Raw genomic sequence first — 288358 nt, 5'->3', positions numbered from 1 at the left:
GAAACTTTTATATAATTGCTTTAAATTCTTCCTCTACACACATTTAGAACCCAGTGGGCGTGAAAGTCTTAGCTCCTGACTCAACTTGGTCTTTTCTGATACACTCCTGAAGGAGTTTGAATACCTTTTATAAACGGGTGAGGGTGGAAATCTAGGCCCCCATTTGGCCTTTGCTGGCCTGGGTGGGGTGGAGGTCAGTTTTCTCTATGGTGTTTGGCTGGAGAAAAGTAATTATTGTCTAAAAGTTTTCTGTGTTGCTAAGCTGCCCTTTTCCTAGTCCTTTGGCTAAAAAGAGCAGGCTTTAGTTAGAGCTTTTTTTGGGCATATATCCATTGGTGTTTCTGAATTGCCAGCTCCTTCAGTGCCAAGTCTGAGATATTTGAGGCAAAAGGAAAATCCAGGGAACTCACCACTGTGTCATTCCTTGGGTCTGTCTTCTTCCTAGCTGATCTGCCCTCTTCTATCCATCCTTCACAGTCTTTTTATATTAGATCTATATATGGTGTTCAGGGGTTTTGGTTGTACTTAGTGGTAGGAATAGGGAAAGGTACTTCTTCATTTTCATGGAAATAGAAGTCTGCAGTATAGATTTATATTACCTGTAGGTGTTAACTCAAGGGAATATATTACCTATTAAAATAATTAAATTAAAATTAAAATAATGCAATAGAAACAGTAAAACTTGGATTGGAGCCTTTAGATAAAAGATGTAATGAATTAGAAAATCAGATTAAGACATTTACCGTATCACTGAGAAAAATAATCTGAAGTTGTTACAATGAAAGTAAAGATAATGATTATTAAAGGGAGTCTAGCTCCAAAAAAACTAAAACTAAACAGATGAAGGACAATCAGTAGGAAAGAAGTAGAACAAACTTGACAATTCAAAAAAAGAACTGCCCTAGCCAGTTTGACTCAGTGGATAGAATATCGGCCTGAGGACCGAAGGGTCCCGGGTTCAAGGGCACATACCTCGGTTGCAGGTTTCTCCCCAGCCAGGGGCTCTGATTGGGGCTGTGCAGGAGGCAACCAATCAATATGTTTCTCTTAATCAGTATCTCTCTCTCTTTCCCTCTCTCCACTCTCTCTAAAAATCAGTGGGAAAAATATCCTTGGGTGAGGATTTAAAAACAAAAATAGAACAAAAAAAGTTGATAAGAATATGTGAAGAAAACCCACAATGTCTCCAGGAATAAAAACAAATAAATTAAAACAAAAGATAAAGTTCCTCCCTTATCATACCAGGTAAAAATATAAATTAGATGGCATTCTAAGTTAACCAGAAAATGAGAAACAGGTACTTTCACAAATTGCTATTGGTTGTGTAAGTGTTGCAGGATTTCTGGAATGTGATTTTGCAGCATACATTAAAAGTCCTAAATTTTTTTATTGAGTCTGACCCAATTATTTTAGTTCTATTACTATATTCTTGCATGTATATTTTTACTATTTCTGAAGAATAGAGGTGGCATCTTTCTATATCATAGCAAAAATTAGACGCAGTTATATTAGCAAAGCCCTTTGTAGTATTTACTATATATCAGGCAGTTTCCTAAACATTGTCCACATATTAACCTATTTAATCCTTCCAACAACCTATTAACTAGGAGTTATTATTATCTATAATAATAAAAGCATAATATGCTAATTAAATGGGAGAGCTGGACAACCTTCCGGACGAAGCCAGAGTTGTGAGGGCCGAGGCAGCTGCCACAGCTGTGAGGGCCAATCCCCTTGCGTGAATTTTGAGCATCGGACCTCTAGTTATTTTATAAATGAGGAAAATTGAGGCATTAAGTAAATTGCTGGGACTCAGTCAGTTCCTGAGTCCATGCCTTTCACCACTCTATCTGCTGAGTGTCTAGATAACACTTATGCAACATATCATGGTTTAGTATAGAACCATTAAAATAATGTAAATGTTTATTTTTAAAATATAAAGATTACCTTCAAAATTTATTGTTAATGCAAAACTGGCAGGTTACTAAATAATACAAGGCAATCTTGGGCGGGGGGGGGGGGGGGGAATCCAAGTGTAGATTTTTAAAGTATAGGATCTAAATATAAAAGGTTCATGTCAAAAGATTAATGGTTGCCCCAACTGGTTTGGCTCAGTGGATAGAGCGTTGGCCTGCGGACTGAAGGGTCCCGGGTTCAATTCCAGTCAAGGGCATGTGCCTTGGTTGCGGGCACATCCCCGGTAGGAGGTGTGCAGGAGGGAGCTGATCGATGTTTCTCTCTCATCGATGTTTCTGGCTCTCTATTCCTCTCCCTTCCTCTCTGTAAAAAAAAAAAATCAAAATATATTTTAAAAAACAAACAAACAAAAAAAGATTAATGGTTTTTCCTTTAGGGCTATGGTGTCTTGGAAGCATCTTGCTGATTGTGCTGTAGATATAATGATTTACCCAGGAATGGTAAATTCTAGGCAAGTGCCAGAAAAATTCACATTTACTGCAATAAGAAAAAAAATCTTTCATAAAAAACAAACGTGAATTTTCTCCAAATTTCTCAAAAATTGGATGAATAGATGCATATTTCCTCCCCAAATTTTCATGTTTAAAAATTAAAAACTGTTCTCATAAAAACCTTGCAAAACTGGTCTCGTAATTGGAAACTGGTTTTGTCTGCAAAAATATCCCACAATGGTGATTAATATGTTTTTTTGAAAATAAAGGAAAGAGGCTTATTAAAAGTTATGTTAAAAATTGTTACTCAAGCATTTCCTGGTCTTCTTTTCTGCCTTCTTAGAAATTACATTTACCTGTGATTTTTTTGCTCTCTCAGTAACACTATTCTGTAAGTTTTTCTCTCTTCCTCATTGCATTGCTCATTGCCTGTCACTTCTGAGAGCACTTTGGGGAATGACTGAAATCAGAGTGGCTCTTTGTTCAGGCTGCCATAAGTAACGTGGCCTGAGCAGAATGATGTGGGCCAAGGTGGTTTTGACAGTTTCCTGAGAAGGTGAGCTCTGCGTGGGAAGGTGACTTAAATGAGCGAAGATAAAATGAGTGAAGCCATGGCACTCAATGGACTTTCCTTAAATGCTTAAATAGAACGCGTTCCAATAATTAAAAGAACAAGATAGCAAAACTGGGGTTGACATTAAATCATATGTTTAGTCCATGCTGAGTAAAGCATCAATTGAAATAACAAGGAGTATTATACTAACCACCATGGTGCTAACATTGCTTAAAAAAGCAAGTCAGAAAGCAGTGTCAGGCCAACTCTTCTAATTTTAATCACAGCTCTAAATAGTTAAGCGCACACCCAGAAAATGATAGTGTATATCTAAGTCTGGTGTTTTTTGTGGTTACCATCTCTCTGACATAACCTTAGTGCAGGTGGTTTCTCCTCTTATGGGCAAAATTCTAAATATGGTGTATACTTTCCAGAGGCTGTGGTTTGAAAGGAGAGTCATGATGGCTACTTGTGTAATTACAGGTATGATGACAAAGCTTATAAGAAAAAAACATCCCTTTTGAATCTCTTAAAAGTTTTTAATTAAGAGGGACCCAGGAAGGAAGACATGTAAAGGCTTACAAGTCGTGTAATTATTCTCCTTCACCTTTATTATGCTTTATGCGCAGATGACATGATCTTTTAGAAGGCAAGGCAAATATCTAGTCACATGTGTAGCTTTGTTTGTAATTATGAAAACTGCACTGGCCAAGATTTCTGTTGTTTAATCAGACCCTCATGCCTGTGACTGTTTGCTGCCGATGAAGTTTCTGGCCCTTCAGCATATGGGATGACCCACAGCACTGAAAGTCACTGGGAGAGTGAGCGGTGCCATTGTTTTTATGGCGATCTGGGCCACAGTACAGACTGATAAGTGTTTGTATCTTGGTGACTGTGCTGCTTAAATAGACGTAAAGCAAGTAAAAGAGTGGTGACCTGAAATGGGTCTGTTGTAAAGATTTGAACCCAATGGACAGGGCAACACCCTCCCCACAATAAGGAATGAGCACAGCAATGAGTTCTCCCCTCCCAGGTTCTCCTGGAGTAACACATAGGTCATGTTAAAGAGGAAATATCCATATCAGTGCCACCGATCAGGAATGGTTAGCAGGCGCATGAGAAAAATTGGTAAATATTAGCCAGCTGTAAAGGGAACGGGAGAGGGTATTGGAAGCTGTTAAAATGGACACAAAATGCACGCTTGAGAAGCGTATCTAAGCCAGCAGCACCAGTACACAAAGTGGGCACTCATCCTGGAGAGGCTCTGCGACTCCTCCCTGACGTGAAAGGCAACACCACGCTGTGAGGCATCTTTTCAGCTTTGCTCCTAGATCACACATAGAAATACATAGAGCAGAGAACCAGGCTCTGGGGAGGAGAATTTGAAGTTTTGTCTATAATAGGTAGTTTGAAATGTGAGTATGAAGCTTGGAAGAGAGGTTTGATCTAAAGATAAACACATAGGTAGTACTTATAGCCCTGCAACTGAAGGAGATGACTAAGGGTGTGTATAGATAAAAGAGAGATGCTGCCCAAGGACTAAGCTGTGTGTGGCATGTTCCATTATTAAGAGGCTGGCAGGAAGAGGGAGGAAATAAAGAACCAACAAAGAAGATTAAGGATGAATGAGCAGATAATTCCCAAGCTATTTTAGCTATTCTTGATCAAAATGGTAGACCGAACCCTTTCCTTTCCTCTAAGAATTCACTGATGTGACAGTGAATGTATATGAATAAGAAAGAATAAATCTATGTACCTGCTGGAGCCAATCTAAGTGCCAGGAGTTTGACAAATATTTGGAAAGCAGAAAGTCTCTTAGTGTTCTTATTCATGAACTAGAGGCCCAGTGCACAAAATCCGTGCATGGGTAGGGTCCCTAGGCCTGGCCAGCGATCAGGGCCAATTGGGGCCTTCCGGCTGCTGGCTGGGGCCTCCCTTCCCCGGCTGCCTGCTGCCAGCTGGGGCCTTCCTTTTTTCCGCACCCTCCCCTGGTGTTCAGTGCATGTCATAGCAAGCGATCGGTCTCCTGGTCAAAGTCCCGTGGGGACAATTTACATATTAGAGTTTTATATATAGAGATAATGCAGGACACAGAAAATGTAAACTGCGTCCTGCAGTACACATGATCCAGCTGTCAGGGGAGGTAAGAAGTGATTTCACATGAATAAAGACAACAGGCTGTGAATCAACAGAGAGCAGGGATGGCCTGTGAGTGGTCAGAGTGGCCAATGAGACACTTGTATATGGAACAAGGTTTCACCACCAGCTCTGGCACCCAAATGCTTTCTGAATAGATTGGAAGATTTGCCTGGGAAGGACCCTTGAGGTGAGCCATGAACCTAAGTAGGGAGGTCGAGTAGAATATGGGGAGAATGTTAGACTTTCACAGCGGATGGAAAGGATGAAGGAATAACAGTTCTCTCCAGAAGTGAAATATACTGAAGTACTGTGTCCTTAGAGTCTTTCATTATCTTGGCAATTTGGGGGGTTCTAAGTCAGTCTTGTCTATACCCTTCCCACAAACCACATGTGCAAAGATCCCAGGGAGCCATCCCACTGAAGAGAGAAGCCCTGATACATAAACAAGCAACAAAACTGCGAAGGAGCCCCACTCCTGTCACCAATATGAATCCAAACAACTCTAATTTGTAATCACATAGGGTAAATCAAAGATCAACAGGCATTTATGCAGAACAAAAGCAGGAAAGAGGAGAGGCAGAAAGAGGAGAGAGAAAAAAATGTAAAAAACAGAACAGAGCATAAAAATTCTGTGATATTTTAAGTGCTATTCCATCCATGAAATAGGGGAAATAAAAAATTAAGGGAGATTGAACAATATTACCATATTAAGATAACTGAATGTCATTATTTACTTGGCAATGCATAAATATTTACATAATTACACAATTGTAGCTATTCTGCATCCCTTTTCCATAATTAGGATCAACCTATAGTTAATACCCAAGTCTTAAATTTTTGAAGAACAAAATGCAAATATTATAGATACTGACAGCACCAAAACAGGTGTATTGCTAACTGATGTAGCGTGTAGGGGAAGGGAAAAAGTGGTGAAAGGAAGTGTGAGAGCTCTAACTGTATCTTTCCTAGTCAGAATAAATGGGTAACCTTTATTTAAGTAAAATCTTTTAAAGTTATGACAAACAATATGTGATAATAAGAATTTAATAAATCTCAGGAAGTAGAGAGGGGGTTTGAGTAAAAGTGTTGTAAAATGCCCACTGGTTAGGAAGGGAGATATTACATACCCTTTTAAATTGATCAGTTAAGAAAAAGACTCAAACCTGTTAGTTAGAATTGCAGTAGTAATCAATTGCAGTTCTTCTGGTTTTAAAGAACTGAAACCAGAAATGAATAGGAAGAGAAATTTTATTTTATTTGTACCCTTCTTCCAAATTTGTTTTTTATGAACCATATGTATGTATTGCTTTTACAAATAAATAACAATTATTTAAAAACTAGAAGTCCAGTGCATGAAACTGTGCACATTGAAAGGAAATTAATTAGAAGGTGGTTGGTGGAGCAGGACTGTGTGAGATGGGCTGGACATGCCCTGGAGCCAACCTCCTACAGTCCCTCCCATCCAGCCACACCTGGGGCAGTGCCGGGGCTCGAAGGGCGTCTGCAGAGTGAACAGGGTCCCTCTGGCAGATGGGGTCCTTCAGCCTGGCCTGCGGGGATTGGGCCAAAACTGGCAGTCTGACATCCCCCGAGGGGTCCTGGAGTACAAGAGGGCACGCTGCAAAGTTGCTGTCACTCGGCAGCTTCTGCATTGAGCGTCTGCCCCCTAGTGGTCAGTGTGCATCATACCTACTGGCTGGTCAGCCGGTCAGCCAGTCATTTAGCCTTTTATATATATACTAGAGGCCCAGTGCACAAAAATTTGTGCACTCGGGGGTAGGGGGTCCCTCAGCCCAGCCTGTGCCCTCTCGCAGTCTGGGACCCCTCAGGGGATGACCACCTGCTGGCTTAGGCCTGCTCCCCAGGGGATTGGGCCTAAGCTGGCAATCAGACATCCCTCTGGCAGCCTGGCTGCCCTTGGGGGATGCCCATTTGTCAGCGGGGAGGAGACCTAAGCTGCAGTTGGACATCCTTAGTGCTGAGGAGGCAGGAGAGGCTCCCACCACCACCGCTGTACTGGCAGCCATCAGCCTGGCTTGTGGCTGAGCAGAACTCCCCGCGGTGAGAGCGACTGACCACCAGAGGGCAGCTCCTGCATTGAGCGTCTGCCCCCTGGTGGTCAGTGTGTGTCATAGTGACCGGTCATTCCCAGTCTTTCTGCTGTTAGGGTCAGTTTGCATATTACCCTTTTACTATATAGGATAGAGGACTGGTGCATGGGTGGGGACTGGCTGGTTTTCCCTGAAGGGTGATCCAGATCAGGGTGGGGGTCCTGCTTGGGTGCCTGGCCAGTCTGGATGACGGGCTGATGGCTGTTTGCAGCTGGTCACACCCCCTTCAGGGTGGGGGTCCCCACTGGGGTGCCTGGCCAGTCTGGGTGAGGGGCTGAGGGCCGTTTTCAGGCTGGCGGGCGACTGAAGCTCCCAGCCTCTTTTTTTTTCTGGGATTTATTTACCTTCTATAGCTGTCACTGGAGCTGAGAGCCAGCTCCAGCTCTGAGGCGTGGCTGGCTGAAAGCAGGTATCTGGGTTTGTTTAGCTTCTATAATTAAAACTCTGTTGCCATCACTGGCGCTCTAAGCTCTGAGCCCGCTGGTGGCTGAAAGCAGGTTTCTGGGTTTGTTTAGCTTCTATAATTACAACATTGTTGCATCTGGAACTCAGAGATGGGCTGCGGCAGGCGGGGAACCTTGGCTTCCTCCGTCACTGGAGCAACCAAGCCTCATGTTTGCTTCAGCTGCGTGGCTGCCAGCCACCATCTTGGTTGGCAGTTAATTTGCATATCTTGCTGATTAGCCAATGGGAAATGTAGTGAAGTTATAGTTAATTACCATGTTTCTCTATTATTAGATAGGATATAGATAAAGTAATCAAGATTATAGAGAAACTCTTAAGTTTTGAAACTATCATAATGCCGACACCAAACTCTAATAGAGAAGAAATAATAAACTTTTAATTTTATAAATTTATAAATATTGGTGCAGATAAATTTTAACAAATCAGATTTGGTTAAGAGAGATTATTCCCACAAAGATATTTTTTAGGAAATCAATTCATACATTTCTGCATATTAACAGGTTAATTAAGGAAAAAGCCACAATCATCTCAACAGACTGAAAATTTAGCATTCTTTCCTGATTAACAAAATCTTAATAATGAAAGAGAAGTAGAAGTATATATTTTTAACATGATAAAAGTAGGTGAAGCATGTAAGACAAAATTTTGCTCCTTAATATATAAAGTGCTTTTATAAGGCAACAAGAAAAAAATACATCCAATAGAAAGAAAAACAACAGTAGGAGGCAAATCAAAGAGTAAATAAATTGTCTCCAAAACATTGAAAAAATGTGCAACCTTATTTAAAGAAATAAAGCATATACCATAAAATAAAAATTTTAAGCTATATTGGCAATGATTAAAATGCTAATGCTCAATTTTGGTGACTTTGAAAGAATGGACTTACTGGTATTTGACTGAAAGATGTATAACATTGATAAAATAATGGAAGGTAATTTTTCATTATATTAAAAGCTTTAATATTGTATAGAACTTTTAGTCCAAAAATTCCATTTCTAGGAGTTACATCTAAAAAAAATCACAATTTCAGATAGATGCTCACAAAACTTAGCAATAGGATTAATTACCAATACATTATATTTTATAATGAAAGATAGAAATAAACCAAATGTCCAACAATAAAATAATAGTTATATTAAGTCTATATAATAGAATACTCGTTAGCCATTTAATACTTGTTGACATGGAAGATATTAATGATATATTTAGTGATTAAAGCAAAGCTTGAAACAATATAATGAATATGATCTTGCTTTTGTTTAAAAATTATCTATCAATCATCTATCCACCTACCAATCTATTTAATTATCTGAAAAAGGCTGAAAGAATACTTATCTTGATGTTAATGTTAGTTACTACTGATTGCTATTTTTTATTTTCTTTATTATTATACATTGTATATATTATTATTATATATTATTGCTTATTTTTTCTTTTAAAAAGTAAACAAATATCGCTTTTATAATAAAAATGTACAGTTGACCCTTGAACAATGAGCGGGTTAGGGGCACGGACAACTCCCTCCCCTTACACACACACCAGTTAAAAATCTATGTATAACTTCAGTCTTCCCTAATACCTAGGTTGTTCCTCAGTATCCATGAGGCGACTGGGTGTGTGACCCCCTGCAGAACCTAAACTCTGTGGATGCTCAGCTATTCTATAGGATGTATAATCAATGCATGCAGTCGGCCCTCTGCATAGAAAACAGTATAGGTACTTATTGAAAAAAATCCGTGTATAAGTGGACTTGTGCAGTTCAATCCCGTGTTGTTCAAAGGTCTTCTATAAACGTTATTTTAAGGTGAAAGTATAAATACTTTTTTTTCCTTGTGTAAAGTATAACACCAATTTATAAAATGAGTCTTATAAATCAATTAGAAAATGAATAACACAATAGAAAAATGGGGAATCATAGATGATTCCCCAAATAAAAACAATAAATGACCTAGGAACAAGAAAAATTCAACTTCACTAGTAATTAAAACAAAATTAAAATGAGATATTTTTCTATAACCAGATAAACTAAAGATTTCTTAAAAATAGAGAATTAATTCTCTGACAGCAAGTGATTAGGGCTATGAGCTCTCTTGTGCAATGCAGAGATGAGAACCCTATTTCTAGGGAATGTGACAATACATAACAAAAGCCTTATTATTGTGCATGCCATTTGCCCAAACATTATCTTTCTCAGAATTTCCATAAAGAGGTAATTATGGCCATGTCCAAATAAGGATGTTCATTACAATATTGTTTATAATAGTGAAAATTAGAAAAAGTTACATGTTAAAGAATAAGAAAAAACTAAATTATGGTATAGCCATAAAATGGAATATCAGAAATCAAATGGACATTTTAAAGATTATTTTGTGATATGGAATAGGTTCATAATACACTACAAAGTGAGAAGTGTTCTTTTTCTGCTCCATTACAATTCCCCCAAAATTGTCGGGGTTTTATTTTTATTTTTTTTTTGGTGTTATGTGATATACTCTGGTACTCTTGCCATGCTTGATAGTTGACCACTTAAGATGACTTAGTGTCTCACACTGTTCTGACACTTGTTAACAATGGCATGATGAGTATCTTTCTCTCTCATCTCTCTTTTTGAGTTTGTACAATGATTTTACAATGGGAAATTTATTTAAAAAAGAAAACAATACTGGTAAGTAATGGGTCCATGTTCCTCAATACAGAACCTTGGGATAAGCATTAAGGAAATAACAGTGATCTTAACCTAAATTGGAAATACATTTAGAGGTAACAGAAAGAAACATGCTATCTATTTGACTTTCTGATTAAATTGACAATGCTACAGTATACTTTTTTGCTATTCAATAAAGACTTGGATATGAAGTTAGTAATAAAAGGGGTATAGTTCATGCAAATTACAAATCACCTCCTTACAGTCACAGAGGTTCCCTCTCTATAAACTGAAGCACCACAGTATGGTGGTTGAGAGCTCAGCCTCTTTGATCATACACTAGGCTCTGTTGCTCTGTGTGCTTGGGCCAGTTACTGTGCCTGTTTGCTCACCTAAAATGTGGGCTTGATGATAGTACCAATGACACAGCGATGCTGTGCGGTTTAAATTAATATATTTAGAGTCCTTAGAATATACATGGTAAGCATTCAATAAATGCTGTCAGATAGTGTTATTTTTATTATAACTGTTACTGTAGTGGGAGTTGTACTTGTTATTTTTAGATGTCAGTCATTTTTAATGAAGTTGAATGGTTCCATAATATTTACTTGCTTGCTCCCTCACTCACTGTATTTACCTCTATTTCTTTAACATTTTTGGCTTTGGTTTCTTGAATATCAGAGCCTAAAACACACAGAGACCGAGAACCTGGGAGGCTGTGGAAGCCATGAGAAAGAGACAGGGGAGTCGGGAACTCATTGAGCAGAAGGGGGGAAAGCAGAGACTAGCTCAAAGTTGCAGACAGTAGAACCGAGGCTATGGAAATCTAGCTCTGAGGGCCAACGTGACACCCGCATTACAAGCCACATGGTGGGTACTCTGGTAACTGTATTGACCTGCTTTTCTGTGGTAGCTTTTCTGATTGGCTTGACTTCCATGTCTTTCTTTTATAATAAAACTTTCTCAGCTGATGAAACTGGAAGACACCTTTGAAGTTTTCAGCGCATATGTGACGCACATATGTGAACCATTTACAATATGACTTGGGTGTCCACATGAAAGCTCTCCACTTGCAGTGGCCCTCTCCAGTTTCTCTGCTTTGTTTGGCCTCTTGGCTTTCTGTTTTGAACTCATGCTGCAGCCTTATTCTTTGAGCCCTTTGGGTACCTGACTCAATTTGAACTTATAATCAGGACTTTTATGTAAAGCACCTCCCTACTTAGGTCTCAATCCTAACTTCCTACTTCCCTATTTATGAATCAGAACTATGAATAGGCAGGCCCTTACATTGTTATAGCCCATGGAATCTGCTCTGGCCTAAAAAGGGAGGAAGATTAGATAATAGGCAGGTAGGCAGTGAGAGAGCTTGAGTATCGTGCAGTCAGATTGAAGGGGAGGGAATGTGAGCAGGAGGATTTTAGAAAGTAATACTGATAGAATATCAGGGGTGAAGGATAGGACAAAGTCTCGGGTAATTTCTATGTGCTTGTCTTGGTTGCCTGGAGTGACTATGAATAAGAAATGGGAAGTTTTCTAGCAAAGATGACAAGTTGTTGCATGAAGGTGGATTTGGAGGTTGCAGGTGGAGCCTTCCGGCAGACAGTGGAAAATCTGCTTTCAAGAATTCTGACCATTTCTCTATTGCCTAACTACCAATTAGTTTAAATTAAAGTAAGCAGGTATAGTGTAGACTGCTATTTTCTCTTCCCTGTTTATTTGCTTCTCGGGAGAATATAGGTTCATGCTCAGATCATTCATGTTGGTCTTAAATAAAGACACACTGTGTGGAGCTCCACTGAAAAATCTAGTGCCACAGGAATCTGAGTCCCAGAGTATTTCTAAAAGAATCATAAAATGTAAAAAGATAGGTTATCATGCAGAAAGTTGGTAAGCAACACTGTATTAATTCTACTGCCTATTAAGTTGGTTTCTAAAAGGAAAAAATGTCAAAAGGCACAAAAACATCAGGTCTAAAATAACTCAAAGCCATAAGATCATTTTGTGAAATCCCATATTATAAACTATAGTTTAAGAGCTTTAATACACTGTGGCAAAATTAATGAATGACAGATTTGAAATATGTGGCTTCAAAAGTAAACACAAAATCAAATGGTAATATTTTGCAAAAGGTATATAATATCAGTCCACAATGTTATTTAGAAAGTTATTTCGGCCAGAGTGCTTATCTTTATATAAGAAAAGATATTGAAGATATCTTAAAAGATATTTCCTTTTAAGATAATAAAAGGAAAAAAAAATAGCTAAATAACTGAAAAAGGACAGAAAGTCCTGGAAAGAGGAAGAAATAAAGATGAAAGCAAAAGAAAAGATACCAATAAAAATTTCAAAGAAAAAGATAAACTTATAAAACTCAAAACATTTTTTTTTTTCAGAAAAATGTTAGGAACAAAATAAGTAGATTAAATTTATGACAAGTGCATACAAAGGAAAAACATCTGAAGGAGGAGAAGTACAAAGACAGAAAAAGGAACTAAAAATCACAGTAAGAATGAAGACTTGCTGACTGCTCATTTTATTCCTTACAAACCCCCTATCAATAAAGTAAACCATAGCTCTGTAGGCCACAGACAAATATAAAAGTATGCATTAAGTGCAAGAAAGAAATTCAAAAAAACCAAACATCCATCTTTGGGTGGGGAAACAATGAATGTGTTTTTCTTTTTAGTTTTCTGTGTTTTGTTTAAATATCATACATGAAGCTACACTACTCCCAGAATGGACAGGAATTAGTTCTACTAAAAATGAAGCTCTGTATCACATTTCATATTAAAATGTAATACAGCAGAGTATTAAAATGTAATACTCTGCTGCCAGCTAATTCAGGAACAGCAGATGACATTCTTTCCTGTACAATATGTAATACAAACTTTCCCCATGAGGAAGAGTAGTTATCTCTGGTTATCTGACATATTCCTTGCCTGTGTTTCCAATCAGTAACTTTCAATAGATTGACCCATCTGAGTTCTGCGCAGTTTTTGTTTTTCCCAAGAAACAAATGACGTGCTACTCATGTCTACTATTGTTCTTTCTACCTAGGTCTTGTTGGGCCTCTGGCACTGTGTTCCTCTGGCTCCCAGAGTCTGAGAGGAAACGGTAGTGTTTTATTTGCACATCTTCCACCTTAGACACTCACAGTTCCATCTGCCCTCTCACACATGCGTTCCAGAATTCGGTGAATACTGGCGAAGCTGGGTCTGTCGGCAGGCAGCTTGCTCCAACACAGACGCATTAGATTGTACAGCTCCAGGGGGCAATTCTCAGGGCAGGAGAGGATGTTGCCATCTCGCACGTAGTAAATGACCTCCTCGTGGGCCATCCCATAGTAGGGCTGCAAGCCATAGGAGAAGATCTCCCACAGGACCACACCGTAAGCCCACACGTCAGACTCGGTGGTGTAGCGGTTGTAGAAAATGGACTCAGGTGGCATCCAACGGATAGGGATCGCATCGTTCTCATTAGCTTTGTAGTAGTCTGCTGAATAGATGTTCCTGGAGAGGCCAAAATCGGCAATTTTCACCACCATGTTCTCACCCACCAGGCAGTTCCTGGTGGCTAAATCCCGGTGGACAAACTTGCGCTCTGAGAGATAAGCCATGCCAGCTGCTACCTGCCTGGCTATGCAAAGCTGCTCAGCGCAGGAGAGGGGCGGGGGCCCAGGGCTGGAGATGTGTGCCCTCGGGGACAGGTCGCTGTGACTGAGGCTGCACGTGGTGTGAGGCGACATGCTGCGGAGGAACTCGTTGAGGTCGCCATAGGCCATGTATTCAAAGAGCAGGCACATGGGTTTCCCCACGGCACACACACCTGGAACCAAATAGCATCCTTTGTTAGGTTGGGTTTCCAAAGCGACACACTGGGAAGAGCACTAAAAGCAAGTGACCAGATCAGAATATGGGGCCCTGGCTTTTTGTTGACAGCTTCATAGTCAAATATGGACCCCATCTCTTTGTGTAAACATCTATTTACCTAATAAGATGCAGGTATCTATCATTCCTCCTAGGGTGCCTTAGCTCCTGACCCTTCCAGTGTTTCCTTCTATCATCCTTTAACACAGTACTTACTATCCTATGTCATAAGCATCCATTTATTTGAAATTTTCCTCTCCAACATCTTAAAAGTAGAGTTTAAGTCTTTTTTAAATTCTGCAAACTGACCACGTCTGGTAGACCAGGTACTCAGTGTTTGGTGAAGGAGTTTATGAATGGATGTTTGAGATGTAAGTAATTCCTCTGTGTTTCTGCTACTTCTCTGAAGAAGGATAGTAAGGAAGGTGTCGCATGAAATTTGGGAAGAATAGCAAAAACAATCCCAAGATCTTAGATGAAGTTTTCAGGTTGCTGACATAAAACATTCTGAAATTTAGGTTTTACAATATTCATGCTAGAAAGGAAAAATGTTAATATAAAGAGTCTTAGAGCCCTAACTGGTTTGGCTCAGTGGATAGAGCATTGGCCTGCAGACTCAAGGGTCCCAGGTTTGATTCCAGTCAAGGGCATGTACCTTGGTTGCGGGCACATCCCCAGTAGGGAATGTGCAGGAGGCAGCTGATCGATGGTTCTCTCTCATCGATGTTTCTAACTCTCTATCCCTCTCCCTTCCTCTCTGTAAAAAATCAATAAAAATATATTTTTTAAAAAAGTCTTACAATTAGTATCAGGAGGACATTTTTATATCTTAAAATCTTGCTACATTTTAAAGGGAAACTGGGCAACTTGGAATATTAGATCATTTGGGCACAATTTTACATCACCATAAAAATAGATTATTAGATCTATTTATTTTAGGCAATAATTAAAAATCTCCATTCAAAAAGGGAGAGAAATAAAACACTATTATCTTGGCTTATTTATTGTAGGGTTTACTTTTTCATTCCAGGGATGTTAGCAAACAGTATATTTCTATGTATTAGAAAATAAAAGAAATGACAGCATTGTACTCTGTAAAATTTTAAAAAGCCAGTTTTTAAAAACTGAGGTGAATTGACAGGATGTTCCACTCCCTGATACAGAATCTAGTGTATAGGAAGGAACAGAGGCATTTCTCTGGTCAGGGCATGAAGGAGAAAAGACAAGTGAGGTATGGAGGAGGAAAAACTGGCAAAGCCTCTGCTTTCTGACACAGTACATGTCTTTACTTATCTGCTCCTACCTAAGAGTTTCACAATGTTAGGATTGTCAAATTCCGCCATGAGGGCCGCCTCCCGCTGAAAGTCGGCTTGCATGTCAGCTGAAGCCTCTTCTTTGAGCATCTTCACTGCCACCATAGTGGACGGTTCGTGGGGAAGTAAGCCTGGAGCCCTGGGAGGTTCATTTATTTAGAAAGAAATCAAAGATCAGGAATCGTATTCATAGTCACATGTCTGTGCATCTTCATTTACATCCCCCCATTTATGCAGCCTTTTCCAGAGCCTCAGAATCAAAGAAAGATGCCAATAAATAGATTGTACTTAAAATTTCTTGACTTCAATTAATAAAAGTCACTGGGGCTATGTTCAATATAGATTAAGTTTGAAAAGTTCAGTATTCATACATTATAGGAATTTTTACAACCCCACAGACCCAATGGGATTATCATTACCATCCTAACCTCTTAATCTCTGGCCAGAGCCTAAAATTCTAGGAGGGTAGGGACCATGACTTATTCATCTCTATGTCCCCAAAGCCCCTACAATGATACATTGCATATTTTTGGTTTTTAATAAGTATTTGTGTGAGATTTTCATTAAACATGTAAACTTCTTCCCAAGGCCACCTTGAGTGGATGTAAAGTTGTGTCCCACCCAAGAGCACTAGGTCCAAGTGATAACTGGTGTCCACATTCTCTGGCCCAGCACTTCTGAGGAGCTGCATCTTGCAGAGAGGATCTTTTATTCCAGTTCACAAAAAGGGCTGGCATTGGGCCTAGCGCATATTTGTTTCTCTGACATTTTTGCATTATTATTTTTTTCTTTTTCTGTTTTGCTATTCTAAGAGCATCTATTTAGTATCTATAGAAGTCAGGCCCTGAGTGCTTAAATAGAAAAACTAGTTCAAAGTAAATTTTAAGCAAAGTTTACTTGAAAATTGAAGAGAAGTATATTTGAGAATTATTTACTAAGAATATTGCAAGAAATTAAAATGTATTTAAAATTATTTTCTAAAAGGGAAAGATGATTAAACTTTGCTGATTACTTATAATTTGAACACTTTACAAATGAAGATTCTCCCCATATACACACCCTCCTTTCGAGCAGAGAGGGAAACTACTTAGATTCAAAGTACAGTTCTCAATACAAGTAAGGTTGATGGCATGAAGAATTAACTACTTTGATAATAACTATTATACATACTGGCCTGGTAACTTTTCAGACACAACGTATTTCAGTGAAGAGATTTTTTTACATTTTTTTTTACCTTGCTTGAAAGACCCTTCCAAATGCTCCTTCTCCAATATCCCTCACATATTCAATATTATTCCTTGGATACTCCAGGCTGAGCAATTTGGGATTCAGAAGGAGTGGCATCCTCTGGTACATGGGGTTAGGATGCAGTCTGTCCAGCAGAAGCTCAGATGGAAGAGTAGTGAGAGTCACTGCTGCTGATTCTCTGCAGGATAAGGTAAGATCAGTAAGGAGCTCAGGCTCAGGTGAGATCTTTATACTCAGACTTATGTTCTAAAGAGATTTGGCATTTAGTAGGAAACAAATAATACTAAGACAGCCAAAGATCGCTCAGTTTTAGAGCAATGAAGTATTTGGTTTGGTCTAGAGTCAAATGTCACATTTTCTCGGGAGTTTTGTCCAGTCTAGCAGTGGCAATGGAGATGAGGGGGAACATGGGAGCAGGAATAGCCATATTCTTCCAAATTATTGTTTAGCTTCTATGTGCTGAAAATGTCAACCTGAGGACATGTGATCCTATGCAAAAGTTACTGATATTTTAAAGATCATGTTGGGGTGCTTAATTTTAAAGCAATGTCATAGATGTCATAAAAAGACTGGCATGGCAGTAATTTGTATTCCACCTCTCACTCCCTATTCCAATATTAAATATGTAGGTTTTAAAACATTACTGCATGTGGTTAGATTAAACTAGAACCTCACCTTTTCTTATTTTTCCATTGTTTTCGCCTTCGGCAGCAATAAAGAGTGGTTATGGTAAGAAGCGCAAATACTGCGAAGCTGGACATGATAGAGATGATTACAGTCATGGAATATGCAGGTGAAACAGAAAAGGAGGAGGAGGAGGAGGAAGGCAAATTTGGAATGTCCACACTCGGCTTTGAGGACGTCATTGGTGGGAATGCTGAAAGTAAACAATAATGCTTGTTATTCAACCTTAAACTTTTAAATTGCAACTTTTGTATTCAAGCAATCAGTAAACTAAATTTAATTTTAAGAATATGTTTTTATATATCAGATTCTCCCTGGTTATATATCTATAAAGTCTAATTGTAAGGCTCCAGTGAGGTCCAGTTGAAAGTAAATCCAGTTTACAGGAGCGTAAAATTTAAAAAATGAAACTTAGAGAAAAAAACATTTTTGGTCACGACCAAAAAATACAGACCTGGGGGAGTCTGAGGATGAGGGGAGTGGGGGGAGGGGGAGATATCTGTAATACTAGTAATAATATGAAAAATAATAATAAATAAAAGAACAAATAGTTGTCCATAAAAAACAACAACAGATCCTGGACTAGTGCTCTTTCCAATGCATCATGTTGTTTGCGATGTGACAGAAATTGTGGAATTTGTTATTAAATAAAGTCTTTTAATGAAATTATACTTGAAGTCAGGGTTGTCTAAAGCTGAGCTTTATACTGTTGTTTTACAAACAGAATAAAATTAATGGAAGAAGATGAAAAATTGGGACACAAATGAGCAGCAATTAGTTCATCTAAAAATTGGCCATTGTCAAACTCCCATTCAAAAGGTCTATGGCTATGCAATATAAAAATGAGGTGAATTACTGCTAGAAACCAAAAGATGCCATATGCATATCACTCAGTCGAGTGCAAAGTGCATTAGATATCTATAAAACAATCATATTAATTATATTTTAAGTCCTTTTAATTGATTAAGTAAAGACAAGAACATGGATACAGAGTATTTTAATAATATAATTAACAGGAAAGTTTTACTAGTAAAGAATGAAATTTATACCCTAAAAAGAGAGAATAAAACTTATTTTGAAATATTTGTGGAAAAGTGACAGACACGATCTTTTTGTCAGGCCATCAAGGAAAATCTCAATAAAATAAAAAAGCAGAAATTATGCAGATCTGTTATTTGACCAAAATACAATTAAATAGATTAAATAAAATCCAATAGGACATCTAAAAAAAGAAAATATATTCAGTATCTTTTCCATCATAGAGTAAAAAGTAGCCAGACACTGATTAGAAAATGACTTCCTAATAGGAGGTATGGAATTTGGCTGAAACTGTGCTAAATGATAAACTCATAGCATTATCTCTTTCCATTAGATAAAAAAAAGAAAGAACTAAACAGTTATCCCCAGACTTTGGAAAGGAAACAAAAACTACAGAAAACAAAGGAAAATAGAAGATAAAGGAACAGTCATGTACAAGCAGAAATTAATAAGTTAGAATACATATATCACAAATGATAGAATTTAAAATAGGTGAATAGTTGGTCTTATAAATATTATTAAGTAGCCTAATCAATGGAATTTTAATTTTAAAAACATAGGAAAGGCACAAACATACAAATTAGGAATGTTGAAGGAATTAGACAATAGATTCAAAGGTCAATGAAAATAAAATAATTACATTTTTTAAATCTTAAGGGAAATGCTATTATTAAATTTGAAGAATTAGAAAATCTGAATATAGCTATAACTAGGAAATTTAACCAGTTAACTGCCACGATATTTTGAATTTAATTAAAAGGGGGGGGGCTAAATTGGAGAGCTGCTAATAATAAAGATGGGGCAGTCATTAAAAGACAGGGAGAAGTGACTGTTTTTGTATCTATATTTTACCGAGCAGTTCATACCATATTTAACATGCAAGGAAATGTAATGTAATTCATAAAGTTTGTAGTGTAATTTCATTAATAAATATAAGGGTAGTTTTTTCTAAAAAATATCAGAAAATAGAATTCAGTGGCATATTAAGAGGATAATCCATGATAATTTAGGATGATTTATTTTCTAAATGCAAAAATTGACATAGTTTAAACAATAGTTTTGTTTTATGGATTTAAATACTTCTTCCTTTAGAGATAGTTTTGTTTTGCTTTTCCTTATTGTTTCTGATCTATTTGCTCTGGTCTTCCCTAGAGTGATATTAGTTGTATCTTTGGATTGAAATAATCAATTTGGAACTCCAGTTTCTTTCCTTTTAAAGTTTCTCTCCTCAACATGATTTTTAAAAAATGTTTTTATTTTTTTCAGAGAGAGGAAGAGAGAGTGAGAGAAGGATAGAAGCATCAATGATGAGAATCATTGATCAGCTGTCTCCTGCATGCTTCTATTGGGGATTGAGCCCACAACCTGGGCATGTACCCTGACTGGGAATCGAACTATGACCCCTTCATGGGTTGACACACAACCACAGAACCACATTACCGGGCATCTTCTCATTATGATTTTATCTCTTTATCCTTTTCCTCTGGACATCAGGGGAATTTTATTCACTCATTCATTCATACATTAATGTGTCCCCTAAATTAATATTGAATGTTAGGTATCAAGAATACTGTAGTGATCATGACACATCTTAGTGTTAAAGTATTTAACTGGGCCCTAGCTGGTTTGGCTCAGTGGATAGAGCATCAGCCTGTGGACTAGCAGCAGTCACCAACCAGTGGCCCGTGGTTTGAAAGGTTGGCAGCCACTGCACTAAAGGGTCCCACGTTCTATTCCAGTCAAGGGCACATGCCCATGTTGTGGGCTCGATCCCCAGTAGGGGGCATGCAGGAGGCAGCCTATCAATGATTCTCTCTCATCATTGATGTTTCTATCTCTCCCTTCTTCTCTGAAATCAATAAAAATACATTTAAAATGTATTTAACTTGGAAAAATTAGTAAACAGGTAATTATAATAAAGTGTAAAAAGTGTTACAAGAATGTTAAGAACAGGATGCTTGTGAACATCCAGGGGCAGTCCATTTCTGGTCTAGGCATATAGGATACATTTTCTAGGTAAGTAACGAAGTTAAATATAAAGGGTGAACAGGCAATACCAGTTGAAGGTGTATGTCTGTATATGGCGGTAGAGAGATAGTATTCTCTAAAAAAGGAATAACATGTATCAGGGCCCAAACCAAACAGTTGTGGTGCCTTTCTAAAAGTACATCTGCTAGTAAAAGTTTTATTGTTGAGTTGGGGAGTGTCTGTAGGTAAGGCTAGATATAGGTTTCAGGTGTAAAATTCTGTAATAAATCACCTGTATATTGCATTGTGTTTTTACCACCGTCACCATATATAGGACCCCCTTTACCCTTTATGACCTCACCCCAACACCCTTTTCTTCTAGTAACACCACTGTTGTTGTTGTTTTTTTGTGTCGTTCATTTGTAAAACTGATTTTTTAAGAATAGAAAATGAGTTTTTGTAGGTAATTCATACTTATATCTTTATAATTGGCGTAAAAAGCAGAAATATGGGTGCTTTTTGTGCGTGTTATTCCTATCTAATCTAGGATTAAAGGTCAGTCCCTTCCCCACAATAATCCTCAGTGAACTGCTTGAATGGATGAATGAGTAAACAGTTGAAGGATAACATAGACCTCAGTCAACAATTAAAAGTCCAATCAAAGTAAACTTTGACTTCTTAGGACACAGACTAGAAACATTTTTTTTTTTCATTCCTTCAGTTTGGGAATAACAATTTGACAGGCTTTCAGAATAATAGATTTTTTGTTCTTGGGTTTCCCTAACTGCTCTTGTTTAAAAACTCTGAGGCATTCAGTTGCAGCCAGTAGCATTCTTTAAAAAAAATAAAAATACTTTAAGTCTTAGTTCTTTAAGTAAGCCAATAAAATCAAGTGCTGGCACTTAGCCAGACACAGAGGTGATTAGGTTTGGAATATGTATCACAGGAACTAATTATGATTTAAGTCTCAGAACAGTCAAATCAGAGGAAGCTGACTGACATGAAAAACTTTTCTAGTATCATTCTGAAGATTTCTGCATTTTTGTAGGTTAAAGTACTCTCCAATACAAGTTAGTTTCTAGGACATCCCTTTTCAAGCAAACTTTTTGAATTCTTTCCCAGGAATTTTGAGACAGCCATTTTAAAATCATTTGATTTGTCCCTGTAAACTTTTTATTGGAAATTAGCTGTCTTAAAAACAACACCACCTATCTTCCAAAAAAGGGATCTGTTGTCACAGGGAAAGATCATGAATTGGCTCAGTGAAGAAAAAGATACTTGTTTTCACTCTAGATAATTAGCTGATACAAAAATCATGAATGTAAAGTCAAAAGTAACATTTTCAATTTGGTGTATTTTATAGCCATGTACTACTAGTAAGGCAGTGGTTCTCAACCTTCTGGCCCTTAAATTCAGCTCCTTATGTTGTTACCCAACCATAAAATTATTTTCATTGCTACTTCATAACTGTAATGTTGCTACTGTTATGAATCATAATGTAAATATCTGATATGCAGGATGATCTTAGGTGACCCCTGTGAAAGGGTCGTTCGACTGCCAAAGGGGTCGCGGCCTACAAGTTGAGAACTGCTGTAGTAAGGGATCAAGCAAGCTAATAATCTTGAGGTAGGAGATATCATTTGTATCATTCACTAAATATGCTGCTCTCCATGGCCTAATTAGAAGCTACAAGCTGAGACCAATGGTTTTCCTTCATGCTCTACCCTGGGTGACTGACTACCTTGAAGAGGATCTGTAGATTTTGTTCTGGGCATTATGAAGTATGAGTGTAAATACGCATGCACGACTCTACTTACATACACAGAAGGTTTCAAGGGCACAAACAAAATTACTTACTTGTTAGGTTTTCTTTTTTAAAATCTGAGGGGGAAAGGATAAAAATCTGTTTTAAGTGAGCATCCAGATATCTCATATATTCTGTGAGAGTGCTAAGAACAGCAAGTTCTCTTTCAGCTCTTTGATATGCAACTGGAAAACATTCTTTGTGTTAAATGTGAAAGGATTGCGTCTTGGAAATTAAGCCAGCTGTTAGAGTTCCTTACAAAGTTCATTAAAGCAGCATGCAGGGATCTAGCTTTGTTTCGGGAGGTCAGCACTTTCAAACATGTGGCTTATTTTTGCATGCTTAAAAATCTGCTGCACTGGCTAAGAAAGAGGACTTTATTCTTTTATTCTGTTCCTTAGCCATTTCTCTGCACATTCCAGAAAATAGTACAAGCTCTCCTAAGATCCCCTTCTGAAATAAGGTAAGCTCTCAAGCAGCAGTTAGAAGTGCTCTTTAATTTCCCTGAGAACAAATGAAGTAAATCCTTATACTAGCCTGTGCAATTAGGATTCTGTTATTAGGTATCCACAGGAGGCAGAACTCAAAAAAAAATTGAAATGCCTAGAAATATTAGATTGAAGTGCACACCTTAGTTTCTTCAAAACCAGTAACTGTCTCGTAACCTCCAAAGTCTTGTGAGGACTCTGTTACCTAAATATGGCAGTCTGGTGCAGGCCCGCGGGTCCCAGTGCATGCTGGGGAGCTTGCTGCAGTCGAGCACCGAGAGCAGATGCAGCCCAGGTCTGTAGAGTCCCCTGTGGGTCTTCTCTTCCAGCGCCAGCCATTCTTTTGCACAGAAGAGCTCCTTTACCCCCAGGCAGTATTCTCTAAAACAGTTGGTGAAGAGCAACACTTGATGAGTCATGGCATGTTAACGCCAAATCTGTGGCAGTGCCTCAATTCTTTATTTTCAAAACATCATCCCAGCACATTGTTCTCACAAGAGGGTTTTTGAAAGGACTGTTTTATTGTAAATAATATGAGGCTTTATGGAATATATTATCCTGTCAGATGAAATGGTGTCTCATTTTGTTTGTAAGACATAATTAATGCTACCTTTAAAAGTAAGATGACATGTGAAGTACAGTTTTCTTGGAAAAAATACCAACTTTCAATTTCAAAAGGTATTAGATTAGGAATCTGTAAACTCTCTCCTCTCAACTTTATAGTAGAATAACTACAAGGGTGCCGAAACAAGGTACACAGAGTTTTAAAAACACACACACTAAAAGTCATGGATCATTGTCAGTCAACTTCCATCCTGGGAGATTTTCCTCTAATCTCGGGGCTAATGGGCAGGGCCTGAGAAACACAGTTCTCACTCTGCATGCTTGTCTTTCAAAACAGAACCCCACAACTTTCCTGGCAGGCTACAGGAGGGCCTGGGAGTCCTTACCCAGCCCCGCTCTGGAGAAGCTGAGGCCTGTCCCTTGCTGTATGCTTCCCTGCTTCTCCTCCTGCTCCCATATGAGACAAGAGTGTCAGTAGTTAAATTAAAATAGTGGGTGGAATGTATTTTAGAATATATACAGCCGGCCAGTGTGGCCGAATGGTTAAGTATTGACCTATGAAACAGGTGGTCAAGGTTTGATTTCTAGTCAGGGCACATGCCTGAGTTGTGGGCTTGATCCCCAGTGTGAGGCATGCAGGAGGCAGCCTATCAATGATTCTCTATCATCATCGATGTTTCTATCTTTCTCTCCTTCCTCTTTAAAATCATTAAAAATATATTTTAAAAAATATACATATATATTTACACATAATATAAAGTAATATTCTGAAATGCTCATCTTGATCTCATATTTATTGGCAAATAATGCTGAAACACTTGAAATGTAGTTTTATTTTCCCTTCTCTCTTTTGGCTTACTAATAAGATCCATATTAGTTTAGATTTTTTTTTAATTTCATAGAAAGCAAGGATATTTAAGAATATGATAATGTGAACAATAACAAGGGCAACAGAATATTATACCTTTACAACGTTTTCTAGGAGCTCAGGACCCTCGTATTATAAGGTATCATCAGTGATTTACATGGTAGGAGTTTTGTCCAATTAATTGCCTTCTATTTTGGACAAAAGCCAGTTTTTGCCTTTACTAATGCACAAGACAACTTCCACTTTGGAAAACTCTTCCTGTTTGGAGACAGTCAAATACATTCACCCATTTATTTACTTTTAATTTTACCTGCAAATGGGTATAGGAGTAGGTACCACCCCAGGGTTGCATTCTTGGAAAATGTGGTTACACAGCAAAGCCTCCGCAGCTGGCCGGCAGAACGGGCTCACTGCTCTCAGTTCACTCCAGGCGGTGTGTGCGAGTAGTTCTTGGGCCTCCTCAGGGTCCGCGTAGGAGTTGTTGAAGAAAACAAGAGCACCGTTTGCCAGGACAGTGTTACACACCTCCCCTCTGTACTGGGCGCAGTAGCCTTTGTTATCTTTCCGTGGTTTACTGAAAGAAGCAGTGAACAGTGTTCCCAATCACATGCTTTTTCTTAGCATTCAGTCTGCTTTTTTCTCTCTCCAGTTTCCACATCTACATTACAGAAATAGGAGAAAATTGCACTAGCAAATTGGTTGAAATGCTCCATGTGAATACTGTCTTCACATTTCCACCTGCAATTATATCACCTCTGGCTTACTCCAGAGGGCTATAATGAGGATCAGATGTGATAATGAATGTGGGAAGCTTTGGAAACTGGGGATCTTTATACATAGAATTTGAATGCTCTTAGTTAAGCAATCTGAGATTCTTCTTACAAATAAGCTGACATAGGCAAACAAATACATAAAAAAACATATTCATGATGATTAAAAAATAATCTAGCATAATAAATACTCTGCTCCAAAGCTTTACAGTTTATCTGTGTTAGGATAGTTAAATACTTGGATTTTGTAGCATACATACAACTTTGAGATACTTTCCATACTCAGATTCTCTCACTCACCCATCTTCCCAGCATTCCATCTATATATATAAAACCCTAAGCTACCAGAATGACCGAACGACCAGTCACTATGACATGCACTGTGCGGGGCGGGGCTGGCCAGCCAACCTCCCGCGGCCCCTCCCCCTAGCCAGCCCTGGCCCCCATTGACCCCCCCTCCCGATTGGGGGTGGGGCCCGCTGGCCAACCTCCTGCAGCTCCTCCACCCAGTCCGCCCAATCGGGGCAGGGCTGGCCAGACCCCACCTGTGCACAAATTCATGCACCAGGCCTCTAGTTAAAGAATATAAAGAAAGCCACATACGTGGAGAGAAAGCATAGGATATGGCTCTCAGGAGTGAAGAGCATCTTTAGCTTTGCTACTTTCTCATCATCTGTCTTGGGGAAAGTCATACAGTCACTCAGAGTCCCAATATCCTAATCTGTAGAGTGATGTAATTATTCTGAACTTAGATTATTGTGCATTAATGGATAAATGTATGTGGAGAAAAACTAAGTTCTATAGTGCTAGCACAAAAATAAGATTAAAAGCTTATCCACTATAGCAATTGAAGAGAATAATAGGGCAAATAGGCAATGCTGCTGGTATTCCCTTCACATATTCACTGCCTCCTTAATGGAGTGTTGGGAATTATATTAATTTCAATACTCACTTGACAAATATTTATTGAGCACTTATGTGTAGGCACTATGATGGTTTCAATACATCCTTATGTCTTTCATCAGATTTCTATCTTTAATAATGACATACAATTCTTAAGTTGTATTCTCATTTAATTTGTATAACTGTTGGAAGTTAGCATTTTATTATCTTTATATAAAGGATCCTAAGACAAGAAAATTAAGCAAATTAGAATTTGTGCCAAATTTTTAAAGTGTTAAGAAAACCCATTTGAATTTGAAAAATTGATACTTTAATTAGAAACCACTATTGGCTTTTTAAAAGCAAATCTATTAAATGAGATACAACTTCCAAGAAACAATATACTTATAATGTTTTCTAATATAAAATTTTCCCCTAATCCATACTTGCCTTTTCCTAATTAGTCTACATGAATTTGACTGGGTTACTTCTAGCATGTTACAGGTTTTTAAAATAAAGGCCTTGAATAAGAAAATACAAAACTCCCATGAAAACTTGGGCCAGGTAAGGTTGGGAAGACACCCAGAGAAATAGCGAAAACCCCACTTCTTAGGGAAGGAACTAAGATAACACTAAAGAAGTTTAAGAGAAGCACAATGTGGTGCTTTTAAGAAACTGAATAGTAATACCTAATAACCAGAAGTAGCTCAAACTAGTTTACAAAATGGTCTCACATATTAATATAATATCTTGGTAAAAGGGAGGGTGGGTAAGTGAAGGTGTGATTCTTCACTTAACAGGAAAAAACTGTAATGTAAAAGTTCAATATTTCCCCCACTGTCTCTGAGCTGAGAAGGGTTTATGCAGGCTTTGCTGTCACATGTTAACTATTGAATAACTGTTCTTCATTTTTTCTTTAATCACACAAACAAAAAACATTTTTAAGAAAACATTGGAAACTAAAAAAAAAAAAAGAAAAAAAGAAAAGAAAAATAAGTGAAAATAGCCTCAGAGATAAGGATTATTAAGTCAGTTACTAAACAGTCTCTCATTCTGAATTTCTGCTGCGTCTCCTAAAAAGCCCTACATTTTTTAACAACTTCAGTTGACTTGATAGTATTGAGTCTTCATTTCTTTTTGAATATTAGCTACATAATGCAAAAAAACAGATAAATAAAAATCAAAAGAAGAAAACAGGATAAGTCTTTAATAGAAATAAAACTGTGGTTGCAGTTTTGGCTTTTCTATCAGCTTGAAGTTAATTAGCCTGTGCAAACCCTTTGCATGCTGGGGAAAACCGTATAATATAAAGTATATGGTTCATATTAATTTTCTTTGTCTTTGTAATATTTCTGGAAGCATTAAAGACTTACTAGGATTAGCTCTACAATGTAAGAAATAATATACAGGACCAAATATACACATTTTATACATATATGTACATATACATTATAAGTGGAGAGAGACAGACACTGCCCAGTCATAGTTTCAGAGTTGAAACAACTTCCTTTTCTTTTTTCTCTCTTCTTTTGCAGACTTTATAAACCTCACATTTTATGCAGTTATTAAATTTTAGAGGCAAAACACAAAGGCATATTGGGCCATTTTGTTCCTCAACCTCCTAACCCTATCAAACAAAATTTAAAAGGAGCTCACAGCAGCACTTTAGGGGACAAGATAAATGCAAATTACTTCCATTGTTGTCTCCTGTTGTCTTTTGCAAGTGAGGAGACCCCTCCCTGTAGGCAAGCAGTTCTTGGGAAGGCCCGTGGAGCAACACCAGAAGCAGCTGGTCCTGTTGTTCATTTGAACAGTGGGGCAGAGGTCACAGGGATCTGTTCGCAGAATGTTAGTTATTTTGGAATGATCTGCCGGACTGTCTCCAAAAATGCTAGTTAATATTGCTCATGGAGCCAGTCCTCTCTCTCTCCTGACAAACTAAACCTGGCTGATCTTCCTTTCTGTAAAGTTTCTCTCTTCGGATATTTGATCTCAAGTCCCCCGTTAACTTATTTTATTACACACAATTTTCCTTGGTCAAATGGAGTACTTAAAGGAGTCTCACTACACCATTTACTCTTACTCTCTCTGCTTTAAAATGTATGTCACGTTTTTAAAAGTGATTGTAGAGTTTCTATGAGGGAGACCTCCATTCCCTTTGAACACAATGCCTTGTCCATGCAGAGGACTAGCTGTGGTTTGTTTGAGATAAGGCAACCCCACTACTCCAGTGAAAATTCACACCTTCTACTGGCCTCCTTAAGGGTGGCCCACCTGTACCTACTTTGATGTGGAAAAATCTCCTTTCCCTCTATCCCAACTGTCTGGTCTCCCATTGCACTTACCCACCAATGTTATGAGCAGGGTTCTATGTCACTTCCAATCTCCAAAGCAAACTGGGATATTTTATTCTTTCATGCCTAGTGTCTTTGTACATGATTCATTCTCTAAGGCAGTCAACAAATACAACCCACAGGTCACATTCAGCCTGCTGCCCATTTTTATACCTCCTGTGAGCTAAGAATGGTGTTTATATTTTTAAATGGTTGAAAAACACACACAAAAGAAGTCAAAATTATATGAAACTCCAATGCCAGTTCCATAAGTTAAGTTTGATTGGAGCAGAGCTATGTTCAATCATTTATTAGTAGTCATACTGTTTTTACCCTGAAACAGAATTGAGCAGTGACAACAGAGACCGTAGGCACCACAAAGCCAAATATATTTAATATACGGCCCTTTGCACAAGTTTGCCAACCTCTGCTCTAAAACATAGATCAAATGTCCTTTTTCTGAAATGCCAGACCCAGTGTCCTCAAGTAAGAAGCACATGGCCTCCTCTGAAAAATACCTCTTGTGTTTCTTCTGACTAAAATTACTATTTATTTTGTAGAACAGAGAGTGATGTAAAGACAAAATTAAAATTAAAAAATTTTGAAAATTTATTACATTAGCCAAATATATACACTTTGAATATTTGTACATATATCAGTTATAATCCGTATATACTTGAGAGTAATATATACAGTTTTATATATACGATAGGTAGTATACATGGTGTACATAATTACAATTAGAATTATTTTATGTTTTATATCATGCATTTTTACTTAGCATGATGTAAACATTTGCCTATGCCATTATGTTATTCAAAAACATTCTAAAATCACATCAATTTATCTTATTGGTAGATATTGAAATTGCTCATACATTTCACCAATAAATAAAAGGAAAAATTGTTTTGGATTTTATTGTTCATACACTTATTATTTCCCTAACATAAATTATTATAAGTGGATTTATCCAATGAATAGATACAACCATTTTAAGTTTCTTAATAAAAATTGCCAAATCCTCTCTAGAAAGGTTATTGTAATTTTCTTCCTACCAACAGAGTTTGAGAGTGCTTGTGTTATCACAAGCGAAAAATGGTATGGAATTTTATTTAATGAGCATTATTTGACTACTAATGAGTGTAAAATTTTTCATTTGCACTTATGTGCATGTGAATGATCTACTTCTGTTCTTGAGACCTTGGAATTTGTATGTGCTTTCATTAATATGTTGAATTGTTTTGATTCATTACTTTCCTATATAGTGCCAGGAATAGAGTGAGTGGTTTAAAAATGCAGAGAGAGAACAGGTGCGCTAAAGGGTCTGTTGGTGGCCTGCAGTTTAACTTTTACCATATTTATCTGTTTATGTTGTATGTCCCCTCAGTAGCTTATTCAGCTTCACTGTAGAATTCTTAAGGATCAGAACTCTGTCTCTTAGAACTGTGATAAATGAGTAGGTCACATCTATATGAATTGGGACAAGATAAAGAACCAAATTTTTGTATGCAATGTGTTCTTTCATTCCATGGAATTAGGAAGAGTGGTTGGTGGTTTAGATCCTGCTCAGTTACTGTGCTAACTGGGTTAGTATAGTTGTTACCAATCTAAGTTCTTGTATCTGTCTACCTGAGATCAGATTGAGGCTTTGTAGTTTGCTATGCAGTCCTGACAATTCTTGGTGCAACAAGTTCCGCATATAAAAATATAGTGATAATAGTGCTTGCCCCATAAAATTGCTGAAATGTTGACATGAGAAAGGTGGCAATCATAAATGTACCACAAAACTTAGCTGCTATTATCACTATTACTTTTATTAATTATTCTTAATATCAGTTTCATCATTTGTAAATTTAGAGTTTTTATGAAAGTCAATTTTACTGCAAATAAAACACTATAAATTGCCAAATATTATATTACAAGGTGATACTTTCTTATCTACAGGATAAAGCAATGGGGAAGAGTTTGGGACTCAGTTCTGGGTTCTCTTTCCAAGCCTATAATTTACTAGCTCTGTAAGTCACTGGAACTCTCCAGTTCAAAGAAACTCTCTTAGTTTCTTTTCTGTACAATAGGGATAATAATAGTACCTATTTCATAGGGATTTCCTGAGGATAACTTTAAGTAATGCATATAAAACCCTAAAAACAGTGCTTGATGCACCATAGATGTTATCATCTCCATTTTCATCATTACCTTGTAAGAGTATTAAAAGGATTTGAAATTAGAAAGTTTCTGAAAGATTGCAGTGCTCAGCAAATAGACAATAGATGGCATGTCAAACAAAAATTAAAACTCAACAAAACAAAACATTAATATAATAACAATGTCTTACCTCCATTCTTATAACAGGAAAGGAAGTTCCCACAGGAAATCAAATTAAAGGGGAAAAGAAGCAAAAATTAGTGCATTTTCATTTTATGGTTGCAAGAGATAGCTTTGATAACTCTAATTTCTTAAATTTCTGGAACGTTCTCTGCTTCTGCTAGGAGGTCAGATACCATATTAACAGGCAGATTTGGAGAAGATTAAGAAAATATCGAGTGTCTCCAGGAACTGAATTCAAGTCAAAGCAACCATGGGAGCCCTCAGTACAGTCAGTGTTGTAGCTCCGAATATACCTCCATTAGCTACCCAGGGACTTTTCATCCAGAAAGTAAGATATGGAGGTTAAGTGGGAAGAGGTGACAGGGAGGGGTAGAGGAGAGAAGGAGAGATGAGAGAACTGTTATTTCCACAGACGCACTAGCCTCACAGCCTTGTGACCTGTGCAGCCACACAGCGTCCTGCGCTCAGAAGGACTATATGCTTAGTTTACCGCACTGCTGTCATCTTCTTGAAGTACTTCATTTTTTAACAAGAGACCCTGCATTTTCATTTCACACAGGGACCCATAACTTATGCCCACAGCGTGAAAGCTCAGGGCACTGAGAAAAGGGCCCCTCTCCTCAAGTGAGTTATGGAGCTAGCAGCAGAAATGGCCCCAACTTGGACTTTCCCAAGGCAGGAAGACCCTTGCAAGGGTGTAGTTTACCAGCATCTCTGAATGATTTCATCTCTTTTTGTATAGGAAATCTAAAACTTCACACTCTTTACCAAATACTTGATCTATGTCCTCCTGTCCCCCAATTCCCATCATAAAAGTAAGAAGTAAAACATATACTTTGACTAAATCCAATTTGCCTTAACAGAATTTCTCCTAATGTCAATGTCTAACTCCTTTTTAAGTTTGCAGGTCCATTTGGGTGTTCTTCTTTTGCTGAGTTTCAAGGATTCTAAAAGGAATTCCTGCCCAGTTGGTGTGGCCTAGTGGTTGAGCATCGACCTTATGAACCAAGAGGTCATGGTTGAATTCCCTGTCAGGGCACATGCTGGGGATGTGGGCTCAATCCCCAGTAGGGGGCATGCAGGAGTCAGCCGATCAATGAATCTTATCATTGATGTTTCTCTCGCTCTCCCTCTCTCTTCCTCTCTGAAATCAATAAAAATATATTAAAAAAATAAAATGAATTCCTCTGAGAAGTCTATCTTATTGAAAAACCTTGTAAACTCAGAGGTTTGTCTTTCTAATCATCTGTTTGGCATTTGTGAGGGTTGGTGACTATGAAGTTTTTGTAACCTTGAGTGTGTAAGTCTTGTCTTTATGGGCTTTTTATTAAATGAGTCTTTTTATTAAATGAGTCTTTTTATTAAATGGCTCAGAAACCAACCTACATGAGGCACCACCATGACCCAAACCTCATGCCAATTCTGCCACTGTACAGATAGAACAGGTGGAAGGAGACATCAGGAAATTCTTCCAGAGAAATGGTATGTAATTTAGAGAGGTAAAGGCAGATTCTGAGGGCAGCTGAGCAGGGAAACCTGTTGAAACTTGAGGAGGCCAAGGTTATGTATATGAAAGAGCCCTTAATTTAAGATGTAAAAGGAGGACTCAATACCATGGATATGTGCCAATGCCAAGGAAAATCCAGGCATAGCACTTGGGAGGATATAATAAGCTTAGATATGCTTCTATCTCAAGGACAAGTAGGAAGGAAAAATACAATTAATTAAGGGTGCATTGTTGTCTCAAGAATATGAAGAAAATCAGAGGATGCCCTCATATTCTGGGTTCCATGCATTTCTTATTGAAATTTCTCCAGTCATATTTTCTTTGGAGGGAGGATGAGGAGTAGGGAAGGGGTCCAAGAACCTTGCAATCATAAACAAGTGCTTTTATCTCAAAACAAGGTATTTTAAAATCCCCAAAATTTCCAACAGTCATCAATATTTGTAGTATTTTTTAAATTATCTGGGAAAGTCAGTAAAAATTTGGCTCTCTTCTAAAACATACAGCGACTTTAATATAAGCAAGCTGCCTGATTATAAAGAGTGCTTAGCTCTTATGCCTAACTGCAGAACAGCTGGTAGCAATCATTGTGGCTACTGGCTGTTACTCCTTCTTCCTTTCCTCCTTTATTAAAGACAAAAACAAAATACCTTTAATCAATATGAAATCAGATAGCCAGGTGGGTACTGAAAATATTAGGGAAAACACTTAGTAAAGTATGATTGTCTAATCACTCTGCTGTATACCTGAAACTAGTACAAAATAATATTGAATGCAAACTGTAATTGAAAAGTAAAATTTAAGGAAAAAACAGAAAACTTATAAAGCCACCATGAAATGCCGGAATAATATTCCATTGTGTATATTCACCATGTCCTCTTTTTCCATTTGTTTGTTGATGGACACTTAGGCTGTTTTCATATCTTGGCTGTTGTGAATAATGCTGCAAAGAACATGAGAGTGCAAGTATCTCTTCACTATCCTGTTTTCATTGTCTTTTGTTTCCCTAGATATAATACAGAAGTGGGATTGCTGCGTTATATAGCAGTTTATTTTTAATTTCTTGAGGAATCTCTATACTATTTTTCATAGTGGTGAATCAATTTGCATTCCTACCAACAGTGCTCAAGAAGTCCTCTTTTTCCTCACATCCTTGCCAACACTTTTTAATGCTTGTCTTTTTGATGATAGCATTCTAATGGGTATGAGGTGATATTTCATTGTCTCTTTCGAAAATATGTCTATTCAGATCCTCTATCCATTTTTTAAATCATGTTGTTTGTGATTTTACCTTTTTAAAGTTGAATGAGGGTTTTTTAAAACATATTTTGGATATTAATTCCTTACCAGATACATGATTTGCAAGTATTTTCTCCCATTCCATATATTGCCTTTTTATTTTGTTGATGGTTTCTTTGCTGTGCAAAAGCTTGTTATTTTAAAATAGTGCGACTTATTTATTTTGCTTTTGTTGCTTGTGCTTTTGGTGTCATATTTTTTAAAATTGTGGAAGAAAACAATGTCAATGAGGTTGCCACTTATATTGGCTTTTTCGTCCTGATCCTAGAGGAAAAGCTTTAAATCTTTCATTGTTGAGTATAATGTTGGTTTTGGGTTTGTCATATATGGCACATATTGTGTTGAGGTGTGATCCTTCTATACCCAATTTGTTGAGAATTTTTATCATAAGAACATATTGTATTTTGTTGAATGCATTTTCTGCATCTATTGAGATAATCATATAATTTTTATCTCTCATTCTTTTAATGTGGTATATCACATTTATTGATTTGCATCACTGGGATAAATCTCACTTGATCATGGTGTATGCTCCTTTTAATGTGCTATTCAGTTTACTGATGTTTGGTTTAGAAACTTTGCATCTGTATTTATCGATGATAGTGGTCTGAAGTTTTCTTTTCTTGTAGTGTCCTTATCTGGCTTTGATATCAGAGTAATGCTGGCCTAGTAAAATGAGTTTGGGTCTCTGCCACAGGGCCCAGGTTTCTGATGACAAAGAGAAGGCATCTTGCCAACTATCCGGTGATTTGAACCTTTTGGAGTTGTGACTGGAGGGGAAATGCAACTTCCTGGTTCATAGGGAGAGGTTCCAAAAGTTTTTCTGACTCCTTTTGATGACTAACAACAAATGTAAATGAGTCAGAAAGGAGTATATCATATTTCTTAAACAATGCATAAGGATTTGGGCAAGCACATGGAAGAGTTTGGGGAAAATGAATGCTGATCTTTTTTTCTTTTCTTTCCTTTCCTTTCCTTCCTTCCTTCCCTTCCCTTCCCTTCCCTTCCCTTCCCTTCCCTTCCCTTCCCTTCCCTTCCCTTCCCTTCCCTTCCCTTCCCTTCCCTTCCCTTCCCTTCCCTTCCCTTCCCTTCCCTTCCCTTCCCTTCCCTTCCCTTCCCTTCCCTTCCCTTCCCTTCCCTTCCCTTCCCTTCCCTTCCCTTCCCTTCCCTTCCCTTCCCTTCCCTTCCCTTCCCTTCCCTTCCCTTCCCTTCCCTTCCCTTCCCTTCCCTTCCCTTCCCTTCCCTTCCCTTCCCTTCCCTTCCCTTCCCTTCCCTTCCCTTCCCTTCCCTTCCCTTCCCTTCCCTTCCCTTCCCTTCCCTTCCCTTCCCTTCCCTTCCCTTCCCTTCCCTTCCCTTCCCTTCCCTTCCCTTCCCTTCCCTTTTCTTTTCTTTTCTTTTCTTTTCCTTAAACAGTATAAGTATCATTAAACTTAATCCTAAGCACTAGACCAGATTTTTCCATTTCCAGTTTTCCCCACCAGGATGAGTAAACAAACACATGGAGCAAAAACTTCTAAGTGAGACACACAGAATATGACAAAGGGGCTGTTGACTACAGAACACTAAGGGAGGATGGGGTTGAAAAAATAAGAAAAAGAAGAGTTTGAGGTAAGGAAGCATTGCCAGTATGTCAAAGGGAGGCACCATATCTGACTCTAAGCTCTGGTCCTCTGGCCAGCCCCACCAGAGGCCAAAAGGAGAGAGTGACCTGAAGCAGAAATAGAGAAAGCAGGTGCCACAGCCAAGCTCTGGAAGATCTGGGGAGCATAAGACCATGCTTCTTTGAAATGATTCTGAATTAGAGTGACTCAGCAGATTCCTTTCACCACAGTGGCCTCACTTCTTTAGAACATTGGTCCAGGGAGCACCGCAGAGTTAGAAGGTAATTTCCTCAGTGATAGCAGAGGGACCTTCATGAAACATCTAGCAAGTTTAACTAAAAGAAAAAGTCAAAGTGATGAAGAGAAAATGGCAGATGTCTCATGGTGTTCAGAGGTCTTTTTCCATTGTACCATTGAGACACCCTCACTGGATCTTCCTGGGAAATGTTAGGCAAAGTAGAGGAGCTTAAAATCTCCTCATAGTCAGTGAGATCCACTGGGAAAACAGATCAGAGGCTGAACAAAGGGCCTTATATATTTTTATGAGTTAGCAAATGGAGGGAGTTCCTCTTTCCTCGTCTTGGTAATTTTTTTCTCCCATGTGCAGAAGGATTAAAATTTATTGATTCAAATATAGTACCTAACACTTGCTAAACATGCATTTTCAGGCTCATTGACTAAAGTCAAGTCATTGCTGGTTCCATTTCCCCTACTGAGGTCACTGCTCCCCACTAGTATTCAACTTTGCTGCTGCAGCATATTTCAAGCCCTCTCTGCTGCTATGTGCCAATCCATAAGTTGCTCCCACCATTCATTTACCACACATATTCTAGTGCTATTTTTCCGTGGCTGCTGTTGCTGATTGCCCCCATCCTCTCTCTGGTCTAGTCACAACATTGACCACTCTTCCCTGAACCCTGGGACATTGCCTTTCTATGCTGCCTGTCCACACCTTAGGGCTCTTTCTACCATCAGAAAATACGATCTTTTTTTTTTTTTTAGTGTGGGGGGATGTAGGGGTAGGAAGAGGGAGATTACAGCTTCCTCTGCTGGTATATTCTATTTATTAATGGAATTGAATCAGGTTCTCATTTGGGCTGGGATAGGGATGAAGGGGAAATGTTGCTGTAGATAATATGATGACAACCATGCTCTGTAGTTCTTTCATCATCAAGAAATCATGTCCACCTGATGAATCTGCCTTTTCCGGGCAAATATACCCATTTTATTAGGTTCTTCTTATTGGTCATGCCACTACCTTCTGTGTACTTATTATGGGTAGGCTCTGAAGGTTGCTACACTAAAGGGGGAGTTTGTAACAAGTCCCTTCAGTTTGGTATATTGTGAAAGGAGGGAAATAAGGACATTTAGAATTCAGATACACATTTTATAGATTTCTTTTTTCTGGACCAGTATCCTAGAAGAGATGTATATTGATAAATTAAGGAAAAAGCCAAAAACATAGGGAATTTTTCCTCCGTTTTATTTGGCAAGCTAGAAACAGAAAATCTTATAAAGGTCTCTTACCCTGACATGGGATGGTCACATTAGTGTAAAAATGGTAACATGACATGGTTGGGTAGAGAGCAGGGCTAAGTCGGTAGGTCTGAATTGCTCTTGGATTTTGTGTTACTTGCAAGTGATTCAGAAGTTGCATCAGGCCCCATGAGGGATAAGAAGGGCTGGATTGGAATTCAACAGGCCTTCCATAGTAGTGAGAGACAGGGTGACCTACTTGCAGAGCCTCTAGAGAGGGGCTTGAAGAATTTGACTGAGATGCAGAGGGCTGTGCTGCTCCAGGAGGAACCTCAAAGGGGCTAAGCCAGCCGGGGAGGTCCTCTGGATTCTAACCAAGCCCAGAAATGAGATCATAAGTGCTCTGGCCGTAGACTTCCCTGGAGAGCAGGGGGGGCCCAGAGGATACCACTGCATAAATTTAAGTCCCCTTCTCCCATGCCATATAGGGAAGGGATGGAAAGAGGAAAGGCAGGAAGAATCCTGGCAGGGAATCGACCTTTGAATGACTTAATAATTTCCTGAAATGAGACTCTCTAAAGATTAACAAAATTATTTCTTCTTTTCTGCCCAGAGGAGGTGTAAATTTAACTAGATTAGATCAGTTCATTTTTTCTCTCTCTCTCACTCTACACACACACACAGAAAGAGATTTTTTTAACAATGGATCTTGATCAAATATAAAACATAACATAATGAAGCTAAAATAATCTCAAGTAATTAAAAGGCATCAAAATTTTAATTATTTAATCTCCTGACCCTTCTCACGTTATGTTTTGTTTTGTTTTGTTTTTATCTATCATTATTTATCTAGATACCTTCCTCAGAATCTCAGACACATCTGAACTCATTCCTCTACCACATTGTCATATTCAAACACTTCATCTAATCTAATAATAGACAAACATGGTAATTGATCGTACCTTTGCTATGCCTCCCATTGGCTAATCAGCACGATATGCAAATTAACCGCCAACAAAGATGGTGGCTAATTTGCATACTGCAGGCACGGCGGGACAGCACCATCCTGCCTACCCTGCTGCCATCCGGGCCTGCTATCTGCGACCCAGGGCGGCGGGCGTCCCGTGTGCGACCCGACCTGTGGCTTGCGGGCAGGACCGCAGCGATCGGGCACCCGCCCTGCCCTCATCCAGCCCTCCCGCGGGGGACCTGGGGCTGGCTGGCTAGAAGGCGGCTCCGGCCAGAGTGAGGCCTGGGTCCCAGGTGCCGGAGGAAAACCGGTGCCGGCAGCCAGGGGGAGGGAAGGTGTATTGCACGAATCTTTTCGTGCAACAGGCCTCTAGTATGCAAATAAATCCTATCATTTCTATCCTGTTCGGTCCCATGCATCTCTTCTCTCTGTACCAATGGCTACTGTTGTTGTTCAGACATTTATGAGTTTTCTAGACTCCTAGAATAACCTCCTTACTTCTTGCCATGCCTGCCAAACTTCTGACAACCAACATTTATTTTTTTTTAAATATTTTTATTGATTTCAGAGAGGAAGGGTGAGAGAAAGAGAAACATCAATGATGAGAGAGAATCATTGATCGGCTGTCTCCTGCATGCCCCCTACTGGGGATCAAGCCTGCAGTCGGGCATGTGCCTTTGTCCAGAATTGAACCCTGGACCCTTCAGTCTGCAGGCTGATGCTCTTCCACTGAGCTAAACCATCTAGGGCCCAACATTTATTAATTTGACAAAGGACATATATATGACCATAACGCTTTTCCCCTCTAAAATAATTAAATGACTTCTATTGATTGAAGAGTACATTAAGCCTACTTAGGCTCTTCATAACCCAGCTGGAGCCCACATTTCAAACTTTTTTTCCACTCTTCCCATCACTCCCAGTTCCCATCATGCTCTAGACTTGCTATTTTCTGAATACACTTCCACTTTTTCATCTCATACTCATTACTCCTGCTCCATTCCTTTAAGCACAGCCTTTCTTTTTCTGCTGTACACTGTTTATGTATCTGCCATAGAACATAGTCTCTGCCATCATATATATATGGCTGATTGACTTCCTTTCTAGATTTAAAGTCCCTGAAAGTCAGGGACTTCCTTGTAAATTATCCCATTTGTTAATTAAGCTTACATCCTTTACCTAACACAACCGCCTGAATCAGTGTATGTAATAAATGCATAGAAAAGTACTTTATAAACAACAAAGTGCTGTGTAACCAGTAATCATTTTATTATTTGTTGAATTGAATTTACTTTTAGGATTCTCACCCATTTTCTCTGGGAGAAATGTTTTCCCTTCAGTGGAAATTTTAGAATAACTGATATGATGTCTCAAGACAACATAGGCACATATATTCATGGAGAAGACCTTAGTTTTAGAATCTTCTCTTTCATGGGCATGCCTCAGAGGTCCAGCTTTGACCAATACTCCCTATATATTTTTCCATGGTCTCTGTTCACCTCATATTAAATATCACAAACATTACTAGAAATTTCCCCATCAGGGCAGATCAAAGAAGTGGCACTGTAGTAAGAAATGCCAGGCTCTGGAAACCTGGCACTGGCACAGGTTCTACCAATGCTTGAATTACATGTGCACACAAGCATCTTTCTGCTGACCCTTATGTAGTGAACATACTATGAATATAACATGCTGGGCATTTCCTGATACAGGGATTATTTTCATCTCTAGGGATTCCACAAATGTTCTCAGAAGCCTTTGGGACATTTAAATTTTAAAAATAAACCTTCAAAACCCAACACAAGTATCCCAGAACTCTATGTATCAGCCCTTTTCCTTGGAACACCTGTAAGTCCTGCTATCACTTGCATAAAACAGGAAAGGGAAAGACCACAAGGTAGGTCACATACTCCTAAGCAAAAATGCCCTCAAGAAATAGCCATGAAGAAATTGTCATGGTATATACCTGCCAACTTACTCTTTGAGAGCCTTGGAAAGTTTGATAAACTTAAAAGAAAGAAAGAGGAGAAAGGGAAAAGAGAGAGAGAGAAGGGGAAGGAGAGAAAAGATGGAAAATGAAAGATAAAAAGAATGAAAGGAAAAAAGGAAAGGAAGAAAGAAAGGAAGAAGGGAGGAAGAAAGGAACAAAAAGAGGAAAAGAAGGAAGGAAGGGAGGAAGGAAGGAAGGAAGAAAGGAAGGAAGGAAGGATAGAAGGAAGGGAGGAAGGGAGGGAGGAAGGGAGGAAGGAAGCTTTTGAAAGCTGTTACCCATCACTTGAGTAGATATCTGAGGATAAAGTTTTTGAGGCAATACATCATCAAATTAACAATTATGGAATGTCCACATGGAGGATAAAAATAAGCCAAAGGTGACTGGAGTAAAATATATAAAAAAAGATTTTTCCCAGTATGAAATATTTGTGTAATGGAGCCAACTCTTCTCCCCTCCTGGAGCAAGCAATTGTGAAAACCCACCTTACCTCCTATACTGACAGTGGCTGCAGCCTTTGAAGTAGTGAATTTCTCTCCATGCTTATTAGTAGCTATGCATGTGTAGAGTCCAGGCTTGGTGATAAACAGCTGCAGTCTTGAGTCAATCACTCGGTCTTTCACACTTTCTTGAATGGACCCAGAAGAAACCTGATGGAGTAAGGAGAAAAAAACCACATAGAATTAGGTAAAAGATTTCCTAACTTCCTATATCAGTAGATGTGAAAGAAAATGGATTAGGATTATGATCAAATGGCATGTAGTAGATCGCAAAAATATAGTCTTTTCTGTCTGTATGTCCATGACCTTTAATGTGACTTTGTAGCTTTTCCCTCAAAAGGCAGCATCTTTGAGTATAGATTGGTCTTGTGACATGATTTAAAAAGACACAGAGATTTATAAAGTTCTTGCACATTGTGGCTTGCTATCTTGTTGCTCTTGGAACCTGTGACCTTCTGTGAACAAGCCAGAGCTAGCCTGCTAGAGGATGAGGTACATATGGCCCAGTTATTCCCACTGTTCCAGCTTGGAGCCAACAATAACCGCCTAATATATGATAAAGCCATTCTAGACCAAGATCAAGCAGTCCTGATCCAAATGAACAAAACTACCCAGTTGACTCACAGATTTCTGAGCATTTATGAATGGTTATTGTTTTAAGCCACTGAGCTTTGGATGGTTGTGATACAGCAATAGATAACTAATGTAATGAAGGAAAGATATATGGTGTGGATTCCCCAAGATGCACTATCTATCTTTTGAAGATAAGAAATAATTAAGAATGAGAGGTTGAATACTTTTGGTCTTATTTTCATAACTCCTGTTCAGTTCCCCACACATATACACTGGATAGCTGGATGGTTACCCAGAAGAATGTTTGTGCAGCTGATTCTGTTTCTGAGGCATGACATACATCATGCCATACTACTTAAATCAGAAAATCAAATGTCTTGGAAGAGGCAGGCTATCAGTGCAGTATTAGCACATAATTGACAGGTTAATATACATAAGTGCTTATTTATTAGTCATCATCATTCCAACTCTGTGGTTGTCACTGCCCAGTGCTTCCTATTATGTTGCAGAGTTAGAATTTGTACCCTAGTTTGACCCCAAATCCTGTGCTTTTCCTCACTCTTACAGTGCCTTCCCTTGTCCTCCTAGTGAGAACAAATGAGTCATTAGAAAACAAGAACAGTAACAGCAATTATCTCCACAGATCAACCAACCACGAGCAAAACAAATATCTGACTTAAATATCATTGTTAAGGTGGTGGCATTTTAAAAAAAATGGTGATTTACCCCTTTTTTCAGCTCTATGCTATCTTTTTAATAATTATTTTTTAAATTATCACAGCTTATGTGAGGGGGAATGCCAGTTTGAGGGAAATTTGAATGGAATGACAACTAAAGCTTTGGTGAAGATGGGTTCCATGGGCTTCTCTACCCAGTAGAAGGGAATGAGGCTGGGAATGAGAAATTTGGAGCCAGTTATTTTACTGTTTTGCCTGAGGGAGGATTGTAGACTATAGCAAGAGGGATGGAAGCCCTGGGTTGAAACCAACTTTCTTCCTTCTGCAGCTGGGTGGCTGGCTGGCCCTGGAACCAAGCACTCTATAGCAGTGGTTCTCAACCTTCCTAATGCCGCGACCTTTTAATACAGTTCCTCATGTTGTGGTGACCCCCAATTTCATTGTTACAAATTGAACATAATTAAAGCATAGTGGTTAATTACAAAAACGATTTATAATTATATATGTGTTTTCCGATGGTCTTAGGTGACCCCTATGAAAAGGTCGTTCGACCCCCAAAGGGTCACGACCCACAGGTTGAGAACCGCTGCTCTGTAGCAATTAGGCAGTGAAGTTTGCCTTGTTAATTTCTTTGTCTTTTTATTCTCTGCTTGCATTATTAGAGTCCATCCTTATGATAAAAACTATTTATGTGAACATCAATTTACCTTAACTGGGGAAACTTCCCAGGTCAGATCAAGTATTGTGGCATTTTCCCCAGATAAGCAGACTGGACTCTATGAGAAATTAATAAGGTAGAGAGAAAAATATATTTAAGAGACATATACTCAGTTGGGAATTCAAATAAAATTCATTGTTTTATTTATCAGAAGTGTAACTTCTTATGAATTTGAGTGTCCAACTTAGATCAAAAGGACTGAACAACTTGAAATAGATTTTTGGTCTCTCCCTAAATTTTTGTTTTTGTTTTTAATTATAAATGTGGGGGGTAGACTCCCTATATTTTAATACAAAGCAACAATGAGAGAAAAGCTGAAGACCTCTGTGCTCAATCACCATGGGGTATGCTACAAGGATGTCTTGTCTGTAAATATAATCCCTTTATAGTTTGTAGAAGTGAAATCTGTAGAAAGTTACCTTCCTCTGCAAAACTAGTCTTTTCTTTCAAGAAGTACAATGCCTTGAAAACAACTCTGAAACGAGTAACCCGCCCGTGCCCCCCGTGCTGCCTAAATTCCAACTATTTTCATGTTCACACCTAAGAAAGTCATTTCTAACATCTCCTCAAGGTCACTGAAAACATTCTTGGTAGGGAAAATAAGTGATTTTTAAACTGCCTGACCTCTCTTCTGGATTTCATCCAGGTATTGAAATAGTTCAGCGAATAAACGGAGTTATAAGGTTCCTTGCTTGATCATGATGTAGCTCCTAAATGCTTTTCCTCCTGTTTACAGAGGCCTGGCTGATCCAGTTTGTGACTCATGCACAGCGGGCCTTGTTAGTCAGAGTTTGAATTTGTTTTTCTTTCTTCATGGATCATCCTGACCAACAGTTTAGTATTTTTGATGACATAAAAATATAAACAACCCTCTGCCCTCCATTTTGATCTTTCTGCCCTTCAGGTTTAAAAGATCAAAGGGATGAGTTCAGATTTTTACTGTGAGTGTTGACCAAGATTTGCCCGGGCAAAACCAAGACCTTCGTTGAGGTGACTGTATCTGGTGTTTACAGTAAATACGTTATTTTCTCCAAGTCACCCAGGCACGCCAACCTGAAGGAGCTGGATAAATAGCTTTCTACTCAGTGTGTGGTGTTTGCTTTCTGAGATAGTGACCTCAAAAGAAGGCAAACAGGAAGCTTTATTAATAAGGCATAGAGGTTCACACCTGAGAAACCTTTTAGAACAGGGGTGGGGAACCTTTGGATATTTACAACATCATTTTGGGGCTAATCAAAATTATCAACTTAAAAATTAGCCTGCTGTATTTGTTCAAACATTTCATTAACTTGCCCCTAATGCCTTAGCAAGGCCAAACAAAATGATTTCGCAGGCCTTATATGGCCCACAGGCTGGATGTTCCTCATCCGTTTGGAAGGTGGCAAGGTGGTTAGAAGACCTGTGGGATATTTTAAATATGTCATTAATATGTTAATAATCTTGTTTTGAGATAATCCATCCACAGTGCTGGATAATCTCTTAACTTCATCATGCTTTGAATTTAGCATAGGAAGACCTCTGTAAGGTATTCTGGCCTCACTGGCCTTGTCCTGCAAATAGTTCTAGCTAGCTGGGATTAACTCACTGAGCTGTTCTGTGTGATCCAGGGGATACAGGTTCAGGGACTTGTAATAATCCCTATCTACACATTACAGAAAAAGGAATAATAGTCTGAGAAAATGTTCATATTGTTTCTGATCAGCATAGCCATAAACATTGGCCTCTTTCAATCTGGCTGCTAAAATATTCCACAAAAAATTGATATATGTAGTTATTTTTATTTAAACAGCTAATAGAATAAGATGACTTCAAAGCTCATGTACACTGAACCTAACATTCTACCTCTTAAAAATATGTGTAATATATAGGTGAGCCTTTCTTTAAGAAAATTTACAAACACAATTCAATGCAGATGATTTGGCTATTTGTTTGATAACATTCTTCTAATAAATTAAAATGGTTCAACTTTTAAAATATTTTAGGAACTATATTTATTGAACAAAGCAAGACAGCATGCAATTTTTCTACATTTTTTATTGAATGCCAAAATAATAGATATTACTATAGGTATAACTTGAAATAAATCTGGTTATCACAATACAAGGATATTTTCTTTTAGAAAAGCTCAACTCCACATCAAACTATTATTTCTAATGTAAAACTAGAGGAATATTACAGCTCACTCTGCAGTTCATCTAAGACTACAAATTTTCATGAAAAATAAGTGCCGTATCCACAGGAAGAAAGCAAAATAATTCATGAACACTTTGGGGCATGTTGCTACCTTTTTCTTGTTCTTTGGCTCTAACTGTTCGGAGTGTTAGTTTATTGGTGTGTTCACTGCGGGAGAGAAAAGGAGCATCCACATCTTTTAGAGGACCCGTTGTACTTAGTAGTGTGTAGTAGTGTGTTAGCGAAGTTAGTTCACTGACTTGTAGTTAGGAAAGAGCCACAGTTCAAACTATGTTTTCTTTATCCCGTGCTGAATAGCTCCCAGGTCTGCATTCATCTTCATTCAGTAAACCCAAAATGATAATAGGGCTGTGAGCTCTTTCCTGTTCTCCTTAACAGACTTTCTGGTTTGCTACTTGTACCACATTTAATGTCTGAAATTGTCTCCGTTTCCTGTAATTTGCATCAGCACAGGCAGTCATCTCGATTTCCATTTGGATTTGGAGCGTATCACCAAGAACAAAGCTTGGATGTAAGAGCATCACTTCTCTCTGACCCTGAGAACTACAGATGTATTTTGCTTTCTTCCTGGGAGAGAGTCACTATTAGTTTGTTTTATTTCTGTTTTAGAATCTGGGGTAATGGGTCTATTTTGCCTTCTGCTTTTTTGTGAATCACATCTTAAAGGGTTAAATTGGGGTCTCAATAAGACCAAAACTAACTGAAACCACCCAACGTTTTTATTACTCTGAACTCCAAAAGATAGAATCATACATTGCCCAGTTCTAAACTAATAGAGCCTTTTAAAAACACTGGATTATTTTTAAAGCATATAGCTTTTCTTTATTATTATTTCCAGGGAGTTAGACAAATTAGTCGTCATGTTGTCAGCCCCCCCGTTTTCTTCCACCTATCATTAGTGACTTGAGACACTTAAGACAACTATAACAGCTTCCATGGAAAAGCCACAAAACATATTGCCAAGTAAGATTCAAATTTTAAATGACACAAGATTTAATTGGAAGGCTAAAGAAGAACAGGACTATTGGTTACTTTATTATAATTTAGGAAAATTAGAGACTGTTAGCTCTGATGTCATATTGGAGATCACCTTCTCCAGACACTTGACATCTCTGTCATTGTAGACATGGGCAAATCAATTTCTGAGAGGTAAACGGACTCCCCTAAAATTTCATTAACTGGAGAGGAGCATTTACCACTTAGGTCTTCTAACTCCCCACCTCATTCTTATTCCAGCATACTTCAAGGTACAAGCTTATAAAATGACATCCATTTATTAACTTAATTTCTTGTGAAGAGGTAAGTGTTTGGTAGACAATTCGATAAGATGAACTGATTTTAATAACAAATTATGAGAAAGGTGGGTTTTTTCAAGTATCAGAAAAGAACAAAAAGCCCTTCAGCAGAAACAATAGTGAAAATAAATATAATAAATGAATTAAAAGCTTTAGAGCAGGGGTCCTCAAACTTTTTAAACGGGGGGCCAGTTCACTGTCCCTCAGACCGTTCGTTGGAGGGCCGGACTATTGTTTAAAAAAAAAAAACTGTGAACAAATTCCTATGCACACTGCACATATTTTGAAGTAAAAAAACAAAACGGGAACAAATACAATATTTGTATTTGCATATGGCCCGCGGGCCGTAGTTTGAGGACCCCTTCTTTAGAGGGTACTATAGGCACAATGACATTCTTCATTAGATGGGGAGGCCTTAGAATGTGGTATGTTCTTCCTGATTTGCAACATCCACCCGAATTTCATTCACTGACAGACTGTTTCCACACACATCTCTCCCCTTCTCTTCTTCTTCTTTTTTTCCATATCTAGTGGCCTACTTCTCTTTTCTTCCTCTCCTTTTTTTCTCTATCCCCCCCCCCCATTTGGAACATTCCTTTGGCTTTAAAATGCTATCATTAGTTTATTGTAATATGATAATATATGGGCACTGTGGCCAAAATACTAAAAAGTTGGACTGAGACTGCCTCAAAACATGAACATGAAAATAGCTGAGAACCCCTTAGATGAACAATCAAGGTTTGAGTTGTTGAGCTATATTGAGAGCCATCCTCACTCCATCTCCTTGAGGCATGAGAGAGGGTCCTCAATAGGACCACCTAGGGAGTTGATATATGTCCCCTGCTGTGTAGTAAAGGGTTAATCAATGGGCTTGATATGCTCAAACCCTGCACCATAGAAAGAAAAAAACTGGCCTTTGACTGGCTCCTGAGAGATAACCTTATCCCTTGGAATATCTTGTCTGATAAGCATGTTTTTGTGTACCTGAGACCTGGGGCCAAGCCAGATAGTTCATGTTAACAATGTAAATTGTTCACCAAGGACCTTAGGTCATGCTCTATCAGTTCGACCTTTGGAGGGGCTGGAGATAGTTAAAATCAGTCCTGTGCGCCCTCCATGCATCCGTAACTAAGCCTCAGTAGAAACTCTGGACACCAAGGTTTGAGTGAGCTTCCCTAGTATGATAATTTGTACATGATGTCATACACCATTGCTGGGACCATTAAGCACTCTCCATGCTACTCCACTGGGAGAGGACAACTAATTAATTTACTGATTTTAGCCTGATTCCTTTCATTGTAATAAACTAGAACCGTAAGTATAACAGCTTCTCTGGGTTCTGTCTTTTTAGTGAATCATCAAACTTGAAGGTGATCTTGGGGACCCTGACACACCTGCAGTTTCTTGACACAGCAGACAGGTGTCTAATTCCCATCTGTAAAATCTAAGAGGCAGAGCCAGGCTACCTAGCAGCTTCAATGGAGGGAGCAAAGAGGTAGTAGCTCGGTTCAATGGTCTGGACCCACAAGTTTGTACATGCAAAGGTTTGTAGAAGATCAGAGTTGGAGTTATTTTCAATTCTTCAGAGAGACTCCCCATCAATTAACAGATTGGGGGATAAGAAGGAGATAGTGATCCTGAGGAAAATGCATCACTGGCGTCATCTTGAATATTCCCTGACTTCTGAAGAGTCAGTAAACACTTGTCAGGCACAGAGTGGTAAAGCAAACTTCAAAGTAGACAGTTTCCACACTCAGGGCTGCTCCTCTCTTCTTCCTTCCCCGGATGTGTTCAAGTCATAAATAGCAGTTAGGAAATGGGGGAATAATGAATGAGTAGATTCTAGCAGTGAACTGATTCTAAGTGATGAATTTTTAAAAATATGTTTTTATTGATTTCAGAGAGGAAGGGAGAGGGAGAAATAGATTGAAACATCAAAGATGCGAGGGAATCATTGATCGACTGCTTCCTGCACGCCCCCTACTGGGGATGGAGCCCACAACCCGGGCATGTGCCTTGACCAGGAATTGAACTGCGACCTCCAGGTCTCTAGGTTGATGCTCAACCATCCGAGCCACACCAGCCAGGCTTAAATGATGAGTTTTGTGAAAATTATTTTACTTGTGTGGGAAGGAATTGCTAACACTTCCCTTTTACACAAAGGCATAAAGAAAGAATTTGATTATCTACTATACCCCATGATACAAGGAAAGAAGTAAACCCATGATGTTCAATTTCTATGGCAGTGACTTCTAGCATGAAAATACTGGAAGGCTTTGAAAAGAGACGTGCAGGTGAGACCAATGACAGATATCAGGGTAACTACAAATACAGGGACGGATAAAAGTAGCTCTACACTTTTGTGTATTGAAAATAATATGATAATTAATAAATAATAATACAAGGATAAACCATGTTTCAGGTACTCAACTGGAAACCTACTTTTGCCAACCCCTATATGTGGTATATACTGAAATTCACCACCAGTGAGACTTCCCCAGACAAGTCCCCGCACAGATGGCACTCACAGCATTTCCGTTCTCAATCCAGGTGATGGTGGGGACAGGGATGCCTGTTGCCGTACAACGCAGGGTCACAAAGGAGCCAAAGGTGACATTGTGGGATTCAGGAGCCCGCAGGATTCTGGCAAAAACTGTTAGGAAAACAGGAAGTGGTGAGTGCCTCTTCCATATGAAGTGGTCAAGCTGGAGTGGTCTTTACAGAATGCAGGAGGCAGCCAATCAATGATTCTTTCTCATCATTGATGCTTCTGCCCCTCTCTCCCTCTCCCTTCCTATCTCTGAAATCAGTAAAACACATTAAAAAAAGAGGGAGTGAAGGTGGCACCTCCATTGAAGTTTCAGAACAAGGCTCAAAGGTGAAATGGTAAATAAAAGGTTGTAATTATGCTGCATGGGTCCAAAGAAGCATCAGTCAGGACTATATGACAGAGGCTGTCCCCCTTGGACATTCTAAGTTTGTCAAGAACACAAGCCAGCCAGGAGGCAGGGTATATTTCCTCCAGAGTGACCAACATGCTACCTCATCTGAGCACCTAATAGGAGATTTCTCCCAATTTAGCTCAAGTTGTGAGCCCTTGACAACTACCATAGGCTGGCTGGCATCCTAGCAAGGGTGAACCCAGGTAATCTTGTTTTTTCTAATGTTTTCTGGCAACAATAATGGAGACCTAGACTATATAACATACTTGAGTCCACATTCAGCATTTGGCTGAAGTAACTCTTGTAGGTGTTGGGGCTATCCTTGTGTGTCATACATTTTTTGAGTGCGAGACTACTGAAATGATCATTTTGTGGGCCCCATTGCCTCTGAGAATCTGTAAAAAGAAGGCTCTTTGACTAGCTTGTAATGGGATTACTTCAATCCCATAGGTGCTGTAAAAGTGTGACAGCAGCAGCAAATACCACTGACTGTCCCCTTGAACCTGAATCAGAGCCTGTGAACTGAAAATGAGAAGGATAAGAAATTAGGGCAGGATGAAATGTAGATTACTTTCTATTTAATTTATAAAGGCAAGAGTTTTCACTTGAGGACTTTAAATTCTTTTTGGAAATTTAGTAATAAGGGAGTGTTTATTTTGTTGTAATTTACAGCTCCTTTTTTTCTCTTTTGATTGGTATTCCATTATTTGGAATATCATTGGGGTTCATTGCAAAACCTCTGATGATCCATATTACACAACACAGCTAAGCATAGTGTGAAATTGTAAATAAAATAGTCAATTATCATTCTGGAGTTCAATATGGCCTTAGAGTTAACTTAATTAATATACTGCTCTGTCTCATATCAGAACCTTCTGGGAGGTCCAGTGGGACACAAGAAGATCACAAAGGATCACTACTAGCATTGCATGCGGCTTCATGAATATGAGACTGTGCTGACAACCTGCGAGTCTCCTTGTCCAAGGGGGTAGATATACCCTTGGCGAACCATGAACTTGGTTGTTAAGTCAAATGAGTTAAGAGAAAAAAAATCAGGAATTAAAGGGAAGGTGGTTGCTTCTGCACTCCCACATTCTTGCCAAAGATAAAATAGAAACTTGCTCCCTTTTTTCAGGATTGAAAGATAGTTTCCATCCCTCAAAGAAGGTTACAAATGTCTATTGGGTTTCAACTCAAATGTCTCCTTATCATAATGCTTTCTGGATCATTTGCCTTACCCTTGTTTATATTTTGTCATAGCATTTATCATCATAACTATTGATTTGTTTGTTTTTTTGGCTGTCTCTTTCCCTGGAATGTAGGCATCACAAAGGGCAGAGCATGCTTTGTTTATTTATACAGGCTGATTGATAGACATATGATAGATAGATAGATAGATAGATAGATAGATAGATAGATAGATAGATGATCCAGAATCCTGCATGGTATATGGTAGGCACTCATAAATATTTGTTGAATGAATGACTGAATGAATGAGTTACTCCTCTGATTGGTGAGAATGGGGAAAGGGATTGTGCATTTTATGACTATCTCAGCCCTCTCTGGGCCATCGTTCTCCCAGCTGCCCTGCAGACAAGAAGGTATGCAGCGGGTGAGTTCCCCAGGTCAGGGGTTCTCCATCCTACAACTTAGGGTGAAGGGCGGGAGAGTGGAGCAGAGATGAGGAAGATGAAGAAACAGAAGTTATGTTAGTCCAATTCTTGGATGGAGGAATAGAAAGCTTTATTTTTCAATCCAGTTTTATCAGCAGTAGCACCAATATTTTTATTACCCATCTGTCCTAAGCACAAAAGGTGAAAGTTGGGTAAAAGGAATTGCGCCACATTTATCAAACACTGAAAAGAGTAAAGCCAGTTGCAATTAAAAATAAATGCCAGCCTAACCTCCTTGGATAATATTACACCTGTAATAATAAACATAAACATAGTTCAATAATAAACTCCCATTATTTTAGTGGTAGCCACAAATTGAAATTACATTTGAGGTCATTTATTTTCAAAGTAATGTGATATGTTTCATATCAAGTAAAATATCCATTGACTATTCCTACTCATATTTTATTTGCATGAAAGACAATATAAAAATGTTTTGTTACATATAGAAGCTGCTTAATAGAAGTGGTATGACAAGACTTAGTAATTTGGAACATGTCTACAACTGTTTTGATATGGATTTTTAAAGAAAGAAATGATCCAGTCTTCTTTCAATAGAGTTGTCCATCATTCTTCAATTCACTGTGAGCTCTTGCCCACTTCTTTTCCTATTGTTCATCGGCAATATGGGAAATAAACATGGGAAATATTTATCTCTGCATTTTCTCTCATGATATATAGTCATGAGTTTGGGCCTTTAATTTCTCCTGGCTAAGTTTATGGTGCTGACTGCAGGTTGAGAATCTCATATTCAAAATTGGGCTTAAGTAGCCAGTGATTAAAGTCCTTTATAATAGAACTGTATCATTTTCCTCTCACTTTCCTTCTCTGTCTCTCCATTTTTCAAAGCACTTTCAAATACATGAGTTTTATTATTATCACTGTTACAATCTGAACTTGTAATCAGGAGATTCAGCCATTATTCACTTTGAAACTGCACTGTGGTGTGTTGGAAAGCCCAATGGGCAGGGGATCCAAATGAAGTCGGAAATTAATGAGTGGTTTGGCTTGAGATGAATTACCTCACTTTTTCTGGTAAGGGAATAAGACCATTGGAATGCGGTCCCATATAAATGCTGTTTGAACAATTATTTCAGAGGACACAATGAGCTCTCATGGATTTTATTTCCTCTTGTTCTTTATAATTTTCTAGTTTCCCTTATAGAAGTTTTTAAGGTTACTTGATTTAAATTAAAAGTGGCTGATAGGAGTGAATTGCAAGCAAACACAAATAAAACTAAACTGAAAAAAATTACACAGGAGCAGGTGAAATGATTTTATCTAAATTTAGGTGTTAGCATCCTGATGTTCAGAAATAGGGACACAGCTCAAATACCATATTTGAGTTACTATGATACGGAGGTGCCGTTTCAAATAATACCAGCCTAATGTTGGTCATAGGAAAACTTGTTCTAGGATAGGTGTTTTTTTTTTTTCCTAAACAAGCTTGATTTTCAGCTATTTTGCACTATATAAAATTGAAAATTAATTTGTTTAATTGGTTTGGAGCAATTGCATAATACTTGTCTTCTTATGATAATAACAGTAAAAACTCCAGCGGGCACCTTGACACTTCTACATTTCTTCAAAAATTTTAACACCCTCCCCCTCCCCAGTCAGAAGGTTACTTTTCATTCCAGCCTGTGTGAGACTGATAGTCTCCTGCTGATTTACCTCATTTCGCATTGTCTGCATTTTCAGAGTTTGGAATACCAAGTTTAAAATTTCTGTTGACTCCATCTTTTCTTAATAAAATAGTCACTAAGTACATTATATAATAGATTAGCCTATCTAATAACACTCTGTTAAATGCTGACTTAATATTCCTCATACACCATTGGTTATTTCCTTACAAAATAAGGCACTTAGAGTTGTTTATGAGGTCAGCAGAAATAAACAATTGAATGGAACCATACATTTTAAAAGAAGCAGTACAGAAATAAAAAAAAATACCTTTATTATCTTGCTCAGGTTCAGTTTCTTCTATTAATAAAAATAAGACAAAACAAACAAAACAACACATCATGAAAAGGGAATATCAGTTGTGCAACAAGAGCAATTAGAATCTGCTTGTTTCTTATTTCAATAAAAATACAAATGCAATCCAGGGAAAGGCTGACCTTTTCAAAGCTAACTACTACATGATGTAAAATTTCAAATGATTGCTGTTAGCCAGGCAGTACTACACAGGAAGTAAACCACAGCATACCAACAACATAGCTCACTCATGCATTTTTATTTATGTTGACAATTACCTTCTCTTTCAAGGTAACAGACTCCCTACTCTGCTCTTACAAAATGCTTTTCTTCCTGTTAGCGTGGCTTCTCCTCTTACAAGGCCCTGCTGTGAAGTCAGTGATGTTGAAGCTGGGATCTCAGCTATCATTTCTATGGCAATAGACTCATGTTGTGGTAAACAGAGGATTAGGGGTTTCTGCAAAACAGGGCCTGTCACCAGCAGAGATTCCCTCTGTTTCAGCTCTCAGAGGCTGCTGAGACCACAGAGGATGAATTCTCTATCTGCTAGGAAACTGCGGGTGAAGCAAGCTACAAAGAAAATGTAAAAAATGTCTAACTTGGGTATACAGAACTGAGAATTTATTACATTAAAAAATTATAGAAAAGAGACATGAATCGTTCTAAAAGGTTTAATATAACAGTTTCAGATACAGATTTCGCACGAAACTCTTTTTTCTTTCTGGGAAGGTTTATTCATGTCAATTTAGACCTTTCTTCAAATTAGTGATAAGCTAACTGCAACATATGTTTATAATTATAAAATAGCAATGCTATTGTTAACTACTTTTAATGCTGCAAATACATTGCATAGTTCTTCACAGTTTATGGATATTTGTTCACTTAACCCTGACCATATCCTTCTGATCGTACATAATGGATGTTACTCAGCCCATTTTCCAGACAGGGAATCTGAGACCGATTTGTGGCAGGTGCCAAGCCAAAATTTTTTAGCATTGTATGTAGCATCATAGTGAGAAGGCCTCATTTCTACACTTAACACCCAATCCTCTTAAATGTAAGTGAACTCATAATTTCCCATTTATAGTTTTCTCTGTCTGCACTTTTCCTGCCTCCACCAACCAAATCAGTGGCATGTTCTTATTTATTTTTTTAGTAGCAAGGGCAAAGACTACTTAAAATTTCTGTGAGCAAAAAAACTTCTGTAATAAACCTGACATGCTCAGGGGGGTTCACATGGCAGCCCTGACAAGCTCAGTGACTGGGAGTGACCATGTAGGATGGTCTGAACAGAGATTCTCAACTGGGCAGGCCATGGTGGGGAGTCACGTCCCAAGCCTGTAGCTTCCTTAGCAAAGGTCAGTCTTCACCGTAAGTGAGCCTGTTCACTGTTCTTAAGCATCTAGGATAACATACCTTTGAAATGTCAGAGTAATTCTCTTTTTCTAAGCCTCTTAAAGGCACCACTGCAGGCACTGAATACAAGACCACCAGCGCATGAGACCACAGAATTCCTCATTGTTTTCTTGTTCCCTCTATACCAAATCTATGTGCTGTAGAAAGAGAAATCCATTCCTCAGGCCCTATTATTAAAACATGATGCTAATCTATACTGTATTATTTGAATCAGTTCATAAAAGGCTACATTTGTCTCATCTAGCATCCTCTTTTAAACATTGGAGATTCCTCTTAGAAGACAAGCATCACAAAGAACAAAAAGGGTCATTTGAATTGTTTTTATTTTTTTTTTACCTAAAAAAAAAAAAAATCGACCCGGGGTGGTTGAAAAGTGATCACGTTGAGGCTCTGTGGTACATGGTTTCTGAACTGAATCTTGTTTTGTTTTCCGATCATTAAAAGAAAATCTGATATACATAACAATAAACCTAAGTCAATACCTGGTCTTTTTTTCCTGACTTCTTGGATGCTAAAGCAAACAAAGCCAATCTTGGTGTGCCCCGCTGTTTACATTTCTGTTCCCTTTGAAGCAGAGCTATGCTTGGGGAGGTTTATTCACGTGGCTCCATCTCTGAAGGAGTCCCAGTGCAAGGCCCTTAGAAAACATACACAGCACCCGCACAGACAGAGACTCGCTTCTCAAAGGAAGGCTTGCCTGTCTCTGTGACATCACGATCCTCTAAAGTGGCTTGGGTTGGAAACATCTCTGTGGCCTTTGACATAATAACATTTTCCGAGCTTGTAAATACGGTGATGAATAATGACTACAGGCACCAAGTGTTTACCAGCTAATTCAGAGACGAGCCACATGAAGTTAACTTGTTTTTTTTTGTGGGGTTTTTTTTACTTCAGTTTCAGACATAGATAGGCCAACTATTAAGAGTATTTTTGTTAAAATAATTCTGAAAATATATTAGTGGTTTAACCATAAGCCGATAAAAAGTTGGACTTCAGTTCTGATTCGCTATTTTTATTTTTTTTTAAAGAATCATTTTTTTTTTCTGGTTTTAATGGGAGAAGCTAACTTGTGTAATTACCAGGACAGAAACCTTTCTTATTTTACACTTTTGAAAGGTTTTTATTTAGAAATAACTTTAGATTTACAGAAGAGTAGCAAAGATACAATAGAGAGTTTCTAGGTATCCTTCATTCAACTCCCTCAAATATTAACATCTTATATAATCGTGGTACATTTATCAAAATCATAGTTTATTTTCTGCCCTGGCTGGTGTTTCTGAGTGGTTAGAGCAGCTTCCTGCACACCTATGGGTCTTGGGTTCAAATCCCATACATACACCTGGGTTGCAGGTTCTATCCCTGACCCTGGCTGGGGTGTTTGTGGGAGGAAACCAATCGATGTGTCTCTCTTACATCAATGTTGTTTTTTTTCTCTCTTTCTGTCTCTCTCTCTTCCCCTCCTTCCTTCCCTTTCACTCTTTCTAAAAACCAATGGACAAAGTGTCCCTAGGTGAGGATTGACAAACAAAAAACAAACAAAAAAATCATAGTTTCTTTTCTTTTTTTTAAATATATATTTTATTGAGTTTTTACAGAGAGGAAGGGAGAGGGATAGAGAGTAAGAAACATCGATGAGAGAGAAACATTGATCAGCCGCCTCCCGCACACCCCCCACTGGGGATGTGCCCGCAACCAAGGTACATGCCCCTGACTGGAATCGAACCCAGGACCCTTCAGTCCCCAGGCTGACACTCTATCCACTGAGCCAAACCGGCCAGGGCCATAGTTTATTTTCAAATAACATTTTGTTCTTGCTCTCATGAAATGGAAGATAACTTGAGTTGTGACAGCAAAGAAGCTTACATTTATTAAAAACGAATATATATATATATATATATATATATATATATATATATATATATATAAAATTATTATTACTATAGCTAACCAGAAATTTCAGCTGGGGGAAAAAGCAGGGGCCATAACCTTAATCTTAAGTGACACCATAGCATCCTGGTTATCAAAGTGTCTTGAATTGGGAACATTTCTGTGACCTTTGAGATGGGATTCTAGATGCCTAAACTGAAGGCTCCCATGCTGATGAGATAGTAGTTATATACCCATTTAAAAACTATATCCAAAAGAGGATACCATCTATAATAATAAAAGGATAATATGCTAATTAGCCCCGACATCTTCCGGACCTCATTTTGGACGTCCTTCCTGACGAAACCGGGTCTGGAGAGAAGCCAGTTTGGGTCCTGGGTGCCTGCGAGCGGCTGGAGGAGGGAAGCAGCCTGGGTCCCAGGTGCCAGAGGGAAGCCAGTGCAGGCAGTCGGGAGAAGGAAGGCTTACTCTTGCACGAATTTTCGTATATCGGGCCTCTAGTAGAGTATAATCTCAGTGTCAGTCTGTGAGTCAAATTGCAACTCACTCTGGTTTTTATAACACCACTATAGATCCTCTCCCAAACTCTGTAGTCCTTTTACTCCCTGGTTATGAGTCAGTGTTAGCCTGTGCTTGCATGATAAACCTGCATTTTCCCTCCTCATTGTGATAGGATCTGTACGGTGAGCTGGTTGCAATTCATCAATCAAAGCCCCGTTGCACCTCACATCTCTGAAGCTTCCCCTGACCTCTCACTATCTCCCTTGTCCTGTGTGTGTATCCTATACAAACTTATATCATTGCAAATAGATTAAACTTTAATTATTGTAATTACTTTCTTGCATGTCTATCTTCCTTACTAAATAACCCATTACTTACCTCTATATCCTTAGGAATTAACTCATTACATGGAATATAGTAGGTACTCAACAAATGAATAAATTTGAAGCTATCCTAACATTTATCTTACTAATTATGGATAAGCTAATTTTCTCCTTAAATTTTTAAGCTCCAACTGAATAAAGACATTCCAAGTAGAAATCCTTAAATTAGTGCTTCTCAAAATGTGGTTCATAGGCTACCTGCATAAGGATCTTAGGAAATTGTTAAAAGGATTTAACATAGACCTATCAGATCCGAAGCTCTGGGGAATGCATCCTGGAGCTATGCCTTCTAGAAAGATCTGCACTGATGTTTCAGAACTACTACCTTGAAGGAAAAGTTCCATTAATCCATCAACTTTGTTAATTCTACCTCTTTCCATTGAAGTTTTGAAATGAGTATACCAAAAAGAAATTAACACATGAGCATCAGGGAAAAGGAGACTTCTGGTTGGTTTACTGTAACATACTATGACTAAGCTTCAAATTGGATTCTGAGATACATGCCAGCTAAGGCAAAAAATGATGCAAAAGAAAATAAACAGTTCTCATTACAGGAAGTAAAGTAAAATGCCAGTTTCTCAAAAGAGACCATTTCCCCACTCCCCCCTGCCCCAAGGCACTAAATTTTTAAAAGCAAATTCTCACTAGAGATTTACTTCAGAGCAATGAGTGATGGAATGAACAATATTTTCAACAAGATTTTTGCCAAATAGCTATTTATGTGGTGAGTAACATGATGTAATTCAGTGTGTGCACTAAAGTCACCTTCACGTTTTTGTTATACTCTTTGTTTGTTTGTTTGTTTATTGGACAAGTTAGCTCTAAACAGCCCCTTTGCAGTTTTCCAGCAAAGGCACATCTTCACACAGCTTCTTAGATCACTTGTCACAGTGGGGCCAAAGCAAAGTTTTAATCTCTAACAAGTACCGAGTATGCAGGTACAAAGCATTGCTGCTTGAGGGTAGATTTATGTTCTTTGGAAGCAAGAGATGCAGTTGGTAATGTTGACATTCTATTTATGAAATTGGAGAAGCCTAACCAGCAAAATTCTCTGGGTAGAAGTCCTCCAGCTCTTAAACAATGTACACAACAGACGACAGTACTGACAACAGCCAATGTGTATCAAAGAGCTACCAGGTAGGCACTGGATAGTTTAAGAACTCTATGCTCTAAGTGATATGCCTCCATTTTACAAATGAGGAAATAGGCTTGCAGAGGTTAAGTAAATGATCCACTTCACATAACTAGTAAGTGGCAGAAACAGGATTAACACCCAGGTTTATCTGATGCTAAAGCATGCGAACGCTCCAGAATACTGATCTACACAGCATAAACAGAGAGAAAGGAAAGATGGGGATGGGTTAATGGAAGATATCTTGGCATTGGAATCAGGACATCCAAGCCCCTTGTAACTTGAGCAAAGTAATGATATTTCTGGTCTTAAGTCCCCTTATCTGCAAAGTAAAGGATTGAGTTATGTGACGTCTAGGGTCCATTCCGGATTTGAAGTCTACTGCTATTCTTCTGACAGGACCAAGGTTAATAAATACCAACTCTACTTAATGTTTTTTAGTACATTTTTATTGATTTCAGAGAGGATGGGAGAGGGAGAGAGAGGAAAGCATCAATGATGAAAGAGAATCATTGATTGGCTGCCTCCTGCACATTCCCCACTGGGGATGGAGCTCACAACCCGGGCATGTGCCCTGACTGGGAATCAAACCATGACCTCCTGGCTCATAGGTCAATGCTCAACCACTGAGCCACTCCAGCTGGACTTAACTCTACTTTAAATGAAATTTTTGTCTTTGCCATTGAACTTTATAATACTTCTGTCTCAAAGATAAAGATGACACACAGACTAAAGAACTGTAATTGTCTTCACAAGTGTTTAAATATTCCTTTTGTTGCACAGGAGTTACATTAGCAGTAGAACTAACATTGAGAATAACTATTATTTGAATCATAATTCTCTGCCAAGAATTCTTATGAGAGCTTTAATTATATAAGTTTATCCTTCCATAACTTTGAGTTAGAGTATTATTAACCTCGTTTTTACATGTGGGGAAACTGAGGCACAGAGACTGAGTAAACTACCTGAAGTTACACAGGTTGTAAGTAGTGGAGCCAGGATTTGAACTTAGACAGTTTACTCTAGACCAGCCGTGGGCAAACTACGGCCCGCGGGCCGGATCCGGCCCGTTTGAAATGAATAAAACTAAAAAAAAAAAAAAAAAAAGACCGTACCCTTTTATGTAATGATGTTTACTTTGAATTTATATTAGTTCACACAAACACTCCATCCATGCTTTTGTTCCAGCCCTCCGGTCCAGTTTAAGAACCCATTGTGGCCCTCAAGTCAAAAAGTTTGCCCACCCCTGCTCTAGACTCTGGAACCCAGGTAATGTTCTCAAGAGTTTAGAGTCCACGTTATCCCGTACATTATACTTCCTCCAAAAATTATGCCTTATATATTCAGGAAAACTTGTATTCATGGAAATGAATATACTAATTAAAATTTGAAAGTCATTTCTGAAGTAACTAACTGAATGCAATATTACTCAAATTCCATTTTGCCATAGAGTTCTAATAGCTTTCTGGGATATCTTTGCATGATTGAAATAGTTAGTTACATTTTGAAATGAAGCCTGGCGAAGGCCTTGCCTTCTTTGTCTTGCACACTTCCTGCAAAATCACTCCATGAATCTTTGTTGGATGAGTTAATGCAGAAAAAGACAAAGAACACTTTCTCTTAGGTGAATGTTTACACTTGTGCATCTTATTTTAATACCTAAAAAGTGGAAATAAAAAGCTTGCCTAATTAGAATATGCATATTTCAGATAGTTTCTCATTTCAAATAATATAATGTGAACATTATATTAAACATTTCAATTATATTAAACAATTTAAGACAAATTTTTGAAACACATTTTTCTTTAAACCTGCATTAAAGAGGGCCTAACTCGTCTTTAATTTGAACTATTGTCTTTTCAGTCCTAAAATAATGATATAACTTTCTTTTCCTTAGAGGCCTTCACTAACAACTCTTCAACCAAAGGACCACTTTACCACTGTTTCTTAAAAGCACTAGAGAACTACTTAGATGAGAATGCAACATAATACCCCCTAAAATCAGAATGCATGGGTCAAACTCTTCTTTTAGAGCATGCACCCTATTAATCATGCAGATTTAATTTTCCCCTTGATAACCCCCAGGGATATCAAAGGTTTGTGCTTCTTTTTTTCTTTGTTTGTTTGGATTTTAAATACACAGGGTACTCATGACAACAAATCAAGCCTGTTAGTGGCATCAAAAAGTAGAATCGATGCCTGGTACAGGACCACTGCAAATTTTATTAAAATTGCAATCACCGAGAGCACAGCACACACTGGGGTTTTAAATACCTCTCTCTGTGGCATTTGTCATATTAAGAGCTGCAGCATAAACAAAGAAAAAAGTGAATCAAATGTGTAAACATTACATGATTGCTTCCACTTCTCTAGATGCAATAAGGAAATCCCATTTCTAGGAAAGAAGACAGCCGAAGTCTAATATTTCGGAAATTAGTCCTGATCTCTTACAGTTATATTTATGGACATTTTCACATATGTGTGTGTGTGTATGTGTAATATATATATATATATATATATATATATATATATATGATTTTTTTTGGTCTTTTGGAACTCTACTTACTGTCTTATGCATTGCATATGTTTGCAAAAATTCTTTTTAAAAATGCCTTCAATAGAACTGGTCAGCCCTAAGAGTATGTGGTGAAGCCTTATCACAGCAGTAGACGGACAGACTCAAGTGCCCAGATAAGTGATGGGCACTCGTGCTTTGAGGCCACTTAAATTTGCCAAATGGCTGTCCTTCCATCCTCACTCCCCATTAATGCCTCCCCCAAGTGTTGACACACGGTTCTGCTTTGAGAAGTTGTTTCAGCGGCAGGAAAGCCGACACTAACCCTCTGCCTAGAAGGGCTCTGTTCTTGTTCTTGTTCTGCTCTGGGGCTCTCAGCTTCGTACTGATCTTAAGCCACCTCTTCCCACTAGTATTGCTGACTGAGAACCCTCCCTTGGTTCCAGCTTCAACTTTGCCCAATTTTTTTGTCTTAATGTCTTAAAGCTCCAAGGGTAAACAAGGTTGTAATAGAAAATGCAATCCACAGGAACCCAAGACATTCCAACATCCATCTATTTTAATTTGGATTACATGTACTCTACACTTCACCAGGTTTCTTTTATTTTTTATTTTTATTTTTTTAATTTTGTTTTATTGCTTAAAGTATTACAAAAAGTATTACATATGTCTCCTTCCCGCCCCCCCCCCCCAACATTCCCCTGGCCTCCCCTACCCCCCAGTGTCTGTGTCCATTGGTTATGCTTATATGCATACATACAAGTCCTTCGGTTGATCTCTTACCCCCGCCCCTCCTACCCCCTGACCCTCCCCAGCCTTTCTGATGTAGTTTGACAGTCTGTTCCATGCTGCTCTGCCTCTGTATCTATTTTTGTTCATCAGTTTATAATGGTCTTAATTATCCATAAATGAGTGAGATCATGTGGTATTTTTATTTCATTGACTGGCTTATTTCACTCAGCATAATGCTCTCCAGTTCCATCCATGCTGTTGCAAATGGTAAGAATTCCTTCTTTTTTACAGCAGCATAGTATTCCATTGTGTAGATGTACCACAGTTTTCAAATCCACTCATCTGCTGATGGGCACTTAGGCTGTTTCCAGATCTTCGCTATGGTGAATTGTGCTGCTATGAACATAAGGATGCATATATCCTTTCTGATTGGTGTTTCTGGTTTCTTGGGATATATTCCTAGAAGTGGGATCACTGGGTCAAATGGGAGTTCCATTTTTAACTTTTTGAGGAAACTCCATACTGTCTTTCATGGTGGCTGCACCAGTCTGCATTCCCATCAGCAGTGCACCAGTGTACCCAAAACAGGATTTGTCTGAATGCAGGTTGTAAAGATGGGCACATCATCTCTCATTACCTCCAGGACAATGCAGAACCAGCTCATGAGCGTATGGCTCTGTTTTAAAAATTCCTACTCATTCCTGACCTTTGAAGATTTACATTTTATTCTTGTGAGTTGTACAACCAACTCAGAATTTCTGGGTGTTTTAGTCATAAAATTTTCATATTATCCTGTCTGTCAAATTGCTGGAGCTGTAAGTGTTTAATCCGAAGTTTGTGTTATCTGGTACATAAAGACTGCATGATTCATCGCTTTGATTATTCTCTTGTAATATTCTCAAATCCTTTGCCCTATTTTCTTTCCTTCCCGGCAAAACCCCAATGCTTGATTCTTGCCCTGGATTTGGCTTTCTACTTTGTGTGAACTTATACCTGTAATGCTGAGTAAAGCTGAGGAAAAAACCTACAACTAGGCAAAAACACCCCCAACCAACAATAAAAACCCCCACTCTATATTCACGTCCCATTCTCCACTTAATGTCACCCAGGAATCCCGGTTTCCCTTGTGAGTCATCTCTCCCATTCTCCACAGCTATTTTAAACCCTTCTACTCTCCTCATCCCTCTGCCCCCCTTTATAGAAGTATTTTCAGAAGATAAACTTACTTTCTACTTCCTACAGGAAATAGAGACCATCAGAACATAGCGTTCGCAAATTCTATCCACCAAACACATGAACTCATTTATGCTGGAATACACCGCTTTTTCCTTTCTTCCTATTACAAGGAAGGAACTTTCTCTTCCTGACTAAGCACAGTGATCATATAATTTATCGTTGAAGCCTGGATACTTTTGAAAGTAATAGAGAGACTCTATTAATAATTATCCCAGGACAACAGGTGTAAGCCAGAACGTCCTGGGAAAACTGGGACATGTGGTCACCCTCTGTATAAAGTTCATCACATCACTTGTCCCCTGAATACATACCTTTTGCCTTCTCAAGCACCACCAATATTCCTTTGAATCTTCCGTCTCTCTCATATGTTCAAAATTTCCTTCTCTCTAGATTCCTTCTCATTAATACTTGAACATTTTTTATCTTTTAAAAAGAGAAATTTTGCAAACCAACACTATATGCCTCCAGCTACTGCTCATTTTTTGACTCTGCCCTTTTTGCTGCTAAATTTATTGAAAACTTTATCTATACCCACTGTCTCTTTAAAAAAATTTCTAGTCTCCATTATTTACAGAATTCTAGCTTCTTCCGCAATCCCCCTTCTGACACTATTCTGGACAGTCTCACACATGATTATGTTGTTCTTTAATGGAACAGACAGCATTCAAAATTACTTAGTTTCTTAGACACTTCTATCTGTGCAGCCTTGAGTTCGTTATCCTCTCTGTTCCTCAGTTTCCTAAAATAGCACAATGATAAACCTTTGTCACAGACCATTAGTGTGGATTAAATAAATTAATCCACATAAGGCATTTAGTATTTTTAAGTGCTAGACATCCATTGCCCCTCCTTTTAGAAAAACACCCATGTTTGACCATGCTTGAGGTAGAGTTCCATCAGTAATTTTGCATGTCACGGTCTGAACCTTGTAAGATAAGACGGGAGGGTAGAATATCTTTGTCTTGCCATTCCAGAGACACACCGACTGAGGATGGCAATCCAGAAAGGGAGCTTTGCTTCTATGTTGAAGGGTGTTGCTTTTTTTGTTACGTCACCTAGGATCTAGTGAACACACTGTACCAAATCCACGACCTGGCCTGCATATCCTCATGGGAAGCTAGCAATGGTGAACAAAGCCCTGTCTTTTCCTACTCACTTGGAATAAGTGTAGCTCAGAATCCAATGGCACTGTGGAGTTCTCCTTCTAATTTGCTCGAACTAATTTTCAGAGTTAATGATACAACATGTAGCAAATGCTCATCTGCCCTGACTGACCATGGCCCAGATTCATCTTCGGCCCTCTCCATTGCCAACCTAGGAGGTATTTGCAGGCACTTTTGAGATTCTTCTCAGTTACATTTTCACCTGTTCTGAGTAGTTGGCTGAATTGGCCCTTCCTTTAAATAGGTCATGTTGCATTATATCTTGTGGAAATGCCTCAACTATTTCTTTAAGTGGAAGACAACTTTTCAGATCTTCAAGAACCAAAACAGATTTGCTGTAATTTTTATGTTCTAATTATAGTCAATGCCATTAATAAATGCTTATTATGTACCAGCAACTTCGCTAAGCATGTCACAAATTTTCATGTATATCGGCTATTTGTATAGGGACTAGGATGGAGTAGAAATTAGACATGTGTGATAAAATGATCATTTTACCTGCTGTTAGAGTAACTTTAAATAATGTGATCAGCTCTCAACACTAGCAAGTTTAAGAAAACCTCCAGCATATATTAACTGTTAAAGAAATGAGCATGACCATTTAAACGTTAGGAAGAAAGAAAAGAGTATTCAGTTTTAATGATAAACATGATACAAAATTAAATGGCAAGGTAGGACTACATGGTGTAATTGAACTCCAATATCTGAGATTTTTAATAATTTTCTCTAGCCAAAGTCAAAGTAAATCATTTCAATATCTATGAAGACAGTGACCTAAAAAATAGTATCATGTATATATATAAAAGCCAAGCGACCAGAATGACCAGAATGGTCGCTATGACACACACTGCAGCCAGCCAACTGGCCCTCCGGCCAACCTCGTGAGGCCCCTCCCCTAAGCTGGCCTGGCCCTTATGGGCCCCAATCAGGGAAGACTGGCCGGACCCCACCCGTGCATGTATTCCTGCACTGGGCCTCTAGTATATTATAATGTAGAAGCTCATATATTGGTGAGGAAAATCTTTATGATAGTGTATACAAATGGATAACATTAATCTGCATCATTACACATATAGTTCAAGCAAACACTGAATCCAGGCAGATAATCAATGTGTCAAAGTGTGCAACTGAATGTGTTTGTATGCTTATTTTTCACTGTATAATTAACATCAACTGATTGTTGCATACTGAGCTTTATTAGCATTGATGATTTAGAATATATTAAATTATAGCAACTAGGCTGAAAATACATCCTTTTTTACATCTGACAGTCACTATTCTCAATAACTGCATTTATTTTCATTAGGAATTCATAAAAATTTTATGAGCAGTTGATGCAATGACATAATAAACATGTTATCTCAAGAAGAAGTAAATGTGGGAAGTGAGATCACTAGAGCTGTGCGAGGAAGATCTAGCTGGGAAATAAAAATCTTAAAGGAGCTAATAATAGCAAACTATATGATTGAGAAAGAGGAGATGTAGTAATGATTAAATTTTGGATTAAGGGTAGGATAAAATCAAAGTAAGCTGTGGGGAATCCTAAACGTCATCCCTAATTGAACTGGAATATAATTGTACCAAGTATATGATAGTTCAATTACTGTGTCAATCAGATAAGAAATAAGCAGAAAAATAGGTGATGATTCTTAGTCAATATTTACTCTTTTCAAAAGGCCACACATGATAAATATTATCAACGCCTCACTGAATACAACAAACTCCACTGTACAAATGAGAAAACTGGGAACCAGAGAGGTCAACTCAATAGCTTGTAACAGGAAGAGCTGGGGAGGATTTTGTATTCACTTCGCTCACCTAGCACAGATGTGCTGGTAGCTTCTATTTTTAAGCAACATGTGCTGTAATTTTAGGTCAAGAAGGATCCAACGACCAAATGGGTAAAACATCTAGCCCTATGTGAATTCTGATTTCTCAGTGAAGAACTTTCACAGAGAGTTGTCGAATTAGTTGATTATAGAACATTTTAAATATGAAAAAATACTTTAACAATGTATCTCCTAGAAGTAGGACTGTTTTTGCTTATACGTTCTGAGTATTTTTTTTTCAATGCTTTGTAACAATACAGTTTGAAGAAAAACATTATTTTCTTTTGGTAACATTTTCAAAGTCATGTCTACATACTGCAAAAGATCAAATGTCTTCAAATTTATTAACTAGGAAGACTTGTCCATGCCAGTCAGACATTCCAAAGCAGTGTCCTTTAGTTTTAGTGTCATAGTGCATTTAATTTGTTTTGGTCAAAATTACCTGTGATTGTAGGCAATAGATGGAATATGACCTATTATTCCAATGAAATTTTCTTTCTTTTTTTAGTTATTCCTTTCACAGTCTTGATCTTAGAGTCTAATATCTGGAACAGTTGAGGGAACTAAACTACCTACCCCTCTACTTTTGCCAGCTACATACAATAGAGCCTTCACAGCAGAACTTGAGGCCTCTTGATAACACTCAGGGGAAGGAATGCAGCTCCTTACCCTCAACTTCCAGCTTCACCAATTTGGAATATGCCGTCCCAAGGCTGTTTTTTGCCACACATCGATAATGTCCTGCATCTTCCTTTTGCACATTATGAATCCTTAAACTCCCAGATTCAAGAACTGCAATGCGGGAATTTTCCTGCCAGGGATAAGGACATGAATTTTAAAAGGCCCATGGCTCTATCAAGGACACATTTGCCACATTTCATCAAGTTATTTTCATCACTGTTATCATCAAGAATATCATTTTGGACATTTGTATTTGGCACTTACAATGTATAATATTCGATAGTAAATGAGATAGTATAAGATTACCTAAATTAACCTTATAATCATCCCATAAGATTAGTTTATTTTTATTTTCTTTCATCACACAATTATACCAAGGCTTATTTGATTTCCTAAAAACCATACCCAAGTCTTCTTGATTAAAAGCATTGCTTTTTACTACCTTATTTACTGAACACTCTATGTAGTATCCTTAAGGGAATATAGGTCCTTTGAAAAAACATGGTAAGTTCTACAAATAATGCAAAAATTGGTTTTTGAAGTTAAAATATTACTTTATCTTCTCTTCTAGGACTCTAAATTCAGTAACATATATAGAGCCACACCTTGCTTTTATTGTTGGAAATGCACCAGTATTTATAGCAAAAGGAAAGCCAGAGGAGCGTATATAGATTACCACAAAATATTTAACATTTTGTGTTTTATTTTAAATTCTAAAAAAGCTAATTAATTTGATATTGAATTATTTGACATACATATGAATCCCCTATGGGATATTCTATTATGTTGCTGTAAGATATGATACAAAAGCCGTACCAAGTAAGCATGCGAATAATAACTTTTGACTAATAACTTTTGACTACTCTTTGTGATTGGGGTATTTGTCAAGATGTTTGCTTGTTCACCAGACTTGAGTCTTCATGCTTTAACTCCACTCCAGAGTGTTCTCATTCCTTTTCTCCCAAACCTCATTTCTCTCTCTCCTCCCAGAAACTGTTCGTCAGGTCTAAAGCTTGGATTTTAGTTCCATCTTTTTTATTTTGTAAGTCTCTGTGATCCAGTGTTGAAAAATAAATGTTCAACCAACCAACAAAAAAGCCTCTAGCTTTGCTTTTGCTTTGCCTCCTTTTTCCTCCCTGACACTGTAGGTACCCATCTCATTTTTCCCTAGCCAGCCCCAGCTGGATTGCCTTAAAATTTGCATATAAAGGAACAGATATGTTTAAGTTTGGTTAAAATGCTGTATGTGGGAAAAAATCTTATAATTAAAGTTTGTAAGTTTGTAATGGAGTTTGCTATGGATTTTTGTGTTTGAAAATATGTTTATATACATGCTTTAACATAATAATCACTTACCCTGAGAGCACTATCTCCTTTAATCCATGACACCGATGGTTTGGGATTGCCCATTGTAGTACATGGTAGAACTGCCTTTAATCCTTCTATTATTTTTACATTTATGGGAGGACGAGTTATTTTCGGTTCTAAAGGGAAGCAAACATTCAAAATTAACAAGGCAAGAAAATGGAGAGTACCGGGACTAAGAGACTTGCCTTTAGGGTTGTGTTTGATGGCAGGAATAAGAGGTGTGGAATTAACTGTCTCAAGGTTGTGTTTTGAACTTGAACTTGTCTAAGTTCTGAACCTCTGGTTATGGGAAGCTTTATTTACCACCTGTTCCAAATGTTAAAATCAGTAGATGAAACCAAAGAACTTGTATGCATATATGCATAACCCATGGACACAGACAATAGGATGCTGAAGGCCTGAGGCAGAGGGTGTGGGCAGGCTATGAGGGGTCAATGGGAGAAAAAGGGGACATCTGTAAAACTTTCAACATTAAAGATTTTTTAAAATTAAATCAATAGATGATTATCTTTCTCACTCACTCATCTTCACTTGCAGAGCCCCGCAGCTCTCCGCAGCTCCTCCCACGCCATTGTCAGCGATGCAGCAGTAAATGCCGTCATCACTATCTTCCACACTCAGGATGGTGAGGAGCTGCCCGTTCTCCCGAATGCTGTACCGGGTGTCGAAGAGCCTGCAGGTCACAGAGGAAAATGCCAGGTTAGAGCCTCACCTGTGATTTTTGGGCTACGGTGAACTGATTAGAAAGATAACTTGTCAATGAGAAAGCAGATTGACGGTCAGAGGAAACTTGAGTGTCTTCTGAATAATAAAATAATCATATTTAGTAATATAAAGTTAACATTATATTCTAATCTTTGCTGGGCTCCAATAATCAAAGCACTATTGAGTCCTTCAAAAATGGGGATGTCTACTGATAAGATGAAAGGTAAAATTTACTTTATTCAGGAAAGCATATTATTACCAAGATATAGAGTCATGCCCTGACTGGTTTGGCTCAGTGGTAGAGCGTTGGCCTGTAGACAGAAGGGTCCCAGGTTTGGATCCGGTCAAGGGCATGTACCTTGGTTGCGGGCACATCCCCAGTGGGGGGTGTGCAGGAGGCAGCTGATCGATGTCTCTCTCTCATCGATGTTTCTAACTCTCTATCCCTCTCCCCTCCTCTCTGTGGAAAAATCAATAAAATATATTTTAAAAAAAAGATATAGAGTCATATTCCCACAATTACTGGGAAATAGTAGCTGGATAATGAAAACAAATACACAAATGTAACTAGCAGAAAGGGTTAAATATTTACATAAGTAAATTAACTGAGTATTTATGCATTCATTAAGCGAATATTTGGTGACTGCTCAGCATGTGCCAAGCATAGTTCTAGTTCTTTGGGATTCAAGGAAGCAAATAGTCCCAACTTTCCCATGTCAATTAAATCACTATTTTGCTTTGAGCAATTCCCTTAACCTCACTGAAGTTCAGATCTAACATTTATGAAAGGAGGACATTTGCATTTTACATGTCACAGAAGGCGAACTTTAATACTTCCAAGGGCTGTGGTTGCATTCATGTCAAGATATATTGCAAGGCGGTATTGGCATTCTTGCCAGAAAAGTCAGAATACTTACTTGATGAGAATTTTATTCCTAGTCCAGGAAATTTCAGGCTGGGGATAAGATTCCACTGCACACATGAAAGTAGCCACTTCTTCAACTAGGGCATCCACTGTTTCAAGAGGAGTGGTGATGACAGGAGCTAACAGGAGAGGAGAAATAATGTGAGAGCTGTATGCTAACCTCTGTAAGCAGTCAGAGACCATCACATACCCGAATAAGAATTATATTTTTGCATAGCAGAAATTTGCCAAAAGGAAGGAAAATTTTATGTAGAGAATTTTGTTTCTACTTCCAAACTAGGTATTTGAGAATCAAAAAAAGAAGGCTCTTAAGAGAATAGGGACATGTCCAGGTTTTATAAAGCTCAAAGGTATATAATTTGGGTGCCCTCTTTAAGGAAGAATATATCAAATTATGAATATAAAAATGTCTGTGGCCACTTCAACACCAGTCAACTAGAACGGAAGTATGACTGAAGGGAAGTCAGAGTGGAAAGAGATGGCAATGTTGACAATTGTTTAAAAATAATTTTCTCCACATTTTATAAAAAATATCTTTACCTGAACACATTCCTAGAGTCCACTGAGGGTCTTAGAAGGGGCTCATGAGAATAAGAGACTCTAAAGTTTAAGCTTCATCTGATTTATAGGGAATTCACATCTGCATATGACTAGATTAGAAAAACTCCATAATACAAGATATATAACACAAATTTTTAATAATGGGCAAAGGATCTTAATAGACATTTTCCCAAAGAATGTGTACAAATGGACAATAATAGCATGAAAAGATGATCATCATCATTAGTTATTAAGGAAATGCAAATCAAACCACAATAAGATACCACTTCACACCCTATAGAATGGCAATACTCAAAAAGAAATAAACAACAAATGGTGGTAAGGACATGGAGAAATTAGAATATTTGTGTATTGTTGGTTGGAATATAAAATGGTACAACCACTGAAAAACAGTATGGTGGTTCCTCAAAACATTAAACATGTAATTATTCTATGATCCAGCAATTTCACACCTAAGAAAATTGGAAGCAGGGACTCAAATAGATTTTTGTACACTCATTTTAATAATAGCCTTACACACAATAACCAAAAGGTGGAAGCAACCGAAGTATCTGCCAGCAAATAAACAGGTAAACAAAATGTAATTTATTCAATACCATTTAACAATAAAAATAAGTGAGGTATGATACATGTTATATCATAGACAGACCTTGGAAACAATAAGTGGGAAAAAAAGCCAGTCACAGGGACAACATATTATACAATTCCATTTCTATGAAATGTCCAGAGTAGACAAATCTATAGAGCCAGAAAATATATTCGTGGTTGCTTAGGCCTGAGGGAGAGGGTGGAGTGACTAGGGATAATGACTAGAAGCAAAAAGATGTGTCTTGTAAGGACCCACGATCTAGATGACAAGGTAGGATAGATACATAAGGTGATCAGCTATAATAATCAGTTATACCTGGTCTCCTGATGTGATTATCAATAGTACCCCCTTTACTCCCAGATTACCTGAGTTAGGACAATAAATTATATGGTCGTTTTAGTTGAAACACAAGGTGCCTATGAAAACCCAGTAAGCAGTGAGACATGTGGGGTAGTTGGTGACAGCTTCAGGAAACACCAAGAACTGGTACATTGGCCATAAAAGACACACCTACTTTATCTAAATAACCTTATTTTTCCAAACTCAGAGGCAAACTCATGGGTTGAGAGTGAAGGAAAATGGAAAATGTTAGTTGGGAGTGTCTCACTTAGCTCATATCTCTCCCTTGTTAATATTACTCTTTTCTTAAAATCCTGTTTGAGCATCATGTCCTCCCTATTTCCCTGATTTGTTAGAGCCAAATGCCCTTTTCTTTAACCTTAGTTCATCCTGTATATGTCACTCTTATAGGTCTTGTCACATGGACACTATTAAAATAATCTGTTTGTCTTTGTTCCACTCAATTATAAAAACCTTGAGCTTTAGGTCAGGGACCATGTCTTAGAGCTCTTTCTCTTCTTAGGGTTAGCACATTTACTGATGTATTATTTAAATGAACCAGACTATATTTCTGAGGCCTTATAAAAGGCATATATTTTTATTTTATTTTCTTTCTTTATTTAAAATATATTTTACTGATTTTTTACAGAGAGGAAGGGAGAAGGATAGAGAGTTAGAAACATCGATGAGAGAGAAACATCGATCAGCCCCCGCAATCAAGGTACATGCCCTTGACCCGAATCGAACCTGGGACCCTTGAGTCCACAGGCTGACACTCTATCCACTGAGCCAAACCGGTTAGGCCAAAAGGTATACATTTTTAGAAGGCTGAGAGAGTAGTTCAAACGAGAGAGCAGAATTTTTAGGTAAAATGACATATATAGGTATCACAGCCACTGTTTTCAAATTTTCAATTGAAATACCATTAAAATATACAGAATACAGTACAAAGAAATGAAAGGTATTAAAGAATAATTAAGAAACATAAAATATAGATTGGCAGGCACTTCTAATGGAAAATAAAACAGAGGGAATGGCTGAGAAGCAATTTGTAAAGGGATACGTACCTGATCATTTTTCAAAATTGAAAAGAAAACATGAATATTCAGATGGAAAGTTATACCAAGTGCCAAGCCAGATAAAGAATAATAAATTCATCCCTAGATATACTGGATTCAATCTATAAAACGTTAAAGATAGAAAATCTTAAACTCTACTAGAAAGAAAAGATCAATCACCTTAATAGAAATGCCAGTTAGGCTGACATGAGGTTATTCGGCAACAATTGATACCAAAAATGCAATGGGTTAATACTTTTAAAGGGATGAGATAAAATAACAATTAGCCTAGAATTCTATAGTCAACTTAGATAATAATTTTAAAATGAAGATAAAATAAAGACAGGAAAATACTTAAATTGTTTACCACTCACAGACCTTCTGTGAAACAGTCGGTAAAGTATATAAACTCAGTAAGAAATAATTTGTACCCAAAAGAAAGGGATGAGAGATGACAATAGTAAGCAAGGATGGTGGTAAAATATGATTCCAATTTTAATTCACTATGGAATATTTGAAAAGTAAACCACTAATACTTGTGTTTAAAAAAGAATGAAACTAAAATTATAGATAAACAATTATAAGATGAAAGTTCAGGGAAGAAGGTCAGTGGATAGTTAAAATATGTTAAACCCATTACCATAAAGAGGAAGATGGCAGCAATACTGAGTAACTGCAGACATGGGGAGAAAAATGTATAGTTGAATGCATGTGTTAAAATTTTATCACTGTTTTGTTTGTTTATTTTGTTTCTTTGATTTCACATGTAAGTGTAATCATATGATACCCATATCTATAAAACAAAATAAATGAAGAAACAAACTCCTAGATCCAGAGAAGGTACAGATGGAAGCCACATGACAGGGGTTGGGGGGATGGGCAAGATAGTGAAAGGGATGAAGAAGTACAGATTGCTAGTTATAAAAATAGCACAGGGGTGTGAGTACAGCACAAGGAATATAGTACAGAGATTATTAATGGTTACCACTAAAAGAATAGATGCAAAACCAAACTTCCAAAGTAGCAGGGGAAAAGGAGGGATTGAAGTGTTTTAATCAAAAGAAAAAGGAGGAGGAGGGAAGGAAAGAAGGAAAGGAAGAAAAGGAAGAAAAGGAAGGAAGGAAGGAAAGAAAGAAGGGAGGGAGGGAAGAAGGGAGGGAACCAGGATAAGTAAGCCAAGAAAAGGCATGGTTAACAGAAGACACAACATAAAGAAGAAGAGACATGCCTGAATATATTAGAAACCACAGTAAATGCCAGTGGTACAATGACCTATGAAAAGGTAGATATTGTCATATAGGATTTAAAAACACAAAAGCACACTCAAATAAATTAAAACAAAAATGTTGACATCAAAGAGAAGGAAAAATATGCAAAGTAAATACTAAAAACAAAGTGATAAAACAGTACTAATATACGAAAAAGTAGAATATAAAGTGATAAACATTTATCAAATGAAGAGAAATACTACTTACTCATAAAAGGAATAATTCAGCAGGAAGATACAACAATCATGAAGCTTAATTATTTAAAAAATAAAGACTTAAAATAAAGACAAAGCCAAACATTAAAATGAATTTACAGGCTCCTAAGTTTTTAAAGAAACACACACACACACACACACACATACCCACACACACACATATCCTATCTAATGACGATATAATATGCAAATTGACCATCACACCATCACAAATATGGTGGTGCCCATAGCCACAAGATGGCGGTGTCCAGTCCCCTCAGCCCCACCAGAGTCCCCAGTCCTTTCAGCCCTGCTGGGGATGGCAGGCCCGTGGTGTGGCTGGACCTGCCCTCAGCCCCCCAGCCACCCAGGGCCGGCCCAAGGCGCAGGCAAGCTTTGGATGGCAGCTGCCCAGCCGCCCAAGGCTGCCCAAGACTCAGGTAACCAGGGCCGGCTGAGGCTTGCTCTGCCAGAAGTGGCAGCAGCAGAGGTGTGATGGGGGCGTCGCCTTCCCCTGATGGCCAGGTTGCCTCCTGCCCCTAAGGGCTCCCAGACTGTGAGCAGGCCAGACTGAGGGACCTCCCCCTTCAGTCCATGAATTTTCATGCACTGGGCCTCTAGTACATGAGAATGGAAGAATTAATACCAAAATGTTAAAAGCATTTTCTTGTAGGTGTGAGCATAATTTTATATTTTTGGTTTGCTGTGTCTTACAGTGTTACAAATGAATACATATTATCTTTGTAGCAAAAAGTTATAACAAATCCAAATGATGCAGAAATGTTCATTTTCCAATGGAATGGAAGCAAACTTGTGATTGATAAATTTTAAAAAAGTCAATCTCTTAAGAAAAAAGTGTATATTTTATAAATGGAAAATAAATGAAATATTTGAGTGTATAATCACATAGATATTAAAAGATAAAAACAAGAAATATTAAGTTTGTGGAATGCAAGTAATGATGGGCCCAAAGGTTAATTGATAATATTGACTGCTTTCATTGTTTAAAGAGAAAGGCTACTGAGCAACCAGGCTAGCACAGGGTTTGAGTTCAAATCCCCACTGCATCCTTCCCTACCCCATCAAGTCACATAACTAGTGCCTCTTCAACTGGAGATGGAGATGATAATAAAACCACCACATGGGCTTGTCATGAGGATTAAATAAATGAATATACGTAAAGCACTTAAAATCGTCCTTGGCCCACATGAAACCCTGTGCATTACTTGACTCTGTAATTTTTTTAAAATATATATTTTATTGATTTTTTACAGAGAGGAAGGGAGAGGGATAGAGAGCCAGAAACATCGATGAGAGAGAAACATCGATCAGCCGCCTCCTGCACACCCCCCACTGGGAATGCGCCCGCAACCAAGGTACATGCCCTTGACCGGAATCGAACCTGGGACCCTTAAGTCCACAGGCCAACACTCTATCCACTGAGCCAACCCGGCCAGGGCTTGACTCTATAATTTAAAAACAGAAACCTGAACTGTTTAATTGTTCTCCTGGTCACTGGATTACATGCAGATTTACCATTAATATTTATTTCTGGGAAACTATCCCAAGAAAATAATCTCAAAACGGAAAGGTATATAGATGACTTTCACTGCACAAAACAGATTAATTGTACTAAATCTTACTATACAAAAGTGGGAGAAGAGTTAAACACATGGTTTTGTCTTCTAACTGTGGTCTGATGGAGCTGGCTTGAATTTTATGAGACAGTTGTTAAATACAGACATTATTAAACATTAAGTCACATACATTTATAATTGAATTATGTTAAAAACAAAGTAATAATACTCAAAATGTATCACTTCCTAACTATTTTACTATTATCTATGTTCTTGAGGTTATTTACATCTAACTTTCTGTATGGTAGAAGTAGTATGTAAAGGCATGCTTTTGCACATCTCTTACCAATTCAGTATTGGTAGCTTGAAATTAACTGTGATTGGAATATTTACACTACAGAAATCAACAAATGCAGAAAATCAGGGCCTTTATTTTAGAGAAGCAGTTATCTAACATATACCAGCAACTCTTATCTAACCAGAATGCTACTTATTATCACTGCAAATGGCATCTTGAGCAGTATTAATAATATAGAATGTGTGCATGATCTAGTGTTTAGTAAAAGTGGCAGGAAGCAGAAATGTATAAACAATTTTATTATGATACATATTTTAAAGGATATGTAGAAAAAATGGAAAAAATATTATATCATAATCTACACTAATAAAACGGAAACATGGTAATTGGCGTACGACCGCTACCCTTTTCATTGGCTAATCAGCGAGATATGCAAATTAACTGTCAGCCAAGATGGCGGCCGGCAGCCAGGCAGCTTGAAACTAACATGAGGCTTGCTTGCCTCAGTGACGGAAGAAACCAATGTTCCCCGCCTGCGGCTGCAGGACTCTGAGCTTGCAGTTTAAGAAACATTGTAACGAATACCGCTAGATTTCAGCCAGCAGAATCGCAACATTGTAAGCAAAGGCCAGAAACCTGCTTTCAACAGCGGAGGCCTAAGAGCTGGAGCCAAGCCTCAAGCTAAAGCTGGCCCAGAATAAAAAAAAAAAAAAAAAAAGGAAAAAAGGAGCGGTTGGGAGCTTCAGTCACCCCCAGCCTGAAAACAGCCCTCAGCCCCTCACCCAGACTGGCCAGGCACCCCAGTGGAGACCCCCACCCTGAAGGGTGTGTGACCAGCTACAAACAGCCATCATCCCCTCACCCAGGCTGGCCAGGCACCCCAGTGGGGACCCCCACCCTGATCCAGGACACCCTTCAGGGCAAACCAGCCGGCACCCACCCATGCACCAGGCCTCTACCCTATATAGTAAACGGGTAATATGCCTCCCAGCACCGGCATCAGCGGAGCCGCGAGGCCTCCCGGCACTGGGATCAGCGTGACAGGGGGCAGCACCCAAACCCCCTGATCGGCCCTGCTCTGTGTGTGACAGGGTGCGGCACCCCAACCCCCCCGCCCCCCCACCACGGGCCCTGCTCTGTGTGTGACAGGGGGCGGGGCCACAACCTCCCTACCGGCCCTGCTCTGTTCGTGACATGTGAAGGTGCCCCAACCCCCTGATCGGCCCTGCTCTGTGGGTGATAGAGGGCGGCGCCCCAACCCCCTGATCCGCTCTGCTCTGTGTGTGACAGGGGGCGGTGTGCCAACTCCCCTATTGGCCCTACTCTGTGAGTGACAGGGGGGAGCTCCTCAACCCCCTGATGGGCCCTGCTCTGTGCGTGACAGGGGGTGGCGCCACAACCTTCCCATCGACTCTGCCTTGAGTGTGACAGGGGGCGGTGCCCCAACCCCCCAATCGCCCTACCCTGAGTGTGACTGAGGGTGGCATCGCAACCTCCCAATCCGCCCTGCTCTGTGCATGACAAGGGGGCGGCACCCCAACTCCCCAATCGGCCCTGCTCTGAGCCCAACCAGGGGCTGCACCTAGGGATTGGGCCTGCCCTCTGCCACCCGGGAGCAGGCCTAAGCCAGCAGGTCGTTATCTCCCGAGGGGTCCCAGACTGAGAGAGGGCACAGGCTGGGCTGAGGGACCCCCCCCCCCGAGTGCATAAATTTTTGTGCACCGGGCCTCTAGTATAAATATAAAACCAGATAGCATTATCATTCTCATTTGCAGATGAGAAATAATGGAGGCTATGAATGGTTAAATAACTTGTCTAAACTTAACAAAAGTGCAAATTGATAGAGGTGAATTTCATGGTTAAAATTGGTGTAATGTTTCCATCTTTTAACTCTAAACCATACCATGTCTTTATGTCTTCAGCATAGTACTAGTTAGAGATTGGGAAGGGGTTGTAAGATTTACATCGGTATCAATTTCTTTCAGCTGAATATAGTTGGTTAAGTCCATTTTGTCCATATTCCAAAATTATCTAAACAAATCTGCTTTTAAAATTTTACTGACACTATCACATAGTTGTATTTAATGGTACTTGTTGACTCAGCAGACTCTCTTGTTTACTTTCATTCTACTATTCAGCTTTCATCTCAGCCAGAGCCTGTTTAAAATAGAGCACTATTTCTTCCCTCAATACAAGGACCACATGAATAACAAATACATGACAATGAATACAACCCTTTCCGGGACCCAAAGAGTAACTTAACTTGAATACTAGCTGCTAGATGAAAAGGACATAATGTTAACCTTTCATGGGCTCTAGCACACTAGTCACTGACATACCAACTTCTGCCCGAGTAGTTGCTGATTAACGTGACCAAGTGATTGAGAAAACAAAGAAGTCAGGTGTATTTGCTCCCTTCTGTTTTAGTAAAATTTGTACTCAAACTTGGAAAATACTCAGGTTTTTCTAACATCATGAATACAGTATTGTTTTATCAGTATGAGAAAATGCTTTGGGATTGGAAATTTTCCAAAGCCCCCAAAGAGAGTATGCAGTATTGCTCATCACTTGGCATATCTTGGAAACTAACACTTATTCTACTGGTGATGTAATAACATAAGTTTTTAAAAATATATTTTATTGATTTTTTACAGAGAGGAAGGGAGAGGGATAGAGAGTTTAGAAACATCGATGAGAGAGAAATATCGATCAGCTGCCTCCTGCACACCTCCTACTGAGGATGTGCCCGCAACCAAAGTACATGCCCTTGACTGGAATCTAACCTGGGACCCTTCAGTCTGTAGGTCGATGCTCTATCCACTGAGCCAAATAAGTTAGGGCCATAAGTTATTTTTTATTATGATGCTTTGGAACTTCTAAAGTTTATTGATAATCTCAATCACTTATTAATGCTGTATCATTAATTCTTTGTCTCAGAATATACTCTTGGTCCTTCAGGAATGACATTGGACACAGGCAGGTAAGAGTTCTGGCTCAGCCCGTTAGAATTTCATAAGTTGCTTCTCCTGAGGGCTTTCGTTTGGGTGAAGACTTGATCTCATAGGGACCCATATAAAATGTGCATGTACTCAGTAGTGACCCTTTTAACAGTCACTGGCAATCCTTAGCTTAGTACCTAACATTATATGTTGAGCTCTGGTAAACACTTCTCCAGGCCTTAAATGTCCTTATTTCACTTTCTTCATTATTCAACCTATACTCCATGGTGTGTTGCCATAGAATCGCAGCTCTCTTACTTTATAGTCGTTTAGTTGCACTGATCTTGGAGCACCAACCGTGTGCTCCAAGCACCAGCCAGCTGTCCTTGCAGCTCCTATGTTCATATCTGATTGTCAGATAAAGTGAAACCAAGGTGCAGGTCAGAGCCACATAAAGGTGCTGTCCCCGGCCCCAGCTGGATTCTCAGCATGGTCCAGGTAGTCCTACATTCTCTGGTCCACTCCACTCATCTTCCTGAGTGGAACCACTTCCTTTGGGTCCTCTACTCCCTTGTCACTTTCCCCCAATGACCACCAAGTCCTGTTTCATTGCAAAGTTGCCTATTTCACCTTTGGACATAGGGTAGAAATCTTGACATTTCTGCTTTTTCTTTCTGTTCTTTGAGGTCAGTAATATCTAAAGCAACTTGTGTTTTCCCAAACATGCAATGAGTTACTCGTACAATGCACGTCACTATTAAACATTCATCCAGGACTTAGTGTCCTGGATTTCAATGACAGCTGTGCCCACACTGAATTAGTCATATGTTGGATCTGTGAATCCTATCCCTGTATACATTCGATTTAGAAGAGGAGGTTTCTCAAATATCTCTAAAGCAGCGGTTCTCAACCTGTGGGTTGCAACCCCTTTGGGGGTCAAACAACTCTTTCACAGGGGTCGCCTAAGACCATCGGAAAACACATATATAATTACATATTGTTTTTGTGATTAATCACTATGCTTTACTTATGTTCAATTTGTAACAATGAAATTAGGGGTCACCACAACATGAGGAACTGTATTAAAGGGTTGCGGCATTAGGAAGGTTGAGAACCACTGCAAAGCAAACTACCCAGACTCAAAAATTTCTAAGTATGCTAGTCAATGGGGTAATATTAAAAACGGAGTGTAAACAGTAGCTCTTTGTGCATGTTACCCAAATTCAGTGCTGCTTACGTAAATTCCTGTACTCCCACCATTTAAATTCTGCTGTGCACTTAGTACTTCATGAGAAAGCATTAAATATTTTTGAAGTATGTGGTTAAGGTGAGCAATTCAGTGAAACATTGGCTACTTTCCACATGATGGTTTGTGAAGTTCTCCTACTTGTGGGTTATGATATTGAGTTCATCATTGAAAGTATCACTAGTCAACATGATTTAGAAAGGTAGTGACTTTTTTTCTTGTCTTTGAATGTTAGGAATCTTGGTTAACCTGAAACCAAACAATAAGCTATTAATTCTACAAAGCTGGTTATTAATTTTATTGAGAAAATGGCATGCTGACAGAAAAGAATCCACTGAATACCCTTGCACTATTTTAAATCTGTCAGTCTATTTTGTAAAATACTATTGGGCAGAGTCCCTGATTAATTCATGATAAGGGCTTAGGAAAAATGGATTCAATCTAAAAACCTTTCTTAAAAGTTGCTTTCTGCCAAGAAAAAAAGTATCAACTATGAAATAGTTTATGTAGAATATTTTATTATGTTAAATAATATTAAAATAATAGCACATTATTGTATTTTGTTTGTACCAACATATTCTAGGCATTTCAACATTTATAATTTTAGGGGCTGTGTTTTCATGATAATGTTTATTCTTAGAACTAGGGTAGTAGTTAATGTATCTTTGCTCTGCTAGACTTGGTGTTTTTGACTAAGGTTGATATTTTGAAGTTTTCAAAATAGAGATAGTGTGAACTAAGAGCTTTACCCATAAAATTTGGAAACTGAAAATCATTTCTTTCTAAAATATAAATTAGGAGTTGCTCATATAAGAAAGTTGGGGATTTTTTTGTGTGTGCACCAAATTCTAATATGAACCATCAAAATCAATTGTCCTGCTTCTTATAATAATGAATTTTACTAAACTTTAGCATTTCACCATGTCATTCTATATAACTTTGGAGTTTAGAATAGCACAGATAAGACATAATCCATAAGTCCTAACATCCAGGTGCTGTCTTACCAAACATCCGTTGTATGATCAGGAAGTATTAAAATAATCTGCAGCCGATGTTAAATCTTTCTGGCTATTATTAGCTATTTGGAAAGATCGAGGTTCTCTTTTATCTGGAGATACCTCAACGTATTAGTTGGCAAGTAAATGTTTAAAATGCATTTGAAAGTATCATTCTGCTTATGTAAAATAGAAAACAAAACAAGTATATGAAATCAGGCTATGAAAAAAGCTGTATCTTATTAGCATGTGGATCTTAACATTGTGGCTCCAGAAATTTTAGTGAACCACAAAATCTAAAGCTACATTTCCCATCTACATACAGATACTACCTTCACTTATCTATACAATGCAAGTGTATCCAGTTCTTTGATAAAGTGATATATAAAGGGAAAATAATTAATTTGAGAGTGTCATAAAACACAGAAATCTTTTTATGCTACTGTAATACATGTAATTTGAAAAATCTTTAATTGATACCATTCAATCCGTTTTCTCATGTGTTTATAAAAAGATTTCACTGCAGCCCTCAGTCCCTTTGCAAATCACAGATTTTTCCAGTCTTTCTTCCTGATTTGAAATTCACTAGTCTCAGTTTCATAATACACTGGCCAGAACCCATATCACTGTGGACATTCTTGCTACTGCAACAGGTGTTTGTCAGTTTCTTAAGTTGCTTTCCTTTCCCCTGAGGTGGTGTTATTTCCGGTACATTCCAAAGGCTCTGAAAAAAACGTTCACAGTCTCTTGCCAAGCCAAATCATGACTCGGCCTCAAAGTTATTGAGAATCCATTGTCTGTAGGCTTTTATTAAGTAGGAAAATTGTGTGTATCTTTCTCTAATTCTGATTTTTTTAGTAACTAAAATATTTAGGAAGTGTTTTGTAAAATTAAAAGTGAAAATGGAAATGATTTTTTTTCATTCAGAAGTGAACACTCTGGATGTCTGGGAGTAGGGTTGATTATATTCCAGAGTTAAAAGGTTTTCATCATCCATTTGGACCACCCTGAAGTTTGACATAAACATAAACAAAACGGATCTTGATAACGTGCAGTCTAAGCTTTCTACCTGCTAATGTTTCCTCTACGAGTGAGGGCTCTGCAGGCTAACATTTTTACTGCAGACCTTAAGGCAAGGGAAGGATACGGGTAGAAAGGAGATCATCAATCAATTGCTTATTTATATAGCTTTCTGCTCTCCACACACTCCACTCCTACTTTACCAGCTAAAACCTAAGCCCACCATAATATGAATCAGTTGTGATCAGAGCACATGTGCGCGTGTGCGTACACACACACACACACACACACACACACACACACATACAGTTTAGAACTATGACAAGGCAACAAGAAGATAAGAGTTTTCACACCAACCTTTTGGAAGTTTCTCAGTCCCGCTGAAGGCAACCAGGGTAAGAATATGTACCAGTGGAATGTTGACGAGCTCTCTCATGATTAATCCAGGCTCAGGCAGGAGAAAGTTTCTTCTGGACAATGCAAGGAGAATGCCCCACAGTTTACATTTTAAAGCATAGTTTGTTACAAAAGGGTCATCTGCTAATGACCGTTTGTGTCAGCAGCTCCACAGGCTCTAAGTATAATCAGGAATTCTCAGACTTGGCTGTAATGATGGACACGGCCAGCTGGTGAGTATCCACTTAGGCCAGCAATGCCAGTGTAGGGCTGGAGGAACAAGGGAAAGAAAATCCCTTTAGAATCCCTTTTAAGACAGTGGCAGAAGGACAATACCAGATGCCATTTGAACCATCACTGTATTCTCCAAGGTATAGTTTGCCTGATCTTCTGATTCATCTCTCCACCTCACCTGAACTCACACCAGAGCCCTGGGTATATCTAATCGTGACTCCTCCCCCTCTCTCACGCCACCTCCCACACCAACCCATTACCAATACCTACAGATTGTACCAACTCAGTATTCCTTGATTTCGTCCCCTTCTAGGATTCCAACTAGTGTCATGCTATTCCAACCTCTTTTTTTAGACATGCATCTTCTCTGAATGACAGTGATAGCTTCCTGCCTATTACCTCTGCCTTGTGTCTTACCATCCTCTAACATCTTTTCAGATAGCCTCTCCAGTTCAAAGCCTTTAGTAGCTCCTCATCACATAAAAACATATTCAAACCTCCCTAATATTATGTAGGAGGCTTTGCTAGACTGCCTACCTTGTTAGCCTCCTCATCGTTTATAATCCATCCCTACCTCTTATTTTAATACGTAGTAACCCACTGGTGGTTCCCTGTATATACAGTTTTCTTGCCTCTATAAATTTCTCATGCAGTCTCAGTCTCTGGAATGCTTTTTCCCTCCTCTCCACTCCGTTAACACCTAGCTCAGCTTAATCTTCATCTCCTTCTGGGAGCCATCCAAGACCCCGAATTATGTATCTTCCCAAAGTTGGGTTAGGTTTACCTCCTCTGGGCCTCCATAATATATTGTACACATCTCTATCATTGCACTTACTACATTGCTTTAAGATTTGTTTCCTCTTGCCCTAGTGGCATCCTCATTCTTTGGCCTCATGAGTCCACTGAGTTGGCAGCTGTGGGCTGTCAGCAAATTGCACTCTTTGCTGCAGGTTCTCCGAAGGTGCATCTCCAATAGCTTTTCAAATTGCCACTTGAGAATTACCTTTTCCTATTGAACAATAAGTCTTGGAGACTTTACTATGTTAATATATACAGCACTACCTCATTATTTCTATTAGCTACGCTGTCTTCTAAATCATGGATGTATGATGCTATATTTAACTACTTCCCAGCAGTGAGAGACCCAATTTCCCCACACTCTCATCAACACTTACTTTTGAATTTTTACTTTTAAATAAAATAAAATTGGTATTTCATTGTTTTAATTTATGTTTATTATAGTGAATACTGTTGGAAATGAGAATTTTTTATGTATGTATTGTTATTAATTTTTCTCTTGCATGGCTTTGTCTAGTTTCCTCTTAGGTCATTTTTCTTTTTATTATTAATTTATAGGAGATTCTTTAATACTCTGGATATAAATAATTTATATAATTTGTCTACGTAGAATACCTCTACTACCTAGCTATAATGATTGGTTCAGAAATGGGTTTATGGCTCAAGCTGGTCAGTCCAAGGTCCCCCTGGTATATTATTGGACCTACTGCAAAATATGGTCTTCCTTCTTAGATCACCACCTGACGGCCAGGTGAACCAGGGCTGTTGGAGGCATTCATGTTCCATTAACAAGATTCAGTGTGCAAATCCGGATCTATCATTTGGCATCCTTGTTATTTAAATTAATAAATCCTCTCCTTTTTTTTTTTTTGCTCAGCTAATATTAGTTTGATTTTTTTAATTGCAATCAAAATAATCCTAATGTAATTTTAATAGAAGAGGTATCGATTTAATCAAATTTCTGCTCCGAGAATAGTCAACAAATGCCACATAGTTCATGGGAAATTTAGACACTAGCAGGATGAGCTCATTTTTTAAATGTGAAATTCAGGAATCAGAATGAATAGTGGCTAGCTCTCATTCCCATAAGTAGCACCAGGTAAAGCAAAGGGTTCTGGAAATTGGGCTTAGACTTGTGAGGTAAAGTTCAGCTCAGGATCAGGAGCAGCCATCAATAAAGGGAAGTCCAAGGCAAGCCAATCAAGGGGCCTCCTCATTCAAATGTCCAGGAGGAGGATGTGTGAGGGAGCACTCTCCATCTCCTCCTTTCCCCCTAAAACATCAAATAAGCTATGGATGGTGCCCATTTTTAATCCAATAGAAACTATAGCCCCACCTGCATGGCTCAGTGTTGAGCATTGATCTATGAATCAGGAAGTCATAGTGGTTCAATTTCTGGTCAGGGCACATGCTCAGGTTGCGGACTCGATCACCAGTGTGGGGCATGCAGGAGGTAGCCGATCAATTATTCTCTCTCAACATTGATGTTTCTATCTCTCCCTCTCCCTTCCTCTCTGAAATAAATAAAAACATATCTAATCTAATAAAAGAGAAACATGCAAATTGACTGTACCTTCGCTATGTGCCCAAGCCACGCCCACCAGCCAATCAGAGTGACTATATGCAAATTAACCCAACCAAGATGGCGGCCGGCAACCACAGAGCTGGAGCAAGCAGGAGGCTTGGTTGCCAGGCGATGGAGGAAGCCAAGCTTCCTGCTGCCCTGGCCGGCTGTGGCCTCCACTAAAGGCAGCAAAGTTTCAATTATAGAAGATAAATAAAACCCAGATACCTGCTTCCAGCCAGCCTCCACTGGGAGCTTGGGTGGCTGGGGGCCATAGCCAGCCTGCAACAGCCATCAGCCCCTCACCCAGGCTGGCCAGGCACCCCAGCAGGGACCCCCACCCTGAAGGGGCTGTGGCCAGCCTGCAAACAGCCCTCAGCCCCTCACCCAGGCTGTCCAGGCACCCCAGGGGGGAACCCCAACCTGAAGGGGCTGTGTCCAGCCTGAAAACAGCCATCAGCCCCTCACCCAAGCTGGCCACACCCTCAAGGAGTGACAGTCCCTGCTGGGGGGCTTGACCAGCCTGCAAACAGCCATCAGCCCCTCACCCAGGCTGGCCAGGCATCTCAGCGGGACCCCCACCCTGATCTGGGACACCCTTCAGGGCAAACCAGCCAGCTGCCACCCATGAACCAGGCATATAATTAAAGGGTAATATGCAAATTGACCCTAACAGCAGAACGACTGGGAATGACTAGTCACTATGACACACACTGACCACCAGGGGGCAGACACTCAATGCAGGAGCTGACCCCTGGTGGTCAGTGCGCTCCCACAGGGGGGGAGCTCTGCTCAGCTACAAGCCAAGCTGACTGCTGCCAATACAGTGGTGGTGGTGGGAGCCTCTCCCGCCTCCTCAGCAGCACTAAGGATGTCCAACTACAGCTTAGGCCTGCTCCCCGTTGGCAAGTGGACATCCCCCAAGGGCTCCTGGGCTGCCAGAGGGATGTCTAACTGCCAGCTTAGGCCCAATCCCCCAGGGAGCGGGCCTAAGCCAGCAGGTGGTCATCCCCTGAGGGGTCCCAGACTGTAAGAGGGCACAGGAGGGCTGAGTTACTCCCCCTCCCCCGAGTGCACAAATTTTTGTGCACTGGGCCTCTAGTTTAATAATAAAAAAGGAACTGGACCCTATAGACCCAGTGACCCCAGAAAATTATTCCCTACTTCAAATTTCACCATGACCTGAGACTAAAGTGACCATAGTCCTCTTCAAAGCTAAGGGAGACAAAACTCTGTTGGGGGAAAATGAATCCAGAATTTGAGGGAGAGTGCTGGTTCAAAATGAATCCCTGGCCAAGAGAAACTCATGGAGAGTGTGGCTTAGGCATGATCCCAAAATGTGGCAGCTGGAGGCTGTCAGCCAATTATGTTCCTTTCTGCAGTTTCTTGGAATTTGGCTATAAAATGGCCTTCTATAATATAAGCAAATCCATTTCTTACAATAGTAGGCTCAGTCAGCCACAGAGAGTGGAGACTGGGTGCTAGCCAATTATTTGACTTCCTTCTGGGCATATGGAAAGTATTTGGGTTGATGGTAAGTCTTCTTCTTAATAAATAAAATACAGTCAGCCATCAATTAAGCTTATCTTGCCACCTCTAGTCTCTGCTTCTTCATCTCAGAAGCTGGCCAAGACCCTTGGGAAGTAGACTCAGAGCAAGCAGTCCCATTCTGAGCCACATCTTGAACTAGACACCAGAATTCAGCTGCACAGCAGCTGATGAGACCAGCCCCACTTCTGCTGGAGTCAGCACATCGCCAAGTAAGCTGACCTGGTCTGCACCAGGCTCTCGTACATCTGGTGAAGCTTGGCAAAGAGCCCCTTCTAATGATCACAAAGGGCAATGACCTAATTCTCTGCCTCACCGGTCAGCAGACAGTGGGTCAGAAATTCCACATGGTTTGCCCTTTCCGGAAAACTCCTGGGCAATCAGAAAGATATTGTGGGATTGTATCTTGAAAAAGGGATAGAAGCTCCCACTAAATATTAGGATAGTGATTAGAGATGTATCAATAATTTGGAGGCCTACAAATTGTAAAATTAGAGGGACTCTTAAAAAAATGTTTGTCCAATGAATGAATAAATTGTATTGAGTATCTATATAAACAATGGATCATAATGTCTGGTTATGGGGCAGATATTATACAATTACATAAATAATTAAATGATAACCTGGAGAGATATACTGTACTGTAATATTATATAAAATTGAACCTAGTCTAGTCTGAGGGCTCAAAAAATGCTTCTCTGAGAAAGTGTCACTAAAGTTATGTCCTGCAGGATAAATAAAAGTCTGACAGCCAAACTAGGAAGGTCTTGGGGTGGACTGTAACAGGTAGTGGAGGGAGAATATGGAAATCACCAGAAAGTGAAGGAACACAATGATGTGATGAAATGAAAGAAGGTCATTGTGTTTGAAATACAGAAAGTGAGGGCAAACACTTTGAGGCAGGTAGGAAGGGTGGTTCAGGATCTTGTATGTCTCAGGAAGAACTTCATTCTAATAGCAGTGAAAAGCCATGGGAGTGTAGATTGCAGTTTAAGCTATAAAAATGAATCACATGAGATATGCTAGAGAGAGAGTTTAAAAGAAGAGGAAGCCCTAGAAATAACCATAAAACATTCCAAGCTTTAAAAGTCAGTAGCAGATAAAGAGCTAGCAAAAGAGATTGCCAAGAAGCAGCTAGTGAGATTTAAAAAAAAAAATAAGAGCATTTCACAAAAATGCAGGGTGGGAAGAGAGCATTGCCAGGAGAGTGTGCTTCCCAGGAGCATGTTGAATGCTACTGAGAGGTTAGTTAAGAAAGACCTGAAAGGCTGCTATTGAATTTAGCCATTTAGATGTAATTTATGACATTTCGAAAGGGCAGTCTCAGGAAATAGAAGAGCATAAGGTGAGACAACAGAGTGGTATATATATAGATTGAAGAGTGAATGAGAAGTGAGGGAAAGGAGGCAGTATGTGAATATTATTCTCTCAAGAAGAGTAATTATGAATGGGAGAAGAAAGTAAGTTAAGTAGTAACTGAAGGGAGAGGTTGGATGGAGACAGAAATTACTTATTTTTTATTTATTTCGAAGGTGCGCTGCAAAGGATCCTGTAGAGAAAAAGAAGCTTAAATACACAGGAGGGAATAGAGACAATAGATAGTTCAAGGTCTCAAGGAAGGTGGGAGGAACTGAAGTCCAGAGCATAGGATCTTGTAAGATGCATACTAGTAGAAGAGGATAAGGAAGGGCTGACCAAGTAGAAGGTGAGGTCAAAGAGAATTGAATAGTTATTTTGAAGAAAAGAGAGCACATAGTTGAGGTTGTTCACTCTGAAGGTAATACTGATATATCTACACTTGATGTAATTTTTTTTCTCTCTCCAGCACTTCTCAGATTCCCAAATGACAGATGTTGAATGGCTGGGGTTATTTGTGATATATTAGTCCAAGGAAGCAGCATTCCTGAAGAGAGAGTGAAACGTGATGCTAGGAAACAAAGTAGATGTGTCGAAAACAGAGACCGTCAATAAACAGATGATGTTACTGGTAGGACAAAGGTAGGAAAATGGCCAATGGCAGCAAGGACTGTAAAGGGAGGGATTCAGTGACGTGGGTAGGTTTAAGCCAGTTTAGGAGTTCACTTTAGGAGCGTAGCTCAGGACCTGGGGCCATTTGGCTTTTGTATAGCAGAGCTCATTTCTCAGAGTAGAGATCAGCTCTAAGGCTAGTGTTATTGGACTTGAAAAACAGTGAGGTTGTGATAGTGTGGATGGAGAGGAAAGGATATAGAGTTGAGACAGTTATGGAAAAGATTTGGTCATAAAATCAAGATGAATACCAGATTTCCAACATGAAAAATTAAGCAGAGCCCAGCTCGTATGGCTTAGTGGTTGAGTGTCGACCCATGAAACAAAGAGGTCACCCGTTCAATTCCCAGTCAGGGCACATACCCAGGTTATGGGCTCAATCTCCAGTAGTGGGTGTGCAGGAGGCAACCAATCAATGATGTTTCTCTCTCATCGATATTTCTCTCTCCCTCTCCCTTCTTCTCTTTCTAAAAAAATCAATAAAAACATTTTTAAAAAATTAAATAGAGTAGGGCTGCTGGAGTGTGGCACCACCATGGGGCCTAGGAGAGTCCAGGAGTGGGAAAGCTGGAGAGGGTGGAGGTAGAGGGAAGAAAAATTGAGTGAATGTAGAAAGTGGAGTTTTTAATTATATGTTAGGAATTCCAAAAGGAAAAATTGTCTACTGAAATGGTCAATGTTGTATCCTACATATCTTGAGCTGCTGGCTGGGTTTCAAAATGTAATAGCTGGCTCACTCAAATAGATTAAAGGGAGATATACAAAGGGATAAAGTGTGGGAAAATCACAAGAATTAGTGCAGAAGCTATGAACCACAAACAGTTGCTCTTTGCCATCTCTAGGCCTGAAGGCCAAAGCAGTTACTGGAATCTATACTAGTAGACGGAGATGACTATATGGAGAGAAAGCTTAGATCTTTAGCTGAGGGACTCCACCAGCTCATAAAGATGCCATTGATTTCTGGCAAATTCTCACCATTAGCAAAACCCAACAGGACATTGGAGGGCAAGAAAGCCCAGTGATAGAGCTCATAGAAGCCATTTCCACAGACATAAAGCTGGAGAGAAGTGGACAAATGAAAGGACACCCTGCTGGCTTCTTTAAGGAGTTCAAGCTTTTCCCAGAGAACAAAGGAGATACCAGACAAGAGAGGCATGCAAGTACTTCCATTCATTGCATCAATTACTTTTTGAATCATTCAATCAACATGTCACACTTTCACCCACTTCTCTACTTGTCCCAAAAGATGACTACACTGCTTCTGTATCATACCACCCCCTTGCTAAAATTTATCTTCGATACTCCACCATGTTACAGGGGCTTTTCCAGACCATGGAACAAAACTATTCTGAGACCTCTAACCTGTTGGTCATATCCCTGAATTCAGCATTTATCCCTGGTTTATCCAGTCCCACTGGCAGCATCAAGATTATCAGTCCAAAAACCCTATGGAAAATTCTGATATGGCTACAGTTTAAAGACCCTGAAGTCCTCACATCTGGTTTAAATAGTATTGAGGCAAGAAGCTTTCCACATTGTCTACTGGAGATGCCAATTTCATCAGCCATTTACTAGATAAAGCTATGGAATGGTCGATATTCTTGTAGGCTTTGTCTACTTTGTCTCCATCTCCTGCTGCAGGCTGTTTATACCCTTAAAGATTCCAGAAGGATTTTCAAGTAATTTTAAAAATTATCCACTACACACCCATTAGAATGGCATGTCTAGAATATCAAATGCTGGTGAGGATGTGGAGCAACAGGAACTCGCACACATTGCTGGTGGGAATGCAAAATGGTACAGCTATTTTGGAAGACAGTTTGTGGTTTCTTACAAAACTAAACATACTCTTAGCATACAATCTGGCAATTGTACTCCTTGGTATTTACCCAAAGGAGTTGAAAACTTAAGTACACAAAAGCCTGCACACAGATGTTTATAGCAGCTTTCTTTATAATTGCCAAAATTTGGAAGCAACCAAGGTAAATGGATAAATAAATATAATATTATTCAGTGTTAAAAAGAAATGAGCTATCAAACTATGAAAAGACATTAAGGAACCTTAAATTCATGGTATTAAGTGAAAGAAGCCAATATGAAAAGGCTACATTCTGTATGATTCCAACTATATGATATTCTAGAAAAGGGAAAAAAACAAAATTATGGAGACAGTAAAAAGATCAGTGCTTGCCAGGGTCTGAGGGTGTTGGAGAGAAGATATGAATAGGCAGAGCAAAGAGGGTTTTCAGAGTAGTGAAAATATTCTGTATGCTATAGTAATAATAGATATTTATCATTGTACATTTGTCCAAACTCATAACTATACAACACCAAGAATGAACCCTAAGGTAAACTACAAATTTGGGTAATTGTTATCTGTCAATGTATGTTCCTCCTTATTTAAAAATGTACCATTCTGGTGAGTGATGTTGATAATGGGATAGGTATAGTTTTATAGGGATGGGAGGTACATGGGAAATCTCTCTACTTCTTTCTCAATTATAAAACTAAAACTGCTCTAAAAAAATAAACTCTTAAAAATTATGTAAAAGGTCAAGTATAATGATGTTATTCATGTTTTGATTAAAGTCTTTATAAATATTTTTTAAAATGTGACAACTATAGATGTCATTTTATGACCAAATACTAATCATAAGAAACTTCTTTGCAAGAAAGGCATTAATTATCCTTTATAGTGAAGATTTTTAAAAATTCAGTATTTGAACCTCTTTCTGTGTTTGAGTGAGTTTGGTAGGAGGCAGGTCCCTGTTCTCCCTACAGAAGCCAAGAGAGGCATATACATATTCTTGTGAACCCTGGTTGCTGGATATGAATAAGTGACCTAAGCTCAGTAATCAGTTGCCTTTGCTGGGACTCTGAATCTGGAACAAGTGACGCAAAGAAGACGGTAGTTAGGATTCATTCCAGTAGTAGTGGTATCAAATGTTCAGTGGCATTGGTGCCAAGAGCAGTGTGCAACCATGGCAGTGCCTCAGCATTATCCAGTATCCAGTGATGGCACTGCCAGTGGCTGTGTGCCATGCCCAGCAGCAAAGCTGTGTCACCCTGACAGTGCTGTTCCTCTGCTGAGATCTTGGCCATAGTGCTTGTCACCTGACTACCTTTGGTTCCTGCCTGGCTCTCCAGCATTCCCCAGGATTCCATAAGCTTCCTAATATTCTTCCAGTAAAGTCCCTTTCTCCTGGCTTAAGCAGGGTCATTCTCTGTTGATTGAGACAAAAATTTGTCTATTTTTTAGAAAAGAAAATTAAAGCTCTAAAAGGTTAGGAAAGGTGCCCAACATCTTATAACTAGTAAATGATGGATGCAAAATTCTAATGCAGGTCTGTCTGACTTCTGAGTATGATTACCCCCCAAACTATTTATGTCTACATTGCAGATATACACTTCATATTATAGGTGTTTTAATGTGCAATCAAGCTTAGTGGTTAAACTGGTCAAGATAAGTAGTAATCTTATCTTTTTTTTCAATGAGTACAACTGAGAAATCAGGGAAACAGCACACATGCTTATCTAGTGACTCTGGAAGAAGAATGGGAATGAAAAATGGGAGACATCTGTAATACTGTCAACAATAAAAGAAAAAAAAATGTCATCCCAAGATCACATGGGACATAGCCTGCCATATGTGGATGAGTCATCCAGGATTTTTTACAGATTGGTGGGAACAGTCTTGGCAAGCAGCCTGGCTTAGATGGTGACCCAGTATGTATGCATATCCACTAATGAGATCAGTCCAGGTTCTCATGGGACTTAGCCTAAGGAACTTGGGAAGTATATGCCTTCTTCTCTCTGGCATCAAAATTAACTTCCTCAACAGGCACAGCTGAGGTATTCCTGAACTTCTAGGAGATCAGACAATTCATGCAGGGTTTTCATCCAAGTCACTGCCCCCCACACCCTTCTACTTCCTGGTGCGTAGTAAGAGAAACCTCGGGACTTACTACCTTCAAACTTAACCTTGTCCCCAAAAATATTTCAGTTGTTGATGGAGATGTGGAAGGTAATGATTTCTCTGCAAGAATAGGAGATGATAGTATCAGAAACTTTTGGCCCTAGAAACCGGAGAGTTTCTCCATTGAATTACTATCAGCCACTGCTTTTGCTACTCATTAGATTATGAATGGGACAGTTGATTACTGGATTTTATCTGCTTATCTTACTGTCATCAAATTAATTATGAACTTCTTTGGTACCTACCTATCTTGGTGTATTAGTATCTAAATCAGTGGTTCTCAACCTTCCTAATGCCATGACCCTTAAATACAGTTCCTCATGTTGTGGTGACCCCCAATTTCATTGTTACAAATTGAACATAAAGCATAGTGATTAATCACAAAACAATACGTAATTATATATGTGTTTTTCGATGGTCTTAGGCGACCCCTGTGAAAGGGTCGTTCGACCCCCAGGTTGAGAACCGCTGATCTAAATGTTGCAAGTGATGGATAGATTTTGGGGTTTGTTTTCTTCTTAACATAAAGAAGAGTATGCTTCACCCTCTATTGAGACATTAATTTCACATCAATCCTGTGCATGTAGCCTTAGTTCATGTAACCTTTCTTAGAACTAGAGACCTAGGCACTAAAGGAAAGCTACTTGTACTAGGGTTTATTTATACTTTAGCTTCTTCAAGCAAGGTCCTAGTGCAGTTTGTGAAGAAAAAACGGCAAGCCACAGTATTAGCAGAACCATTGCTTCTTGAGATAGTGTAGTCTATACACTTAAGGTAAACCTAATAAAATTCCAATAGTATTTTTGGAATTAGAATAACTGAATTAAAATAATTTATTTAATAATTATTTAATAAGAAACTAAACAAAAATTATTGAAAAAATAGAATAACAAGGGGGAATTTGTCTACCAAATGCTAAAATGTATTATAAAGCTATAATAGTTAAAATAGTGTTATACTAGACTACAAATAGATAGGTCAATAGAAATTGAATATTATAAAGATGACATTTTAAATCAGTGGGAAAAGATGATTATTAGTTCAACTGTGTAGTCATCTAAAAATTATTTATATCTATACCTTATATTACAACAAAGTAAAATTCCAGATCAATTAAAAGTACTAGAAGAAAACATGAAAAAATATTCTTGTGGGAAAAGCCTTTCATATGAAAGAAAATCTGGAAGTCATATAAAGATGAATACATTTGACTATGTAAAGTTTTTAAATCTGCCTGAGGAAACATACTAGTATTGACAAAAATAAAATATCAGTATGAAAGCATTGCTAAGCTAATAGATATTTTAGTATGTATCTTATTTGAATTTTCCTCAACATATGACAATATTGGCCAGTTATTTTTACTTGAAGTTAGTTCTTTTACATTTATAGTGCTCATTCCTGTTTCCCTGTTATTTTTATTGTCTTCTTCATAAAATCCTCTTTTTTTTTCTGTGTAGAATTTAAAATTTATTTTTCCCAAATTTAAGTTCTTGACACTCTTCTTTTGACTGTGCACACACTCTGAGTGGTTTTAGCCATTTTACAGTATGAGATGCCATCTATGAATGTATGACTCCTACTGTAGCTCTGACTTAAGTCCTTCTTTTGAAAGCACCTGTATATCTGGTCACCTGTATGGCTGTCCCGTTAGCAACTGAAACCGAACAGTTGAAACAAAATATTATTAATCTTAAAAATGTTTACTACTCACCTAGAGTTAACAATGAGATCAGAAAGGACAGAAAACATTCAAGTTTTGCTTTCTCTCCCCATCACTGTAAGGGGTCTTTAGGACAACATGCCCTTCACAGGCCATATCTCCATAATGGCTTTCCATTGTTCTCCTTGAGATAAAATATTTCTGAAAATCAAAATGCCTTCCAGAAACTAATCCCAGTTCCAAACTCCTGGGAAGTTGGAGAATATCTGTTTCCTCTTATTGGTGAGTTCTATGAAAACAAGTACTTTAGAATGGTGACTGGCATATAGAATGTGTTTAATAACTAAGCGTTTAATATAAAATCAATTTTTTTTCAAGAAAACATGGCTCTAAGTTGACCTGTACATGATTTTCAATGTTAAAGTGCCCTTAGGGATAAGAATGTCAGACAAAGAGCTAATCCTGTGCAGCTAGTTAAACAAGGCACCCTCCATTGTTTGTTCCCCCATCTGCCTCAGTCCCTATATGGTTGTGGGACATTATTATGAGGGGCTGTGGGAGAAAGCTTGGGAAGGTATTATGATTTCAGAGTTAATCAAATCTGATCCAAAACCTTTCCCTAAGGCTCTCAAGACGTAGAGTTTAAATTTCTACTGCCAAAGAGTCTGTCTTAATTTAAATAAATCTAAAATCCTAGCATCAGGGAAAATTGGTCTTAAGTCCCTTTAACATTAATGTGTGCAATACTATACTCAACATCTTCCCTGAAACCTGGGGATTCCTTCATCTCTTGTTTCAGCGACTGTCCCCATTTTTTACTCAGTTTCCCAAGCCATTCAGCTGTGAATCATCCCTGACAGCCTTCTTTTTCCTAAACCCTATATTAATCTGAGTCTTATCAGATACACATTCTGAAAGCCTTTCTAATTTTCCCCATTTCTCACTAACCTCACTGCCTTACTTTAAGCCCCCTCTGTAATTCATTATCTACTTACAGCAGCTCCCTAGTGAGTCCCCTACCAATCATTTCTCTACCCTGATATTAGAGAGCTCCTTCTAGGATATGTATTTGGCCACATCGTTCTTCTGCTTGGAATGTTTTATGGCTTTCCACTAAAAAAAAACATATATATATATATATATATATATAATATATATAAAAATTTATATATAGTCTGTTTATATATTATATAAAAATTTTTTATATATAGTCTGTTTTAATTTATCATTTCTTTTGGCCTTTAGATACCACATATCTATATATCTATATCTATATCTATATCTATATCTATATCTATATCTATATATATAAACTTTATACTACCGATCATGGCACCCTCTGTTCACCTCTCCTCCACTTCTCCCATCTCCCCTTCCTCACACTCTTTGTTCAAGGCATAACTTTAGTGTCTTGAAATCACCATGCTCTTTCTGGCCTCCAGGCTTTCCTTTCTCCGGAAATGGTACTCCCTGTTTCTTTTTAGCCGACTGTGTGACTTGTCCTTCAAGATTTCCCCTGACCCATACTTCTCTGAGAAGCTCATTTGCTGCCCCAGACCAAGTTGGATATCTTCTCTGCTCTCATTTGGAGCCCCCATCTTGTTTGCCTCTCTCTTAACTCACACTGTACAACAGACTTATTCCCCACTCATGAGTCTCTCTCTCCACAAGAATGTGAGCTTATGGGTGGCTGGTTTTTATGTCTCTTCTCTCTGTGATTCCTGCACCTGGCAGAGTTCCTGATGTAGCACCTGGTACCTATTTAATGATGAAAGCGTGAATAAATGATGCCATATCCTCCCTTCTTCCTAGGAATTTTAGGCTGTGGTGGTAGATTCTTTTTTGTTTAATATTTTTTTTATTTTTCAATTACAGTTGACATACAACATTATATTAGTTTCAGGTGTACAACCCAGTGATTGGACTTACTGAGTGGTCACCCTAATAAATCTAGTACCCATCTGACATCATACATAGTTATTACAATATTATTGACTATATTCCCTATGCTGTACTTTACATTCCCATGACTATTCTGTAACTACCAATTTGTACTTCTTAATCTCTTCACATTTTTCACCCATCTCCCCCAGCCCACCTCCCATCTTTCACCCAATCCCCCAAATCCCCTCCCCTCTGGCAACCACCAGTTCTTTCTCTGTCTATAAGTCTGGTTTTTGTTTGTTTGTTTGAATATATTTTTTAAATTTATCTTTATTGTTGAGGGAAATAAGCCAGTCAGAGAAAGAGAAGTATCATATGATCTCACTTATGTGGAATCTAATGAACAAAATTAACAGATGAGCAAAAAAAGATCCTGGGATAAGCATGCAATAGACCAGGGGTGGGCAAACTTTTTGACTCGAGGGCCACAATGGGTTCTTAAACTGGACCGGAGGGCCGGAACAAAAGCATGGATGGAGTGTTTGTGTGAACTAATATAAATTCAAAGTAAACATCATTACATAAAAGGGTAAGGTCTTTTTTTCAATAGTTTTATTCATTTCAAACGGGCCGGATCCGGCCCGCGGGCCTTAGCTTGCCCACGGCTGTAATAGACTGACGTATTTTAGAGTCTGTTTTAATTTATCATTTCTTTTGGCCTTTAGATACCACATATCAGTGAAATTATATAGCATTTGCCTTTCTCAGACTGACTTATTTCACTGAATTTAATACCCTGTAGGTCCATCCATGCTGTTGCAAATGGTAAGATTTCCTTTTGTTTTATGGTCGAGTAATATTGCATTGCGTATATGTTGGTTTTGGATTCCTTTGATAGGGGAGTGAAGCATTGAAAGGGATTTCCCTGGCTTGACATCTTACGTCTTTCCCCCTTTCCCTTTAGAGTAGTAGGTGGAGTGTAAAGTCATGCAGAATTGGGTTTTGCATCTTAGGGAAGAGATTAGAGCAGTGGTTCTCAACCTTCTGGCCCTTTAAATACAGTTCCTCATGTTGTGACCCAACCATACAATTATTTTCATTGCTACTTCATAACTGTAATGTTGCTACTGTTATGAATCGTAATGTAAATATCTGATATGCAGGATGGTCTTAGGCGACCCCTGTGAAAGGGTCATTCAACTGCCAAAGGGGTCGGGACCCACAGGTTGGGAACCGCTGGATTAGAGGCACACTCGGTGTTGGAGAAAACCAGGACTGGAGTTTCATAGTGCTGGGTATGTAAAGCCTAAGCCTTGGGCAGAACAGAAAGGTTATGTTATTTATCCAGCTTAGTAGGGGGAACTGGTGGGCAGGAATTCTGGGCATATTTGTGTACAGGAAAAGAGTGACTTTTATTTGAGCATTTCCTGGCTGTTGTCATTTGGGAACCTGAAGGTGGTGGGGAGCAAATGTCCTACTTTGGTTTCCTTATAATAAATCTGGTACTTGAGTGCCCTTCAAACCTCCCTCCTGTATCCTTGTCTCTTCTACTTCCCTCAGTTGTAAATCTCATCCAGATTCTCCTGAGGCATGAAGAGACACAGAGAAAACTAAAGTCATCATCTGAGCCTCTTCCAGGATGACAGATTCATTCCAATTCCTCACTGCCTGTCTCCTTCCTCCTTCTTTATTATAATACCTGGAGTGTTCCAGATTTCTACCACATGTTCCTCAAAAATATTGTGGAAAGGATAGGAAAACACTAAACTAAATCATCTCCAAAGGAAACATTCCGTCTTATGAGCTGTATTTCTCAGTGTAATCCCAACCATCAGCACTGTTTATATGTTCTGACCATGGCTTATGAACATACAATTCAATTGAGTTCAGTAGGTCATTGCAGGCCCTATGCCAAACCCTGGAATCCAAAAGAAACATTGACAACTGCTTCCACCAGGCCATTTGGCAGAGTAAGGAGAGAGGCTCTTGGCGGGGCTGGGAACACTGCAGAAGGGTCAGAGCAGCCCTTGCCAACCTGCCTAACAGTGGTGGGGTGATCAGGCAGCCTCTAAGGTGGCCCTCATATGTGGAATGCTTTTGTATTGTATCCTTTCCTTGAGTGTGGTCTGGATTTACTGACTCACGTTAATGAATAAAATACTGCAAAAGTGATGGTGTGTCACTTCCAATATTGGGGTATAGAAAGACTGCTACTTCATCTGGGGTATTAGAACAATAGGACTTGGGGAGGCAGATGGAGGTGAAAATACTGAAGATTGGATTAAATAACAGTTTAAGGAAGAAAATGTTCTTAATCATGATTTTGGATTTGGATGTGAAGTTTAAGACTATATAATAATCAACTAGAACTATCTGCTAAGGAGGTTGGATTTAGATTGAGCTCAGAAAAGAACTTTGGGCTTGAGTATCACTGTGGGAGTTTACAGCGTGTTAATGATGATGAATGAATCACGAGACAGCAGAGATGGTCATACGCGAGTATAGATGGAGCTAAATTGAGATTCAGGATTGAGCTCTTAGTAATGCCAATGTTTGGAGGCTGTATTGAGGAAGAAGAGGAAGTCAGCAAGTTAATAGGACAGAAGAGAGTGAGAAACATTTGTCAGAGAAGTTGGAGGAAATCAAGGCATTCCTGTGGGAAGGAGAGGAAGTTCCTCCAGCAGGAAGAAGTGGTCAGCTTGGTCAAAGGCTGCTGAGAGGGGAGGGAATTTGGGAATGGGAATGTCCATCTAATTTAGCCACTGGTGGTTACTGATGACCTTGACAGGAACAGTTCTAACTTGCAGATTTAAGGGATAACAGGAGCACAAAAAGACAAGATTTCAGACAACATTTCACCTGATGAATGTTTAGGAGATCTTTGCATCTACTAAATTTCAGTTTGATTTAATTTGATTTATGGAATCCTCATTTCAGAAAACTAAAGCCATTTTTAAAGTAGCTTTGCAAATTGCTTCCTCAAATTACTTGCCCTCATTTTTGCCATGTGATTGAAAGATCAGAAAATAAATACTATCAGCTCTCTCTTCCCCTTACCTAGAGATAATTGCTGTTTGCACACATGGGTTATGAAAATGCTTCTTTATATTGAATTCAACCATCTTGAATAACTCTAGATCAGCGGTTCTCAACCTGTGGGTCGTGACTCCTTTGGGGGTCGAAAGACTCTTTCACAGGGGTCGCCTAAGACCATCGGAAAACACATATATAATTACTTATTGTTTTTGTGATTAATCACTATGCTTTAATTATGTTCAATTTGTAACCATGAAAATACATCCTGCATATCAGATATTTACATTACGATTCATAACAGTAGCAAAATTACAGTTATGAAGTAGCAACGAAAATAATTTTATGGTTGGGGGTCACCACAACATGAGGAACTGTATTAAAGGGTCTCGGCATTAGGAAGATTGAGAACCACTGCTCTAGATGATGCAGGATGCTTCTGTAAATAGCACAATACACTTATCTGACTATGCAGGATAAATAAGGGCTCAGGCAGTATGTACTAATGTGAAGGCTGACTGGAAAAGAATTTCCCAGTTTTGAAAGTATACAACCTCAGGGAAAGAGAATCCTTAATTTAGTCCCTCTGCAGCTCAGCAGCTCAACAGTATAAAATAACACTAGGAAAATTAGACTACACACTGAGTCAGTGTGACGTGGTCCATTTATTCATAGTCTATTTTTGCAGTGATGTCGTTGAGTTATGCAGAGATTAATAAATATGGTTTATGCATAACTCTGACACTCTTAGGAGAATTAATTTAATAAGAATATAAACCCACAGATAAGTGTTATTTTTGTAATGTTCTGGTAATCGCCAGGATTAGGGTAGGCAAAACAATGGAGGTTCTGGCCCTTTCTCAAAGTCTAAGTGTGTGGCCCAGGGCAAGACCTAGCTAGACTGAACTGTGCTGACTCAGGAAAGTAGTAGAGATTTTGAGCTGAGATTTGCACAGGCCTTTATGTATTGTTATAATATGTACTCAAGGAGACATTTTCTGTGGTTATCCATCTTCATGAGTGAAGTACAATTTTTGAGATTTTTCTTTGGCAATAATCTGATAAAAGTTACTGATTGCATCTCTCTGGATTAGGAAATATTTGAGGATTGCAATAACAGGTATGATTTTTAAGTACTCTTTGTTCTCTGATATTTTCTTTTTAAAATTTTTTTTTCTGATTTTAGCCATTCATTGTAAAAAATAAGAACGAGACAATTATAAAATATTGAGAACAATAAAAACAAGTCAACCATTTAACAATAGTACCCAAACTTAGAAAGCAAACATTATTACCATGTGTGTACATTTCTCAACTTCCTTCATATTAAATGTATAGAAAATACATGTTGAGCAAACTTTGAATTACACTGTAAATGGTTTTGTGTGTACTTCTACCATCATTGACCATTATACATTTTGTTTTAATATACAGATATACTATTATCTGTGTAATCATTCACCTGTTGTAGTTATTTCTGATTTTTGACCATTAGGAATAATCTCATTAATTCTATTTCATGTAATCTTTTAATTATGGCTTTCAGAGAAATATGTATGGAATTGCTGAGTCAAAGTATGAATATTTATGAGGCCCCTGGTGTGTCTTTCCAAATTTCCTTCCATATACTTTCACCAAAATGTACTCTATCATGGCATTACCATTTGTTTAACTATCTATTATAATTTGATGGATTAAAAAGTATTTTGTGTTATTTTGTTGTTGGTGTGAATGTAACCTTTTGCAATATGTGTATTTGCCATTAATACTTCTCAATTTTATGAATTTGTTCTCAGTCTATTTATCCTCTAGTATGGTTGCCTTTTTCTTATTTATAGTGTATTATCTTTGTATTTTAAGAACTTTAAGTGTCATATAGATTTCTAACCTTTTTCTTGGTTGTTCAGTTTGTCCTTTTTGACTAAAAAAGATTTAATTAATATAACACCTAATCTTTCAGGATTTTTTCTTATGTACTCTCCCTAGCCCCAGCTTTTATAATAGATTGTGAGAAAAGACAATATTTACCTCTTTTAGACCATCTTGGAATTTGTCATTTTTACATTTAAAACTTTCAATCAATTCATAATTATTCTTAGCACTAGAGGCCCGGTGCACGGAATTCATGCACAGGGGGTTGGGGGAGGTGGCCCCCTCAGCCCAGCCTGCACCCTCTCCAATCCGGGACCCCTCAGGGGATGTCTGACTGCCGGGGATTGGGCCTAAACCAACAGTCGGACATCCCTCTCACAATCTGGGACTGCTGGCTCCTAACTGCTCACCTGCCTGCCTGCCTGATTGTCTGTAACTGCCCTCCCTGCCAGCCTGATCACCCCTAACCATCTCTGCCTGCCAGCCTGATCGCCCCTAACTGCCCACCTGCCGGCCTGGTCACCCCCAACTGCTCCCCCGCCCCGGCTGGTCTGGTCGCCCCTAACTGCCCCTCCTGCCAGCCTGGTTTCCCCACACAGCCTGCTGCTCAGTTGTTTGGTCATCTCTCGCTAACCCCCTGCCGACCTTGTCGCCCCATGCAGCCTGATGTCTGGTCCTTACTGTTACTGTGACAGCATCCCAGACAATTTGCATATTCCTCTATTATTAGTATAGATATGATGAAAAGTAGAAATACATTATTTTTAAAGTATCAATTGTTCCAGCAGAATTTATTAAATAACCTATTCATCCCATTGATCTGAAATCTCAGTAAGCATGGGAATACAGACATCTCTTTAGTATCTCACATATAGTGATTTTGTTTTCTTTGGCTATATGCCTAGAGGTGGGATTGCTGGATCATATGGTAGTTCAGTTAATTTCTCAAGGAAGAGCCATACTGTTGTTAATATTATGCATCAATTTACATTCCCACCAGCACTGTACAAGGGTTCCCTTTTGTTCACATTCTTACCATTAGCTGTCATTTTTATGATAGCCATTCTAACAGATGTGAGGTTATATCTCATTGTGGTTTTGATTTGCATTTCCCTGATGATTAATGATGTTGAGTACCTTTTAATGTACCTATTGGCCATTTGTATGTTTTCTTTGGGAAAATGTCTATTCAGATCCTCTGCCCATTTTTTAATTGGAATTTGGGTTTTTTCCAGGGGCTATTGAATTGTATATGTTCTTTATATATTTTGGATATTAATTCCTTATAAATATATGATTTGCAAATATTTTCTTATATCTCATAGGCCTTTTTATTTTGATGATTGTTTTCTCTGCTGTGTAAAGACTTTTTAATTTGATGTAGTCTCATTTGTTTATTTTTGTTTTTGTTGCCTTTGCTTTGTTGTCAAATAAAAAAAAAATCATTGCTAAAGTAATGTCAAGAACCACTTCTCTTATGCTTTATTCTAGGAGTTTTATAGTTTCAGGGTCTTAAATCCATTTTCAGTTGATTTTTTAGTATGGGTCCAGTTTCACTCTTTTGCATATGTCTATCCAGTTTCCCTAAAACCATTTGTTGAAAAGACTATCTTTGCCCCTTATGTATTCTTAGAGCCTTTGTGGAAAATTAGTTGACTGTATATGCATAGATTTATTTCTGGGCTCAATATTTTGTTCCATTGATCTGTGGTCTCTTTTTATGCCAATACCATACTTTTTTTTATTACTACAGCTTTGTAATATAGTTTGAAATCAGGAAATGTGATATCTCCAGCTTTACTGTTCTTGCTCAAGTTTGTTTTAAATATTTAGTCTTTTGTGGTTCTATGCAAATGTTAGGATTGTTTCTTCTATTTCTGTGAAAAATGCCTTTGGAATTTTGACAGAGATTACACTGAATCTGTAGATTGCTTTGGGTAGTATGGACATTTTAATATATTGATTCTTCCAATCCATAAACATGATATTTTTCCCCATTTATTTGTGTTTTCCGTTTTTTTCACCAATGGTTTTTGTTTGTTTGTTTGTTTTTATAAGGACAAATTCAGCCACAGATGAGTAATTGTACAAGATCTTTTAGTTTGGTCCAATTCTGATATTCAGTGCATTGGTTTATTCTATGGGATATTCATATGGACACAGGCTAAAATCTAGTTTTATGGACTGAAAATAGCAGAGCTCATACATGAAAGAATAAATTGGGGATTCCAAACAGAAGGAAGATAGACAAGTTAAGCCTCAACATAGAAAGACATATTAGAAAGGCCTAATTTGGGGTTTAATATCACAATGTCCTTACAGGTAGGGAAGAGATAGGTTTTGACATAAATGTTTTTTAATGTCAAGTAAAAATGCTCAATTGTGTGTGACAATGGCCTCTTTGAATAGCAGCTACAGTTGATGATTGAAGGACATACTTTATGTGCAAAGGGTGAGGAAAAATCACTGTTTTGGTGCTTGCTTACTTTGTCCCAGTAACTGTTCCAAGTATGTTACATCCATTAACTACTTCATCCTCAATAGAATGTTATGAGGCAGGCACTATCCACTGTCCTCATTTTACAGATAAGGGATCTTCTTTTGTGTTTTGCTTAAGTTCACATAATTATTATGGGGCATAGCCAAGATTTCCATTGAGGAAGCCTGAATCCAGGACCTGTGTTCTCAGCCTCTACCTCATGCAGCTCCTGGATGAGCATTTGTTTATTCATTTAACAAATATGTACTGAATGCTTGCAGGTGTGCCTGGCACTGTGTTTGGTACTGAGAACCTAGTGGAACTCAAAACAAACATGGTGCCTTCTCTCCTGGAACTTCCAGTCTAAAGGTAGACAGAACTTCAGAGTAACAGATAAATGTACAAGTATAAATTGAAGTAAGTGCTAGAAAGGGAAATTACAGCATTCTCTGGAGTGTACAGTCAGGGCCCTTTTTTAGATCAGAAGACCAGAAAAGGTCTCTCTTAAGAAAGTGATAATTAAACTAAGATCAGATGGATTAGTGAAAGTTAGTGAAGAATGGGGAAAGAATGTACCAGGCTTTGGGAAGAGCATGGCCAAGTGTTTCTAATCCCTTTGAAAAGACCTCATAGGAAGATGGACATATCAGGCTGTCACTGCCATGAAAAATAAATCTCTGTGCCCCCTTGTTCTGACTTCATGTTCACTAAACAATCTTACTATAATCTGGCTTTACATGCAGTTTAACAATGTGAAGAGAATATGCTGATTGCGCAGACTAATAATAATATGCTCATGATGAGAGTCCTTTCTCCTTGTCAATTACTAAATTCACATTTATATCAATCTCCGTACATTCTTTTCTTGTTACTAAATTTGTCAACCTCAGACTCTGAGCCTTCACAGCAGAAGACCAAATCCTCAAATGGCATGACCTGGATTCCAAGTTGAGTTCCCACCCAGCTCCAACCTGCTTTTCCTTTGACACTGTAAATGGTTATGTCCGATACCACTTGTTTGTGAAGTTGTATTAATATGCAGTACTTAGTAAAGTAAAAGAAAGATGAGTGCTTTGAGAGAAAGTTGAAAAATAGACTTAGTGAGCACATGATTCATGATTATTCTGGTTAATTTTACTGAAAAGAAAGTCCATCTGGAAGAGAGTCTGAATGAAATCCTGCTTTGAATATTTAGGGAATAAGACACCATCTTGTCTAAGCAGTCATGTGCTGAGTGAGTAATGCTGGTATTCTTTTACTAGATTGTTTTAGTATAAAACTGTAGTAAATTGTGCTAGTTAGTGTTTCCCCACTACAAGCATGGAAACGAGACTTACTCATAATATTTATTTCTTCTCCAGAGTGCCTTTGCAGACCTGAAACATCTGACCCAACAAAAGGCCTCCAACTTTTAATGTAACACAGCTGCTCTGAGGATGGCGTGCATGCATATGTGTGTGTGCGATGGGAGGGGATTTCCTAATATTTATTCATTTATGTGCCCTCTGGAGAAGGGGCAGGTTTAGTCCAACAGGAATTCTAAGTGCCTTTTACTGGGCAATTGTTAGATGTAAAAAGCTGGCTCATGTCAAAAATATCTTCCAGGCAGTTTGCAGCTGGGAGCCATAAAAGACAAGATTGTACATTGTTTAGGATCAGTAATGCTAATGGGTTGCATTTCACAGTGAACAATTAGTTTTCTACCAATGCAGAATAGTGCATTGATTATGAAGAAATGGGAATTATATAGAAACTCTTATCAAAGATGTCTTTATTTAGTTATTTTCTATTAATAATTATTTATAATGAATTAGTTAACTTCCAACACATGCACTATGTGTTTTTTTTCATCACCAATTATCCCCCTATACCTTCTTCCATCACCACCCACCCCCGATCCCCACACAATCACTACACTGTTGTCTGGTTCCATTAGTTCTTTCTCTTTTTGTTCTTTTTTGCTCAATCCCTCCATACACACACCCAATACCCCACCCCCACCCATACTAGAGCTGTCTACCTGCTCTCTTTCTATGAGTCTGTCTCTATTTTGCTTGTTCATAAATTCCACATATGAGTGAAATCATATGGTATTTATCTTTCTCTGACTGGCTTATTTCACTTAGCATAATGTTCTCTAGGTCAATTCATGCTGTCGAAAGGGTAAAATTTTCGTTTTATGGCAGAGTAGTATTCCATTGTAAATGTACCATAGCTGTTTTATCCACTTAGTTCACACCTGTCAGAATGGTACATCAATAAATCAACAAACAACAAGTGTTGATGAGGATGGTGAGAAAAGGGAAACCTTGTGTGCTGTTGGTGGGAATGCAGATTTGTGCAGCCACTGTGGAAAGAAGTATGGACTTACCTCAAAAAATTAAAAACATAATTGCTTTATGAGCCAGCAATTCCACATCTGGGAATATATCCAAAGAACCCCAAAACACAATTTTGAAAGGATATATGCACTCTTGTGTTCATTGCATCATTATTTACAATAGCCAAGATTTGGAAGCAGCCCAAGTGTCCACGCATTGTGTTTTCCACAGAGCATAAACAACAATGGTTATCAGCTCAGTAATCTAGCTTTTTCTTTATTCTTCACATTTGTCCTCCTAAATTGGTGGAACAAAGCATGAGATATCTTAAATGTTATTAATTTAGGAACAATCTAGAAGTTCTAAGGAAACTTTCCTTCTTGTCTTTTGTATCTCTTCCAAACCTGTTCATTCATTTAACTAACTGAACTTGACCCTAAGGAAACAGTTATGAGTAAATCTCCAACAGAGAACTCAGAGTCTGGCTAGGGATATGGCTGAGTACATCAACAATTATGATGAGTGCAGTAAGTGATAGGCATGTTTAGAGCACTCTGGGGGAATGGAGTATGGGCCTTTATAGGGGTCAGGCTATTGGTGAGGGCAGACTAAGATGACTCCCCAGAGAGGGTAGCATTTGAGCTGAGCAGTTGTTAACTATGTAAATGTTAGAGCAGGAAGAAGAGTAGAGCTCACAGGAAACAGTCTATTGAAGATGTGGGGAGATGAGGAAAATGTGCTATTTCTTTTCTTGCCTGTTTCATTTTTGCCTCATACCTTTTGTATGAATGCCAAGAGGAAGTAATGAGACAAGAATTCAGAGGAAGAGGTGAAATAAAACATGAAAAGAACAATTGCAGATCATGTTGCCTTATGGGAAGGTGGTTACTTGACAACAAATGTCTAGCATTTCCCTTCCTAGTAACTAGTGATATCACCCCAAAAAATGGAAAAACAATGGCATTCATATAGAAAACTAGGGAAGGGTACCATCCAAATGCTAGAATTTCTATTAATTACAGGACACAAGGGACCTATTTAAGAAGGTTAATCAGAATTGACTTGTAAATCATTTGCCTTAGAGCCTTTCAAAAATGTAGAAGAAATTATAAATGCTATAAACATACATCAGTTTATACGGTCTAGGTCTTGAGTTGGAAATGGATCATCAGATCATAGGAAAGCCCTCCTCCTGAAGGGCCTTTGGCAGCTGCTGCTCATGAGACTTTCACAGTATAGGTGCCTTGGGAGAGTCCAACAGGATTTAAGAGTAGCTATCCTGAGAGGTCTGAGCCACAGATGACTTTTTCAGGTCACTGGTTGCTGGCAATGAGGACATTGTAAAACTTTTGTCAGGCCTAGCTCTGTTAACTGTCCAGAGTATTAAATGTGGTGGGAGGCAGAGGTGGGGAATGGACTCCTGAAGGTGGCACATTTATATCAGATTTCCGTGGCTTTTGCCACATTAGGAATGGAGTCCAGCCATACAAGATGTGGCATCTGATATATATATAAGTTTTGAGAGTACAGATGTAAAACTATCCAGAAAAGAGATTTACTTGTTAGCACTGCCCACTCTTCCAGATCCTTCTTCACTCTTTTTGGGCTATTAGGTCACGGAGCCAGAGATCAGTCTTCCTTAGGGAAATCCAAGGGGATCCAAGCACCTTATGTCTATGGAGATATACCAGGCCCTTATCAAAAGAATGAATAAACAGAAGATAATCTCTTTCACCAAAAGTGGAAAAATACTTTAAGAAATATCCTTTCAAAAACCAATCACACATGAAATGAAAACAGATTTTTATTATATAAAGAAACAGATATTCAAAATGTTAAATTCTCAGGTATAGAAATGCATTGTTGATATATTTATGTGTGTGTTTTCTTTCATCTTCTTTTTCACTTTCTCTGCTACCCAATACCCAGAGTCTTTCCCCTCTCACTCTCAGAGTCTTGCTAAGAAGTCAAAGCCCTGCCTTACTTAAAGAAGCCCTAGCCCGGCCAGTGTGGGGTTGCTGGCTCAGTCCCCAGTAGGGAGTGTGCAGGAGGCAGCCAATCAATGATGCTCTCTCATCATTGATGTTTCTTCCTCCCTCCCTCCCTCCCTCTTTCCCTCTCCCTCTCTCTCCCCTTTTCCCTTCCTCTCTGAAATCAGTAAAAATATTTTTTTTAAAAGAAGAAACCCAAGTTTCCAGACTCTTGCCAAATGCCTTCAAACCCAGGACTAGCCAATCAGGTGCTTCTGACTAAGTCTGCATCTTGAGTGAGTCGTGGAAAACCAAAGGCACTTCAGAATTCATTCACTGTCAAGATGTTCAGCAGCGGCAGAGTCCAGGACTGAATTGCTGGCGCCAAGATGTGCCCAGAGCCCAGCTGCTCCTGGAGCATGAATTTCCTTGGTTTTTATCCATTTTCAAGTTTGAGTCTCTAGTCTTCCTATTGGTTCTGTGAACTCCATGGTATTCTTCCAATAATTACTTTTCAGCCTAAATTAGGCAGAGCTGGTATCAACTGATGCCATCTAATATAACAGATCAAGATTTTTTTAAAAGCTTTGCCCTCTCTTATGGTCATTTAGACTTTTCACAGATATATGAATGTGAAAATTTGTTATCACCCAAGAAGGTTCAGTGCTGGGATCTCCCCCCAAGGTAATGTCCTAACAATTGGCGTTCAGCTACCCTGCATTGTTCGTGCCTATCCAAAAACAGATCTTCTGGATCAAGCATGTCAAACTCAAAGGCTAACACGGGCCAAATAAACAAGGTGTAAGTTTATGCAGGCTGCAAAAAAACCAAACGCTTCAATTTTCATAGAAACGTAGGTTTATTTTGATAGAGACATGCTGAATATGAAGGGCTGAGATAAGTGAGTAATCGTTAACATAAAATAATAGAACATTTTAATAAAAATTAATATTTTTTTCTTGAACATGAACTTACCAGACACTGAATAACTGCACAAATTAATAAGCGCAATGCAAATAAACCTATTTTTCTTGTTCTCCGAAAGTGAAATATGTCTTGTTGTGCACACCAAACAAGTCAGTACAAGACTAATTGTGTCATCTGATATGTATAAGTTTTGAGAGAGACAGATGTAAAACTGTATGACGTGGCAACCAGCTGCTAAAATATTTGCTGCTAGTATTAGTGGAGAGAAATGGTGCGCCTGCATGTAAGGCGCGTGAGGGAAATGAATGCAACACTCCTATAGTAGTCATTAGCAAACATAGTTTCTTATTAATAATTATGCATAACAGGATATTGTAAAAATTAAGTTACAAAAATTTTATTGAAACCTGTCTTACATACCGTTATATTGGCTGGGCTGCAAAAATATTTGTTGTGGGCCGCATGCACTCCGCGCGCCGCAAGTTTGACATGCTTATCCCAGATGGTATGTGCTCTCTCAACATACTCCTTGGTATCAATCACTTCTGCATTCTTAGTTGATGCTGTATTCCTCTTATGTGATTAAAAACCCTAGTTCCAACGGTTTTCATCATCATGACTTAAATACTAAGCCCTCGGCTACACCTCACACTTCAACCAGATTAAAAGTGTGACCTCATTAATTGTGTAGAACAAGCAAGTCTAAATTCTCTTCTTGAATGCAAGCCAACTGTGTCTCTCCCAATTGCGTGTCATAAAAGCTTTAGCAAGACCTGCTCCTGGCTCAAAGAGAGACATGCCTGATTTATGATTTCTTGATAGCACTTAACATTTTATTTGGATTTAGAGATAACTCTAGATACATCAATCAAGCAAGCTGTTTTCAAATCTTTCTTCTCAGCTGTTCCTGGTGCCAGATTGTCTAACAAATAGAAGCTTAAACACATGTAATTTGTGATTGGTGGAGACCATTCTCAGTCATGCAACAGGCCAGCTGGTAGCACAATCCACAGTTTAGTCCATGGCCTCACTCACAGACAATAGGTTACCCTTCTCCTCATACACATTAACATGTTTAAATATCACATTTATAAAATAATGAGAGTGTACAGTAGAACATGAAACATTTGCTTATGAATTTGATAGCTGAAAATTATATCTTTTATTATACATATATTCACATAATCAGATTGCTCAGAGTAGAACTTTCCTTACCCAATTAAAAGAAAATATATATAGCAATTGTAATTGCAAAATAGGACTTTGGCAAAAGAAGCAATAGAATGTATAATTGACAGTCCATAGACATGACATATATTAATATGTATGTAGACACACATGTATATATACATAGCATGTATGTGTATATAGTATATATATGTGTATATATGTACATACATATATATACACACACATATACATATTTGGTATATGATAAAGTGATTGTAATTTTGGAAAAGAGTATTTGAAAAAGTTGTGCCAGAGTTTTTTCTTAATTATTTGGAAAAAGATATCTTTAGTTGACATCATGTACCTAACCTAATTTCAAATGGATTTAAGTAACATATAAAAAGCTGGATAAAACATGTAATAGCAGGATAAAAATATAGATAACTCTGAATGGCCTTAGCATGGGAAAAAGTTTTCTAAGAATAAAAACAATGTAAGAAATAAAGCATAATAATTTGACTTTACCAAAATTTTGAAGTATTTCACTAAAAATCCAACACCAAATTATTGGAATTAAAAGGTCTATTCTATTCAACTTCTGAACCAATTGAAAGATAAAGAAAATGAGTCCATAGAAGGAAGACAAAACATCATCATCATTATTATTAAGTGAATTTTGGAGATAGTTGTTGGACAATGATAGACGGTGAATTTTCTAACATAGAGCCCTGAATTACACCGATATGCCCACGTACCCACATGGAGCCTGCCCCTGTTAACTTTACAGCATGAAAGAGCAGAACAGAACTTGTCTCCCTTGTCTTACTAAGAAGTTTCTCCCAAACTAAAAGATACTTAAAGTGAGTGCTGGGCTAACTATGCCCTAATTCTGCTCCCCAGACTCAACAATTGGATCATGATGTTGCTTCTTCAGAAAGAAGCGATAATAATGTTTAGAAAATGCCCAGCAATCTTATGCAAATGAAATTTATACATAAACATTAAGGATAGGGCAGGACCATTCTCTGCATAACAAAAATTAAGAGTAGGCATTTGTTACAGAGATTGTAATTGATTATTAACTATAGTGCAAAAAGAGCTGATATAAAGAAGAAAAAATTCCAACAAAAAATGCAACGAAGGACATAAAAATTAAAGCATTACAAATACCTAATAAAATTACATAAAAACTTTCAAAATCATCAGTTTTCAAAGAAATACAAATAACAAATGTAAATATGAATATAAAGTTTCTTAGAGTTATTCTATCTTGAGAAATGAGAGAAAAGCAGGTCTAGTAGCGTGTGTGCAGCTGGTATTGTCAAAATAAAGTACAAGCAATAACTTTGTACCAATCAGCCTTTGGTAACTATTAGAACACATTAATTCCTAATGTTATTAAGCTTATCTAATCAAGGAGTTCATCAAATGCACCAGGAAGAATTGGTTCCCTGTTTCAAATTTGCAAATTGTAGAAGAATGTTAGTCAAATGAGCAGCATTACTATACCATGCTCCTAACTCGAACCCTAACTTGCTTTGCTCCAATCTATATGGTGAATAGTGTGATGATGTGACATGTGCTCAAGGCCAGAAAGATAAATTCAAGGGAGAGTGGTGGATGAGATGGTATAAAACAGGGCTGGTGGAGGGGTATGTGTAGTTAGGATGTAGACAGTTTATTTAGATACTAGAGGCCCGGTGCACAAAATCTGTGCACTGGGGGGGGGGGGGTGTCCCTCAGCCCAGCCTGCACCCTCTCACAGTCCAGGAGCCCTCGCTCCTTACTGCCCGCCTGCTCACTCTACTCCTTACCATTCTACTGACTGCTCCTTAGTGCTGCCACAGAGGTGGGAGAGGCTCACGCCACCACTGCTGCGCTCACCAGCCATGAGCCCAGCTTCTGGCTGAGTGGCACGCCCCCTGTGGGAGCACACTAACCACAAGGGGGCAGCTCCTGCATTGAGCGTCTGCCTCCTGGTGGTCAGTGTGCATCATAGCGACTGGTTGTTCTACTGTTCAGTCGATTTGCATATTAGGCTTTTATTATATAGGATTTTATTAACATAGAACCTGACTCCTTGTCTCCTTAATCAGCTACCTTTATTCCAGAGAGAATGCCACAAACTTATTTTCTGTAGATGATAAAGGGCCTAAATAGAATAAAATATGATGTCATCATTTGCCTTTAAAATTGGAAAATTATATTTTTCTAAGGATAATTATTGCTACTGATAGCATAGACACTCATACACAAATGATGGTTGTGTAAATTAACTGGAAATTTTTATCAAAAGCTTCAGAAAGACAATATCCCACATTCAGAACTCTATCCAAGGGAGAGCTATAAAATATATATACATCTATGTTGTATATCTAATAGCCCCCAAAAGTAGAAATGATCTAAAAGCCTCCAAAGGAAAATATTTTGAAATTCTAGGATATCTATAGAATATAATGTTATGTAGATAACATTTTAAAAATCACACTTTTAGAAATTAAGACTATATTGAGTTTTTTAAATATAAGAATAAAACTTACCTATATAACATGTATTGCAACATGCATATATGCAACAGGAGGAAATACATGGAAATAAGATTTTTTCCCATAGATGAATTACAAATAATTTTTTTCTTTATACTTTTTTTTACTTTTAAAAATTATCTTCCATGATTCTGTATTCATATGTATGCATACATAATTGTATAAACATTATATTTAATGTTTACATTTGTGTTTGGTTTTATAGCTATGTTTATAAGATTATTTTGATAACTGTATATGTTACTTATGTGCTCATCAGTTCTTATTGTAACTGAAACCAAGGTTCAGCTGCCTGCCACCAGGAAAGCCAAACTTGTGAGACAGGTGCTTGTGAAAAGGAAAGAGGTTTATTTAAGTTTCAGCAACCTGAGAAGATGGGGAACTTTTTTTTTTTTTTTTAATTGATTTCAGAGAGAAGGGAGAGGGAGAGGGAGATAGAAACATCAATGATGAGAGAGAATCATTGATTGGCTGCCTCCTGCACATCCCATACTGGGGATTGTGCCAGCAACTCGGGCATGTGCCCTGACTAGGAATCAAACAGTGACCTCCTGGTTCATAGGTCAATGCTCAACCATTGTTTTGTTTGTTTTGCCTAGTTACTCTAACAGAATTTTATTACCGTTAAAATTCAAAAACCTCTGGTCCCATTTGTCACTAATTTTACTCATAAGACAAGCCATCATAAAGCATTGCAGACCAGGTATGAACTATGGCTCTGCAAACCAATTCTTTGATTTTGTAATCTCACCAAGTGGGATACATTGCCTTTGCCTGCTCAGTTCAGCTTCCCCTTCATGGTAGAAGAATCCTTTATTTTTCCAGCCCATTTTTGGTAGACAGGTAAAAGTAGGGTTATTTTTCAAGAAATAAGCAAACACTTTTGCTTTCAACCCTACCCTGTCATGTGGCATCTATTATATTCATTGAATGTGTTTATGTGTGGGGGTGGGTTTACATTGAATTCACAGCTGAGTCTAGTTGATTACCCCCACATTTGCTATTATCTTTTGTCCTTGCACCAGCCCCTTCAGTAAGGCACCTTGCCAAACCTCAGTTGTAAGAGCCACTCATCACTCACTGCTTCTATTGCTAGTTATGATAGTGTCACCGGGCCTGCCAAACGAACTGTCTCCAATACTCCCTAAGCTGTTAAAACAATCTCCCCACTGTGGTTGCCTAGGTGGTTTACTGGGCACCACAGCTACAGGGCACCAAGCAATACTGTGTCACTCACAATCACCTTACAGAGTTTTAAATAAAACCAGCACTTTCAGTTCTTATTTGCAAGCCTCACTTTCTCTGGCTTGGTAGTGGAAATAAAACCACGAGCTCAGCCCTAGCTGGTTTGGCTCAGTAGATGGAGTGTCAGCCTGCAGACTGAAGGGTCTTTCTGGGTTCGATTCCGGTCAAGGGCACATGCCAAGGTTGCGGGCTCAATCCCCAGTGGGGGGTGCATAAGAGACAGCTGATCAATGATTCTCTCTCATCATTGATGTTTCTCACTCTCTCCTCCCTTCCTCTCTGAAATTAATAAAAATATATGTTTATAAACAAACAAACAAACCCCCACAAACTCAGATGTTTTTGTTGTGTGAGTTTGAATTCTGGGTGTCTTACCTTGGGCAAATAATCTCTCTGTTTCCTCATTTCTAAAATGTAATAATAACAATAATAATAATAATAATAATAGTAATAATAATAATACATACTTCATTTAAGTTTTTATGGGTAGACAGACTTATTCTTTGCTCAAAAATTTTATTTTATTTTATTTTATTTAATTAAATCTTTATTTTTCAGATTATTACATTTGTTCCTCTTTTTTCCCCCATAACTCCCCTCCTCCCAGTTCCCGCCCCACCCTCCGCCCTCACTCCCCACCCACTGTCCTCATCCATAGGTGCACGATTTTTGTCCAGTCTCTTCCCGCATCTCCCACACCCCTTCCCCCCGCAAGAATAGTCAGTCCATTCCCTTTCTATGTCCCTGATTCTATTATGATCACCAGATTATTTATTCACTTGATTCTTAGATTCACTTGTTGATAGATGCATGTTTGTTGTTCATAATTTGTATCTTTATCTTTTTCTTCTTCTTCCTCTTCTTAAAGGATACCTTTCAGCATTTCATATAATACTGGTTTGGTGGTGATGAACTCCTTTAGCTTTTCCTTATCTGTGAAGCTCTTTATCTGACCTTCAGTTCTGAATGATAGCTTTGCTGGATAAAGTAATCTTGCTTGTAGGTTCTTGGTATTCATCACTTTGAATATTTCTTGCCATTCCCTTCTGGCCTGCAAAGTTTCTGTTGAGAAATCAGCTGACAGTCGTATGGGTATTCCCTTGTAGGTAACTGAGTTTCTTTCTCTTGCTGCTTTTAAGATTCTCTCTTTGCCTTTTGCTCTTGGCATTTTAATGATGATGTGTCTTGGTGTGGTCCTCTTTGGATTCCTTTTGTTTGGGGTTCTCTGCTCAAAAATTTTAAATTATTTCTGAAAATGCTGTCATTAAGTGAATAAACATTATATATATTTTTAAGACATTAATTTAAATGGGAAATATTCTATTCAAGCTAGGCAGCTCCTTAAACATTAAGCACATAAAAGACACTCAACATTCTCTTTTATAGCAGTTATATTATGGCACTAAAACCCTATTAATTCACAGTATGTGATGACATGGATTTGTACTCGGCTACAATTTGAAGGAAGCCATTGAAGAAACATAGGAAACGCTGTGAATAAAATGTTTAAAGCTACTGAAAAATCAAATATTTCAATCATTTAAGAGCATCTAATTGATATAGTAATAAAGTACTAATTGATACGTTAGTTAGGAAGTATACTAAGTATAATTTGAGTTTAAAAAAGGAAGAAACAACTGAAATTGGGTAAATAACTTTTTTAAAATAAAATGCAGAATCCATAATGAATATATGAGCCATAAGCTTTTATGCATCAAATAATATAATAATAAAAGATATAAATAAGAAATAAGTATAAATGATAAGAAGCAATTGTCAGAAATTCAGCATCTCTTCAAGAAAAAATCAAATGGTCAAAAATAAGTAACATTATATAGAAAATTTGAGAAATATAAAAGGATTGTAAAATTCTATGTCATAGGCCTGGCTGGCATGGCTCAGTGGTTGGGTGTCAGCCTATGAACCAGGAGGTCATGGTTCCATTCCTAGTCAGGGCACATGCCTGGTTTGCTCGATCCCTAGTGTGGAGGAGGCAGCCAATCAGTGATTCTCATCATTAATATTTCTCTCTCTTCCTCTCCCTCCTCTCTGAAATCAATAAAAATTTATATTAAAAAAAACTCTATGTCATACAAATATAGACTACCCTTTTCCTAGCCCCTTTGAGACATTCATGAAAATCATAAGTACTCAAAGGAGAAGTTCAAAAAACTTTAAAAAGAAAAAATAAAATATAATCTTTCTAAAGTAATGTAATGTTCTCCTAAATAGGTTAATGGCATTGGGATGTATAAGATAACCTTAAAGGTAATGACAACCTTAATTTATAAAGAGTGCTTACAAAATAAGTAGAAGAATAAAAAATAATTTTTTTTAAAACGAAGTAAAAAATTCACAAAAATCAAGCTTATAACCTATAAAAATGTTTGATAGTATTTAATCATTTTTAAAAATATTTTGTACCTATTTTGAAGCAAATGATTTTTTGATACAATATCCAATGTATATAAATCAAATGAAAAAGGAGAGTGGCAAATAGTATATCCTTTCTTGGGAACAATGTTAAAATAAAACTTTAAAAATATAGATGTATTTTAAAACAAAAGTTCTACTTCTAGGAATTTATCCTGTGCAGACAATTAAGTATATGACCCCATAACTAAGGAATTAGTCATAAGGATGTTTATGACAGTATTATTTATGAGACTAAGAAATTGGAAATAACCTAAATTTCAGACAATGTTATTAGTTAACTAAGTTTTAGAGTCATAAAAAATAATGTTGCTGAGAAAGAGTTAATTACACAACAATTTGTTTATAATATGTTTTTTTTTTTTAAAGCCAAGTTACTAAGTTCTTATAAAATACTAGAGATTCATGCACTGGCGGGGATCCCTCAGCCCGGCCTGCGCCCTCTCACAGTCCAGGAGCCCTGGGGGATCAGGCCTAAGCCCGCAGGCAGACATCCCCCTTGCAGTCTGGGGCTCTCACAGTCTGGGACACCTCGCTCCTTACCGCCCTCCTGCAATGGAGGCAGAGGAGGCTCCCAACCCTGCCACTGAGCTTGCCAGCCTTGAGCCAGCTCAGGGCTTCTGGCTGAGCAGTGCTTCCTCTGTGGGATGCACTGACCACCAACGGGCAGCTCCTGCATTGAGCGTCTGCCCCCTGGTGGTCAGTGCATGTCATAGCAACTGGTTGTTCCACCGTTAAGTTGATTTGCATATTGGCTTTTTATTATATAGGATATCTCATTTTTTGTTAATGTGAATATAAAATTTGGCTATGTCTGAATATTAATAGTAATTTTATCTGCAATTATGGGTGATTTTAAATGTATTCCATCTGCTTAATTTTATTTTCTCTTTTTTCGCAGTACAGATGTGCATTGAAAAAACAGTGACTGTTAATAGTTTTTAAAAGTTATGTCTCCATTTCCTTCTTTTTTAATACATCTAGGAACTGGTTCTTCAAGTTAGCAGTGCCATCTGCTGATTGTTTGGGAATGTTTCTTTAGAACCAAAAAAAAAAAAAAAAACCAGCACCAAAAACAATTCAGATATTAGGGATGTCAATAATTACCAAGAAAAAAGAGAAATAGATAAGAAATCGTGTGAAATTTACTTAATTTAACTCTTATGTGTAGTGCCATTAAAATGGTTGTCCAAATCTGAATATGAATTTAACCATTCTTTTACCGTTCCATTTTATAGTTTTAACATCTTCAATTTATAAGCATCCTTTTCATAGAAACAATCAAAAAAAGAATATGAATTCTAGCCAAGTGTATCTAGCAAATCGTAATGAGTAATAGTTCCAAGGTTTAAGGTAAAGGCATAAATGGAAAAATAGATCAGGTCAGAAGTTGGAATGAAAATAACCATGAAAGAAAGAAGAAAAATTGTTTAGGATGTGGTTGTGAAAATAATGCTCTGATGGCCCTCTCTCTCATGGAGGGGTGAATATCTGACACAGATAGATTTAACAGCTTGGAGGAAACAGTAATAAACGGACGACATTATAATACAGCCTATATTTTTGCATTTTGTTTGAAAGGATATAAAGATTTGCCAAATGCCTTCTCAATCCTGATACATTATATCTACAATAATTTCCAAGTCTATCTACCCTGTCTACAAAAAAAGTCTAGATAAACCTGACAGTATTTCTTCACAATGAATGCGTGTTCAACTAGTAGTTTATCTTAGCAGTTGCAGACTACTTTTTAACCATTCCACAATCCTATTTAGGCTCAAAATCGAAGTTTCTGTAATTATCTTACATAATCCATCTTTCACTTTGTGAAACTTTCAATATTATTTACCTACTTGCATTATTTTTGCAACTGTCTCATGTCTCCTTAATATCTCAAAGACCATTAGTGGTTATTAGTGGGACTGGTATCTCAACTGAAATTTCTCTTTGAGCATAGGTCTGATCTACCAAGGTAATTAAGTCCAAGAAAAATACCAAGACTGAACTTTCAGATTTCCCTAAAGCAGTGGTTCTCAACCTTCTGGCCCTTTAAATACAGTTCCTCATGTTGTGACCCAACCATAAAATTATTTTCGTTGCTACTTCATAACTGTAATGTTGCTACTGTTATGAATTGTAATGTAAATATCTGATATGCAGGATGGTCTTAGGCGACCCCTGTGAAAGGATCGTTCGATTGCCAAAGGGGTCTCGACCCACAGGTTGAGAACCGCTGCAAAGTAAGGATCTGTGAATGGAAGAGGCACTTGATTTTTCTCATTTGAGGAGTTTCAGAGTTAAGCACGTGTGCCGCTAGAGGGCAGCAGAGACGGGATTTTAATACACGAACATTATTTAACATTCATTGACCAATTAATGAATTTATTCACTTAACACATAATGAGAACCTACTATGTGCCAGACATTCACCCTTTCCTCTGACCAAAGTTATATGTAAACTTTTTAATTAATTATTTATATTATGAAAGAAAACTTGGCATATATTTCAACTTGGATGCTTACTATATACCATATAGATTGAAATAAACATATTTTTGCATACAATTGAGAAGTCATAAAATTATAGCAAGAAATTTATAGATCACTAATATCTATTGATCTATCTCTTGAACAATGTCATTATCTCTTCTGAGTGCAAAAAATGTTTATTTTCTTTTTGATCTGCTCATTGTCAAAGTTTAGGAAAATAGAGAAAAGCAAAAAATGAAAATAAAATACAATCAGAGATAACGATTATTAGCTTTTTGATGCAATTCTTTCCAGTCAAATATGCCTGGATGTGTGTATATTTAGTTTACAAGTTTGATCTTGGAATCTATAGCCATAATACTAGAATGTCATATCCATATCAATGAGTATTTAAAGAAAAGACACCAATGAAATAAAACTTGTTTAGCAGTTCAGTACTTTTTTGTTATTCTCTCCTAACCAAACCAAGTTATCACAAAGTTCTCATCCTTCTACTAAGAGCATACTTATTTTTCTAGATTATTAATTTTTCAAAAATTTACCCTACTTAAAAAAAAAAATTTAGTTGATTATGGAGATACCTTCTATTTTGATTCATCATAATACATCAAAGCAAAAGTGAGCCTTGCTTAATCTTCTCCACAGGACAGATTGGGACATTACTGATTTCAGCACAAGACATTTTAATAATGACTTGGAATTAAAATGTGTGAAAAAAAGAGAATATGCTTATGTGTGTGCATTTACCATCAAATATTTCAATCCATGTCATCAAATAACAAAGCTAAGGATAATTTCCTTTTCCTCACACACTTGCTGCTATAAAATGACCCGTCCATACTTAACCTGGCAGGGGAGATACCATAATCATAAAATGACCTCTCCAAATAAATGGGAGGAATGCATTGTTCAGTTTTCCACTTATTCACCAAATTATCACCAAGATGTGCCAAGGCACAGTCCACATAATGAGATTTCCAGAGCAACCTAGGCCTATTTCCTGTCCTCGAGGGGTATACAGTCTAGTAGGAGAGGCAGAAAAGTAAGTCACTTTCTGTATTAGGCACTACATAGAAAGATCAAGTGTTATTTGGTTCCTCAGAGGCTCACCTGGAAGTGGGGGGGGGGGGAGGGGGGGGGCATAGTTCAGGGGTAGAACCTTGCATAAGAGGCTCACATCTGACCAGGCCTTACAGAAGTCTTGGCTGAATTGATGCTTGGGCCAGAAACTAAAGGGCAAGTTGAACAAATCAGATCAGGAGAGGAGGAAAAGGATTTGGGCAGTGGAAACAGTGTGCAAAGGCCTGCCTTCTTTGGTGAACACGTTGTAGTATGGCCAGAGAGGGAGGTGAACTGTCTTGTCAGGGAAGTGAGCAAGAGTGAAGTGCAAAGGTCTTCGTAAGCCATGTTAGTTTGAACTTTACCATAATATAATTTTAACTTTACAAAGCTAATTTTGGTTAGTATAAGGGAAATGAAATAGAATAGAAAATACAGGAGGGAGTTCAGTTACATCCATAAGATGATGGCTAGATTTTAATTTATTAGGAAAATTATTGATTCATTACAGGATCTAATATGGAATCCAGATACAAAAGATGCTTGATGTATTTTGAATAATGACTGAAAGGATGAATATATAGGTAAACAATTCAACATCTACATTTGGACTTCCCTAAGGAGACTATTGGTCTATGGTTCACAATTTCAGCATCATTATGTTTTTTGTTGTTAATTCTCACCCAAGGATATTGTTTCCATTGATTTTTAGAGAGAGTAGAAGAAAGGGAGGGAGGGAGAGAGAAAAACATCTATGTGAGAGAGATACACGGATTGGTTGCCTCATATATGTGCCCTGACCTGGTTTAGGGATCCAACCTGCAACCCAGGTAATGTGCCCTTGAGCAGAATCAAACCCGTGACCCTTCGATGCATAGACCAATGGTCTAACCATTGAGAACACAGGCCAGGGCAGCATCACTATCTTAATGCCACTTATTTATATTTTCTAATCAATAGCAAACTTGGAGTATATAAATTGAAAAAGTGAGCCACTTAATTCTCCATTACTGATGTCAAAACTTGGAAAAAGTCTGATATATCTCTGAGTGTATGCTTTAATCTTACAGAGGAAGAATCTATTTGCTTTATTGGATTTACTTTACTGGTATTGCTAATCTATCAACTTCCCTTAGAGAAATTATTTTGGCAGCCTAATCATTTGTTTCATGATTATCCATAAAATGGATGAGACAACATGAAAATTCACCATTTCATAATTCAAATTATAAACTGGATCTGTATATTTCAAAGGAAAATTATTGCACAAATTATTTCAGATTATGCACATAGGATATACAATATTGTTTCCTCAGGCCCAATATAGCCATAGGGTCAGAGGGGAAATGCCTGATGATAATAAAACATTTATGCAGCTCTGTGTTTCTTCAGTATTCACCTGCTACTTGTTAAAAAACAAGCTTGGGGGAATGAAAATTCCTTTTCCAATTTATTTTCTTTAAGAAACTTTCATGGAGATATTTCAAAAGCATAGTCTGGAAGTGAAATGTTTTAAGCATGCCAAAGCATTATAGGAACAGATGGTACTAAAGAATTTTTCAAAATATGAAGGAAAATCACATCAAAACAAAAGACAATAAGTCAAGGAAACATTTGAATCATCTACAGCTCTTAATATTTTAGTTTATTTGACATTGGTGATATTCACTTGGAAATGCTTAAATACAAGCCTTCAAAATTTTTCCTTTTGAATTGCAAGTGAGTTGTAATCTGCCTGATTAAACAAATTTAGTAAATAGCATTCCTTAAATAATTTTTGAAATGAAAAATAAAGTTTTCATATGTAATTATCAAAAGCACATTATATCTCCAAAACCCAGGTGGCTTGAGCATAAATGTGAATGCTTTCTAAGCCAAACTTTTGGTAATTTCTCAAAAATTACGGGATTTGTGATATGTATTTTTGTAATGATAATGTAATTACAGTTGAAAACATCCTTCAAATTGGTGCTTTGGTACTAAATATTTTTCTCATTGTTTTTACAAAATCATATTTTATTTAATTAACTAGAGGCCCAGTGCATGAAATTCATGCACTGGGAGGGGGGGGGGTGTCCCTCAGCCCAGATTGCAAGAGAGCAGAAGCCAGGCAGAGGGACCCCACTGGTACACAATCAGGGCTGGGGAGGGACACAGGAGGTTGGCCAGCCAGGGAGGGACCACAGGAGGGCTCCAGGGCATGTCTGGCCTCTCTCACTCAGTCCTGATCAGCCAGGCCCCACCAGCAAGCTAACCTACTGGTTGGAGTGTCTGCCCCCTGGTGGTCAGTGCCCATCATAGCGAGTGGTTGAGCGGCCTTAGCATATCATTAGCGTATTACACTTTGATTGGTTGAATGGCCGACTGGATGACCAGACACTTAGCATATTAGGCTTTTATTATATAGGGTTTCCTTCTCTTAATAGTGCTCTAATCTTTTGCTGTATGAAGTGTGATCCATGGATCAGCAGTGTTGGTATCACCTGAGAGCTTATTAGAAATGTAGAATCTCAGTTCCAAGATTATATGTACTAAGTCAGCCCTGCTTTTGAACAGTCACATGCACATGAAGGTACCCTGCAGTGAAGTATGGCCTCAAGAACAACTGTTTCATCTGGGAATGTGTTAGAAATGGAACTCATTAGGCCCTATCCAACCCTACTGAATCAGAAACTCTAGCCACCTGTGTTTTATCAAACTTGCGGTTCTGATCTTGCTAAAGTTTGCTGCACGAAAGAGTCACTTTGTTATACAGTAGTCACCTGGGGGAAAGTTTTTGAGCTCAGGTTGCATCTCATACATGTTAAATCAGTCTTTGTGGGTGAGACATAGGTATTGATTGGTGTTTTATAAATTTCCTGGGTGATGCCAATGTACATTTAAATCAGTGTTCTAAAGAAGAAAGACTATGCAAATTCACTTTAACGGGGTACAGATATACCCCGTTTTATTGTGCTTTGCTTTATTGTGCCTCACATTACTGTATTTTTTACAAATTGAGGTCAAGACCATCCACCAGCACAAAGATAATGTCTTGCTTTATTGTGCTGCTCACTTTATTGCGGTGGTCCTGAACTCAACGCGTAATATCTCTGAGGTATGTCTGTACTCAAACTGGCTACAGTTCTCAGAATTACTATAAATTAATGGATGCTCGTATGTTTATCAGAAAACACTTATTGACTGGAATTTTGATTTATCTGTTATAGGAGAGTTATTTCATTTATCGCATTACTCTGTCTTCATCTTCAAGTAATCTATAGTAAGTCCTTTGGTGACATTTATGGCACAAATGTGCAAAACATTTCCAGTGAAAATCAAGCCCTCAAGTTAACATTCCTAGGGACTTAGAAAGGGGAACAAGAAAACAAAAAGGAAAATACCTCTTTAGAACCTGAAACTAAAACAAAATAATATTGAAGGTAAACTGTAATTGAAATATAAAATTTCAAAAGGAATAAAGGGGTAATAAAATATTCTCAGATGAAGAAAAATTTAAAAAAAAGAAAATACCTTTCTAGAAAAAAGGGTAAAGCGTAAAGAAAGTGGGAATTATGTAAAAGGCCAAGGTGTGCAGTGCCTGCTAGCTGCTGAAAGGTAGGAGAGAGGGGAGTAGGAGTTATATTTTCTTACAGAAGCAAGGTTGGCACATACCATAGATTCTGGTTCTGTAAGGAAAAATAAGAGAGAGAGAAGCAAGGGCTCAGCTCAGAGAAACGTTGGTGCCAGCATTGCTATGTTTCTGCAAAGCTGGGGTCACTTCAATGAGAAACTGGTAGCTAACATGTAACTAAGAGGAGAGGTCCAGTTTGGGAGAGACCATAAACACCATATCCTCCAGGTCTTGGTCAGAGGGAAGGTCTTGGATGGGAGTCAGAATTCCCAGGGAATGTGGGAGGGGAATAATGCCCAGCTTTGGTGGTTTAAAGAAATTCCTATTAAGTGTGGGGGTGACTCTTGGGAAGTTCAAACATTGTAACTTTTTGGCTTAATTAGCGAATCTATTGCACACGCCACTGCTTTTGTATTGTCTTGAAGTATTACCAGAAATGCACCTTGCCATACCTATCACAATACTGGCAAATGCTTCCTGGCAGTATACATTTGTCCCTCACAGGCAGTATTAGTTTGCAGATACCACTCCAAAAGTATAAGAAATTGGTAAAAAAAAAAAAAAAAAAAAAAAAAAAGACTTAATCACTTTCAGACAGATGAGAACTATGTTTTTGGTATATGCATTTTCCTTCTTATAAACACAAACTAACTGGAAAACTGACAAGAGAGGCGGGGCACTAGATGTTAATCCATAAACCAGAATCTATGGACAAAAGCTGTACAAAACACATTGAGGTCTTCCTCAAATTAGAAGGGGGAGCGATAGCAGATGTCCTTTTAGTGGCCTGACCTTGCCATTGTTGTTTGGTCAAGGATCTTAGTGCCTGTGAGAGCGCAGTTGGTCTTTTAAAAGCAGGAACTAAAGCTTCCATAACAAGCCACATGCTACTGAAAACTGCTTGCATTGGGAAGTAGTGTTGCTGGATGAAGAAAGGCCCTTGATGGAGGGCTTGACCATAGAGAGAGCAGCAGGCAAGTGCTTTGACTCTTTCTGAATGTGCACAAATACAAAGTACACAAATCCTGCTGAGAAAGTGTTGAAGGGCAATGGGGAGAGGGGATCCTGGGAAGAGAGGCTAATCAGACACTCTTTAAAATTTTTCTGCAGAAGCCTAAACTGTCCAAGGTTCTTGAAGAGTATACCAATTCTCCTCTCAATCAAGATGGTCTGGGAAGGGAAAGGGGATGGAATTAGAGATTTATAGGAAAAAGGGTAGACCAAAGAATTACCAAAAGTTTGGTTTGGGGTGACTTTAGTTACTTGATAGTTTTCAAGAAATTGATCCATCTCATCTAAGTTGTGGAATTTTTGTGATAGAGTTGTTTGTAATATTCCTTTATTCCCCCCCCCCCCGCCCCTTTTGTTGTTCTTGTAATGTCTGTGAGGTCTGTAGTGATGATATTTTCCCTTTCAGTTCTAATGTCGACAACTTGCATCTTTTTCTCCCCATGGTCTGTCTGGCTAGAATCTTAATCAGATAACCATTCTTTGGTTTTATTGATTTTCTTTATTGTTTTTCTGTTTTCTTCTTTACATATTTCTGTTCATTTATTTAGGTTTATGTGTGATATATATATATATTAGTTTTAATTTGTTCTTCACTAGTTTATAAATATAAGGTTAGATATTAAATTGAGACCTTTTCTAATATAAGCATTTAATACTGTAAATTTCTCAATAAGTACTGTTTTAGTCACATTGCATAAATTATGATCTGTTGTATTTTCATTTTCATTCAGTTAAAAATATTTTCTAATTCCTCTTGAGATTTTTCTTTGGCCCATAGGTTGTTTAATTTCCAAACGTTTTTGAGATTTTTCCAGATGTCTTTCTGTTATTGATTTCCAGTTTAATTCCATTAAAGTGAGCACATACTTTGTATTATTTTAATTCTTATATATTGATTAAGGCTTATTTTATGGCCCAGGATATGATCTATCTTGGTGAATGTTCATTTGAAAGGAATGTGTATTCTGGTATTGTTGGATGGAGTATTCTATAAATGGCAATTAGTTTTTAATCTATACCATTGCTAGTTTCTTTCTAGTTCTATGGATTACTGATTACAGATATCTCCAACTATATTTGTTAATTTACTTAGTTCTTATTTCAGTTCTCTCCCTTTTTGCTTCATGCAATTTGATTCTTGTTGTTAGGACCATACGCATTTATGACTGTTATGTCTTCTTGGAGAATTCACCCCTTTTTCAGTGTTTAGTAACTAATACTGTTCCTTGTTATCTCTGATATTTCCTTAGTCTAATGCCTACTCTATCTGATATTAAATAGCAACTGCTTTGTCTGATATTAATATAGCAACTCTTTTGATTGGTGTTTTTATGATATATGTTTTGTCATTTACTTTCATCCATATTAAAAGTGGATTTACTGTAGTCAACATAGTTGAGTCCTTTTTATTTATTTTATTTTTTGTTCATTATTTATTTTTTGTTGAGCCTTTTAAAACAAATCTCTCTTTTTTTAAATTAAATCTTTATTGTTCAGATTATTACATTTGTTCCTCTTTTTTCCCCCCATAACTCCCCTCCTCCCAGTTCCCGCCCCACCCTCCGCCCTCACTCCCCACCCACTGTCCTCATCCATAGGTGCACGATTTTTGTCCAGTCTCTTCCCGCATCTCCCACACCCCTTTCCCCCGCAAGAATAGTCAGTCCATTCCCTTTCTATGTCCCTGATTCTATTATGATCACCAGATTATTTATTCACTTGATTCTTAGATTCACTTGTTGATAGATGCATGTTTGTTGTTCATAATTTGTATCTTTACCTTTTTCTTCTTCTTCCTCTTCTTAAAGGATACCTTTCAGCTTTTCATATAATACTGGTTTGGTGGTGATGAACTCCTTTAGCTTTTCCTTATCTGTGAAGCTTTTTATCTGACCTTCAGTTCTGAATGATAGCTTTGCTGGATAAAGTAATCTTGCTTGTAGGTTCTTGGTATTCATCACTTTGAATATTTCTTGCCATTCCCTTCTGGCCTGCAAAGTTTCTGTTGAGAAATCAGCTGACAGTCGTATGGGTATTCCCTTGTAGGTAACTGAGTTTCTTTCTCTTGCTGCTTTTAAGATTCTCTCTTTGCCTTTTGCTCTTGGCATTTTAATGATGATGTGTCTTGGTGTGGTCCTCTTTGGATTCCTTTTGTTTGGGGTTCTCTGCGCTTCTTGGACCTGTAAGTCTATTTCTTTCACCAGGTGGGGGAAGTTTTCTGTCATTATTTCTTCAAATAGGTTTTCAATATCTTGCTCTCTCTCATCTTCTGGCACCCCTATAATTCTGATGTTGGTACGCTTGAAGCTGTCCCAGAGGCTCCTTACACTATCTTCGCATTTTCGGGTTCTTTTTTCATTTTGCTTTTCTGGTTGGGTGTTTTTTGCTTCTTTGCATTTCAAATCTTTGCCTTGATTCTTGTGCTCCTCTGGTCTTCTGTTGGGAGTCTGTATAGTATTCATTATTTCAGTCCGTGTATGCTTAATTTCTAGTTGGTTCTTTATCATAACATCGAGGGTCTCATTAGATTTCTTGAGGATCTCACTACATTTATCGGCGGCTTCTAGACAGTTCTTAAGAGACCTTAAAAGTGTGGTTCTGAACTCAATATCCTCCATTGACAGTTTTGTCCTGTTTCTTTGTCTCCGCATTTTTTATGCTTTCTTGGTGCACCCCCTAATGGTCTTTGTGCGCAGTCTTATTGTAGTTAAGCCTTGATTGTTGTCGGCAATACCGGGGGTGATTTGACCTCCAGGCTAACTGGCTATGAGAGTCCGCTGTGTCTGCAGTGGGAGAGCTTCTGTGCTGGATCTCTAGGGCGGTGCTAATCTAGCGTTTGCCTGAGGCTATCCGGCAAATGGCTCTGTGCAGGGCTTGGGCAGGGGCGGGTCCCCAGGGATCTACAGGGCGGGCCGGAGCGAGCAGTTATGGCTGCTCTCAGTTCCGTCCCTAGGGGCTCTGCCTCACAGAGTCCCAGCAACCGCTGCAAACCTTGGAGAGAAAGCTGCCTTCGAGTTCCGACCGAAGCCAGACAGTCCCGCTTCTCCCGTTTAAGTCTGGGTCCCTAGAGACTCGCCCGGATCTGGAGCTCAGAGTCTGAAACTCCCTCCCAATTGAAAACAACAACCACGCCCTCCGCCGCCAGCCCGCTCCGCGTGCACTCCGCACCTGAGTATTTCACTTCAGCACTGCGCCTCCTCTGAGTCTGGGTATGATATTCTCTTTCCTCCTAGTTGTAGAATTTCCACTCAACCAGCGTTCCTGTGGTTCTGGATGATGTCTGTTCCGTCTTTTAGTTGTTTTTTGAAGTGGTTGTTCGAGGCAGCAATCTCCAGTGTTAACCTATGCTGCCATCTTGGTTTCTCCTACAAATCTCTTTTTTAATTGGAACATGCGAAAATATAGAAACCTTACATCCACATAGGTCCTTTTGCACTCCCTTCTTTATATTATAGTTGTAAATTATATTCATATACTCATATTGAAAACCAGACAATGTTATAATTGTTGCTTTTAATAGTTGTACTTATTTAAAAATTTTTAACTAAAAAGAATGTCATTTATTGATCTTGATATTTACCATTTCTGTTGCTCTTCTCTTATTTCTGGAATTCCATGTTTCCCTCAGGTATCATTTTTCTTCATCTTTTAAAGCTGCCTACAGTATTCCTTTTAGAGTAGACCTGCTGGTTTCTAATTATTCTAGCCTTTCATCAGCTAATAATTTATTTATCTTGCTGTCATTCATGTAGGACATTTTATTGAGTCTAGAATTTGGGGTTGATAAGTACTTTCTTTCAGAAATTGAAAGTTTTTATTTCACTGTATTTGTCCTCCATGGATTTTGATGAGAAATCCTTGGTCATTCAAAATACTACTTCCATGTATGTGATGTGTAATTTGTTTCTGACTGAACTATATATGCATATACTGATATAAATAAATATATATACTGATATGTACATATACACAAATATCTACTGATATATATTCAAATATACTGATATATATATATATATCTGCAAATGCATTATATTTAAATATATTTAAATATAGTATACATTTGAATCTTTGATTTTCAGTAGTTTGATTATGATGTATCTGGGCATAGTTGTTCGTTGTTATTTTTTAGTTTATCCTGTATAGGGCTCTCAGAACCTGTTAAATTTGCAAATTTATGTCTTTCACTAAATTTAAGAAGGCTTCACTTATTTTTTCAAAAAAAATGCACCAATACATTTCTCCTCTCTTCTGGGACTCCAATGACACAAATATTAGAACTTATATATTCTGTCACGGATAACAAAGACTTTGTTCTTTTTTTATTTCCAATTTTTCCCTTTGTCCTTCAGATTGGATAATTTCAATAGATTTATTCTCAAGTTCACTGAATATTTTTCTTGCCATCCCTTTTTGCCCATTGAACTTATCCAATAATTTTTTAAATTTCAGTTATTGAATTTTTCAGTTTTAAATTTCCATTTGATTTATTTTTATAGTTTCTCTGCTCAAAACTTTTACTTTTCTATACATTTTAAGAGTGTTCACCTTTACCTTATGGAGCATGTTTATAATAGCTGCTTTAATATCTTTGCCTGATAATTCAAGTATCTAGGCCATCTTAGGGTCTGCCTTTATTGATGGTCTCTTCCCAATCAAAAGTGATCAGGTATTTCTTTTTCTTTTTTTTTAATGTAATTTTGAGTGGTATCCTGAACATTTTGAACAACATTGTGAGAGTCCAGGTCTATTAAAATCATCTGGAGATTTCAGTTTCTTTTGTTTAGTTTTGTTCGGTTTTAGCAGTCAATCAAGCCAGTTAAGTTCAGACCACTAATTTTGTCTTTCCTTCTGTGGATGTCAATTCCAATGTAAGTTCAGTTTTCCAAGCTCTTTCTGTGCTGTTTGAGCTTTCTCTATTGGATTCAGGAACTCACGTTGCTGCTGTCATGGCAGTTTACCCTAAAGCTTAGTGGCTTAACCCAGCAAACGTTTAGTATCTGACGTTTTCTATAGGTCAGGATTCCAGGTGTTGCTAAGCTGGATTTTCTGTCTCAGAGGGTCTCATAAGGTTGCAGTCATGGTTTTGCCCAGAGCTGCAGTCATCTCAAGGCTGGACATGGGAGGGTCTGCTTCCCCGCTCACTCATGTGGCTATTGACAGCTTCAGAGTTCCACTTCAAAGCTCACTCCTTCCTGTTGACAAGCTGCAGGTCCTTGCTGGCTGCTGGCCAGAGATATCTTTCATGCCCTATGGGCCTCTCCATGGGGCATCTCACAACATGAGCAAGTGAGGGAGAGAGTGAAAGAGAGTGAGTGAAACAGAAAACAGACATTGTGTAACCTAATTTTGAAAGTGACTTCGCAACCCTTTTGCCATATTTTATTTGTTGGAAGTTAGTCATTAAGGCCAACCTACATTCAAAGGGAAAGAATTATAAAAAGGCATGAATATCAGGAGACAGGATCATTAGGGGACATTTCAGAAGTTGCCTACCACTTTTGTAACTAAATGCCTATGTGTGCAGGGTTTTTAAGAGCATCTATAATAATAAAAGGATAATATGATAATTAGACTGGATGTCATTCCGGACATCATTCCAGACATCCTTCCTTATGAAGCCGGGGTAGGAGGGAAGCCAGCCTGGGTCCTGGGTGCCGGAGGGAAGCCAGTGCCGGCAGCCAGGGAAAGGAAGGCCTACTCTTGCACAAATTTTCATGCATTGGGCCTCTAGTATTATACATCTTCAGAACTTTCCCATATAATATGGAAGAGTATAAAATACTGTAACATGTTTTGTTTCCGTCTTTTCTCAGTAAACATCCATCTGGATTCAATAGAAATTAAGGATGTTGAAAGTGGAGGGCAGTTCTAGAAAGAGCCAAGGGTCTGGAAAATAAATGTGGGTATGTTTGGTGCATCATTTTAATGCTAGGATGGTTTCCTAGTCTGAATATTGTTAGGCGAATTAAGCATAAGAAACATCTGTCTGGAGGAAAACAGCACAAATTAACAGGATGAACAGAAGTTAGTGGAGTATGTTACCTCATTTTATTATTATTTTTTAATCCTCACTGGAGGATATTGTTTTTCTATTGATTTCTAGAAAGAGAGTGGAAGGGAGGGAGGAGGGGGAGAAAAAGAGAAACATTGAGGTGAGAGAAACACATCAATTGGTTGCCTCCAGCATGCAACCCTACCAGGGTTGGGGAACCTGTACCTCAACCAAGGTATGTGCCCTTGACTAGGCATGGAACCTGCGACCTTTTGGTCTGTGGGCTGACCCTCTAACCACTGAGAGAACCAGCCAGGGCTGTTATCTCATTTTAAACCGTTCAAGTTTGCAGACATTGTAAGTCTGAGATCAACTCACCTTCCATAAGGGATTAATTAAGCTACTTCAAATTGGTCCTTTATCAAGTAGTAAAATAAAAGTAATTTTTAGCTTTTATATTAGCTTCAGACCCATTGAGTACATTAAAGCTCTATGAAGAATTAGAATCCTTGCGTATGAGCCTGGCAAGTTGAAGAACAGGTAGGAGAGTCCTAAAAGTGACAGATTTGCTTCTAATATTGAATGGCAGAGAGTATTTTCCAAAGAGTTCCACAGTAATATTTTTCATTCCACATGATCTTCTGCAATGTGATCTCATTAATCCCTATAAAGAGGTAGAATCTATTTCCTCATCCCCTTGTATCTGCTTTAACCATTAGAATATGGCAGAAGTGATGCTATGCCATCTCCAGTCGTCACTCTTAACAGAGCCAGCAGCTTATGCTTCCTGCCTCTTAGAGCTGTGCACACTGTATTAGACATCTGGGCTATTCTCTTAGAGAACCACATGGATATGCTTTGAATTTCATACATATGAGCAAGAAGCCATCCTGGACATGCTGCTCAATTGAGCCCCTAGGTGACTCCAGCCATGGCCTCCATCTAACTGCAATCACATGAGAACCAAGTGAGACCCAGTCAACTGATCCCAGTTAACCCACAGAATCATAGAAGGCAATAATAAATTATTGTTTTAAGTTATTAAGTTTTAAGGTGGTTTGTATACCACAATAAATGTTTGAAAATCATTGTTCACATAAAGCCAGAATTTGAAAAAATCACCTTCCTATTATAAAAGACATTTTAGGAAGTTTATAATATTAAACTAGAGGCCCCGTTGCATGAAGATTCGTGCACTAGGCCATCTTTCCCCTGGCTGCCAACACCAGTTTTCCTCTGGCACCCGGGACCCAGACCTTCACTCTGGCCACCGCCTTCCATCTTTGCTCTGGACACAGCCTTCGCTGCGGCTGGAGCCTTCAATCTTTGCTCCTCGCTCCGGCTGGAGTCTTCAGTCTCTGGCCAGAGCTGCTCCTGTAGCTCCTTCCACCCCCCACTCTCCCCCTCATAGCTTGATCACTGCTTCACCTGCAGACCTTGCCCGACGGGCTCCTGGGTCTCAGGGGGCCGCCTTGCCTGTGGCCTGGCTTTACGATCACGAATCACAGGCAGCAGGCAAGGCGGCTCCTGGGTCCCGGGGTACCACCTTGCCTGCGGCCTGGCTTTCCGATCATGATCACGGGCCGCAGGCAAGGCAGCTCCTGGGTCCCGGGGGGCCGCCTTGCCTACAGCCTGGCTTTCCGGCGGTTCCTGGGGTCGCACATGGGGGCCTGGATGGCGGCTCCTGGTGTCCTGCCCTGCTTGCAGTATGCAAATTAGCCACCATCTTTGTTGGTAGTTAATTTGCATATCGCACTGATCAGCCAATGGCGATGGTAGCGAAGGTATGGTTAATTACCATGTTTGCCTATTATTAGATAGGATTATTTAACCATGGAATACTGTTGATAAATATGTATCTCATAATATGTATCTTGTGGATTCACAAATTCAGGAATTTCCCAGGTGAAATATGAAACTGACTCCCATACACGGAGGGCAAAGAGAGACCATAGGAAGTGGCAGACCACTCTAGATTGGTAGGTAGCAGGTCTAATTAGCAAGGGGACTTACATATGATGCTTGTCTTGGGTGGCTGCAAGACAGGTAAGTCCTGCACCTGTCGGCCAGAATTTTAAAAGTTTATACAGAGGCTTTAATGAGGGTTCAGTCTCATATACTGTCCTGATGGTCTCAACAACACATTTTCTCTCAAGGCTCATCTGTGAAAACAGTTCCTACTATGGGAATGGTGGGCAGACGTACATGTCAAGAATAGGACAGGGTGAGTAGCCTCTGAATGCTTGGGTCCAGCTTTCGAATCACTTGGTGGTCCCATTCTCTCAATGATCACTCCCAACACTACCTAGATATGGATACAAAGGTATATTCTGTAGCTTAAAGTATAATGAATAAAATAATAGCAATTGCTCTACCTTAAGATAAACATATTATTACATATTTATGATTTTTTTCTAGTGCATTTTTGAAAAAATTCATGTTACCTGAGTAATATGAACAACATACTTGTTTTTTTCCTCTCCTCACCATTTAACAGGGTGTATTGAGTATGTTCATAGCATTAAATATTTTTTAAAGCAAGCATAATGACTATGTAAATATTTGTACGCATTTACCATGCTTTATCTAAACATTCTCTTATGATATGCTAAGAATGTTTCCAACATTCCCAATATTTTGCTTTTGTATTTAGTAATGTAAATTCCAGCCTCACTCCTAAATGTGTGTGCTCCTCTATGATGATCTCCTTAGAAAGGATTCCTAGCTAAAGGATATGATCATTATCAGACCTTTAGAATAATCATATTATTGGATCAAGCAGCCAAGGACTAGCCATGTAGAACAGTTCCACTTTCATCAAACTTTAGAGATGGCAAATAGATTCCATCTGGAGTACCAACCCCAATTAATTAGTGGTGGTGACCTGGTACTCCCTGATGAGAAGGCCTGCCAGACCACATCTGGGTCCAGCAGCAAAGAATGCTAAGATGAATTAGTAATGTTGAACCTTAATGAGGATGGAAGAATGGAAGCACATGTGCTTTGTGTCTGCCAACTCAGCCTTCGGCAGTTCTGGGAATGAAGATATATTCATAAATTTTTGCCAACATGAAATGCAAAAAAGAAAGTTTCTTGTTTTGGTTATAATGCATATTTCCATAATTACACATGTGGTTGAATGGTTTCTCTTCTGCTTGGTGTCCATCTACATTTATTCTTTTGTGAATTGCTTTTCCATTACCCTTTGTCCATATTTTCAATTGTCTTGCTAACGTAGATGACTTACAAGAGTGCTTTATATATAAGGATAATAAGATTTTTTTTTCTGCCATTTTCCAATTTGTCATTTTTCTTTTAATTTGTAATACTTTATGATGTATAGAAGTGTTCATTGCTACGTGGTCAAATAAATTTATGTTTCTCTTCATGGTTTCTTTGTATGCTTACAACATTCTTCCTTACCCTATAATCTCATAAACATTCATCTACATGTTCATCTGGTTTATTATGATTTAATTTATATTTATCTCTTAATTTCATCAGAAATCTAATCTACTCCTAATGCATCTCAAAGAGAGACAGATTGAAAAGGGAAAAGACTGACCATGGAAATATCAAACAAATTGAAAATAGTGATACTGATGGTGATGCTTATATTAATAATTATTACTATAATTAAGTTGAAGTGCCATCCAGACACAGTAAAATTCAAAATAACTATATTAAATAAATAAAGGCTAATAGTACATATGTTGTTGAAATTATGACATTAATTACTTTGTTAATAAGTAATTATTTACAAAGAATATACAACTATTATGAACATTTATGTATAGAATTTAATATATTACAAAAATTATAAGCAAACCCTAAAAGTAAAAATATAAGTTGTCAAAGAATAACTTTAACCAGAATTAAACATATTTTCAGTCTTGAACAGATGGAATAGATTAAAGATGGAATAGAGCATTTGGCTAATGTATATAATAAAGTTGATTTATAAGATAGAAGAATTTATATCTTACAACCAAAAATGCTTACTTTTCTCAAAAATCTAATGGTATGTTTCACGTTATTCATATATTAGGTCACAAGACATTTCAGTAAGAATAGTTCTATTCTTTGACCTCCATAAAATAAACTTGGGAATTAATTTAAAAATAGGTTAACAAAACATACAAACACTAGAGTTAAAATAATAATATAAAAATAAAATAAATCACTCCCTTCAATGATTTCTGGGCCAAAGCAGAAATAAAAGTCCAGCTATAGGTTGTTTAGAAAATAATAATGACACTAAAGCTAATACTCATGTGTAGATAGAAAATTATATCTGCAAGAGCTTTATTTAAAAAGCAAAGTAAATGAAAATAAATGAACAAAGGTTTCAAGGTAAGGAAATACAATATAAATTGTCAGTATAAAAGTGTAAATTAATGTATCAGAAAACAAAGAGTCCAAGTGTTAGTTCTCTAAAAAAACACATAAAATAGATAAAATGTCCATAACAGTAATCAAAAGAAAAAAAAAAGTAAAGTTGCCAATATATAACATAGAAATATGGTGGTAATTTGTGGTGTTCACCAAATATTTCTAGCTTTTTGCTTTCTGGGAATATGGTAGGATTGTAGTTCCCTACTTCCTTTGGGGTCAGACATTTCCATGCAATTTTCTTTGGTCAGTAAAATGGTACAGAAGTGATCTGTGTCGCCTTTGGGGGTAACTTCAGGAGACAGTGAGAAACTAGGTCCTCTTTTCTCTGCTATAGCATTCATGAAAAGCATATATTGAGAGGGTACCTTCCATGGCTACAGACGTGGGTTTATTAGTCAGGACCAAGTTTGGCTGAAGGTGACAGTAAAACTCAAAATAAAAGGGGTAGATTGGCAATCTGAGATGAGCCCAGTGGTTCTGCTCTCTAAAGTCTGCAGGAACCCAGGCTCTTTTCAGTTTATTACTCACTCATCCCTAGAATGTGACCTTCATTCTCACGGTCCAAAATAGCTGCTAGAGTTCGGCCACCACATTCGTGTTCCAGGTGGAAAGATCGAGTAAGGGGGAAAAGGAAGAGACAACAGATAACAGATAGCAGCTGCCTTTAAAGGGCGTTTCCTGGAAGCTGCCACACAAAACCAGCACTTACATGTCATTGCCCAGAACCTAGCTCCATGGCCACATCCATCTGCAAGGGTGGCTGAGATAGGTAGTTTTTCTTTCAGGCACCACGGTTCCCAGCTAAAACTTAGGAGCTCTATTGCTGTTCAGGAAGGGGAAATCAGATGTGGTAGGTAGGTGACTAGGTGTCTCTACCACAGTGAGTGTCTGACCTCAGTTAGGCCAACTATAATGCCCCATCCCCTCAACCCCAGCCTGGGTTAAGGAATAGGCATATAACAACCCATGCCTGCTCTGGTGGGAATTCTTTAAGGTGGTGGTGGTGGTGCTACTGCTGCTGGTGGTGGTTTGTGTTAAATTTTTTTTAAACTTGAGCTCATAAGAAAGAATCTCTCCTTCTCAGATCATAAATCTGAAGACTGAGACTAAATCTAACATGCAAAGAAAAGCAGAAGAGAAAAATACAAGACTTAAGTAGTTCTTGATTTCCTTTTCTAAGCCTTTTTAAAAATTTTTTTATTGTTTAAAGTATTACAAATAATAGTACATATGTCTCCTTTTTTTCCCTTCCATTGGCCTTTTTGAGATCAGTCTACCCCTGCCCTTTCTCCAGTGTAGTTACATGCGCCAAGAAATCCCTGTTTTCTTTACACAAGAAGTTGGGTGTCTATTTCTTGCAACCAAAGAGTCTTAAAGTAATTGTCTACCTCCCTGGGTTTTTGTAGGGAACACATGAGGGAGTGCACATAGTAGTTGCCATGGTGTCTGGCACATAAAGGTCCTGAAACATTTGTGCTTGATGATATGTTTGAATAACAGAGCAGATGAAATTTGGACAAAAAGTTTTCTTTTTCTAAGTCTCAGCTCAAATGAGATCTCGCTCATTCCCCAGGAAGATTTAGATCTTGCTTCCCATTTTCCATTCTTGGAGCCATCCTACTGCTTTGTAATTGTTTGCAAATCGATGTTCTCTTATGATAGCCCTTGAACTTTGGGAGGACTGGAACCAAGTCTTACTCATCTTTAAATTGTCAGTATTTGACTTTCTGGCACAGTAGATACTCTATAAATATTTTTAGAAAAAATAAGGATTTGAAGAGTATTCATGATTAAAGGTGGCAAAATAGCAACTAGCATTTATTCTAAGCACTGTCCTAAGAACTTCGTTTTTATGATTAAATCCTCATAACTCTTAATACAGTGGGGCCTTGATTTATGAGTTTAATTCGTTCCAAGACCGAGCTCGTTAAGGAGCTCATTAACTCAAATTACTCTATCACCTCAATGCAAAAAATCAGCGGAGAGACAGCTGGCATCTCAAAAAACTCATTAGTTGGGACACTCGTAAGTCAAGGCCCCACTGTATGCTATTACTATTAACCCATTTTATAGATGAGCAAACTGATGTCACATTCATACAACTAGTTAATGGCAGAGCCAAGATTTCATCCTAGGCAAAGAAATTCCAGAACCCTAACATTTCAACCAGTACACTGTGCTATATCTCTCACTGAAGGTATTTCATTAAATATAGATGGAATTAAATCATCTTATATTAGAGACAGGGAAGTGAGATCAGTGAATTCCATCATGAAATAGAGGTAAAACTGAAGCCAAGGATTGGAAGTGACTGAGTTCAGGTGGTTTTTATAACTGCATATCTACACAGGATTCCTGACTCCTATCTGGATTCTCTTAATCAAAGACGTCACCTCTTACGCAAAGCGCGCTCTTTCTGGCGCATGCACCACCCGCTAGGCTCTTGCTGCACTCTTAGGTGCAACTTGTTTCAAAGTAGCTACGTGCTGAGTATCATTCAAAGGAGATCTCACATGTTGAAACAAACCATGAGCACCTGAAGGGGGCTGGGGAAAAGGGACGCCAGCTCATTCTTCAGATTTCAGCACAAACTTCATGTCCTCGGAGAAGGCTTCCGGGGCCTCTCCAGGGTCAAGTCTGTCTACCTAAGCTTTCCTTCATAGCACTTAGCACGGTCAGTTGTGATTATATATATATATTATTTGTGGAATATCTGGCTAATGGCCATCTTGCTCATTACCCTATAAGTTCCGTGAGGACAAGATCCATGTCAATTTTTGTTCCTCCTTCTATACCTAGTGTCCTGGCACATAAGGCACTCAAAAATATTTGTTGACTTTGGGGAGTGAGCACACAATGCAATATACAGGGCGTGTATCATAGAAATGTGCATTTGAAATCTATATGGTCCTATTCACCAATACCACCCCAATAAATTTAAAGAATATATTTGTTGAATGGAAAAAAAGGATGAATCAGTAAATGCATGACTGAAGCAACAGGACAAATCATCCCAGTGGGGCAGAGACACCCCATATATGGTGTGATCTGAGGGCGCCCTCAAGAGACTGCACTCTCACACACCAAGGCCCAGAAATCCCCACCAGGAAAGTCAAACATGTGTTTGGTGAAGAAGGGGGCACCGAAGGGGGGGCGGGGGGTAGGGAAGGACGCAAAAGGTGAGCAAGCAGTTTTCAAAGGATGCTTTCAATTCCCTGGCGGGTCCGCGTGTGTGTTTTCCTCTACAAAGTGTTTCCAATTACTGTGGCACTCTCGGTATCTGGATCCATCTCCAGTGAATTCCTCTGCAGCTCCTGCCAGACATATGGGATCAATCAGGCCTTGGGCGCTGGTGCGCTTGCTGCGGGAATGTTGACAGCCTGACAGACGCGGGTTCTGGTGTCATGGAATCTCCTAGCCTTTGGCTGGATCCCGGGAGAAGAACCAGAGGGGGAGGAGAGAGACCGAGGCAGAGATAGAGGCAGGAGAGGGCAGGGGGGAGCGGCAGAGAGCGCGAGAGGGAGAGAAGGAGGGAAGCGGGAGATTTTTCTTGACTGCCCCCTTTCCTTCAAACATTTTATAGGCTTCAGGGAGAGAAAGGAGGAGGAGAGAGGAGAAAAAGGACGGGGAGGGGGGTAAAGAGGGCACGCCGTTTCCTCCCGAGGCCCCCCGCTGCCGGAGGAGTCTGGATTGTGTCCCCAGTGTCAGATGAAAGGGCGGTAAGGCTCCTGGCCGCCGTCCCGCGCCCCGCGCCGCGCACGCCCCTCCACGAGCCCGGCCGCCGAGCGTCTCCGCGCCTGGGTCGCCGCCTGAGCTGCGGGGCAGCCGCTCGCTCTCCAGCGCGATGTGGCCGCGCCTGGCCCTTTGTTGCTGGGGTCTGGCGCTCGTTTCGGGCTGGGCGACCTTTCAGCAGACGTCCCCGTCCCGCAATTTCAGCTTCCGCCTCTTCCCCGAGGCCGCCGCCGGGGCCCCGGGGAGGCTGCCCGCGCCCCCCGCGCCCAGCGAGGACGCGCCCGAGAGCAAAGTGGAGCGGCTGGGCCAGGCGTTCCGGCGGCGCGTGCGGCGGCTGCGGGAGCTCAGCGAGCGCCTGGAGCTCGTCTTCCTGGTGGACGAGTCGTCCAGCGTGGGTCAAGCCAACTTCCTCAGCGAGCTCAAGTTCGTCCGCAAGCTGCTGTCCGACTTCCCCGTGGTGCCCACGGCCACGCGCGTGGCCATCGTGACTTTCTCGTCCAAGAACAACGTGGTGCCGCGCGTCGACTACATCTCCTCCCGCCGCGCGCACCAGCACAAGTGCGCACTGCTCAGCCGCGAGATCCCCGCCATCACCTACAAAGGTGGCGGCACCTACACCAAGGGCGCCTTCCAGCAAGCCGCGGTAAGGCTCCCGCCCCTCCGGAACCCGGCCCCCCGCTTCCCCACTTCCCCGCTCCCCACAGCCCGGGCCCTTCCCACCCACCACCGCCTGCCCAGCTGTTACCTTGGGCAAGCCACAAGCCACCTAAGTCTAGTGTCCCCTGCACAAAATCAGTCATGCTACCTTCCCATTGTCGTGGGGGTCCCATGGGATAACGGGTTTTAAATGGCTACCTGGATGTCAGGCTCCTTAAGTGGTCATCTTTGCGGACGCCCTTGGGAAGGTGTCTTTAAGATGCCGTACCTAGTCACACTTGTAAGAACAGACCGTGCTTCCGCTCGAACAGGTGAGTGTGTCTTACGAAATGTCTCTCAAGATAAGACATGCAGTGCGTATTTCCCCAATTTTCTTAAACGCTATTTTATGCATTTCATTGCATACCTTCCGCGACCTTTGCAGATTCTTAGTATCTGGAAGAGGAAGTCAGGCTTAAATGATGGGCTTTTACAAAATTTAACTTTGACTACAAAGTAACACATATTCAGTTGAAGAAAATTTGGAATGTATAGAAGTGTTTGACACATAATAGCAAGTCAATGTTTGTGGAAATCATGAAAAAGAAAGGAGGAAAAGAAAAAAAAAAGCCTATAATCCCATCACCCTTAAAAAGCCACTGTTTACATAGAGTGTTGAACATTTGCCCAGGATCACATCTGTACATACTTCTAACCAAATTGGTGTCTGGCTGTGCTGTAGCCTACATTTTTCATTTGTTATATCGTGAAATGCTATACATTTTACTGTGTATATAATATAGATATGTTGTTTATCTATGTTAGTTTCATACTATTTTATTGAATACCTGTGTCATAACTTATTTTACCTGTCACTGTTGTTGGACACAGGTTTCTTTTATTAGCTAAGTCATAGTAAACACATGTATTTTTGGGCCCGTTTTACTTCTTTAGGAAGAATTTCTATAAAGTTTCCTAATCAGAGGATATGAAAATTTATGAATTTCTTGATACATACTGTCCATTCTCCCTTGGTTAGGGCTGTATAAATGTACATTCCCACCAGTACAGTATCACAGCAGTAAGTTTGCCACATGGTCACCAATATAACATGTACTATTATTTTTAATATCATTGCCAATTTGGTAGGAGAATAGAGGTACCAATTTAGCAAATTCATTTTTTGTTTTATTGAGGATGAACATTTTTCAGTACATTTATTGGGCATTTGTATATTTTCAGCTCATAAGTTTTTCCCATTTTGCAATAATGGGATGTGGTTTTTTCCTTAATGATTTGTAGAAGCTCTTTATATAGTGAGACTGGTAACTCTTTTTTGTATATGATATACATGTTTTTCCAGTTTACTGTCTTTCACTTTGGTTCATTGCAGTGTTGTTAGATGATTTGAGTTTTTATATATTTAAATCTATCAAACTTTGTTCTTAAGAACCTATATTCGCTTTTATTCTTAGAATGGTATTTCCATTTCCCAAATCATAGAAGTAGTTTTCCATTTAACAGTTTAAGTCACCTAAAACTTATTTTAGTGTATAGTATGACAAATACGTCTAATATTATTTTTTTAATAAATGGTTAACCAGTTGTCTCAGCACCATTTGTTTAATAGCCATTCATCCTTTTCCAATTTAATTGAGTAGCACTTTTATCATACTCTAACTACTTACAGGGAATTTGATTTCCTCCTGGTTTGCTATTAACTTTAGGTTATCTATTATTTTTAAGCTTTGAAGATATGATTTAATTATTATAACTTTATAGTATACTTAAATATCTGATGCTGAAAATTCTCTCTCCTTTTTCTCATGTATTTTTTAAAAATCAACTCTTATGCATTTATTTACTTAATAAAAGTTTTAACTCACTTTCACATATTCCAAATGAAACCATCCAGGATTTTAATTTCAATATAAAAATTGTTAACTTGGGGATTATTTATATTTTACAATAGTAGTCTTTCCACATCAAAAGTATGGCTTATCCACTTATACCCTTCAGTAAAGTTATAGATTTCTAATAATTAAGTCCTGCATATATTTTCAAAATTCAGACCTAAATATATTCTATTCAGTACTGCAATTATGAATGACATCTTTTCAAATTAAAATTTAAACAATTATTTTTGTATAGAAACATTGATTTTTTTTTTTTTTTTTTTTTTTTTTTTTACTATGTCTTCAGTAGCTGCATGCTTGTTGAAGTCTCTGGTTCATTTGTTTTTCTTTTTCAAATACATTTTATGTTACTGAAACTAAGTGTTTATTGTGTAAAATAATCAGAAAAAGTTTCTGTAAGTACACTGTAATACTTTGGTATATACCCTTCTTGACTTTTTGCAGTTGTCTAGTTAAGAAGTATGTTTTGTGTGCATGTACTCCTAGTGTACATAAATGACGTTTACCAAAAAGGATTGCACTCTACGTCCTCTTTTGTAATTTGATTTTCTTTCCACCATATTTTCAGTCTCTTTCCATAATAAGAAATACACATCTGCTTTATCACTTTTCCATAGTCACACAGAATTCCACTGTAGAATGGTTTTTATTTTTATCATGCAATTACTGATTATTATATATTTAGGCCGTTATAAACAATGCTTTGTGACTAAATCTTTGTCCAAGGCTCTAAAAATTTCCTTAATGCAAATTTCTAAAGTGGTAGGTATTATTGCATCAAAGAATATGCCCATTTTTTAAGGGCTTTGATACAACAGAAAATTGGTACCAAATTGTACTATTAGGATCAGTACCTAGACGGAACAGGTTAGTATCATTTGAATATGCCTCCCCAACTTTATATGTAAAAAACTGAGTCACGTTAAAAAAAAAAAAGCACTCACCTGAGGACATGCTTAGAGAGAGGAAGAGAAAGAGAGAGAAAACAACAACAACATCAGTATGATGTGAGAGAGAAACATTGATCAGTTGCCTTCTGTACATGCCCCAAATGGGGATCAAACCTGCAACCCAAGTATGTACCCTGACTGGGAATTGAACCCCCAACCTTTTGGTGCATGGGATGACACTTCAACAAACTGAGCCACTCTGGTTGGGCAAGTGAGTCCCATTGTAAGTTGCATTTCTTTATCGGTGAGGCTGAATACATTTTTTCATATATTATTTGTCATATAGAACTCTTTTTTGGATACTCATTAAAAAATTTTGGGATTATTACCCATTTTTTTATTCAAGGGTGGTTATTTTTCTTATTGATTTGCAAATGCTCTTTAAAGCTTCATAATATCAACCATCTGCTGCTACATACGAGGGAAATATTTTTTCTCGGTGTTTCACATGCCTTTTAATTTTGTTTGTGATAGCATCTATCCTTTTATCAATCTACTGAATCTAACTTTCTTTTTATCTGTTCACTTCTGGTCTCTTACAAGGCTTAAAAGACTTTTGCCTTTAAAAGCTGAACTAATTCCTGAAAGATGCTCGCTGTTTATCGAAGTAGTTGCGCCAGGCAGGGTTCAGTTCTGCAGACCCAGTCTCTGTTGGTGTCCACTCCAAGGACTCATGAGGTCCCAATGGCTGGCCTTCTTCCTGGTGTCTCTGCCCACTCCATCAGAGAAGAACCTCTGCATCAGGGGAAAACTTGCCGTATACTAGCTTCTCTGTTTGGCTTGGCCAGGCTTGTCGGGGGCCTCCGAGTACTGTTGATCCAAAACAGTTAAATGGGTAATGAGTCGGGTACGCACTGCTCGCCTCCAGACCTACTCTGTCTTCAGCCTCCTCCTTCCAAGTATTACATCCTGTCTTGGAAAGTGGCACTGCCAACAAGGTTCCCAGTGCCTTTCTTTAGTCGGGATCCATGCGAAACCTAACAAGCAAAGACTTCCCAAAAGTTTGCGTGACCTGAACTTGCCCTGGATTTTAATTTGCTTTTCTCATTTTGGTTGGGTTCTGAGCAGATGCAGCTTGACTCAGTCCCTGTCTAACCTGGAAGCTGACATGTCTTTATTGTAACTTTTCCAAACCTCTGTTGAGCACTATTAGGAATAATTAAAATATGCTTGGGGAAAATTGATAGAAGATGACCAGTGTTTAGAAATGGCATTGGTGGAGGTTTGAATATGGATTTTTCCATAGAGATCAGGCAAGCATGTTTCATCGCAGAATCAGTTTGAGAATGGTAAGCTATATACCTAGTTTGGGTCTGAATATAAACTATTATATCATGGAAGAGAGGCAGTTCATCAGATTCCCATGTGTGCAGAATGCTAATAATTGGAACTGACTGTGATCTGGCCTGTAGGTGAAACTGAAAATCATAGAGACATTTTTGAGGTTATTAATTACTTTCTCCAGAAAAATTAGTTTTTCAGATCTTTCCATTTGAAACTGAATGCCCCCACAATTATGCACAGATACAAACACAGGGAGACAAACATACAAATACATAAAAGTACACAGACACATGCTTGCAGGTGCACAATACCCATCACAATTCAGATATCTTACTCCTCTGATGTAAAATCTCAAGATGCAGAGTTTCCTTTACCCATGCGAAATTTACTGTTATCTTTCAGCACATGTGAGAAACTAAAGAGAAGGGATAACTGTGCTGCTTTACTTTTTATTTAGTGTCAGGATTATACCACTTGATGGGGAGTATATGTGTGGACACTATTATCACACTTTATTTGAATAAACTGCTGTGTAGACATATTCTTTTTAGACATCATCCCAGCATTCATCAAAGGCGCAAAGACTAAAGAATAAATCTGTAGTCGGCAAAGATTTTTTTTTTCAGAGGCACAATCAATATAATGGGGGAAAGGTTTAGCACCTGGAACTTAATTACATGAAAACCTTTTACAAAATTAACAGAAAGTTCTTCAGGTTTTCCTTCCCAGGGAATGAGTGTTTTGTAATGCCTTCTCTTCTTGGCTTTTCTCCCAACATGAATTTATAAATTGTCTTCCTAAACAGCACACTTTATGTTGGGCACTGTGAATGCTTCTTCCAGGCCCCAGTGAGGAGGAACAGGCGAAGACAGTCACATCCTTCTTTAAGGAGGCTCTCAGGCAATCACACAATACTTCCATGTAGATCTCATTGGAGGGAAATTGGTCTCATCCCAACCTTTCGTTTCATGGAGCTTTATTGCTAAAGAGAAAGACAAGGATGGATGCTGAGGAAGTGAGGAGTGGTCTTTGCCATACCAGTGTGTCAGGAAGAACATCTGTCTAACCAAGAAAATGTCTGGGAATCCCACTCATTTCTTCCATCAAGGGCAGTGGCTTGGGCCTGCTCAAGATGGAAGGGCCAGGCTTTGCCTAAGTAAAAAATACCTTAGTCCTTGTGCTATATTATACTTCTTTAGTAAAACTATCAAAGTTCCAGAGCAATCCACTTCAACTTGGCAACAGAGGCTTCCTATGTTAGTTTCCCAGAAGCCAGAAGCTTCTAAATAACAAGGCATTCACTCCTGAATGAAAGAGTATACCGAGAGTGATGGGGGAAATGCACACTATGAAATAAAATTGATGTTTCATTGCTAATCACGCAAAGCCACATGACATTTTTCAGGACAACCTGGGTCTTTGGCTTGACAGGAGACCTCTGCAGTAAAAGGAATTTGTAGCTCTTGTTGTCTCTGTCTTTCCCATAAGCCTGGCTGGTGTGGCTTAGTCAGTGAGCATCAACCTATGAACCAGGAGGTCACGGTTTGATTCCCAGTCAGGGCACATGCCCAGATTGTGGGCTCCATCTCCAGTGTGGGGTGTGCAGGAGGCAGCCGATCAATGATTCTCTCTCATCGTTGATGTTTCTATCTCCTTCTTCCTCTCCCTTCCTCTCTGAGAGCAATAAAAGTATATGTTTTTTAAAAAGACTGTTCTCTATCCGGCCATATGAAGAGTGGACTTCTGGCAGAGAGTCTGCTTATACACAGTAATCTGCTCTAGGTTTGGAGGGCCAATTGTGAACAGGTATACTCTGTGAGAGCTGTATGTGGTTACAGTATTTCCCTTGACGTGAATGACAGTGGGGGGAAAAATCTGTAATACACGAGTAAGTGCATTATCTTACCAATCTTTATGAAAAGATTTAGAAAGAATTCATCTTCTTTGCTATCTATGTTTCTCATGAAGTAATTCAAGCAGTTGCTGTTTTATTTGCATAAAGAGTTGAGCAACAGAGATTTTTCAAATCCAGGGCACATTTCTTTCATAGCTCAAGTACGTGTGGAAGCTTTGAACATCAGGATAGGTTATAATTACTACATCTGTTAAATTAGTGATCGCTACCTTCTTTCATATGGAGATGCCATTTAAAATTAAGGAAAAATAACTTCCTATAAGATTAATAGAAACATTTTGAAGAAAGTTTTTTTTAGCAGGACTTATTATATGATGGAATCATTTATTAAATAAGGTTAATTATTTAGTAAATTTACTTAGTCATTTATGAAGCAAAGTCCAAGGTGGGTATTTTTCAAGTTGTAAGTTCCTGATGGATTATATAAAATATATTTTGAGGGTTATGAGTTCAATGCACTATTTTCTTAATTCCTGCTGAAATGCTCCTAATTGCCTTCATTGTATAATTTCCACTATACTGTACCTGGTTATTGGATATACTGTTGCTAATGCAGAAGACAGATTTTTAAAAAATCAATGATGATATTGCTGATGGAGACTGTGGCTTTTGCTGCATAGCTTCCTAATACTGACACTCCAAATGAGAGTGACTGGCCTTCCCAGGAACAGGCAGTGCTGGGCGCATCGGAGCCTAGCTCTGTGAAACAGGCTCTTCTGGGCAGCGAAAGGCCAAAGAGAAGGGGAGAGGGAGGGCTAAGGAAATCATCCTCTACAGGGGAAGAGTGAGAAATGAGTGAGTAAAGGAAGTGTAGGGAATGGAGGATGTAAGGGGACCAGAGGGTAACTCTCCAAAAAGCTAGAAGCAGCAACCACAAGTTCCAACTTTAATCAAATAAAAATATATCCATACTGGCATATGTTGTACTCAATAAAATTATATTCTAAAAACTATTTAATGACATAGTAAATTGTCCAAACAGCATATTCAATGAGCTGAAGCTGTGTGTGTTTATTATCAGTATGTAAAACTGTATCCATAGAAGTCCAATTTCATAACATAAAATATATGTACTCAAAATAAGCTAGGAAGAAAATTTTCAAAATGTTAATGGTAGTTATCTCCAGGCAGTATATTTACCTATTTAAATATATCCATTTCTCCTGCTAATAACTAATTTGGAAAATTAGTTATAATGACCATGTGTTGCCTACTAGGAAGTGAAGCCGTTACTGTCTGCCTGGGCAGGTGATTGAAGGCGTATCTTTGGGGCACCTGAAGGCATAGCCTGAAGCGACTGGTCTCCAGGTTTACAATCCTTTTACATCTCAGGTTTTACCTTAAATATTCATGAGAACTTTTGAATTCTATTCCACAATACAGCTCTGTTTAGGAAATAAAATGATGCTTTAGTTTCTTATCAGGAAATTGAAACGAAACAATTTCAACCTTTTTTGTCCAATGCCAAGGGCTGTAGCATTGAGTCCTCCAGGATGTGAAAAATGTGTGCTGGGAAATCACTGACCCCCTAGCCCATGGTACTCACTCTCCTCTCTTCTAGTGTCACACTGGTTCTTGAGAATCCAGAGTCACATAAACACACACACACACACACACACACACACACACACACTGCCCACAGTTGGTAGTGGTTGTTTCACTGCTTGCCAAGCTGCCTGTGGATATTCACTGAGAAGAGAAGCCCAGACAATTGGCCAAGAGGAGACACAGCGGCTGCAGAGGGTGGAAGTAACTGACTCTGTCACCTTGATGAGAGGTCAGGAGAACATGGCTTCCTTTGGCTTGTCTCACAGAGAGCGATGCTGACCCAATGCTTTCTCAGTCTCTCTCACTCTCCCTGGTAATACTCATCAGAGAACAATCTTGGGGGAGAAAGATGCGCTCTAACCCACTGATGTCATCACATGTAAATGAAACAATTGCTGTAAAGGACCCATTTCTACAATTAATTCACCTGAGGCATTCAAGCTTCATTTCTTAGTGTGATTTTTGTCCTCGGCAGTAAAAGGCAACCTCTTTGCTGTTGTTGATGGAGAGGGTTCAGGCATGTTCCAATGTGTTGTTTGATAGTGTATTTTGATATTGGCATCTCTTTCAACTAGGCTCACTCATATTGACTTACACCATTTGAGTCATATCTGCAAGTAAGGCCTCATTTTAACCCAATTTTATAGGCTTTACCTTTCCAGATGAATCTAATATGGACTTTGAAAGAAATTAAGCAATTTTCATTTCTTTTTTTGTTTGTGTTTTTCACAGTGCTATTTCCAGCCAAGATTTCTCTCTTTTTAGTCACAGTTTCCTATAAAATATTCATGTCTGGCTTTTAAATATTGCTCCAAAAGTGATGGTTTCAGGCAATTATTGTTGGAATGTCCTAGCAATAAAGATACCCAAGTGTAGGCTGTTTGTATCTAATCAGCAGTAAAAATCTGCATGTTAAATACTCATCTGCAGCAGGATGTTATGTGTGACTTCCTCTGTTGCCCCAGATTTGGCACCAGGACCCATGGCTTCAACTGAGAAGCACCAAGTAGCGCACATTTAAAGAGAGCCACCAACAACTGAGACTGTGCATTCCCTCCAAGGTCACGGACACTGTGCAGAACAGGCCCCACCCATCATCCTACTCTAGTTCGTACCACCCCATGTCTGGGAGCAAGGGGCAGAGACAGAGAAACAGAGCAGACATTGGGATCGCTGGGGAGAGCAGTGCTCATACTGAAGGGGGAATCACTCCAGAATCTCCAAGAGAGCTTTCCTCTTCCAGCAGCTAAGCAGGGGGAGACCAGCTCTCTCTCTACTGGTTGGCAATTTATTTGGGCAGAAGACTTGGTTTGCCCCTGTTGCCTATTTAATGGAGATAAAGCCAGCCAGAGACAGGGCCAGTGTCCCTCTTTGGATTCTTCTAGAAGCAGAGCCTAAGATGAGGATTCAAGTCCAAGTACCTTATTTGGGAGGTGATCCCAGTAAACATTGATAGGACAGTGGGGACGTGAGACAAGAGAACCAAGAGCAGAAAAATTAACTGGTGTTTAACCCCAGTGGGGAAGACGGGAAACCAGTCTAGAATTCAAGCTTTAGAATTATGACAACTGAGAGGGATTTGGGATTATTTAGAGACTAACTTCCATCAGTCACTGTTGAGAGTTGCTCCCTGGAGGGCATTCAGTCTCTGTCATTCCCACCTCCCCTTCCAGTGGATGGAATGTTCTCTAGGCACAAAAAAAAACCCCAAAAACCAAAACCCTTAGACAAAGAGATACAGATGCTGGGATATGGGGATGGGGGCATCGACAGTGTATGCTGTTGGAGGCAGAAAGGGGGCAGCCTGCACTACCAACTTTTGGCAAAGCCAGGGTTTTCCATGGGTGAAGGAGAACCATGGGAAATAGCTGGAATTTATCGCCCACTAAGCAGGACAGCTCCAGGAGTAAGAAGTTGTTGGGTGTACTACTAGACATGGGATCTGAGAAAGGTGGTGAATTCTCCAAAGAACACACACATGGACCAGCATTGGGTAGTCCACAAACACAGAGAGCACCATGACTTTTCCCCATTTCCTTTCACTTTTTGCTCTTTAAAATTTTCTCTTTTATAGTTTCAAGGCATAGGACCCAATATCAGAATTTAGTAGACAGAAGTATACTTATTTCAGAATCTGTATTCATGTATTTGCTATTGTCCCAAAGTGTTTATTAATACTGTGGAGGAATAGTTAATTAGATAAGGAAATGGGGTATATTGCTCTTTGATAGCACTTATTGTTCATGTGAAGTCTGCCTCCCCTCTGCTTGTTGAGGGTAGAGATCAAATCTTACTTGACTTTCTATTTACTACAAGACCTAGAAGTGGGTATTCATTATAACTTTAGTGTTCTTGAAAAGATATATGTTTAATTATTTAGTGTTTTTATTTTAGTATAGCACTGTACTTCTCTGATTTCTTTTCTAACTAAAACAAGTTATGACATCTTCTTAAAGGACTATTCAGTGAATGCTTGACTTTTTAAATGATAGATTATAACAGGGGTGAATAGTAATTCACACTTCAGACCACTTTTTCATGGGGGCAATATAAAATATTGAGTAGAATCTCGGGTGTGAATCCCTACCTCCCCCCCCCAAGTCTGGTCAAGGAAGCACACACCACCTCTGGAAAGAACTCCATCCAGTGTGTTCAGAGGGAATCTGCAGACATCTGTTTTCAATAATGTCCCCTCTCCATATTACCGTCAGCGCTGTCCTTTATCCACTCATAATGTTATCCTCCCAACAGCATAGCATCAAGTAGGTATTGTTCTGTTCCTCTCCCCAGGACATTATCACCCCCTTTGTGGCTCAGATAGAGTTGGGTGGTTATTGGTTATAGGTCACAATTTTCCCTAATCCCCTGTCCTATCTTCTCAGCCTCTACAAAGATGATGACCTGTTTTAATTCACAGCTCAGACTGATATGTTGAATTTTATTATAATTGGTTTACCCATTTGACAGACATATTCTAGAAATGTGTTAAAAGTTCCTTGAACTCATCCTGATAATGGTAATGAGTAATTACTACTTGTCAGGTACCACTCTAAGCATTTTCCCTATATGAATTCATTAAATATTTGCAGCAGAAAAACCTGCTCAGTTAGGTCATTGTTATTATCTGCAAAGTACAGATGAGGAAACTGAGGCACAAAAAAATGTAAGTAACTTGACCAAAGTTACACTGCTGGTAAGTCAAGGTACTAGAATTCACATTCAGACAGCCTGGGCCAAAGTCTAAATTCTTAACCACCTTGAAATAATGCCTCTGTGCTATATTGTCAGAAGATCTATCAGATGCAAGACCCACTGATACATACTCACTAGTGAAGTCCACTGAAAAGACATGAGGCAGAGAGGGCAGCCATGAGCAGGACTTGGGTATGTAGATGACTAAGCAGAAGGCCAAATGGAACAGTCATAGGACTAAGACATTTGGAGATTGTTAATTTGAATAGACACTCTCTAAAGCAGCAGTTCTCAACCTGTGGGTCGCGACCCCTTTGGCAGTCGAACGACCCTTTCACAGGGGTCGCCTAAGACCATCGGAAAACACATATAAAATTACATATTGTTTTTGTGATTAATCACTATGCTTTAATTATGTTAAATTTGTAACAATGAAAATACATCCTGCATATCAGATATTTACATTATGATTCATAACAGTAGCAAAATTACAGTTACGAAGTAGCAACGAAAATAACTTTATGGTTGGGGGTCACCACAACATAAGGAACTGTATTAAAGGGTCGCGGCATTAGGAAGGTTGAGAACCACTGCTCTAAAGTAACTAATAATCCCAAGTGATCACCTTATCTTTTTCTCCTTTATCCCAATCAATCTGGGGAATTACCTCTCACATGCCATTTTATGCAGCATAATTGCATTGGCTAGTACACCTCCCCCCCACACACACACACACACCACCTCATGTACCTTAACAGATGGTGTATCTACCAGTCATTGTAGATATCAAGCCACTGAAGCAGTAGGTCATACCTTCTCCTTGCAACACATCTGGCTTCTCATTTACCTGGTTTCTGAATTCTTAGATTCCTTTAATCCGAGATCAATACTCAACCTCAGACCCTTTATTAAAATAGAAACATGACTCAAATAAAATCAGTTTTTCTAGTCTAGGTACATCTAGTCTCTATCTCAAAATATAAGCCAGTGTAAACTTAAGTTTATAAATTTATATGCCAAACCTCAGTACAAAACTTGGTCTTACACCTTAATTCAGTTTAACCTAATCTGGGAGACTCAGTATTCCCCTCCATCATAATAGTCCTCTTTTTTCCATATGCCATCCCATTTCACAGAAGAAGAAAAATATCTTCTTATGAGTATTTTATTAGTTTCTTCATCTAAAAACAAAACAAATCTCTTTTCAGCAACCAACTTTATGATCATTAATGCTTAGAAAAATATTTTGTCAAGTACTTGAGCTGATGAACTAGATTTATTTAATACCCAATACATATTTAAGAAACACCGTCACTATTTTAAGTGTAAGTGTGTAATTAGATTGTAAGAATGGGTTAATTAAATAGAGACTATATTATACTCAAAGGAATTTTAAAAGTCAACACCTTTGAATGAAGACATATATAAATATCACTAGAGTCATTGATAATTTAAGCATATAATATAATAAATATATATGATAAGTAGTCTAATCTCTGAAAACTCAACTATTAATCATTTGGGGTTTAAAAGATATAAAATGTAGAGTTTTTTCTCCATAATGGTAATTGATGTGGTCATTCATATAATCTAAAATACAAAACAAGAAAAGAAAAACAAGACAAACTCCAAATCTCATTTATTTGGAATGCTAATAAATGTCACAATTAAATGTGTTTTTTTATAAATTTACAATAACTATAAAAAATAAAATACAGGCTAAGTTCATGAACTTAAAATCTCCCCTCAACCCTCATGCATATGTGAGTACAATTGATTTGAAATATATCTGGCTTTTTGGAGAGTTTTAGAGTTGCATTGTTGCTGAAACCCAAATATTTGCAATATAATGATTAGATTCTCTGTATCTTTCATGTATTCTAAACTCCTGCTAAACTTTTTCTTCATAGTTACTCTTCAAATACCCGGTAAAAAGAAATAATTGCATTAACAGCTTTGAATCATAAATAGCATGAATATTATTATACTTGCATTCTCCCAGTCTAGACACCATGTTTCCAGGTATTTGGAACTCTTTTGGAAACACAATTTGACCTGATAAATTTCTAAAACAATTTTTCTGCTGGATAAGTGTAGGCATAGCATTAAATTCTTTCTTTTCTTTGAAGCTCTTTTCTCCTGTAGTCCATGTCAGTTAACAACCACTTTCACTGAGAGCAGTACCCATTCTCTTCCTAAACTACTTGCTCACCCATGGGTGTCATCCCTTTCTATGTGGATTGAGGTGGCAATGCAGAGGTTCAGATGATCACTTATATTCTTTCTCCTGGAATCTGGACTAGGGCACAAAGAGTTCTGAGAGGGTAGTTTGGATTGTAGTTTTTTTTGTTGTTTGTTTGTTTGTTTGTTTGTTTTGAGGGGGTGGGGTGTTTTTTGCCAGTAGGTAGGGAATATAGTGTTACAACTGCACAGAAACCAAAGGAATCCTGTCAATGCAAGGAGTGAATGAAGATGTGCAGACAGAAGCTGAGAAAAGGAAACAGATGGAAGGCTGGAGGGAGTAGCCACTATGCTCCTGTGCTTTGGTTGTTCCTATTTCGGTCGCTCTTGAAGCTCAGCTCTTTCCACTCCTCGAGAGATATTCCTATATGCTTCCAAAATATTCCCCACTTTGGATAAGCTAATTAAGTAGATATGTTTCTTGCCTCATTATGTTGCCTAGACTTCCCACCTAGAAGTGATGGTGCATTCTTGTCTTGTTCCTGAATTTAGTGAGAATGCTTCAAGCATGATTTTGCCCATTGGTTTATGATAGCTCTCTTTGTCACATTGAGTGGCTCTCTATTCTTTGCCTAAGTGATTTATAAAATCATAAACTGGTTTCCAAATATCATCTGAGATTATTTCACTTTTTCCTTTGACCTCTTGATGTGAAGCATATGAATAAATTCTCATCTTTGACTTTATGAGCTAACTGCCACTTGGTCATATTGTATAGGCATTGAGCATGTCAACTGAAATCCTTTTATATATTTATTCATAACAATATTTATAATAGTGACTTTGTTATCTTGTAGTAAATCAGCAGTTTGTTTAAGAGTGATATGCCAGTTAGCCCTCTTTAATTTTCATTTGACTTTTTGCTATCCAGACCTTTATTCCTTGCATGTTTATAGAATGGGGGATGGAATTTGGCATTATTCAAAAGTTGATCTGTCTTTTGCATGTTTGTTCTGTTGTGTTTTTGTAGTCTGGGTTAAGTCTGCTACTCATCAATTCCTGTGCACACCATTTCACAATTTGATGTACTGTCCCTATGGGTCCATTTCAAAATGATCTGTGTCCATGTTTAATAACTAAAGCATGTATGTGGGTGGAAAATTCTGCATATAAATCTGAGATTAAGTTCTTTTTTGACCCTCTGGTTCTTCTGTGATTTGGCTAGACTATAATAAATAGCCTAAGTGTTACTCGAGCCAACATTCTTTTTTCATTCTAGAATTTCAGTCTATGAAGCCTGAGTAAATACTTAAAATAAATGAGACATACTAAGTATGATTGATTTGATGTTAAAGTATTAATAAGAAACCTTAGTTATGACAAAAATACTCTTCCCAGTTATATATTTGCCATTGTTCTATTTTTTGCTTGTTAATATTTTCATTGTATCATCAAATGCAATAATGAAAAATCCCTAGGACAGTGCCTGGTATAAAATAGAGGGTCAATACAGATTTAATGAAACAAGTTTAAATATTATATTTATGAGAATTTTCATTTCACAATTGCAGAACAGGACTCACTGTAACAACAATGTTGGGCCTGGAATTTATTGGTTTATTGTGCATGTTGGACATATAGCTAGTGGAAATTAAGACATTGTTTATTCTTTCACCCACTATTTCAGAGTTGTTTTTTGTTAATAGAGTGAAAACATAAGGGTCAGTCCTTGCAGTATAGTATCTTGCAATCTAATTTGAGATACAGCCAGATATATAAGCATTTACTATAATTATGATGGAATTAGCATAATGCAATGTAGTGGAGGCTATTGGAGATGATTTAGTGTTTTCTGCATAGCAGGAGAATTTAGGATAGCTTCAAAAAGGAGATGAAATTTGATCTTGATTATGAGGAACTAGTAAAAAGAGGGGGTAGACATATGTGGAGATAAGAAAGAGTTGTTCAGAATTTCCAGGCAGACCCCTGTGGATTTCAACCTAGCTTCCAGCAACATGGCTAAACGCACCAAGGTCAGAATTATCAGTCAATATGAGGAAAAAGGGGGAAACAACCTTCCACCTGGCTTCTTGGAAAATTTTCTGTTAAAAAAATTGAGTGTAAGATACAGATAAGGTTCAAGAATTCACTATGAGAAACAGCCTTACATCCTAGGAAGCGTTTGTTATATGCACTTAAGTAAATAAAACATTGAAGTGAAGATGAGATATGAGAAGATAAAGAAAGGAGTAAAAGTACAACAGAACTGGCTGAGAAGCACAAAGGAATACAGAGAACTATGTACAATGAATAAATATTATAATATCATCATAGGAAATGTCCAGACCTATAGAGAATTTTTATGAGTTTGAGCCAAAAATGATAACAGATGCCAGGAATGAAAATCTCAAGCAATTGAGAAAATGATCCTGAGAATGGCAATTTTGAAGCTTATTTTATACACTAGAGACCTGGTGCACGACATTCGTGCACTTGGCAGGGGGTTGCGGGGGTCCCTCAGCCTGGCCTGCACCCTCTCACAGTATGGGAGCCCTAAGGGGATGTCTAACTGATGGCTTAGGCCTGCTCCCTGCAAGCCGTCAGTCGGACATCCTTAGTGCTACCACTGCGCTCCCAGCCATGAGTCCAGCTCAGGGCTTCTGGCTGAGCAGCGCTCTCCCTGTGGGAGCGCACTGACCATCAGAGGGCAGTTCCTGCATTGAGCATCTGCCCCCAGTGGCGTGCATCATAGCGGTTGGTCATTCCACTGGCCAGTTTGCATATTAGCCTTTTATTATATAGGATTCGAATCAAGGAGGAGACATAAGCAGGGTTACATGAAATCCTTTGGTGGTAGATTAAGGGGGTGGGAGAAAGCAAAGGGGGAAAATCTCTAAAATTGGGCAAAAGGCTAAACAGAGAGACAAATAGTTCTTTCACATTGGTAGGTATAGGATAGTTAATAACACTTAGAGCACATAGAGATGGTACATGGGCAAGAAGATAGCAATGAGGGGAATGTGGTCACATACTCTGGTGCTGGCAGTTGTGCCTAGAGGTTACTCTGACATTTCAAAGGTATGTTAATTGTAGATGCAAAATAGGCTCACGTAAGTAAAGATTGACCTTTGTCAAGGAAGCTACAGGCCTAGGACATCACTGCCCTCTATGACCTGCTTTTACTTAGGAATTTCTATGTTCAGACCATCCATGTTGTTCAGACCATTGCTCTCTGAGTTTGTAGGGCCTGTCATCTGATCTCCCCTGAGCTTGTTGGGTTCAGTATGTGGTCCCTTTCTCATCCACAGTAGCAAGGAAAATAAATGCAATGCCGAGATTAATTCTTCATTAGAGGGAAAAGAACCAACGCTGGATAAAACCAAACAGTGACATGGAAGAAAAACTTGAGACATTTCCACCAAGTCCAGAAGGAAGGAAGGTGAAATAAAAAGCAATAGAATATATGAAGTCCAGGCAATTAGGAGCCAACAGAGGCATACATAACTTCTTTCCCAGAAATACGATTCAAAAATATTAAACAATAAACATTCCTTAAGCTGGAGACTATTTGACTATTCAAATTAAAAAGCTTGGTGAAATGTTAGAATTTGAAGGATGAGACAAGTATTATATGTATCATATGGTGTCTTGTTTATAGTCATTGTTTCCTAACAAAGAAGGAAATGTGGAAAACAAGTTGGAACCCTGGCATCATTTACTAGTTTTCTGCTCCCTGGAGGAAAATGGCTCTGATACAATCACAGTAGGTGACAGTTCATGGCATCCAGTTTTTTAAAAGATGACCTATGAGCCTGTCTAGCGTGGCTCAGTGGTTGAGCGTTGACCTATGAACCAGAAGGTGATGGTTCAATTCCCGGTCAGGACATATGCCTGGGTTGTGATCTCCATCCCTGGTGTGGGGCAGCTGATCAATGATTCGCTCTTATCATTGATGTTTCTAAGTCTCTCTCCTTCTCCCTTCCTCTCTGAAATCAATAAAAATATATTTTAAAAATATAAAGAATAAAAGATGACCTATGAAGTTCTCTGTCTTGAGTTATCCTCACTCAAGGTTGGCGGTTTATTATGGCTGAGGTTGGGTTGCACTTGGAATTATATCCACATGTGTTTAATTACCAGAGCCCAAGGGCAAATATTGTCCCCAAGTCAGATATTTTGTGACCTCTATTTTTCTTTCAAGACCATTTTTCAAAATAGTTCTCTTGTGGCCTGACATTGGGGGGCGGGGGGAGGAGGGGATCGCAGTCTTGTGTAACGGTGATGGATCTCGGGTGTTAGAACGATGTTACACAATCCTGCATTTTTATCATTCTAATGACTATTGCTGGACAAGGAGAGCTTACTTCCCTGCCAGAGATTTATACAAGCTAATCAGAGGCTTGATACAATACAGATGGCGATAACCTTTTACCATACTAAGTTCACGTTGAGTTTTTCTTTGGCAGCAAAGGGTTTGCCTCATTCAATATCCTGGACCAAAAAAAATTCTATTTCTTAAATGCCTTACAGAGTATAGCAGATGATGTAAACTATTTCAGGAACACTGCAAAGGGAATCACATGCGAGGCCTCCGCCACATTCCACAGAAGTTACCACAGACCTATTTACTTCTTAGAACTGAGGGATGGAAAATGTTGTGTGTGTTTTAATTATGTTTTTTATTCAAGTACAATAAAGCACAAAGATTGGGGAGGGGGACAGATGATTTTCAGTAAGTTCTTCACTCCTCCTCTAAAGGACATTCCAAACCCAGATCTTGTGTAATTCTTTGCTTGAACTACTAGTCCTGCTATTTACTATTTTAAGCTTAATATATTGCCTTGCCAACAGATATAATGGTTCCTGTAAAAATTCACCCATTCCCCGCAAGAAGAGAAGAAAAATAGAATCACACCTCAAAGTGTTGTTTATATAAGGAGCAGTACAGCAAGAAATCCCTGCTAAATCCTTTTCCTGGATGTGAGGAATGTTATTGACAATGAACTAAGATTAATATTACAAGATAGGATTTGTTCATGTCAGGACAAGAAAGGCACAAAAAGGAAACATTTTGGTACAAGCTGTACAAAACACAGTGCGTGTGTGTACATGTATACACACACAGATATTCCCTACATTCCTACTGTTCACTCAAGGCCAACTCACTCACGTAACTCCCTGTAGCGTATCTTAGAGTTCATCCACTCCACTAATTTATGAATTAGTTCATTGAATAAATATTGATGAGCACATACTCTGGGCCAAGCAATATCAAGAATAGCATACTGGGCGGAGCCGGCGGGAGGGGGGGCGGGGCGTGGTGCGGGGGGACAATTGACTTGCTCTTTCTCCTTTCCATCAACATTCCCACTTGTTTATTGTCTTGTTTACAGTGAACTTCCATGGTCTTGCTGGAGAGAAGAGTAATCAAAATGAGCAAAAGCTTAGGGGAGTTAGGTTATGATTTCAGAGTGGAACAACTTAGAAAGAAAGAGTTTATAGCTTAGTCAAGAGCACGAATGTTGTAAACACAACTTGCCACATCTTGGAGCTCTGGAACTTGGAGGTCCCCTTAGAATACTGACACACAACTTTTGGGACAAATAAATAATATCTAGCTTCATGCCATCCATAACAGATCGTTGAATTTTTCCCCAAAGGTGGTACTGAATGAAAGTGTGTGTGTGTGTGTGTGTGTGTGTTTCAGTCCATTCCAATTGCTAGGGCTTTTGCTTGGGGTGTGTACTAACTGAAAATGTTTATAAATATATATATGTCTATACATGTATATACATATGTATATGTATATATTTGTGTATATGTATATATGGAGGCAAATATATGTATATGTATGTATTCCTATACATATATATACTTTATACTTTCCAAGCCTCATTCCAATTATTATTTTTATTAATACTCAAATTATCCTTTATTCAACTAGAAGGAGTTTCAGATAGTGTCTGGTTCTCTTTGGTGTTCTCTTAGTAGCCTTTAATAGCCTATGTAGTAGGCTTTTGAGAAGGAGTGGGGTGAAGTATTTGACTATCTCTTCTCAATTGCTGGCTTTCCAAATGTTCCCCAGAGTCGTATTTTTTAAGGTTAATTTAATTGTCTTTAAATTCAGATTTAATGGTTTTATCTCTAGCTCACAAACACTAACAAATTTGGTAAGGGTTACTGGATTAGAATCAATACCTAATGATCATGTATTTATGAAGATTGCTTTCTATAGCATGAATTTTATAATCTTAAGAGAATCTGGATCTATGGCTGAATCCGCTCCTAAAAATGAATTGAGACAAAGTTATTATTTAAATTATATCATCACTTTTTAACTTTTAACAAAATCTAGGATATCATTGCCATTCTTCCAGACTTTCTGAATGTAGTGTTTCTTGAATTACTGCCTAATAAGCATTGAATGCCTTCTAAAAACTTGTCAGAAAATATAATACTCCAGCACTTTATTACCTTTCTTATCTAACCATAATGAAAAGCAACAAGAGGCCATTTGGTTACAGTGCCAGACTCACTCCTGGGTTCTTTGTGCCTTTTCAGTTTGATGTTACAAAGCATCAATGGCAATAAATAGATGCCTTTTTCAAAAGTTTTATTTTTTCTTCTATCTATAGAGAAGGAATAGCATATAACGTTTATAAAGCATAACTCACTCATCCTAAAATAATAAAGCCCAGGTGTCAGGTTGGGTAAAACAGCATTTTCTCATGAAGATCGGACACCACCACCAACAGCTGATTTTGTGCTAATACTGGGTGGTCCTGGTAAGAAAGATGAAGTATTGAATCCATTCTACAATATTGGAGGAGCAGTGGAAAAACAAATATAGAAGGCAGGCTGGCCATTATTGACTCTGAAAAACACATATTCACTTACATTTTCCTTCTGGTTAGGCTTTTAGTGTATGATCATGAGGTGGAGGGAGACAGACAAACAGACAGGTGGTTATGCTTGGAAGTAGATTCATGGGACTCAGATTTGGTTCATGTTTTGAGAGCTTGAAAATTAAAAAGGTTTAACAGTAGTGATGCTATTAATAAAAATTCATTCCATAAACATCTGCTGTTCTCCATTATCGAGGTCCATGGCAGTGCTGCTGCTGCTGATACATTTTAAATGCCTCTAAGGTTTATTGTGATTCTGCGAGACCCTTGTAGGCTCTAGTCTATGCCTATTTCTCTGTAATCAGTGTTCCTTCCCCCACTCAAGTGAAATGCTAATGATTGTCACAAATACTATTTTATTTTTTTAAATATATTTTTTATTGATTTCAGAGAGGAAAAGAGAGGGAGAGCAAGATAGAAACATAATGATGAGAGAGAATCATTGATTGGCTGCCTTCTGCACACCCCTTACTGGGGATTGTGCCTGCAACCCAGGCATGTGCCCTGACCAGAATCGAACCATGACCTCCTGGGTCATAGGTCAACGCTTAACACTGAGCCATGCCAGCTGGGCTCAAACACTATTTTACATAAGAAGGGACGCAGTTAGTAGGTCAATGCACTACAAACTCATGCTAACTTTCTCTGTTTCATTACAGCAAATTCTTCATCATTCTAGAGAAAATGCGACAAAAGTTATATTTCTCATCACTGACGGCTATTCCAATGGGGGAGATCCTAGGCCAGTTGCAGCAATGCTGCGAGATTTTGGAGTGGAGATCTTCACTTTTGGCATATGGCAAGGGAACATTCGAGAACTGAATGACATGGCTTCTCCCCCAAAGGAGGAGCACTGCTACCTGCTCCACAGTTTTGAAGAATTTGAGGCTTTAGCTCGCCGGGCGTTGCACGAAGGTAATGGAAACCTAGTGGCATAGGATGATGCATTTAAATGGGGTTTCTTTATCTCTTACAGCTTGAAACCCACTAGAGCAGTGATGGTGAACCTTTTGAGCTCGGCGTGTCAGCATTTTGAAAACCCTAACTTAACTCTGGTGCCATGTCACATATAGAAATTTTTTGATATTTGCAACCATAGTAAAACAAAGATTTATATTTTTGATATTTATTTTATATATTTAAATGCATTTAACAAAGAAAAATCAACCAAAAAAATGAGTTCGCATGTCACCTCTGCACTAGAGAGTAATATCAAACCCTATGAAGTCCTCGCCAAGCATGATGCCCAGGTGTCGTTGGTGTGTTATGAGATGTGTTGAACTTCATACACAGAGATGGCACTCTGACCTTGCAACAACAGTATCTGTTTTATTTTTTAACAGCTGTGATATATTTTCACTAAAATATCCATATGCTCCCACCAGGAACCGTTAGAATCAATGGAATGCATTTAGGTGTGTGTCGAGGCCACACACAGAGTGGGAAGCCTTGACTTAGATCTCATTTACAGTTACCCGGAGAGATGAAGTAAACATTCAGATATATGCCTAGTGAATCTCGCCAGAAAGTTTCCAGAAATACACATGAAGATATTGGGGCAGTAAATGCTTAACACGTACTTCTTGACCTGACAGTTTGAAGATGCATGAACTATGTGAAAGCTGAAGACCATTGCCCCAACAGAGAATAAGATCAGTAAATCCATTCATTAGAACTCTTTGTACACATTTATAAAGATGTTTAGTTGTATGGTTTAAGTTAGATGAACCTCCAGGCAAAACATGGGCATGGGTCTTGGTGAGCCACAGAGAAAGTGTGGACTCTGAGGAAATGACAGGAGATCTGGCCTCAAACCGAAGCCATGTGGCAGATAAGCATGATCCTGGCAGGTATCCTTGTGAAAGATTCATTTTGATGGGCGAATCACAGCAACATGAGATTTTAAGCAATTGGGGATGTTTATAATAAGCAGATCAGCCCCACTGTCATTCCAAGAGACGAGTCCAGGGTAAGACCTCAGGCTAGCTGTGGACACAGCAAAAAATCCCACTTAGCCATCCACTAGCTGAGTGGCTTTTGGCAAATTATTTCACTTCTGAACTCCCTAAGTTCCTTGTTATAAACTAGGGAATGAGAATAGTACTTACTACATTGGATTGCTGCAAAAGTTAAATGGGTTAATACATACGAAATTATTTTTAATGATACTGAGCGCCTATGGTACTAAGCCCTCAATAACTATCCTTTACTATTACCTTAAGCAATTTATCTAACATCTATGAGTTTTAGTTTCCTCTATTTTTAAAATACTGTAATATTTAACATAATTTTATCAGGAGGATTGCATGAACTATTTAAAATTTCATCAAGGATAGTGTTCAGCACATGGCAGTTCAGTAACTGGGGTTTTTCTTCATGTCTCTTTTACATAAAACTTAATGATTTACTTAAAGTTGAGAGGCAAACCAGATCCTGCTTCTATTATTTAACTTGTTGTGGTACCATTATTTAAATCTTTAATCCAGTGACTATACAAGTGGTGGAATTAATCCTTTAGTTAGTAGCTCACAGCAACACCCTTATGCAGCAGTCAGGGTTGTAGTTCATGTATTTGGACAAGGATTTTGGAAATACTGAAGCAGCGGAGCACTGCTGGGGTGGACCGACTGCTTTATTTCCTGCCGCATCTGGAGATTCCTCCCTGAAGTACTTAATATCTGCCTGACCCCATGTGGCCTCCAGAACTTGTGATGAGGTCCCGTACTGAAATAACTGGCTGAAACAAATCCCCAGTCTGTGGTAGTGCAAGTAACACAATTTCATATTTGGGTAGGAGTGGGGAACAGTTGGGAATTAGACAGATATGAAAAGATATTTTCTCCAGCTTGCACTTACATCTTAGTAACTAGAGCTGTAGCATTCAACCGTTAATTTATTTTTTTATTACCCTCTATCATGGGTAGATCTGCCTTCTGGGAGTTTCATTCAAGAGGATATGTCTCATTGCTCACATCTGTGTGAAGCCGGCAGAGACTGCTGTGACCGAATGGCAAGCTGCAAATGTGGGACACACACAGGTCAATTTGAATGTGTCTGTGAAAAGGGATATTACGGGGAAGGTCTACAGTATGAGTGCACAGGTGAGTCTCCAGTTTGTGTCTAACTCTCAGTTATCTGTTGCCGCGTAAACAATGATCCCCAAACTCAAAGGTTTCAGACTTATTGCTCATGAGTCAGCTGGGCAGCCCTTTCGGTCTCGGCATGTCAACTCATGCATGTCATGAGCTGTGAGTTGGGTAGGCTGTGTGGCTGATCTTAGCTGGGTTCTCTTAGCTGGCTGGAGTCTGGTCTAAAATGGGATTGTCTAGGACCGCTAGGTGGTCCTTTCGGTGGCCCTTCAGACTCCATCAGGCCAGCCTGGTGTGTCCATGTGGTGGCAGAATTCCAAGGGGAAGAATGGAAGCTTGCAAAGCCCCTTGAAGCCTAGGTTCAGAACTGGGAAGGGAGGATGTGGATGCCTTGTTTGTAATCAGTCAACAGCCAAATCTGTCCTCAAAGCACATAAACCAAAATACGCCTCAGTCTCTGTATGAGATGGAAGCCAGTGGGATTCTTGTCCGCAGGCCCCATGAACTCGTGGGATTGTCACAGAAAAGTGTAACATTCTCTTGATGGTACTTTAGCTCTTCACAAGCCTCCGTAAAGGGATTTCAGAAAGCTCTAAAAGTGCTGTCACTTCAACATGGAATTCACTTCATCGATATTTGTAATTTTACCTCCTCTAGCTTTCTTTACCAGAGGCTCTTGATATTTGAAATATTTTTTTAGAAAGGCAAGAAGAGCATGGAGGATTCCTGTGTCCTTCATTATATTTTAGGAAATACCTGGTATTTAGAAGTAGTATATAGTTTTTCTATGATAGCATTTTGTTTGTTCTTTTTTTTTTTTTTTTTTTTACCTAAAAAGCAACATGATTTTTTAATAAGTTGCAGCTCTTCCATGATTTGATGTTTGGGAAAAGTGTATTTCCATGGAAATTAACATGCACCAGGAACACAGTAGGTTTACTTTATACTATACCACGTGGTCTATCATTGCTTGGTCATGTGGACATTGCTCTGACATTTGGAAGGTAGGCCTTCTGCCACACAGAAGCGTGGCCCTCCCTTCTCTACCTGATCTGCTTTCTCTTTCTTCTTCTCCTCGTAGGCCGTTTCCTCTTGTGCTCTTCTTTTCCTCTCATTAATCTTGCTGCCCCTCTTCTTCCTCCCTCAATTTCCCCTCCCTTCCCTGGGCCTGATCCCAGCTGGCAGAGGCATCCTTCCTGGGTCCACCATCCTCCACTCCCCCCCGCCCCAGTCACTCCTTTCTTGGCCCTGCTCCCACTCGACCCAGCAGGATTTCTCATTGAAGCTGAAAAAAGGGGGGACATCAGCCTAACTGCCTCTGAGTTGGCAATATGCCTCCCCTTGAATCTTCCCACACTTCCATCAACAGCCCTGCTTGGCACTGTCCCCAGCACCCCTGCTTTCCTCCTCCCATCCTCGCCCACCAGACACAGGCAGAAGCGCTCATTTTCTTGCTCCGTGCTGTAGTCAGCATGTCTGCCTTCCGTGTGGTCCCAGACTGGACTGCTCTCTGCCAACAAGCCACTGCCGAATGGCCGCCCAGCAGCCTCAGCCACGCTGGGCGGCAGCCCCCTCTGCTCCACGGCTCTGTAATCTTGCATCCCAGGGGAGCAGCTGCAGGAAGAGAGGGGGTGGCTCACAAACCCACTGCCCCCAATTACCCAAGTAGCTGTGGCTGTTACCAGTCGTACATTCCCGGCCGAAAGACACAGCAGTCTGTAGAATGTGTGAGGGGCAGGCCTGTCAGTAGAGCCTCAATGGAGGGCTCAGGAGCACTTTTACTGCTGCTTCTAGCCAAGGACACCAACCACAGAAGGAATCGTTTATCCACTCTCTTTTAAATTAGTAAGTAAGCCTCAGCTTCATACTTTCTCCCATGCAATATATAAACTAGACAAAGTTGCATTGATATAAATGTTCATATTGTCATCTTCAGTATTCATCCCCAAGGTATTAGGAAAAGTGGTACCGGAACTCCTAGATGTGCGTGGTGACTGTGTAGAGTTGTAGGAGGCCGGGCTCATCCAGGGCTTCTCCTGCATGCCAGGAACTAAGAAAAATAAATGAAGTTGCCAGGAACTAAGAAAAATAAATAAAGTATGTCCTCCCTATGGCATGAAAGACTCATGACCAAGCTCTTTTCTTCCGGAAAGTCAGAAAGAAATACTAGCTTGAAATCATAAAGTACTGAAAACCTGGAAGCCGTGAGCCCCTTTAAAATCTATTCAGTCGACAGATGTTATGGAGTCCCTTCTCCATGCCAAGCCCAGGCATTAAATCCATGCAGGGTTTCAATGGTGAGCAGACAAATGAATGTGTAAATGCAAACTATGATGTATGCTGTTAAGTAAAAATGCTCATGGTATGAAGAGGGGACTACAGGAAGGATAGACTAAGATCATGCCTTCTAAGCTAAGATCTGAAGGATGACCAGACCATAGCTATTTATTGCTGAAGGAGAGAATGTTACCTTTCATTCAGAATAGTTGGGATTCTGAGTATTTATCCTCATTGTAGAAACGATGCCTTTCAGAAGCAAATCATTCCTCTTGAGAGCCAAAAGAAACCTTTGAGATTATCTACTCTAAACCCCTCATTCTGCAAGAGGAAATTGAGGTCTCAGAAAATATGAGTATTTCCCTCAAGATGGCATATCCGGCCATCAGCAGGACCTGGGAAGGGTCCCAGGACACTTTTTTCTAAAGTCCTATGTTATTTCCAAGATAACATACTCCTTATTTTGCAGTTTTGAAAATAGCTTCTTGTATACATTGCTTTTCCGTAGACACGGGACTGTGCTCGGGGAGTTTAAAAACAAAGAAGACCTGGCTCGAATGCAACCTCTGCTGATTACAAACTGTGTGGCTTTGGATGATTAATTTCTTCTGATTTTCAGTTTATTTTGTAAAATGTGCTTAATAATGGTGTAGTTTTACATACACACACGTATATATACAGGTATCTGTGTACATAGAAGTATATAGATATGTGTGTGCATATACGGGGTGGGCAAAAGTAGGTTATAGTTGTGAGTATGCAAAACAGAGTTTATTCTTTTTAAAAAATGTATTATTTATTGATTTTAGAGAGAGAGGAAGAGAGAAAGCTTAAAAAACATTGATTTGTTGTTCCACTTATTTATGCATTCATTGGTTGATTCTTGTATATTGCTCTGACCCGGATTGAACGCACAACCTTGGTGTATTGGGAAGATGCTCTACTAACTGAGTTATCAGGCCAGGGCCAGAGTTTGGATAATATCTGGCATATCCATTCTCAATGGTATCTTTTAATCATTGTGAAATAATATAAATATAAGAAAGCTGATAGATGAACCTTAAGATAATTATCTCAAGAATGAGATACTGCCCTAACTAGTTTGGCTCAGTAGATAGAGCGTCGGCCTGTGGACTGAAAGGTCCTGGGTTCAATTCCGGCCAAGGGCTTGTGCCTTGGTTGCTGGCGCATCCCCAGTAGGAGGTGTGCAGGAGGCGGCTGATCGATGTTTCTCTCTCATTGATGTTTCTAACTCTCTACCCCTCTCCTTTCCTCTCTGTGAAAAATCAATAAAATATATATTTTTTAAAAGAATGAGATACTTGAAGATAACTGACACCATATATTTTGTAAATTTTACTCTTTTTTTCCTCACCTATGGATATTTTTCCATTGATGTTTATTTTATTTTATTTTTAATTCTTTGTTGTTTAAAGTTTTTGTTAATTTTTTAATTTATTTTATTTTATCATTTATTTTTATTTTTATTTATTGATTAAGGTGTTACATATGTGCCCTTATACAACCCCCCCGTTCACACCCCTCTCACTCATGCCGTCACCCCTCTGATGTCTATGTCCATTGGTTAGGCCTATATGCATGCATACACGTCCTTTGGTTGATCTCTCCCCCTCACCCCCACCCTCCCCTACCTTTCCACTGAGGTTTGACTGTCTGATCGATGCTTCTCTGTCTCTGGATCTGTTTTTGTTCATCAGTTTATGTTGTTCAGTATAGTCCACAAATGAGTGAGATCATGTGATATTTATCTTTCTCTGACTGGCTTATTTCGCTTAGCATAAGGCTCTCCAGTTTCATCCATGCTGTTGCAAATGGTAAAAGTATTACACGTCTCCTTTTTTCCCCCCTTCCATTGATTTTTAGAGTGAGTGGAAGAGAGAGGGAGAGACAAGACAGAAATATCCATGTGAAAGAAACACATCGATTGGTTGCCTTCTGCACACATCCAACCAGGGCCCAGGCCAGGGAGGAGCCTGCCATGGGAATTGAACCTGGGACCCTTTGGTCTGAAGTCCAATGCCCTATCCACTGAGCCAAACCAGCTAGGGTGTACATTTTACTCTTCTAAGCTAGACTAGCAGTTGTGCTCTGGGGAGAAGGAAGAACTGTGCATGCAGGTGAATACCATCAAGAAACCTTGCACCTACTAAAGGGGACCTGATGAGTACCCAATGAAAATCAAGAACACCGAGAAAAGGCAGTGAGATAATGTGCCATTGGATGTTGGAAAACAGTAGACTGTTTACCTTGATTAGGGGAAAAGTATATGCTGAGGCAAATTGTATTTTTTAATGACTTTTACAGAAGAGTAGACGACTAGAGCTAGCTGTAAGGATTTCTCATCATTCTGGGAGACTAGTAAACTCTATCCCCTGACCATTTAGGAAATTTGACCAGAAATAGAATTAAGGTTTTTTAATTCCTAGTCTGGAGACCTTTCTTTATACTAGACTACTTCGTAGGGGGCCTGGGAGACCTTAAGTAAAGCTGATCACCATAATGTTCTGGAGCATTGGCAATCTGGGTTACACAGGTACTCCGAGTCCTGTCCAAAGCAGTGGCTTTACTTGAAATGGCCTCAGCACCATCATTCTCACCAGGAAGCAGCTGCTTATGGACAAGTTTTGTGTACCCTGATGCACACAAAAATTTTAATGATTGCGGATTTGTTCCATATCATGAACATCTTCACTTCAATGCAAGCCTGAAGATACTTGTTAGAAATTACGAACAAGTAATACTTTGCCAAAGAGTTCAATTTTGTAAGACAGCAGTATGTTTGAACTGGGTTTTAATTTCCCTTGGCTCAAAACTTTTGAGTTGGTTTCAAAGTAATCATGTTCTTTTAGCTGGTGGTCTTGAAGAGAGTGTGGTAATAGGTTTTACAGAAGCAAGGATCATAGAATAAATAGATAATTCAAATTAGAAAGATGCTTTATTCGTGTATGTGTCTTTTAAAATATATATATTGATTTCAGAGAGGAAAGGAGAGGGAAAGAGAGATAGAAACATGAAATATGAGAGAAAATCATTGCTGCCTCCTGCACACCCTCTACTGGGGATCGAGCCTGCAACCAGGCATTGTACCTTGACCAGGAATGGAACTGTGACTTCCTGTATCATAGATCAATGTTCAACCGCTGAGCCACGCTGGCAGGGCTGTTCGTGTATGTCTCAATCACTTATACAATGGCACTGAACGTAGACACCATATTGACAGAATATAACACTAAAAATTTGCTAGGAAAAGAGAAGTTGAAACACAGTTGTAATACTTAGAAAGCCACCCACCATGTGGTCCAGTCTAAGAGAGGCATTGCAATGAAAGAAGTCCAGTTCAGCAACCAAGATAAACTTCAAAATAGTGTAAGTCCTTTACTTGTTTTTTTCTAACTCCATTTCTTAAAATATGCCTTTTCTCATCATTGTTTCCCTTAGAAACCATAACTCTTTTGTACATATTTCTTCAAATTCCCCCTTACACACACACACACACACACACACACACGTACATGTACACACTGGCCTCCCAAGCCTTAGCTCAAATCTATTGTCTTTGCTCTTTCTTCTTGATTTTACATCACTCCTTAGGGAACTAGAAATGGAGAAAGGCCAGGAACACTTGCATATCAATTTTTGTTGTTGTTTTAAACCAGTGCTTTATAAAAGGCCCATGATTAAAAAAAGAAAATCCCACATAACTCAGTTTCATTTCCTGCAAATATTTTGTATGATTCAGAAATTGTGTGGGACTTTAACACTACATTAGAAAATTTAAAGGGTTGAGAAAATATCTTTCTAGGATTAGTCATTTAACTTCAGCTAAGGGAAGATTACTGAAAAAGTATAGCATCTAACCAAAGGATGGTGCTTCCATTTCTAGCTCTAGTATTTTCTTCATCCTTCACATTTAACATAGGCTTTTGGACAGTGATGATGACGATGATGATGATGATGATGATGATAACTAATATTAAAATAGTGCTCACTCTATTCCAGATACTTTCCAAGTATTAATGTATATTAGCTTGTTTAATGTTCAAATAACTCTCTGGAGCAGTGATGGCGAACCTTTTGAGCTCGGCGTGTCAGCATTTTGAAAAACCCTCACTTAACTCTGGTGCCGTGTCACATATAGAAATTTTTTGATATTTGCAACCATAGTAAAACAAAGACTTATGTTTTTGATATTTATTTTATATATTTAAATGCCATTTAACAAAGAAAAATCAACCAAAAAAAATGAGTTCGCGTGTCATAGGTTCGTCATCACTGCGTATTGTTCCATTAGAGACACGGAAAGTAAGAGTTTGAGGTTAAGTAACTTGTCCAGGGTTGTACAGCTATTAGAACTGGTTTATAAACCCAAATTGTCTGGCTCCAGAGTCTACAGTCTAGCCATAGAGATAGACATTCAACATATAAACACAATTAAAAATATAATTTCAAATTATATTAAGTATTTAGTTTGACCCTTAGGAGATCATCAATATTTGATCCTTTTCAACCCAAGAAATAGCAGCATCACATGGTCCAAACTAATACGAGGAAAGTAAAGAAGAAAATGAATTATATAAAATGCAAATCTGCTTAATGTTTTTTAGTTGACTCATTCATAAAATAAACTTAAGCTCCTTAGCATGTAATAAAAAGGCTTTGCATGATTTGATCTCTCTTTACCCTTTGAGTTAAAAGCTGGAACTAGTTGTAGTTTCCCCTAAATAACACAGTTTCATTCCTCAGACCTTTTTTCATGCTGCTTCTGGCTCCTTTTCCCACCACACCAACTATTGTCTTTATTCCTAGTTCATCAGACTAGTGATTCTAACAGGAAGGGACTTTCTAATTCATTTTGTATCCCCACTGCCTGCTTTTAGTGCCCATAGTAAGTGCTCAGGAAAATGGGTTTGGATAAGACATCACCTTGAGTATCAGAATCTTAGATGGACAAGAACTCATGGTTGAAATCTTAGGCCATTGCATGGTTTTCACCTCTGCCTTGGGAACCACAGGGTAACTAGCAAAAAGATACATGGTAAGAAGTTTTTAAAAATGTATTTAATTCATTTAAATGTAAAATATTTACATATGGTTGAACTTTGTCAACAATAAGTCAAATGCAGTGAACCATGGGTGCACTAGATCGGTCATTTTTAAGTGGCTGGATCATCCCATCAGTTGTGAATAGTCTGTGAACTCCTGTGGTAAATCCAAGCGGTTGCAGCTGTTCTGAGTTTCCCCTGAAGGGATTTGGGAGACACAGAGCATGGAGACAATAGGCATTTGAGGACACTGCTTTTTGCAGATTTTGACTCTATTTCAGTGAGTTTGGAATAATTAGCAGATTGAAAATTATAGCTAGGTGGGGGTCAAGGCTGAGGGCTAGATAGGAGCCAAAGCCCCAGTTCTGTTGTTCTTTATAAAAGGAGGATAACTATGGAAATAGAAACACTTGAATATTTACTTGGGAATATCTTATTATATATGTAAACATATGCAGACAAATCCCCAACCCCAGCACCCCCCGCCCCCCCCCTCCCACACACACACACACATTTTCCTTTCTAAGTATTATTATATAATTTCTTTGGAAAGAGAGGACAGAGAGCTCTAGAAATTCTTGAATGAAAACCAAAACATTTGGAAATCTTGTTCTCTGAGCAGAGTTTAGTTGATTTCCCCCCAAAACATCCCCAGAGGTGACTGATAATGGATTTGTAAGGTGTAAGGAATTTGTAGCATGTATTCCTACTTGCTTTTTATGAGGAAATATTGCTAGCATGTTGACATGGGTTTCCATCAACTTAAGGACCAGAATGGTTAACTGCTGCCTAGAAGAGGCTAGTTTGCTCAGATATTACAGTCCCGGGAGAGTATTTTCCAGCCTATCATGATTTTGTAACAGGAAAACACGTAGAATTAGATAATAAATGTGAAATATCACAAACTCCAAAGTCAGTCCATTGTATTTCTAAGCTCAGTTGTTGTGTTCTTCAGCTTTGTGACTTATATTTGGTACTTTCTTGTATTTCTCTCTCTTTATTGAAGTTCTCATTGTGTTCACCTCATCTTCTTCCAAGTTCTGTGAACATCTGTATGACCATTCTATTTTCTTAAGGTTTTTTCCCTCGAGGTTATATCTTGTTACTTTGTTTGGAATCTATTCCTGTTCCTTCATTCTGCTTTCTGTGTAGTAGATAAAACAGCCACCTCTCCCAATCTTGAAGGAATGGCCTCCTGTAGGAGATGAGACATGTCATTCAACCCTACCTTGGTTCTTGGTTGTCTTTCAAACCTTTGTGATTGCTGAGGAGCTGATTTTATTTTTAATGTCTCCTAGGGGTTGAGGGTATGCCAAAATCTGCTACTGTCCCATCAGGGAAGATCCAGTCAGTCAGCACTTGATTCAGCCTGATTGGAAGCCAGACCCTCAGGTAGAAGCTTTTGAAGTATGCAAATCTATACATTCCTATGGGACCATAAGCCTAAGAGCGAGGCAATGTGGAGGTCTCCCTAGGCAGCAGTCATATATATTAGGGCTCCAGACAAATGTATAAGCTCCTTTCTGGGACATATTAGTGAGCTGCAGGGAGGTGGAGGGAGCAAAGATGGCATCCATCTGCCTTCGTTCCCTGAGAGCACCTGCAGGCCCCTGGTTGTGTGCCAACCCTGAAGCCTGCCCCCAGGCCAGAGCTCCAGGACGAGCACATAGGAGGCCTCATAAGCAGAAAGACTGTGTTTCAGTCTGCTGTCTGTGCAGTGCCCTGGGGTGCTAGCTTGCCTTGCTGACAACTGCCTCTCCAATTGTTACAGCCCCTTGGCAGCAAAGCACACAGCTCCCTGCCCACTGCAGCTGGGCTATCATGGGGTACCCCCTGGGCAGTAGCAGCAAAAACTGGGGCACCACATGTGTGTCAAAGCCCCCTCCGGGAGATACTGGCCCTTTGGAGTGTGGCAAAGAGAGAGAGCAGATGGTGTCTGCCAGGACAAAGAAGGAGAAAAAGCAAGATGGTGCCCGCTGGCTGAAGTGAGGCAGAGAGAGAGCATGAAGATGCTGCCCACCTGCCCATGGGCCTTAGATGATCCATGTCATTCAACCCTACCTTGGTTAGATGTCTGCCCCTCAGGCCCATTCTTTCAGGAGCAAATGAGCCTCCTTCACATAAGTCTGGGCACCTCTGGACCGGCTGCCTCTGTGCTGAGCCCTGGTACTGGTGAGTAGCCCTTTAAGAGACATTTCTCAGTTCGTTGTAATCTTGTGGATGTTATGGGAGCTCATCTCTCAGGTGCAGAGCTTTAAGTTGGGGTGCCAAGTGTGGGGTTCAAAGCTTTTGCTCTTCAGGGGGAAGCTTTGGGTTTTGAGTTCCCTCCCAAATGTGGGGCTCCATGCCAGGGATGGGATTTAGGGTGAGACTGTGTCTCAGCCTCTTTTACCTGCTTCCACCTGGGCCTTCTTTTCTTCGCCTGATGCTCAGACAGTTTTTAGGTGTATGTTTTTCAGAGGCCATTGTTTCATGTGAAGGTGCGCATTTGGTGTGTTCTTGGGAGGGGGTGACCTAAGATCTTCCTACATCGCCGTCTTGAACTGAAACCTCCTAAAGTCAGAATACAGTGTTCTTTAGAAATACATACAAAAATTTACCCAATATTCTAAAATTGTCAAAATCAGTATTATGATCAAATCCTGCTATCACTGTAAAATTTTCCTTTTCCCTTCTCTACCCCATTCCCATTATTGGTAACTCTTCCAGTAATAATGAATAAGAGACACAGGAAAAATAGCATCTGCTAAATCAGTAGTCTTCAAGGGTCTCTGCTCATGTAATTCCTAAAAAAAAAAATTGAAAACCCATGTAACCCCCAGCCATCTAAAAATTTTTTGGCAGGATTTTAAAAGATGGCATCTCCATAGTACTATTTTGACATTTTAAAATAAAACTATTTTATCACTTTGGAATGTACCCACTGAAATGAAAATGCCATAGCAAATTGGATTCCTTCTAGAAGTACGCATTTGTGAACAAGAGAGTTGTTTAAAACTTGGCATGGCTTCCTTTCTTAAATCTCTTCCATTCTGCTTCCATCACATAATTCTATTCGAATGCAATATATTTTTATGTCTTAAAGCCTTTTATTGAACACAGCATTCTACTTCTCTGCTACAGAAATTGGAAATATCAATTGAAACTAATTTTTAAATTTTCTGTGACCAAATTGCTATTAGACTGAGTTATTATTGTAATTGTGATTTGTATATAATTTGTCAAACATGTACATTTTGATACTTATTACACATAAAAAATAAGATACTATTGGAAATTCATCTTTTAATAAGATGGATTATTAATTCATGTATCCATGGATTTTTTTCTTTATCGATTAAGGTATTACATGTGTGTCCTTATCTTCCCATTGACCCACCACCCTACTTATGACAACACCCTGCATGCATAAAAGTCCTTTGGTTGATCTTTCCCCCTTACCCCCACCCTCCCCTAGGTTTGACGGTCTTATTGCTATTAGAATGAGAGCATACAGCATCAATTTTATTTCTATTTTTATAGGTTTTAGTGCTGATAAACTTCTTCATACAAATGTGTAGATGGGACTTGAAAGAGTCATGTTAAACTGATGTCACTAAATTCTCTGAGTTCCTCCTGAGTTCCATGCCAAAAATGACATGCATTATCTATCATCAAAAAAGTATTATAAATGATCTATTAGGTGATGATTCCCTTAGGTCCTTTTTCAATTTTATCGAAACTGAAGAATTGGAAAACTTATGGCTTGCAAAAGGAGTTGTTACCCAATCATTACAATCATTCACTTTCTCAAATTTCTGGAAAGTCCTCCAAAGAGACTTTAAAAGGACTTAATAAAAGACTACCCGTTATTATTTCACTTGGAAGCAGTTTGTTCAAGTAGATCATGTTTGGGGGGAAATTAAAGTATTACAAGTTTTTATGAAAATTTACAATTCAACAAGTTTTGATTAAATTATTTTATGTATTTTATCCAAATCTTGGAGAAATTGCATCTTCGAGCTTCTTAGAGGACCTACTTATTGTGCCTTAATTAAAGAGAGGTGTGGTTGGTTGGAGGTCAGGGATATTTTTTCATGCCTAACCACTGCTTTATGGACACCTTGATATATGGAACAGAATATGATGAACAGTATACATAAGTATTAGAATGACTGGAGAGGTATATTCCTCCAATATAAATTTACAACTTGATCTTCTTATATATCAGTTTCAGTAAAATTTTACACTACTTGCCCTAACCGGTTTGGCTCAGTGGATAGAGCATCGGCCTGCAGACTGAAGGATCCCAGGTTCGATTCCAGTCAAGGGCATGTACCTTGGTTGTGGGCACATCCTCAGTGGGGAGTGTGCAGGAGGCAGCTGGTTGATGTTTCTCTCTCATCGATGTTTCTAGCTCTCTGTCCCTCTCCCTTCCTCTCTGTGAAAAACCAATAAAATATATTTAAAAAAATTTTTACACTACTCTCCTTCAAATTATTCTTAGCAAATATATAGCTTTCTTATTATAAATGGGATTGCATTGGATTTTTTAAACATAATGCTTTTCCATACAAACTTATTTACCTTGCAATCTTACAAATCTATATATGTAAAAGCCTAAGCGACCATTACTACTGATCGACTGAATGACTGGTCATTATGATGCGCACTCACCACCAGGGGGCAGACGCTCAACACAGGAGCTGCCCCCTGGTGGTCAGTGCGCTCCCACAGCCAACCTCCCATGGCCCTGACCAGCCAACCTCCCACAGTCCCTCCCACCTCACCCCCACTGGCCAGCCAGCCCTGATCAGGGCCGGCTAACCTCCCATAGTCCCTCCCCCTGGCTGGCCAGCCCAATCAGCCTGATAGGGACTGGCTGAGACAGCCCCCGATGGTTCTGATCGCTGGCCAGGCTGAGGGTCCCCCCCCCCCACCCCACCCCCCGAGCACGAATTCATACACTGGGCCTCTAGTCTGTCTTATAACTTTTTCCATAGTTAATGATTTATTTTCATTTAACTGCTTCCATAATTTGACAAAATTTATAAATATCAGGTAACAGAAAATTTCCCAACCACTAACATTATGCTACATATAGTAGTAATGGTTTACTTTACATATTTATTAAATAACTGCTTAAGTCTAAAAATCCATAATACCCTGGAATGCTATCTTGCATTGTTACATGAATTAAAACACTACCCCACAGCATCAATCATCAACACATGCAAATAGCTTTACACAGGTGCACATACACACACGCAAATACCATGGGTTTAGGGCTAAATGTCAAAAATAATCTCAGTAACTAGAGAACATGAGAGAAAGAAATGTGTGATTAGCCACTTCCTATTGCTGAACGCGGCCTTCCAGATGGCTCCCTTTGATTCTAAGCCAGTGCTTCTCAGGGTCAGTAGACTTGTTCACCTTTGCTTCTCCAAAAAAGGAGTGGAAAATTCCCAGGAAGTTGGGAACCAAGCAGAGTTTCCATATGCTGTGTTCTAGTATCTAAACACGCATTTTGCTTTATTTATTTACTTATTCATTCACTCAAAATTTATTAGTGCTTACTCCAAGTCCACGTGCTGTGTAGCAGAGGTATTAAAAAAATACCCCAGTCACCAAGATGCAGTTTCTATCTCTTGACTATTTCTGAAATACTTTGAAATTGTGCTTCTTTGCCTTTTGCTTTTTGTTTTTCATTACACCTTTTCTTTTGAGATCGTTATAGTGTCACAAGCAGTAAGAAATAATACAGAGAGATCCCCTATGTCATTTTCCTAGTTTCTCCCAAAGCTAACGTCTTGCAAAACTATAGTGTAATATCCCAATCAGGCAAGATGCAGGCAAGGTACAGAATGGCCCATAATATGCTCTTTCCTTCTACCCCTAGCTGCGCCCTTTACCTCTTGCAACTGCTAATCTATTCTCCATTTCCAAAATTTGGAGAATTTTAAGAATGTTATGTAAACATTCCTCTAAGCAGAGGAAGAGGAATGAAGACCACTGCCTTATTTCTGCCAGGTGAACATAGAATTTAGGTTCCTCATTTTGCCCCCATTGCCATTGATAAGTATGTGTACCAGTATCAGGGGTCCTCATTACCACTCGATGTAGATGGAAGTTCTGGCTCCTTGCTAAGCCGCCACTGATAGCATCCTGGCTGGGAGGGCTAGGAGGGCCTCTTTGTGGCTCCCCACATGGCCTCCACTAACACTGCAAGGTGGTCACCTCTTTGCTGGGTGGTGGTGGAAGTCGTGACTCTCCTACCATAACACCACTACAGTGGGACCCCTTGCTACTTCTGGGTGAGTGTGGAAGTGAGACACAATCCTCACCCCTGTGGTCTCCACTAGCATAAAGGACCCTTCGGTCTACTTAACCTTCTCTGATACCACTCGGGCAGAGTCACTGGCATGCTCACTAGAGCTTTGCAAGAGGAGAAGTCTAGGCTCCACTTAGCCTCTGCCTGGAATGGCTGAGATTGGACCACAGTTTTTCTGTGGTGTTTAGCTAGGGTAGAGCAGTTCAGTGGTTATTGTCTAAATGTGATCTATCTTGCAAGGCTGCTATTTTCTTCATCCTTTTGTTGTTTGGTTTTTGGGGTCTTTTCCCCCATTCCCATTCATGCTTTGGGATTGCCAACTTCTTCTCTGAGTCTGTGATATGCAAGGAAGAAGGAAGCTCAAGGAGCACACCATCATGAAGGTTTTTGTATCTCTAGTTCCCTCACTGGTCTGCCTTCTTTATGCCATTTTCTGTTTATTTTATATATAACGCATAGGGGTTTTAGTTGTACTTAGTAGGAAGACTAAGAAAAGTTTATCTACTTCATCTTTCTGAGAACAGACTCCTCTGCTTTTGTGTGCACCATTTCTTCTCTGTGGACAGGTTTTTCCTGGTGCTATCAATCCAACAGTGATGCTGCTCTGTATGTGTTAATTAGGAATAGCCTTTGTGGAAGCATAATTATCTCCATTTATCACATATCTTATGCCCCGTGATGACTTTTGTAAGAATTATGGAGGAAAACATAAACACAATTAAGCAAAAACATTACTTAATCATAGCTCCAAGTTCTTAAATCATCCTTATCTGTAGGGATATATGGGAGTGAGTGAAGCATACCATGTGATTGAGAATGAAAAATTATATCCTTCAAAATATTTCTCCAAAAAGTATCCAAAGTGATCTTGACACACACCCTAACTGAAAACATTGTCATTGTTCTTATTGTTTTAAGGATAAACTTGTAGCTTTTGAATGTGACGTCTGGCACTCACTCACTTTTCTAGGCTCACTCCTCTGCACTGCAACCAGAGTGAACTCTTATTTTTTCAAGCATTCACTCTCTTGCCTTTGGTTCTGCACATATTGATCCCTCTGTCTGGAATGTCATCACACTGCTTCTACACCTCCCTTCACTTCTATTCATGGTTCTGGTCTCACTTCTGAAATCATAATGATTTAAAAAAAAGTTTACTTGATCACCTACACCTGCCTCAAATCTGGATAACATCCCTCTTATCTGTTGTCATATAACATGGTACTTTCTTTTTAATCATCTATTTAAGATTAGAATGGCCGTAAGGGTACAGACAAAGTTCTATCTTATTCTTCTCTGTATCCTTATTACCCCTTTACCCATCATATCCTTTTCATCCCTACAGAGGGTCATGAAATTTTAGTTTTACAACTACTTGGATACAAACATAATCATACATGTTGTTATGATGGAAAATCCTGTTCTCCAATTGGTTACACAAATTAGAGAAGGCAAGACAGTGTAAGAGCTAGTAATAATTAGCAGAATTCCCATCTGAGGATTCTCACTCAATCCTTTGCACCACACCCTACTTTAATAGATGAAAGGGGAGAAAGGTGGTGGCCTGGTAAACTTTAATGTGTTGAAAGCATTACAGTTACCAAAGTAAAATAATTGCAATTTATTTACACACACATTATTCAGAAAATAATCCAAACATTTTAATATGGGAATATGGGAGGAAAAATTACTAGCTGAGTGGAGTACTTCAAGGTGCAATAGATTAGACCACACAGAATGGATCATTTTGAAACAGGTTTTATGGACACTACAGAAGGAAGTCATTTAAATATGATTGTTGGCTCCTTTAACTATTTATCAAAGATCTTTTAGGTACTTTGGAAAATATGATTGCTGTATAGTACTTGCCTTAAAGTAGCTTATTATGAAAAGAAATTACTAGAAAGAAGTCAGAATGTGTGTCATGAATTAAGAACTGTGGTTAATCCAGTTCTAAGCAACTGATGTTAAATGAAAATAAAAGTGATGTGGAAGATATGATATAGAGAATGCTACAGCTGTTCAAAAAATATTGACATTTAGTTACAGAGATTGATGGGATTTGAACTGAGCTTCAAAGGTAGAATGTGGACAGTTAGAAATGGTGGTGTATTGTGGAGACAGGAAAGTGCAGACTTGTGATGGGGACTAGAGGTAGCTTCTATACATGGAAACACAGGCTAATATATGAACATGATGGTATTGAGGACAAGAAAGGAAAGGAGTAGGGACCAGCCTGTGCTGGGACTTAAATTCCAGGTTACAGAGATGGCCTTTGGTTAATGGGCAACTGTAAACCACTGAAGATTTTTGAGCAGAAAAGTGGCATGATCAGAGCCTCATTATAGGAATTGTAATTTGGCATCTGTGGCCAGACAAAGAAGAGGTTATAGGTATGGAGGTTACAGAATCAATCAAGTCATAAAATAATGTTTTAAATTAGTGTGGCAACAATGGACATGGAAAACAGCAACTGATAGAATCTATATTTCCAAACCCCCAAAGACCTTAAAGTCTTACTGAAGTGAGGTAGAGGACATGAGGAAAGAAAATACCAAAGGCAACTATGGCCTGAGACTTTACTCATAACTGACCACTCTATTTTATTTTTTAATAATTCTTTTTAAAATGTATTTTATTGATTTCAGAGAGGAAGGGAGGGAGGGAGAGAGAGAGAAAAAGAGGAGAGAGAGAGAAGAGAGAAGAGAGAGAGAGCAGAGAATCATTGATTAGCTGACTTCTGTATGTTCCCTACCAGGAATCAAGCCCACAACCCAGGCATGTATGTGACCCATCTAGGAATCAAACAGTGACCTTCCAGTTCTTAGGTCAATGCGCCACCATTGAGCCATGCCGGCTGGGTATAACTTACCATTCTTTAAATTAAGACCCACAGGGAAACAAATGTGTCAACACCAAACTATACTCAGAACCTTCCTTCCTTTCTGACTGCTAAGGTCAAGTGTTATTAGGTCCAATGTGCAGCAGTTTTCTTCTTCCTAGGACAGGCTCATATTCAGCAGATATGCATCAGTACAGCTGTAAAAGTTGATACAATATTGAAATACTTATGTACTGGTGGGTAAAGAGCTACTGCCCTGCCCTAACCGGTTTGGCTCAGTGGATAGAGCATCAGCCTGCAGACTGAAAGGTCCCAGGTTCTATTCCGGTCCAGGGCATGTACCTTGGTTGCGGGCACATCCCCAGTAGGAGGTGTGCAGGAGGCAGCTGATCGATGTTTCTCTCTCATCAATGTTTCTAACTCTCTAGCCCACTCCCTTCCTCTCTGTAAAAAACATCAATAAAAACATATTTTTTTAAAAGAGCTGCGCCCTGAGCCCCTTGAATGCCCCTTTACTAGGTTCACTGGCAGTCCAGTCTTTTGGCAGATAGGCGGGCTTGCAGAACTCTGCTTAATGCCACCACTGTGCCTGCTTCTCATTGATCAAAGGTCGTGCCATTCTGGGCTATAACACTTTGAATATTACTCCTACGGTGGAAGTTTTCTCCCCAAAGCCTCTCAAGTCCTTTTTGCAAATAAACTTCTGTTGGGCCTACACACGTCTGAATCAGTAGAAACCCTGTTACCCTGAAATTCACAGGACTTCACATTTAAATAATGATCAGTTGGTAGTTTTAAAAACTGTAATGCCCAGTGCTAATGCGAGTACAGTAAAACATGTACTTTTATTCCTGATGATGGGAATGTAAAATAATATGAGAATGAGCTATCGAGTTTAAAATTTTTTTCATGTATTAATTCTTAACATATGACAGTTAACTACTGATGCATCTTCTTTTGGACACAGTCTCCTGAGGGTTTTGTTTCTTGGTTTTTGATAGACTCATCCTAATCCATCAGTAATCTCCTTTCTAGTCTGAGCAGGTGTTTAGGTTTGCAATCTGGTGTCCTGCAGCTAGAGCCATTTGCTGCTATGGCACCACACAGTTGCTCACATTCACAGTTTTCTCCCAGTAGTCTGTATGCCAGCCAAATGGGCTAAGCAATCTCAGGGTGATTGGCAGGATGCTAATTCATTTCACACAGATTTGGATATGCAGAATCCAGGGTAGCTACAAGTCTCCTCACTTAATTCATTGATGGAAATAGAAAGCATCTTGTTTGTCTAATAAAAAACCAAAACCTCCTTGTATATATGTCTAGGTGCTTGTCTCTTATACTCTTACTAGAGGCTGATACACAAAATTCATGCAAGAGTAGGCCTTCCTTCCCCTGGCTGCCGGCACCAGCTTCCCTCTGACACCCGGGACCCGGGCTTTCCTCGCAGCCCTGGCTTTCTCCTGAAGGTCCTCTGGGAGGACATCCAGTCTAATTAGCATATTATGCTTTTATTATTATAGATATTTGTGAACATATTGGCTCAGCTTTGGAGAAATTGTTTCTTTTCTAGTGCAGTAGATTCCTGTGCTCAAAATAGTGCCAGAGGGAAGGGGAATGAGGGTGACTTGATAAAGAAGGTGAAGGGATTAGCTAAAGAACATATATGCATAGCCCATAGACAGAGACAGTAATGTGGTGAAGGCCAAGAGAGGGGGAGGCAGGGTGGGTGGAGTTGGGCAAAGGGGATGGAAATAGCAGATCTCTACAATAGTGTCAACATTTCCTAGCACAGAAATCCTAGCACAACTATTTGTGGGAACAGATTCCTATAAATTTAGAACAAATCCACAAGGTTGAGAAGCATAATATGGTAATAATGAAGAGCCTTTCTTTGGGGGTCCAGGAACTTGCTTGGTGCCCTACTTAGGTATATTAGGAACTAGGGCTTTTAAGTTGCACGACTCCTGGATACTTTTGTAATCTACATGAATGAGCACCCTTGGAGTTGTGTAGGGCACTGCCTATAGGCAGCTGATGCCACTGGTCCTTCATGCAAGAAACAGAGGCTGTTAATATTCATCAAGATTTTTTACAAAATGAATCTTAGATTATGAATAGGAAAGAATTTAATGAAATATAAGTTATTGTATAATGTAATTAATATTAACTAAAATAGTCATTTAAGGAATTGATATTTAGTGGGTAGGATAGATTACAGAGAATAGACTTCTTTGTATTTTATGTGTTCCAAACTTATTGCTGTTTTAATTTACTTGCACCGAAGAACTAACTGAGTTATCAGCTGAAGAAAAACCTAATGTTAGCTTCAAGAATCACACTTCCAGTAATAGTAGCTGGTACCCGCCAAGATGTTTCTGAAAAGAGAAAGTGCTTATTTTAACAACAACAAAAACAGCAATTAAGAAATAATATTTGGTTCATTTCCAGGAAGGAAACATTTCATATTAAAAAGAAAAAAAAACATACCCTAGCCATTTACCATCACTTGTGGAACGTGTTCAAACCACAGTCTGTTTCATCTCTTCACTTTTGCCTGGTTTTAGATGAGGAACTTTCCCCCCTTGGGAATCAAAGAGTTTGATTGCACCTCTCCACCACAATTGTGCAATGCCTTTAAATAGTTCTCAAATCTGTTTTCCATTATCATTATGAATTTCACAATATATTTCCAAATGTGCTTTTGTATATTTTTATCCAAAACACTGTTCTCCAGTGTTGTAAATTCTTGATTACTCAAAAGGTTTTGGAGAGTAATAGAGTAAGATTAGTTCCTTTTTGTGCAATATTATTTTTAAATAAATTATAAAAACTGTACACATAATCTGACTGCTAATCTGGAAGGTATTTTTAACTTACTTTTCAGTCTTATTCTATTTATAGAATCACCAAATGTTAGCATTGGAAATGTCATAGGCATTACTAATGGTAACTTCTGTATTTTGTAGGAAAAGAAAACAAAGTCACTTGCCAGTGACCCTCAGCTTGTTAGTGGGAGAGCCAAGATTGCAACTCAGTTGTCTTGACTCCAAGACTGATGTTCTTTCACTTCACCCTGTTGTTAGTCTCTCTGACTTTAGTCCTCCTTCCAACTAAACCCACCCTCCACCTTCCAGCAGAGCTTGTTCTGCCCGCCTTTGATTGACTGCGGACTCGGGCTATGGGATGGGCAAAGGTTGGGGTCAGAAAACTGGAAGACTGAACTTCCAAGAGTAGCTTGGCCACTGAAAGAGAGAGACAAGTGCTTCTGTTACATACAGTGTGATGTGTGTGAGAGCAGAAGTGAGGGTAACGTACTCTGGGGGACAGGCATGATGACTGATGAGTTTGATACTCTTCCATCACCTTTGTTTCTAATATTTCTTTTATTTTCCTATGTTTTTCTACCTTTGTTCTTTTTTCCCCTCCGCCGATTTGGAGGTTATGCATTCTTTTTCTGTTCATGCTTATGTGTATTTTTATGTGCAAATTTGAAGCTATGTTTTTCTTTCAGTTTTATCACATTGATGTATATGAAATGAAATGAGAACATCACCTTCTTCATCTTCTCACCCATTTCCCATTTCTCTCATATTTTAAACCTTTCTTCTTTATGTTATACAAAGATTATTATTTTTTTTTCTTGGAGTGTATGCCCTTCTTTATAACAGTGGGCTTTATTTGATATTCATTTTCACAGTTATGTAAGAGATTTGACAGTTAATTATATGTTCCACTAGTTACTTAATCTCAAGCTAATTTATTGTCATTTCCCCCATACCTGAGTTCTTTATTTTCAATCAGTGAAATACATCTTTATTTCCAGAAGTCATACATATCCTTGAATGTCTTTCTCTTTCCTCATATTTACCAATAACTTGCTCAGATATGGAATTGGGGTTTATAATATTCTCCCATGTAGGTGTATATCTTTTTCCTGGCATTTGTTTTTGTACAGGAAACATGAAATATCAGTTTGACTTTCCCATTTGTAAGTAACTTGTTTTTCTTACCTAGATGCTTGTGATACTTTTCTTTATCCTGGGTGTGAACCCCTTTTTTTAATTTTGCCTGGAATTTGATGAGGTTTTTGTTTTTTTTCTCTTAAGCTTCAGGTAAGGAATAAATACTTGCATTAATATCACAACTATTACTTCTCCTGAGTCTACTCAGTTCTGTTGTTCTGGAGCTTTACGGCTTCTTTTTACTGCATCCAATGACAATTTTAATTTTGTATTACAGTGTATATTTTCTTTTCCATTTGTGCATTTACAACTTAATCATTTTCTCCTACAGCTACTGATATCTGTTTAAAGGAGACCATGTAGTCTTGCATATTCTTGAGAGTCTGCACAAATATTTATTGAACTTTTTCTAGAAAGAAATATTCAGTAATATGAATAATTCAATAATAATTCAATATTTAATAATATCATGCTTTGCAGCAATGTACCCTTTCTGCTGAAGCATTTTGCATATTATCATTATAATTATTTTTAAAATGTTTCTCATTCTTAAATAATAATAAATCAATCTAATTCTAGAATTTTCTACTATATGTCATGCAACAATGTTATCCTGGTTTAAAATATAATCAAGAATTTTAGAATGTTATTTTTCTAATAATTACATTATGTTAAACCTTGTCTCTCAATAATGATTATATTTTTAGCATATTATAATGGTTAAGACAGGAAACCTTGGTTTGAGGCACAGCACATGCAGTAGTTAAGAACATGCCCTTTGGGCCCCAGCTGGTTTGGCTCAGTGGATAGCGCGTTGGCCCTTGGACTGAAGGGTCCCAGGTTCAATTCTGCTCTGGAGCATGTACCTCTGTTGCAGACTCGATCCCCGGCCCTAATTGGGACTGTTTGGGGGGCAATCAATGAATGTACCTCTTTCACATCGATGTTTCTCTCTCTCTGTTTCTCCCTCTCCCTTCCACTCTCTCCAAAAATCAGATGAGGATTACCAAAAACAAAACAAAACATGGCCTTTGGATCCAGATAATCTGGATTCAAATCCCAATTCTTCCACTTACTCAGTGTGTAACTTTGGCAGTGATTTAACCTCTTGGTACCTTACTTTTCTCATCTATAAATTGAGATTAATAATATTATTTGCTTCATATGTCCTTAAGGAGATTAAAAGGATAATATTTAAAATACGTAGAATAGTCCTTGGGACATAATAAATGCTGCATAAATATTTTCTTTAAATTGCGACTGCAACTTTTATTTCAATTTTATTGTAAACCTTAAAAAAAATGAATTCTTTAAAAAAATAAATAAGTCAAAGCTTATTACCTGGAAATAGGCCTTAAACAAATAGCAATAGAAAGAGGGAGTATGCTACCATTTAAAAATATTTGACTTGCTAATTAAGAGCAAGATACATGTAATTTTGAATTTTTGTCATAAAAATTCACCAGTAAATCAATTCTAAACAAAAATTCTAGCTCTGTCACTTACTAATTGAGTAATATTAGTCAAGTCTTCACATCTCTTTAAGCTTTCATTTTCTCATCTTTAAAATTGTCATAAAACAGTTAAATTAATGCATTCGGTAATACCATTGTAATTATTAATATTACTTATAAAACTGTGAGGATTAACTGAGTTTACATAAGATGTCATCATATTGGTGCACAGTACTTAGTTGCTATTGTTTTTAAAGAATCAAATGCATACTTGACTGAACTACATTTAATTGACTTAACTGAGCACTGCCAGTCCCTTTATTCCACAATTTCTTCATTATTGAATTCTTAACTTTGAGTTATTTTATAGATGTGTAACTCCAGAGAGAGTAAGTGACAAATTCAAAGCCATGTTGTCAGTGCAAAGGGAGGCTATGAAGCAAGGTCAGTTAGATCCTGCTTTTAATGTTTTTTCTTTTTTTTCTTCCGCCTGGGGAAAACAAGGTTCTAACTCTTGTTTCTTCAAAGGGCCTATTTCCCATCAGTTGAATTGTCTCCCTCAAGCCCTTCACTTTCTCCTGTCCTTTGTCAAGGGCTCAGAACAGAAAGTATGGCTTAGTGCTTTTTGCATATCTGCTGGGAAAGGGTGCTGGGGGTGCCGTGGGGAAGATGAATCTACACAGGTTAGCGGGGGCAGAGATGGAATATGGAGCATACCTATTATGATGGTGTTTTATGCATCCAGTGGCATTCGTTTCTTTTAGTCCCTTTATATGGATTGCTATTTGGAGTTTTCCCACAAAAAAGCTCAGACATGTCATGCTGTGCTGTGTTGTAATTGTACCTAATTGTGGAACAGAAGAGGCCACTTCATAACCTGCAAAGAACAAACTCCATCATTCTTTAAAAAACAAAACAAAACAAAACAAACTAGCAACTGTCCTTTCTTGAATTATATGATTTTTACTATGAAAAGCTGTTGTTTGGTTTTTCCTCTCTAATTAGTCTCAAAAATGTTGCTAATTATCAATTGATGCACCACATAAAACAGACTTCTCTGGCCTGCCAACAGCTTGCCCGCCAGGGACATTCAAACCAGAAGGTGTGCCAGGGGGTATCAGCACTTGCCTTCCGTGTCCTGATGAAAATCACACCTCTCCACCGGGAAGTACGTCCCCTGAGGACTGCATCTGCAAGGAGGGCTACCGGGCATCCGGCCAGACCTGCGAGGGTAAGCCTGCCCCGCTGGGCAAACAGGAAATAGAAAAGCGGGTCTCTCGGAGGGATAGGATGCTGGTATTTTCATCCAATTCATTTAAAAACGATCTTTAGTGTTTCTTTCTCGAATCATATCGGGTGGGGGGAGTCTTTGCTCTTATTAAGTAGCATCTCTTATCACTGAACACACCCATTTCTTACTCCAGAGAAAGGAGATCTGAGCCAGGAGTAATATAACTATGAAAACAGAAAGATTTACCCACTTGGAAAAGATCTCAAATGAATCTAAAGAAAAAAGCCAAAATTTTTTAACAACAAATTTGAGTAATAAACAAGTTGGGTGATAGTTAAATTCATTTAAAGAAAGTATTTTTATAAGTAGAGTAAGTGTCTCAGTGTTATTCATATCAAAAACTAAAAACATTTAGTTAGCCTATAACATGTACAAGAAACTGTGACTCTTGAGATTTGAAGCAGAAACCCCTTTGCTGGCCTTATCTGGTTTTTATTTCATGCTACCTTAATTAAGAAAGAAAATAACTAATGGCATAGGAAGGCTAATAACTAGAAAATTTTATTTCCAAATATACATCAAAATAAAAATGTTTAAAGCATACCAAATAATATTTAATTTGTTTTTAAATTTTAAGTGGGAGTAAATACCCAATGGAAATGAGATATATGGGTTCTTCCAGATACAGTACTCGCTTAGAAATTCAAATGCAAGTGGGAATTCTGTGGGTAAATTAGCCGTATCTACAAACTTAAACCAAAGAAGTGTGTGGGGTCCGACGTCACCCTAAATTTGTCCCCCAAAAGTGGGGGGTAGTGGATGCTTCATAGACAAAGGCTAACTTTGCTTTTTCATTTTACTTGTATAAACATTAGTTGTGCACTGCCCTGCCCTGAAGCCTCCAGAAAACGGTTACTTTATCCAAAACACTTGCCACAACCACTTCAATGCAGCCTGTGGGGTCCGATGTCACCCTGGCTTTGACCTCGTGGGAAGCAGCATCCTCTTGTGTCAACCCAATGGTTTGTGGTCCGGTTCAGAGAGCTCCTGCAAAGGTATGCAGATTGCCCATTCACACTGTTTATTGATTGTCTTGCTTGAGTTCCTTGACTTAAACTCTAATGGACCAGTAAGTTCTTTATTTCTTTTAATTTCATAGACCACAGACCACAGGAAGAAAAAAAATTATAGGAAGTTTGAAGTTAGAACTACTAAGTTCAATTAACCACATCATTATGAATCATGCCCTTTATAATTCTTCTGTGAACAAGCAAAGGAAGGGCCTGCCTGGGAAGGAAATGGACAGGTTACCCTAAACCTCGGATTTTAAGCAGCCAAGACTGGGTGCCAGGGGAAGTTTTGGGATGATCAGAGGGGATTTTGATGCCTGCTGTGATCGCGGGACTTAGGGAACCACACCAATAGCCTGCAGTAGGAGCAATTAGCTAAGTTACCCATCTCTAACCTGCACTTGGAATAGCAGCGTGCTAGAGAAAGTGGGAATTTGCTAAAGGGAAATCTCAAAGAGCAGTCAGGCCCATAGAAAAGGGGACAGTAACTCGGGTAGAACCCAAGGATCCCACATTAAATACAAGGAAACAACAAACAGAATGGTACCCAAGTTCACTTCCAATCTTGCCATCTCTGTGATCAACTTCCCTACTTCTTACAACTGTTGCACGGGCAACTTCCTAAGGTTTCACCAGTAGGGTTGGAAGAGAAAGCTATCAAAGGAAAGGTAAGAGGGGAACAAGGTGAAGGACTTGAGAATCCTTGCCCATGAAGCTGCTAAAGACAGTATTCACCCCCTATCTAGGGCTGCCAGATGAAATACAGGACCCCCAGTTAAATGGGAAATTTAGATAAGCAACAAATAAATTTTTTTAGTATAACTCTAATACCAAATTTGGGATCTACTTATACTAAAAATTATTTGTTGATTTTTGTGAAATTCACATTTAGCTAGATATCCTAAATTGTTTGTGGCATTTTGTTGTTTTCTGAATCTGGCAACCTATCCGCATCCCCTTGGCATCCTTTGGCAATGCACTTTGCTGAGGATTTGACTGCTCCCAGATCCCCCTACCCCCCCATCGCTCAGCTCACTGGATTAGGGTAAGGAGTTCTGTCTTCTGGTCTTCTCTTGGCTCCAGCACCCAGAAGGGAAGCCCACCACCGCAAGGTCATATGTGAACCCCAGGAGACCTCCTCTGTTTATTTTTATCAGCTACTGATATGAACCCATCTATAAATGTGAATTTGCCTAAGTCAGGTCCCAGTCCAGATTCTCATTTACATCTACGAAAAGACAAGGAAAAAATGAAGAGAATCAGAAAATTGAACAAAGGAGACCTGAAAGAAGGGGGAAAACAGAATCTCTGAGATTCAAAGGCAGCTACATTACTAAAAGAAGACCAGAATTCCGAGAAATGGGAGTAATCTGAACGCAAAAATATTTCTTAGGAAACAAACAGATTGCTGACACAATGAATGGACATAGTTAAGAGTCAAATTAATAAGTTAGAAAATCAACTCATGAAATTCTGAAAATAGGGCAAAATTTCAAAGATTAAAATAAATATATGAAAGTCTAAAGAGACATGAGAATAGTCACAGGAAATAGCCTCTTCTTGTATTAGGAATCCAGAAAGAGAATGGAGAGAAGGAGAAACCCTAGCAGAAGATTACATAATATATCCCTAATCAGAAATCTTGAAAATACACACAATTAAAAATCTTTGATGTTTAGTTTAAAATCACTTGCTGTGTGCCAGAAAGAAAACCTTAAAAACAGATCCATGTCTGAAAATAATCTTAGTGAAATTTCTGAATGCCCTAGAAAAATAGAAACTTTTGCGCCTTACTTTTTGCCCCTTACTAGCCATTTCAAATATTAGAAGACAAAAACAGTAGACTCTAGATCTCTAAACTCAGACAAGCTGCTTTTTATGTGTGAAGACATTTCAGTCACATGATTTCTAATGGTAAAAAGTCACATCCCATTACTGAAAAAGTTAATCATAGAAAATCTCTTAGTCAATAATATCACAATAACTATGTGTGGTACCAGGTAGGGACTGGAAATATCAGGGGGAATATTTTGTAAAGTATGTGATTGTCTAACCACTATGCTATACACCCAATACTATTGCAAAATAATATTGAATGCAAACTGTAATTGGGGAAAAAATGGCATGTAAATTTAAAAGAAATATTCCTGTAAAGTCAACAGTTCCTGTAAAGTCAACAGTTAAAATCTCTACCCCTTCTTCCAAAGACCTCATTGTAGAGGGTAGAAAACATTACATTACATTTTAACTTTCCACTTACTGGCCTTCCAAAGAGAGTGAGAAAAGCAGGTGGACAACCCCCTTAGGATAAGGACGGGCCTTTTCTTTTTATCCCCCACAATCCACACCTACCCTAGCATCCAGAAGACATGGCCACGCCCTCTCAGGAAGCCATCCCTTTGTTCCCACAGCTTTGATTGTTCAATCATCCTGCCTTTGCTCTTGGTTCCTATGTAGAAACCCTCCCCGTTGCCAACCTCCTCCCCGGCTTAGAGGGGTGACATTTAACCTCTGCATGTGCATCCACAGGCCTGTCCTCCACTCGTTCTAGCCCTTGTGCTCTGTGTGTCAGGGTCAGGCAGGAAAGCACAGGAAATACACCATGCACATTGGGGGATAAGGGACTGATTTAGGAATCAGACCTCACACAATTTTGGAAGGAGCTGGAAAATGGAAGTTCCAGAAGAGAAGTTGGAGTATCAGAGAAGTTAACTGCCGGTCCAGTATGGGAATCCAAGCCATCCAGCTGCTGAAATGGAACACAAGGGAGAAATGTGTCGGGGAGTCTAAGAAGCTTTGCCTCTGTGTAGCCACACCCTGATGATCAGCCAGCCATGAACTTGGCGCCACCTTTGGCTAACAGGGTCAGCAATCGGGATATGGGGTGGAAACGAGCAGAGACAAGCTGGGACCCACAGGACATGTCTGCATTTGTCTATCATTGAGTCTAGATACAATGGGTACTCTTCCTCCCACCTTCCAAATCTAGTGAAAGTTCTTTTGACCAACCTTTACCTGGTCCACATGAGGGGATTATGACAAGGTGTTTCTCAGCTGAGCCAACTTGTTACAATACAGACCACCACACTTACTTTTATTACTTAGCACTCTCTCACTTCAGCTAGATGGAGTTCATTGTGAGCACAGAATATACCTTTTCCCCTTCAATTCTTGCTTATACCTCTGGTGAATGATTAAACACTTGAAAAAATACACATATTGATAAGTACATTGATAAATAGGCACCTTGATGATCTGCTTTTGTCACTTCCTATTATGTATTTGCATTTTTTAAAAGGCTTGTTCTCTTTTATATTATTTGAGTTGGTATCCTATTATTAAATAAAAGAATGTTAATCAAAGAAGGAGATATACTATAGGACTGTGGATCTTCTTAAGATCCCTTCAATTTCACTCCCAAAGACATCTACCTAACTTTCCAGTGTAAAAAGTTGTCCTGAATGGAGATATTCCCTATTCAGACTCTTCCTCTGGCTCATCATTAGGGGATTTAATTACTTATTGTTCTATGAAAAAGCATATTTCATTAATTCTAAAACACTTTCCCCCCATATTTAAATATCTCTAAAACTGAGATGCATCTTATAGTGGCATTAAGTGTTTATAGATATGATCATTTCTTTATTAGTGGCTCAAAATTATGGTGTGCCTTATAGTTGAGGCATCTGGAATTAAATGAAAAGCGGCCATTGTGTGGCCATTCACTTCTTTTCAGGCTGGGTAGTATGGAGAGAGTAATATTTTACACATCTAATTTAAATCTAATTATAAGGACAGAGAATAATGTTAGTGTCTTTTTTTCTTAAAAAGGTTTATAATATTGAGGCTAAAATGAAAGACCAGTGTAAAATATAAAGCCTTTTACACATGTAATGTTACATCATTAATATTTTATAGTGTTAGATACTGATTCTTACTCCTCTTATATCCTCTTCATAAGGACTATACTTTTTCAATTTTATCTGAATTATGCATTTCATTACCAACCTGTAAGGATTCCTTTGTGACTTCTCAGTAATAACTAGTTATACCACAACATCACAGTACATCAAATTTTATGGAGGTATTTTTTTCTGAGAAAAGGGTTCAAACAGCAATGAGAATCCTACACTTAACATCAGATTTATTTTATTGTTAGTATGGATACTGTCACAATTTGAGATTGACAGAAAGTGTGTGTCTGGGGAAAATCGAATTATCTTTTAAATGAGAACCAGAGCAAGATCTTACATGTCTACTACATAGTAGACTATTCTCTAAAAGACGATATTGCTGTTTTCTAAAAAGACTGTATTTAAGGATTGCTTTAACGTGAATGTAAGTCAAGAAACATTTGTAGAGTTTTTCAGCTGTTGAAATAAAAAAAAAATTGAAACAAATAAGCATGTTCCTATTAAAAATGATAATAAATGGCCATTCTTGATTGACAAGGAGTATAAAATGTTGAAGACTAAATATGAATTATTGAATCCTTTGTTTTCCCTGAGGAACAATGAAAACTTATTAAAACCAACATATGAGGAGCAATATAATTTGCATGTGTATGAAACACCAAATGTAATTTACTCTCAGTACTCTTGAGAGATGTTGTAAATTCATCTTGTCTCCGCTTGGAAAGCCAGAGTGATTTAAGCAGTATATTGACGCTAAAAGCAGTTGTTTAATATATTTTTTTCAGATTTTATGTATCATGATCATAGGAATTTATCTTATTTTTTTATTTTTTATTGATTTCAGAGAGGAAGGGGGAGAGAGAGAGAGAGAGAGAGAGAGAGAGAGATCAATGATGCCTCCTGAATGCTCCCTACTGGGGATTGAGCCCACAACCTAGGCATGTGCCCTGACCAGGAATCGATCACCCCCCCCCCCCAGGTTCATGGGTCAATGCTCAACCACTGAGCCACTCCAGCTGGGCAGGAATTTATCTTATTCATCTTTTAATCCCTCCTAGCACCTGGCATTATGCTACACATGATGGACACATTCAGTGAAAGTCAGAATGTGGAAGGCAAAATAACCTTCATATACACATTTAACAAAAATTCTACTTATGTGATGGACACACTTAATAAAAATCCAGTGTGGAAGGCAAAAGATTTCTGTTCTGTTGTCATTGATAATTGACTTTTTTCAAACCATCCCAGGGACTGAAAAGCTAGGCTTTATGGCTTCCCCTTGAATTTTCTCTAAGGAGCAATCAATCCTAAACATACATTTAATGCACCCAGTATTTATGCTCTGTTGACTAATATCATTTGAATGGGTTACTTCACGGTATATTTTATTTAAAAAATGACTTTGGTTGAATATACACTGAATATTTGCCCCAGCTTTCTTCCCTATTATTTTAAAATTAAGCTTTCATCATAAATATGTGTTTGATATTTAAAAATTGGAAAATGCAGAAAAGTAAAAGAAAGAAAAAAATACATTTTACCCAGAGTCCCAATAAAATTGAGTCCAAATGATTTTGTTCAAAAATGTCTAGAGTTTGCTATGTCACCTTCTGGCCTTTTGTGTTGCAGTAGTGCTATCTGAGAGTAAACTGAACTTTGTTCCTTTGTAGGAGTTGTTTTTGGTTTTTGTACAATTCCTGATGCCGTAGGATTATATCTGTAAACTATTAAAATGATTAAATGCACCCACCCTTTGACATATTCAACAGGAATCCACTCTCTTTCCCTCCTCATATCTCTGTGTATGACAGGGAGTCACATGCCTATACTTATACTATAATATGCTGGAGAACTATCCCTCGTGTCTGTATTTTAAGACAAAAAAGGAGGAGGGGGAATGCAGAAAAGTACTCTCTCAATTGAAACAGTCCCCGTTAAAAAAAACTTGTCTAGAAGTTCCACACAACTTTAGCTTTTCTTTCATTGACTGTCATTTCTTGTGATGGAGGTGGGGAATTGTCTTCTAGTTGTGAATATTATTATGCTGAATAAACTAGGAAGAATGCTTCTGGGGTGGGAAAGTAACATTTTTCGCCAGAGTAGCAAAACACAAACAAATCAATGTTAATGCCTACATCAAGATCAGCGTCATGAACTAGGATTTACAGTAAATGTCTGGGAAAAAGGAGTGAAAATGCTAAAAGGACAAGAGTTGTCATCAGAGGATAGAATACTGGAATTTAAGATTGCAAGGGTTGAGCTGCTTTGCAGATCCTGGGATCATTAAAAGACCCAGGACATGCCCATGAGATCTGAGAATCGAGTTGCTCATCAACCTGGAATCTCTGCCCGCTTCCTTTTGTTGGAATACAGCCTGGAAAATCACAGCCAAGGCCTTTGTCAAGCACCCCCTGGCTATAGGCATCATCATCCGTTTAGGTTAGGGGTGGGGAATGCTGGGCCCTTGAAATCATTTGGTCTGGCCCTGCCAAGGCATTAGGGGTGAGTTAACTAAATGTCTGACCAAATAGAGCAGGCTAATTTTTAAGTTGATGATTTAGTGTGGCCTGCAAATGATGTTATAAATATCCAAATGGCCCTTGGCAGAAAAAAGGTTCCCCACCCCCAATTTAGGACCAGACTCCTTAGAGACAGCTTAAGTTTCCTATCTATGGGTAGATGGCTGAACACATTGAGATTGCTTGGGCAATGCATTTGGTAAAACACAGGCTATTAATTGTGTGGCACTAATTCAAAAAATAATGGTATGTTTTGCTCTTTGCCATTTTAAGAAAAGGGCCTTTTCTTGCTTTCAGTGTGTCAGCGTTATTACACTTATAATGATCATTTTTGTCCTTATTCAGTAACATGTGATCTAATAGTTTTCATTTTATATAGTAAGAACATGCCCTCGTCTCCGCCAACCCAGACATGGCCGCCTGAGCTGTTCCACGGGGGAAATGTCCTACAAGACAACGTGTTTGGTTACCTGCAATGAAGGGTACAGACTAGAAGGAAGTGCTAAGCTGACCTGTCAAGGAAACGCCCAGTGGGATAGTTTAGAACCACGCTGTGTGGGTAAGTGTCTGGAAGGTATGGCGCCTTCCGTGATTCGTTTTTCTTGCTCTCTAATTCCCCTGCTTTCTGTGAAGACCTAGAACTAAAAAATGACTCATAAGGACTATAAATACAAAACCATATATACAGATGCACAGAGATATAGGCATATAAATAAATGTTGTTTTATTCCCCTCCACTGGTGAAAAGCCTTCTAATTTTCCAAGTCACTGAAGTTTACAGCTTTAAATCCTTTTTTTAAAAAAAATGGGGCCAATTTTGATGTGTTTTTTTTTAAAGGAAATGCTATACAATTCCATCACTTTGATAAACACAATTTACTTTTACCTTGTTGATGAGAGGACTGAATTATGAACCAATGAATCTTAAGATGGACCATAAAATTCATCCTATAGTCTGCCTTGTCCTTCACTAAGAGCTCTGACATCTCGCTACTGCAGTTGGGTCCCGAATGAATAAATTCAGTAGCTTGTTCAATTTTTTGCTTCTTATACACTGTAGATACAAATAACAATGGTTATGATAATATGATGAGATGTTGGTAACTATTTAGTGAAACCTTACTATGTGTCAGATACAGTAACAGAGGAGCGTTAGCAGGTATGTAATGAAACATACAACTTCCAAAAAAAGGGAGAAGAAGAACTACATGTATGGAAAAAAATTAAGATGTGCCAGGACCTAAGATGGGAAAACTAGATGCTATAAATATGCCAGGTCGTCCAAAATTGATTTATACCTTTATTCTAGTATAATCTAGTACTCGATTCTTGTGTGATCATAAGGGAGGGCATGACCAGGAGGGACATTGGACTTACTAGGGGATTCATTTACAGTCGAACCTCACTGTGCAGGCTCAGAAAAACTGATGTTATCTTACCGAGAAGAGATGATCGCTCTAATACAGAGGAATAAAATGTACTATTAAACAAAGATTCAGTGCAGTAACAATGCCATGCCTACTGTTATAAGTACTGAAAGACATTGGCCTGACCAGCGTTGTCAGTACTTTTGTTGGGTAAAGAGAATGTGTGGCATTTGCAATTTGTGAGAACGCAAAGAACACTCTCTCATTTCCTTATTCCATACCGTAGAGCGCCAGTGCGCCACCTTTCAGACGCCAGAAGGTGTCATCGTGTCCCCCCCCAGCTGCGGCAGGCAGCCAGCCAAACCTGGGACAGTTTGTCAGCTAAGTTGCCACGAAGGATACATTTTAGCTGGAGTCAGAGAAGAATTGCGATGTACCACCTCTGGAAAATGGAGTGCCAGAGTTCAGACAGCTGTTTGTAAAGGTAGGTCTTCTGTGTTGGTCAGATTAAAAACCAGATTCCCATGTAATTACAAATTGGTGGATTGTGGGACTGTCCTTTGCAACTCATGCTGCAAACCCATGATAAATGGTGGATTTACAAAATCCAGTTGCAACATGCCAGGCAATGACAGAAGACATATGAAAATAAGGATAATATAGGAACTGGAAGTCAGGTAAGTTTTGCATCAGTAGATGCAGAAATTCTTTGAGGAGTTTCTGACCCATATAAAGCAGGTGAGACTAAATGCATTTTGAGACCTGCATCCATTATTCACAGAACGTTGCCATCTTCCTTGTAGCAGGGGCAGACAGCTATGAAGGGGCGGGTGTTGAAAACAAGAGTTCTTAAAAATAAAAATATGAATATCTCTAAGAGAAGGGCAAAAACATGGAACAGATGTTGAAAACAATATTCGTGATTTGAATAACCAAGTTGAGTGTTCCTTTAGAATCAGACTAATAAAGAACTTGACTATTCCAACTGATGAAACCAAACAGATGGAAATTAAGAGATACCAATGATCAATTGAGAAGCCCATTATCCATATTAGCATAACCAATGGACACTAGACACTGGGGCGGTGGGGGCTTGCCCGGGCTGGGAATGGCTTGGTGGGGGGTGGGGGGGCGGGGAAGGAGACATATGTAAAACTTTAGACAATAAATACATTTTTTAAAAAAAGAGTTCCAGAAAGAGAGAGAAAAGGGGGGTGGAGGAGCAGAATTTTCCTACCAGTAAAAGAAAGTTTCCCTCAGATACACAGAAAAGCTTGAACCTTTAGATCAAAAATAGCCCCTGAGTATAAGGCCAGCATGTTTTCACTACTTCTGGTGAAGTTTCTGAGGTCCAAAGTTAATGACAAAATATTAAATAAATAAGTTTCCAGTGAGAAGAGAAATTGAGCAAAAGAAACAAGAATCAGACTCACTTCTCTTTTAGAACTCTAAATGCCAGAAGGATATGTAGCAATGTCCAACGAATACGGAGAGAGAAATGGCTGTAAACTTTAAATTCCAAATCCAGTCAAACTGTTATTCAGGTATGAACGAAAAGTCAAATACTTTTTCAAATTTTCAGAGGCAATATGCTAATATATATTTGTGAGGGGAAATTGTCAGACAATTATCAGAGAAAATATAAATTGAGTAAAATTGCAAAGAAACAAGAAGATGAATTAAATCAATTTGGATATATGTACTAGTATTCCACTGCAAGTTACAGAAGACCTAATTTAATGTAACTTCAAATGAGGGGATTTATTATATATATAACTAGAGGCCTGGTGCACAAAAATTTGTGCACTCGGGGGGGAGGGGGGGTTCCTCAGTCCGGCCTGTGCCCTCTCACAGTCTGGGACCCCTCGGGAGATAATGACCTGCTGGCTTAGGCCTGCTCCCGGGTGGCAGAGGGCAGGCCCAATCCCTAGGTGTATCCCTGGTCGGGCTCAGAGCAGGACCGATTGGGGATTTGAGGCGCCGCACCCTGTCATGCACAGAGCAAGGCGGATTGGGAGGTTGCGATGCCACCCTCAGTCACGCTCAGGGTAGGGCCAATTGGGGGTTGGGGCACCGCCCCCTGTCACACTCAAGGCAGGGTCGATGGGCAGGTTGTGGCACCACCCCCTGTCATGCACAGAGCAGGGCCAATCGGGGTTGAGGCACTGCCCCCTGTCATGCACAGAGCAGGGCCGATCAGGGGGTTGGGGCACTGCCCCCTGTCATGCAAGGAGCAGGGCCAATCAGGGGGTTGGGGCGCTGCCCCCTGTCACGCACAGAGCAGGGCCCATCAAGGGGGTTGGGGCTCTGTACCCTGTCATGCACACAGCAGGGCCGATCGGGGGGTTGGGGAGCTCCCCCCTGTCACGCACAGAGCAGGGCCCATCAGGAGGTTGAGGAGCTCCCCCCTGTCACTCACAGAGTAGGGCCGATAGGGGAGTTGGGGCACTGCCCCCTGTCACACACAGAGCCGCAGGGCCATCAGGGGGTTGGAGAACTCCCCCCTATCAGGCACAGAGCAGGGTTGATCAGGGGGTTGGGGTGCCTTCCCCTTTCCTGAACAGAGCAGGGCAGATAGGGAGGTTGTGGCCCCGCCCCCTGTCACACACAGAGCCACAGGGTGATCAGGGGTTTGGGTGCTGCCCCCTGTCACGCTGATCCCGGTGCCCAGAGGCCTCGCGGCTCCACTGATCCCGGTGCTGGGAGGCATATTACCCTTTTACTATATAGGATAGAGGCCTGGTGCATGGGCGGGGGCCGGCTGGTTTGCCCTGAAGGGTGTCCTGGATCAGGGTGGGGGTCCCCACTGGGGTGCCTGGCCAGCCTGGGTGAGGGGATGAGGGCTCTTTTCAGGCTGGTGGGTGACTGAAGCTCCCAACTGCTCCTTTTTTTCTTTTTTCTTTTTTATTCTGGGCCAGCTTTAGCTCTGGCTCCAGCTCTGAGGCCTCTGCTGCTGAAAGCAGGTATCTGGTTTGTTTGGCTTCTATAATTGAAACACTGTATCAACTCCAGCTCTGAGATCCCGGCCTGCTGAAAGCTGGTTTCTGGGGTTTTGTTTAGCTTCTGTATTTGTAACAATGTTTCAAACTGCAGGCTCAGAGGCCGGCAAGGCAGGTGGGGAACGTTGGAGTCCTCCATCACTGAAGCAAGCAAGCCTCATGTTCGCTTCAAGCTGCCCTGCTGCTGGCCGCCATCTTGCCTGGCAGTTTATTTGCATATCTCCCTGATTAGCCAATGGGAAGGGTAGCGGACGTATGCCAATTACCATGTTTATCTTTTATTAGATAGGATAAGAACTTAGTTCTACGGTAACTAATGTGGATATGTGTAATGTCACCACTTCTAATTCAGTGTTTATACTACAAAGTTTCACACTGCAAAAAAATTTCATTGACTGTAATTTGTTGTTTGTTTTGACAGTACCTTTTCGCACTACTAATTCATCCTACTTGACAGCCCTTGTTTTAAAGTGTAGTTCCTTCCTGCCAGTCAACATTTATTTTTCTGTTTATTTCTTTATTTCATTCAAAAAAATATTTATCAAGGTCCTATTCTATGCCGGGTATATATAGCACAATGGGACAAGAGATACCCTGGCATTCAAACACCTTAAATTTGGGTGGGGGGGAGACAATTGCACTTCAAACTGGCATGATGAGTTTTGTGGTTAGGATGGACGGAGAGTTGTGGAAACTTGAGTGAGCACCTAAAATGGACCAGGGGAGTCAGAGAGAGCTTTCTGAGGAGCTTGTGTCCAAGCTGAGAATTAAAGGACAAGTAGTAGTTACCTGGGTAAAGGGAGAAGGGGGTATTGATTCAGGTAAATAAAAGATCAGAGGCAAAGGTTCCAGAAAGACCATGGGGCTTTCATGGGACCGAAAGTATTTGTTGTGGAGAGTGAGTTCCAGTAGGGAATCTATAAAGGTGAGGTTGAGATCAGCAGATACTAGTTCTTGAAGGTCCTAGGAAGCTATGCTGAGATCAGTTATCCTGAAAGCAGTTGTGCAATCAGGAATCGATAGGAAATGACAAGACACAAAGTATTAATATATTCCTACCTAATTCTTAAATGACGTAGACTTACTTAGCATATTAATTGATTTGTGTATTTTCTGAGTCAGATGTGGAGGCTCCTCAAATCAACTGTCCTCCGGATATAGAGGCTAAGACGCAGGAACAGCAAGACTCTGCTAATATCACCTGGCAAATCCCAACAGCTAAAGACAACTCTGGGGAAAAGGTAAGGTTTATGCAAACATGTGCATCCTTTTCAAATAGACTCTAAATACACTATAAATATATGTGATATTGAACATTTACTAATACTCTAATGATAGCATGCTCTCTGTATACATATACACATTGATACTACCAAATATTGGCAGTGAGAATGCAAATTAGTACTATGCTTTGGGAAATAAATTTTGTAGTAGCTACATTAAATGTTAATAACTTGGAGGTTAGTAATTCCATCCATGGAAATTTAATATAAGGACATAATAAAAATATTTTTAAATTCTTTATGCAAAACTGTTCATCCCAGTGCTGTTTACAGTAGTAAAATTCAGGAGCAATTTAAGTGTCTTTCAATAGATTTTTCTTAAATTGTCACATATTTATTCTACAGAACATTATGGCTACAATTAAGTCATATTAAGTTCTAAAGACTAGGCAACAGCATAAAAGGTGTCTTAAGGTATGTTTAAAAACAAGAAACAACATTTCATATTATGCCAATACTACACACTATGCAAATAGAATAGTCTGGAAAGAAATACACCAAAAGACTGGGCCTGTTTTCTTCCTTTTCACTATATGTGAAATATTGTGTCATCTTAAACTTTACAAATAGTATATAAATAACAAAGAATAAATGTACTATTGATACTAACTTTAAATTTCAAAATATTATCTCCACAAGCTGTCAATCCATGTCCATCCAGCTTTTACCCCACCTTACCTCTTCCCAATTGGAGAGGTTGCTATCACGTACACGGCAATTGACCTATCCAGCAACCAAGCCAGCTGCACTTTCCATATCAAGGTCATTGGTAAGTCTTCAAATTACTTGGGTCAGTTTGTGAAAATAATCCAGTTCCTCTAGGACTCTGCTTCTTTGTCTTCAACAACTCCCTTTCTGTCCATTCTTCCCACTGGCATTAAAACCTGCTCAAGCCACCCTTTTGAAACATACATACTCTTTAACTATCACTGTTTCCCTTTGATTTCCTCCCATCCAAGCCTTTTCAAAAGTTCCCAATGGTTGTCATCTTTTTTGAGTTAACTGCCATTTATTCTCAAAGTCACTCAAGTCTGGCTTCAGTCTCCTTCACTCATATAAACTACTGTCATCAAGGTCACCAATGATCTCTAAAGTCATTCCTACCACGTACTTCTTAGTCCTTATTTTATATAATGTTTCATTAGATTTTACATTATGAACCATACTCTCCTTATCAAAACTGTCTCCTTCCCAGCTTCTCTGACACCAGTATTTCCTGTTTTTCCCCAGTTTTTCTCATTTATCCTTCTTTATTGCTTTCCTAGGCTTCTCTTCCTCAGAACAACTCTCAAATGTTTAATATCCCCAGGATTCCAGCCTTGGTTCTCTTGTCTTTATCGTTTTCCTGGTGACTTTGTTAAATGACAACTCCCAGATTTCCATCTCCAGATCAGATCTCTTTTCTGAAATTGAAATCACTATATAAAACTGCCTACTGTGGATGTCTCATGTGGATGTCCCACAGGCTATTCAAATTCACCCAAACATAATATATTTCTCAACTCAGAAAATGGTACAACCAACAACCTGGCCACCAAGCAGACATGTGCAAGTCATCTTCGACTCCTCTTCCTCCATCACCTGCACCCAATAAGCTTTCATCTACTGGTTTCATCTACTTAATATCTGAAATCTCTCCCAGTCTCTTACATTTTCCCAACCACTACTATAGATCAGTCCTTTCTGATTTTTATTTTTATTTTTTGGCCTGGTTTACTGTTTCATTACCCAGTTGGTCATTGTGCTTTCAGTCAGTTTGGTAGATATTCAATAGCTACCAAATACCAAGACTTACTACATGAAGAAGTAGGATATATAGCCATCTACAATGGTCAAGACCACAGACTCTGAACCCAAACTGTTTGACTCAATACCCAGCTTTGCCACTTAAAGGCAATGTGACCAGTCACATCTCTGTGCCTCAATTTCCTTATCCAAACGATAGAATTAATAAATATATTACCTCATAGGGACATAGTGAAGTTTTTAATTAAGTTATGTAAGTCCCTTGAACTAGTGCCTCATACATTAAGCGTTATATAAATATTGACATTTTGTGACATTTGTCTGATATATTTTAATGTGTTTATTTTAAAGCTCAATACATTAAACTCATTTTATTTTAAGAATTCTACATAAGTTCTTGAAAAATAACTAATGTATATCAAACTGGCTTTTTACCCTCGGAATTGTAAGTTTTTGGCAAAAGCAGATAAAAAGACTCAAGTAAAACTCAGTCTAATTCATTTTATAGTAGTGTTTTTTTAATTGCTTTTTCAATGTTTTCAACATGAACTTTAGCAGAAACATGGAAAATACATTGGATTTGTGGTTCAAGAGTTTGTGAAGTTTTAATTTTTCACGACAAAGAGTGAGCATGTTGAAAGGTAAAATGTGTACTCAAGTATCTAGCTAGATACTAGCTGAATTTTCAAATTAGAGAGAGAGAAAATGGTAAGGTAGAGGGAGCAGGAGAAAGAAAGGGGTTGAGAAGGAGGGGAAGGCTAGGGGAGAAAAACAGAGAGACAGAGTCAAAGAGAAAATATTGCAAAGCCTGCCTTTCCTTGTTTACCTCAGTTGACAGGGCTTTGGTGTCTTACTGATAAAAGAGAGGAAGCAGGATTACTTTTGCTTAATGTTCCACAGTTGCCTCACTCGCTTGGGAAGTTGTCTCTTTTGATACAGTGCGTCTGCTGTGCCTCCCCTTCTTATGACAGTATTTTACTAGTCTGACTGCGAGCATCTTGTACCTCTGATTCAACTTTAAAATGTGTGGCTATTTTAGAAAACCTTATAAATATCAGTGTGCAGTTTCTTTGGGAAAATAATAAATGCTGCCAGATTTTTCAATTGAACTATGAATTGACTTGATTCAATAACCTCAAAGTGCACTGACCTCCTATGAGCATTCCTTTACTCTTTCCTTCATTCAACAACGTTTTCTGAGCACCTATTATGGGCCAAGTTCTGTGGAGACCTAACCAGGTGCAAAAGAGACTCCATCTCTGATTAACAAAGTTTACAGCCCAGGAGGGTAGTAACCCAAAGGTACAGCACTGATGAAATGACAAGCATGAAGAAAAGAGAAAAATTGAACATTTATTCATAAGACTTAACTTAAAACAGATATCTGTGTTCTCACAGGTGCAGCTCATTTAATTTTAGAGTATGTGTTTTCATATATTATAGATAAAAATACCCTAGACTTGATGCCTGTAACAGTCTCTCTCAAAGACATGTGATTATGGATATAAGAACATTTTGAATGTGTAAAATAATTAAAGTTACCTTCTATGCACCTTCTTTGTTGTTCTTTCCTGGTATCCTAAAAGTTCTACCACGTCCAATCACAGCTTTGAAACCTGGCTCACCCAGGCCACCTTAAGCTACTCCTTCAGTGTGGATTACAGTGTTCAGCAACACCTATTCATAGTTCTTGAACTTCTACTATGGCTTTCACCCCTCTCCACTGTAGCACCTGATTTCCATGTCCACACCACACCCTGTTACTTGTCCTTACCTAGAATTTTATCAGCCTTAGAACTCTTAGACTCCAGTGTCCCAGCTTTGGACCTAATTTTCTTTCTTTCAGCAATATCAAATCCTCACACCTTGCATATCCTGAAACATGACTCAGATCTTTCTGCCCATTGTTCCTTACATTTAGCCTGTCTTGCCCCTTCTGATAAGAGGAGGATCCTGGGAGTGATCCTAGGACAGTGACTAAGATTGGTCCTTTCTCTCCTGCTTATCTGGAAGGTTCTTATCACTGTCAGGTATATCAGCTTAACTATTGCTGGTGGAACACACAAATTAAATGCCCACCACATCTGTATTACCTTTCATACCACTGTGCTCACGGTGATTTTAGTAACCTGGAATTTCTCCTTCAACAGGCAGAGGGCAATATGCAAGAATTAGTTTTTCTTTTAATGTTGAGACCAGGGATAAAACATGTCTCATGAGGAAGGGGGCCTCACTGTCAACCTTGTCTTTAACAAGGTTCTTTGCCAACACAAGCAGACATCAGTTCTTTCTAGTAACCCCCCTCATTATTTTTTAATGTCAACTGTGACTTCTTTCTCTAATTTCATGTTTTTTAGATGTGGAACCACCTAGCATAGACAGGTGCAGATCCCCACCTCCCATCCAGGTCTCCGAGAAGCAGCATCCTGCAACCTGGGATGAGCCTCAGTTCTCAGACAACTCGGGTGAGAATATAAGCATTTTGCTCTCAGTACGGTAACACTGATATTTTATTTATAAAAGCTTTCAGAAAACACAAAAGAAAAATGAAAAGTAAATTATATCTAAGTGGACTGAATAATTATATAAGGTAATATGTTTTAATGCTAGGACAATTACAAATGTTGGCAAAAGTAGGTTTACAGTTGTCTGTGTGGAAACATACATGCAGGTCATAATTATTACAACAGCTTTATTAGCTCTAAAGAAGGTCACCATGCAACTGTAAATCTACTTTTGCCCTCCCCTGTATATATAATTTAACATTATTAATCTAACCTACCCATGGGGTTTCCCCATCCTTCAATATACAGTGGACATTTATTAACCTGTGCTAGGTGTTGTACTTGGAGGGGTATCTAATAAATTTGCTCAGTCTCTAAGCTTACTTTGTCCTGAAGGCACAAACTACGTGTTGTATTGGTATCTTGAGTGGGATTCTATGCATTTATACTCATTTCTTAAACATTTGACAAAAAAATTATAGAAGATCATATGAAAGCCGAAAAATGGGCAAGTAGAATTAAATTTCCCTTTTAAGATTTCAGTAAAATCTAGTAAACAATATTGAAAATGCAAATTAGGATTTCCCATATTCAGATAGACTGACCTATTCAAGGAAAATCACTTATTAAGCAAGAATGCCTTAATTTAATGAGGTTTTTGAGTCTGCTGTTTCTATGTTATAATATGGATATTACATCTTTTATTTTCTACTAGTGGTCAAATCAACATAAATTGAATGCCCAGCTGGTTCAATTTCTCTATCCCTCTCCCTTCCACTCTCTCTAAAACTCAGAAACTGAAAAGTAAAATAAGGTGGCTAGGGAAGTGAGTGCAGACCAGTAACCCCAAAATCGGGTTCTTTCTTTCCTTTCCAGGGGCCGTGTTGGTCATCACCAGAAGTCATACCCCAGGAGACCTCTTCCCTCAAGGAGAGACTGTGGTGCGGTATACAGCCACTGACCCCTCAGGCAATAAAAGAACATGTGACATTCACATTGTCCTGAAAGGTATGCTGTTCCTAAGTCTCCAGAAATCTAGGTGACATTTAATATGTATAATTGCTGTTATGAAACAAAATAGGCTATGAGCAATAGATTTTTAAAAAATATGTTTTCATTGATTTTTAGAGAGAGTGGAAGGGAGAAGGATAGAGAGACAGAAACATCGATCAGAGAGAGACATTGATTGGCTGCATCCTGCACACTTCTCCCCCCTCCTCCCCCCCCCACACACACACCCCGGCAATCAAGACTGCAACCCGGGCATGTACCCTGTCTGGGAATTGAACCAGGGACCTCTTGGTTCATGGGTTGATGCTCACACCGGCCAGGCTATGAGCAGCAGATTTTTAAAGTTAGAATACTGACAGATTTTATTTAGGTTTCTAATTATTAGTACTTCATGATAAATAAAAATATTTTCTTACAGGGTGATCTTTAACATTTTATTCACATTTTCTCTAATGGTACAAAGTATTGTCATGATCTTATTTTGAATGCTTGAGGAGACAGATTCTGAAAATGTATTTGCTACATAATGTCATTTTCATTTTTACTGAAGAATGCCAAAAATAACAATCCCAAATCAGAAATACTTTTTGTAAAATATGCACAACTTTTAATTACGTGTAGATACAGCTTTTCAATTGTAGCCACCTAGGGATTAAAAGGCAAGCATTGTGCTAAGCCGGCGTGGATGAGTGTTTGAGCTCCGACCTATGAACCAGAATGCTATTAAATTAAGGCATTCGATTTCGGTCAGGGCACATGCCAGATTGCCAGTTTGATCCCCAGTGAGGGGCATGCAAGAGGCAGTCGATCAATGATTCTCTCTCATTTTTGATGTTTCTATCTCCCTCTCCCTTCCTCTCTGAAATCAATAAAAATATATTAAAAAAAAAAAAAGAAAAAGCAAGCATTGCTACAATCCCACGCTAAGGCTTTGTGATGAAAGTCATTCTAGAAATATGGTGGACAGGAGGAATCTTTCTAATAATTCAACCCAGGCCCTAACTGGTTTGGCTCAGTGGATAGAGTGTCAGCCTGCGGACTCAAGGGTCCCAGGTTCGATTCCGGCCAAGGGCATGTACCTTGGTTGCGGGCACATACCAGTAGGGAGTGTGCAGGAGGCAGCTGATCGGTGTTTCTCTCTCATCAATGTTTCTAACTCTCTATCCCTCTCCCTTCCTCTCTGTAAAAAATCAATAAAATATATTTAAAAAATAATAATAAATCAACTCAGACTCCTGGAATTTGATTTATTTTTCTTTTATCACTGTATATGAATAATATATTTTTTATACAGGTTCTCCCTGTGAAATTCCATTTACCCCTATAAATGGGGATTTCATATGTACTCAAGATAGTGCTGGAGTTAACTGCACATTAAGTTGCCTGGAGGGCTATGATTTCACAGAGGGGTCTATGGAGAAGTATTATTGTGCTTATGAAGATGGTATCTGGAAACCACCGTATTCCACTGAATGGCCAGACTGTGCTAGTAAGTGTTAATTATTTTTCTGGATTCCTTTAGTGTATGTGTCTGCCTGCTGATTTTGTAGATTTCTATGCATTTAAAGAGGGATATTGTCTTAGGGATTAGGTTTTGTGAGTAGAAAATGGTGCCATGAATTTGACATGTTTGTGGATAAATGTTCTTTCATCCATCCATTTAAAATAATACCCCACCAGAATCCTGCTACAGGACAAGATTCAGTTTAAGGCAAAACCATATGGACCCTCTCCTTGTTATTTACCAGAAATATCTGCAGAGATTTGTCAGCATGTTGTTCTTGACTTGTGAAATTGAACATGAAGTATAATCTTATAGACTGTGGAAGAGCTAACATTTAAAGAGCCAGGATCTGTGATGGAGTGAGGGAGATCAGTTGTACATTCCTTAGCTCTGATATAGATTTAGATAATCTTAAGTATGTATTGCTATAAAAACAGCCAACCAAATATCTTTGGTGTAAATAACATTATCTGGAGTGAATATTTGATCCAGTACATAGATGGAGTTTAAATGTCCTGGAAAAAGAGTAAAAGCTACTTAATTGAGCTGTTTTTTCCCAAATTTGAGAAGTAAGTGAAAGCAGTATCACTTGCCTCTACCACAGACTATCAGAAGGTAGGATTTTAATGGTGATGCTATTAGGAGGCCTTATCTCAGAATATTTTGAGACATCTTGCTGAGTCTAATTTCTCCAAAGACAAATCTGTCTCTGTGAAATTACACTGTCAACAAAGGTAATTTTGCATTAATATTCAAAAAAATTTTAAATGTCTAGTGGTTGAAAATGTAAACATATATGTTGTAAATTTAAATAAATATGGAATAGAATATCTTTGGTCCAGCCATGATTTTTCCCAGGAATATAATGAAAACAATTTTTATTTATTGTTTTTCCTTAAATGGTAGAAGGTAAAGAATAATTTATCAAAGCAAATTTATCACCTGGTAACTAGGTACAGTGCTTATTTGGCTTGTACTTGGTTTTCAGTGATTTCCTTAATGCTCGTCTCTTGTTTTTATAAAAATCCACAAATTATGTTAAAGTTACAGTTACTCCAGGGAAAGTTAAATCTCTGTTTTGAAAACACTAACCAACTGAAGCTGTTTTCCCCAACATTTTCCAGTAAAACGTTTTGCAAATCATGGGTTCAAGTCCTTTGAGATGCTGTACAAAGCAACTCGTTGTGATGACACGGACCTGTTGAAAAAGTTTTCAGAAGCATTTGAGACGACCCTGGGGAAAATGGTATGTCAGAAGTCCTCCTCCATCGTTTGCAATATTTCAAAGGACGCTGTTGAGCTTTTCAGAGCCTATCTGGGTTTCCGGCAACAGAATTGTCTTGTCCTAATGATTTGCCTCTGCTTTGTGAGCCAAACTTGTTCTTAATATTTAGAATTATTCATAGGATTTGCACTTCCGCAGTGAATTATAAGTAAATCTGTGTTTAAAAGTTTTGAATTTTTAAAAAGTGATGTAAACAGAAGAGGCAGGAGAATAACCCTGGTGGTTCACAGGGAGTTACAGGAGGGTCAGGAATCTTTGGAGAACAGGTGGCACTCCAAGCCCCCTCCCTCCTACTGACAGAGACGCGAAGGCCAAAGCACGCGGAGACGTGACTTGCTTTTTGTCCTCTTCATTTTTTATTTGCAGGTGCCATCATTCTGCAGTAACGCTGATGACATTGACTGCAGACTGGAGGACCTGACCAAAAAATACTGCCTGGAATATAATTATGACTACGAAAATGGCTTTGCGATTGGTAACTAAATGATTTAGTGTTGGTAGTTTGCAAGACTGATTTGTAAAATAAGAAAATAATTTCAGAAGAGTAGGGCAAACTAGAAAAATGGACTTTTATTAATTTATGCAAGGTAATCTTAAATGCTTGGATATGTGCTACTGTGCTTCGTGATCTTTAGGGATAGATTAAATTTTAGGTATCAAATAAATTATTCCAAACTCTAAGCCAAAACTCTTCAAGATGATAAAAACTAAGAAAACAAAGTCACATTCAAATATTGATAATGGTGCCTTAGAAGAGGATAATAGTTACAGAGTTCTAACAGCATTTTTCATATGGCATTCAATTTAAATTGCAAATTTAATTTTAAATAGTTACACTTGTGAAATGTTCAGATTCCTCACCCAGAATATGTTAAGATTCAATCCATTCAAGTCTGATATACCATCAAGTGGATTTTTGATGTTTTCTTCATGTGGGCTCTGAACAGTTTGTTCCTCTCATTTTTTGTATTGAGATATAATTGACAAACAACTTTTATCAATGTAATTCCAAAGTATAACTTGTGATTTTTTGTTGTGTCTCTTGATTAGCGAAATCATTGTCCTCTCTAATACTTTTTCTTCTTTTTTTATTTCATTTTTATAAAACTGTCCAGAACTTTCAGAGTAATGTTTTCACAAAGTGATAACAAAATAGTGTCATGGGCAATTTAAGTACATGGACTTTATGGTCTACTACTTGGATCCAGAACCTGGCTCTACCACCTACTAGCTGTGGTCTTGAGCAATTTATCAAACTATTCTGTGCCTCAGTCTCCTCACCTCTAAAATGGGGATATAGGAGTACTGAACTCAGGGCCATTGTAAAGATTAAATGAGTAAGTTCAAGTGAAGTGCTTAGAAAGTTATTTGAGACGGTATTAATTCACATTCAGTAGACTCCTTTTTATTTCAGATGCTAATCATATTTGTAATGTTATTAGTAATTTAGCATTAAGAGTGGTGTTGACTATTGGTTACACTTTTTACATTTAAAAAATATTATTTGTGCATATGTGTTTATTGCAAAAAAATGAAAATGCTAAGAAACAAAGAATGAAGTCAAGATAATCCACAATCCCAGAAATAATTCTATTCATATATTAATATTGATAACCATATGTGTATGTGTATATATCCCCATTCTATGTTAGAAACACAAATTTTTTAGTTGACATTATATTGAGGACATTTTTATGTCATTAAATATTATGCTTCAATATAATTTAAATGTCTACATATAATTTTATCAATCAATTTGTTATAATTTATGTAAATAATTTCCGGTTGGCAGACTTTGGGTTGTTTTTCCTTTTTAACTATATGTACAGCTCTCAGTGAACATATTGGGCATTAAATTTTAGATAGAAAAGTATAAAGAGGCATTGGTAGTGGAGTTGGCAGTGGCACATGTAGACGTACAATGCCTATTCTGTCACACATGACCAGGTTTCCCCTCCCAGATTGTTGAGGTAGGTTGTGAGGTACAAGGATATACACGGAGGGAGTCAGCTTTAAGATGGGAGATATTTGTCATCCAAGAGGGAGCCAACTGGTAGTTTTCTAGATTCGAACATAGACAGAGGTACAAGTGATCCTAAGAGACAAGCTTTCCTCCTTGAATGTCTTTACAATAGTCACAAGGTCATTGTAGTATTTATAACAACACCTTCACAAATCATAATATATGAAAGACAAAGGGCCCATAAATATATTAAAATGGTTTAACCTCAAAATAATCATGTAATTAAAATTAAAACTAAAATGAGATGCCAGTTCTGACCAGTCAGATTAACAGAGTCAAATAAGAATCCTAATACCCAAGTTGGCAAATGTGTAAGTACAAAAGCATACTCACAGATTACCGCATGTGGGTAATTTAAGCAGAGGTCATTGGACTTGTGACTTAACCTTTGAACTAAAATACTGATAAAGATGCAACTATAGAAATCATTTGTTTTTCTGCCCCAAATACCCAGGACCAGGTGGTTGGGGTGCAGCTAATCGGCTAGATTACTCTTATGACGACTTCTTGGACTCTGTGCAAGAAACACCCGCAGGTGCTGGCAAAGCTAGATCTTCACGGACTAAAAGAAGTGCCCCATTAACTGACCACAAAGTTAAGTTAACTTTTAACATCACAGGTAAGGACAAACTGTCCATTTGAAAAAATAATATTATGTGAAATTCTTGGTTGCAGACCTAATCTTTTTTTAATCTTTACCCTAGGATATGTTTTTATTGATTTTAGAGAGCGAGGAGGGGAGGAGAGAGAGAGAGAGAGAGAGAGAGAAACAAACATCAATTGATTGCCGACCAGGGATTGAATCAATAACCCAAAACCTGGGTATGTGCCCTGATCAGGAATCCAACCTGTGACCTTTCGATGTACAAGACAACGCTCCAACCAGCCGAGCCACACTGGCCAGGGCAAGTGGCAGACCTATTTTTCAAAGCTTCCGTTTGTTATTATCAGGAAATGATCCTGGAACTGAAAATTAGGGAGAGCATGGCCACCTAAGTCTTGTGATTTTTTTTGCAAATGAATGTCACAGATGTATGTTATGATTCTGACAGCAACAAACACCCTGCTTTGTTCTCATCTTGGCATGATGAACAAAGGCATGCTTTTAAAAAGCAAGAGCTTGTAGGAATTTAAGATGCTGTAATGAAGAACTCTACACAAAGGTGATTCGGATCCAGAATGGGAATGAAGGATTAAAACAAATTGTATTGTTCTTAATATTATCCATGTACCAGTTGCTTTATAGGTAGTGGTAGAGTCTGAGTTTCTTTTCCTGGAAGATTTTTAATATGCCATTAAAAACTAACTACAAATGGCTTCCTGAAACACCATGTGTGTGTATGTTTTATTCTGTGTTGTTTTTATCTCAGCTAGTGTGCCTTTACCTGATGAAAGAAATGACACTATTGAATTGCAAAATCAGCGACGACTCATTAACACATTGGAAACTATCACAAATCACTTGAAAATGACCCTTGATAAGGAGCCCATGTATTCCTTCCAGCTGGCATCTGAAATACTCGTAGCCGATAGCAATTCCTTAGAAACGGAAAAGGCTTTCCTCTTCTGCAGGCCAGGCTCAGTGCTCAGAGGGCGCATGTGTGGTAAGACTTTCCCTGCAATCAACAATATGTGGTGTATATTGGGTTAAATGATATGGGAAGAGCGGTTTACAACTATAATGGAATATTGAAGTGAAACATATGTTTTGCTATTATTGTGTTGTTGTTACTGTTTTGTTTCAAAGGTCTAACTAACCACTATTGATTAGGACAAGGAAACTATTTTAATGAGGAACTCAAATATCAGTTTTATCCATGGATCTTTAGACCTCAAAGCTTTCAGCAGCAACTCCAATAATAATAACTAATAGTTTTTTACCACTTCTCTGTGCTGGCTGAACAGGATTAAACCTCTCATGTTTAATGCTGTTTAGCAGCTCTGTGAGGTGCCATTATGATTAAGCACACTTTACAGTTGAGAAAACTGAAGCCAGGGAGGCTAAGAACCTGCCCAGTAAGTCTAAATCCATTAAAACAATAGGTGGTGTCGCTAAGATTCCCACTCGGGCAGCCAACACCAAATGCACATGGCACAAAATTAACCATTTTAAAGTGTACAGCTCAGTGGTACATTGACAATGTTGCTGAACGATCACCTCTCTCATAATTTCCAAACATTTTCATTACCCCTAAAAGAGACGCTGCACCCATTAAGCAGTCACTCCCCATTCTCCTTCCCCCAATCCATTAACTTTTAACCCTTATTCTAGACTACCACAATCTGGATCAATTCCAGCCTGTTTTCCAAATAAGTCACCATCTATCAATAGTGGAATCTCCTCTAACCAATCTCCTTAAACTCAACTGAATCAAATGACATGAGACTCTGTTAATCTCTCAGCAGTTGAGGGATCTTGGAAAACCTTCCTCAACAGTTCTTAGTGCTATTCCCAGAACTCAGCTGGGTTTTTCATAGTGAGATCAGTTTGGCCCAACAAAAGCACATTAAAATTGTCATTCGGAGTCTGCTCTACCCACTCCCCCCACACACCTTGTGATTAAAATCAGGAATTGCCATGAGCAGCGTTCCACACTTCTCCATAAGGTCTTCAGATGACCTGCATCAGCATCACCTGCAGTACTTGTTGAAATGCATCGTGCCTCGGGCTCCGTCACAGAACTAATGCCTCTGGATCTTTGGGAGCAGGGCCTTAGAATCTGCTTTTTTAGTAAGTTCCCAGGATATTCTTACACACTTTAACACCTCAGAATCACCTAGGTACAGTGGGGCCTTGACTTACGAATTTAATTCGTTCCATGACGGAGCTCGTAACTCAAATTACTCATATGTCAAATCATAAAGTGAACGAGTGAGACACGTGATGCTGGGCTGATGTGGCGTTCACTGTGACGTTCGCTGCGCCAACTAGCGGCGGGGTATCTGAAGCTGGCTCGTACCCCAAATTTTAGCTCGCAACTCAAAGCATAAAATAGGCCAAGAGACGGCTCGTATCTTGAAAAACTCGTTAGTCGGGACACTCATAAGTCAAGGCCCCACTGTACTAGTTTCAAGTGTCCTCCCTATAAGAATACTACCTTTACTAGGAGCCTTTCTGTGAGGTTAATGTTCTACTTGGTCTCAGAAATTCAGAATTACTCCAAGCCTGGCAAATAGTAGATCAAATCTTCCAGGAAGGAAGGTCCTAAAATTGGCCTTTTTCCTTGGGGTCATGGCTCTGAGGATGCCTCAGACTTTCCTTCCATTGGCAGTAATTCTGGCAGTCAGAGGCAAGGGTCTACTTAACTCACCCATGCTGTTTTCTACTATATTCAGTGTTTTCTGTTTGCTTTTATCTTTAGTCAAATGCCCTGTGGGAACCTATTATTCTGTGAATCGGTATGCCTGTGAAAGCTGCTTGATGGGATCGTATCAAGATGAAGAAGGACAACTTGAGTGCAAACCCTGTCCAACTGGGACTAACACTGAATATCTCCATTCAAGAAACATCTTGGAATGTAAAGGTAGAGGCTGCATGCACATTTTGAACAGAAGAAGCCTGAATTTTATCTCCAGTTATGGAATCTAAAAGGCAAATAGGATGAAATAAGAGCATCACTATAAGCCACTGCTTTAATTTTTCTTTCTCTTAATTATAAAATACTAGAGGCCCGGTGCATGGATTCATGTACCAGTGGGGGAGTCCCTCAGCTTAGCCTGCGGGGATCAGGCCAAAACCTGCTCTCCGACATCCCCTGAGGGGTTCCAGATTGCAAGAGGCACAGGCCAGGCCAAAGGACCTGTCCAATGCATGACCGGGACCTGGGAGGGACCGTGGGAGGGCTCCAGGGCATGTCCGGACCATCTTGACCAGTCCCAATTGGCCAGACCCCAGCAGCAAGCTAACCTATTGGTCAGAGCGTCTGCCTCCTGGTGGCCAGTGCGCATCATAGTGACTGGTTGAACGGTCGAATGGTTGGACACTTAGCATATTAGGCTTGTATTATATAGGATTACCTGAATCTTTCCCATACTTTAAAGGAGTCTATTTATCTTTTCTTTTGGAACATTCTATGGCTCTAAGTTAAACTCCACTCTAAGTCAATAATTTCAATCCACATTCATCAGCTACCATGGATTTTTTTATTGAATATCATTTTAATTGGCAGGAAGGACTTTGATAACACTTAACAAATCATTAGGTTGCTTTCCTTGTTAGAACAGCATTTGACTTGATGGGATCCATTCTCCAATTTACTTGGAAATTCATAACTACTGATACATATGCATATATTCTTGCTACTAAATAAGATATTCAATATTTTCAAAATATTTACTGTTATTATCAGTGAACATTTTTAAGGAGACATTTTGTTTCATAATTGAAGTTATAGTAAGACACACCTAAAAGGAGGAGTTTGAAAATTGGGCCTCTTTGCAGTTCTTACAAGTGCAGGTGTGGATATACACTGGCAAATATGAACGCCAGAGCAGCGCTGGGTGACTGGATGTACACGAAACACGCTAGCAGTCCTGAGAGTGAGTCATGTGGAGGACAGGGGCAAAGGGAAAGGACAGCACCTACTACAAAACCACTGCGATGAATTTTAGAATGTGGCTTAACCTCTCTGGGCCTGGTGCTAAGACTGTTTTCTACTTCCACTCCTCCAGCCCTCCAATGAAATAGTGTCTGTAGGTAGGAGGTGGGAGGGCCAGCTCTTAACTAGAGCGACAAAGGTGCCAGCTTAGTTATGAGGCTCTAGCCCAATTTGGGGTTTTGTTTCTGTCTCTCGAGAACAGTGGACAAGCTGAGAACTTGTACAAGAACAGGTTCCCCCATGCTAACTTGTTCTCATAATAGTGACTTTCTGAAATACAGATTTTGAACTTCACTCAAAAACTACTTACCGACAATTTCTGCGTGCCAAACACTGTGCTGGGTAATACCGGAAGTAACTGGAAATGAGTTAAAACTTACTAGTATACAGAAGCATGAGGAAGACTAAAATACATTTTGTATGCTTGGAGTTCCTGTCCTTCATTCTGTCCTCAATAGATTAAAATGCAGAAAAACCTGTCCTACACAGTGCTAGTTTTTTACAGCTTAATATCATTGGTATTAACCATATTACTGTTTCCTTTGTAGCTCTTTGTAAACAAGGCACCTACTCATCAAATGGGCTTGAGACTTGTGAATCGTGTCCACTGGGCAGTTATCAGCCAGCCGTTGGAGCCCGGAGCTGCCTCTCATGTCCAAGAAACACTTCGACTGTGAAGAGAGGAGCCGTGGACATTTCTGCTTGTGGAGGTTATCAAAGCCTTAGACATTGATATTTCTTCAAACCTACTAGGTTCCATGCAAAACCAAATGTCTACTGTATGCAAAGAATGTAAATAACTGTCCCTTTTATCCAGCCAGCCAATATGAACTATAAACACCCGCAGTATAAGCATTGTGCTAGTGCTGTTAGGAATGCAAAGAAATAAGAGACTTGACCCTAAACTCAACAGTGACAAACATGTGGCTTCCTGAGATGGTAGAAATACCTCTCAGTGAGGAACTGCTTCCTCATTTATAAAATGAAGTCCTGTCCAATGTTCCTTGAAACTCTAAAAATACATTCTATGAGTTATGGCTATTCATTCCCTGCAATGGGAAGGATTTCATGAGCAGTTATCCACTCTGGCTACACACAAAAAAAAATAATATCTGCACATTTACATCCATATTTTAAAAATACTGAAGTCTAATCTCTAACCCCAGACATTCTGATTTAATTTGTCTGGTTTTCTTTTCTCTTCTTTTGTTTTCTTTTCTTTTCTCTTTTCTTTTCAAGTTTCCCAGGTGATTCTAAAACAACAGGAAAAGTTGAGTACAACACTAATTTTGATTTTCAGATATTAGCGTGGAAGGCTTGTTAAGGCAGTTTCTAATTCAGCGGGTCTGGTGTAAGCCCGCATTTCTAACTGGTTCTGCAGTGAAACTGATTCTATTTGGTCCAGGGAGAGCATGTTGAGAGCCACTGGTTTAAATATAAATAGAAAGATTGGAATTCCAATTTTCGAATAGTTCTAACATTCATATCGAGTACAGATTTCTAGCAGTGTAAAAACTGGAAGACAAAAACAGGTAAAAGATGAAAATTTAGGATGACAGTGAAAACTAGAAATGAAGTTAAGGTCAGCCTATGTCCAGAAATTCCAAAAACTGCAACTACTTTGCAAAATCAATGGAGCTGGATTAAAAATAAAAAAGGTTTTAGCCACCCTCTGGTACAAGCATGCCTTTTTAAAAAGTTGTAAAAATGACTTTAAAAAATTGTTTATTCTCCTCATTCTCTACATCCTTATTTAAAAACCTACAGTCTATGGCAATCTAAAAATTAAAAAGCTGTTCCCTTATTAAATAGATGATATTTTTAAGAAGCCAATTTGCTGGTTTCCCATTTCTATCAAGTGATACCTACACACACACACCTTCCACCCTCATTAGATGCTAGTCATATATACATACATCTGCATTTAATTAGAGACTCCTAGACAGCAGCTGCTTAGGTTATGAGGATCTTTGAGTGTAGTAGTGGCCATGGAAGTATCCAGCATTGCATCTTGGGAGATACAGTCCTCATAAGTTGAGTGCTACAGGAAAAACATATCGTGGGTTTTTATATGCTCCATCTGTTAAAATTATCTCAGTCTAGTAGGATCACTATGGATGAGTCTGTTAGACCTGAGGAATGGGGCAAATAGTGTTCATCGATTTAATGTTTCACTGAAGGGTTGAGAATTTAACTAGGATCTAATTGAAACTCATAAACCATGTCTGTTGTGTAATACCAGCTTTGGATTTTTTTTTATCTTAATAAAAGTCAAATAAGGCTTCATATTATGGTTGAAACAGATCTAATAGAGACTCTTATTTTGTCAGTATACTAACCAGTTTGGGGAGAGTCTGCAGTAAAAAAATTCTCTCTCTTTCTCCCTTTCTCCCTTTCTCTAACCACAAAAGCAACTAGGATTTTCACAGTGAAACAAGTTCGCATTTGACAACTTTTTTTTTCCTTTAGCTTTCCAAATAAGCCTCGAGGTTTGTCTAATACAAAATTATTGCAATTAAGCAATTATAATTTCCAGAAAGTCTCCAAACTTCTGGCAACTGGCCTACTTCTCCTAATATTCCTAGCACAAGTTTAACCACATTCTCTTGGAAATGACAGAACTCAACACTCTCTCCTGTGGTGCTGGATAAACACCATTTTACTTTAAAATTAAATTTGTAGGAGTTATAAAACGGTCCCATATATATTTTCTATTTTTCAGTACATTCTCTTTTCATTCTGTCTTCCTCCCTTCCTTTTTTCTTTCCTTTTTCTTTATTTGCTTTCTTTCTTGATTGATTGATTTTATGGGCACGTTGTACAGTTTTTTCTAAGATATTACTTTCTGCATTCTTATTATACTGAACTTACAATATCTTTCACCAGTATAGCAATTATATTTCAGTATATTACTATGTAAAAGTAATATTACTTGCTTTATGCATTTCATTTTTTATCATTTCTTAGGCGAGTAAATATTCTTGGGTCTGTGATTACAACAGTCTGAATTTTTTCATTTTTTTAAATGATTTTTAGCTGAAGGATAAGCCCCCCCACACACACACATAGGATTTTTTAGGTGGTGGTGTGTGTACACATGGTCCCTTAGGAGAAGGGACAGGAGGACAACACTTCTTACCCTCATCCTCTAGGAGAAGGTTAAAAGGAGACTCAGAATGGGAGTAGAAAATTTCACGTCAGCAATATTTATAATAGCGACCAAATAGAATCAACTTAACTGTCCAATAGTAGATGAAATGTTAGATCAGTGATGGTCTGTCAGTGGTATGTAATCTTTTTCATTTATTCAAAACCCTGTTATTTAATAATTTGGAGAATGATTTGGGAAATGCTCATGACATAATGTAAAATAGAAAAATCAGAATATAATATGGTATGGCCAATTCTAATTTTTATTGAGTTAATAACATTCAACACAGAGCAGACTGACATAAATACAATAACTCCCTAGTGTATTGCTAAAGACAGGAAGGAAAAACAAAACATTTATCTGGGTGATAGAATGGTCTGGGCAGTAAATATACACAAGAAAATGTATTAGCAATTCAGTGGCTTTCTTACAACCAAAGGTTACTGCATTTCTTTTCAGTAGGCAGCGTTACTTCACTGCACAAATGGTTTGTTTTTACCTTTACAGTACCTTGTCCACTAGGACAATTCTCTCGCTCTGGGTTAATGCCCTGTCATCCTTGTCCTCAAGACTACTACCAACCCGATGCAGGAAAGTCCTTCTGCTTGGCTTGTCCCTTTTACGGAACTACAACCTTCGCTGGCGCCACATCCATCACAGATTGCTCCAGTAAGTTCCTCTATTTTATTTCCACATAATCCTTTGCCAGAGATTTTTGCTTGTCTCTGTGATAGCTTCAGTTCTGAATATTGGCATTTTCAGTGGATTTTGGTGTCTAGACTTGTTAAATTGTCCTTTTGATGTCTTTTTATGACAGTGACTCAAAGATTCTTAATTTGGGAATTTTAATAACTTCCAATTTCTTTCTAAGGGTCTAGAACAGTGATGGCGAACTCATTCTTTGTTAAATGGCCTTTAAATATATAAAATAAATATCAAAAATATAAGTCTTTGTTTTACTATGGTGGCAAATACCAAAACATTTCTATATGTAACACGGCTCCAGAGTTAAGTTAGGGTTTTTCAAAATGCTGACACGCAGAGCTCAAAAGGTTCGCCATCACTGGTCTAGAATTTAATGACATATCCCATCCATCTGTGTGTTTTCTTTTTTAATATTACTAAAACAAAATGTATGTGGCTTTGTCTACTCTGAGAACCTGAATCTTTTTTAAAATATGTTTTTATTTCAGAGAGAAAGGGAGAGGGAGAGAGAGATAGAAACATCAATGATGAAAGAGAATCATTGATCAGCTACCTCCTTCATAACCCATATTGGGGATCGAGCCCACAACTCAGGCATGTGCCCTGACCGGGAATCGAACGGTGACCTCCTGGTTCATAGGTCAATGCTCAACTACTAGCCATGCCAGCCAAGCAAGAACTAGAATCTTGACCATAGCACTTAAATAGAGTCTACATATTGGCAAGATCTACCACACAACAATATGTTTCCCTAATGTTTTCCTATTAATTTCATCAGGTTTTGGTTCTACTTTCTCAGCAGCAGAGGAAAGTATAGTGCCCCAAACTTCTCCGGGACATATCAAAAAGAAGTATGAAGTTGGCAGTCAGGCAAGTCCATTTTCTATGTATAACATTTTCCCTAGTGGGATGTTTGGAAAACAATTTGTCATTATACATGCCCCACAGAGGAAAATTATCAGAGTTGAAACTTTAAGTAATAAAGACTCATAAATATTATCCAGGAGTAATTGTATTTACTTGTGACTTCTGATAAGAACTTTCCAAAAATTTAGTATCAGAAGTACCAAGTGCCAAAAATTGAATTTTTTCCAAGAAATTTTTAGTATAGAGAATGTATATATATGGGGAGCCTTTTGGCTCACTAATAATTAACTTGCCATAAGCATAAAATCATTTGAGTAAGGGCATTTGGATTAGCCAAAGGCCTTTTCTGATTTGCAGGAAGAGTTAGTGAACTTTCGTGAAAATTACTTAAATCTTTTTGTCTGAAAAAAAATCATTTGTTGGAGTACGGCCTGGGTTTAAAAAAATTTAGAAGCATAACTAAATTATTGTTCAGCCATTACTCTGAATTAACCCTGCCTAATGTCATGATAATTTCCTTGGCTCTAAGTATTTTTAAGGAGGATAATAAGGTTTTATGTCTTATTTCAACTTCCTACAGCCTCATCCAAACATACTGATTTGTAAGGGCTTCATAAATCATATTTGAAGCTAAGCTTAGTGAACACCAATTTTGTAAGGACTTCTAGAGCTGTAACCATCAACCCTAGAGACATAGTAGAATCCACTGGTCAACTTTTAAAAATAATGATGCACAGATCCCACTCCCAGAGATCCTGATTTATCCGGTCTGGATTGGGGCACTGTCCTCAGTATACTTTTTAAATACCTCAATGGATGCTAATGTGCAGCCAGCATTTAGAAACATTGTTTGGGTTTACCAGAACATCACTAACATATATGCAGATCATTTAGCTTGAGTTAACTCACCTGAACTCACCAGCTGTCTGATGTTCCAAACCTTCTAACTCCCTAGTGAGGATCTCTTTGAAATGAATAGTGTTTTGTCTCTGATGGATTTCTTTTCTGTCAAGGGCAGGTTTTCCACGAATGCTTCTTAAACCCCTGCCACAATAGTGGAACCTGCCAACAACTTGGCCATGGTTATGTCTGCCTCTGTTCACCTGGATATACAGGTAAATAAAGGAATGCAAATTTCAATGTGTTTTTCATAATATGAAATGATTGTGACTTAAAGTATCAAACTTTGGAACATTAAAAATAAACCCTGTAAGATACATTAGGCCGTATCAATGCATAAAAACTTAAATAAGATAAATAGGTGAAAAAACATATACATATCTTACAAATGACAATTTTCTTTGCACATTTTGGAAGAAGAATAAAGAATTATATTATCGATGAAAAAATCTAATTATATCTTACAATTTAAATTGGAATACAGTCCCAGGGGCTGTGTCCAGGGTTTCATTCTAACACAAAATGCATGATACTCAACACAGAGCAAATTGTCCAGCATGAACATTTTAAACAAACTTCAGTTTCCCTCATTTGCTTCACACTAGTGGACGTTCTTGTGAATAGCTTTGGTTTATTGCTTTGTTTCTATCTTTCTGGAAGTTGTGCTTAGAAAAGCAATATGGCTTTGGACTTGATTACGTAGGAATCATGTGAATTATGTAAGAATTATGTTTTCTTGCAATTTGGTTCACTTTCTGGCTCAGTCCTGAAACATCATTTTTGGTGGGGAATAATACCTTACAGTTGCAATTTATTTAAAATCATGTTTTCTTCTAGAAATTAAGTTTTTGCATCTTTCTGAATTTTGTCCAACCAACATAAAACCTTTTTAATGAGAACAATATCTAAATAAAAGAATTCACCACAAAATAAACAAAAGGAAAGTTGGAAAACAAATATAGTCCAAGGCTATCAAGAATATTGGCATTCTACTTACCATAGCTTGATTGTGTGTGCCTGTTTCAATTTTTATTTAAAAAATTTTCCTGACATTTTATAAGAAATAATGGATCTGTTCCTAGAATTGTATAGATGAGTAATGGTTGAGAAAGGTCATACTATAGGACAGTGGTTCTCAAATATCGATGTGTATCAGAATCATCTGGAGGGCTTGAGAAAATAGATTGCTGGACTACTACCCCAGAATCTCTGATTCAGTAGTTCTGGGGAAGGTCCGAGAATTTGCATTTCTACCAAGTTCCAGGTTATGCTGATGCTATTGATCCAGGGGCCACACTTTGAGACCCTCTGGTAGAGAGGAAGACATGGTTTCCAGCAGAGCTAGCCCATAGATTGCCTATTTGCATTCTGTAGGAAGATGCAGCACCACTCGGGCACCTGGCATGTGAGTTGAGTTCTGGTAGGATTTAGCTCCACCTCTACCCTTCAGCCAAGTGACCTGGTAGCAGGTATATTTGACTTTATATTTTCTTTTCTTAATATATTTTATTGATTTTTTACAGAGAGGAAGGGAGAGGGATAGAGAGTTAGAAACATCAATGAGAGAGAAACATCGATCAGCTGCCTCCTGCACACTCCCCACTGGGGATATGCCCGCAACCAAGGTAAATGCCCTTGACCGGAATCGAACCTGGGACCCTTGAGTCCACAGGCTGACACTCTATCCACTGAGCCAAACCAGTCAGGGCATTGACTTTATATTTTCCACTTTAGAATTAACCAACTTCCTGGCTCCATTTTATGAGTCCAGGTTTCCCTCCCCTCCCAGTACTTCTAACTTGAGATAGTTTGCTATCTTTTATATATCCTTATAAGGATATCTTCAATCTGTTTGGAAAGAGGCAGTACCTTTATTAAATACTTAACCTAGATGGTAACACTTAATGAGTACTGGCCTTTTCTTTTCCACCACCACTCTCCATAAATTCAGATTATGGGGATAAATACCTTTTAATGATCATGACTCTACCTTTCTTCCTCCCTCCCTCTGATTGTCCTTCAGTGTTTGGTTTGCATTTCAGGCTCAAAGTGTGAAACGGACATTGATGAATGCAGCTCACTGCCATGCCTCAACAATGGGATTTGTAAAGACCAAGTAGGGGAATTCATTTGTGAATGTCCATCTGGTTACACAGGTAAGGGGAAAGTTTTTTATTTTCACATTAAACCTTGGAATCATTGACATTTCGTTGCTGAAAATCAAAACCATAATGACACATCACCTCACGCCTGTTAGAATGGCTTTTATCAAAAGATAGGTAACAGTGTTGGCAGGATATGAAGAAAAGGAAACTCTCATACGCTGTTGGTGGGAATGCAAATTGTTAAAGCCACAGCCATTACAGAACACAGTATGGAGATTCCTCAAAAAGTTAAAAGTAGCCGAAACCGGTTTGGCTCAGTGGATAGAGCGTCGGCTTGCGGACTGAAAGGTCCCAGGTTCGATTCCGGTCAAGGGCATGTACCTGGGTTGCGGGCACATCCCCAGTAGGAGATGTGCAGGAGGCAGCTGATCGATGTTTCTCTCTCATCGATGTTTCTAACTCTCTATCTCTCTCCCTTCCTCTCTGTAAAGAATCAATAAAATATATTTTTAAAAAAAAAAAAAGTTAAAAGTAGAACTACCATATGATCCAGCAATTTCACTTCCGGGTGTCTATCCAAGGAAATGAAGTAACTATGCCAAAGAGCTGTCTGCAGCCCTGTGTTCACTGTAGCATGGTTCACAATAGCCAAAATATGGAAACAACGGAAGTGTGTATCAAGGGATGGAGGATAAAGCAGATGTGGTAGATATAGATACATCTTTGTGGGCACTATCTAAGTGAGATAAGTCAGACAGAGAAAGACCTATGACCTCACTTCTATGGAATCTTAAAAAGCCAAACTCAATCTGTTCTCCCACCGCCCCCATGGTGGATCCAAGCAGCCTGGACAGCGGGAGAAATGGCAACAGCCAGGCCACTTGGGTTCTGAAAGGCTCTCAATGCCAAGCAGCCGCAGGCACTGGGCAGACACCGGCTCCTGCTGCCGGGATGCCCAAGGGGAAAGTCAGCTCCATTGCGGAGGGGCAGCGAAGGAGGTGCCCAAAAGGAGATCAGGAAGGTTGTCAGCTAAACCTGCTCCTGCAAAAGTGGAAGTGAGGCCAGAAAAAGCAGCAGGAACGATAAAGACAAAAAAGTACAAACAAAGGGAAAAGGGGAGCAAGGGGAAAGCAGGCCGAAGTGGCTAACCAGGAGCCTGAAGATCTACCTGCTGCATATGGAGAAGCAAAAACCAAGGGAGTCCAGCCTCGGCTAAAGCAGGAGAGGAAGAAGCCAAGTCTGATTAATGTCATGCACCATGTCTCATCAGTAGTCCCTGTCCCCCTTGTTGTATAATCCACAGGAATATTTTCAACTATTTCGGGAACCAGTTTTGTAGTCGCTCTAGAAACCTTTTTTAGAAGGGAATTCCACTTCATCCCATTTTTTGACGTGTAAATGCTGTTTTGTGAGAGGGGAAATAATTTGCTGGTTGTCTGTTGGATTTTTTTGTACACCCAGAAAACAGTGGGATATTGGACATGGGAGCTTTGGTTGTCTTGGACATCAGCTTAACCTTCCATTGATGGGGGTAGTTTTTTATCCTTAATACATATCAGTTTCAATGGCAATTTGAGATTAGTTGAGCACTTCACTTGTCTTAAACATTTTAAACTACTTCCATTCTCATGCTTTTGGTAGAATTGTTTCCTAAATAAACCACCTGTGACCTTGGCTCTCCCCATCAGAATTTTCTGCAACATCTTTGGTGTGATAGTCCAGTTTCCCTAGTAACATTGTTAGTGTGCTGTGAAAGGTTGAAAATTTGATTATGTATATCTGATATTAAATTGTGAATTAATGGGACTTTGATGTAACAGCATATCAACATTTGAAGATATTGGTACTTGATATTCTATTAAGGAAAATTAGCCTCGGGATTTGAAGCTGGAAAGTCACTGGGCTAACTGTGTAGAAAATAATCACAACTATACAACTTCAGGTTTTGGGTACATATATTAAGAATTGTGTATAAATTGAAATGTCTGTGTACTTACCCTCAAAACAACCAATAAAATCTTAATTAAGAAAGAAAGAAAAAAAGCCAAACTCATAGAAACAGAGTGGAATGGCGTTTGGTGGGGGTGGTGGGTGGGAGTATTCAGTCTGTGTTATTTAAGGGTATAAACCTGCAACTAGTAGATAAATAAATCATCTTAAATATTCAAGGGATAAACTCAGAAAAGAGTAAACAACTAACAATATGATAAAAAAGTTTAAAACAAAGTGACATTTATCTACTTAACTAAAAATAGCTAGATATTCATGGTTGTCATTTTCCATTGCATCCTGAAAATATCCGTTTTCTTGCTAGTAAAGTTTTGCAGTTCACACAATAGAAGAAAATGTTTTATTTCAATGTATTTGGCAAAGAGCAAATTTTTTTTACAAACACAGTAGCCATGATTTCCAATTGTTCTGCTTTATTCCTGAACAACTCACTTGGAAAGTATTAGTCTTAACCTTCTCCAGCTCAGATATTTCATGATTCTTTGCAGGTCCACTGTGCGAAGAAAACATAAATGAGTGCAGCTCCAGTCCCTGTCTAAATAAAGCCGTCTGCGTGGATGGTGTGGCTGGCTATCGCTGCACATGTGCGAAAGGATACATAGGTAGGATGTTCCCATTCTTCCTGCATTGTCTTAAAGTCCTATAAAGCACCACAGATTATTACATTTACTAACGTTATACAGTCTATGCTAATTTTCTGATTTTATAAAGGTGTCGTGATTATATAAGAGAAAGTCCCTTTTTTGCCATGAAAGCCCTTATTTTTTGAGAAATTTCTAACTGAGGCATTTAGAGATAAAATGGTATCACATCTGCAATTTACTCCTAAACAGTTCAGAAAAAATAATGTCTTTGTGTATTTGTAAAGAAAGAGACATAGACAGAGAAAGAGAAAGAGAAGATAAGAGTTTATATGGTAAGACAAGTATTCAAGAAGAAAGGAGATAAAGTATAGAAGATTAATATTGAAATGGATGCTAAATAATATGGTTAAATATATAATTGATAAAGAGGAAGTCCAAAAAAATGGACAATGAAGAAGAGGCAACGTCAAAGAAACAGAGGACATTTTTTAACTAAATGTGCTAGTTTTACTTTTTAACATTATTAAAAAATAGCTTACTATTTTTAAAAATATATTTTTATTTATTTCAGAGAGGAAGGGGGAGGGAAAGAGAGATAGAAACATTGACGATTAAAGAGAAGCATTGATTGGCTGCCTCCTGCACACCCCGTACTAGGGATGGAGCCCAAAACCTGGGCATATGCCCTGTTCGGGAGTCAAACCATGACCTCCTGTTTCATAGATTGACACTCAATCACTGAGCCACACCAGCCAGGCTATTTTTACTTTTTAACATTCTCTCAAGTAGATGTCTACTACTAATGTTAGTTTCAGAAAGACATAAGGTAAAAAGAGTAGATTATCAAAAACGCAGTCCTAAATGACTTAGAAAAACCGGAGCTCATTAAAGAATGGATCTCAAACCAGCTTGATAGGCAGTGGCTCTGCAGCCTGCCTTAACAAGCAGCATCGTCCAAGTCAGCATTTGGATCACAGTCCTCCCAAGGGATTAACACTGGGCTCTTTCTCCTCCTCACCATCCCCAGGCCTGCACTGTGAAACAGACGTCAATGAATGCCAGTCAAGCCCATGCTTAAATAATGCAGTCTGTGAAGATCAGGTTGGGAGGTTCTTGTGCAAATGCCCAGCTGGATTTTGGGGTACCCGGTGTGAAAAAAACATGGATGAGTGTCTCAGTCAACCATGCAAAAATGGAGCTACTTGTCAAGATGGTGTCAATAGCTTCAGGTACAAGACTAAGTCTGGTTCTTTCTACTATTTTTCTTTACTTAATTGTTCAGTCATTATGTAGTCTTTATAGAGCATTATCTTGAGTCCCAGGTCAGCCATTCCCAAATTCTACCCCAAGAATAGGCTACAGTAGAGTCTCCCCACCACCTGCGGTTCTGATTCACTAAGTCTGGCATAGAGTATATAATTTTAAAATAGGCAAGCTGTATGATTTAAATTTCCCAATCATTGCGGTGCTCAGCTGCCTTTGGGAACTGCTGTTTTATATAGTCATCCCTCCATAGCCATGGGGAACTGGTTCCAGGACTCCCAGGGATGCTCAGGTCCCTTATATAAAATGGCCTAGTATTTGCATATAATCTACATACATCCTCCCATATACTTTAAATGGTCTCGAGATTATTTACAACACCCATTACAATGTAAATATTATGGAAATAGTTGTTATACTGTATTGTCTAGGGAATGACAAGAAAACAGTCTGTGCATGTTCCGTACAGACGCAACCATCAACCATCGGACGCCTAACTGCTTAGTACATGTCAGCTACACATAATAATTTTTTGTAGAATACTTTCCATGCATGATAAACAGAATCTGCAGATGTGGAACCCATGGATACTGGCTGCCAGTGTACTTGGGAAGGCAATAAAAGATGAAAGAAAACACAATTACACAAGAAGCAAATACAGAAGCACTGGACTTTTAATATTTTTTTTCCTAGAACAGCTATGGGGAGAGACACTCCCAATGTGTGGGCAATACTTCATTTTGATCAGAACCACCTACTACTAAAACATTTCAAATAAACGTTGTGTTAACTAGGTTTGTTAGCTGAACTAGCAGAAGTAACTAGCAGTTAAAGTTTTGATGTGGAGCATTTCGATTGTTATAGTCCTTGAGACACGTTACCGTAAGTGGGAGACATCCATCCTCTACTGCCTTTCTGCAGCTGTTCTCATCGTTACATTTTGTTTCCCTTCAGATGCCAGTGCGCGGCTGGCTTCACAGGGCCGCACTGTGAACTGAACATCAATGAATGCCAGTCGAACCCGTGCAGAAATCAAGCCACCTGTGTGGATGAATTAAACTCATACAGTTGTAAATGTCAGCCGGGATTTTCAGGCAGCAGGTGTGAAACAGGTATATATGTATGTAGTATTCACAGCAATACTAAAGATAGTGATATAACAGAATCAATTTTTACCTGCACCTAGCACCACCTATTTGGATAGAAAAAAACCTTTAATAAGCATTGTTTAATTATTTAATCTTCAGAGCCATCTAATAAACTAGGTAATCTTATCTACAATAGCACAGACGAGGATGTAGAAACTTAGAGGTGTAAGGGGGGAATGAGAAAATAGAATTTAGTAGAACTCTTCACATTCTATAAGTTTAGAAGGGACGCTTTGATAAGCTACTTGATTAAGGAGGTCGCAGGCCATGGACACGTTTGAGAATCACTGCTAAACTGCTTGCTCGGGGCACTTCGGCCTTTTAACTGTAGGACTTTTGTTTTGAGTGAGGTATGTAGGATTAGGGCAGAGCTGAATTGGTCATGAACTAGGGAAGAGCCAGAGCCCTGAGTAGGGATGGAATGGGTGCCCTTAAGGTAGTTGTCTCTCCTTCTCTCCTGCGCCAGTTACTCCACTCTACTGGGTCATTCCCAACAGCATCCAGCCATGCTTTAGTGTCTCTCATCTTTAGTAACTCCCCACTCGTACCTCTCCTTCCAACCACGCCCTATATCTGTTTCCTTTCACTACTGAGTATTTTTCCTATCTTAGATACTCACCGATTATTTTATTTAAAAGAATCTGTTTTATATTTTGTAAAGAATATATTTTTAATTTTGAAACCACTTCTCAGGTCATCCTATTTACTGCAGTGGCTGCTATGACAGTAGCCCTGTGTACCTGCTGCTTACTTTAGACATTGAAAAACGCCCTGCAAGCACCATGGTCTGCACACTTTCCTTATTTGTTGCAGAACAGTCTACGCGCTTTAACCTGGATTTTGAAGTTTCTGGTACCTATGGTTACGTCATCCTAGACGGTGTGCTTCCATCTCTCCATGCCATAACCTGCACATTCTGGATGAAATCCTCTGACATCAACAACTACGGAACGCCAATCTCCTATGCGCTGGAGAATGGCAGCGACAATACCTTCCTTCTGACCGATTACAATGGGTGAGCAGAAATGGCAGGAAGTCTTATCCCAGCACCAAGTTAGACCTCCCACTGGGCCTGGGGAGCAGGGGCGTCAGGTGCCTCGGCATGATAGCAGGGTGACAGTAACCACAGGGAACATAGTTCTGTAAGAGGGCAATTTTCGTGATAATACCTTATACATGTATTTTGCTACTTACTAAGCATTTTCTTGTTCTGTTACTAAGTACTGCTGTTTACTAAATACTTCATTTGATCTTAACATGTCCTGAGGAACTCATGCACATTTAACATATTAAAACAAAAGTTCCAAAGACACTAAATGGTTTGTCTCAAATCTCACACTCTGGGAGTGGCAAAGCCAAGTCTCCGACTCTGACTCGTAGAGCCTTGCTCCTTCTTGTCCATATCAGGGCCTCCAAGGGTCAAGGGATATCAGCGACATCGCTGACCTGTGAGAGACACATATTGAGTGTGAAGCAGTCTACAAACTCGGGTGTGCAAGATGACATTTCTTTTTCCTTTTTGGATCAATTAATTTCAGTTTCAGGGTCCCATCCCTTCGGGCTATCAGGCCCCTCAACCTCAGCTATTTCTCTCACTACTGAGTGGATTCTTGCAGATTAATTCATAGAACCCAGAGTTTTGATAAAATCCACAAACCTGGACAGGACTCCCATTATTGGTCATCTGCCCACATTACTAATCCCTGAGCTGTCCATTGCCTCAGCTCTGTGGTCCCTTCAGAACCACTCCTCTTCACCACATGTGGAATCCTTGGCGAGGCTGAGGTTTATACCTTCCATCTGAATAGATTCTGTGGTTTACTGCATGGCCTGCTCCTCTCAGACACCTCCAAATTTGTGGCCTATTGCTACTGAGAAGGTTGCAAGCCTCAAAGACCCACTGAGCTCTCTTTCCAGAGGAAAACCAATATTATAAAAATATTATTTCATCATAAAGATCATGGAATAGGGGCTAAGAAGATGCCGGGAAAGATATGTAATGAGTTCTTATCAGTTTTCCCTAATCTTGTCTTTTTCTCCATTTGCTTTTGAAAATATTTCACTTTAAACTGCTTATTATCTTTGACATTTCCCTAAGTGACGGAGTTGTTGGAACCCTCGTGTGTTGGTCACCTTTGTTTAATTCTAGTTATTATTTTCTTTGGATCCACATGCTTTGTCTGCCACGTGATAGCTTTGGCAATGAAGAGACAGACTTATTTTCCAAAGTTTGTTCCTGATTTTAAGAACATACATCTAGAGGAAGGCAACCATTCTATGCTTGTACAACTCTCATTGCTTGCACTTTATTTTTGCATTTTATTTTTTTAAATGTATCTTTATTGTTGAAAGTATTACAGATGTCTCTTTTTTATCCCCCCATTGATCCTCTCCACCTCGCCTTCACCACACTATTGTTCGTGTCCATGGGCTATGCATATATGCATATAAGTTCTTTGGTTAATTTCTTCTTGCCTCCCCACCTTCCCTCTGAGATTTATCAGTCTGTTCCATGCTTCCATGTCTCTGGATCTTTTTGTTCATCAGCTTGTTTTGTTCATTAGATTCCACATATGAGTGAGATCATGTGACACTTGTCTTTCTCTGACTGGCTTATTTCACTTAGTATAATACTCTTCAGGCCTCTCAAAGGGTAAGAGATCCTTCTTTATTACAGTTGCATAGTAACCCATTGTGCAAATGTACCACAGCTGTTTTTTATCCACTCATCTACTGGTGGCATTCCTTTCATTCTTGGCTTACTCTCTCCAGAGTGGATGGTCAGTTAAATTGGACCAATGTGTCTCAGCTCATCCTAAGACTTTTTCCTAGTCCTCCATGTTTAAGAAACACAAATATTCAGTGAGCTACGATAAAGCGTAATTAGTAAATCAAATCTGCTTCTGTGAAATATGACCAATTCGGGGGGTGGGGGGAAGAAGTAATGGTTTTATACAAAGTGCTTTACCCACATGGAAAGAGAAGAAAAAAATAGAAGCATTCCCCACAGGTGGGATTACAACATATGACTGATGACTATGTCCCGTGGAATCTTTCCACAGCTGGGTTCTTTATGTGAACGGCAAGGAAAAGATAACAGATTGTCCCTCCGTGAATGACGGCAGTTGGCATCATATTGCAATCACATGGACAAATGTGGATGGAGCCTGGAAAGTCTATATCGATGGGAAATTATCTGATGGTGGTATGGGTCTCTCCGTAGGTTCGGCCATACCTGGTATGTCTTAGCAAAAGAAATAGAATTGTGTTAATCACTAAAAGTGGTGGTGCTTAGGTGAACATGGAGTTTGCTAGCTTTGTTGCGTTAGGTTTTAGACAAAGATCAATAAGTCTCTCTTTTATTTGCTACCCCCTGACTATCCAGACGGTAAATTATTAGAAGCTTTTTCTAGGTGTGCTTTGTGACCCTCTGTGTAGGAAATGCATGTGGGGCTTTAGTAAGACTATCAAGAAGCATTTTTTTAAAAAATATTTTATTGATTTTCTACAGAGAGGAAGGGAGAGGGATGGAGAGTTAGAAACATCGATCAGCTGCCTCCTACACACCCCCCACTGGGGATATGCCCGCAACCAAGGTACATGCCCTTGACCAGAATCAAACCTGGGACCCCCCAGTCCGCAGGCCGACGCTCCATCCACTGAGCCAAACCGGTTACGGCTCAAGAAGCACTTTGAACTAACATGTCTTCCAAGGAGATTCATTGCTGGTGTTGTTTGTATGTTGGTTTTGTTTTGTTTTATGATCAGTCTTCACAGTATACAAATATATCCAGTGCACAAGCTGGAGCACTAAAAATCAAAACTCCCCTCTATAAACACTTTTAGAAAAATATTTGAAGAGTCTTAGTTTGAAGGAAAGCAAAAGTATTAGGCGATCCAGGGTTCGCAGCATTGTACAAGGCAATAAGCTTGCTCTATAGAGATTTTCCTATGATCTGCATCAAATGAGGAGGAATGGTTGGCAGTTTAATAATGTGGAAACATTGTGTTTCAATGGGAAGTGGCATTACCAGGTAAAGTAGGGTGGAGGTTTCTTGTTTTCAACTATCTCTTCCCTGGGTGGTGGGATGGCAGATATCTTTTATTTTCTTCTTTATTCTTTTCTGATATTTTCATAATGATTTCATTTATAATTTAAAAAACAGCATTTCTATCTCTTAAAAAATTAAACCCTGATGCAAGAGTGAAAAGTAGGTTAAAGGAATGGGGAGGGGAGGGAAGCTGTAATAGTGTCCACCCAGGGAGATGGTTGTCAGATCTCAGCAGTAAGAATGAATTGGAGTCAAAAAATATTGCAGAACCCATTTAACAGAGCTCAGCGAATGACTGGTTTCAGTTTGGATGAAGAAGCTTATTGAAGAGCCTGTAAGCTAAGATAGGAATTCTAGGGGAAGCACAATTATCAGAGCAAGAGTTGGAGTCGGGGAAGATTCTGTATTTGGTTTTAGACATAATGTGTTTGAATTTTGATCACAGGAATACATTCAACCAAAAACATAGGTTGACACAACTTTATATCAAATTGACAATTGTTTTTAGTGATAAGGTCTGATTGGCAAGGATTCAGCATGGTTGAATTGTATAAAGGTTGTGATACAGCCTTTCTGGGAAACAATTTAGAAACTTCCATCAAGAGCCTTAGAGAAATGCTTTGCATGCAATCAACAATTCAACTACCAAAAATCAAATATTTATGTACTAATATATTTATCTCAAGGTATCCAATTAGAAGTGGTTGTTTAGTTAATTAAGCAAATTATAGATTATTGTACATTCATATAAAATAACTATTAAAACTCATGAAACAAGAACATGTTCAAGAAAAAAAAAAAGATTGAAATATCATGTATATTGTGATCCTGAGTTGTGTGTTTTAAAATATCACATACATGCACACTAAAAAATAAATTAAAATTAAAATATAACCTAGAAGGAAATACACTTTTCCTAGAAGGAAAAGTATTAAATGATTATTTCTGGGTAGGGTGAATTCTTTATATTTATTTTTTTCAAATTTCCATCCATGTGTATGTATTAATTTTTAATTATTCATTTTATAAGAAAGAGATGTAGGTTGGGAAATCTTGAAAGAGGGATCTATAGACATTGATCGGCAGGTAAGTGAGGTCAGATAGGGAGAGCAGTTGAAGGAAGAAGTGAAGAAGTGGGGGTAGGATCCTAGGGGCATCAGCATATAAGAGGCTGGCAGATAAAGGAGCAAAAAGGTTCAGGGAGAACCAGGAGAGGATGTTCTCATGGAAACCACATGGCACCAGCAAGGCTCCTGGCAGGGAGCCGGTGGCACACACGAGGCTAACTGAAGAGTTGAATGAAGGGACTCTTCAAAAGTATGACCAAGGTTAAGAGAACCAAAATAAGATAGTAAAACACCCCATGAGTAGCATCAATGGAAAGTCATGAGGGATGGGCCTGAAACGACAAGGAGTGAGAGCTGTTGCCAGAATTTAGGCGAGTCCTTTAACGATGGAGAGAAATCAGTCAGTGGGAGTAGTGATGTCAGACAGAGGAAGGCAGCCACTATCCTCCATTGCCTGGGAGGAAAGTATCCAGGATATTAAACTTCCTCATCTCATCTTCTTATCTCGGGCTGGTCCTTCCATTTGCCGTAGTGCTGGGTGTTATCCTGCATCTAGAAGGGTTCAGGAATCTGGAGAAGGGGCTGTGTGTAAATTAATAAAGAGACTAGAAATATAAATTTGGAATACATGGGGGATCCAGAGGAGATTTAGCTAGATAACCAAGTTCTCTCTCCGAATCTCGGGACCCAGGGCTTTTATTCCCACATTTTGCCCTATAGCAAAGCAAATATACATATCAAAGGTAAGGTTTGGTAAACAGTAAGATTATCAGGTTGGGGGAACTGCCTTTGGCTGTTCAGCTGTTTGGCAGCAGGCAGTAATATATGCAGATCTTCAGGTTTGGGGAAATGCTTTCAGCTACTCCAGCAGGCAATAATAGGTATCTTCAGCCCTGCTGAAGCCTCAAGGTTCCATCAACATTTTGATGAACTTCTTGCACTTATGACCTGCTGGAATTAGCCTCCAGCACCCCAGGAACAGAAAGAAGCCAGAGGGACAAGGAAATGATGTGATGCAGTCCATAGGTGTCAGCCTTTGGGAGCACAAAGTAGAGGGGGAAGGGTGGAGGTTAGCTCTGGAGGGACAGACACAGACCACCCAGGACAAAAGGACAGACAGTTAAATAGAATGAAATGGACAATAGAAACATGGTACAGAGAAGTCACCAGAGGTGAATATTGAAGAATTTCCATTGGATTTGTGATTAGGTGGCCACTGGCAACTTTAGAAGATTCCTTGGAATCTGTGAAAGAAATGTAAGCATTGTAGAAAAGGAGTATCAACTAATAGTCTACTATGGGGGATAATTGCCTAGGAGAAAGGAGGCCAAATAGGACTTACTATTTTGTTGACATAAAATGATATATGCATATATATGTATACCTAGTTTTATAGTTACATTTTTATAAATCTAATATTTAAATACAACTTTATTTTAAGTTGTTTAATAAAACATTAAATTTGTCCTTATTGATAAAACATGCAGTAAATGTACATAACTGAGCTTTTTAATAATTTTCCCTAATACATTTATGTTGGCTGTGCTTTTGTTAAGTTAGCATGTTAGGAATAACAATCAGACCAGTTGCCCTCCTTTTTTTCTCTTCTCTCTTTAGGTGGCGGTGCATTAGTTCTTGGGCAAGAGCAAGACAAAAAAGGAGAGGGATTCAACCCAGCGGAGTCTTTTGTGGGCTCCATAAGCCAGCTCAACCTCTGGGACTATGTCCTGTCTCCACAGCAGGTCAATTCCATTTTCAGTGTATGACAGTAATGAGATACAAAGGTACAAAACTAGTAAAAATGTGAACAGCCTAATGATGCCCTATCTTATTGCAACCTCTGGGTTTTCAGACTTCGCCTCCAGTATCATTTGAGGCTATGATCGTAGACTAAGCCAGCTAGAGGTTATCGACAGTAACTTTCAATAAATCCCCTTTTCAGTTTCTTGGTGATGTTTTTAAATTGTTTTGGACATAATTATTTTATAAAACCTTGTTATTTCAGAGCTGGAAAAGACCATAGAGAATAATACTTCAAACCCCTCTCCTTAAAGTGTAGGAATTTAGGGGTGGCATAAAATTATACATAGAGAGTTACAGATGAGTGAGTAGTTAAAGCAGTCCAGTGGCCTGGGTTCAAATCCCTGTTTTACCACAAACTTGCCATGATAATTTTGAACATGTTACTCCCTCTCTCTAAGCTTTAGGGTGTGTGTGTGTGTGTGTGTGTTATCTATGAAGATAAACAGAACGGCATAGTGGAGGTTGGGATTTAACCTAATCCTGCATGCACTGTCATGGTGTTGTTTGTCACATGCTAAGGGCTTGATAAATGCTTGCTCTTATTATTAGTGGCAGAGCTTGTCTAAGCTTTTATTGCCTCAACTTTAGATCAGAGATAGAAGACAGGACAATGGAGAGAGGGGACCCCTACAGCACCTTAACAAACTACAAAGCTTCAGACAAATTCTCTGCATAGAATTTCCGAATTTCCAGCAAAATAAAATATTTGGGAAAGGGAAAGATGGAGGCGAAGAGGAGTGTGGGGGAGAGAATTTTCCTGTTGCCCAAAATCATATCTTACAAAAGCCTGCTTCCCTCCACCCCACCCCATCCAAAATCTGCAGATGTTTTTAGCAGGACTACGTTAAGACATAATAACTCTGTCTCAGAGAAACAAGGAAGGTTTACCTAAAGATGTGTTTTTAAATCTTCAGGTGAAATCATTGGCTACCTCATGCCCAGAGGAGCTCACTAAAGGAAATGTGTTAGCCTGGCCTGACTTCCTATCGGGAATTGTGGGGAAAGTGAAGATCGATTCCAAGAGCATATTCTGTTCCGGTTAGAGTTTCCTTCTTCCATAGACTCTGCTATCTCTTGACTACTTTGGGTTTCTAGCAAAAGGAGACACTTTGAAATTCTGTTAGTCAAAGAGTGTGTGCCCTTTAGTCTGTTGGTTAACAAATAGTTCATTTTTACCCAACTGCATCCAAAGGATTTTATTTAACTACTAAATATATTATGAATAACAGGGTACAAATTAATTGTGGAATAAACTTGGACAAAGGTAGAATAAGATAAGGAAAATCAGACGAGAAGAGGGATATGGTCAGTTTTTAAGTGCCCAGCGAAGTCCTGTCCTCCCATTTGAGATGGGCACTCTCTCGGCTCTGCACTTGCTAGCAGCCCTGCAGGGGCAGGTAGCACAGTGGATGTTATAACCTGCACATTTGATAGTCAAACTCGGAATGATCAAAACTGCACCCTAAAATTCAGTGTGTTTAAACAAATTTCTAAATATATTCTATATTCATAACTTATAAGAACATTTTAATTATTCCTAAAATATTTTCTTTAAAATATCTATATATATCTATATATCTATATCTATCTATCTATCTATATCTACCTATAGATATAAATAGATGTAGATAGATAGATAGATATAGATATAGATATTTTCCCCCTGAAAGAGGGAAAGTTGTTTGTTGGCTCAAATATTTTTTTTTTTTGTTAATTTTTCTTCCCAGTGATTTTAATATCAGTAGCGTGGCTCTCAAATGTTGGAATAACATACGATTTTAAAACCTTGACCTGGTGATGCTCCACTGTTGTTGACAAGCTCTCTACCTGTGTTGTTTGCCCTCAGATTGCCCACCCTTAGAAGGAGCCATACCTCATCTGCGGACTGCATCAGTAGACTTAAAACCAGGCTCCAGAATCAGTCTGTCGTGTGATCCAGGCTTCCAGATGGTTGGGAACCCTGTGCAGTACTGTCTGAATCAAGGACAGTGGACACAACCATTCCCTCACTGTGAACGTGAGCTGCCTTTGTTGAAGGCATTTTAGTGCCTCTTGAAAAATACTGGAATCATAAGAACGCTTTTCAGGAATGCTGTGTAAAAACTAGATACTTTACAGTAGCAAATAGAGAAAATATTCATTGAGTGCTTCCTTTGTGCAATGAGCCCTGTGTGCTGGGCACCAGAAGGGTGGTGGGCAATGAAGATCCAGAGAGACCACCCAGCTGCAAACTGAGGCTGGCTGCTGCTAGTGCCGGGCTCCGGCCCCTTAGCAGGGGATACAGGGCACCCCAAGGCCAGGTGTCGCTTGCATGGGGTTTGTGGACCTTTGAGAGATTTTAAGAAAGTTCGCAGCAAGAGTCAAGACAGGTCTCTTATCTGGAAATGCCATTGGGAGTGGCTTAGGTGGGCCCAAAATTTGGCTGGGTGAGTTGTCAGGGAATCACCTGGGAGGCGTTAGCTATGTTGATGGAGACTCAGAAAAGGTGCAGTCCTGCACCTGCAGGGGGCGGGCTCAGCAAAGGAGCAATGAATGGCCTCTGCCAGCACTTCCGTCTGGGAGAAAGCGCCCCTCCAGCCCTCACCCTGAGGCCAAACAGTTTAGTTCTTCCTGTTTGTCCCTAGTGCTTTTGGAGTCACGGCCATAGTGGCTGGGCCTCGGAGGTAATGAGTCTGTGCAGGTCCATGTGTGGGCCCTTTAAGAGAAATGCCTGGGTCTCAGGCAGCCCTCCATCTCACTCATCCACAATCCCTCCTGGTTTTTATAGCCAGAAGTTATGGGACCGCTCTTCCTGGCACTAGAACTCTGGGCTGGGGGCCTAGTGTGGGGCTGGGGCCCTTTGCTTCAGAGGGGGACCTCTGTAGCCAAGATATCCCTCCCAATTATTAACCGCCACACATGGGTGTGGGACCAGTCCATTCTGCCTCTCTACCCCTCCTACCAGTCTCGATGTGGGTTTTTCTTTATATCTTTTGTTATAGGACTTTTGGTCAGCTAGACTTAAGGTGGTTTTCAATGATGGTTGTGCTACCACCCCTAGAGCACTCTCCATCTAATGTGTGTGGGCAATGGAAAATTCATGCTTAACACAACTATCTGTCAATAAATAAAATGTCCCTTAAGCATTTGTCCCTAATGTGGTTGTATCCTTCCTGGTCACATTTAGGCATTAGCTGTGGGTTGCCACCCTCTTTGGAGAATGGCTTTTATTCAGCCGAGGACTTCCATGCTGGCAGCACAGTGACCTACCAGTGCAACAATGGCTACTATTTGTTGGGTGATTCAAGGATGTTCTGTACCAATAATGGGAGCTGGAATGGCATTTCACCATCATGCATTGGTGAGATAAATCTTGACAATTACTGTGTTGATTTAGTCAAATTCTATGGGAGACAGTCATCCCAAACCCCTGAGACTCTCTCATGGTATTTCTTTGTTAACTTCATCTCTTCCCAGTAAGCTCTGGGCAAACCGCAGTGATAAAGCAGCTGTCCATAGAGCTGCCAAAAAGTTTAAATTTTTACTAGGCTCCATATTAAGAGTATCTTGATGTTGTTGGTTTTTTTTTTGTTGTTCTTCTATTTACCCATCTATAAACTAAAGAAAAAATAGCTTTTATTATATATCTGAATGTGATTATGATTTTATTTAAAATTTATATAGAGAATAGAGTGCTATACATTAAGTGATACGTAGTGATTTAAAAATAAAAACAAATGCTTGATACATAAGAAAAATTAACTTTGCTCTTTGTGATCTGTCTTCATTTTAGATGTTGACGAATGTGCACTTGGGTCCGATTGTAGCAAGTATGCTTCCTGCCTGAACACGAATGGGTCCTACACTTGCTTGTGTAACCCTCACTACACGGGAGATGGTAAACACTGTGCAGGTAACTAGTATATGTGTAATTGGCAAGTTTATTTAAATTTTTTATTCAAGTGTATATTTCCAATGTATATTATTTGAAAATAAGATAATATTTTCAACATCAAAGAGGAGATGGGGAAGATAAACCAAATTTAAAAAGACACATAAGTAACAACTAAAAGTGCTTTAAATTAGCACTGTGCCTCTCCCAATCTCCCAAGTTCTGAACAACAAAACTGAGAGCCAGCTATATCACCCGACTATTGAAGAAATGCCTACAGAGTAGAAAATAATAGAGTGAGTTTAGAAATATAACCAGTGGCTTCCACTGCCTCAGTCAGAACAAGGAAGATGCATTATCACATCTTTGTCATCAGTATCTTTCCTCTGCCCCAGCCACACAGAATAATATCATTGGGAAAAAAAAATAGACATCTTGCCTTACCACATCTCTATATATTGTGATAACTTTGATAATACCCATCTCTCCACCCATCAGTATTTTTCTGCATTTATTATGAGAAAGCAACTACCAGCAAATAGTAAAGAATAATTCTCAAAACCTGTCTCATAATTTCATTGACTTTTTGAGAGCATTTCATGTAAAGTCCTTAGTGTTTAAGTGCTCTTCAGAAAAATTGAATCAATATCTCTTCCCTTTTGGAGAATTCAAGTATTATAGTCACTTCTGTTACTCAGAGCTAGCCGCACATCTCCCCTTAACTTATTTCCCTTCCTACAAGTGGTGACTGACCCCAAATTTGCAAGTGGTAGGGGCTCACCATCTGTAGTCTGTTTGAATAGTGAGGCTGGAGACTTCTCCTAAATGTGCTTTGGATGAGCTTGAGAGAACATCAGTTACTCTGGAATGATGGGTATGAGGTTAGGGGAAGTCAAAGGGACTGAATCCTTGTTAAGCCATGCCCTGGCTCCACCACTGCCTCCCAGTATATACCTGCCATTTCGGCCAGATAAATTTTTATATATTTTTTGCTGTTTCAAAATATTGTTTAATTGCCTATTAAATATATTTTCTGGTCTAATCAGTCATCATATCTCTAGCTTTCATGTGCCTGCCTTCAAAAGCCTTTTCCTCAGAATCTAACTGGCACCTAACCTGTAGTAGAATTATTTTGCCATGAGGCCTTGGATGGTTGTGTGAAAGCCACTTACTGTTCCCCCAAAACTGCTTCTCTCTTTCAAGAACCAATAAAATGTAAGGCTCCAGGCAATCCAGAAAATGGCCACTCTTCTGGTGAGATTTACACAGTGGGTGCCGAAGTCACATTTTCTTGTGAGGAAGGATACCAGCTGATGGGCGCAAACAAAATCACATGTTCAGAATCTGGAGAATGGAGCCATCTAATACCACATTGTGAAGGTATGTTGAGTAAATTGCCCACGTTTATGGTGTTGGGCAATCCTAGACATTTGCGGGCTAGAAATGTCAAGGATTGTATTGCGTCAATGTTCTTAGTATCTAAAACCCAACTGTTAGGCTTATGTATAAACATGACAAGAAAACCTAGAGCTACCCTTGAACTTTCAGAGACTCTGCACACCCTCACTAAGAAAAGCAATGCTTTTGTGTTTCGTCCTCACAGCTGTTTCCTGCGGTGCACCAGCTGCTCCAGAAAACGGTGCCATTGATGGATCAGCATTTACCTACGGCAGTAAAGTGATATATAGGTAAGCGTCTAAGATTGAAACGACATTGTAGAAGTTGTTGGTGACTGCTGGCAGTGATATAATACTGGGAGAAAGGAGGAAGAATAGTCCCAGAGGAAGGTTTTGAATTAATATGGAATTAACCGGGTTGTGTGTAGTATGAAGAAATTGAATGCAATAATCTATCCAATGGTAGTCATATCTAGAATCCTTAAATCCCTAAATCACAATCTGTTACTCCCACCAGCACCTCCTTGAGAAGCTTTAAGAATGGATGCCATGTAAGAAAGCTCTGCAAGCTAATGAATATCTTTGGTTAAAAGGGGAGCTTTGGTCTGGCCAGTGTGGCTCACAGATTGAGTGTCAATCTGTGAACTAGGAGGTCATGGTTGATTCACGGTCATGCATGTGCCTGGGTTGTGGGCTCAGTCTCCAGTGTGGGGCGTGCAGGAAATAGCCAATCAATGATTCTCTCTCATCATTGATGCCTCTCTCTCCCTCCCCTCCCCCCTTCATCTCTGAGATCAATATAAATAAATAAATAAATAAGCAAGCAAGCAAGCTTTGGCTCCAACTCTGATATTTAAAATCTAATATTACAGGGGCTAATACTAGACCAGACCACTCTCAAACCAAGAATGTTCTGTTTGCAGCTGCTAATCCATGACACAAACTGGAGGCAAGCCAAATCCTTAAATCTGTAGTCCTTATCACCCAGCAAGATCCCTGTGGGGAAGATGTACAGTACTGAACCATAAAAAAAATAATTTCAAAGCATTATTCAGTAGGAAAAAAGAACTCTTCCAATATGAATAAGTTCTCAATATTTTGGGGGAGCTTGGGCACAGATAAAATTATGGGAAGTAAAGCAAATTATATTCTGTCCTTTTCCTTTATCTCCTTTAGGTGTAATAAAGGATATACTCTGGAGGGTGATAAAGAGGCATCCTGTCTTGCTAGCGGTTCTTGGAGTCACTCTCCTCCTGTGTGTGAACCGATCAAGTGTTCTAGCCCTGAAAATATAAGCCATGGGAAATATGTTTTGAGTGGGCTTACCTACCTTTCTACTGCATCGTATTCCTGCGAGAGTGGATACACGTAAGTCCACAGATACCAGCCAAGCTTTCTACAATACCGTTACTCACCATTTACTCAGTAGGTTTCATTTGCATGTGACTGGCTGGTTTTCAATACAAGTTTCTCAAATTGGTATGACTCCTGAGGCCTAGCTTAGAGTGAATGCCCAGGGAAATATTTCATCTGGAAACTCTAGTTCAATTGCTATAAGCATTTAGACATTAAACATGAAGGCAAAAAGTGTTGTGAAGTGTAGACAAGACCTGGATTTTTTGGTAAGTGACTTACCAAGCTTATATCATCATCACATGGATGTTATAAAAAGCATGTCAAGTTAAGGGCCTGGGTCCTTAATATTGTAAGAAGGTAATTTGAATAATAGGGTGTGTGTTGCGGGGGTGGGGGGGGCGCAGTGGAGTTCAGGGGCGCACAAACAGAGGGGACAATGGAGAGAATCAGTCTGTGATCAGAAACTTGGGCAACAGGATCTGAAGTGAAACAGATCAAGTGCACAGAACGTGGAGTGAGTAATACAGGCAATCAGAATCAGCTTGGCAAGCAAAGATGGATGAGCCATGCCACAGGAGGCGAGGATTGCAAAATCTGAGGGAGATCACGGGTCAGAGTCATGAGCAACACGATTCAGATCCCAGGCTCAGGGCCAGGATAGTGCCCTTTGACCTCAGTGACCCTGAGCATCTCAGTAATCCTGGGTGTCTGTCTCCTAGCCAGCCTGCTAACCCCTTCTGATCTAGGTAACCTATTCACAAGGTCTGGAGGGCCCTACAGCACCACCAATGAGCACATTTTATTTTGCACCAAGTCATGTTGTTTTAGCCCACTCATTGTTTTAAAGGGCCTACAGTCTGCTCAGGTTTCCCTTCCTTTTATATAAAGCAATAAAATATGAAGAAGTTTTATATTTATGTATTTAGATTCCTCAGGGGTCCCCTGTTCTAAGTCCTTCCTGTTTCAATGCCATAGCAGGAAATAAACAGGCAATGAAAGAGGCGCTGTCATTCTTTCTTGTAGCTTACAGGGCCCTTCCATCCTTGAATGCTCGGCATCCGGCAGCTGGGACAGAGCGCCACCTACCTGTCATCTTGTTTTCTGTGGAGAGCCTCCTGCCATCAAAGATGCTGTCATCACCAGCAGTAACTTCACTTTGGGGAGCACCGTCACTTACACCTGCAAAGAAGGGTGAGTAACCTTGTGCGGTAAGGAGCGTTGGGAGCCGCTGAGGGCAGGGATGCTCCCGACTGTGGAGATGGGCTCCCCTGAACGTTAAATTACATTTCCTGTCAGCCAAAGCCAAGGAGAGCTTTATGCTCTTATTCCCTGACGGCAGAAAGGGAGCATATTCTCCTGAGGGAACCATATTTGCTTGGAATTAGAGTAATTTAGCAAACTGGGCCTTGAGTAATGGACATTGGGCAATGTGGTGGAAAATATCATCACACTTTAATTAAAGATGCAAAAAGCACAGCTAAATAAGCATTTATCCTCTGCAAACCAAAGGCAAGACTTTAAATCACAACAGAAAGATGACATGTCTTTAAGAAAAAAATACTCAATTTCAGGCTATTACATTTTTAAAGATCTCATTTTAATTCAGAGATGAATTTGAAAAACAAAAACAAAACAGGATGCAGATTACAAAGAGCTTATACCCTCAATGTCTCATTTGATCCTCACAAAAGCCCCATGAGGTGCAGAGAAAAGAGAGGTCACTCTGGATGGGTGATCTGCTTAGCGTCTCAGACAGGCCAGGAAGAATTGAGGGGTAATTGAATCCCAGGTGACCTGACATTTCCCCGCCGGCTTCCTCAATGAACATTTTCACCATGTGTGGTGCTTTCACACTCCAGATTTACCACCGTGGCTTTTCACACAGTGGGAAGCAGGAACCACAGGAAGTTGCCATTGCCTGGGTTTATAAGCTCAGCTCTGGCCTTCACTAACTGTGTGGCCTTGGGAAAATTGTGTAACCTCTCTGTGCTTTGATTTCCTACATCAGATGAGTTCATTAAAGGATCATAATTCTTATGGATAATTCAAGGAATAAAATGATATAATGCTTGGCCTAGCAAGAAAAAATTAATAAACTCAACAAAAATTGCCATTATTATGATGATTGAAGCACAACTGAGAGGGTACAGTTTCTGTACAGTTATCGAAGCTGAAGTTCATTTCACTTGATAGACCGTCCCACAAATACAGGCCTGCCAGCAGGTGGTGACATTCTGTTGCAAACTGCATAAATAGCAGACAGAAATCTCAAAACTTAGCACCTTAAGTGAAAAGGAAAGCTTTAATATTAAACTACCAGTGCAGGAGTTAGCTTCTTATGGCTTCATCTCTCTCTGGCAGATTAAAAACTCATTTAAAAACTGCTTCAGAATAAACCACATAGACTAATAAAATTTAGTCGTTTTTGTGAAATGTTATCAAATACAATAACTAAATATTGACAGTGTCTTGTTTTTTTTTCTCATTTAAAAAGTGAGGCATTGTCACCATATAAAACTAGAAAATAAAAAAGTTATTTTTAAAAATTACCTAAAGATAAATGTAGTGATATTTTACTATATTTCTTCCCAGAATATTGTCTTTGCATATGTTTCCTAGTATTAAAGATCACACTGTATATAAAATTTACATTTTTCTCCTTTACAAATCTTACGTATATTTTTGTCACTAATCATTCACTTATAACATTTCGTAAGAGTTCTGTATCTGCCTAATGTTATATCTATATATTATACAAAAGGGATTTATTAAAAGAAGAATTAAAGACAATAATGAAGATCATTACAAGTCTGTACATAGGTAGAGGGTTTTTAATTTTTCAAAGGACTTTTGTGGGAACTATCTCATGTCTTCTGGCACATGTCAATAAGAATATCTCCATGGATGGAACTGGAGAGCTTTATGCTAAGTGAAATAAGCCAGTCAATGAAGGAAAAATACCACATGATCTCACTCATTCATGGATAATAAAGACCACTATAAACTTATGAACAATAATAGATACAGAGGCAGAGCTGCCTCAAACAGACTGTCAAACTGCAGCGGGAAGGCCGGGGAGGGTTGGGGGGCAGAAGTGGGGAGTAAGAGATCAACCAAAGGACTTATATGCATGCATATAAGCATCCAATGGACATAAGACACTGGGGGGTAGGGGAGGCCAGAGGATTGTCAAGGGCGGGGGAAAAAAGGAGACATATGTAATACCCTTTGTAATACTTTAAGCAATAAAACAAACAAACAAAAAAGAATATCTCTGGCCTAGACACCAAGACTTGGAGCTGTGGGATCATATGATATGCACATTTTTAACATTGCTAGATAGTGTTTGACGTTTATCAGTCGTTTTCTTTATAGTCTGTTTCTAGTGTGTGCCAAATTCAAGAAATTCTTCCTACCCTGAGATCATACTCAGCATCTCTTCTTTCTTCCTGATCAGTTCAAAGATCTTGGATAACATTAATTTCTATCACGCTGCTCATCGTAAATGTCATATCATTATCTACATTTTATTTCCCCTTTTTCTTACAACTTTCCAAATTAGTCATTTTTAATATACTCAATGCTTACTTAGATCTACTCATGTGTTTATTAATCTCTTCGTCACTATTGGAGCTTTGCTTTTTGTTTGTTTTGCATCCCATTCCTTCCTTTTGGACTTCGTGTTTCTAATTCCTAAAGCATTGTCCTTTATATTTTTCTTTGGGCAGGACATAGTGAATTATACAATCTTTGTCTGAAAATAATAGTTTTATCCTTGCTCTTGAATTATAGTTTAGCTGGGTGTACAAGTCTACATTAATAGTATTTTTCCCACAAACATTTTGAAGATGTTCCATTGCCTTATCACTTCTAATGTTGCTATTGAGAATTCCATCACAGGCTAATTTAGTGGTTCTCCCCTGGGGGCAATATTGCCCTACAGGAACATCTGGCAATGTCAGAAGACATTTTTGGTTGTCACAACTGGAGGAAAGGTGCTATTGGCATCTAGTGGATAGAGTCCAGGTATACTGCCAAATAGCCTACAAGGTAGAGGACAGACCCCTACTCCCAGCAGAAAATTGTCTAGTCCAAAATGGTAATAGTGCTGAGAATGAAGAAACTCTTGTTGAATTGTTGTCCCTTTAGGTATTTTTTTTTAATTTATCTTTGTTGGTTTGGTGTTTCTCTGTGATGTGACTAATGGTGCGTTTATCATTGTTCATCTTGTCCAGGACACATTGCACTTCTTACATCTGAGAATGGATGTCTTTCACCAATTTTAAAATAGTCTCATCCAGTTTCACATCAAATGTTCCTTCTTCTTTACTTCCTCTCTTCTCTCTTTTTGTCTTATTAGATTATACTTTGGACCTTTTCTTTCTATTTTCCATATTTATTGACCTATCACATTTTCCATCTCTTTATAAGCTTTTGTTGCATTTGGGTAATTTCCTCACATATTTCTTCCAGTTCACTAATGTTTCTTTCTACTATGTGTAATCTATTTTTGAATGTGTCCATTAATTTTCAGAAATTATTTTCTATACGTTTTAGAATTTCTATTTGTTTATTTTTCAAATATTTCTTGTTATATAGTCTCTTCTTTTTAAATAAGATTTTGTGTCTTTCTTTTAGTCCTTATTTCAAGGTTGTAGGTTCCATTCCTGGTCAGGGCATATACAAGAATCAACCAATGAATGCATAAATAAGTGGAGCAACAAATCTCTATCTCTCTATCTCTCTTTTTCTTCTTTCCTCCCTCTTCCTCTGAAAAAAAATTATTTTTACAAAGATATTATCTCATCTAAAGCACTGGCTTTAGCTCCACTCTTGAAGCTACTCCATACATTTCTCTGCTCCTCTGAAAGGCAAACCATTCAAGTAGTGCCGGCTTGGCCCCAGGTTCTCCTACAGCTCGTTCATTGGAGCTCATTAGGAGGCTTCAGTACAGATCCCAGCCCCTCCACACATTTCCATGACTGGAAAAGGAGGCTCCACTCTGGCTCAGGTGCCAAACTTGCAGCGCCGGGGGACAGACATTCCGTTGGCAAAGACAGACATGTCTGCCAGCTCAATCTCAGATCCGCACTTCTCTTCGTTAAATATTGCCTTGCAGAATTAGAAACCTTGAACTGGCCTAAAACAATTCTTTCTCCCCACCCGACATTTATGGGTTGCTAACAAACTGGTGGACGCCTAGGCTAAGGACAGAGTTTTGTGGCTTTCACCAACATGTGAAACTCCCACCTAGCTTACTTCTATGCATCGATACTCTTTAGGTCATATGGTTAATAAACCACTTAAATAGCTTTCTTTTCTAGTGACATTTTGTCTGATAAAATCTAAGATTCTTGTCAAAAACCACTTCCAGTTAATCTGTGCCTACCACGTCTCCGCCCATCAACTGTCACAATCTGTCAAAATACACACTTCTAGTGCTCACCACTTCCTTTTCTGGGGGTTCATATGCTTTTCCAACTACTTGTAAGTTCTCAGATGCCCCAGCTATATCACACTCCCATTTCTTTGCTCATGTTACTTTTCTGCCTTGAATGATTCCTTTTCAACTTCTCTCTGACTCCACTCAAAAGCCTTTCATCTGTGAGGCCTTCCTCTTTTCAGTCAGGATAGAATCAATCACTTCTCCTTTAAACAGCCACTTTATGTGTGAAGAGGCCTACAATGCACCAGGTAATGGAGGGGGAGGGGCGGGGGGGGGAGTGGCACAGATGTGTAAACAGTAAACGTATTGGTGTTGCATCTGTGCACTAAGGAAGTAAGTCCAGCACATAGTATGATTGCTAAATTATGTAAGTGACTCTAGCACATAGTTTGGCCCTTAAATTATTTAATGACTAAATGTTGACTGAGAATCATAAAGAAAAGTCAAGATTGTAGGTCAGAAAAAGAAATAATATAAGACCTAAGAACTCATGGGTAGTATCAAAAATGCATCCTTTAAATTCATTCATTCAAAATCTATGTATTTAGTGGTAATTTTCCATTCCATTACAGAAGAGCTTTGCTGTGATTTTCCACTAGGGAGGAATGGTTGGTGGAGATTTTCCAGAAGATGAGGGATCAGAGGTCTAACAGAGTCCTGCCAAATTACAAAGCACAGTTCTTGTGTCCTCAAGAGGCTTTGAGGAATAAGGAAGGTTCTGGAGGCAGATGCTTCTGCCACAGAACAGCTGGTCCCATTAACTAAAGGAAGCATTTTATAGATGGCATGATGGATCCTAATAAATCAGGGATGTCTCAGGTGATGTCTGTGCATTTTAGCCAATGACATATGCTAGCAACATCAAGGGACCCATGGCAGTAATGATGCATGGTTCAAAGTGTGCAAGGGATGTAAATTGTGCTATAAAACATCAGGAGCCTCTACGAATGGAATTTTTACCCAGAGCACATCCTACACAGAAGTAATAGAACCTGGGCACTCAGGCCTTGGATAATGGTTTTTTTTAAATAAAATTATGTTTTTAGCATATTGTTTTTGTATATCTCCTAGATTCTCTAAGACAAAGACCATCTAAAAATGCATTAGGCTCAGATTCTTATACAAAGAACGATGCTTATCCAAAACAATGAATGCAGCAGACTCTAACTGGAGGCAGAGCACAGCTATTGGGGGTGTCAGAGTGTGTTCATTTTGAGACAGTAATATATGTGATCATAGGTAGGGTGGATGCACACACCTCTGCTGATGCTCTATCATTTTCCCTTGATCTCATAGATTTCATAAACCTTGCTTGCTAGGGTGAAGGAATTCCAACCTCTTTCTAGTAGTTAATTTCTTATAAAACCCAAAGGGACCTCAGGAGAATGTTTGCTAACTAATGACTTAAAAATCTTTCCTGAAAGGTGGGTCAAATAATTTGTAGTTGTAATAAGGCAATACAGTTTCCAAAGGATGCCCACAAGTTGTCTAACCATTTTAAAAGAGGAAAAGAGACAGAACAACGTCATGAAAAGGTATAAGTGTTGGAATCCAATAAACTAACTTCAAATCCTAACTGCTGCTTATAGCTGTGTGACTCTAGGCAGGTTTCTTAACCTGTCTACATAATCATTCATTCATCTATAAAATGAAGAAATTAATATGTCTAAACAGATTGAATTATGTACCCCATTATTTTGGTCTCGTCACCCTTTATTAATATCAAAATGATAGACTGATTACCTTTCCATTCAGTAAGAGAGTGTGAATAAAAATAAGAATGACTCAGATATAATTATTCTAATACTGTATACCATACTATTTTGTTCTACTTCATTGAGAGAGCACTTGAGAATAATTTAAGATTTTTGCAAGTATGTCATATATGGGTAACCATCCTGTACAAAAGACTGAGAGTTATTAAGCATAATTCATTCTGGTTGAATAGCAGAGCCATATGTAGAACACAGCTTTCAGTGCTAACCACATGGTTAAGGAGACTAAAATTATAATCACTGTTTTAAAGTTCATTGAATATAAGTAAGTGTGTAACTGTGAGCTATTTGTAGGCTACATATGGCTCATAAGAGATTGTTTCAAAGACTAGTGATAAAATCAACCAACGAAAACCATCTAAAGACAGATGAAGTTCCAATTTTGAACTGAGTCAAACGGGTATAGCTTACTCATTTTATTTTTAAAGATGTGTGTCACAAGTTTTAGAGTTCCTTAAATCTCAATAATCTTCAATCCACTTCCCTTTCTGAAAGAGCATGAATATTAAAATCAAGATATATTTCTATATCCCAATTAAAAATCATGTGATCAATCAGCTGAATAAAAAATATTATCTTAAAGAATAAAAGTAGAGTTGCTATAGGAAAGATAATAAAAAACCAAATAAAGAGGCACAAATACCTTTTCTCAAATATTATCCTTACTGTTTCTTTCCCTCCCTCCCCCCGCCCCCATCTCATAGCTACACCCTCGCTGGACCTGATACCATTGAATGCCTGGCCAGTGGCAAGTGGAGTGGAAGTAACCAGCAGTGTCTGGCTGTCTCCTGTGATGAGCCCCCCCACGTGGACCACGCCTCTCCAGAGACTGCCCATCGGTTATTTGGAGACATTGCATTCTACTACTGTGCAGATGGCTACAGCCTGGCAGACAATTCCCAGCTGCTCTGCAATGCCCAGGGCAAGTGGGTTCCCCCAGAAGGTCAGGCTATGCCCCGGTGTATAGCTCACTTCTGTGAAAAACCCCCATCTGTTTCGTACAGCATCTTGGAATCTATAAGCAAAGCAAAATTTGCAGCAGGCTCCGTTGTGAGCTTCAAATGCATGGAAGGTTTCGTACTCAACACCTCAGCAAAGATTGAATGCATGAGAGGCGGGGAGTGGAACCCCTCCCCCATGTCCATCCAGTGCATCCCCGTGCGGTGCGGAGAACCACCGAGCATCATGAATGGCTATGCGAGTGGATCAAACTACAGTTTTGGGGCCATGGTGGCTTATAGCTGCAACAGGGGCTTCTACATCAAAGGGGAGAAGAAGAGCACCTGCGAAGCCACAGGACAGTGGAGTAGCCCCATACCTACATGCCACCCAGTGTCTTGCAGTGAGCCACCTAAGATTGAGAATGGCTTTCTGGAGGTAAGAGACTGATTAGCACGTGGTCCATGGCTTTCTTCACTTTCAAGGCCAGCCAGTGTGACTAACCTGGAATTCAAAAGCAGGGCCAGCCCGGCCAGCATGGCTCAGTGATTGAGCATCGACCTATGAACCAGGAGGTCACAGTTCAAGTCCTGGTCAGGCCACATGCCCGGGTTGCAGGCTCAATCTCCAGTGTGGGACATGCAAAAGGCAGCCAATCAATGATTCTCTCTCATCATTGATGTTTCTATCTCTCTCTCCCTCTCCCTTCCTCTCTGAAATCAAGAATATGGAATATAGAATAAATATAAATATATATATACTTTATTTTAAAAATCAGGGCCAGTGAACAGATTGTTGAAAAACAGAAGTAGCTAAATCTGTAGGTATTGAATATTGGAGAAAAGGTCATAGAGATATGAATCCTTCTAACATATTAGCTTTCTGCATTCTACTAGTATATACACATTTGAAGCACTTTATAGCAGTATCTCAACCCTAACTATTGTTAGAATAAACCAACTTTAATAGATTTTGCCTTATAGAAGTTATTCCAAGATGGATATGTACTTTATTTTATAGAAATAAGGTCAAAAGAAATCTATTATCATTTCTAGTTTTTAGACAAAAGATGGGATTAAGCCATCTATTCGCTATGATGCAGTTCTTGCAGGCTTGTTTTAGTGGGTTTAAAAGTAATTTTACTGTGATGGACAAAGGGTTACATTACACCCACACATGTCCTGCTTTCACACTAGTATGTGTCTTCTCATTAAGTCCATCAAGAAAGCAGGAAAATGTATTCCCTCAAAACAAGGGCCATTTTAAATAGACAATATTTAAATTGAACACCTTCTAAAGGCCAACACATACATAGTACCTGTTGTCCTTTATATTCAAAAGCAGCAAAACAACAGGAAGAGCCATTTATTTAAGATATTTGCTCAAATGTATTAGATTTCCTTTGGAAGAGGATTATAGTATATGTAAGGAGGCTTTCTTTATTCATTTAACAAATATTTCTGGAGCTCCTACTGGTGCCAGGTAAGCACTGGAAGTATAGTGTTTAACAGTACAGGTTAGGTGTGTAATGGCCTGATGCTGATGCATGTGAGGGGTGCCCAAGCAATAAATAAGTAAAAAGAACAAGTAATTATGTCCAAATACCAAGAAGTTCATTACAGCATGGAAGCTAGTCTTCACCTTTATCACTAACAAAGACCCATAGTAATCTTTTAAAGGTTTCATAACTAATTCATCTTTCGTCCCACCTAAAAATGAACTGTTATTATACACTTAGTTATTTGAATTTTGAGATCATGAATATTAAGTATTCTGTTTAAAACTTCAATAGTATTTTTTAATTTCCCTTGTTGGTGTTTTAGCAGCAGTTTTTTAAAAAGTATATTAAGAACGAGTATCAAACTCTGACAGTACTTTTACGACCATATCCATGAGAAATATTTCATTGGCTTTTTAAATTGTCTAATGAAATTAACAAATAAAGTATGTTTGAATGTGTGTTCACTCTTTCGTGATTAAAACAACGAACTATAGTGTTGCTTTGGTCAGCAAGATTTTTTGAACTTACGAAGTAACTTACAATTTTCAGTATTACTTTAAAAATTCACCCATCAATTTAGACAGTACTTATCTTTTACTTATGGGCTCAGCACTGTGATAATCATTTCTGCAGTAGTGATGACCTAATTTGACTTCCTACTGTCCTTTGAATTTATTTTAAAAATAGCATTTGGACCTACTGGAAAAAAACATAAATCCTTATTTGCTTGTCTTAATTGATTCATTTTAAATTAGGCATTTTAGTTTAGTTCGTTTTTACTATTCAGTGTATTTAGTTAATCATAAGATCTGTTATACAAATTGTACTTAATTGTTTCTCCCTGTCATGCAGCATGTCACTGGCAGGGTCTTTGAGAGTGAAGTGAGATATCGGTGTAACCCGGGATATAAGCTAATTGGAAGCCCTGTATTTGTCTGCCAAGCCAATCGCCACTGGCACAGTGAATCCCCTCTGTCGTGCATCCCTCTCAGCTGTGGAAAACCTCCCCCGATCCAGAATGGCTACATGAAAGGAGACAATTTTGAAGTGGGGTCCAAAGTTCAGTTTTTCTGTAATGAGGGTTATGAACTTATTGGAGATAACTCTTGGACATGCCAGAAATCTGGCAAATGGAACAAGAAGCCAAACCAAAAGTGTGTGCCCACCAAGTGCCCAGATCCACCCCTCCTGGAAAACCACCTGGTGCTGAAAGAGTTGACTGCGGAGGTGGGAGTGGTGATGCTCTCCTGTAAAGAAGGGCATGTCCTCCAGGGGCCCTCTGTCCTGAAATGCCTGCCATCCCAGCAATGGAATGATTCTTTTCCTGTTTGTAAGCTGGTTCTTTGCCTCCCACCTCCCCTAATTGCCTTTGGTGTCCCTGCTCCTGCTTCTGCTCTTCATTTTGGAAGTACTGTCAACTATTCGTGTGTGGATGGCTTTTTCCTAAGAGGAGATCCTACCATCCTCTGCCAAGCTGACGGTACCTGGAGCTCTCCGCTGCCAGAATGTGTCCCAGTGGAATGCCCCCAACCTGAGGAAATCCTCAATGGCATCATTGATGTGCATGGTCTTGCCTATCTCAGCACAGCTCTCTATACCTGCAGGCCAGGCTTTGAGTTGGTGGGAAATACTACCATCCTTTGTGGAGAAAATGGTCACTGGCTTGGAGGCAAACCAACATGTAAACCCATTGAGTGTCCAAAGCCCAAGGAGATTTTGAATGGACAATTCTCTCACACAAACCTATACTCTGGACAAACCATTACATACTCTTGTGACCCAGGCTTCAGGCTCGAAGGTCCCAAGACCTTGACCTGTTTAGAGACAGGTGATTGGGATGTGGATGTCCCATCTTGCAGTGCCATCCACTGTGACCCCCCACAACCCATTGATAATGGCTTTGTAGAAGGTGCAGATTATAGCTATGGTTCCATGATCATCTACAGCTGCTTCCCTGGATTCCAGATGGCTGGTCATGCCATGCATACCTGTGAAGAGTCAGGATGGTCAAGCTCCAGCCCAACATGTGTACCCGTAGACTGTGGTCTCCCTCCTGAAATTGACTTTGGGGACTATACTAAGCTCAAGGATGGTCAGGGGTATTTTGACCAAGAGGAAGATATGATGGAAGTTCCATATCTGACTCCTCACCCTCATCATTATCTGGAAGCAGTGGCCAAAACCTGGGAAGACTCAACTCCTGCTCCACTTTCAGCAAGCTTTCTACATGGCACCATGGTCTCCTACACCTGTAATCCAGGTTATGAACTTTTGGGGAACCCTGTGCTAATCTGCCAGGAAGATGGAACTTGGAACAGCAGTGCACCATCCTGCATTTCAATTGAATGTGACTTGCCTGTTGCTCCTGAAAATGGCTTTTTACATGTTACAGAGACCACCATGGGCAGTGCTGTCCAGTATAGCTGCAAACCCGGGTACATTCTGGTGGGCTCCGACATAAGACTTTGTCTACAGAATAAAGAGTGGAGTGGTGCTTCCCCACACTGTGAGGCCATTGCATGCAAAAAACCAAGTCCAGTTACAAATGGCTCCATCAGAGGAAACAACTACACATACCTGAGTGTGTTGTACTATGAATGTAATCCCGGGTATGTGTTGAATGGCACTGAGAGAAGAACGTGCCAAGAAAATAAAAATTGGGATGGGAATGAGCCAGTATGCATTCCTGTGGACTGTCGTTCACCCCCAATCTTAGCCAATGGCCAGGTGAGAGGAGATGAGTACACATTCCAAAAAGAGGTTGAGTACACTTGCAATGTAGGGTTCTTACTTGAGGGAGCCAGGAGTCGTGTTTGTCTGGCCAATGGAAGTTGGAGTGGAACCACCCCCATCTGTGTGCCTGTCAACTGTGCCACCCCACCTCAGCTGGCAAATGGGGTGATGGATGGCCTGGAGTATGGCTTTGGGAAGGAAGTGGTGTTCCACTGTCAGGAGGGCTACGTGTTGCATGGTGCTCCAAAACTCACCTGTCAGTCAGATGGGAACTGGGATGCAGAGTTTCCTCTCTGTAAACCGGTTAACTGTGGACCTCCTGAAGATCTTTCCCATGGCTTCCCTAATGGCTTTTCCTTTTATCATGGGGGGCATATACAGTATCAGTGCCTTTCCGGTTATAAGCTCCATGGAAGTCCTTCAAGAAGGTGTCTCTCCAATGGCTCCTGGAGTGGCAGCCCACCTTCCTGCCAGCCTTGCAGGTGTTTCACTCCAGTCATTCAAGGTGGAACTGTCAACAGAACAGATTTGGGTTGTGGAAAGACAGCTCAGCTTCAGTGCTTTAAAGGCTTCAAGCTCCTGGGACCTTCTGAAATCACCTGTGAAGCGGATGGCCAGTGGAGCTCTGACTTCCCCCGCTGTGAACACATGTCTTGTGGTTCTCTACCAACAATACCAAATGCATTCATCAGTGAGAGTGACTCTTTGGAAGAAAATGTGATAACTTACAGCTGCAGACCTGGGTATGTCCTCCAGGGCAGTTCACATCTGACTTGCACCGAGAAAGGGATGTGGAGCCAGCCTTATCCAGTTTGTCAGCCCCTGTCCTGTGGACCCCCACCGTCTGTTGCCAATGCAGTGGCAATTGGAGAGGCGCACACCTATGAAAGTAAAGTGAAGCTCAGGTAAGACCACGACTCAAAGTTTCCAACGGATGAGGGCAAAAGAGTTGTAAAATGAAAAGTGATTGGTCAAAATCACTTACTAGAGATATGGATTGCTCCAAGTTTGACTCCTACTTGGCCTGTAATTTGTGAAATTTTTAAAAAAGCATATCCACCTAATAAATGTTAGCTAATTAAATGGTTTAATTCTAGAGCCAGATTCTCTAGGTAGAAATCTCTGCTTGCTTGTGTCAGTTTCATCATCTGCAAAATGAGAATACAGAGAATGGCAGTACCTACTCATCGGGATGACTTGAGTATGAAATGAGTTAATATTTGTAGAGCACTTAGAACAGTGACTGGAATTTAATAAGTAAATATTATTTATGCTGAATAAATAAATGCAAAATTTTTAAATCATAGAGTTTTAGAGCCAGGTTGATTTGAATTTGAATAGCCATACTACTGTGACATTATAGCAGGGGTCCTCAAACTTTTTAAACAGGGGGCCAGTTCACTGTCCCTCAGACCGTTGGAGGGCCGGACTATAGTTTAAAAAAAAAACTATGAACAAATTCCTATGCACACTACACATATCTTATTTTGAAGTAAAAAAACAAAACGGGAACAAATGCAATATTTGTATTTGCATGTGGCCCCCAGGCCGTAGTTTGAGGACCCCTGCATTATAGTATCTAATAATTAGGATTAAATGAAGTATCCTATGTAAAGGACCTAAAACAGTGCTGGGCACAAAGTAAATACCCAATAAATATTAATTATGCTATATTCTTACTACTAGTTGAGTCTACTTTGGACTTTGTCTAGAATTTCTTTAACTATTAGCTGTTTTAGAATAAACATGAATTCAGTAGTGATATCATCTACAATGAAGGTCAATAATAACAACATTTCAAGCAACTTCAATCTTGGCTAATCCTTAATGTGGATAACAAAGGGTTTATCTGGTTATCATCTTGGTGTTTTTGCATGGCAATGCCTCCACCTGATGCTTGCATCAGTTTTGGTATAGCATACAAAATACCTACTGAGCCTTTTAATAGCATCTTACATTCAAGAACAGTTCACCAAGGGCACTGTTCTCTCCTTAAGGCATTTATTTTTGCTTATCTGTTGCAGATGTCTGGAAGGTTATGTGATGGATACAGACATAGATACATTCACCTGTCAGAAAGATGGCCGTTGGTCCCCTGAGAGAATCTCCTGTAGTCCCAAAAAATGTTTTCTGCCAGCAAACATCACACGTGTACTTGTTCATGGGGATGATTTCAGTGTGAACCAGCAAGTTTCTGTGTCATGTGCAGAAGGCTACACCTATGAGGGAGTTAACATATCGACATGTCAGGTAAGATCGTCTGTCTTAATTAGAACGTGTAAATGTAACTCATTGATATATATTCACACAAACAGTATCTTACTGTCCTAAAAAGAAAAAAAAAAGATGCCTCATGTTTCCAATCATGTCAAAGGATTTGAGAAATCTTTTGATAGAAATATAATAAAATACATCTTTCCAATATTCCTGTTTTTAAACTAACGAAAATACCAAGGCAGAGTTCAATAAAAAGAGGCAAAGTTCAATAAAATATTAAAATATCTATAACAAAATATTCATGAAAATTAGCCATATGGTTATATAGTCTACACATAGATATTCAAAAGAGTCTATGTATAGAAATGAGCCCTGATGATTCCAAATAGGTTTCCAGTTCTAGTAGAAAGATGGGAGGCTGTAGAAACAGACAGAAATTGGAGTCAGATTCTGATTCTGCTTCTTTTGAGTTGTGTGACTTTAAGAAAGTTACTTAAAATTTCTGGGCTTTAGTTTCTTTATTAGAAAAAAGTATAGAGCCCTAGCTGGTTTGGCTCAGTGGATAGAGCATCGGCCTGCAAACTGAAGTGTCCAGGTTCAATTCCGGTCAAGGGCACATACCTCGGTTGCAGGCTCCTCCCTGGCTCAGGCCCTGGTCAGGGTGTATGCAGGGGGCAACCAGTTGATGTGTTTTTCCCACATCTATATTTCTCTCTATCTTTCCCTCTCTTCCACTTTCTAAAAATCAATGGAAAGATATCCTCAGGTGGAATCTGTCATCCTAAGCAACACATATTTTAATTATTTCATGTTGCCTTCTCATGCATACATGTTTTTGTATGGTTTCAATCATATGGTTTGTATTTTCCTATGGATTTTCTATATATGATCAAATGTATACTAGTATATAGCAATGTTTACCAAAAGATACTTTTTAGAATGCTAGTTTTCTTGGGATTTTAACTGATGTTACTTGGGGAAAATTAAACATCTATGAGGTCAGATAACTTTGAGAAGTTGTAAAAGTAAACATGTCCTTTACTGTAGGATTTTTTAAAGCCTATAATATTATATTTTAATGAAAAAAGGACATTTTCTTCAAATTAATTTTTACATGAAACTTAAAAAAATATATACAGTGAAATGTCTGTTCCACAAATAACTGTTTAGAATACACTTTGGAAATCACTGATGTGGGGCACCTAATTTACTAACCCATTCTTCTACTGTTGGATAATGGTATTCAATCACACTTGGAATAAAGCCCAAGATCCTTAAAAAAAAAAAAAGATATCCTCAGGTGAGTATTAAAAAACAAAGAAAGAAAATATATAGTAATTCATATCTTGTATGATCAGTATGAAAAGCTATACAGATAACGAGGGAAAGTGTCTAGCTCAGCACTGAAAGCAGCCAACTCCCTAGGGCCATGGTTGGCAAACCGTGGCTCACGAGCCACATGCGGCTCTTTGGCCCCTTGAGTGTGGCTCTTCCACAAAATACCACATGCGGGCGCACACGTACAGTGCGATTGAAACTTCGTGGCCCATGCGCAGAAGTCGGTATTTTGTGGAAGAGCCACACTCAAGGGGCCAAAGAGCCTCATGTGGCTCACGAGCCGCGGTTTGCCGAGCAGCAGTTTGCCGACCACTGCCCTAGGGCATTCCCTTCTCCTGGCTTCCTGAAGTTTTACCAAAGAAAGAAAAATAAATCATTGATATGATCTTCCTTTGCTGGAGTTTGGGGTAGGGGGAGGAGGAATGCTGCATGGTATAGAGTGGCTTTTCCATTAAACATGGCTTTGAACTTCATCTCAAGTATTTTTAGGCTCTGTGACCTTGTTTTCTTTTTTACATATATCTGCCATTGAAAGGATTGCATTATTTAATATAATAAAGTGTCTAGTATATGCCTGCCATATAGGAGGGACTTGAGAACTATTTCCTTCTCCTTCCAGTTTCCCATTTGTAAATCATGCATATTCAATGCTTTGTTGCTGCCAAGCCTAAAAGCAAACTTGCCGGGAATAGGAACATCAAAGTGGCCATGGTCTCAAAATTGGTAGAGTTCCAGATGTTCCCTCTTAGATTTAGAGATGAAGCAGTTTGAGGGGAAACTTTTTCAAAGACCCTGAGCCTTCTGAACCAAGCAAAGCCTCAGCACACTTACAGGAATCACTCAATGTCCTCCCATTGAGAGTGTGTGCACGAGGAGATGGCCTCTCATGTGCCCGAAGGACCCTGCCTTACAGGTGTCTGTGCTCGTTTTCCCAAGTCAGTAATTCATTTACTTTCTCCACACATAGCATGACCCCTAACCTTCAATCAGCTGAGTTTTGGTTTAGTTTTTGGTCTGAATAGACCCTTTCTGAATGTTTAAATGTATACATTGTATAAAATTATGTTCGATGCCTAAAATATTTTATTGTAATATAACAAAATGGTCCTGTGGTTCATAAAACAAATGCATGAAAAGATCAATATGAATTCTGAAAAATGAATACTAAATAGGACTAGCTCCTCCTGAAATTCAGACAAATTACAGAATTACAGAACTCCGGTCAGTGTGGTGTTGGTGCAAACCTAGGTAAAAGGAAAAACGAACAGAAGAAAAGAAATGAGTCAAAAGTAGATCATCACAAGGCAGTAGGGAAAGGAATAATTAGTAAACAAATTATTCTGATACAGTTAACTTACCGTTAGGGAGAAAATTAAAATGTACCAAAATAAATTCCAGATATAGCAAAAGAAAACAATATTATCTCATTTTAAAAGTTACTAAAAAAATACCTAGAATGATTAACTCAGAAATATTGAAGCACTATATATAGTATAAAATTAGATACAATTTATATTTCCAACATTAGGGGAATGGTTGATTATGATGCAGGCATATATGTATACATAATTACTTCTTGCTGATAATGTAGAATAAAAGGCTTTGCCTCAAATCCTGTTTTAGACAATTATCCAACTCATGAACTATTTCCTCAAAGAAGACAAAACTATTAGCAAGAGAATAACAGTCTAAGGAAATATCTGTGCCTACTTCACTTTACCTAAAGAGAGGGCTGAGAAATGTTCATTCTAACCATGATGGTCGGGAAATAAAGCATATGGGTGTATGTGGATATACGTACACTTTTTTAACTATGTGGCTCCAAAATATATAATAGAATGTTTTCAAGTATTCAAGTTGGAATGGAGAAATGGAAGCCATCTTCTTAAACTTTGAGTGGTATGCCTAAAATTTGCTGTTTCTCATAAACTTTAAAATACAATGTAGAATTTTGTGAAATACACGGGTGCATTGGTATGTCACAGAAACCACCCAGCCCTTAGGCATCATAATGAAAACATACTCCTTGCTGCTACTGGTTTTTTAATGGATTTTATTAGGGAGAAAATGCTTATTTTATATGCTTAAGAAATGTCCAACATTGTTTAGTAATGACTATAAAAACTATATAATAATTAATGTGTTTATCAAGGCCACAGACAGTAAGTAGCAGAAGTAGGACCAGATTCTAGGTCCTTTTGACTATCATTTTGGAGATCATTTGGCTATGCAATCAATATTGACATATTTCCTCATTCATACAATTTAACTCCTAAATATAACTCACAATTGTTATTTGCTACTTAGCTTGATGGCACCTGGGAGCCACCATTTTCTGATGAATCTTGCAGTCCAGTTTCTTGCGGGAAACCTGAAAGTCCAGAACATGGATTTGTGATTGGCAGTACATACAGCCTTGGAAGCACGGTGATTTATCAGTGTGAGCCCGGCTATGAATTAGAGGTGAGCAAACAAACCATCTAACCAGAATTCATTTGTTTTTCCAGTCTACTTGGGAACATGTTTAGTATTAGCACTGATTTGTTTCACTGATTTTGGTCCTAAAATATTCCTTTATACTTTGTTGCCTCTTACACTAATATTTTACAAGGAATACTTAAGGTGACTTACAATTCTAAAAAGCAAAGTAAGTCTTGAATTAAAAAAAAAAAAATCAAAGCCATGTAAAGGGAGTAGTATGCCAGCCATAAGACTGGCACTAAGCCTGCGTTTCAGCCGTCTGTTGGTCAGACTCTGCAGCAGGCAGTCCATCTGTCACCCTGGGGAGCTGACCATAGGGATTTAGGTATGCAGAGCTAGGGTTTCCTCAAGCAGTGGGCTCAAACACCTAGACAGGTTCTTGATTGAGATGCCAGGTTTCCACATGGCAGATCTGGCCTGAAAAATCCTCACAGCAGTTCTAACCAAGGACCAGGTTAGGTCTCATGACCCCATCAGCAGCACCTCCGTCTCCCTAATTACTTTGGTAGGAAGGCTGCAATCAGTTTTGATGAAAGCATGGCGATATCATCCAACTTAGAAATTTAAGAAATCTGTCTTACATTTCAGAATGGTGTCATCTGGTTTCTCAGGAAACTCTTCCTCTCTGTTCTTATTGTTGTCGTGGTATTTAAATGTAGGTTTTGCAGAACTATTCATTGCCAGTGGTCTGTTAAATTTGTATAGTGCATTCCATTTTCGGACCACACAATCAAAGAATTGTCATAAGATAGGTCCATGAACACTGGAACTGAGCTTATACGGATCTTGTTCAAATTCTTCAAAAGATTGGAAAATTATAAGAAAGAAAAGATAATAATAATGTAACAGTTGGTTGGCAATTGGAAAGTTGTTTTTGAAACCCAGTTGTTCTTCATGGAGAGTATTCATTTTGCAATTGTTAAGGAAAAAAGGTAGTATAAGATTTAAACAAATCTAGAAAACTAGTGGGTCATTAAATTTGAGGAATTAGGTAATTTGAGGGAATGTCCTGGTGTTAACTGCAAGATTGAGAGAGGTGCTATAGCAATTGTTCTCACTCCACGTTATATGTTAGAATTACCTGAGAAACTATTTTAAAAATACATTAATATCCAGGTACTTGCAGAAATAACTGATTCCAGGTCTGGGACAAGAAGTGTAAAAGATTCGCTTAGAAAATCTTGTCACATGAGACAGGAAAGAACCTATCAAAGGTATTTTTGTATTTTTAACAAGGGACTTGGCCCGGCCACAGTGGCTCAGTTTACAGAAACTGAGGAGCCACCTGAACAAGGCTCCCACAGGCAAAAAGGACACCATTTTAGCATCAATAGGACAGTAACTTCAATGGACTGAAACACATCAAATGTGTCGTGACTAATACTAGACCTACGATAATGCTAAATAAATGTATTGGTAATGAACAAACTCATTATTTTGAAAACAGACAACAAAAAGGGAAGAATGTTTTTCCATGCTACCCAGACTGCTAAATCACCAAATAGTAGATGAAGGGGAGGTTCCCCTTTAGATAAGTATTCCAGGTAACAAATTATAGAATATAAATCCCAGAATTTGCAAATCATGCCAATTAATGGATTTAGGCCATTATCATCAAAGCTGTTCATATTAGGGAAAAAAATAGAGGCAGCCAGACATTTTGTGCCTCATGGTTGTATAGACACGCCATTATGTTTCTTAAGGTGTGGTTTAAGAGCCACTTACTTGAGAATCATCTGGGAAGTTATAAAAAGGAGTGGATATTCATAGGACAAGACCTTCTAAACCAAATAGGACTTGGGGATTTTTTTTAATATATATATATATTTTTTATTTTAGAGAGGAAGAGAGAGAGCGAGAAACATCAATGATGAGAGAGAATCATTGATCGGCTGCTCCTGCACACCCACACCGAGGATCGAGCCCACAACCTGGGAATCAAACTGTAACCTCCTGGATCCTAGGTCGACCCTCAACCATTGAGCCACACTGGCCGAGTGGGATTTGTAATTTTAACAAGTAACCTATATACCAAAGGTCAGTAGAAGGGAAAGTGTTTAAGAATAGGGACTTGGCCCAGCCGCAGTGGCTCCATGGTTGAGCGTCGACCTATGAACCAGGAAATCACAGTTCGATTCCTAGTCAGGGCATGTGCCTAAGTTGTGGGTTTAATCCCCAGTGTGGGGTGTGCAGGAGGCAGCCAGTCAATGATTCTCTGTCATTATTGATGTTTCTATCTTTCTCTCCCTCTCCCTTCTTCTCTGAAATCAATAAAAAAAAAAATAGGGACAGGTCTTCACTCTTGCTGGATGAAAATGCTGGGAACCAGCCGAACCTCTCTGAGCCTCTATTTCATCCTGTCTATGGTAGAAATGCAATAACCACTTTTGCAAAGTTATTGCAAGGGCTGGAGATAAAAGAAATAAAGTGGTGAGCATGGCCCTTTGTGCATTGTCTGAGTTTGTTATAGGGTACTTATTATTATTACTTCCTATATTGGTGTTATTACCAAAATCAGACAAAGCAATTGAGACAACTGATGTTAAATTATTTGACTATGTAAATAAGTTGTCATTTATATGTAAGGTACACAATTCTTTGGAACTATCTAAACCTCAAAAATTTTATTTTGCATCCAATCTTCTTGAAATACTGGATAATAAATGAAAATACAGAACTCAAAAATGGGGTAGTCATGTTATAAAACCATTGCTAGTAAGCAATAAAGTGGTTGCTTTGATTCTAAAACTTAATATAACTAACCTAATTGTTGATTAAGCAGGTACATTAAAAAAATTTAATGCTCATCTAGATCTAAAATTCCAGCTACATTCATCCAAAGCAAGATATGAACAGAAACAGAGAGAGAAAGGAAAGAAGGAACAGTGTGATAAAATTTGCAGCTTACTGAGGAGGGAATCAACAGATGGTGTTTGATTTTTTTACATCAATAGTTACAGAAAATAGATTTGAGTTTTTACTGGCATAAAAATCATCTTAGTCAAAACAGAATATTATTATTCAAATCATTAGAGGAAAGAGAACAAGGAAAAATATTACTGAGAAAAATACTAAACTATTAATTAAAATTAACTACTTGAGTATAGTCTACTCTGGAAGAGCCCACATCAGTGGGGAGTTAACTGGCTTTTATGACTTGGCATATACTGCCTCAAAATTAATTTAAAAAAATAATTCACAAGCTAGAATAATATATTTCCCTGTGCATACATAAGTACATAAGCCTAGAAAAAGTATAGCAAATATGAATGGTGTTTATCTCTGGATGAAGAATCCTGGAAAACCTTCTATTTTTCTTGTACGTTCCAAACCTTCTACAATGAACACGTATTGGTTTTTCAATAAGAAGAAAATAATGAATACATCATTTAGGAAACATTTAATTTTATAGAATGAATTATTTTCTTGGAAAATCAGGACAGTGTCATTACATCAAAGTCAATGGAATTTTAACAGGTAAAGATGTGTCAGTAATTAATCTGAAAGCTTAGAGAAATATTTTGAATAGATAAATAAGGGTGAAAGGTATCAGTGAATCCAGATAAAAACCAAAGTAGAGGTGATAGGTTCTTTACAGACATCTTGCTAATGTTGGACACAATTTTAAGACAATGAGATGTCCAAAGGACTATGAGCAATGAAAAAGCATGTGACAGAATTCAGATGCTGAAGTTCATATATTCAACTTAGAGTCAAACCCCTTAATACCTTACTTAGAACCTGATCTTTTTTTAACTCATAATGTTTCAGAATTTTATTTACTGTATCTTGTTTATTATTCCAGAGATTAGGAATTTAAAGCATGAAAAGAATTATCATTAGAAACATTGATGATTACCATCCTATATAATAAAAGCCTAATATGCAAATCGACCGAAGGGTGAAACGACTGGGGGAATGACTGGTCACTATGACATGCACTGACCACCAGGGGGCAGATGCTCAACGCAGGAGCTTCCCCCTGTGGTCAGTGCTCTCCCACAGGGGGAGTGCCACTCATCCAGAAGCTGGGCTCATGGCTGGTAAGTGTACCGGCAGTGGCAGGAGCCTCTTCTGCCTCTGTGGCAGCAGCAGCGCTAAGGAGCAGCAAGCTGAGCAGTAAGGAGCAGTGAGCAGGCAGGTGGTAAGGAGCGAGGGGTCCTGGACTGTGAGAGGGCGCAGGCCAGGCTGAAGGACCTCCCCCCAACCCCCCACCCAGTGCACGAATTTCATGCACCGGGCCTCTAGTCCTATATAATAAAAGGCTAATATGCAAATCAACCAAACAGTGGAAAAACCGGTCACTATGATACGCACTGACCACCAGGGGGCAGACGCTCAATGTAGGAGCTCATGACTGGCGAGTGCAGCTGTTGTGGCAGGAGCCTCTCCTGGACTGTGAGAGGGCGCAGGAGGGCTGAGGGACCCTTGCCCCTGAGTGCAGGAATTTCATGCACTGGGCCTCTAGTAAAAGATAAACAAGAAAGAAGCAAAGACTAATAAAAATTGTAACAGAAATCAAAGAATAATGATATATAAGCCTATAATAGCTATAGGGGGCAAACAGTCTGTATACTCCCTAAGGGTAATAGGATATTGAAAAATATACAAAAAGTACATTTAATATAATAATTATAAATAATTTTTCAAGTAAATTATATTCATTTTACTCTATTTCACAAGGCAGGAAAGTAAATTTTGGAAAGCTTTTACCCAAAGTATTTAAATTTTTTTTATTTTTTGTTAATCCTCACCCAAGGATATTTTTCTGATTTTTAGGAAGAGTGGAAGAGAGAGGGAAACGTGAGAGAAATATATCGATTGGTTGCCTCCTGCATGATCCCTGACCAGGGCCTGGGCTGGGGAGGAGCCTGCAACCAAGGTACATGCCCTTGACTGGAATTGAACCTGGGACCCTTTAGTCTGCAGGCCAGCGCTCTATCCACTGAGCAAACCAGCTAAGGCGAAAATATTTAAAATTTTAAATGCTTGTGCCCTTATTAGGGTAAATTTATATAGGATAAATTGTTGAAAAATTCAATCCTCGTACCAATAAGATATCTTGGCATGTGTCATGTTCAAAGATACAAAAAAAAACAACAACACACAATTTCATTCTTTGCTGTACCACTCAAGTATTTTCAAAATAATTTTAAAATATACTCGGCAAATATACCTCCTTGACACCTCAAACACATTCTTCAGTCTTTACTATTGGTTATAACTAGTCGTCATTTAAAGAGAAAGTGAAACAAAGCTTGCACCTTAATTACACTAGTAAGCCAGGATATGAATTTTGAAGTAATTTGATGAAAACATTTTAACAACTCTAAATCTACCTCTTAAACTAGGTCTACTTAATGAATTTATTAAGCATTTCAATGCCAAGATAGTCAAGTTCACAGCTATGATTACTTTGCATTCCCTTACTATCTTTCCATTGTACAGTTATGACCACGTTGATGACTTTTTTTCATTGATTCACAGGGGAACATTGAACGTTTCTGTCAGGAGAACAGACAGTGGAGTGGAGAGGTAGCAACGTGCAAAAGTAAGTCAAATGGCACTTAGAGTCCCAAAAATGATATAGGAGATACAGAATAACAATGAGACAACAATGTCTTTACAAAGCAGTTTTGTAATTTAAAAAATTGACCTCGGACTTTTGCTGAAGGACATCAAATCAATAAAAGGGTCAAAAACTATAGTTGATGCCCTGACCGGTTTGGCTCAGTGGATAGAGCGTCGGCCTGTGGACTGAAGGGTCCCAGGTTCGATTCTGGTCAAGGGCATGTACCTTGGTTGCGGGCACATCCCCAGTGGGGAGTGTGCAGGAGGTAGCTGATCGATGTTTCTCTCTCATCGATGTTTCTAACTCTCTATCCCTCTCCCTTCCTCTCTGTAAAAAATCAATAAAATATATTTTAAAAAAACAAAAAAAAACTATAGTTGAGATCATTGATTATGTTGGAATAGAGCACAGGATGACTAACTCTGGAATAGTTAATTATTGAATTTATTTGCATTTTGTGTTTTTCCCCCAGATAATTATAAATTAGAAAGTCTAGATCTGTTGGTGTTTGGTGACAGTACTGACCAATATTGACATCTTCCTAAAGTGATGTTGGCACATATGTTAAATAATTAAATATTCACATTTTTCATGGAATTTTACATTAACTTATTTTATGGGAAGAGTCAAGTGTATTTAGCAACAAAGACCCATATGATTCCTCTGCCAAAAGGCAGTGTATTTAGATACAATAATTACAAATCAATCAATGTGAAAAGCTTTTAAATATTTTTTTCTCTTAACAATCCTGGGGGAGTCATCAAATTTTCACACTGGAAGGGGCCTCTTAACCAATCTAGTCTAAGCAACCTTTCAGGTGATCTAGCTTAACTAGGCTGGACTACATCAATATGAGTAAGATTTATTCATCTTGCTCAATGAGTACATGGGGCTAGGAGAGGTGAAGTGACCTGCCCAGTGTCATAAATTAATTTGGTGGCAGAGCTGTGACTGGAACTTGAGGTACTTAAATCTTTGTTCACTGTCATTTCAAACATACCTTCTGGGGTAGATTAATCAATTGATTTCATTATATATAAATCTTAAGTCTTTTAGGAAATATATGGCTGAAATTCAGTAGAGGTTATATGATTTTTTTGTTCTCAAAAAGTTATATAAATATTATATAGAAAAATATTTTTTTAAATATTGAGTAACATCTCAAGTCACAGAATGGCATTTTTGTCTCAACTGTTTATGATCAAAAAGTGTGTGCATGTATAAGGGAGGGGAATAGGGAGGGGAAAGGAAATGGGTATGCCCGCATAGGAAATGTGAAGAAGTTGTTTCAGTTTGCAGCAGGTTTTAAGTCAAACTACAATGACAATGGTTAGTCTAGTTTCTCTCTCTGAAATGCAAGATAATGATAAAAAGCTCTACTTGAATCCTATTTTTTTCTGGTTTTCCTCTTTCTAACTATTAAATCAGATTATACAAGTTATTTGCAAAAAAATGGCAGAAATAAGCAAAAAAAATAATAATAATAGTTTTAATCCCACCACTCATGCTGGGGCTGACCAGCAGACCCTGACTGATGGATGAATGATTACTCTAACACATGATTCTGTGAAAGAGAGGGCTAAGGGACTGTCTGGCTAGAGAAACCAGATAGCCCCTTTCACCTGTCTCCTTAGGCTTTTATTGTATCAACAGCTTGAACTAATATTAACTATTAGTTACTATCAGTAGGGTAAGCATCCTTGAGAAGACATATGCAGTGTCCTTTAGGCAAAGACGTCTAAAGACTAAACAAAGATTCCAGTAAACACCCGGGGGCTCAGACTTGTTTGGAAAAGTCAAGGCAGGGTGGTTGTCTTCAGCCGACTCCCCCTAGAGGTCCCGACCTTTCACAGTTTTCTCCTTACAGATTTTCCAACCAAGTTCCCTGCTTCCCCACACACTCAAGGTTAAAAACTATTGCTGAAACCGGTTTGGCTCAGTGTATAGAGCATCGGCCTGCGGACTGAAAGGTCCCAGGTTCGATTCCAGTCAGGGGCATGTACCTGGGTTGCGGGCACACCTCCAGTGCAGGAGGCAGCTGATCTATGTTTCTAACTCTCTATCTCTCTCCCTTCCTCTCTGTAAAAAATCAATAAAATATATTTAAAAAACAAAACAAAACTATTGCTATTTTGATATACTGTATTGTGTGCTTTTTCCCTAGGCATATAAAAAACACAAAATATTTTTTGGAGGAAATAGTGCTCACACTGAGCATCCTAATTTGAAAGATCCTCATATAATATTTATTAAATTATTAAATAGATTGATATCTGTAGCCATCAGATTTCAGGGAAGCCTGTTCAAATGCATAGGATACCCTAGAGCAGTGGTCGGCAAACTGCAGCTCGGCAAACTGCGGCTTGCGAGCCACAACGGCTCTTAGGCCCCTTGATTATGGCTCTTCCACAAAATACCGACTTCTACGCACTGTACGTGCATGCTCGCACATGGTATTTTGAGGAAGAGTCACACTCAAGGGGCCAAAGAGCCGCATGTGGCTCGCGAGCCACAGTTTGCCAACCACTGCCCTAGATGGTTCTCTTCAAAGAGTGGCCTATGGAACCAACAGTATCAATAGTAGCTGGGATCTTGCTAGAAATGCAGACTCTCAGGCCACACCCCAATCCCACTGAATCACAATTAGCATTTGAATGAGATCCTTAGGTGATTCCTGTGCACATTGCAATTTGAAAAGCAGTGACTTGGACCTATGGTTATTAGCCTTCCGCACATTGAAATATTCTTGGAACTTTGGAGAATCCTTTGCCCAGTCTGCATCCTATACCATTTAGGTCAGAGTCTCAGAGGGTAGGATCCAATATCAATATGTTTTTGAAGCTTCCTAGTGATTCTTGGGTACTGACCTAGTTCAAGTTCATGGTCCAAGGACTAACCAGGCTGAAAGAAACCCAAAGAAGTCAGTTAGCATCTATATAATCAGTGGCTCTTAATTTTGAGTCAGCATGAGAATCGTTTGGGGAACTTTTTAAGAAATATTAAAAGCAAGACCACAACAGAGATTCCAATTCATTTGGTCTGGAACAGGCCCCTCAGCATAAAGCTTCCCCAGGACCCCTGTGTGCAGCCCAAATTGAGACGCACTGGTCTAGACCACTTCCCCTACCTTCACCAAGATCATCAAATTAAGACTCAATCCCATTTCTTAAGACTCTAGAAAGAATGGTCCTGTTATCCTCCAAGCACATTCCTGCTAATAACAGTTCTCACATGTGCAAAGCCATGCTTTGTAACTGCTCTAAAACTAACCATCCATTTATGGAGTCTATATCCTTAGAAGCCATATAAAATGCTCCTTATCTGAATTTTTGGTCAGGCTCATGATTCCTTGTGCTTTATATTTTCCTATTATATTTTACCTTCTAATAATTTTTATCTTTTATCTCTCTTTAGAAGCAGTATGACCTTGGTCAAATTATTTCACCTCTCTGAATCTCACTTTTCTTCAACTGTGAAATGACATCATCTCAGAGTTGTGACTAAGAGTGTAAATGTAGCCAACAAACAAACAAAAAGGACACTCAGTTACTTTTAAACTTCAGATTTAAAATGCCTTTTAATATAAATATTTCCCATGCAATATTTGAGGCATGCTTATTCTAAAAATTTATTTGTTGTTTATCTGATATTCAAATTTAACTGACAGTCTGTATTTTATTTCTAGTTGTAAGAAATACATTTGATAATGTCTGGAAAGCTCTTGGCCATGGAAACAATTTAATAAATGAGAATTCCTTCACTCATCCACATCCCCAGCCGGCATTATACATAACTACAGCTAGAGTCAATGGGGCAAAATAGCAATCTTTAATTGCCTGCATGTATTAATATAAAACTTATGCATGCTGGGGTATTTGCTTCTTCAATGCCCCTGTCAATGTGCCTCACACCTGAGTAGGCTATAACATTTTATATGGTGCATTGGGTACCTTTAGCAATTATAGCAAAAGAAGGAAAGAGAATTGGGAGATGCATTTGATCTGAAGCTTTTCTTTTTTCTTTTTAGAGATCAGTTGTGAAGCTCCACTTGAGTTCCTGAACGGGAAAACTGAGGTGGAAAATACCACCAATGGCCCCAGAGTGGTGTATTCCTGCAACAGAGGCTACAGTCTGGAAGGGTCGCCCGAGGCCTATTGCACTGAAAATGGAACCTGGAGCCACCCAGTTCCTCACTGCAAACGTGTGTGTTGACTTATGATCAGAAAGGTTTTAATCAGATTCGGTTTCTCGATGAGTTCCCCAAATGTCTAAATCATAGTGGGAACTCGGTGATAAGAGAGATTGGCCCAGAGAAAGCAATCTGTGCATACCCAAGCCACATACTCTGCAGTGTCTTAAAACCTGCTTGTGTTTTCTAACATGTCTCCTCTGCAAAGCAGCTTTTATCAGGTTCCTTAACTGGTTACAAGTGTAAGGCACTAAGAGAAAAATGCAACTTAATGAAAAAGATTTGACAGAAATGTATGTATAGTGAATTTGGTTGAGGATGTAAAAGGGGTGAAGAAAAAAAATCTGCTAAATGTGGAATATGAATAAAGTATATATAAGCATCTTATCTAATAAAAGAGAAATATGCAAATTGACCATACCTCCACTACATTCACAAGCCACGCCCATAAGCCACGCCCATAAGCCATGCCCATAAGCCAATCAGAGCGACTATATGCAAATTAACCCAACCAAAATGGCGGCCGGCAGCCACAGAGCTGGAGCAAGCAGGAGGCTTGGTTGCCCCGGTGATGGAGGAAGCCAAACTTCCTGCCTGCCCTGGCTGGCTGTGACCTCCGCTCAAAGCAGCAAAGTTTCAATTATAGAAGATAAATAAATCCCAGATACTTGCTTCCAGCCAGCCTCCACTGGGAGCTTGGGTGGCTTGGGGCTGTGGCCAGCCTGCAAACAGCCATCAGCCCCTCACCCAGGCTGGCCACACCTTCATGGGGTGAGGGTCCCCGCTGGGGGGCTTGGCCAGCCTGCAAACAGCCATCAGCCACTCACCCAGACTGGCCAGGCACCCCAGCGGGGACCCCCTCCCTGAAGGGGCTGTGGCCAGCCTGCAAACAGCCATCAGCCACTCACCCAGACTGGCCAGGCACCCCAGTGGGGACCCCTCACCCTGAAGAAGCTGTGGCCAGCCTGCAAACAGCCATCAGCCCCTCACCCAGGCTGGCCAGGCATCCCAGCAGGACCCCCTCCCCCTCCCTGAAGGGGGTGTGGCCAGCCTGAAAATGGCCCTCAGCTCCTTATCCAGGCTGGCCAGGCACCCAAACAGGACCCCCACCCTGATCTGGGACACCCTTCAGGGCAAACCAGCTGGCCCCCACCCATGCACCAGGCCTCTATCCTATATAATAAAAGGGTAATATGCAAATTGACCCTAACAGCAGAACAACTGGGAATGACTGGTCACTATGACACACACTGACCACCAGGGGGCAGACGCTCAATGCAGAAGCTGCCCTCTAGTGGTCATTGTGCTCCCACCAGGCTGGTGGCTCTGCTCAGCCATAAGCCAGGCTGATGGCTGCCAGTACAGCAGTGGTGGTGGGAGCCTCTCCCGCCTCAGCAGCGCTAAAGATGTCTGACTGCAGCTTAGGCCTGCTTCCCGCTGGCAAGTGGACATCCCCCGAGGGCTCCCAGGCTGCCAGAGGGATGTCTGACTGCCAGCTTAGGCCCAATCCCCTGGGTAGCGAGCCTAAGCCAGCAGTGGTCATCCCCCAAGGGGTCCCAGACTGTGAGTGGGCACAAGCCAGGCTGAGGGACCACCCCGAGTGCACAAATTTTTGTGCACCAGGACTCTAGTTAATACATAAAGATAATCTATATATATAAAAGGCTAAGTGACCATCTAGCCACTAGGTATGACTCACACTGACCACCAGGGGGCAGACGCTCAATGCAGGAGCTGCCAAATGACAGCAACTTTGCAGAGTGCCCTCTCTCACTCCGGGACTCCTTGGGGGATGTTGGACAGCCGGTTTCAGCCCGATCCCCACAGGCCAGGCTGAGGGACCACACCAATTGGAGGGACCCTGCTCACTCTGCAGATGCCCTGCAAGCCACGGTGCTGCCCCAGGTGTGGCTGGCTGGCTGGGAAGGGACCCTGGGAGGTTGGCTCCAGGGCGTGTCTGGCCGATCTCGCCCAGTCCCACCCCACTGGCCACCTTCTAATTAATTTCCTTTCAATGTGCACAAATCTGTGCACCCGGCCACTAGTTAGTTATAACCACTGGAATGAGAACAATATTCATGAGCAAGGTATAAATTGAGAGAGTTCTGGTTAAAGTGCTGTAATACAGTGACTGAGCCTTTAAGATTCATCTGGCAATTACCTCCCTCACAAAGACTTCCTTTGTGCCCATGGAGGGAAAAGAAAGCACTGAAATGGCTTGAAATATGCGTTGATATGTGTGTCACACATTTGCAGTAGGAAATTGTTCCACTATCATTTCCCATTTTTCCTGTAGACCTGGAAAAATGAATCAATTTTTGTCAATAAGCCTTGCAAACTCTACAGTTTCAGTTCTGATACCATTAATAGCAAGGTCTAAAGTCAGATTCATTCACTTCGATGTGTCTGATGACCCTCTGGTTCATCCTTCTGAAGGATGTTCAGTAAAAGGAAGTAGAGTGACCATGAGAAGCATTTACTCTATGCCTTAATATTCTCCAGATAGTAAGAGAATGTTTGATGCACTCCTTGCTTTCTAGCATGCCTTTGTTTCCCTAGGGCGGATCAGAACCAGTCTAAAAAATGTTGTGGGCCATAATCAAACACTATTTAACTTGCCCTCTTAGAGGTGTAGGACCATGTGTTAGTGGTTGGATACTTGGTGTTTTCAGATCTTATCTAAATAATTTATTCTCCCAAATAATTTCATGGGAATGCCAAACGAGTCTGTGTCTATTGTTTGAAGCTCTATATTTTTAAACCTCTTAGAGGGCTCATCCTGTGCCTTCAAAGAAATTAAGAAAAGAGGGGAAATAGCAGTAAGCATTTTCTTTTCTTTTTAACAGCAAACCCATGCCCTGTCCCTTTTGTCATTCCTGAGAACGCTCTTCTCTCTGAAAAGGAGTTTTATGTGGACCAGAATGTGTCCATCAAGTGTAGAGAAGGCTTCCTGCTCCAGGGCCAGGCCATCATTACCTGCAACCCTGACGAGACGTGGACACAGACAAGTGCCAGGTGTGAAAGTAAGTGGACAGGTGGAGTCCAGTTAAATACATTGGTTCAGGATGTTTTCTTATCTTTGTGAGACTATTTTTAATCAAGTAACTTGATTGTAGATATTTAGGTTTCTGTCTAATCAGCTTCTTATTGATAGTTTTAAAAATTCTTTTAAAAGACCTTTGAATTCCAAACATTGAAAGAAAAGTTTCCAGAACTAGGCTAAAACCTACCTGACTAGGATCCACTGCAGAATTTTGAAGTGTGCTCTTCTAAGATTAAATCTTCTATTGTTAAATCTAAAACACAATTTCTCTCCACATTGTCAGAGTTCCCAAACTATCCCTTAATCAGCTCTGAATGCTTTGCAATACAAACATTATTCCACCGTGGTTCTCAAGCTTGAGCCTGCATGAGAACCACCTAGAAGGTTTCTTAAAAACCTTGCTGCTCCCCTGCCCCTCAGAGGCCTAGAGTTTCTGATCTAGTAGGTCTGGGATGAGGCCTGAAATTTACATTTCTAGCAAGTTCCCGGGTGGTACTGATGGTGATACTGCCAGTGCCATAACCACAATTTGAGAATCTCTGGGCGGGCACCCCCCTTGATCCCTTGATATGTAATAGGCCATCTGGCAGCACCTCCTTCTGCCTCATGATAATTCTTGACACTTTCTACACTTAAAACATCCCCCCTGCCCAACTTCCTGCCCACCAGCCTTCCTTGTACTCCAAGGTACTCCCTCTATAGCAATCAATGAACAACTATTCATTGAATCTACCCAGATGCAAGGCACTGGGCTACATGATACAGGAATCAATTATGCCTGCAATGGTCTCCATCTTCAGGACACTTGCACTCCAGTTAGTGAGATAAGAAATGCGTGTATGAGGGCCTCGAGACTCTGGAACCAGAGAAGAGCTTGACTTGAATCCTATCCTCAAAACTTTCTAACTCTAAGCTTATGCTAGTACCCTAACTTCCCTGAACGTTAGGGCTCTTATGTAAAGTGAATAGTACCAATTACCTATCTTATATATTAGTTTCGAAGGATCAGTGAACTGATATACATTAGCAATATCTCCTTATACCAATAGCCCACGTCCTTGAACTTTCAACTGGCAGCCCTCCTGCAGCATTAGCATGTTTACTTTACCCCAGGAAACTGTGGATTGCGGGCGGCCTCCTCCTGCCCACAGATCCTCACGCTGATCTTGGCTCCTTGAGACTTACCACTCAGGGCACTGAAGGAACTAGCAGGAGAGACCTGCGCGTGCTCCCATGCTCCTTCAGTGTGTGCTCAGTTGTTCCTGTGTTCTTGAGAGGACCAGGGGTTGACTTGGAGAGCAGGAGACCATTCCCACTATTGTTTGTTATCCTCAGTCTCTCTTTTGTACTTTCTATTAGACTGGAAGTCCTTGGCTTAGAACGAAATATCTTGCCTGAAGAACCTGAACAGCCACTTTCCTCATTCTTTTTTTTTTTTTTACATTTCACTAAAATTATAAGATATTTTTATTGGATTGTTTGTTTTCTTATTGATTTTTTTAGAGTTCTTTATATATTCTTTTTATCTTTTTTTAAATTTCTTTATTGATTAAAGTATTTTACCTCCTCCTGTTACATATTCTTACAAATCAGGGATTAAAATTTTAATGTGCATGAGAATCACCCAGGGAAAGTATGTAAGATGCAGACTCCTATCCTAGGAACCCCTGAAATTTGCATTTTTAATAAGGAGCCAAGATGATTCCCGTATAGGGGATCTGAAATCCATGCTTGATAACCACTTGTATAAACCACCCATCATCTCTCCATGATCGTGCAACATGCTGCTCCCCAGCCTGGAAGCTCTTTCCCCCTGACCCACTCGAGCTTTGTAGCCTCATCCAAAAACCACTCTCACTATGAATTACACCCTGACAATCCTACGCGCAAAGTTACATTCCAATCAGTAATAGTAATTTATATTACATTACTAATTTATATCCCATTTCACTAATTCAATTTAGTTACTCTTTTTTTTTTCTAAAGCATAGTATCCAGGGCTCTACTTCTGCTCTTTCTAAGTTGTATTGCAGTATTCTTTGTCATTCCTGTCTTGTCTGAGATAAGGGACAGCATTATCATCATTTATTTTTTTCCAGTTTCTGATACACAGTAGGTATTAACACATATTTGTTATCCTACTGATTAAATTAATATTTATGCTCTCCTTGGAAGAAAAAGAAAATTTAAAAGGATGATGTACATTGAACATTCCCTCTGAAAAGTTTTGAATTGTATCCTGACCACTAAGTGACCTTAAATTTGTTGTTGTTGTTGTTGTTAATCCTCACCTGAGGATATTTTTTTATTGATTTTTAGAGAGAGTGGAAAGGAGGGGGAGAGAGAGAGAGAAACATCAATGTGAGAGAGACACATCAGTTGGTTGCCTCCTTCATGGGCTCCCAACCAGGGCCAGGTATGTGCCCTTGACCGGAATTGAAACCAGGACCTTTCAGTCAGCGGGCTGTCGCTCCGTCCACTGAGCCAGACTGGCTAGGCCAGTGGTCGGCAAACTCATTAGTCAACAGAGCCAAATATCAACAGTACAACGATTGAAATTTCTTTTGAGAGCCAAATTTTTTGAACTTAAACTATATAGGTAGGTACATTGTTATTAATTTAATTAAGGTACTCCTAAACTGGCCTTTGCTAAAAACGTCCTCAATCTGATTGAGGTACGTTCACTGAGGTTGAGCCCTTTCAACTCTCCCATCCACACTCGTCTATCTGAAACAAGTATACAAGACGAGTGTGAATGGAAGAGTTGGAAGGGGTCGACCTCAGCAAGCGTACCTCAAAACAATGTACCTCCCCTGCGCTGCGTATCCTGCGGCCCGGCCCGCCTGCGCTGCATCTCCCATCGCCCGACCGACTAACACCCCCCACTTCTTCTAACACCACTTCTTCAAAATAGACTCTCCCAGGCCGAAAACCGACTTCTGCGCGTGGGCCACGAAGTTTCAATCGCAGTGTACATGCACGCCCGCACATGGTATTTTATGGAAGAGCCACACTCAAGGGGCCAAAGAGCCGCATGTGGCTCACGAGCCGCGGTTTGCCGACCACTGGGCTACAGCACTAAGTCACCTTTGGGAAGCCAGTTCGTGAAGATTCATTTAAATTAGACTTATGCAAAATCTAAAACATTCCAAAAGTAGAGAAGCCACTGTTTTATAGACTCGAAAAAAAGGAAAGTAATATGAAACCTTGAATGTCAGAAACCTCATCAAGGTGTATAAAATCAGTATTTATAGGCCAGAGACAATATTCATTCATTTGCTCATTTTCCAAATATATAGAGCATCCATTGCATGCCTGGCACTGTTGTAGGCACTAATAAAACAGCCTGATGGAATATGCAGTACTGCAGCCCTAGCCGGTTTGGCTCAGTGAATAGAGCTTCTGCCTATGGACTGAAGGGTCCCAGGTTCGATTCCAGTCAAGGTCACATGCCCAAGTTGCGAGCTCGTTTCCCAGTAGGGGGCGTACAGGAGGCAGCTGATCAATGATTCTCTCATCATTGATGTTGAGATATCTGTCTTTCCCTCCCCCTTCCTCTCTGAAATCAATAAAAATACATATATTTTTTTAAAAAAAAAATATGTAGTGCTTCAGTTAGTGCTTTTTATTCTAAAATAGTGGACTGCAAGTAATCCTCCTGCTCCTTCTCTACTAATTAGATAAGCAGCCTGCAATGAAGCTCTCTTGCAGCCACGTCTTACACAAATTCCCAGAGCTCCTTCTTGGTCTCCTGCAGACATCCTGCCTTGAGTATAACACAGCTCAGCTTCAACATTTAAATCAGAACACAAAACTTTTGATCTTGCACATCTAATTTTGCTAGACAGCAGCAAATGATGCTTTTAGTTCCTCATATCGCTTAGATATTTATAGGTGAAATGGTAGCCTTTATGTTTTGGGGGTTTTTGTGTGTTTGTTCGTTTGTTTTTGTTTGTTTGTTGCTCCTTAAGTTAATTCAGTCTTAGAAATGAGACTGTGTTCTTCTCCATCCACTGGCTGGATCAGTAGCACAGCCTCATTGTTGTTTTGTTTCCCTATAGAAATCTCATGCGGTCCGCCAAGTCATGTACCAAATGCAATTGCTCGAGGCGTACATTATCAGTATGGGGACATGATCACCTACTCGTGTTACAGCGGATACATGTTGGAAGGTTCCCTAAGGAGTGTCTGCCTAGAGAGTGGAAACTGGACATCACCTCCCATTTGCCGGGGTAAGGAAACGTTTGGATGGTTATTCTTAGGGAAACCTTAGGGAAATATGTATGGAAGCCTGATGTGGGCCGCAGCCAGGCTAAAGCACTACCTGAACTTTTGGAAGCCAGTTCGTGAAGATTCATTTAAGTTAGAGTTATGCCAAATCTAACGCATTCCAAAAGTAGAGAGCATGCTGCTTTATTTTTCTTTGTCTTTAAATTTTAACGTTTGTGTCATTTTATTTTTTTACTTTATTGGTTTGAGTTTTGAAAGCTTGCACACAGAACTCTAGCCCAGCACAGTGTCCCTTCCTGAGTTAATCATGGATCCTCAGGCATGTCTTCTCTCCAAATCTCGGGAGTATTCTCAGCTGCTGAGGGAAGCAGTGTCACGTCTGGGTCCTGGGTGCACCTCTTGGCCCCTCAAGTGTTTCAGCACAGATTCCGGTTCTACCCACCTATCCTAGGCAGGCCCCAAATCCCATAGGAGATGGGACAGCCCCCCTAATGGGCAGAGTATAAGACAAGAGGTACCAGGCAGCCTCAGGGAAACAGCTCTCACCCCATCTGGCCATACTCGGGGGGGTGCCCGGCACTCCGTGTTCACATGAGCACTTCTGTCTCTTTACTTGCTGTATGGAATTTTCAAACCCAAGGACAAATTTTGTGTGTGCTTTCAATAAAATCTTGGGGGAATAAAAGATTCTATGCTTGTAATTCTGCAAAATAAAAAGAGGTAAATAACAAGGCATTCAAGCATGTCCTTCTAAAATGTATACTTTTCTAACAATTTTATTTACAAATCATAATTGTTCCATTCATTCTAGAAACATTTACTGAAAGTCAGGAACTATGCTAGTGAACAAGATACACATATCCAAGGAACTAAAAAAATAATAATCAAGTTGTTGGAGCAGTTGTCCACATGGCCCCATGAACAATGATCAGATTTGGATTTGGTGTGAAAGCCAAAATCTTTCATAACTTATGGGGGCAGGGAGAATTGAAGTAGTCCATGATGAATGGCATGAGCCTCAAAAATGTCTAGGGTTATTACAGGAGAAAGAAAATTAATTTTCTGAAAGCAACAGTGAGATATGACATCATCAGCACATGGGATGTAAGAGAAAGTGCAACCTTCTTTTAAGAGGGCTGCTGAGGAGGTGGCATCTTCAGGGAATAGTCCAGATTTTAGTTAACATGAGAAGTCAAAATAAGGGTTGTGTGTTTGTTTGCTCTTATTTCTTCTTTTGTCTTAAGGTACTATGAGGTGGTGGCAGCACCAAAGAGCTCCTGGCCACCAAAGGCCACCTTTGAAAGGGCATTTGCACATCTTGTAAAGGGACATTTCTTTACATAAGCCACCTTGTCCCCCTCACCCTGAATCTCCAAATTACTAAAACCTTGATAGCCGTGTTGTGGCCCTTCTGAGCCCCTCAGGTTCATCCCCAACCAAATCTTGAGATTCCGTTTTGTTTCTCTTCCTTAAAGCTTAAGTCAAGGATATAGTATGCAATATACATGAGTAATTCTATTTTCTGACAACCACCCTTCCATAATTCCCTCGATTTATGACCATCTGCTTCTTTTACAGCCGTCTGTCGATTCCCGTGTCAGAATGGAGGTATCTGCCAACGCCCAAATGCTTGCTCCTGTCCAGACGGCTGGATGGGGCGCCTCTGTGAAGAACGTGAGTCTTTCTTCAAACCTTACTTGGAGTTCTGATAATTTTCCTGGAAGCTGCCAACTCAGAGTTACTAGGAACTGGCTCTGCTGGTGGCAGGGATGTATTTGCTTACCCTGCAGCAGGCCAGACAGGGCAGCTAGAGCTGATCGGAATATGCCAATCACTTTCAGGAGATCTAGAATATTAGACCATGAAAATATACTCATCAACATCCGTCATCTCCACATTCTCCTGGCACAAATGTCTAAGGATCATCTGGAAAGGAGCTGATCATCAGGGGTTTCCCAGACTCTGTCTTCCTTCATCTCTAGTCTTTTTATATCTTCTGCCACTCGTAGCTACAGCTGTAAATTCATGGCATTGCCTAACATTGTACTTTGCAGCTCACCAGTCACTCTTTTTCATTAAGGGCAGTTCTTCCCAATGAAGGAAATTTGGCATTCCCATATCTACACAGTGGTTGGTAAAGTAATACAGAATATTTATTCTCATAGTAATACATTTTAATTTGAACGTCCAGGATACCGTGAATAAGTGGTTTTAAACATTTTTTAATGTCTAATCCACATTTTGTTTTCCTATCTTAAAAAATACATGTTAGGAAAACATGATTTCATTTTTCATTGGGAGTGGTATATGTAAATAACATTAAAAGTCATTAATGAGATGGTCATTGGTCTACATCAGGTTTTTCTAAGACCAGACATTTTATGAGATTCTAAAACTTTTTTAAGTGTAACTATTTCAACTAATCTAGAAAGGAAAATACAAGATGGAAATAAATTCAGGTCATTAACAACTCACCATAGCAAGTATTCTCACAGTGATGAAGAAAGGAGAGAAATTACATTTTTCTTCCTCTTCTCCCCAGTCATTCCTTCCCACTTAAGGCTTCCATACTTGACCTGCTGTAATGGCAGGAGTCCAAAGACTCAGGAAACATTTACCCTGGGTGCCCTAACAACAGGCCTTGCTTATCTCATTGAGCATGCACCCGCCCTCATGGCTTTAATGTGCACACAGATCACCTGGGAGATGTTGTAAAATGCAGATTCTGATTCAGTAGATGATTTGGGACCTGAGATTCTGCATTTCCAGCCAATTCCTAGGTAATGCCAATACTTTTGGTTTGAGAACCACACTTGGAATAGCAAACTGATAGACAATCTCACTCCTTTTAAACAGACTACACCTCTTTGAAGAGCTCAATAGGAGGAATGTTTACTGTGGAGGGTATAGGAGAGGCCTGATTCAATCACCATCAGGCCTCGGCTCCAAGGAAATAAAGAGCAAGTTTTCCCATCTCTGCCAATGTGTTGCCAACAGCCTGTAGGATAGTCTGTCTGACTCCCATTTTCACATTTAATTCAAGACAAGAAGAGTGCCTCGTGGCAGCCAAACCCTCTTAGAGCATTTTATGTAATTTGTAATGGAAATGTGAAACTGCAATAAATGGGGAACATTCTGCTTATTCTGTGAAGGGAAAGCAAAGCACTTAGCAGATATTGATTACAGTGGGTCTTCTCCAAAGGAGCGCATTTGGCATCAGTCATGACTGCAGGCTAAGGGGCCAGAGTTACTTTCCTAATTGTGTTTCCCCAGTGATACTGATTACTAAACACAACACATATGGGAAGTTCTCTCATGGGTCATACGAGGTTTTACTCCTCCTGGATCATGTTTTTTGGACGCGTGAACATATCTCAGTGTGTGTATTTTCATCAAATCGTTTTCGATCTCCTCTCTAGCGATATGCATTCTTCCCTGTCTGAATGGCGGTGGCTGTGTGGCCCCTTACCAGTGCGACTGCCCAGCTGGCTGGACGGGGTCCCGCTGTCATATAGGTAGGTGTCCTATCATGGTTTGTTGTCTTGGTGACTTAGCTCCTTGGAGCCCTAGAGGACATGGATGAGTAGGACTCAGATTCCTAGGTGGCAGTGAAAGAAAGGGTATCAGGTTTCTCAAGAATTCCTCAAATGGCCCCTCGAATGGTGAATCCGAATGCCTCAAAGTTACCTTTCAGAGACATGTGCCAGAGAAGAGCAGCTAAGTTGACTGAGTTGTCAGGCATCTTAGTGTCAGAGGTTCAGAAAAATATTTATTTTGAGTGCCAAGTTCAAAATGCTGGATCATGTCTAGTGAGCAGCAGAAGCCACTGAAGGGTTTTAAGTGGGAAAATCACAATCAGATTTTCTTTTAGAAAAATGATTTTGGCAGCAGTATGGATCATGGCAGAAAGCATGGCTTACAAGGAGACCAGTTAGGAAGTTATCAAAACAGAATTGACAAGCAGTAATAAAGTCTGGAGAAGTGACAACCCAAATAGATTTGAGAGAAGTTTGGAAGGTGAATCAACACTACTCAGTTATAGGTTTCATTGTGGGAGTAAAGGTCTGAGAAGAGTCAACACTGGTATTTCCAGTTTGGGTCTCTGATGGTGCCATTTACTGAGACAGAGACCCCAAGAGGAGCAGGTTTGAGGTTTAGATAAGGAGTTAAGTATTGGCTCACTTTGAGGGGCCTGTGGAACATACAAGGGAGAGGTCTGATAGGCAGGTGGCTGATTGCTCCCAGAAGATACATCTATATTGAAGTTAGAAATTTGTGGGTTATCATTGGAAAAAAATTCATGGGGAAAAAGAATAAGACTATGCAGAAGACACATGGCATGAGAAGGTGGCTCAGAAGGGACCAATGGGAGCTCCCATGTTAAAGGGAAGGAGGAAGATGTTAAGCTTTTAGACAAGGAAGAGAAAGTAAGTGCTTAGTACAGTCAGGCACCATTAAATCATCATGCTCCTGAAAAGGAGTAATATTTTTTATATTGGTACGCAGAATCTATGGAGAGTTGGTTTTAAATTATTGGGCTTCATTTTTACTATTTTTAAGCCTGCTTTGTTTCATACTTTCCTTTTACTGTATTGCACAGATGTGCATTCTGTTGGCCTACTCTTGCTCTTCACTCACCAAGACGGCTCCCCAAGGACATAGACTAATGTTTTATTTCTTGTCCTCTCTCTTCCACCCAAGTGCCTGGTACTGGCTGGCATTCTACATACCCCGCCCCCATATTGTATGCATGAATGATTAAAGAAGAACATCTATTTATATCTCACCAAAGATGAACTGTTCATCTGGGGAAGCTTACCTTTCCAAGCTATCATGAGGCTGAAATTGAAACTGAAATGTTTCTCATTTCTCTCAACAGGCATTTCATTTCTTCCCTGTAGGATGTTCTCCTTTCTCTTTGATATGTTAAACCTGCTGGTGTTGGGTCTTTATCAATTTTTAGCATCCTAGGGTTCTTTAACAAATAGACTCATGCAAGTGAAGAGTTTGGTGATGAGACTATGAATTTGTAAGGAAGATGTATTTATAGTAAATCTTTGAGTGTTCATTCAGGGTTTCATCTGTGGCTAATTTTTAACTCTACTCCAGGTTCCATCATTCTAATTAAGGCCAGTAAAAGTCATGAAATATGTTTCCTAGCTAACACAAGGGCTTTTGAGTCATCTGTTATTTTAGACAAGCTCTTGCCTGATTTATTATCATGAGTTGATGTCTGATGTAATGACTGAATCATAGAGTTCAGTGCTAGCTCCCTCAAGGGATTTACAGTCTAATTGAGCATATGAAAAGTTCACAGTTCAAAACAGTATGTGCCAAATTGGTTACATAAATAAAAATATTAAAGAAGAGAAAAAACAGTGGACTTGAAGTTATCAGCAAAGATTTCAATACATAGGTAGAACTTAACCTGGAACTTAAATATGAAAATAACTAGCTTGGAAGGAAAAAGGGAGGTGGAGCCACAGAAGGACATGAGGTCAAGCGAAGGGGCAGAAATGCATCATGCAAACAGTCTGAGGAGTGTTGGTGGCTGGAGACGAAAACAGAGTCAAATCTTACTTACATGCTTCCATGGACTTCTTCAGGATTGCTAAGTGCTGATTAAATAAATGCATGCATTTTTTTCTCCCAGCTGTTTGCCAGTCTCCCTGCTTAAATGGTGGAAAATGCGTAAGACCAAACCGATGCCATTGTCTCTCAGCTTGGACTGGACATGACTGTTCCAGGTAAGACAACCAAAGACTAATGTTTATCAATAACATAAAGAGATAAAAATTCAGGTTAAGTTGTTCAAGAACCAGAAGGTATCTCTAGTGTGAGGGTGAGCATTTTATATCCAAAAATGTCCATTGTGAGATACACTCTCTAAATTTGAACTAAAGCCAACACAAAGAAATATTAGTTAAGGATTGACAAATCAAACAATGATGCCTCAAAAGTTAATAATCTTGTACTCATTTTGGCCGCACATATACCAAAATTGGAATAATACAGGGCAGGTTAGCTTGACCCCTACACAAGGATGACTCAAATTCGTGAAGCATTGCATATTTTTCCATAAAAAAAGGGTTAAACAAGTCAACTGCCGTCTTGAATAGAAGATTGTATTTTTTTACACTTAAGAGTGTAAAGTAAATAATAAACTCAATACATTTATTGACCTTCATTTGCATTCCTGGTTACAACAAAAATAAATGTAATTGACTACAAAAATGTTATGTAAATATATGTTCTGTCAATTGGTTTCTAATATCTAATTAGATAAGTATAATTGAGAAAAGATCATAAAAATAAGTCAAAGGGGAAATCGTTGAAAAAAATAAGGTTTCTAAAAAAATTGTGGATTGGCATAGATACAACATTACATTATTTCAAGTGTACAACATAATGATTTGATATCTGTATATATATATTGTGAAATGATCCTGACAATAAATCTAGTTAACATCTATCACCATGCATAGTTACAAAATGTTTTTTTTGTTTCATGAGAACTGTTAAGATAAAAAGATTTATTGTCTTAACTTTCAAATATGCAATACTATATTATTGATTATAGTTGCCATGCTGTACATTACATCCCCATGACTTATTTATTTTACAACAGGATGTTTGTTCCTTTTGATTTCTTATTCCATTCACCAACCTTCCACTCCTTCAGTCCACCTCTTGCAGCCACTAATCTGTTTTCTGTATATGAGTTTGGTTTTGATTTTTTGGTTTGTTTTAGATTCCACACTTAAGTGAGGTGATACAGTATTTGTTTTTCTCTGACTTATTTCAGATAGCATAATGCCCTCAAGATCCATCATTGTTGTTGAAATGGCAATATTTTCTTCTCTTTTATGGCTGAATAATATTCCAGAAGTGGAATTACTAGATTTTATGGTAGTTCTTTTTTTTTTTTTTTTGAGGACTCTCTCTACTGTTTTTCATAGTAGCTACACCAATTTACATTCCTACCAACAATGCACAAGGTTCCCTTTTCTCCACTTGTTATTTTTGTCTTTTTTATAATAGCCATTCTAACATGTGTGAGGTGATACCTTATTGTGGTTTTAATTTGCATTTTTCTAATGATTAGTATTTTGAGCATCTTTTCATGTGTATTGGCCATCTGTATGTCCTCTTTGGGAAAAATGTCTATTCAGATCCTCTGCCCATTTTTTAATTGGATTGTTTGATTTTTGGTTGTTGAGTTGTATGAGTTCTTTGTATATTTTGGAAATTAACTCTTTATCAGATACATGATTTGCAAACATTTTCTCCCACTCAGTAGGTGGCCTGTTCTTTTTTTTTGTAGTTTCCTTTGCTGTGCATAAACTTTTTAGTTTGATGTAGTACCACTTGTTGATTTGTCCTGGGTTGCCTTTGCTTTTGGTATCAAATCCAAAAAATCATTGCCAAGATCAATGTCAAGGAGCTTACTGCCCATATTTTCTTTAATTCATTTTGAGTTAATTTTTTGTATGATATAACATAGTTTCATTCCTTTACACATGCCATCCAGTTTTCCCAATAGCATTTATTGAAGAGACTATCCTTTCCCCGTTGTAGATTCTGGCTCCTTTGTCATTAGTTAATTGACTATGTGTGCCTGGATTTATTTCTGGGTTCTCTCTTCTGTGCATTGATCTATGTATCTGCTTCTATGGCAATGCTATACTGTTTTGATTACTATAGCTTTGTAATATCGTTTGAAATCAGAAACATAATGCTTCCAGCATTGTTCTTTCTTGACTGTTTTAAACCTCAGGAAATATCAACTAAATTGTCATCATACCATGGATATTTTCAATATAAAAATGTTGCAATGTTGGAGTAGTACCAGCTCTATTTTATGACTTTCAAAATGCACTATTGCATTACATCATTTAGATTTGTATAATGTACAGTTACTTCAATCTTATAGGAGTCATTGAAAACAAAGAGCATATTCACTTTTAAAAATGGGAAATTTAGTTAATTGAAAACAACTCTTCTTTTTCATTTCCTTTTATTTTATTTTGATTGGAATGTCAAAGTCAACTTTCAAGGACAATAATCTATTTAAATAAAAAATTAACAAAAAAAATCCATCTTGTGCCAATGAATGTCCTCATATCATCTCAAGCATATGCCGTCTCTGCAGAGAGAAAAAATAAACTGAACCCTAAAGAGCAAGCTTGGATTGTACAAGTCTATATAGAAGCTTCCAAGATAAAGATGATACTTTCATTGAGAGTAGAGTTGAATGATACAAAAAAATGAGAGTCAAACTGAAATCGATTTCTGGGGAAAGTAAGAGGAGAGAGAAAATAAAAGGAATAAGAATTACAGTGACTCAAAAAGGAACAGGAACTATTTATAACATTCTTATAATTTTAGACTTTCTATTTCAATTCTTTCAAATAAGAAAAGGAAGCCTGCGTTTATATGCTTTCCTAACATCAAAATATTCCCAAAGGAGTCTTTTTTGACAAGGGGAAGGGAGGTTTTTAGCCTATGTGAAAATACTGTCTAATAAAGAGAACAAAATTACATTTTTGTGCAAATGTTTGATAAAGGAATCAAAAAATATATGGCAAATTAAGCTGGGAAGTGTATCCCACATTCAAGGACTGGGCAGTCTCCCCCCCTCCGCCCCCCATTATACTGTGAGCCATTTTTCTAGAAGATCCATATTAGTTAGGACTCTCTAATTGCAACTCTAACTAGCTTAAGCAGAGAAAGGAATTTGTTATCACAATTGAGGGGCCTTGTGTGGAACCCGATTACATGGATGGCTGAACCTCAGGAGGATCCAACTGAGGACTTGAAAGCCACCTGAAGCTTCTCCACCTCCTGCCTCTCCTTCTCTCTCCAGCATCTACTCCCTCCCTCCTCTCGCAGCAGAGTGGTTTTCTCTGCTGTTCAGTTCCCATGAAAGGACAGAACTGCTTGCAGCCCCTGCATTTACACGTCATACTACTGTATCCACTGAAACAGTGTTCTGACCCAGTTTAAAAACCCAGAACTGCCTAGTCCAGGTGCATTCAGGGGCCAACCATGAATCAGTCAGTCAACTGTGGTCCTAGGTCGGGCTATGTCATACTAACATGAAGAGTCTTCTTGTCAAAACTTTTACCTTACCTTTGGGTAAAGGGGAGAGGAGGCTGGCAGTTCCCAGAGGAAAGAAGATGGAATATAAGTCCCTGAAATGGGAAGGGGAGGAAGCTTTTCTGAGAAATTAGAACAATAAATGTTTACAAATCATTTTTTATTTTCTTCTCTCCCATGAGATCGAGTAGGCAAAAGATTGTATCCCTCGTGCTTAGCACAGGCACAAAAATTAATGCTCAACAAATGTTTGTTGACAGATGGAGCGATTTCTGGGCATCTGTGACAGCCAGCAAAAAAAATGCCCTGTAGCATTAATTAAATACCTCAGCCAGTTACCTTCTCTACCAATGAATAAGACTCACCTGGTATGGTTCCCAGGTAGTTCAATCCTTAAAAAGGGAATTGTGTTTCCCCGATCTCTGTATGCTTCTTCGTAAAATTGATCCTAAACAAATACCACAAATAAAAATTATAGACTGTGAAAGCTATAGAGACCTTTCACGAAGTCCAAACCCCTCAGTTTACAGATGAGAGGATTATCAGACAGGAAACTAGAGACAAAGCCAAGGCTAAAACCCGGGTCTGCTGATTCTCAGATTTTTTCATGAGTTAGCACATGATCTTCATGCCCTTTAGTTGTCTCAAGGAATGACTCCCATCCGTACAAACAGCGCCATGGATAATGCCCAGGTATCTGAGACTTTCAATCCTGTTCAAATTGACCCCAAAGGGGCTATTACCTCTTCAGTTCAGTCTTTTCTGTTGAATCTCTCTGTTTTTGTTCTTTTTTTTGTTCCAGGAAAAGGAGGACTGGGTTTTAACCACTGCACAACCAAGGCGCTCTCCCTAAGAACAGGGTCATCTCTTCCTGGTAGCCCTGGGCATCCCAGAACTTACGCAAAGAAATTCCAACATGGTGCTGGGTCTCGTTTTGTGTAGTACACATGTTATTTGGGGTTTACCTTTTTATTTTGTGTTATATTTTGTTCCTTCTTGTGACGTACTTTCTTACATGTTTCCATTTTTAAATATGCCTGTATTTTCTATATAAAAATATATTAAATAGATGCTGCTCCACTCACAAAATGTACATACTCTGCTGTCTATTGGGAAAGTACCTGGTACACATTTTTATTCAGTTACTGAAAATGATGTTTCAATTAAAATATATTTTGCTACTAAATAATATTTTGCTGGATAGTGCCATTTTGTGAGGTGGCCACGAAACAATGACAAGGATTAGTGATTTGCATCTATGCTACTGGATCACATGTAGTATACCAAGAGATTACAGTAAAGGAGTCACCTTCATTCTATTTCCATCTTCTTTGCAATATGTGTAACCATGAAGGTTTCCTTTTATTTAATCAGAGAATAGCTGTTGGATCTACTACCCTTCACGTGAAATGCTTTCCTGGTGCTGAGAACAGCCTGGCTGATTCCTTTCCCAACATTTGGAAAGTCATAGGAATCAATTTAGTAGATGCGGCGGGGGGCGGGGGACATCATGACCATGGCACACAAAATAAAGTGCTCCCCTTCCTTCTCGCATATGGCATAAAAAATGCAAGAACTGGAAGAGTAACAGAGAGCCCTTTCTATATCACAGTCCCACAGTTGCTTTGGAAGAAAGGCAATAGCAATAGGAGGACAGGAAAGAGGAGGGAAAAGGCAAACGGGACAAGTTCACCTGAGCTCTGCTCCTGGTCCCACCTGCAACAATGAACTGAGGCTACCCAGGCAGAGCTGAGCTTCCCCTCAGCCCCCACTGCGCCACCTAACTCCATCCCTGTACTTCTACCAGCATAAAGATTTCCCCACGCTTCTGGAAAATACAGCCAAATACTAGATTTTGTTTAAAATAGGAAAATCACAATTTTGTTTAAAATAGGACAACTCGTCTCCAACCTCTGGGAGAATGACTTCCACATAGGCACAGGGTGCATTGTAACACTGTGAAGACATGAATGATGCAAAAGATCTTTATTGTCCTCTTGGTTCTCTCCATTGCCCTGAACTTCCCACAGCTATTGACTCCTTCTCCTGACATTCACTCTCTTGGCCAGTCTTATATGCTTATGAGTATATCTTTTATTTATTTACTAGTGTCCCAGTGCACAGATTCATGCACATTAAAAGGAAATTTATTAGAACTATTTTAATATCGCTATTCACCCTTTCTCTATAATAGAAGTGTCAACCAAATTCATGATCAACAATGACAGATGGAAACGCGCGTGCGATTGGCGCCAGCAAGAGCTTTATATGTATCACGCATGCACAAGTCAACTTAGCCTTTTATAGATACAGAATAAACTTGCTTAATTAAACCTGCTTTTTGATTTAGCTAAACTTTTTCCAGCCCAGTGAAGCACCCCAACTTCTCTTTCAGGTAATTGTCAGCAACACAGCGGTAAATATCAACATGAAGCAGATTATAATTGTAGATCACACAGGGAGAACAAAGGGTAAAATATTTAACTGCAGCAGTGTTTGACTATATTCTGCGCAGTGAGAAAACCTGAAGTCATTTTCAAGGTCCACCATTTCTTCTTTTCATTCGGGTCAAGTTTCTAAACTTTCTAAATCTCTGTTGTCTTGCTAATGAAAAGAAAATAGGATTCTACCGAGTCTCCTATCTACCTACTCCAGGACTTCTGTGAGGATCAAATGAGATGAGGCACGTGAAAAAGCTTCATAGACATTTGGTTAAAGTGTAAATGTTTCCACCTGGCTATAAAGCAAGTCATGTTCCTGGGCTGAAGAAACTGCAAGGAGGCTAGTCACTAGGGAGAGAAAGCCAGGCATTACTATGTGACATCATTACCCTATACCCACAGCCACCGTTTCCAGGCTGGGCTGGGCTGTGGGCTGTATTTTGCGCCATGGCAGCGTTGGCTGCGATTTGGTGGGATATCTGTGTGTGTGTGTGGGGGGGGGGGGGGGGCGGGGGCGGGGGGCCTGTGTCCCACTTGGGGAAAGCCAAGTGTTGCTTTGTTGGCACCAGGTCCGTGCTGCCATTTCTCTATAAATGGCCAGTGTGCATCATGGCAGCTCCTGCATTGAGTGTCTGCCCCCTGATGGTCAGTGCACATCATAGCAACCAGTTGGATGGGTGAAGGGACACTTAGTATATTAGCCTTTTATATATGTAGACTATAGGCCTGGTGCACAAAAATTTGTGTACTCAGGGGGGTCCCTCAGCCCAGCCTGTGCCCTCTTGCAGTTTGGGACCCCTCGGGGGATGACCACCTGCTGGCTTAGGGCCGTTCCCCGGAGGATTGGACCTAAGCTGGCAGTCAGACATCCTTAGCGCTGCTGAGGAGGCAGGAGAAGCTCCCACCACCACTGCTGTACTGGCAGCCATCAGCCTGGCTTGTGGCTGAGCAGAGCTCCCCCTGTGGGAGCACAATGACCACCAGGGGGCAGCTCCTACATTGAGCGTCTACCCCCTGGTGGTCAGTGTGTGTCATAGTGACCAGTCATTCCCAGTTCTGCTATTAGGGTCAATTTGCATATTACCCTTTTATTATATAGGATAGAGGCCTGGTGCATGGATGGGAGCTGGCTGGTTTGCCCTGAAGGGTGTCCCAGATCAGGGTGGGGGTCCCGCTGGGGTGCCTGGCCAGCCTGGGTGAGGGGTTGAGGGCTGTTTTCAGACTGACCACACCCTCTTCAGAGTGGGGGTCCCCGCTGGGGTGCCTGGCCAGCCTGGGTGAGGGGCTGATGGCTGTTTGCAGGCTGGCCACGACCCCCAGCCACCGAAGTTCCCAGTGGAGGCTGGCTGGAAGCAGGTATCTGGGATGTATTTATCTTCTATAATTGAAACTTTGTTGCCTTGAGCAGAGGCCACAACCGTCCAGGGCAGGCGGGAAGCTTGGCTTCCTCCTTGGCTTCCTCCATTGCCAGGGCAACCAAGCCTCCTGCTTGCTCCAGCTCCATGGCTGCCAGCCGCCATCTTGGTTGGGATAATTTGCATATAATCGCTCTGATTGGCTGATGGGCATGGCTTGGGCATAGCAGAGGTGCAGTCAGTTTGCATGTTTCTCTTAGATTAGATATCAACTTCTAAATTATGTTGCACTTTTTCATTTATAATCATAAAACTATAAAACATATCTCAAAATCCAAGTAATAGAAAAATGGAACCAGAAAATTTATTCTCTCATCATTGGTATTTCTATCTCTCTCCCTTTCTCTTCCTCTCTGAAATCAATATATTTATATATATAAACGTCAGTGTGAGAGTAGATCATCAATTGGTTGTCTCTTGCATGCCCCTATCAGAGATCAAGCCTGCAACTCGGGCATGTGCACTGACCAGGAATCAAATCAGTAATCTTTTGGTGCATGGGATGATGCCCAACCAACTGAACCACACTGGCCAGGGCTTAATTTTAACATCATTCTGTGAGTTCTAGCCAAAGCCATAATATATAAATTTATAAAGTAAATAAAGGGCATAAAATGAAAAAGTTAAGAGTAACAATTTTCATTTTGGCAGAAGATATGATGATATACCTTATAAGGTGAAAATCCATTAGAAACACTGAGCTCAGGAAACTGGGTGGTTACATGATAAATATTCCAAAACAAAGAGCTTTCCTGCATGTCATACTAATAAAATCCTAACATGCAAATTGACCGCATGGCGGAACAACTGGCCTCTATGATGCACGCTGACCACCAGGGAACAGACGCTCAATGCAGGAGCTGCCCCCTGGTGGTCAGTGTATTCCCACAGGGGAAACGCTGCTCAGCCAGAAGCTGGGCTCATGGCTGGCAAGTGCTTTGGTGGTGGCGGAAGCCTCTCCTGCCTCCGAGACAGCACTAAGGAGCAGTGCTGCTCAGCCAGAAGCCAGGCTCATGGCTCGCAAGTAAGGTGGGTGGTAAGAAGCAAGGGGTCCCAGGCTGTGAGAGGGATGTCTGACTGCCGGCTTAGGCCTGCTCGCCCCAGGCAAGCGGACATACCCCGAGGAATTCCAGACTGTGAGAGGGCGCAGGCCTGGCTGAGGGACAACCCCCCCCCCCCCCAGTGCATGAAATTTCATGCACCAGGCCTCTAGTTTATAAATAAAAGTATAGTGAAAAAGATCTTATTCACAATAATAATACAGGTATGTATTATATAAATAAGATGTATGTATTCACAAGGAAGAACACTATAACATTACTCTATAAATCTATAAACATTTATAAATGCTCAAATAAGAAGCGTTCCATTTCCTGGATGAGAAAACATGTCTTAAACATATTGATTTTTCCCAAATGAAATTATAGTACTAATGTAATTCCAATCACACTTGCCATATTGGATTTTTTTGTGGGGAGGGGAGGGAGAAGGTAGTAGCATGACCAAATTATGTATTTAGATTTGTTAAGAATAAAAAAAATTATAATATTTTAAAGAAAAATAATGCAAAGGGCCATCTGTACTAAAAAATAAAAAAAGTTGCAGTAATTAAAATAGTACATGCTGGGTCAAGAATTACAAAAGCAGCACTGTGATAGACTATACCTATAATTTCAAATATTCTATTTAAAAACTCATAAGTGATCAAGAAAACATCAATAATCAATGGTATTTCCTTATATTAGAAAGAGAAATTTTGAGTGACTGGCATTAGACAATTGGTAAAAATTTGAAAAGCTTTTATATTATCATGTAAAAAATTAAGGTTCATTGGGGAGTTAAGCATAAATACTAAAATAAGAATATGTATTTTTAGACTTTTTCTCAAGAATTTGAAGACTTAAAAACCTAAACCTAGAAGTTAAGAGAAATCATAGTAGAAATGATGAGCAAATTTCATAGCAAAAGTACATAGAAAGTCTGGATGTCATTCAAAAAATCATAATCAAAATGTAAAGACACAGTTTTATGACAGACCAAGGAATAATTTTTATTATATTGTCTGTGTTATATAAATTGAAAAACACTTATGGAACTCAAGAACACAGGTATCTCACCAAAGAAATATAATAAATTCATATGTATGAGAGGAAATGTCAACCTCACCGGTATGCAAATTCAAATAGTGAGAAACCATTTTGTTTATCAGATTAGACATGACTTATTTTTAACATTAAAAACATTGCTGGCAAATGTGGAATTAAATAGGAAATTTTAT

General features: G+C 39.0%; 2 protein-coding genes and 1 pseudogene across 3 annotated transcripts; 2 read left to right on the top strand and 1 right to left on the bottom strand.

Moving 5' to 3' along the window:
* Nucleotides 1-13462: 13462 nt before the first annotated feature.
* Nucleotides 13463-80855, bottom strand: MUSK (muscle associated receptor tyrosine kinase; the record flags this gene model as incomplete). Its single annotated transcript, XM_081103119.1, is given in 16 exon segments — nt 13463-14145; nt 15490-15638; nt 16734-16925; nt 17423-17624; nt 22295-22318; nt 22935-23110; nt 24472-24735; nt 39800-39808; nt 39810-39964; nt 47799-47923; nt 51839-51868; nt 65326-65467; nt 66694-66821; nt 67227-67378; nt 68328-68454; nt 80777-80855. Coding segments are annotated over 16 exon segments (2637 nt in total).
* A 55795-nt stretch (nt 80856-136650) lies between these two features.
* SVEP1 (sushi, von Willebrand factor type A, EGF and pentraxin domain containing 1) lies at nt 136651-284560 on the top strand. The gene is made up of 48 exons (XM_081103278.1): nt 136651-137444; nt 157988-158243; nt 160253-160429; nt 183398-183556; nt 184432-184611; nt 191442-191621; nt 192716-192913; nt 196551-196669; nt 197351-197480; nt 200815-200922; nt 201838-201969; nt 203267-203461; nt 204601-204722; nt 205128-205236; nt 207239-207403; nt 208155-208388; nt 210147-210308; nt 211931-212092; nt 215041-215202; nt 216017-216108; nt 217124-217220; nt 219048-219161; nt 221609-221722; nt 222732-222933; nt 223922-224079; nt 224929-225130; nt 227178-227353; nt 230852-230976; nt 231952-232075; nt 232884-233054; nt 234204-234377; nt 234810-234929; nt 236112-236288; nt 236512-236596; nt 237482-237673; nt 238685-238852; nt 245587-246259; nt 248175-250960; nt 252080-252305; nt 255918-256073; nt 261579-261642; nt 265691-265864; nt 268699-268875; nt 272957-273127; nt 274704-274799; nt 276545-276640; nt 278779-278872; nt 283027-284560. The coding sequence occupies exons 1-48, from the start codon at nt 136914-136916 to the stop codon at nt 283046-283048; spliced, it is 10707 nt and encodes a 3568-aa protein (XP_080959404.1). The 5' UTR covers nt 136651-136913; the 3' UTR covers nt 283049-284560.
* Nucleotides 220062-220357, top strand: LOC308527855 (non-histone chromosomal protein HMG-14-like; annotated as a pseudogene). Its single transcript has one exon. The product of its transcript is annotated as a non-histone chromosomal protein HMG-14-like (transcript).
* Nucleotides 284561-288358: the final 3798 nt, after the last annotated feature.

Source organism: Myotis nattereri (genome assembly GCF_964212035.1).
Source record: "Myotis nattereri genome assembly, chromosome: 12".
Lineage (NCBI taxonomy): Eukaryota > Metazoa > Chordata > Mammalia > Chiroptera > Vespertilionidae > Myotis > Myotis nattereri.
This window is presented reverse-complemented; position numbering and strand designations above follow the sequence as displayed.

What these genes read in the sequence shown, in the direction of transcription:
- SVEP1 (XM_081103278.1), top strand. Translation starts at nt 136,914, where the DNA reads ATGTGGCCGCGCCTGGCCCTTTGTTGCTGGGGTCTGGCGCTCGTTTCG. An exon ending in CATTCACATTGTCCTGAAAG is followed by an intron (nt 201,970 to 203,266) that starts GTATGCTGTTCC and finishes TTTTTTATACAG; the next exon opens with GTTCTCCCTGTGAAATTCCA. An exon ending in GGGGTCCCGCTGTCATATAG is followed by an intron (nt 276,641 to 278,778) that starts GTAGGTGTCCTA and finishes TTTTTCTCCCAG; the next exon opens with CTGTTTGCCAGTCTCCCTGC.